The sequence below is a fragment of the Plutella xylostella genome, chromosome 4 (genome assembly GCF_932276165.1).
Source record: "Plutella xylostella chromosome 4, ilPluXylo3.1, whole genome shotgun sequence".
In the NCBI taxonomy this organism is placed as follows: Eukaryota; Metazoa; Arthropoda; class Insecta; order Lepidoptera; family Plutellidae; genus Plutella; species Plutella xylostella.
Window position 1 is genome coordinate 6,397,185 of NC_063984.1, and position 236,954 is coordinate 6,634,138.

The window sequence follows — 236,954 nt, forward strand, 5'->3', positions numbered from 1 at the left end:
ATGTCAATGAGTTTACGCTTCAGGGACAAAGGTAGGTTGCCCTTCATTAGCGACTTCATGGACCAAAAACTCTTCCAGGCGTTTTCGATCCTACGATCAATTTCCTTGTCTTCCAAGTCTTTTTCCCTTTTTAATTATAAAAATAAATTCCACCCCATAGCTTTCATTTCCATTTTGGGCACCTAAGGCCCCTGGTCTCCTATTTACGCCTTAGGTCGCGTCCAGCGTCACGCCGTAGGCCGCGTCACGATGCTCACTACGTCTACGCGCCAACGTCGGCGTGTGAGGGAGACCGCATCAGTACATTTCTATAGTGACCATCGTGACGCGGCCTACGGCGTGACGCTGGACGCGACCTAAGGCGTAAATAGGAGACCCGGGCCTAAGATCCTATAGCAAAATAAATAAATGAATAAAACTGATTTTGACCTGGAGTAGACCTGATGATGGAATCGAAAGGCAGCCGCAAAAGGAACTCCTCAATGGTATATAGCAACTGAATACCTCTTGTTTCCCTAAATTAATGTGGTAATATTTTTTAATAAGCTTTTACATTTTATCCAGTAAGTGTATTAATAAATTTATCACCTACTTATGTAAAGGTAGGTACCCTTAAGTGAGTTTCGTTAGTATAATACAATATGCTGATTATCTCGACCCGTATCAATAGTCAATATAACGATTATGTCTGACGCCAGCAAACGACGGCTTTCAACAATATTATTGAACCATTATTGTTATTATAGATAAGCACGTTAAGTTTTTTACAATTTTTATGTACATTTTATATAAGTATTAATTATAAATCTTATAAACTTATACCTATAGTAATTAATGAATATATGATAGAATATACTATAGAAATTAATGTTAGTTTATTGTAACTATATTTATAACTTTGGTGCCAAAAAAAGAAAAAGAAAAAAATTATACAATGATAATTAATTATCATCTATAATTTATTATATACCATTTATGCTCAAACATAGCCAAGCACATCACATAACATACGCTCCGGCACTTCTTACAAAAATTTAATTAACTCTGCATAGCTGATTATGGCGTGAACTGTGGCGACACATTATCGGAGACATGGAAGCTGATGGTGTTTCTAGCGATAGTGGCCATTAGTGACGGCACTACGGGGACTCGCGGCGCGCGCTCAGTCGATAACCACTCGCCGCCACGGACGCTATACCACCATAACGCGAGGCACCGGCGCACGCGCAAGCCTCTTATCAGTGTCCACAGTAAACAATACTACATCATAACGAAACACAACATTACCATCTACAAACAGTGTAAAAAATTAAGAACACACACGCAGTGGATCAGTGAATTTCCCAGACCGATACAAAGTGAGGAAAATTGCGGAGAAAAGTCACGCATCTTGATGAGCAGCCATTGATTCAAGGTAGGTAAATAGTTGTCAAATGGTTTTAATAGGAGTCAATAATTTTGCTGTTGCTTTTTACAGTTTCAGTTAATTTAAAACTAGTATGTATGTATGATAAATATATGTATTTTTATAGTACCTACTAACTACTTACTAGTGTAGTAGTGGTGGTAGTGATACGGAATCACTGATTCAGTGCTGAAGTCAACGATCTGTCAGTAATTAACCTTCTGACTTTGTCAACTCGTTGTTTCGAGACGAAGAATCGAATCTCGGCAAGAAACTCATTTATCATGCGCATACCCGGCCCGTGCGTAATGCAGCTCAAGTGGACTTAGTTTTTGTCCTGCAATCAAGGTTTTTGCAAAGATTGTTTCAACTTGATTATGGCAATATTTTTTTACTTTAAAACCGGTTTTTTATTTTTGATATCTTACATAAGCATAAATAAGGTAGTAGCTAGGTATGCAAATCGTTAATCGCAAATATTCCTTAGTTATAATTTGCATCAATGCAATTTCAGTCAACCTCCCCATTAGTAATGGCAAACTTATCTATGTAGGTAGGATTTTTCTTAACAAATTTTCTGAATTCCACTAATACTTACCTACCTACCTACACTCACACTGGGCTGTAAAAATTGTTCATTGTACTACAACGTTATTTTCTATTTTTTTCCTAAACTTTAGTGGTTGTTACAATATGTAAAGCAGAAAAGGGGCGAGCTAACTCGTCTCTGTTTTATGAAACTTCGCATTCTGTAAAAAAAAACTTTGATTTCCATATTATGAAATTCACGCTTTCAGCAGTATAGAAAGATTACCTTATAACAAACTACCTACGTCAAAGTTGTTTATTTTCCTTATGACATATTATAAGGGTTTATACCCATTTAGGGTTACTATACCTATTAGGTTGGTATGCCTCTAAAACGCCGACACTGCAATGTGGTTTGAAAAATATAATAGTTTTATGAAAAAATTTATAGATTGTGAAATTGTTTTATGAGTCCGTTTTTTTTTCAAAGATCATTTTATGTATGTCATCCTATCCTATCATCGTATTTATAAAGTCTTGGACGTTGCGGGACTGATATATCTATACATACCTACAACCTAATAAAAAAAAACATAATGAAGTATACTCCTCCTCGACTCAATAATTCACAACAAGAAGCGATGTACCCGTGATGTCTGGCTTTCGGTATTAGCATAGCGTATCGGCATCATCTGGAGTAGTAGTTGTCAACGTTTTGTTGTTATTTTTGGCGCTCAGCCAACTGGCTGGTGGGCCCGACTGTGAAGGTTGCGGAATTAATGCTTTATTCCTTTCAGCTTCGTTCACATGAATAGAATGAAAGACCATTCTTCCACTCTGTGACGGTGTCTTTATTTGCAAATTGATTGGACCATCCAATCCTGTAAGTGAACAGGAGGTGCCTACTTATTTGTGTGCGTGGATTTGATTGATTTATTTGAATTGGGTATGGCGACAATCAATACCAGATAATAAACTTAATATGCTGTAGGTACTTAGCAAAATGATAAATGCATAAAAAGGGATTTTTAAAACGTTGTAAAGAAAATAATTTAATAACTTAGTATAGTTTGATTGATATGCGAATAGGAGATTTCCAACTTATACTAAGTATATCCTGAGATTCACATTCCATAGAAAAACTTGGGAAAATCAAAAACCTATAATTACGATCCGGACTTTAATTAAAAAAAATTAACTTTCTAGATAAAAAATAATATTACTAGGTACTTTATTTTCTTTCTAATAATAAATGGTGGTTAGTTAATTCGTTCTCACCAAATAAGGTTTTTAACCGTTGTCTCCAAGTTTGGAGTTAAAGTTTTTGTCTCATTGTTCAACGACACTCTGTTTGTCGTTTTTAATGTTCTTTTAAGTGTCAGTCAGTGCCGTCTACAAAGATTGCTGAATATTAACAGGTAGGTTAAAAAACCTACAGTTCACAGACTTTTTCTTATATTTTATACAAGATCGTGTTCGTAATAATAAATGACCAGCATAAACACCATTGAATGTTTGAAACCATGCGTAGTTTTTACTTTCATAGTTACATAAATGTAAATTTAGTCAAAAAAATAGTTAATGAAGCAACAAATAAGTTAGTTAGTTTAGGTTTTACCAATGGTTTACCTATTATTAAAGACTAAACTCACTATGAATTCTCATTTTTATAAATTACTAACTGTTCCCGCGCGCTTCGCTTCGCCTTAAAAAGTTTTCCCGTGGGAATTCCGGGATAAAAAGTACCCTATGTTCTTTCCCAGGATCTATACCATATGTATACCAAATTTCATTCAAATCCGTTCAGTAGTTTTGGCGTGAAAGAGTAACAGACAGACAGACAGACAGACACAGTTACTTTCGCATTTATAATATTAGTTAGGATATATATATATATATAGGATAGATATATATATATAGAGTAACAGACAGACAGACAGACAGACACAGTTATTTCGCATTTATAATATTAGTTAGGATATATATATATATATATATATATATATATATATATATATATATATAGTTAGGATGAAAATTATTTATGCGTGATAATTTGATACAAAATAGTAATATTCTTCAGCATACAGCCCAGAAAGTAAGTCAAGACGTAAAGTGAGAATTTAATAAACTTTTTCGCATTTGGATCTGTTTTTCTGGATTTTCTATAAGTAGGTACTTAGGTATATTATCTTTTCAACTGACTGGCTATTATTGGTAAGCTTTTGGTCTTGTTTTAATTTAGCGTAGGCCCACAAGAGCCCTTGAATCGGCCACAGTCAATGAACAATGTGAATGAATTTATTGTTAGGTTCCCAGCTAGGCCGTTGCTGCTAATTGAAACTAACGAATTTAGTACTAAAGATATTGTAAATTGTAACCTAATTGTGTTTTGTGAAATTATCGCCTACAAAATATAACAATATACTTTTTAGTTAGAGCGCATGGTCATTGATAAATTAGCATGGTAGTAATGTATTATTGGTGTCAAACAATTACTCGTTGAAAGGATTCTATTGGATCGACCTTTTACTTACTTTCTTATAAATGAAACTCACGCTTGAAAGTCATCTTTGAGCTCGGAGTAATGAGTGAGGACCTCTTGGGAGATAACTGGGTGGAATTTAATTTTGAGAGTTCCATCAATCGTAGATTAAGCCAATTTGCTCAATCAATATTGTTTTCGAAAATATTCAGCTGAAATAACTGGCATTGAGAACCGCTTTGATTTAATACAATTACAATAATACCCCAACTTATTTCAATATGAATGCTCAATAGGTTAGTAATAATACTAATAATTGAGCTTCTAGATAAGCACTTTAATATCGAGATATCGGAATAGTTTATCTGACTACCTATGTACAGTCAGCGAAAGAGCTACGTTGGCCACCCCCGCGCAAACACTTTAATTTTATGATCCACTGACAAGCGACGATACCTACATGTACTTGTAATATGTACTTTGTAATATGTACTTGTAATACTTGTAGTGGATTTTTGGAGGTGGAGAGATTTTTTGAATGTATGTGTCATAAAAATTTTATGTGATTTGTTTTTCCACCCATGATACTCACAATCACACTGTTTGCGCTGGGCTAGCACACATAGGTATATCTTTGCCTGACTGTTCCTACCTAGTACCTACGAGAAAAACAATTACAGCGATTTTAGTGGTTTGTGTGGGTGGATACTACACTGGAAAATTATTTTGATTCGAAAATCCGAAAATAGACTTTTGTTTTAAATTATACTCAAAAGTACAATAATCAATCATATTTGTAAAAACGACATAAATTTATAACTGTGTCCAATACGACTATTAAGAAATAGTATTGTGTCCACATTTTGATCATTCATCCTAGGTATACCTATTTATAATTGTCAAACCATTCTGCTTTTTCATTCTGCTTTAATAAGGGGTTTCCGTAGAATTTCCGGAAGGAAAAAATCTTTTTTATGATTAAGTTTAAATACTTACTTTTTTTTCGTCCGATTTTGATGATATAAACTATTAATATAGTCAAAAGTCCATTGTTGAACTGATGAGCACCAGCATAAAATTGATGAAAGTTATACATAAATTCAATACACAGCGGCACTTGGCTTTAGTGGTCCCCTTTCAGAATTGATTAGTATTCTTTGACCCGCAGCTAACTCTGAGCGCTTGGACTCGTATTTCTTATTCCTTTTCACTGTTTACTAAATTCGCAGAAGCCTAGCCCAAGCCTAATTTACATATTATAAAATATACATTTATTCATGAAATTATATTTTCTTTTATTGCTTAGCTAGGATGTATTTGAGGAACGTGATCACGCATCGGCTACTCGCCAAGTGACAAAAATGACCTAAATTAGGAAAGGCCGATATCTGCCGATCGCGATGGAATGGTCCATCTCGGGTATTAGACTTATTAGTTATTTTAACAACCAACTTTAAAACTCCATAATTATCTATATATGCGTTTTTTTCTACGATTTCGTGTATTATGCATATTGCATTGCCTTTACTTTACATTAACCCCATGCTAACCTATAAAACCGGACATATTATCATGAAGCTGATATGCTTGACGCTTGACACAATTACTTGACTAGTGGGTATAGTTGACTACGGATAAAAAAACTGGACCTTAGTTAACCTTACTTTATTCCTTCATACCCCGCAGAAAATATAATTATGTCCCGAATTCGCACAAAAAAGGTAGGTACTCGTGTTTTCTAGTTTTTGTAAGTTTATTAGATATCTAGATGCAGAGATATTTCCATGGAGTCTACGAAAGTTGGTTTAAGTTTAAGATTAAAAAGAGACAAATCACTGACTTGTCATTCGGATTAGTGTCGTCGGGACGTCGTCTTCGACTGTATGTTTAAATTAAAGTCGCAATAAAATCTGTAGCAAATTGTCGTGTCGTGTCATTGACGCCGCTTCGAGTCCACTGAGACTTCGATGTATGGTTACTATCACTAAATAATTACCTTTAAAATCAGTAAGTACATTATCAATTTATAGTTCCAGAAATGAAGTCCGCATGGCAAAGAAATTTTAAATATATCTTCAGCAGTCCAAATAACCCGTAGGCCAATCGAGATCTAACAGTTCATTGTTGTTTGCCTGTTAGTTTTTTTAATTACCTTATAGTTGCACTGCATACCCAGATGTTGATGCCAATTTTTTCACATTAAATGTAATTAGTTATAGACGTAGGTACATGTTTCGGCCTCATTACTATAAACAAAGTTGCAAATAAACTTTTGTAATAATAATAATTCGCTCCATTTACATGACCCATTTTGATGTTAATTATTACAATAATATCTACAGTAGCATACAAAGTACATAATAATATATAGGTAGATTAAATATAAGACGACCGAATCGCGTAGTGGTTAGTGACCCTGACTACTGAGCCGAAGGTCCCGGGTTCGATTCCCTGCTGGGGCAGATATTTGTTTTAAGACAGATATTTGTACTCGGGTCTTGGGTTTGATATTGATCCTTACCCCCTTATTCATAGAGAAGTTACAATATGTTTTAACTAATAAACTGTTTTGTCTCTCTCCGACAAAGTACAATTTGTTCCTTGACAGAGAGGGACAAAACAGTTTATTAGTTAAAACGTATTGTAACTTTTCTATGAATAAGGGGGTTAGTATGTATCTATCTATGTATTTGTGTAGATATATCAGCTGTCCGATACCCATAACACAGGTTCTGCCTAGCTTGGGGTCGGATGGCCGTGTGTGAGATGTCCTGTCCCCACATATTATATTATTATATATTTAAGTACCAATTTTCTATTAAATCTTTAGAAAATATTTAAAAGTATTAGAGCAACTTATTAGACGGGCAATGATTCTAAAGAAAAAGACAATCACAATCAATGGTTTATTTATGCTGTATGCCTATTGACCTAATATGCTACAGTTCATCAATCTTTCACCGACTCTTAGTTAGTAACTGTTTTATTACGGTTTAGATACGTAGGTACAGATTAATGGCAAAAAAATGAACAACATTTCATTTTCTTTACCCTATATTTTTATTATCTATTCGGAAAGGTTATTAAAAATTAGAGGACCCGTATTTTTTTATTTTGTATATACATCAATTTTTTCATGTTATTTTTAACTTTAAAGTTAATTATTTAAAAACCGGAAGTGACGTCACATATTAGGCTCAATTTTTATTTTTGTCTTTTGCCATAGTCTCGAAAAAAAACATAAATGACACTGACAAGGTGACAAGTGAGTGAGTAACTTTGTTTACATGCCAACCAACAAATGGGTCATTTTCAAAGGACATTGATATTTTTGATGATACCAAGTACTTTATCATGTAAAAAAATAAGCAGAAGCATTTTTTCAGCTGTGTAGGCGGTGGCATGCTCTGGGACATATTATATAGAGGTCATCTTTTAATACGTACTAACCATTTTATATGATAAATAAAAAAAATAGTCAGAAAGTGTCAGAACAGAATTTATGAAAATGACCCAAATAAACAACAACGTCACGATAAAACGTCAACGTCAATCAAAAATGAAAGTGACAGTTACTTTGTTTTTAAATCTATAGGCTTTGATCATCAAAATGCATCGCACCGGATGCATGACGTCATCAGCACTTTTTTACTATTTCATGAATTTCTCTAAAATGATACGTATCCAAAAAATACAAAAACATTTTTTTTGTGGTCTTTAGAGCTAAATCTCGAAATGGTTTTCGATTTATAGCAGCTTTAGTTTTTTGAAATGTTGTCCATTATTAAGTAACCTTTTAAAATATTAAGAATTAACACTTACGCGTCTAGGTCAAGTAGAGTCATGCAAACTGTTGCATTTATGCATAACAGTTAACGCATAACATACCAAATCTACAAACAGAATTATATGTAAATAGCTACGCACTACAACAGCAGCGGTGTTAGTAAACAAGGAAAATTACCATACCTGGTTAATATGTATTTAGGTATTCTTAGGGTTAAGGGAAATTACATTTCCCATACTCCAGTCCTTAATTCTATTCTGTACATCCTTCGATAAACTCTATATATGTCACAGGCATCTGGTTTAATCTCCTGTTTGATTGAACCACTAGCCCGTTCATTGGATGGCGCAATTCAGTTGTATGACTAAAGGACAACTCGTCAAGTCGTTGATTGTAACGTTCGACGTCTTGACTGAACGTCATTCAGCGAAGTCGTTGAATGGGATATAGTATAGCAACTTTGTAATGTCTGGTTAGGGTGAACATGACCAGACAAGAGTCAACAAAAAGACTATGTTACAAAGCTCTTATCTCACAAATTAACTAAACAACAACAATAAACGTACCTTCATATTGTTGTTCATAATTATCCAGTTTCGCCACAATTTTTTTTTAAACTATCCTCCCGCTGCGTAATAATAGGTAAATCCATGTTGTCACCAGTGGCGGCTGGTGCCTCAGATACCCGGTGGTGCACTTTATGGATTTAGTAAATTTTGGAAGAAAAATAGATTATTACAATTAGAAGTAAAAAAAAATATAAGTATATTATACCTTATTCCTTTTTTGACGCGAAATTGCTTCTCCGCCGAAACGAAAACAACACACGGAAAGCAAAATAAAGCATTTAGTCTCTCACATCCACATAACCATTTCTTTTTATTGTAGGTACATTTCACTTTAGATAATTCGTTTCGCACTCCTGTTTTAAGATGAGAAAAGGCCGAGGCGGCCCAGCAGATTTAATGTCCAGTCTATTTTGAAATGTCCTAAGTATTGCTTTTTATGAAGTCAATATTGTATTTTGCACTCATTTTCACTCACACACTGACATACACACTCACGAAATCTGTACTACGTACTACTTTCTTAGTTAATAAGTAACAAATTAATTACGTATTCGCGCGCGAAAGGTGAAATTGAACTGTGAGAATGACATGATAAGTGCATCGTTCGTAGGTCACGCCACCGGTCAAGGCCTTCGCCCGCGCCTCCCGTGGCGTCATTCGTATCATTTCGGCAATTTCCGGTCGCGTGCGGCGCACGAATTTATCCTAGAACTGCATACAGTTTGTACTGAGCATCTTCCGTCTCACGCGCCGGGCGATTTCCATCCTGTTTCATACTACATGTAGGAGTTCGAACCGTGCGACAATCCGAGCGCACGAGGCCGTTTTTGTTCAAGCTAAAATAAGATCTAATTCTTTTGCAGTAGAAATCAAAATGGGCCAGCTCGATTTAATTTAACTTGTAACGATAATCAGATATATGTAATTTATGTTTAGGGTAGGTATTACGGTTGTTACATTGGTATTTTTTTTAATTTTTTTTGCAGACGTACCTAGTATGGTATAGGAAGAAGGAAGGTACATATTTAGAAGGTTTTTAAATGGTAGTGCGTCGCACGAGCGCACTTGAGGTGCAGCCGCCACTGGTTGTCACACTATTTTAACACAAATAACGCACTTTAAAGCTAATTTATTTGCAAAAAACTAACAATATAGGTGCTTTTTGTGTCAGCTGTTAGCGGTAAGACGCCATATTTGTTTTGTTCACCACCTGGCTGATTTTAAGTCAGCTAACTAGTTGGACGTTTTGTGACGCTTGTACACTCAAAGTTCGGCCTAGTCATACAATTGAGTAGCGCCATCCAATGAACGGGCTAGTGGTTCAATTCAAAAAGGAGATTAAACCAGATGCCTGCGACATATATAGCTCTTACAACCGACTCTCAGATTGCAGCCATACATAGGTCACAATAACTATACATGGTGATTGAAAAAGCGTGAACCAAAGTACTAGTACCTACTTCCAAAGTTTTCCTGAATGACCACATAATGAGTCCACCCCTTACGTATAATATGGCTTGTTAGTAAGTTCTCAACAAAAAATCTTCTATATTTATCTTACAGTAGCTGTTCCCGCGAGCTTCGCTTCGCCTTAAAATGTTATCCCGTGGGAATTCTGCGATAAAGATTGTCAGCTACCTCTATACAAAATTTCATTAAAATCAGTTCAGCTGTTTTGACGTGAAGAAGTAACAAACATACACACTCACAAACTTTCGCATTAATAATATCAGTAGGATAAGAACCTATGTAAATTATTTACAGGACAATATTTTCATCTACATGTCCTCCGTTTCTCCTCGCGACTCAAACCTATTTTTAGAGTTTCATCTAGAAGCATTTTCAAGCGTACCGTAGACATTTTGAACCCGATATTAACTCTCGTCTCCTATCTCAAAAGTATTGCAAATAGCAAGGGCTGTAGAAATCTACATAAAGATCTAATGATCTTCCTTTATTTTACAATAAGGACTTTCACAAGATCAATAGCTTTTTTTATTGATATACTGAATTAAAATTTTAATACCTATGTAGCGGTGGCATGTTATTTAAGGTGAAAAATACAATAGTAATATACTTATTAATTAGAAATAATTATTTATTAGTCCCTTGATGCGATTAAGGCTTTATTTAAAAATAGATAATGTGTGTATTATAATTATTTTTGCTTCGATCGTTACAGTAGTACTGATGTTACTCCACCTCAATTTTTTTGTCATCTTCTTCTTAGCGTATCGGTAACGACACTAGAGCTAGCTGGACAAGGTTTTGTTACTGTAGTGAAAGAATTACCCAGTCAGATTAGTTGTCAGACGCTGATTTCCCAGTGTACAAGGCACAGGTTATACGTCACTTGAGGTGCACGGTACCCCAGTAGGACATAAGATCATATTTCACACTTGAGTAAATCTACCTAAGCATGACTTAGAACCTATATACTCAACTCATATTCAACCAATCACAGCATTCCATATTCAAGCTCTACTTATCTTGACGTTCTCAACTGTGAAACTGACAGAAAGTTAGATTACTCCATGTACTGCGTGTATTGAGACTTCGTGTTTAGCCGGCTAACATCACTATACTTATAATCTACATTAGTAACAAATTCAACTGTATTTTAACTTCACCTGAAATAAATAACAGCATAGCTATATTCTGTCTAGGTACCTAGGTACCTAGATAGTAAAGGCATACTAGGTACCTAGGTACCTACATAGGAAAGGCATACAGATATATTAGTAATACCATGTAGGAACTGCACATATAGGTATATATATCTACTTAATCTAAGTAACCATAAGATTGTAGACCATAACCTCAGGTAATCATACCATAAGTCATGCATCACATTGTAATGTAAGTAGATATTTGCATCCACATCTGTTCATTCACTGTAAATAATTGTATGAACTCTAAGATGTTGAATGTTGACTGCAAGTTATTTACTAGTTTTCATATTATTATTATACAGGATGTTTCAAAAAGGGTATAGTAAGCCGAAAGAGGGTGACACAGGGAGGTTTTTTTCATCAATTGAAAAACAATAGTTGTTCGGAATGACTCCCTGAGTCACCCTTTCTGCTTAGTACGTGATATATTGTTACATCCTTTTGGTATAGTAAGTCGTTTAAAAGTAATACCGTCAAATACTTATTTTATTTATGCGAAACTCTGAAACTTAATGATGATCATTTGAATATCAAACATCAACAAGTACCGACAATCAACACTACATTATGCATTTAGAATAAATTGACGTCGTCATTGCAATCAGTACCTAGTAGATGACAAGTTGAATGTTACGTGAGTTACGTGAGTATAAAGTAGCAAGATCATTGTCTCGAGCATTTCCTCGATTATTCTAAAGTACATAGTACATACTTAATGTAAACAAATTGTGAAATTAATATTGATATTACAATATCAGATAGCTATGATGTGTGATGTTTTTTGTAAGTACTCTAAACTGCCCTCAAAAGACCTCAAAATCTCTCTGCACATGACCGTAGCGCAGGTGAAGACGTGCTCAAGCGTCACCTCGTTGCTTGTGGCATATCACCGGACAGTTGGGAGGAACTAGCTGAGATGAGGCCAGAGTGGCGTAACTCTGTCCACAAAGGCTTAGAAAATTTTGAAAAGTCTCGACTTCAAGTCCTTGACGTGAAACGCCACTCTCGGAAGACACGCCCTAAGCCCTCCTACAACTATACATACAACAGGATGGGACAGCTCTACTGTGCTCAGTGTGACAGAGTGTTCAAGACGAAGTTCGGACTTGCCAGCCACATAAGAGCACATAACAGAGTGTAGCAAGAGTCGCTGTTGTCGGATACGACGAAGAGGACATCATCATCATCACATGACCGTACATATTATCTAATGCACAATCGAATGTTGTAGCACATCACGGATATTCGTAAGGGTGTCTCTGAAGCTTACGTTTCGTCTTTCTATTCTTAAAAAAAAAGGTTCGCTCCTCATTGTTGTTGAGGAGGTGGCAGGTTGATGATGGTAATGATAACTGCGTATGTATATTTATTATGTTGCCACACGTTGCAGGCAAATATTAAATAATTATATCTACCTACCTAAGTAATAATGTTGAACATGAATATTTCAGAAATAAAACTCAACCATAACGGCGTCTTATTTCGAACTCAGTTCCGAAATTTCCTTTGCTAACACAATCTGAACTGTGAAAACAGCAATTTAACACCTACCCCACAAGTTTACTGGCAAAAATATTTACGGAGCACTAAAAGGTCTAGGACGAGGGTTATTAAAATAAAACAACCCTTTTACCTACAAACTAAGATTTTTGAAAGTTACCTTTGTGTAAGCGTTTTGTACCTCCATTAATTGAGTCTGTTTTCATTTTTATTTGGAAAGATAAATGATATCTGTAAATTCGTTTAACTCCGAGAGCGTCTGAAGTTACCCATCGGGAAACTCTCACTAATTGGCACACTTATAAATTGTAATTTATTCCAACGGTCTAGTTATTCAGGATTTATTCCCCGATGATCTTTGCGGGTTAGACGTGTTAACTGTATCGTAATTAATGTCTATTTACCAGTTTTTTTGTCCCATTTATTTATTATTATAAACAGGTACAATGTACAGTCACCGCCAGTTGCATAAAAAATATGCAAAAGTTGTACCAATTAGGTATACTTTTGTTAAGTAAAAAACGGTGTCTGAATTTATAAGACCTGTTATGCTATGACCCATGGATTTAATACTAATATTCTAATACGATAGGTACTTTTACTTATATGATGAAGTTAGGCCTGATTATTACAACTATAAAGGCACATCGATGAAGTATGTAAGTATAATGTCGATGTGATTAACCGGTGCTGAAGCGACAGTTTTCCATTGTTCGCAATAGGTCATTTTCCATCACCTCAATTCACCTCTGACCCCGTTTGCTCACAAGAAATAGATGTTGCGATTACGTTTGTTACACACATGCCAGTAGCAGGAAACTAGATATTTGTAGCACCTTCTGCTTTGTTATGCAGATGAGCGAATGCCGTGTGTCTATTGTAGTGCACCAACGTAAACAGACCATGATTACTAAACTCCGCACATGTGCGACCAGCAGTGACACCGTACACATACATTATAGATTAGCATGGCGACTTTCATATTATAAATCGTTAAAATATTATGACATACGAACTAAATTTTGACGATCCTTCGACTAATATCACTCCACGTCACGGTGCAACCAAAAAAACTATAGTTCCATTATTAACTGGCTAGATGTTCTTTGCAAATTCTACAGATAAGCGCTAGATCGAGACCCGCTTATGCAGAGTTCATTTCCTTTTCGTCATACATTCCCGCATTTTGTGTCGAATGCTATTAACGCTCATCTCGTTGCAATTGTCGCATTTAACCAAATGTTTTCAAAGTCGCATTTCACACAACATTAGGGCATGCAATACCGGTAATATTGTCAATACCGGTATTGAGTTCCGGTATTAGAACTCAATACCGCGATCCCGGTACTAATACCGGTATTAGACTTCCTTGTTATAAATGGTATATATTTTGTTTAAAGGTCGTATAGGGCAAAATACAACAAGAAAAAGCCATCAAATTCTGTATTATGTAATATTTTTTACGAGAATTGAGTATTAGAGTTAAAATTTTAGAACGCATGGACAACAAGTAGGTTTCCAAAGGCCAAAAACCGCATGTAACGGCTGAAAACAAGTGCACTTTTATAGTATATAGGAGCACAAGGCTAACTATATCTTAATCGCTTGATTTATAGCCTAAAAAATGTCCGATTCCGGTATTACTTCAAAATCGGTATTAACTTTCAATACCGGTATTGAAAAAAGCGTGGATTTTGTCCGGGATCCCGGTATTACGCAATACCGGTATTGCGGTATTGCATGCCCTACACAACATTAAAGGAGATAGCTACATCGCAGCTGCGGAAATGTTTGCACTCATTTTCTTTGCAAGTTCCGAGCCTCTCGGTCTATTACAATTTATGCGGAGCAAGTCAAAGTCAGAGCGAAACAGCTATTTAAAAAGCCGCATTAGCCTTCGGCGGCGTGGTCCGATTGCTTGCGTGTGCTTTTTTTCTAAATCTTATTTTTAGCGTGATATAGATTTTGTCCAGCTTTTTGTAACCAAGATACAAAAAGCTTGACAAATGTTTTTAATTATGGTCCTGAAATTTATGACAAAACTTAAGTATTTAACGATAAAACTTTTAAAATATGAGAAGTGACGTTTATTTTTTTCCGCTTAATGCTGTTATTTTTATAAGGTTATTGGAGCAATCGGGCTAGACTTACTAATAAGGATATTAGTAGATACACTTTCGCTTTAAGTATACTAATTTAGGTACCTAAATAAGTAAAATATTATACGTTTGCATGCGAAACATGAACTCTTAAAATAACTATATTTAAAACTTAGATGGGAATATTAAGTGGCGTAGTGGCACCGTCTTCGTGCGCTGAGACGCTGTCGAAACTACCTACTTACTCATTGCTTCAAACTTTACTTGGAAACATTAAACATCGCCATGACATAATATTAATAAAATTAGTCAAATTTCAGTGTGGATAAAAGCTTGAATAGAGAAGCTTGTTTAACTTATTTTATAGTTATTAAAGTTGTAAGTAAGCAACTTCATACGTAAGAACCTATGTACCTTCTTTATTAAAATTAACAACATTCAACTTTAATAACTATAAAATAAGTTAAACAAGCTTAGTTAAAGCATATGAAGTGTTAACTTCAATAAATACCCACACTCGTAGATGATTAACCGTATAATTGAGAAATGCAACTATGGAAGCGATGACGTCACTGCCCAGTGCCGTGGATGTTATCGGTCGTCGGCCCCTAGCGACAACAAGCGGCCGCTGCAGGTGCAAGGCCCTTCGACCCATTAGCCAACGCGCCGAATACCAAACAAACTTGTTTCTAACTGTTCCGATCATTATACGACACTCTATTTTAATATCGTCTATCCCGGAAAGCTTTAGTGCTCTCCAATATAGTAGACGCAATCTAAATGAAATGAAATCGCTAGAATGGATGAGATCGACATAAATAACGGTTTCGTAGAGAGAAATAGATGAGAGTGATAATATTAAAGTTTAGTGTCTGTTTCTGTAAGGAAAGCTAGGTTAAGTTTTATCTGACTCATTCAAGAAAATCTAATACTTACTTAACTAAATTCATAAGTAGTTAGGATACGATGTGTAGCTAGAGCTATGTATGGAGGAAGTTTCAGTATCGCAGTATTCATTATCAGTAGGTGCTTTTCTTCAACAAAAACAAAATAAGTAGGGTTATTAAAGCGATACCGAGCTCGCGGAAAGCAGCTCGTTTTAAATAAGTACGTACTGTACCTATTTTCTATGTTGAAAATTCCAATTTGCCGTATTGACTCGGCTGAAATCTGTCGATACGACGGCGCTGCAAGTTGAAAACAATAGGTTCCAGCTCCAGGTTATCGATGTATGTGTGTGTGTGTGTGTGTGTGTGTGTGTGTGTGTGTGAACGAGCCGCGGAAAGCCAACTCTACGCGGATTATTCCAGCTTTGAACTCTCGAAACTAGACAATTTGTCTGAATTCACTTCTCATGTTATTGCATTTCTTTTGTCACGAGAGCACCTGGCGCGGTTTCCATTATTGTCGCTACATAAATATAGCGGTTGTGACATACAAATCAAATAACTGCGAGAGTGTAGTGTTGGGATGGGGGTAGGGGGGATGAGACCAACTATTTTCCAATTTCTAGGCGCGCAAGTCAGACTTGATTTATTTGAACAACTCATTTTAACACGAATATAGTGAATTTGAATTTATGAATAACATATGTATTTATTTTTTTCGTACATTCGTATACCCATATTGAATGACGAAGATCGAGGGCAGGAAAATAGCGCTCTTGGGACAGGATATGACGATGACATACCCGAGTCCGCGTTTTTCTATGGACGATGATAATCATTGGAACATATATGTAGAACCTAAATTCGATTGAGTTAACGTATTCTTCTACACAGGACAAGAACCTTACACAACACAGGGCCCCCTAATGTAAAAGCAGCTTTTACATTAATGTTCTTTCAAAAATTGATAATAAAAAACTCTCATCACAATAAATCCCTCTCTCGAAGATATAATATACTTAGGAAAACATAATGTGGAATCGTTTATACTTATACACATAAGTATTTAGTACATTATATGTATAGGTACCTAAGTATATTAATTAATGTCCGTTAAAGTTATTAGTCATGTTATAAGTTATTAGTTATAAGTCATGTTATTGATATCCTAACTTAGTAAACTAATACCGCTTTTTAAATCTGGTGAGAAAAATGATCCCAATAATTTTAGGCCTGTATCAGTTTTGCCAGTACTGAGTAAAATATTTGAAAAAATTATGCTGCATCAAATGCTTTCGCACTTTAGTATTCACGGCCTTCTCCATAACCAACAGTTCGGTTTCACCAAAGGTCGATCTACAACTGACGCTGGTGTCGCGTTGGTCAAACACATATTTAGTGCTTGGGAGGAACGTCTTGATGCTGTGGGTGTATTTTGCGATCTATCGAAAGCATTTGATTGTGTGGATCATGCCACTCTACTTATGAAACTTAAATATTATGGGCTAACTGGCAAAGCTCTTACATTATTGGAATCATACTTGAGCAACAGAACTCAACTAGTTGACATAAATGGAGTGCGTTCGGCTGGCTGTCCTGTCAGTATGGGTGTTCCCCAAGGCTCGATTTTAGGACCATTCTTGTTTCTTGTATATGTTAACGATTTACCGTTTTTGGTAGATAAATTATGTGAGATAGTACTGTTTGCTGATGATACTTCACTTATATTTAAGTTGAAGCGACAAGAAGTCAATTTTGACAATGCAAACAGTACTCTTTCCATAGTTGCTAATTGGTTCACTGTAAATAATTTAGCTCTTAACTCCAAGAAAACAAAATGTATTAAATTCACTTTGCCTAATGTAAGACAAGTAGAGACATATTTGACATTGAATAACGATAAGCTAGAGTTAGTAAATGAAACTGTATTCCTGGGTATTACAATTGACTCAAAGTTGCAATGGTGACCCCATATTGAGAGGATAGCCGGTAGATTGAGTTCTGCAGCTTATGCGGTTAGAACCATTAGACAGTTAACAGATGTAGATACAGCCAGGCTTGTGTATTTTAGTTATTTTCATAGTGTTATGTCTTACGGAATTCTATTGTGGGGACGAGCGGCTGACATTAATCAAATCATTGTTCTGCAAAAACGAGCAATTCGAGCCATATATGTATTAAAGTCTAGAATTTCATTAAGAGATACGTTTAAGGAAATAGGTATACTAACTGTTCCATGCCAATATATCTATGAAAATATTATGTATGTTCGTAAAAACTTAAATTCATTTAGTAAAGTAGGAGCCACTCACGGTATTGAGACCAGAAACAAAAATAAGTTGCTTTTCCCCACACTCAGACTTTCGAAAACAAACACATCATTCATGGGGAACTGTATACGTTTTTATAATAAATTATCAAATGAAGCAATAAACCTTACTGAGCAAAAATTTAAGAATTATGTTAAAGCTACATTATGTAGTAAAGCTTACTATAGTATAAATGATTATTTAAACGACAAAAACGCGTGGTCTTGTCCACCTCAGCTAAGGCTATTGAAAAAATGAAATGTAAAATTGTAGGTACTAGATATAAGTAAAAAATTGTAATAGATAATAAGGAAAAAGTTGAAAAGATGCTCGAGGAGTTTCTTTCGCCATTTCTTTCCTTCTCAATGACGGGGCCTTTGTGAAATGGTGGTAGATGACTATCGACAAATAATTGTAAAATTTTACGTCGATTAAACCATTTGAATTTGAATTTTGAATTTGAATTTGAACCGACTTCAAAAAAGGAGGAGGTTCTCAATTCGTCGGGATATTTTTTTTTAATGTATGTTCACCGATTACTCCGCCCTTTATGAACCGATTATGAAAATTCTTTTTTTGTTGTATTGGGTAGAGCTCCCAGGTGGTCCCATTTTTTTTTCAGAATTTTATCTCACCCCTAAGGGTGGGTAAAGGGGTAAAAAAGGGTATGAATTTCCATTTTGGACACATGTTAACCGATTCTAATGAAATTAAGAACGTAAATATAGTTCTTATAACAAAAAAATATGATGGTGACCTTGAGCTGATCTGATGATGGAAACGGAAGGCAGTCAAGGGAACTCCTCAACGGTATATAGCAACTACCTCGTGTTTAGGCTTGAATGATTCGTATTGATTAGTAGGACTTTTTGGTATCATTTGCATCTTACTTTTGATTAAAAATTATTGCAAATAAACTAAAAACTATAAAATAAAATAATAATTAAAAAAAAAACCGACTTCAAAAAACCACTAAAATGTAAGAAATAATTTAAGGTTTACACAAATTATATGTGACAGTACAAATATACCTAAGCAGGAACTGTTCTTTTTTGAAGTTGGTGCCATATTTCTTCAGATTACTTTGTCACTGCACCAACATCAAAAAATAACAGTTCCTGCTTAGGTATTTTTGTACTGTCACATATAATTTGTGTAAACCTTAAATTATTTTTTACATTTTAGTGGTTTTTTGAAGTCGGTTTTTAATATTTTTTATATTATTATTTTATATAAAATATATTAGTCTATGCCTATCATAAGATGGTCTGGTTCGGATAATAAGTAGGTACATGAGAGGTACATACATTGGAGGTTTAAGGAACTGCTAAGTATGTAGCATTTGCACAGATTAACACATGTAACACGAATAATGACGACGACGCCGACGCAGATCATAATTATTAGCATTCGCGATTAGCACAGACTAAATTAGTACCTAGGTTGTAACTAACTGGAGCTCACTCTCAGCTAGTTTTCATTTAAATGCTACATTTATACCTAAAACTGCCTCTCCATTGTTGGAGATCGGTGATACCTAATTAAGGCCTCTGACTAGGCTTAACGACTGCTGCCGAAGCAGCAACCGGGACCCACGGCTTAACGTGAAGTTTGAAGCACGGAAGCGTCCAGAAAAGAACCACTTGAAATCGGTTACCCATCCAATGGCTGACCGAGCTAGTTGTTGGTTAACCTCAGTGATCAGTTACAATCACTGAAGCCAGCTTAACTACGGACGCTTCAATTTTAATTACATCAGACGGTAAAAAGATATTCATGAATAACGTTAATAACAACCAATCCCACTGGGAGACAGCGAAAAGAGGCGGCTTGATATTTTGTACATAAAAGAAAGTCCTGAGCTATTTAGCCTTAGCTTAGCTGTTAGTGGACGCTGAAAATATTTGATTGAGTTATCTTCAAAGAACTTATGGCCAAACCTATTACTTTCATACGTAGGTACCTACATATCAATATTTTTAAAAGTATCAGGGTGTTTACCTACAAACATAATAAAAGAAAACAATAAATTATACGTTATCTGTGGCGCGAGTAAACTCTAATCAAGTAATTTTAGGTCAAGTTACAAATTGTAAGGATATTACTTCGGTTCAGATGTAAGTACTTAAGTACAAATTCCAGGAGGAGATTATATTAATCCCGTTATTTATTGTCTTCCTAACTTTGATAATAATCATTATTTTATACATGTTCCTGGAAACGGATTTCCTCCAGGTTATGATAGGAAGTATTACAGTTGTACCTACTCCTGTGCGTAATTGTTTTCCGTGACTTCAAGCTCTCACTTGTATAACTTATTGAAGTAGGAATTAATAATTTTAGGTTTACTATGATAAATGGATATGGAAAAATCAAATCCATCTTTCAGCCATTATGAAACAGTAGGTCAAACATCAAATATATCGGAATATCGAATATTCCGTCTATCGCTATCACGTAAACGATTTCAGATGGATTGCAGCGTTGTTATTATTAGCGTGTACTTAATATATTTTAAGTTCACGATACTTTCCTTTATAAAAATCTACCCTTTTTACTTCAGGCGCACTTAATATTTCTCAAAGGGTTTGAAGATTTTTTCTATTTTAAATTTAAAAACGACTTTTTCTTTCTTTGTCGACTTGTAAAATATTATTTACTACGGAATTTTCATTTCTTTACAGAATATTAAGATGCAGGTTAACTTTCCTTTGTTCTGTAAATTGTTACAGAGTCCAGCAGGTCTATTTAGTGATATTTGGTCATTTTCGGATTTACACCAGACGATCCAAGCGATCTAATCGGATCGTGCGTGCGCTATTGGCTTTTGTACGTAAACGCTTGTTGCTGCGATCGGATCGTCTGGCTTGGATCCGGCTTTTGGTTGGCGGTCATGAATCAAAGCACTGCTTAGGATATCCTAAGCGATACATACCCACAATCCCTATTAGATATCGCTATTGGTAGTTTGTGTTCAGCGACGGTGGACATGCAGTCACAGCCCACGCACGACGCATCTGACCGGTAAATTGAACTCTTGACACTAACGATCGCGTTGACCTTATAAATCTTACAGAGGTATGTTATGTATTTAGTTCTCATAAAATATATATGGTATATCCAAACCATAAAGTATCTCCCATGGAAAAAAGGAGGCACGGAATAAGATTTCATTAATTAATATCGTTTCAGCATTAAAATATAATTAGTGTCAGCCCTCAAAAAGTTGTGAAAGATAAACTCACGGGCAATGAAAAGGTTCCACTAGGAAAAGCACTAAATTACTCCTATCCGGAAAAGGCTAGCTTAATGACGCCTTCTGCAACATTGAAGTACATTAAACAGAGCATCAGGTTATTACCAACTAAAAGCGGTAGTATTTTATTAAAATTTTAAAGTAAATGTTAAAAAAAATTGGGATCGTTTGGTGTCGTCATTTTTTGATTGGAACTATTTCATTGCCCGTGAGTGTATTTGAACCGCAAGTCTTTTAAAAATTTTCAGACAATAACACAAAACCCAACAAGCAAAATGGTCGAATAAGGGCCCATTTATAGCACTTAAAATCGAATAAGTATTGATTAATGGCTGACATTTTACTAGATTGTGCCATAAAAGTGGTACAGCTATTAATAAGCATTTTTATCTAATTTGCGCTGTAACAATGTCGAATACACATCTACTCGACCTATATTCGACCTATATAGCCCGTTTATTCGACATTTCTATAAAAGCTGCTTTATTTTATTTAACGCACACATTAGTGCTGAAAGAGAGCTTTAAGAGTTATTAATTCGCTTATTGATTGTTCAGGTTGCTATTATAGAACTATTACTCATCATTGTATTATTTGGATCTAATTTGCTGAATAAAAGATTTTATTTTACTATACTGCATCATTGTAACTCTTATAGCTTCATTAATCGACATTTCGAATAAAAGCTTTCAAATAACTGTAATAGCTCACATTCTATTTGAAATGCTCTTATGGCACATTAATTCGATAAATAATTCAGTAACAGCATTTTGGTTACGTTTATACAGTTTATAGTATTTTAATGTGACAAGCAAATAAATAATTCCATTGCACATTCATTTTTTTATTACGTGATAAAATGGATTACAAGTCATGGAAATTAAAAAAGAAAATTAAAACAAAGATACGGAAAAATTCAAACTAAGGTTCAAACAAAGTATTTGTCTCAAAATTCGTCAAGTGCGATGGCCGAAACGTCAAGTGGTTCCGTTGTTCCACAGAAAACAACTGAAGAAATCGTGGAAGCGTCCAGAAAAGAACCACTTGAAATCGGTTACCCATCCAATGGCTGACCGAGCTAGTTGTTGGTTAACCTCAGTGATCAGTTACAATCACTGAAGCCAGCTTAACTACGGACGCTTCAATTTTAATTACATCAGACGGTAAAAAGATATTCATGAATAACGTTAATAACAACCAATCCCACTGGGAGACAGCGAAAAGAGGCGGCTTGATATTTTGTACATAAAAGAAAGTCCTGAGCTATTTAGCCTTAGCTTAGCTGTTAGTGGACGCTGAAAATATTTGATTGAGTTATCTTCAAAGAACTTATGGCCAAACCTATTACTTTCATACGTAGGTACCTACATATCAATATTTTTAAAAGTATCAGGGTGTTTACCTACAAACATAATAAAAGAAAACAATAAATTATACGTTATCTGTGGCGCGAGTAAACTCTAATCAAGTAATTTTAGGTCAAGTTACAAATTGTAAGGATATTACTTCGGTTCAGATGTAAGTACTTAAGTACAAATTCCAGGAGGAGATTATATTAATCCCGTTATTTATTGTCTTCCTAACTTTGATAATAATCATTATTTTATACATGTTCCTGGAAACGGATTTCCTCCAGGTTATGATAGGAAGTATTACAGTTGTACCTACTCCTGTGCGTAATTGTTTTCCGTGACTTCAAGCTCTCACTTGTATAACTTATTGAAGTAGGAATTAATAATTTTAGGTTTACTATGATAAATGGATATGGAAAAATCAAATCCATCTTTCAGCCATTATGAAACAGTAGGTCAAACATCAAATATATCGGAATATCGAATATTCCGTCTATCGCTATCACGTAAACGATTTCAGATGGATTGCAGCGTTGTTATTATTAGCGTGTACTTAATATATTTTAAGTTCACGATACTTTCCTTTATAAAAATCTACCCTTTTTACTTCAGGCGCACTTAATATTTCTCAAAGGGTTTGAAGATTTTTTCTATTTTAAATTTAAAAACGACTTTTTCTTTCTTTGTCGACTTGTAAAATATTATTTACTACGGAATTTTCATTTCTTTACAGAATATTAAGATGCAGGTTAACTTTCCTTTGTTCTGTAAATTGTTACAGAGTCCAGCAGGTCTATTTAGTGATATTTGGTCATTTTCGGATTTACACCAGACGATCCAAGCGATCTAATCGGATCGTGCGTGCGCTATTGGCTTTTGTACGTAAACGCTTGTTGCTGCGATCGGATCGTCTGGCTTGGATCCGGCTTTTGGTTGGCGGTCATGAATCAAAGCACTGCTTAGGATATCCTAAGCGATACATACCCACAATCCCTATTAGATATCGCTATTGGTAGTTTGTGTTCAGCGACGGTGGACATGCAGTCACAGCCCACGCACGACGCATCTGACCGGTAAATTGAACTCTTGACACTAACGATCGCGTTGACCTTATAAATCTTACAGAGGTATGTTATGTATTTAGTTCTCATAAAATATATATGGTATATCCAAACCATAAAGTATCTCCCATGGAAAAAAGGAGGCACGGAATAAGATTTCATTAATTAATATCGTTTCAGCATTAAAATATAATTAGTGTCAGCCCTCAAAAAGTTGTGAAAGATAAACTCACGGGCAATGAAAAGGTTCCACTAGGAAAAGCACTAAATTACTCCTATCCGGAAAAGGCTAGCTTAATGACGCCTTCTGCAACATTGAAGTACATTAAACAGAGCATCAGGTTATTACCAACTAAAAGCGGTAGTATTTTATTAAAATTTTAAAGTAAATGTTAAAAAAAATTGGGATCGTTTGGTGTCGTCATTTTTTGATTGGAACTATTTCATTGCCCGTGAGTGTATTTGAACCGCAAGTCTTTTAAAAATTTTCAGACAATAACACAAATAATATACATGTGGGAGTGGAACAGAACGCAAGGTGAAGTATCCATGACGACGAATAACAGAGGAGCATAGAGTGAAAGCAGAGTGTGAAAAGACGTAAAGACGATTAAGTTTGGTATAAATAAAACGACGTGATACATCATTAAAATACTACTTTTTATTTATCCCCACAAATTGGGGGCTCGTCCGGGATAAATAAAATTTAAAAAATCTCGGAGATTACGGCGGATGAAGACGGATTTTTATGAAAAGAACAAGACTGACAGTTGCAAATTTTACAAGAAAATTTTTCTTCGCATCACAACGCCTTCAGGTCTGAACATATACCATTTTTAAGACGTAACGACGACGACAAGAAGATGCCACGGACGACGACGGGAGATGACGGGGAAACATCAGGACCGCTCACGTACACGGAGGAGCTGGTAGCTAAGTTCAGTGGGTGCGACCAGACCGATTCCGCAACACGGTGGGCGCAGGAGGTCGATGACAACGCCGAGATCTTCGGGTGGACGGAGCTGCAGCGGCTGATCGTGGGGCGCAGGTCACTGACCGGTACGGCGGCACTCTGGCTGCGTTCAGAGAAACCCTTCAAGACGTGGGAGGCTCTGAAGACGGCGGTCACCAAGGAGTTCCCAGACACCGTAGATTCCAAGACGATCCATGAGTTAATGAGCAGCCGGAAGAAGAAAGCAAATGAGACGTGCCTAGACTACATGCTGTCAATGAAAGAGCTCGGCAAGCGAGGCAAGATGCCCGACTACGTCGCTATAAAATATATCGTGGACGGAATACTAGACGACGAGTTACATAAGGTGATGCTGTATGGCGTGACGACTTATGGGGATCTGAAAGATAAGTTGAAAGTGTACGAGACCATCAGGCAGAAGTCGAGCGGAAGACGGGCACCGGTCTTCAATCGTCTACCTACTGCAACTACACCCGCAGGCCCCGCAGCAGCTGCATTCGCGCCAGGCAACAGGACGACGGCCGTGCGACTGTGCTACAACTGTGGAGAGAGTCAACACATGTCAGCAGATTGCCCGTACAGACAGAGAGGTATTAAATGTTTCCGCTGCAACGACTTTGGACATATTGCTACGCAGTGTCAACAGCCAGGCGGAAGCGGCAACTGGCAGAGCAACGACGCGTTTGGACGAGGACGACCTGGTCTGCAGCAACCTCAGCGTGGGCCGAGGCGTTCAATGTTCACCATGCCTACGGAGTCAAACAACGAAAATTCAGCAGCGAGTCGGAGCAACCAACGACGTGAGAACGTGACAGCCAGTGACAGTTCAAACTGTATGGACGTCAACGTCAAGATGACAGATGCGAATGCAAATGTAAACAAACAGACGGAAAGACGAAAGCCGATGAAGACTATTGAAATTTCAGACTGTAAAATGACTGCTTTAATAGATACGGGCAGTGAAGTTAACTCGTTAACCGACGAATACTACAAACTGATAGGTTCTCCTAAGTTTGACGAGGGACATGTGAGTGCTTTGGTGGGACTCGGACAATTGGAAGTGAAACCCCTAGGGAAAGTCACTTTAAGTGTGAAGATAGATAAAGAACATTATAATAACGTATTGTTTCATGTTGTGAATAGAAGTTGTTTGCCTTACGATATGATAATTGGTCAAGATTTTTTGAGAAGAGTGGTATTGATTATGGAAGACGGACGCGTGAGTTTACGTATGAAAGATGACGAATGGATGAAACAAGTAGGGTGTTATACGTGTGATTCTGTGGTTGTAGATTACATTGGTGATATCCAGTACAAGGAGCAGCTGACGGAGATGGTAGAGAACTACCAGCCCCTACAGGTCAAGGAGGCTCCCATACAGATGAAGATCGTGCTGAAGGATGATATCCCGGTGGCTCAGCGGCCGAGACGTATTTCACTAGCAGAGCAAAAGGTAGTAGAAAACCAAGTAAGAGAGTGGCTGGACGACAACATTATTCAGGTGAGTTATTCAGAGTATGCTAGCCCTTTAGTTTTAGTTAAGAAGAAAGACGGGGACACCAGAGTCTGTGTAGATTATAGATTGTTAAATAGGAAAATGGTGAAAGATGAGCATCCCTTACCCATCATTGAAGATATTATAGATAAGTTACAGGATGCTCGAGTGTACAGTGTACTGGACCTCAAACAAGGATTTTTTCATTTAAAAGTATCCCCCGAGTCTGTGCACTATACTGCCTTTGTAACACATCATGGGCAATACGAATTTTTGCGGGCACCATTTGGATTAATGAATAGTCCTAAATATTTCACCAGATTGATCTCAATGATATTTAGGGTGTTGCGAAGCGGGACTGTATACGCTTGAATTATACGCTGATTAAGTATTTTACTGCACTTTTATTGATTATTAGATGATTAACAATGCACACACGTAGGTAGGTGGGTAGAGAGAGAGAGAGAGAGTATTGCCAGACGACAAAATAACAATATTAAAAATATACACTGTGTTGGTGTTGCCAACATGCTGCCGCCTACAATAATTTACTAACAAATAGTTAACAAAAAATCAATTTTTAAAATCTGTACCTACTACTAACAGTTAGGTTACACTTAAGTTACAATAGAGACATTGACTTATTGGTATGTGCGGTCTATACATAAGACCCTAAACACATTAAATTATTACACATAAGGAAAACACACATTAAGTACATAGTAAAAATAACAATTATACATCTAAAGGAAGAGCACACACTTTTAATATTGATCGAGTATGGGTTTTCCCATTAGTTTTTACTTCAACGGCCCTAACGTGGCCGTCGTGACCAGGGTATGTGTTTACCACTCTAGCCATTGGCCAGAACATGGAGGGAACATTATCCTCCTTTAAAATTACCAATGTACCTATCTTAATATTAGGAGCAACATTTAACCACTTAGGTCTATTTTGTAACACATTGAGATATTGTTTGTGCCACATTTTCCAGAATGATTGCTTTATTTGCGTACATAACTGCCAAAATTTTAACCTGTTTTGTGGAACATTTGTTACATCATTTTCTGGGTACATTGTGAGGGCATTTCCTATCAAAAAAATGACCTGGGGTCAAATAACTATAGTCATTTACATCACTTGAAGACATTGGTAGCAAAGGTCTAGAATTAAGTACGCATTCTATCTCTACTAACACAGTATTCAACTGTTCATAGGTTAGTTGGTGACTCTGTACTACTCTTCGCAAATGGTATTTAGTACTTTTTACAGCACCCTCCCAAAGGCCTCCGAACGTCGGTGAGCGACTGGGAATAAAATGAAAGTCAATCCCTTTTTCAGCTGTAAATTGCATAACTTTACTTTGGTGGTCTTTGGAAGAGAACAACTTATAAAGTTCAACCAACTGGTTCCTTGCCCCCTTGAAGGTGCTAGCATTGTCAGAGTAGATTTCTTTCGGCAGGCCTCTTCTTGATATTAGTCTACGTAGGCACGCGAGATAGGTATCGGTTGTGAGATCTGAGGCTAGCTCTAGATGTATTGCCTTAGTGGCAAAACAAACAAACACACAAATGTAGCCTTTACCTATGACTGATCGTCTCACGCGCGAGAGCTTTACATTTATAGGTCCTGCGAAATCTACTCCAACTTTCTCGAAGGGACGGCTCAAAGCAGTCACCCTGCCGGCCGGCAAGGAACCCATCAGCTGCTTGGAAGCTGTGGCCTTCTGCCTGAAACATTTTATACATTTATTTGTAATTTTCTTAACATACAATAAGCCGTTAGTAATCCAGTATTTCTGGTTTATATTGGACAATAACAGCCTAGGTCCGGCGTGTAGTAAGCGTTCGTGTTCTGATCTTACCAAACACTCTGTGACGTACGATTCTCTAGGTAATATAGCCTGATGTTTTTGTGCGTACGGTATACTAGCGTGGTGTAACCTGCCGCCTACACGCAAAATACCTAGGTTGTCTAGAAACGGATGCAAATTTAATAACGAGCCTTTGACGCATTCATTTTTGTTTAAACTTTCAATTTCATCCTTAAAATATAACTCTTGTTCATACTTAATGAGCAACATTAGCGCAGAGTTTAATTCTGTACTCGACAAAAAGTTATGCGAGACCCTACTGCCTTTTAAATTATTAATAAATCTTAACACATAGGCTAAGACACGTACCATTTTTTGGATGCTAGAATATTTGTGTATACCTTGCAATATGTCGGTCACTGGACGAGCCGCAGACCCTACTTTGGAGGAGATCGCTGCGCTGGCTCTGCTCTCAGGAAATTCTGCAGGCAACTCTATATTTTCATCAAACTTGTACTTACTGTCATGCATAAATCGAGGCCCATGCCACCACATATCGCAGCCACTAAGCTCGTGTGGACTGACGCCCCTGCTTATATAATCGGCGGGGTTCTCCTTGGTGTTGACATACAGCCATTGACAGTCAGCAGTATTGTTAGTTATAGCTTTCACTCTGTTCGCCACATAAGCCGTCAACTTCATCACTTCAGTCCGTAACCAAGCCAACACGATTTGGGAATCAGTAAACAAGTAAATTCTACTTATCTTTAGTTTCAATTTAAGCGTGTTTGTAACCTTAGCAATCAACACAGACAAGAGTAGCGCAGCGTTTAATTCTAAGCGTGGCACGGTTAGGTTTTTATTCTGGAGAGGATTTATGCGGGATTTCGAGCAGAGTAAATGCATATGTACTTTACCTTCATTGTCGGTGACTCGCAGATACACACAGCAGCCGTATGCAGTCGAACTGGATGCATCAGAGAAGCCTATGAGTTCAACTGTATCTGAATCAGAGAACTGTACATTTCTATTTATATAAATCGGATCCATTTTAGCAAGACTAGATAAGAATTCTGTCCACTCTGATTTAATGTTATCGTCAGGCGTGGAATCCCAGTCTGATTTGCTGGACCATAACTTCTGCATGATAGACTTAGCCTGTACAACTATAGGTCCTACAAAACCCATCGGGTCATAGAATTTTCCTATGTACGCCAATATTTCGCGTTTCGTAATATTATCTGCATCGCATGATTCTGGACTTACTATCTTAAACTTGTCCTGATGCACAATCAACTGTAAACCTAAGGTTTTTATACTACAGTTGTCATTTTGAAATTCTAACTCGTCAAAATGCCGTTCAGTTGAGGGAATATCTTCTAATATTCTACTGTCATTTGCTGACCATTTATGTAACTTGAAACTGCCTTTTTTCAGTAACTGCTGAAGCTGTGATTTTGCTTCTACTATCAAGTCTAAATCACTATTTGAGAACAGTACATCATCTACATACGTGCAGTTGTTTAAAATGAACGAAGCCAAGGGCAGTTCGCGCTCATTATGCATAGCAAGCTCTTTCAAACACCGCGTGGCTAGATAACTAGAGCTCTTCAGCCCGTAGCTTACTCGATCCAGCCTAATGCACTTGATGGTCTCGTCGGGGCTGTCTCTCCATAGAATGTTCTGTAAGGAAGTATGCTCAGGTATTACGCGGATGTTGCGGAACATTTGTTTTATGTCCGTAGTGAACGTATAGTTACCGAAACGGAACAAGAGCAGTATGTCGAAAAGATCTCTCTGTACGGTCGGTCCGTTTAGCAGTAAATCGTTAAGCGATACCTTCTTATTTGTTTTCATTGAGGCGTCGAAAACAGTACGCAACTTAGTGGTCTTACTGGCAGGCTTGAGTACCGCATGATGCGGCAGAAAGTACACTGCGTCCTTACTAAGCTGGTAGCTCTCAATGTCTACGAAGTGCCCGTGATTTAAGTTTACGTAATCGTGTATAAACTTCTGATACTCTATGAAAAGGTTGGGATCTTTGTGCAATTTCTTTTCGAGGTTTAAAAACCTTTTTAACGCGAAATGAAATGAATCTCCGAGAGCATCGTTTACATCTTCTAATGGCAGTTTCAAGGGCAAAGCAACCTCAAAACAATCATCCTTCAACTGAACAGTCTTTTGAAATACATACTCGCAGAGCTCTTGCTCTGAAGACTTTTCATTATAAATTTCTGGAACGGACTCACTCTTCCAAAAATTCGTTAAATTTTCATTAATATCTGACTCACATGTGCATTTAAAAACTGCTACCTTATTGCAGACTTGTGTAGGCAGGCTTCCCCCGATTACATAGCCGAACTGCGTGTTGATGAGCTGTGGATGCCGGGCACCTGGCGCCGAGGGCTGCGCTCCGCTAGGCGGCGCTGCAGACTCGTAGATCGTCGACTCCGGTGGCAGCATAGCCTGGAAAAAACAGTCCGCTCCCATGAGTAAATCGATTTGACTGGGGATGTTAAAGTCTTTATCTGCCAGCCTCACATATGGTGGTATCACAAAGTCTGAGATATCAAATTTTCTCTGTGGCAGCTCACATGTGATCCTTTCGACTACATGACAAGTAGTCGATAATTTAAATGGATTGACTAAAGAGTGTATATCGACTGGCACACAGCGCTTCACGCTGGCCTGAGTGTTGACAATCCCTACTATATTAATATTACTCTGCAGGGGCTTTAAATCTAGCAGCTGAACGGCTCTTTCAGAAATGAAAGAGAGCTGCGAGCCACTGTCTAGTAGGGCTTTGAAAATCATCTCTGTGCCATCTCGAGCGAGAAGCTTTACTTGTGCTGTGGGCAAAAGTACACTATTAGTGGTCATTTTTTTATTTGCCGCCAATGAGGCGGGTGACGCAGCGGCCTGCGGTCCCTCCACTTTATCATTATCGCAGTGTACCAGAGTGTGATGTTTCTGTTTGCACTCTGCACACCTAAAGTGGAACCTGCATTTTCCTGAATGCGTACCTAAACATACATTGCATATTCCCTTTTCCTCTGCAAACTGTACCCTTTTAGTGGCAGGCATTAACTGGAAGCTCTTACATAGATATAACTTATGGTTTGACTTACATAGTAAGCATGATGCCTCCTGCGCTGCAGTGTACGCTACCGGTTTGCCCGTGGATGCTGGACGCTGCTCCTTGTGCTGCTGCTGACTGGTGTGTCGTGGTGGTTGCGACTGGCCACAGGCCGGCCCCACATTCTCCAATGCCAGTGCTTGCTTGTCAATAAACTTGAGCAGCTCCTCCACAGTAGGGTCCATGGTGTGGTCTCTCTCCATTTGGTAGGCTCTCGATGTTAGGAGATCTAATTTGCGGCAAAGTATACACAAAATTATAGCATCCCAATATTTCACGTTAGGATCTAAATTTGTTAGAGCTGCAATCTCTTGCCTAACATTGGAACTAAACTGCCTGAGACCTGTCTCTGTCGACTTTGTTAGAGGCCTCAGATCCAACAATGTGCTAATGTGCTCATTAATTATCCTAAATCTATTGTTATATCTATCATCTAACAATTCTAGTGCTTTTTTATAACTTTCGTGCGTCAAAGGTAAGTTTTTGATTAGTTGCAGGGGCTCATCCCTGAGATATGCACGCAAATAATACAATTTTTGTACATAGTCTATTGACTCATTGTCATTTATCACAGAGTTGAACAAGTTGATGAATGGTATGTACTCAGTAAACTTACCACTAAATGTAGGTACATTGATAGGTGGTAGTTTTAATTTGGAAATTGGAGCAGATGGAGCTGAAGGCTTTGGTTCCTGGCTATTGCGTTTGTTACATTCTGCATCAAGTGTGGCTAAGATGTGGAAAAACCTTTCCTCCACGACAGAAACGTCTTCATCGTCCTTCTCGTCAAGTTGTAAAATATCGACATTGCACTTTTCATAGCTCGAAAACGATTCCAAAGCACGATTCTTTTTGACGAGCAGAGCTTCGGTTGTGGAGTTTGCCACATCTTCGTCACTGCTAACAAAGTTATAAAGCCTAGTTATGTTACCTTTTGTGTAACGCCTTCTTGACACAAGCTCTTGTAACTTCTCCATTTTTACTTATTTACAAACAACAGAACACAGTTAAATCTTTGGTTATAACACAAATACTTAAGTTCTGAACAAATTTACACAATATAAGTTACTTTTTCAATGATTTAAATCGCAAAAACTAATAAATTAACTTCGACGCAAAGTTGTTGAATCCAACGAGAAAATTTTTGACAAGTGAAAAAAGTAAACCGTCAGAATGGCCGCCGATGTTCGCCGCTTGGCCGCCACGCGTAGTTCCAAGGCTCGCCGCTGGCGCTAGTTGTCGAACTTGCTGTCCCTAGCGCTCAGAATATTCACCCTGCTTGCTTGACGTGTCGCGTTCACAGACTATGAACCTCGTAACTTGGCCGACACCACTAGCCGACACGAAATAGCGCGTTCGCGCCGATTCACCGTCGTAATGGCGGGAACCTGATGATGAGCGCGAAGTCGTCGCGTCGTCAAATCTGCCAGATTTGATGTCTTTGTATGATCGTAACGGCACTAACGCACTGCACTGTCTAGTTTTTTATGCACTGGCTTGCTGGACCGACACGAAATCGCGCACTCGCCGAACCGAAGACCCGTAGAAATAGTGGCGGGAACCTGTTGGTGAGCGCGTCGCGCCGTATTTGTTCTGCCAACAGCTCGTGATTTGTGTATCCCCCGTTGGATCCTTTATAGCCGAAGGACCATGTTGCGAAGCGGGACTGTATACGCTTGAATTATACGCTGATTATGTATTTTACTGCACTTTTATTGATTATTAGATGATTAACAATGCACACACGTAGGTAGGTGGGTAGAGAGAGAGAGAGAGAGTATTGCCAGACGACAAAATAACAATATTAAAAATATACACTGTGTTGGTGTTGCCAACAAGGGAGCTGATATCACAAGGGAAGGTTGTAATATTCGTCGACGACATTCTTATTCCAGCACAAGATGGAGATGAGGCCCTGGAAAGGTTAGAAGAGGTGCTACACTTAGCCTCACAATACGGGTTGAAGTTCAACTGGAAGAAAGCCCGACTGCTAAGCCGAGAAGTTGAATATTTGGGCCATCTTATCAAGCATGGTGAGGTGAGACCATCCCCAGAGAAGACGGATGCCGTGGTAAGATACCCTGAACCTATCAATGTAAAGCAGCTACACAGCTTTATAGGACTTACCTCTTATTTTCGAAAGTATATCGAAAACTATGCAGTTATTGCAAAGCCCCTCACGGATCAGTTGAAGAAGGATGCAGTGTTTGTTTTTGATGATGAACAGAGACAATCATTTGAGACATTGAAGCATAAGTTAGTAAGTAACCCCGTTCTGAAGATCTTTGACCCCAGGTTACCAACGGAACTGCATACTGATGCATCAGGCGTAGCTTATTCTGCAATTTTGATGCAATGGCATGATGATGGACTCCACCCGGTGTATTATATGAGTAAAAGAACGACGGAAGCCGAACAGAAATATAGTAGCTATGAATTAGAAGCGCTGGCTATAGTTCAAGGTGTGAAAAAATTCAAACATTACTTATATGGGATCCATTTTAAAATAATTACAGATTGCCAAGCCTTCGAGATGACTTTGAAGAAAAAGGATCTGACTACACGGGTAGCAAGATGGGTATTGCTGCTGGATGAGTATGACTATGAGGTGGAACACCGAGCTGGCAGTAAGATGAAGCATGCGGACGCGCTCAGCCGAAACCCGTGCACAGTAGCTGTGGTGAATAGCCTTCATGATCAATTAAGACGAGCTCAGGCAAATGATGACGGATTGCAGGCCATAATAACGATTCTGAAGGAAAAGCCATATGAAGACTACTATTTGGACAACGATCTACTTTACAAAGGTGTAGAGAAATTGCTAGTGGTACCGAGGAGCATGGAACAAGAAATACTGAAGACAGTTCATGAAAAAGGGCACTTTTCAAAGAGGAAGATGATCGACTTGATTAGCAAGGATTATTACATAAGAGGTTTAGATAAGAAGATAGAAGAGTTCATTGTTAGTTGTGTACCATGCTTGATGGCAACTAGAAAAACAGGAAAGCAAGAAGGATGGCTGAACTGTATCGAGAAAGAGGGGGTACCTTTACATACCCTACATTGTGACCACATAGGACCTTTATCACAGACAAAGAAGCAATATAATTACATTCTCACTGTAGTGGATGCTTTCACTAAATTTGTATGGCTGTTCCCATGTAAGAGCACGACGAGCAGAGAGACGATTGATAAGTTGCTAATACTACAGCAGACATTCGGAAATCCGACGAGATATGTGACAGACAGAGGTACAGCGTTTACTAGCGGAGACTTCAAAGATTACTGTGAGCGTGAGAGTATACAGCATGTCACCATCACTACTGGTATTCCACGGGGAAACGGACAGGTGGAGAGAATTCATAGGATTATGATTGAAGTATTAACGAAGTTATGTATTTCAGAACCGGCAGCTTGGTACAAACATGTCAGCCGAGTGCAGAGGGCGCTCAATTCGACTTATCAACGCAGCATCGCCACCACGCCGTTTGAGCTATTAATAGGAGCGAGGATGAAAAACAAAGATGATTTAGAGTTATGTAATTTAATTTCAGAAGAGACCAGAGCATGTTTTTTGCAGGAGAGAGATGATTTACGGTTAGCTGCTAAAGAGTCTATATTGAAGATTCAGGAGGAGAACGTGAGGAATTACAACAGAGGTAGGAAGGAGAGTCACAAATACAAGGAGGGAGACTTGGTGGCAATTAAGAGGACTCAATTTGGTGTGTGTCTTAAATTGAAACCTAAGTACCTAGGTCCCTACGTAGTGAAGAAGGTGAAGCGGAATGACAGGTATGATGTAGAGAAATTAGATCCCAGCAGCGAAGGTCCAGGTCGTACTTCTAGCTCTGCAGACCACATGAAACCGTGGCCAGACCATAAAGAGTAAGTAAGTTCTTATTTTGTTTTGTTATTGTATAATATTCTATTGGTGTCGGTATGATAGTGATGATGAATGAAGAAGTCAGTGATGGTAATAAATAAGTTATGTGTGAGCAGTAAATAAAGTCAATCTAGATAGGTTTTGTAATGATTTTAAGGTTAAGTCTTGAAGGCTTAAGGCTCATATTCTTTACAAAAGGTGTGTTTTGTTTAAACACTTAGGTATTTCAAGATGTTGTTTGCATAGAATAGTTGTTTATGTTTTTCTGTCTAGACCCTAAGTTGAAATCTAACTAATCTAAATTGTTGTTAACTTGAGTTGCTAAGTTTTTAGTTTTCTTTGTTTTAATAAGAAGATTATCTTTAACGTTTGATAATGCTATGTTTTATATTGTGTGTAACCTTGTACTTTACAGTTATTGTAATGAATAAGGCTGAGGGCAGCCTTAATGTCAGGATGGCCGAGTGTGGGAGTGGAACAGAACGCAAGGTGAAGTATCCATGACGACGAATAACAGAGGAGCATAGAGTGAAAGCAGAGTGTGAAAAGACGTAAAGACGATTAAGTTTGGTATAAATAAAACGACGTGATACATCATTAAAATACTACTTTTTATTTATCCCCACATACATATATATCATCATCTTTTTCACTGCTCGCGAGTTTCGTAGCCAAGCCATTCTAGTTTACCCATAGACCCGAAAAATATCAAAATCAAGTTAAATATATCAAATTTCATCAATTACATATTTTTTGAAGAAATATAATATCAGTAAATTTCGGTTTTCACGCATACAATGGGTATACATTTACTTCCTGGCACAAGCAGCAATATCTAGCTATTGGATGGGTTGGTACGCTTATCTACTAACCAAATCTAAGTGTAGCCCACGGCATGTTTCCTCATACCTAGCGTTGGCTGATTAGGTATTCCTGTAACACGCTCAGTTATCTGTAACATTGAAGTTCTGAATTAGCATTACTGACGGTGCGCGGTGACACTCAATGTCCTCCTCTAAACAGTTCCAGGTATGTCACTGTAGTTTAACCATAACATCACTATGGAGAGTGCAACTATTATGCGTGTATACTTAATAGGAAGAAAAGGGGTAGGTACCCCTTTAATCCATTTATGAAGCGAAGCTTGACAAATCTATATTTTTCCAGATTATGGCCAAGATGTGACGCAGTCTCTAGTTCTTTCATAGAACATTGTTATCTTCAGCCAAAATCGGGAAATAACCTTGCCTATCTGTCAAACTGCTTTAGTTCTATGAGTGCAGCCATAGCATAAATAATCCAATGTTGAGATCAGCACCGCGGCTGATAGACTTCAGTGATGTTGCGGACTTATTTTTGTTTTTTTAAGATATTTAAGTAAGTAGGCATAATTTCCTCATGGTTAATCAATACCGGATTACACAGTGATGAGCAGCGCCATAGACTAATAAACATTAGTCTATGGCAGCGCTGATAGCTATCGAGGGCTGGACTCGACGTGAGACAAGGGATGTGAGGGGAGGAGATGGGAGGGGAGGAGAACATTCGTGGAAGTCCACGGAAGTTTTAAAAGGTGGGTAAATATATAAAATAATGCGGGCCGGGAGTCCTTCACGGAAAAACATTTAAGGTGAAGCGAAGCTTGAACGGAACCGCTATAAAATTATAATTATTTAATACCTAGTTTAAGTTCTTAATCACTACCAGGACTTTAAGCTTTATTAATGCTCATAACGAATATTAAAGTGACTAACTTATAACTTTATCAAAATTCTGCAAACTCTCCAGCGACCACTAGGTACCTTCTTAATACCAAGAAGCCTTCCAATATTTTCTCTTTCAGTAATTAAAAGTCTCACCCAAAATGTTAATTTCTGAAAGCCCCGCTTCGATGGACAGAAATTTTATTTAAAAAAATATGCGGTATAGAAGCATTTATTATGAAAGTCAACAGTCATACCTGTAGAGTACATTTATAATTTCATACAAATATAAAAAATACCTCACAGAAGTTTTTCAACCTACGGAACCCTAAAAGATGCGTGGCTTGTTAGAGAAGAGGTACTCCAATTTATGTGAATATCCCTTAAATTGTAGGCTCAGGATATCCAATTTACCTTTTACAGATTCAATTGGGTCCTTAATGACAATATTGGGCATAATGAATAATATTTATGGAGCAATATGAAGCAACAACGATTGAGTTGAAGTGAAAAATATGTCCTCCTTACCTTCCTATCATAAATAATATATTTCTTAGTAATATATTAGCTTTGGTCACCGACACTTTGGTCTCGTGGTAGAACTCTACTTCAACACTAGAAGTCAGGGTTTCGATAGCTCTCCGAGTGGGATCCATCAATTAGAGTTATAAGTTTGGTAAGTATACATACATAGGAGGCACCCTGATGATGTGGGAAAGCGAATGATTCATTGCGTCGGCTGGGCATGTGAACCAGTTGATGCTAGGCAATCGGTTCTATTGGTTGGCTTCTTCCTAAAATACAAAATTATCCGTGTTTATTTCGTTTAATATTTTCCGAAGTAAGTACCAAAATGTTCAGAATGTCGAGTTGAGATAAAGATTGCCAGGAAAATTTTATTTCCGGTCGTTACAAATTACAACTTGTTATTTAGATTTTCATTAAATACCGCATCTAAAATCTGACCACCAGTTCACTATAAGAAATGCAAAATGTACCTAAGTACATATGTATAACATGAATCGAAATACATACAACCGAAGTAATATCACGAAGCAAAGATCCTGTAAAAAGACTGGTTAGGTATATGTTATTTATTTCGGAGCACATGCTACTTCTTATCAGTACAAGATGAATACACAAATCGGTATTTGTTGAAGCTAAATTGTCTCATCAATCGCACACAGATGTGGCAGTTGAATGCTTCATCCCAGCGCATAAAGTGTGATCGAACTTCTTTATAGCGAATTGGTATGTGCGCAATTGTTAAACGATGCGTGCATAAAAGAAATACTTTTCTAATACTTACAATATTATTAATAGTTACCTATAAGTACCTATCGCAATATCTTTGCTACATCGTATCGATGCTGAAAAAAACAAACTTTTATCCTATAAATAGCCCCACAGGTTGGGGGAATTCCAAAACTTGTCCAACATCATAAATGTCGCTGTTTCACTAGTAGCAGGGTACTATCGAGACTACACGAATGAATAGGTACCAACAACGAACTTCAACAAATGTGTTCGGTAAAAGCTAATGAACTCCGAAAATGAAATGAATTTCGGTCTGACAGAATTAAACTTAGAGTAAGTAGGTATTTAACAATATATTCAGCCAAATATCCGAGTTTCTAACTAAGGTATGTAATACGAAGTTAAGAGTAAGTACCTATTCAATGTCTGTCGAAGTTTGATAAAACCTAAGCGAAATTCAAACTTCCCGAATGATGAAATAGGTTTTAGCTCAACTTACAACAAGATACCTTACCTAAATAAAAACTTATAATAGGAATTTTTAAAAGTTTGGATACTGGATTTGGGTTATTTGCTGAAACTTCATGAACGTAATAGGTTTGCTGAATGTCGAAAGAAGTAAGTACGTAACCTCTGTATCTTTAGGTATAGAACATGCATCGAATTGTATTTTTAGGTGCTCAATGCATGAACATGATATTTAAATTATTCTCTGCTCAGTCAAAGGCCGGGAAATCCCAAGTGAATGAAACTCGGTGGGCGAGTGCACTCGGTGGATGTAACCCGCGGCACTTTGCACGAATAGCGAGCCACCGCGGTCAAATGGGATTCATGTAAAACTGGCCATTGGCCATGCAGCCTGCAGTTCTACGGGACCTATTGACGACAAGTTAGCGATCCCAAGCGATAGTGCATTCATTGTGCATATCCGCGCGAGAGTTACTAGATTCCAATTTAACTCGCTACCGACACGTAAAGAAGGAAATAATTTCCAAAACAAAATATCATATTATTGCATTAGGTATGTACTAGGGCGTGCAATACGGGATTAATTTTCAATACCGGTATTGAGTTCCGGTATTACAACTCAATACCGGGATTCTGGTATTAATACCGGTATTAGAGTTCCTTGTAAGAAATGGCATATATTGTGTTTAAAGGTCGTATAAGACCAAATTAAACAAGAAAAGGCAATAAAATTCTATATTTTGTTATAGATTTTTACGAGAATTGAGGATTAGAGTTTAAACTTTAGAATAATATTTTTTTGCATTCGGTGTTTGTTTACGCATGTACAACAGTACATTTCCAACGTCCGAAAACTGCATTAAACGGTTGGAAACAAGTGGGCTTTCATACTTTATAGGAACACAAGGCTAACTTTATCTTAATCGCTTTATATATATAGCCTAAAAAAGTCCGATTCCGGTATTACTTCAATACCGGTATTAACTTTCAATACCGGTATTGAAAAAAGCGTAAGTACATTTAGTCCGAATACCGGTATTACGGGATCCCGGTATTGCGATATTGCATGCCCTAGTATGTACCTAGTTACCTACGCATGCCACGCATATTTTAGATCAGATGAAGACTCAATAATAGCCACTGATGAGTTAGCCATGCCTAAGTAGATAAGTGTATGTTCAAGACCCACCCCACAGTATTATCTTTCCGAAGGTGTATGTACTTATTCGTATACTACTGGTATGATAACATCGAGTATGTGATGCGCGTGCGCCGCCGGGAAGTGAGGGCGTGATGCGGGGCGAGGACGCCTGACTACCACTGCCATTTGTATGCATGTGGTACCAACTAGGTAGGTACATGCACAAGCAAAAAAAAACAAAATAAATATGTAAAAAATTGATTTCTACTAAGATGTGGATTAAGTAGGTACTTACTTACATAAATATTTTTTCAGGAATTTCCTATAGGTATACTCTATAGTATAGAGAGTGGAAAAAAAGATTATAATGTCGAGCGGAGTGACTCCCTTCCTGCTTCAGTGGAACCTATAGCTACTTTGGCGCACCCTGTATTGCTGTATTATACAATTAGGTATTTCAATAGTGCTTATTTCCAACATTTCTTTTCCCGACCAACAATGGCGTATGGATGAGAAGTAGTGTGCTCCAGTCATACTGTAATGTATGTAACTACGCGGGTATCTGCAAGTCAGTAATAAACTACCGTTCGTTACGCACACTCGTGTTTCATTGCCACCTAAGTACCTAATTATCATATACTTCATTGGCTACGAGTCTGGTGATAAAGTGACAATGCCTTCATATCTCGGCGAAATAACAAGTTTTGATTATAAAGTGCACGCTTGGGACATTTTTAAAAATCGTTTGAATAACTTTTTTATCGTGAACAAAATAACCGATAATAAAAGTAACTACCTTCTTACTTATTTATCGGACGATTCTTACCGTTTGGCGAAGAACCTCGTGCACCCAAAGGACATTGAAACTTTGACCTTCGACGACCTCGTGAATGCCTTGGATACCCACTTCACTCCGAAGAGATCCACATTTGCTGATCGGGCTACCTTCTATATGGCTACAAAAGAAAGTAGCGAGACTATGGAAGAGTGGCTAATTCGTTTGCGAGGATTAGCTGTATTTTGTGATTTTGGAGCGGCATTAGACACGCTACTTCGCGACCGGTTTATTCTGGGATTGCCAGATGGACCGGAAAGGAACAGATTGTTCGAGCAGGACGCGAAGACCCTGACGGTTGCGAAAGCGCTAGAGGTGGCTCAGCAACAGGCATGCGTCAGGATGGCGAGGACAGCTGTAGGAGGCGACGGGCCCCGCGTGAAGGAGGAGCCGGTGTTCCGCCTGGGCGCGAGCGGCAGCAGGAGCGGCCGTGCGCGCGCCCCGGGCCCGCCGGCAGGACGCGAGGCGAGGCGCGATGGCGCTGATTATCCTAACAGCTGTGAAGTGTGTGGCATGAAAAGTCACAGTGCAGGTTCTTGTCGGTACAAGAACTATAAGTGTCAGTGTTGTGGTAAAAAAGGCCACCTCAAGAAGGTGTGCAGTGAAAGAAAGTGCCGTTCACGGTTAAATAACATTACTCAGGTCGAGGCTGCTGAGGATAGCTCAGGCAGCGATTGCGACGAATGCAAAATGTTCAACATGAGGTATGCTAATATTGAACCATTCACTATTGATGTTACAATTAACGATTGCCCATTAACTATGGAAATTGACTCAGGTTCAGGAATAACAGTTATTTCAGAACGAATATGGTCTCAAATGTTTTCTAAAAATAAATTAGAAGAATGTAAGCTAAAAATTTGTTTTTACACGGGACATAAAATCAAACCTTTGGGCTATTTCCAAGCTTCAGTTAAATATCAAGACAAGGTTGCACAATTGAATATTATTGTTATTCAAAATGGGGGGCCCCCTTTGATAGGAAGAGATTTTATGTCCGCGTTTAACATATGTTTTTCATCTGTAAATTACATGACGAATAATAAGGAGATAAGTGAGTTATTGCGAGGTTACGCTGACTTATGGAAGGACGAATTAGGGCAATTCAATAAATTTGTTGTACACTTAAAATTGAAAGAAGGAGCAAAACCCAAATTTTATAAACCAAGGCCCGTGCCCTTTGCCCTTAAGGATAAAGTTGAGACCGAGTTAGACCGTTTAGTAAAGTTAGGCATATTAGTACCTGTCTCATATTCCAAATACGGTACACCGATTGTGCCCGTGTTAAGATCTGATGGAAAGATAAGAATATGTGGGGATTACGCATTGACTTTAAACAATGACATTGAGGTAGAACGTTTTCCAATGCCCCGTATCGAAGAAGTGTTTACCAAACTCAGGGGCGGGGAACATTATTCAAAAATAGATTTAAAAATGGCGTATAATCAGTTAGAACTTTGTAGCGATGATGGATCGCAAGATCTAACAACAATTAGCACAAGTAAAGGCTTGTTTAAATACACTCGTTTAGTGTTCGGCCTGGCCAATGCACCGGCGATCTTTCAACGGGCGATTGAAACACTTTTAATAGGGATAGAAGGAGTAGTAGTATGGTTGGACGATATTTGTATTACAGGTCCAACGAAAGAAATACATATGGAACGCTTAGAAGCTGTATTAAAACGGTTACAAGAAGCAGGCCTTCGACTGCAGCAGCAGAAGTGCGAATTTTTCCGTGAAAGTGTGACTTATCTAGGTTTTGTCATCGACAAAAATGGCTTGAGAACATGTCCTAAAAAGGTTGAGGCTATAACAAAATGCCCGCCGCCGACAAATGTACGGGAAATAAAACGGTTCCTAGGTATGATAAATTATTATAGGAAGTTTATTCCGAACGCATCGACGATCCTAAGTCCGTTGAATGAGTTGGTTTGTGATGACGTAACGTGGGAGTGGGGCCATAGGCAACAGGCCGCGTTCGATCAGATCAGACGAGAGCTCACGTCCGACCGCGTGCTGACTCATTTTGACCCGGCAGCTCGCCTGGTGCTGACCGTGGACGCGGGCCCGGCGGGGCTGGGGGCGTGCCTGGCGCAGGGCCCCGACGGACAGGAACGACCGTTGGCATTTGCCTCGAGGACACTCTCAGCGAGTGAGAAAAATTATAGTCAAATCCAAAAGGAAGCGACGGCTATAATTTATGGTGTTAAGTACTTCCACCAATATTTGTATGGGCGTGATATTCCGTTTGTACTTAAGACTGACCATAAGCCACTTATCGCTATCTTTGGTAAAAAAAACGGAGTTTCAGTGATGGCGGCTTCTAGATTACAAAGGTATGCGATATATCTATCCGCATATAATTATGTAATACAGTACTTACCGTCGGAGAAAAATATAGTTGCAGATTATTTTTCTCGAGCACCACTGCCGGTGCGACACACGGAGCTGGAGGACGCGGAGGACGCCGCGGCGGCTCCTCTGCACTTTCTCGATGAGTCAACGTTACCCGTATCAGTTGATGACGTCAGGACGGCCACAGCGGCTGATCGAACGCTTCAGACAGTCATTAAATACATGTTAAAAGGGTGGCCTCGCAAGGTAACTTGCGCCGCTATACAGCCGTACTTCCGTTGCAAATCCGACTTAGAAGTAGAAGACGGTTGCTTACTGCGTGGCCACAGGGTTGTCATACCGAGTTTGTTACGGGAACGTCTTATGTACGAGTTACATAAAGGACATTTTGGCATTGTAAAGACGAAAAGTTCAGCTCGAAGTAGGATGTGGTGGCCTTATATTGATAAGGACATTGAGCAGTGTATAGGTAACTGTAGCACGTGCACCGCACTGCGCCCCGCGCCGCCGAGCGCCGCCCCCGCGCCCTGGCCGCGGCCCCCCGGCCCGTGGTGGCGCATACACATCGATTACATGACTATTGGGCAAAGGGTATACTTAATTGTTGTAGACGCGTTCAGTAAATGGCTAGAGTGCTTCCATATGAGCAGCGGAACGTCCACACAGGCTCTTATTTCAAAATTAAAGTACCTATTCTCCAGATTTGGTTTGGTAAAAGTTATATGTTCAGATAATGATGCAAAAATTAAAACAGTAGAATTTAGAAAATTTTGTGATGTTAATGGTATTGAACACGTGACATCGCCCATATATCACCCAGCCAGCAACGGCCAAGCGGAAAATTCTGTTCGTACCTGTAAGAAAATGCTCAAATGTATATTAAGTAAACCTTCTAGATGTGTCGATGAGGACTTGCTCGGGTACTTGTTCCAATACCGAAACACCGTACATTGCGCCACCGGCTTGACCCCGGCAAAGTTGATGTATGGACGAGATCTGCGCTGTAGATTAGATTTAGTTGTACCAGCTAAAAATACCGATAACACCAGAAACAATGTGTCTACTAGTATAACCAGTTGTAGTAGAAAATTTAACGTTGGTGATCTGGTTTGGCTGAGATGGTACGTGAATGAAACACGAGTGTGCGTAACGAACGGTAGTTTATTACTGACTTGCAGATACCCGCGTAGTTACATACATTACACATACACACTCGCCTGAGTACACAAGGAACATAAATAAATTAGAACATGAAAGATCCTTACACTAAGGGAAATTACTTAATTAACTGTATTGCCCATTACATTACATAAGCGTAACTTGATAGACACGTTGACGACGTCTCGACGATCTTACACAAATTAGATTTTCTTGGCTGAATAACCCTCACTTCCAAAAGAATAATCAGTCGAATAATAGTTTATCAGCTTGTGTAACGCATAACATCTCATTTTCAACCGATAGTCCGTTGGGTTCAAATCCTGCCATGTACCTACCACTTAATAAGGAATTTAATTACATTGATTTTATACTGCGTGCTCTTACGGCAAAGGAAAACATCTTGAGGAAACCAGCACATCTAGATACTGTGTGAACCCACCCACCCGCAGTAGACCAGCGTGGTTTTAATGGTCCAAGCTTTAAGAGATAAGCACAACGGTTCCATTGGGGAGAGCCAGGTGCAGACTTATAACATTGAAGACATGGTTAGCGCTGTAAAATACCCAATCAATATGTATCTACACCAGACCTGTCAATACTTAAGTACTTGTTTTAACTTTTTGTGGTTATACTGACTGTGTTTATTTTGTGTAAAATTAGTTTTACAAACCAATCACTGTTTTAAAGTGCATTAACTTTTTTTTGTTGTTGTTATTAAAAGATTTTATCATTATATTAATTGCTATTCAAAATCACACTGCATCGACAGGCAGCAGTCCATTCGATATTTTTCTAAAGGATTAAATTGTACATAACTCAGTTGAGTGTACGAGAACACATAGTAATAATAGCATAATATTTTACTTTCATAAATAATATTTACTGAGTACAATGCACCAGCCTTTTTCATGCATCAGTGCCTTTTGTGCTGCGTGACTGAAAAAGGTTTCATTACAAAAGCATAATAACTTTGAAAGATAACTGACCATAAGTGAATACAAATTGAATTTTATATGAGCTCGTTGAGAGCGCTGTGGGGACGAGCAGCGTCACAGTGTTAGCATTAAGAAGGCACTTTCGAACGACACGCCAGCTCATACAAATGCTCATGAATTTTCATTGCATCGACCTTCGAGCCCGATATTTACCTAGAGCCAGCCTAGAACTGTACACTGTAATCGTAAAACCGTCTGTAAACTTCTACATTCTCTTTATTAGCTCTCGACACGTCTAAGGGTCCTGGTCCAGACGGCATATCACCATTTTTTCTAAAAAATACCGCCAAATCTCTAAGTAAACCCTTATGTATAATAATGAACAAGTGTATTCTAGAAGGTGTCTTCCCGTCTATTTGGAAACAAGCCAATATCTCACCAGTTCATAAGAGTGGCAGTAGGCAACATGTGGAAGAGTATCGTCCTATATCTATTCTATCGACCTTGTCAAAGCTTTTCGAAAGGCTTGTCTATAATGAAATCTATCCTGTTTTACATAATATTATAATCGATGAACAACATGGATTTGTGCAGGGTAGATCTACAACAACTAATTTACTTATATTTACAAACAACCTTTTTCAAAACATGGACAATAGACTACAAACTGACGCTGTTTACACAGACTTCCGGAAAGCCTTTGACAAGGTCGATCATGAGCTGCTCTTAAACAAAATTGCATTCAATGGAATAAGAGGAAACCTATTGAGATGGTTCTCATCTTATGTTACTAATCGGAGCCAAAGAGTTGTCATAAATGGATTCCACTCTAATACCATACACGTTACATCTGGGGTCCCGCAGGGATCTATTTTGGGCCCACTCCTCTTCATTTTATTTATAAACGATATTAAAACCTGCTTCAAATATTCAAAATTCTTACTTTACGCTGATGATCTCAAGACTTATCGAATTATACGTACTGCCTCAGACTGCCTTCTCTTTCAGGAAGATCTAATTCGTTTCTCAGACTACTGCCTGCGTAATAAACTACAACTAAACATAAAAAAATGTAATATTGTCAACTTCACCAAAAACAAGAATGTATTCAACTATCCATACCTACTTAGTAGCCAGTTACTCACTAAAGTTGATTCTCTTCGTGATCTCGGAGTGCAACTTGATTGTAAACTACATCTTGATGAACACATTAATAAAATTGTAAACAAGGCCTATAAAATGTACGGGTTTGTCATGAGATCAAGTATAGACTTCGTACATCCCTCCACATATATTTACCTTTATAAGACTTTGATTAGGTCCCAACTAGAATACGCTGTTGCAATATGGAATCCTTATTACGCTAAATATAAAGATATTATTGAAAAAGTACAACGTAAATTTCTACGAGCTGTTCACTATCGCTGCGCTGGTTCACGACTACCTTACTCCGAATTAATGCAACTATATAATCTACCCAGTCTTGAGTCTAGAAGAACACTTCTGTCCGCCATGACGCTGTACAACATCTGTCACGGTAGGTATAATTGTACTGAGTTGACTCGCCTCTTGTCATACGAAGTGCCCCGTAAGGCGCAGCTGCGCGCGGTGCGCCGGCGCAGGCTGTTCGCTGCTCCCGGCAGCAACACTAACGCGGGCTTGCGTGCGCCGTTGCGCCGAATGGTAGATGACTATAACACATTCTTCCTAGGCATTGATATATTCTCGAGCTCACATTCTAAGTACAAACAAGAGGTCTTGCGCATTCTTAACAATACTAATGAATAAATAAACCTACTATACAATACATTGTAATAATATAATATACACATAAATATATATATACATTAATAGCTATATTACTTGATAAAAATGTTGCATTCACGGATGTTTATATATTTCAATAATACATAATATTATTAATATTAATATTATTTGGGGTAATACACAAAATACTTACTTACATTATATTTGCATACATACTTTACTTACTTCATAATTTACACACACCATCTGTTCTGACTGTTGTTTTTGTTATTTAATTAATATTTAACATAGTAATACGTGGATAACGCTGTGGGTTATACATTTTGTCATGTAACATATTTAAGATCATATATCTAAGTTTTAATGTATAACTGTTTGTTATCCCTAACAAATAAAATAAAATAAAATAAAATATATAGATGTATGTGTAAGTCCTACTGGTCGTGGCATTAAATCAAGTTTAGGGTAGGTACTTTTCCCAAAGAAAACCAATATAAGTACTTACAGTATTTTAATATCATGTTGTTTTAATGTTAGGTATCTAGATAGCCCTGATTCGTGTATCCGGTTAGTAAGGTACCACTGTTACCAGGGGGTCACTCTATATGACGAAAAACGAACTTTCGGAGAGCTGCTGCTCGAGCCACGACTCTACCTCGTTGTATTAAACGTGCCGATTACACGACAGCTCATGTTCGTTCGTTTTTCGTCAGTTTAGAGTAACCCTCCATTCACAGAGTCACAAAATTATACCAATTACCTACTGTGCGTTATAAAAAATATTGATTACCTACCTACAAAGTAATTAAAAAAATTAGTAATATTTACCTATTATAATTTTATTATCGCCGTTGATAAAGTAATTTAAATAGGAACCTTTAAATAGATCTACTTTGTTTAGCTTCCTCGACCTTACTCTCAATTAGGACAACATTTTTCCGATATTAATAGATTAAGAGTAGGTAGGTAGGTACTTCTGGGTACTTATTATATTGTATATACAATACACGGTAATGTTCCGGAGGAAGTTAATTAAACTGTGTTTATAAGTCAAGGATAATGATTTTGAATATTTCCTAGTGAAATTTTCCAATGTTTTAATTTTTAATTTTAATATATTCACGATGAATTGCACTGTTTTTAATATTGCAATGTACTATGTGTGATAATGTGTATGCCTACACAAGATTTTAATAAAGGGACTAAAGAGAGATGTTTAAACATGGCTTAAACATTTGATTACCCGTGATACTTACTTTGAACAAATTTATATTGCTTAAGTAAATTTGCGTTATTTAATAATAATACTATGGGTATAGATAATCAAATTATTCCTTTTTATCCAGTTTCGAGTGGACTTTTCGATATTCCCGATTGTAACTTGGTAAAACACAAGCTTCAATAAGTGTATCCTAATATTCCTAATGCGTTTTTTATCACAGCCAATATTGTATGGCTCAAACGAAAAACTCTGGAATGCACTTAAACCTATCACATAGTTACAAATAGAGATAGTAGTCACTTAGTAGAACAGGTTATTGACATTTATTTTAGGAATATTTCCATTATTTGAAGTCCATCTTCATTGGAAAGTGATGGATTATAAATAGTTATACGTTTGTAAGTCATATGATAAAATAAATAAAGAAGGATATCTTAATTTTTATATTTTTCTATTATAAATTATAATTTTTTATCTCAGAAACGACTTGTCAGACCGTACCGCTCATCAAATAGGGGGGTATTAAAATAGACATATTAACGTCTTCGTCAAAGTATTTTAATCAAATCAAACTTTTTTCAAACTTTTATTAAAGCTTTTTAACAATAGCACCGTTAAATAAGTATTTCTTTCAACGATAACAAAATATTCTTTTCACTTGTATACATTTTCGATAAAATTATTAAAAATGTAGATAATGAAAGGAAAATCACAGCATTGAAATATCTTTAAAATAAAATGTTGCTGGAGGCTATTGAAATTGGCGAGAAAATTCAAACGGAAGTCTCGGAAATCGTATCGTGCAGATTTTGTCGGGTCGAAATCCAATTTTGTTCCGAGTCTTGTTAACGGAATGTGGACTTCGTTCCAGCATGAGAGACGAGCCTGACACCGGTCCACCGTGTGTCCAGCCCAGCTCGTGCCGTGCCGTGCTATGCCACGTGTCGCGGTCGCTCTTCCTTGTTACTCCAGTTTTCACAGTTTTACTTTTACCTCTCTAAATCTAGAGCGAAGATGTCTCCAGCAATTTAGAAGATTTTCCTGAAAACTGTAGAGTAAAACCTGTAGACTGTATGTTGGTCATACCACGCTGGCCAACGTCATTACCTATGTACCTATTAGACAGTGTGATTTTAAGGAAATTAATCATAATATTCTTAATATACACTTCATCAGCATTCCAACTATTCTAATTTCGCAAAAAATATATATTTTACTCTGCGAAACCATAACATAATACTGAATATTTAATGATCTGCGAAAATAAAACATGATCACTTATTTCGTAGGTATACACTCGGGACTAAAGAACCGCATCGTGACATTCCGTGCCGACTCTAATTCAAGCAACTCGTACAAGGAATGCTGTAATTGCCACGAATCTTGTTACTTCGTCTTGTGAGAGAATTGCAGCTTGAAATTTCAGCAAAGGTGAAATTAGGTATTTGGTCGCGCTCAAGGTGCAGTAGAGCTCAAAGCGTCATTTGAAATTAGTAAAATTACTGGGTCAGCTTTGCTGAAATCCTAGTACAAACTATCTAAGTAATAGGCTATAGGCGGGGACGGGGGCCACCTTTATCACATCATCTGTACTTCCTTATCAAATACATTCTAAAGGGTTATGTTTTGACCTCTGTTTATAATCTATTGTTGTCTCGGGTCTCTATTGTTTTAAGGGCTTCTGTGTTTTATTGATATGGAGATTAATCACATAGATATTGGTATTGGCCCGACGCCAAATTTGTTTTATTGATTTTACAGTAAATATGGGTAAGTATATAATATTGATTTAATCTGTAATGTAGTGCAGTTTTAGTAAGTAATTAATATATTTACTTATTAAAGTAAATTCTAATTCTTCAGCTGCCCCCCCCCTGCTCCTAGCTGGGTACGCCCTTGTACCGGGATGTAACCGAAGCGGTGCTCGTATCTCCATACGTACATAGTTGCTTACATACATATTTTAGCTGAATGCTGCGACCTAGAAGGGTTGAATGCCGTATATGTAAATATTTGGGACTGCGGCGACACCCGACGTCACTGCCTGCACCGCAAGGGCGGACATTTTAGGGCGTATTTGTTATGTTATGTCCCTCCCTACTAACTCAAATATTTTACATACGATTGCAAATATTTTACAGAATTCTAGTCAAATACTTGGCAAAAATATGTATTTATATACTTACCTAATTATAATATTTCTAAAAAATGTGTTCCATGTAAGTACGTAATAGTTATAAATTATAATAAAATATGTTATACTTTTAAACGGCCGTCACTATTTGAAGTGACGTGGTGGTCAGGTCACGTCCACAATAATGGATGTTAGAGGCAACATGAAAGGAAATCGTGAACATGTACGTGCCTTTGACCCTTTGTTTAAGACAAAGAGTGTACGGTACTGAGAGCATGCATTATGTATGTCGCTAACGCGGTAACAAACTGGAAGATAAAAACCGCGACCTTTCCTCAACATAGTCAGCGCTGTACTATTGATCACTCCTATTACTAAAGAATGCACGATTTGTCTCGGTTTTCCCTTTGACGAAGCAAGAAAAATATAATAAGCATAAAAATAATTATATTATTTTGTATTGCTAACAATTTGGCATGTTAATTAAACAAAGCCGCCATTGATGGTGAGTTATTACCTGATTAACATGATCAGTTTGTATTGTTTTTTGTTATAAATATAAATTGCGTGACTCGTTCAATAAGTGGAACCAATGCGAGTGAGCACGTCGTTGGTTCCACGTTCATGTACCTACTCGTATGTACTTTGGCGGCGCACGGGGCGGAGGCAAAGCAATCAGCTGATAGTTTCAGTTTCAAACGTACCTTTGTGTGTTAACTTTAGCCAATTTAGGTAAAACTTCAAATTGTAACCCAGTCGCACACCCTCAAAATGAAACGAAATGTTACAGAGACCATTAATATTTTATTCAGTACGTAACTGAAAACTAATTTTAAACCTATCCCCCCGGAATACTCGTAACAAGTTTCAACTGAAAAACTTCGCCAACCAAAGCGGCGCGGCCGCGCCGGGCGGATGTCATGCGACGTAATTGAACGTTCGTACGTACGAATACGTACCGATTTAATAAGAAAACTTTCTTGTTGCAGATAGGGTTAACACAGGAGCCAAAGATATGCCAAATGGAGTATTCAAAGGTGGACGGGTGCAACAACATCGCCATACACGTCATTCCACCCGATGGAGAAGAAGATGACGAGTTCTCTGCGCCGGCGCAGGAGGCGCCGCGGGTGCGCCTGCGCAGGAAGCTGAGCTCCCCGCTGAGCGCGCTGCCCGCCGACAACCTGCTCGCCATCAACAGTGAGTTATGGACACGCTTCATCATAAACTCATGCAAATAGCAAGCCAAAAACATTGCTATCAATCAATCGGGTAAAGTAGTTATGGTTATAATGTCCATCCTTATGGTTTCACACGCCAGATGCTCGCAAAGCATTTTAGGTCTGCATGGATTCTAGGAGCGTATGATGCCATGCCTCTTTCTCTCCTCTCTATTCATGTATAGCGATATCGGCACGCTCCAACTGCTCTATTCAGATTTTCGTCAACGTCGATAACTCATCCCCTGTTGCAGACGTGCGCCGCTCGGCGGGGCGCTCTCTGTCGGCGCTGGATCGCACGACGCGGCGCTTCAGCACGATGGTGTCGTCGGCCGCCGCCGCCGCCGTGTCGCGCCGCCTCTCCGCCACCATCGGCTGGTGCCTCGCCTCGCCCACGCAGGTCAAGCCGCACATCGTGAGGCAGGGCCGCGCGCTCTGCCTCCAGTACATCAAGTCGCAGATACGACGCTCCACCATTACTACTAAGAAAGTAAGGAGTAGCTGAAAATAAAATCAAATGGAATAAATTGTGTAGGTACTCGTAGCTAGCACTTCCCTAGATAAAATTGAAAGGCTTCGCCACCTTTGTCTCGTTAATAATTGCCTTGTTGATCCTTCCTTTGTGGCAACTTTTAAAATTGATTAGTATCAAAATGGGAGCGCTATCTTTAATTTGCGATGAACAAGATAAATTAAGCCAAACCGTTTTCTCAAGACCGTCTCGAAAACTTGGCGGCTATGATAAATGAGATGCCTAGAAACTTAATAAACTTAAATGAGAGGTTTTCAGCTGGTAATGAAGCGTCTGCAGCGCATGATCGAGACGGAGTGCGGCGAGGACGCGGTGAGCAACGTGGAGTCGGGCGCGCTGGCGGCGCTGCGCATGCTGTGCTGTGCGCTGGAGCGCAAGCGGCCGGACGCGTTCCGCCACGTGGCGCGCCAGGCCACGCGCGCGCCCGCCGCCATGCTGCGCTCCGACACCGCGCTGGCCGAGCTGGCGCTGGCGCTCGCACGCCGGATCACCAACGACAACATCACCTGGTCTAAAGTAAGTTCGGAGACATTTAAGTAAGTATCTTAGACGAGACTCGGACACGTTTAAGTATCTATATGAGACCTGGAGAAGTAAGATTACATTTTTAAAGCTGTCCTTCAGTGCTACAAGGCCAATGACAGACAAATCCAAATAGTGCTTTAATGCTCCAGCCTTTTAACCACTCACGTCCCGGTGAAACATTAGTAAACCAGTTACATTGATTATATTTTTAATTTTCTCTGATTTAGCGGGATGTGTGACAGTTTGACAGGTTAATGCCCCTATTATTACGACATTTTAACATGTCCTCAGATGGCGGCAGTATTCTGCGTGTGCGGCGCGCTGGCGCGGGAGGCCGCCGAGGCCGCCGGCGGGGAGCCCTCCACCGAGCTGGTGGCGGCGCCGGCGGCCGCGCTGGCCGACCTGCTGCACGAGGAGCCCGGCGGCTGGGTCGCCGCGCACGGCGGATGGGTACTAGCCTTCACACTAACGTTGGATTAGTAGCAAACGCCCAAACAGAGTTTTGTCACATTAAAAAATATAATTATTTACAAACAAAAAACCCGACTACACGCTAAAAAGATGATAACAAGCCCCAATGTTAATGGAAAGTATCGCAGGCGGGACCAACAGAGGGTTCACCAGAATCGATTTCTTTTACCTGTTGATTCCCTTCTAAAAAAAACTGATTTCCCAGCTCAGATAACTGAACCCTCCTCTTATATAAGCTATAAGTTATAACCCTTAGTTTATCCTGTTAGTCCTGAACTAAATTATCTTGTCGAATAGCAAAAGGTCAAACAGGGAGCATTATGGAATGACATAGCTATGTCGTGAACTTCACTATTTTTCAAGAAGGGTTGGTTTCCGCACAGTGATTCATAAGTTTCCGAAGCAAATAACTATAATACTCAAGCGGAACGCAGCTAGACGCCGGTACCTACAGCAGCCAAGTCTCCGAAACAACGCAACGATTTATTTAAATTCAACAAAGACTTTATCCTAGCCATTTATCACAGCGGTCAGACAGCCACCGGCTACATCGCAACTATGCATTTCCCTGTGAAATATGCAGATACACTTCCATGCCTTAAGAGTAAACAATATTACCATCACCATCACCAGTGACCAAGTCATAAAGCAAGCGTGAAATTGGTTCCTAATGAGGCATGAAGTCACACATTTACACATTCATATTCAGGTAAAATAAACGATTCCAAAACGATAACGAATTCGTAATATACTATGTAACTTATTAAGTACATAGTGGTATTAGAAATTAGTTACACACCAAGATTTAATTAGGTTTTTAGTTTCCAACCGAAATTAGCTGACGGATCTATTAAATTGAGTTTCAGTAATCTAATTAGTAGTCAGGTATACATATACTACGTTGGGTTTGAGGCTCTCGATTACAAATTATCTACAAACTAATCAGAAGCTGAGATTTTAAATGTACAAGAACTTTTCGTGGTCAGTAGACCGTAGATATATATTCTGAAACAGTATCAGAGAAAAAACAACTTCAGTTTCATTAGATACAAAATAAAATAAGTTTGTAATTTATACCGCTAGAGGCATTTCATTTTATAGATAATATAAAGAGTGGGAAGATTAGGTCCTGGAATTTGGTCCTTAAATCGTCAAGTTAGCAAACATAATTTTATTTAAAAAAAAAACAGTATTGTAAATTTTTTTTAGATTTAAGATATTTTTTATTTAGGCCCTGTCTTATCATTGCACCCTGTATGTTATAAATTAATTGGCTTTCTAGGTACTTACATCAGCATTCTGACACCCAACAGCACTAGCTCAGTCAAGGACTATGAGGTTGGACGGCAGACTCCTGTCTGAGAAGTCCCTTTGCCTACTAGGTATTCTTTCCGACAATAAGAATCAAGATACAATTTCCATTTTCATTACCGCCTACCGTTTCTATACATAGATATTTCATAATAATAGCTTTCTCGTGCTTCTTTGAAGGCTACTTTATGACTGGGGGTCAATCTATAACATAATAAAACGAAGTTTCGGAGCGCTGCTCCACAAACCACGACTAAACGTACAGCCCTTCGTTTTTTGCCACGGTAGAGTGACCCTCCAGTACTGAAGGTTTGATACGTTTCAGACCGGTTGATTGAGAGCGGCTGACTACTTAACGTACAGATTGCATAGCAGCCCTTCGTTTCATGCCACGCTAGAGTAACCCTCAATAACTGAAGGTTTCACACGTTTCAGAACGGGCTGATCGAGCGTCTGCGCGCGAGCGAGCGCGACCAACGCTCGGAGCGAACCCTGCGCGTCATGATCTCCGTGTTCGTGATCATCTGCCTCACGCTGCTGCTGCTGCGCTGGGTCATCCACGCTCACCCCTCCTATTACTGAAGACGCTATTCTTACCGTGTATTTTTATACTTACTGGTATTTAGGTTAAGTTTTACTGCAGCTAGTATTTTTCTGTTTAAGCTAAGGAAGTATTATAAATTATAGTGTATCTCATTTGGGAAGGCAATAACCTAGGTATTATAGTCTGGCAAGTTTCTTCCTATAATTCATCAGCTTTTAATATACAGACAAATAAAGATAATTGAGTTTATTTAGTGAGGAATATCGACAGAGACAAAACACATCGCACATGACAATCCGAACCGTCATATCTTGAAAAACGTAGTTTCGAGATATCGCGTTTTGAAAGTTTGGTGTCTCATAATTCAAAGAATAATAAATAAAATAAATATATTTCTTTTGTGATTGGTAGATCATCTCTTTGCCAATAAAAACATGTAGTTCGATTGAGCCTAAGTCATTTCATTTTATATCTATAAGTGTTTTTCTGAGGCGGTCCGAAGATAATACGGTCTTGCCTGTCAAAATTTTCGATTTTCATATTTATGACTGTATAGCCCGTTTTTTTGCTTACATACTTGCTGGTAATTTGTAATATGTCGAGATAATACATACGGTTTATCTTCTTTTAGGGAAAATTAAATAATACAAAGCGTTTGATATATTTTTTTCTGTGGAAAATCGGTCCTTTTATCGATTAAACACGAATTTTAAAAACGAGAAATCTATTTTTTAGAACAATATTTGATATTTTTAGACTTAATTACAAAAAAAAACATCATTTAAACCTTTGATTATCTAAATACTATGTACTCTTTCAATTAAATTATTAGGAACTTAGTAGAGTGCATAGTTTCTTAAGCCGTAGCGAAGAATGATACAAAAACAATTTTATTTTTTATTGCTTTTCATAATAGATAATTACAAACTATGAGAGCAAATTGTGAGTAAAATTTCGTCAGAATAACAGGCCCTCACCAAGTGTATAAAGAAGCTGATACGAAAAGACCTTCGATGCTACAATACACTAGTTATAGAAGCAGCTATAGAGCTAAATCGCGGGTGAAAGTATTCGTTCAGCAGCATGGGAGATCGTCAACAACTGTCTACGAAGTATCATACGAAGACACTGGCCGAACACCATCACCAATATCGAGCTATGGAAGGTTACAAACCAAAAGCCTATAGACATAGACGTCCAAGAGCGAAAATGGCGATGGCTGGGCCACACACTGCGAAGACCTGATGATCATATCCCGAAAGTGGCCTACAATGGAAACCCCAGGGCGGTTCAAGGCGACCCGGTCGACCAGCTCATACCTGGAAGCGGTCCATATTCAGCGAGGCCCAAGAGAAAGGGAAGTCGTGGCCAGAGCTCAACTTGCTGGCCCACGACAGAGAAGGATGGAAGCGCCTGGTGTCAGCCCCAGACTTCTCGGAGGAGTAGCGGGATTGAAGAAGAAGAAGAAGCATGGGAGAACCACCAGACGAAGTTGAAAACTGAGAACAAGATTTGAATAGCCCTTGAGCAGCTATAAATCAAAAATAATCCTGGTGCAGACAGTTATTACCTCATAGTTTCTGAAACCTGGAGGTATTGCTAGTCTCGAAGCCTCGGACAGCTCAAGAAGTAGTGCAAGTCGGTTGCTTGTACTGGTATAACACCGGAGGCATCGTACGAGAGTGTCGTGGTATTTTTTCAACAATGGTAACCGTTCTAAGGAACTTTAAATAAAAACGGTTCTAAGGAACTATAGACCGAGGCTATATAAGTGAGATTTATGTACGTTCTCAAAGATCATTTAGAACCGTTTCACTAATTAGTTTGCTGAGTTCCAGCCCCCAGAACAGGCTAGATTTCTAAAATTCTTAATCACCATAGATCATCAAACAGTAAGGCTAGAAATAGTGCTCGACCGATAGTCAGCGCTGACCGTCGTCGCTTGACGTAGCTATATCTATACAAGTCTATGAGTGCAGCTACGCTGACGGTACGAGTACGCGCGTGATTTCGTGTGAGACATCGGTGCAGCCGTCGGTCGGGCTCGTCGGTCAGCGTACGTTAGTCAACCGACGAGCTATGAGCTTGTAGGGAAGCGTTCAGTGCTTCAGTGAAGGAGCGACCGACCGCGTGACCGACCGCATGGATTCAACACGTATCGCAGCTTGCCGTCAGCGAAGCTCTGAATGCATTTTGAAACCGACGCGATTATGATACGGTCAGGACGTACCGTCGGTCAAGCACTATTTCCAAACTCAGGCAGATTATACAGAAGACCAAAGATTACAATTAACCTTGGGGCCTTGGTTGACCAAAAGCTTTGGATATTTCATCGAGACGTGGACACTTCTGGAAACCTTTCAGAGATGTCAAATTGAATGTCGCTATATCGATGTGTTGGGGTATCTGTAAAACGCCGCTACTGGCATAGCATCGACTGTGTGCTTATCTAGGACCACAAATCAAGACTGAATTGCAAAGAGTAGTTCAACAGAGGGATTTAATATCGCCAAAACTGAACAGAAGTGCACTACCTTGCATTTGTAGAAATAAATCTTATTTAATTGAATGCTTACAGTAAACCAAATCCGGTGGTAGTTGCATGGGAAGCCAAAGATCAAAGTTGCTCAGGAATTTGTCTAACTTGGGCAGACTATTAAACTAGGCAGAAGACAAGCATACTATAAGTTGACCTGCATACGGTAAACTTCGTCACACATTCACCTTGAGGCCATTTCTAAAGTCTGAACTCAAAGGTCTTCAATCAGTGCACCGTGGCAGTGATGACGTCTGGTTCAGAAACGGCTGTGACTGTTGGACTCCTCCAACGGATTAAAGTCGCTTATCGAGCAATAACAGCTATGCTCGGCGTTTCTCTGAAGAACTACATCAGAAATATGGTAATTCGTAAGAAATCTCCAAGCTTTTAAAATCTACCTCAAGCTGAAATGCCAGTGGGCCAAACATTTAAAGCAAACATCAGACTTCAGAGCTGCTATGGGCGTGCTCGCAATGTTGCTGTCGTTGCTCTGGAAGATTCGGAGAACATGGACAGAGTCACTATTTCTTCGACGGGTTTATACGTAACCAAATCATCGTCAAAGTCTTTGTCTGGTGTCTAAGGTTCCTTAGCTGCAATATCCTTCAGGTTCCAAGCCTTTTGTTTGGAGGAATTGCCATCAAAACTAGTTTAGCAGCACGTTTATGTAGCTTCATGATGTTAATACAACTCAAATATTCCATGAATAATTACATTAAAAACCGTACAAACCGTATTATTTATCTTATGACATAGAAAAATTATTGATTTAACTGGACAAACAGTATTATCTTGACGAATCCCATAGCTAAACCGTCACATAAAAACATACAACAATCAAATTTAGTAAAAATTCAAAAATAAAACAGGCAAGATAGTATTATCTAGAAATAATACAATAAAAATTCTACGTGCGAAACAAGCAAAATAGTATTATTTACATTATAATACGTTTTGATTCATCACATTTTGCGTATTTCGTAACTACACTTGTCTTAACTTAAGATAAAACGACCGGAGCCCGCGCTTCAGACATGGTCAGCGTATTAAACTAAAATATGACTGTTTGTCCATCGACAATGCGTGTGCCTCACAACAGGCAAGACAGTCGTATAGGTCCATATCTCGGCCCAGAAAGGAGCTACAGATATGACTGTTTTACCAGATTGTAGAGAATGATCTGTAGAATGCAAAAATGTAATAAAAAAAATTGCGATTTTTCAAGATATGACGGTTCGGATTGTCATGTGCGACATATTGAATATCAAATACTTATGTAAACCAAAACAAATATGAGCCCCGCCAGGGAGTCGAACCCGGGTTCGACGGTGCTAGAGGCAGCACTGTTACCAAGTACTTACTAAACTGCCGGTCCTGCGCCGGAACCCGTCAGTGCAGTATTTACCAAATGGAATACACAGTACAATGTTATTTAATTTAAGTTATTTATAAATAAGTACCAACCTTTATACCTAAGTATGTTTTATGTACCTAATTATTTTAAATAAATGTATGGAATTCTGCCGGAGTAGTATTGGCTACATTATACATGTAGGCTACCTTATAATTTTATATTGTACCTAGCCTTTTGGTATTGTCACAAAATGCTTTATTAGAACTGTTAAATATCTACTTACATAGGTATTATTACTCGATAACTTAGTTTATTACTGTGTTTATTTCTGTTACCTTCATTTAAGCAAAAAAGTACCTAATACCTAAGTAGATTTAATTTTGATTAAATGTTTGGTGCAACCCTTAGCTTTTATTTAATTTACTTAAATGAAACGTTATGCTGAAGTACACATTTTACATCACAATCTAAAAGGTACTACAATTGTACTTAATTACAAAAATAGAATAAATACCTACCCTTACTATTAATTTAATCAACCGTTAAATATTTAAAAGTATTAGCCCCAATTTCTCCATAGTCGGTTATCTAACCATCCAGGGATTGGTTCATCAATGTATAATTGATCACCAATCCCTGATTACGATTTAACCAACTATGGTGAAATTTGAGCTTAATATCAAAGTATAAATAACAAAAAGTCTTCCCTCTTTTCCTATAAGTACCTACAACATTTTGTATTAGATTTCTTGTTTAATACATATAGGTACATATATTTTTTAAATCTTTACTTTGATTACTAAATAAATACTTATTTATTGTATTTTAAATAAAGCTGTTTCAAATTATTTTGTACCTGTTAACTACCTTAAATACCTTAATCTCTTTGCAACTTAAACATTTACCTAAGTACCTACCTACCTAAAAACAATGGAGCCAATAAGAAAACCGTGTTTTTTTTTCTAATTGGTAACTACTTACAGTAGTTATTATAGGTATGCACAATGTTTGTGAACTCGTCTTACCAACACACCTACCTACCCAAACCAACGTTATAAGCCTTGCCAAAGCCAACCAAAACGAAGAAGCCGATATCAATTTAATTTTATGATTTATTAAGTAATAACAAATATGGTTATAGAAGCTTAATAAATTACCTGAAACATTAAGAAGAGGGTAATAATACGTACGTAATACGTACGTATACGAAGTAAAACCTAAGTACGTAAGTACTACACCATACCTTATTATTCATAGATTTTTTTACCTGGATGTAGGTATGGGAGGCCGAGATACCGGATTTTTATGCATTTTCCATAGTATATAATCTGTTGTCTTTCAAAATTTTCAAACCTAACGAGATAACTTATTTATAATTCGGAGTAGACCGCCAATAATGTCAGTAGCGCCAGTAGAGGAATCTAGCGGTGAGTAGCGGTACTAATATGGAAATTCCTCAAAATAATAATTTTTTAATAGTCTATGGCCTAACTATCGATAAACGAACAAGTAGAATCGAGTCGAACCGATAAACCGGTAAAGCTCGGAACTCGGATGAAGTACAACCCTAACTTTTATTTTTTTCAGTAAAAAAACAAATGAATTGTAAAAGTAGGTGTAGGTATGTATGGTAAAAAGTGAAAAATTCATAATAATTAAGTTGAAGGAGTCCATTATTGTTAACTGGAGCGGAAAGGAAAACCCTTGATACGTGAGTCTTTATGCTGAAACTACATAGCGATAAAAATAACTGGGATATGTATTGAAAAGAGAATAGCTGTGTCACAAAGTAAGGTGGCGCTGATGTATACGAACTTTGACATGAGAGCGAAAGAGAAGTCTCAAGCTTTTTGTTGTCTTGACAGATACAATTTTCTCATTTTTGTTGTGAGACTTCATTTGTTGTCTAATTTCATTAAATAATAACTTTAGATCTATATTATTGTAATATTATAAATATCCTATCATCAAACAGCTCATTGAGACCTAAAAGTGTAAAGACCTTGTGTAAATTATGGCACACTGAGCTAATTTTTTCCTCATTTTATTACAGATGCTAATGACAGTAACAATGAGGCATTCCTGTGAATGTAAATGAACATTAAGTGACAAAAATATTAATACTAGTGTTTGAGTGAAGTTAAATAGTGTAGTCAACATGATGAAGAGTACATTACCAAAAGACAAACCGGGCAAGATGCGGATCAGAGCATTTCCTGTGAGTATAAACATACACCCTTCATGACCTTCTTAATGATTCTTGAATAACATGAATGTTACATTTGTTTCAAATTACTTTAATTTGCTTTGTTGATTTAAATAGGTCAATTGTTAAGCCGGCTTGAGTGTAGCAGTAGAATCGTAGAAGTTGACTTGTGCAAGGGTGTAATTATTATAAAATGGACAGATAGACTCAGCTAAGCCCATAGAAAATAGGCTTACCATTACTGTCCATCTGTTTCTGTAACATTCAGTTTCCCACTGGGAAAATTATTCAGAAAGAAATAGTTGACAGTACAGGCTCAATACCATATCAGCTTAATACCGTGTAATTAAAAAGCTATTGTCCTGGATCTCCTTGGTGAACTTGTATATTTACTGTCAAATTCATAGACATTTCAAATATGGAAACTGACATCATCTGCTTTGAACAATTTTTTTATAATACAAACATGTCATAACATAATTTTTGACAATAATTAACTAATGAAACGCACAACAAATCTCTTTCTTATCGGATGTTATTAAATAATTTGCTACTACCTTTTTGTATTTGTTATAAATGTTTGTCTAAAAATCAAGTGCATCCCAAAGTTTAAGATGACCAGAAAATTTCAAGTGTGGAACTATTCTGATGCTCACTACCAATTGTACCCGGACACATGGGTTTGTTACTCAGCTTATACTATGCAGGCATAAGCATTACTGAGGATGTTTATTTCCTACTAAGATACTAGCTTATTAGTACAGCAGAGCACTTTTGACACACTTATTGTACCAAGAGTCCTTTTTTAAATGGTCTTATTTACATGACCTATACAGTATTTATTTGTTTGGATCAAAATTTGTTTAGATGTCATTTTGGGTCATTCTTTCATATTGATTTGTTACTATTTTATTGACTACAGATTTTCACCATTTCCAGCACAATGCTCTTACCTCATTTGTAAATCAGTAACATTGATAACTTGGTTTATTTTAACTGCAGATGACTATGGATGAGAAGTATGTTGAGAGCATATGGAGTTTGCTCAAGAATGCCATACAGGAAATACAGAAGAAAAACAATTCAGGCTTATCATTTGAAGAACTGTACCGCAATGCATACACTATGGTCCTTCACAAGCACGGGGAACGACTATACACTGGACTCAAGGAAGTGGTCACTCATCATCTGGAAACCAAGGTCAGTGGTAAAATTCAAGTATGTTATATGCCTAATAAGTCTTTTCCCTGTCTTGCATCCTCATATTGCATGTAATTAACTTTTTGAGTGATTAACTGTTCATGTAAGAGAACATGAACTTTTGTTTTCCCATGTTGTTGCTTATATAAATTCTATAATACTATAATGAAATAGCTGACTTGATTAAGCATCTATTGTTGGACATTAGCCATCTCCAGACTGAGTGAGCTTGGCAACAACAATCCATGCTTGGCAGGCAGGTTAGAGAGTCATGTGAGGCAGGTTAGAGAGTCATGTGTCCGAAGTATTTCATTATAATTGTTAATTTCTGCATATATAACATGGCAAAATGCCTGTAAGTCACAACACCAACAATAATTATATATCCTAAATAAAGTTACTGATAAACAGGATAAACACTTGACATTTTTAAAAAAATCTATACAGTAGGATCATATTATTATGAAACCTGCATATCTAGATTTAGCACATCTAGATATTTGAACACACCAACCCACAGGGCGACAGTGCACCAGCGTGGTTGGAAATGGTCCAAGCTAAGGTCCAAGGAAGGCATTTTTGACCTTGGGGATATGCACAAAGGTTCCATTCAAGAGAGCCAGGTGCAGGAACTTACACCCCCACAGAAAATAGAATAGGAATAGATCATATGGAATGTGGTTGATAGAATGACAAAAAACGCTCAGGATATTTACTTTTGTACATAGATTAATTAGATATTATAATGTAAAATCATGACTGGCATTATTTGGACAATGATACTACCGTTTTAATAAACAAGTTGTCAACTTTCAGGTCCGAGAGGATGTGCTCCACTCGCTGCACAACGGCTTCCTCCAGACGCTGAACAACGCGTGGACGGACCACCAGACCAGCATGGTGATGATCCGGGACATACTCATGTACATGGACCGGGTTTACGTACAGCAGAATGAAGTGGACAACGTGTACAATCTTGGACTCATTATATTTAGAGATCAGGTACTATCCCTTTGCATTACTTAAATAAAACTCTTATGTTAAAACTATAAGACAAGACACTGACTTCCATGATGTACCTTCCATGATAAATATTATTAGACCTCTCAGTTGGTGGTACATACATACGTAGTCGCTGATAGACAGGGGTATAGAAAAGGAGAGAGAGGTTAACAGTCTTTAGCACTGTAGCAAGTCTAGCCTAGGTATAGTTATCAGTACATAGTTTCAAACCTAACATTATCAATCGCGCATTTTAATACTTTGCCATGTCTCAGATTTAAGTCTTAATGTAAACTTAAACTTTTTTATTTTATTGAAGTAAACAGTTGGCATGAAGTAGGCAGAGGCACTTAGCCCCTGCTACTACCAGCAACCATTACCACCATCCATGTCTCCCATGTTTCAACCCTCCCTTTTTACCTCGCAGGTGGTCCGCTACGGCTGCATCCGCGACCACCTCCGGCAGACGCTGCTGGAGCTAGTAGCTCGCGAGCGGCGCGGCGAGGTGGTGGACCGGCTCGCCATCCGCAACGCCTGCCAGATGCTCATGGTGCTCGGCATCAACTCCAGAGCCGTGTACGAGGAGGACTTCGAGAAGCCTTTCCTGCATCAGTCGGCCGAGTTTTATAGGGTGAGTGGATGTATAAGGCTATTGATGAGTAATTGGGTGTATCTGAAAGGTTAATACGGCATCTGGTTTTTGACGGCCTGGGGCAAAGTTAATTCGCCCAGCTTTTATGTTGATAAACCCCTGTAAGCCGATAAAATTAAGCTCTCTTTTGCGTTTATCCATGAGAGACAGATTCCAGAGTAAAACATAACCAATCAATTAACTGTGGAGGAAAATAATGTCTTATCATCAATCTATTGTCATCAAAATCAGAAATTTCTGTTCTCTTGGCCTGTTTCCGATAGTAAATCTCACCATCACCCATTACCCCCGCAGATGGAATCGCAAAAGTTCCTCGCTGAGAACAGCGCGGCAGTGTACATAGCTCGCGTGGAGGCGCGCATACAGGAGGAGGCGGAGCGCGCGCGCCACTACCTGGACGAGAGCACGGAGCCGCGCGTCGTGGCCGTGCTGGAGCACGAGCTCATCGAGCGCCACATGAAGACCATTGTGGAGATGGAGAACTCGGGTTTGTGATCTCTAAATATATAAAATTATTTCGGTTATTATACCAGTTGGGTTTTGCCACCACCAAATTCACCCTATACCCCTCATGTTCCCCTCAAAATTAAATGATAGCCGCTTGTGCAGATTACTTATGGACGAAGCAGTGAACGATCAGTGCCGCAAAACACTAAAAGTTTCCGAGCCGCATAAGGGTGCTTACATAGAGAGTTGGGTTACCGGTGCGTACCTGTGCCGATAGCCTGATTATGCGAAAGCGCTCATGACATTTAAAGATCCGGGAAATGCTCCGTGAGTGAGCGCTTTTACATAATCGGGTTACCGGTTACCGGTGCGGGTGGGTGCAGGGAACCCGATTCTCTATGTAAGCACCCTAACGCGCGATCTGCACGCGTACGGGCGCCCCTCATCCCGCCTGTCAGTGCAACCAAATTACCCCACTTTCAGCGATTTCATTAATTTACATCTTAAATGTTCCCAGGCGTGGTGCACATGCTGCTGCACACGCGCACGGCGGAGCTGGCGTGCGTGTACAAGCTGCTGTCGCGCGTGCCGGACGGGCTGCGCACGGTGGCGGACGCCGTGTCGGCGCACCTGCGCGAGCAGGGCCGCGCGCTCGTCACGGACACGCACCACAACACCAACGCCATCGCCTTCGTGCAGGTGGGTGACTGGTGTTGTGTACACACTGCGTCGCAAGTGCCGGACCGAATGTACCTAATGTACTTAATGACTATAGGTAGTGTGCCGTCCGTAGCAAGGCGCGAACGACAATGCTGCATCAAGGTTTTATGTGAGCGAGTCACAACTGTGACAATACTTAGGTCGCGCGCCTTGCTTCCTTTCCTATAAACTTAAACTAACAAGTTTAAAACCAAATGTAGATAAATAGATAGCTAGAGTACTCTTTATTTGTACACCAAGAAATAATTAACAATAATTAAGAAATTTTACATAGACACTTAACTAGGGTACAGGCGGTCTTATCGCTAATTTGACTATAAATTATCCCAATTTATAAACTCATAATATAACTGCCGTCTTTCTCAGAATCTCCTGGACCTGAAGGACCGGTTCGACCACTTCCTGCACAACTCGTTCAACAACGACAAGATCTTCAAGCACATGATCGCGTCCGACTTCGAGTACTTCCTCAACCTCAACAACAAGTCGCCCGAGTTCCTCTCGCTCTTCATCGACGGGAAACTCAAGAAGGGGGAGAAGGGCGTAAGTGTTTGAATACCTTATTTTATCTTAAAGCTAGTGGTTAGTGAATAGGTGGAGTATTTGAGGTCTTATTATGTCGATCACACAATGGAAAACGCAGCTGGCCTATACGGATGTCCAGAAATATCGAGCATCAATTTACTCTGGCAGGAAACCACACTGTAAATATTGGAGGAGAGATGTTGGTGAAATACCTATGTCAAAACCGCGCGACCTCATTGGTCCGCGCTCATCCTCTATTCGTCTTTTACAGCAAAGATTCCTCCTCTCCGATTCCTCGCTTGCTCAATAAACGCACCATTCAACTCACTCCATCTCTTTCCCTCCCCAGATGAGCGAGCAAGAAATCGAGGCTGTGCTCGACAAGACGATGGTGCTGTTCCGCTTCCTGCAGGAGAAGGACGTGTTCGAGCGCTACTACAAGCAGCACCTCGCGAAGCGGCTGCTGCTCAACAAGTCTGTGTCTGACGACAGCGAGAAGAATATGATCTCGAAACTCAAGGTCAGTGTTCATTAGTCAGAAGCTAATGACTGTATGTAGAAGGGTAGGGTCGATATAATCCTATTAGGAGGAGCGAAAAAAAAGTGGGAGGCTAAGAAACACTCAAAATCCAATTAAAACCATATGAAGTTTTACAGTAGGTATTTTAGATTACTCTTAGGGCCCGGCCACATTGGAGCGTCGCGTCGTCGCAGCTCGCACCTATATTTTTTTTAGAGCGTTACTTTGCGATGACGCGACGCAACACACCTATGAGGCCTCACCCTTAACTTTATCAAAACTGCAGCACACTAGCTTCAAACCGTTCCCACCATTCCCAGAAAGAAAGTATGTTGAAGGATGTGGATCCGCGAGAGTTCCACTGTTTGATCGGAGACGTGTCGCACTTTGAGCACACAGTCAGTACGTAGTGACGTCACGCCGCCCCGTCCGTCCCGTCCTGTCCTGTCCGTTACATTCCTGCAAAATTCTTTACACGAAGGCAACAGACATTTTGTTTGTAAGTGTCTTGTGATGCTCATTTGTACAGACTCTGAGCTCTCATTGGCTAATGCGGCTTAGTTGCCGAATCGGGAACCAATAGAAATGGATTTTGCGATCTCTTTTGGGTACTGATTCGGTAAAGTTTAGCTAAAGTGAATCCAATGGCATCTCAGAGATTCTGTGTAACTTTCATAGTATTTTAGAGAAAATCTTTCTTAAAGTCTTGGATTTTCTTTATTCTTTGCTTGGTCCCATTGTCGTTTCGCCTTTTTTATGGTAAAAGTAAAGAATTTTGCAGAGAATCTTAAGACTTTAAGCCGGATTATAACTGTAGTACGTAGCTGTAATCTGTAATGCTAGATTTAATAAGTGATTTGTCTTTTCTTTAAAACCAAGTCTACTATTGTAGAGTTCATATCATATTTGGTTAGTTATTATAAAATATAAATTACAACATTAAACACTTCATACAATAATAGTCTAACGTGTTGTTGTTATGTTTGCAGACTGAATGTGGATGTCAGTTCACGTCGAAGCTGGAGGGCATGTTCAAGGACATGACGGTCTCCAACACCATCATGGAGGAGTTCAAGGAACACGTGCTGTCCTCTGGGGTGAGTGAATTGACTCTTATTACCTACCATTGTTATGCGGCTTCATTTATACCATCAACATTCTACAAACTTTCTGTGTGACTCACCTTTTCTTATTTTTATTAAAAGCTGGGTCCATGCATAATTGTACATTATTCTCGCCTAAGTAAAGAAGCCTTTCTCATCTTAAACATCAAAATACATTATAACATTTAGATAAAGAAACATTTATTTGTCAACAAGAGTACACATTATTTGATAGCTTCTGTTATGCGGCTTATAACTTTGCAATTTTGCCACTTGTAACATTGTAACCATTGACGTTTTTCCACCTGTAACCTGTAATTTCTCCTGGCAGACGAACCTCCACGGCGTGGACCTGTCGGTGCGCGTGCTGACGACGGGCTTCTGGCCCACGCAGAGCGCCACGCCCAAGTGCAATATCCCCACCGCGCCCAGGAACGCCTTCGACGTCTTTAGAAGGTAAATGTTACAACTACGTGGCTCAAGATTTCGATGTCTTTGGAAAGTAAAGCATATACAAAATCGGAACAATTTTTTTGGGAATATTAGAGCCATATCTCTAAATGGTTTTCGAATTTCAACTACTATAAAATTTTAAAATGTTGTCAATAGCATTAATAGCTCTTAGCATTAACCCCATCTTTTGTGCATTTATTATATACTTGTGCAATAAAGAATTTAATAAATAAATAAATACAATAGTAAGGGTGGCCGAAATATAGCCCCCTATCACACCGGGACTAAAGTAAAATCAATGAGAAGTAAATTAGTATATGGCGTGGTTATGTATGTAAATACAATGCTGTACGTATGCCACCTATAAATGTGCCACTGTACCATGACTGTATTTTATAGCTATGCACTATGCAGTTCAGAATATTAGAACTGTAAAACTAGCATGTCTTTTATAACTTTCCATACATCTATATCTGATTAAGCTAGCCCATAGGTTACCGACATTGCTACTATACTTACAACGCTAAACGAACCATTCAATCCAACCAACCTCTCCACAGTTTCTACCTAGCCAAGCACTCCGGGCGGCAACTCTCCCTGCAGCCTCAACTCGGCAGCGCGGACCTGACGGCCATGTTCCTGTCGGCGCCGTCGGGCTCGCCCCCGCACTCGCCCGCGCCGCCGCGCCGGCACATCATACAGGTGTCCACCTTCCAGATGTGTGTGCTGCTGCTGTTCAATAAGCGTCCGAAGCTGACGTATGAGGTAAGGCTTTGTGGATCTGTACTAATTAGATTACTTTTTATACTTGGCTTTAATAATTTGCAAAGTGGCAGTGCAAAGAATCGTTATCAGCCAAAAATTCAGCCAATTTTTATCTATTAATTCAATCTACAGATTGATGATCTTGTTAGCGTGTCTCGGTGATAAACATTAGAGCGCGTTTTGTCACTGTGGTGAAAGGATAAGCCGGTCAGAATAGCGTATCGTAATAGGTGCGCTAGACGCATCTTAATAAAGTACAGTTGATCAGTCACTCGGGGAGGCCCCTTTTCTACCTACTCTGTAGTTAATGTTTGTCACCTACTTGCTAAGGCTAAGATGATTGAACATTTCTGAAGCTCAACAACCTTCCCTCGCAATCTAACCTCATCCTCCACAGGAAATCCTGAACGAGACGGACGTGCCCGAGAAGGACCTGGTGCGCGCGCTGCAGTCACTGGCGATGGGCAAGCCCACGCAGCGCGTGCTCATCAAGCACCCCAAGACCAAGGACATCGAGCCCGCGCACCAGTTCTATGTGAATGACGCCTTCACGTCCAAGCTGCATAGGTGAGGAAGTGGACTTAGTAAGAAGTAATATGATAAGGTGCTAGTATGAAGACTACGTGTAAAAATAAGCACTCCGCGCCTGTAGAGAAAAACCAAAATCGAACGAACGAACGAACAAGAGCTGTCATGCAATCGGTAAGCCTAATACAACGAGATAGAGTCGTGAGTATAGCTGTAGAGCGATCCGGAAAAAACGCAGCACATTCTATTCGATAGTCTATTCGAAAGTGCTGTCAACCTGTCAACAACAAAATGGCGGTGTATAGATTTGCGAAAGTTTGACAGCTATCATTCCATAGGTCATTGTCAGAATAATATTATGTACTCTGTGGTCATTCTTTTCGAAACTCATTCGAAAGGTAAAAAGTGTTCGAAAGTGCTGTCAAGTTGACAATAGTCGCACTCGCATTCGATTCTATTCGTTAGCTCGAATTTTCGTGATACGGGTACTGCATATTTGTTGTACCGAAGTTTCGGAACCACGGCTCTATCTCGTTCAATTAAGCGTGCCGATTGCGTGACAATTCTTGTTTGTTCGTTGGTCGATTTAGAGAATGACCTCCCTGGGGAGTCACTCTATATGGCGAAAAACTAAGTTTCGGACCGCTGCTGCGCGAGCCACGACTCTATCTCGTTGTATTAAACGTGCCGATTCCGCGACAGCTCTCGTTTGTTCGTTTTTGGTAAAGTAGTATAGTAACTCTCCTGATACAGACGCCTTCAAACACTTGAACACGCGAGGCGTCCAATCATCATAATTATCATAACATCTCTATTCTCGTGTACAGAGTAAAGATCCAGACAGTAGCGGCGAAGGGCGAGTCGGAGCCGGAGCGGCGCGAGACCCGCAACAAGGTGGACGAGGACCGCAAGCACGAGATCGAGGCCGCCATCGTGCGCATCATGAAGGCGCGCAAGAAGATGGCCGTGAGTACTCACAGTTGACTAATGTGCAAGACACACTTTTTAGGTGCGACTTGAGGAGCGAGGGGAAACTCGGTTAAAGCGAGAGCAATGGTGCGTGCGCGGTGAGCTGCTCGGTTGCTATCAGTTTATCACTGCATTGGCGAACACCCAATGCTCTGTATGTAGAGCCGAAAATAACGAATGTACTGCAAAACCCCACTGCGACACTATTCACACGTAACCACAGCTTGACCACATTATGTCGCTGCGACGTGGTGTGGTTGTGGTACGTGTGAATGAACACTAACAAATGTAGAGCAGAAAATTACGAATGTAGAGCAGACACTAACAAATGTAGAGCAGAAAATAACAAATGTAGAGCAGAAAATTACGAATGGAGAGCAGACACTAACAAATGTAGAGCAGAAAATAACAAATGTAGAGCAGAAAATTACGAATGGAGAGCAGACACTAACAAATGTAGAGCAGAAAATAACGAATGTAGAGCTGATACTAAAACGAATGTAGAGCTGCAAATGTAGAGCAGTAAATAACGAATGCAGAGCTGATACTAACAAATGTAGAGCAGTAAATAACGAATGTAGAGCTGATACTAACAAATGTAGAGCAGTAAATTACGAATTTCAGAGCTGATACTAACAAATGTAGAGCAGTAAATAACGAATGTAAAGCAGAAGCAGACACTAACAAATGTAGAGCAGTAAATTACGAATTTTAGAGCTGATACTAACAAATGTAGAGCAGTAAATAACGAATGTAAAGCAGAAGCAGAAAATAACGAATGTAGAGCAGACACTAACAAATGTAGAGCAGACACTAACAAATTAATGTAGAGCAGAAAATAACAAATGTAGAGCAGAACATAACGAATGTACAGCAAACACAAACAAATATGTAGAGCATACATTAATAACCGTAGAGCAGAAAATAACGAATGTAGAGCAGAACATAACGAATGTAGAGCAGACACTAACAAATGTAGAGCAGAACATATCGAATGTAGAGCAGACACTAACTAATGTAGAGAATATACTTACAACTTGTTTTGACTACAATTTTCGCTTCCAATTATTTTAAAATTCGTTGAAGCATTCACTAACTTACTACCATCCTACAATTTTCGCTTCAAATTGTTTTGAATTCATTGAAGCATTCACTCACCTACTACTATCTCTTCCAGCACACGCTGCTAGTGGCGGAGGTGACGGAGCAGCTGCGCGCGCGCTTCCTGCCGTCGCCGGTGGTGATCAAGAAGCGCATCGAGGGGCTCATCGAGCGCGAGTACCTGGCGCGCACGCCCGACGACCGCAAGGTCTACACTTACGTCGCATAGGTCAGTATGAACGCGACGTTATAGGGGTTAATATGTGAATTGTCTGACGTTATAGAGGTTAACGGTAAACAAGCATAGCCCGTTCACATTCGCCCGCAGTCGGCAGTCGGCCAGAGATTTTAATTCAATGACTTACACAGCGCGCACACTTTATAAGCGTGTTACCCCTTACACTTGGTATTAGGTTTTTGCCCCAGCTCACGTTAGGTTTTATTTGCAGGTTATCACACAGACTCAAGATCCAAGCGTGGATGCCAAGTTAGCAGTGGATAGAAGTAACAGAAGTATTTAAATTATTTCAAAATAAAAATTATTAGTTATTACCACACGCTTTTTTATTTTGGAATAAATATTATAACAATACAAATCAATAGTAGCGACGCTAAGTTAAATACATAGTTACTGTTACACTTGTTAGATGGAAAAGGGAAGAAGAAATCTTTAGGTAAATGAATGTTTAATTGTGGACTTCCAGCGTATTCATAGGCCGGGGGCCGAGTGACGTCGACGAACGTGGACTCGACGGTGATCACCACCGCGGGCTCCTCCGCAGACACGGTCACGTTGCGCGATGACACGACACCTCTAGCTATTAAGATCTTGATCTTCCCTATAGTGTCCACATCGCTAACATCAGCATATCCAAAAAGAAGTGACAATTTCGTTATTATATTGTAGCAATTAATTACAGAACTCTCGTTGTGACCGTAAGTCGGCATTAGATGTGACATATCGTAATCAAATTTTATCCAGTGTTCGTCCTTTAATTCGTAAGGGTTACCCAGAGGAGATATTACTGTATTCTTTGTTAAGCCCAATAACTCTTTTATGTTGTTCTGAATACTTTCACAGAGAGAAGTTCCATTCTCGACTGATATTTGCTTGTGTATATAGCGACATTTGCTTTTTAAGTTAGAACCGAATTTTAAAACTTTGCTTGTGGTGTTGGATAGTGTACAAATGCCATTCTTATTTTCTGGATAGATTAAATTATTGTTACATTGTGACTCATTACTAAAAAATAGTTGAGTGTAGTTGCTACTCTCGTATGAAGCGATCACCGGCAAGCCGCTGAGGTAGCCGGGGTTTCCACTCAACCGCACTATTTTCTCTTCCGTATTATTACTAGATAGTATAAAAAACCTTACTCTAATGTCTTGTACTAAGAAGGGCACCATAGGAGAGACTTTTTCTGTGTATAAATTAACAGTAGCGTTTATGATTTTCGACTCGTAATAATAGAAGACGTATTCTACTTTTCGTGCCAAATTCGTGCATACGATGTTGTCGGTGCACGCGGGCTCGTGGACTGTCTTGTTGTAAGGAGCGCACGCGGCCGAGTCGCAGAACAATACGGTCCAGTTAGTGCAGTGTACACTTGTACAATTCTGAAAGAAAAACAACAGCTATGTGTAATATCAAAGTATCAGCTACATGTATTTTTATGAGTTAGCCGATGAGATACTCACCAATATAGAGCTGTTAGCAGATGTATTTGTTACACTGATGATACTGGACTCCTCTACATTTTTCAAGATATGAAACATTTCTAAATCCTTAATCACAACATTGCAGACTATAGTTTTTTCTTTCAAAAACTGTAATGGTGTTCTCTTGTCGCAATAATTATTTACTGTAGATATTGGTAAATCTGAAAATATTCGGTTTCCACATTAGTTATCAGCACAAGGTACTTTTATCCAAATTACATATTGCAGAGGATTCATTTACCCATGGCGGTCACAGATCCGTTTCTTAAAATCCATATTGGGTCACCATACGAATATTGACTCATGCTAAAGGTTGGAGTAGGTGGGTCTGTCCCAGCAGTGGAATGCCACTTTAAAGCATCCTCCGTCATTTTGGCAAGATCCACATTATTCTGAAATTAATAATAACTGTATAGGTACTTTTTATGTTAAGATTATTTTTAAGTTTGTATAGAATAAATGCTTACCTCTTCGTAGGTGATTTTTCGTTTTTCTGGGAGATTTGCGTGGGCTACACAAAATAAATTATCTGTATAAAATATTGAATGCCCCTGAAATGGGCAGAAATTTACATCATGTGAAAGATTTTTTCCCTTTTCCATGCAATCAAACATTTTGTGATCTGTTTCCAAACAATCTCCATCACAGCAACAGTTGATGTCACATACTTGGTACTGTAACATAAAATATATTTCACAATAAAATTTATAAATCAATACCGCATTTTTTGTTATGCTTGTTAAAGTTAATCTTACCAGTAAGTCGCAATAGCAATCTTCTTCCCTCAACCTCTTTTTAGGAGCTTCAATAGGCTTTGCTGTTTCATTATTTTTATTATTAAATATGGATAGTTCAGTGATGTTTTCAAAATCAGTTGTTGTGTAAAATGAAGACTCTGATGTGGACGAGACCTCAGTGGCAGTTGTGTTATCATCAAACAGTAGAATGTCATATGCTCCAGTAGTGGTTAAAACATCGCCATCAGCAGGAGATGCCAATGTCACATTCATATAAACAGGGGAAGACGACTTTATCTTAACCTTTGCATCAGTAAATTTTGCAAGATTTGTTTGGTAATAAAGTGCGTGGCTTTTGTTACTGTATGCTTTTAAAATATCACTGAATCTATGGTTTGGACTAGTTAAATTGAGATCTTTGTGTGGCGCATTTTTATCAATTTTAGCCTGAATGTAATCCATCACACCAAACTGGATCAGAAGGGAGAGCATAGTAAAGGCAAGATATGACAGAACCTTAATCATTTTTACTTATATTCTACCCCAAACTGGCTGAAGTTCCTTAATACTATATCAACATGCAGTTTTACAGTGCCTCTTGATTCAGTTTTTAATTTCAATCTGAAAAAAAGTGAGATGGTTAGTTAAAATTTACCTAGCACTAAGATACAACAAAGTTATTGATCTTATTGAACTAATAACAAACCTATCTAAGCCAATATTGATAATATCAGTTTGCAGTAGTTGGTGTGACCCTCCAAGGAAGTATTGTCTGATTCTGTCTGTGAGAGTGGCTGCGGAGGGGGCCCAGCATGGAAGCTCTATCTCATGGTAGCCGGGGACTGCCGGCAGGCTGCAGCAACTGTAGCCAACAGTCCAGGTCTGGCCTATTGAGTCCAGGCAACTTACATGCAGTAATAACTTGGGCCAACCTGTAATAAAATAAGTACATTGTATGCCTTTACCAAGAGTGAGAATAGCCAAAGTATAAAGCTAAAGTTTGCGTTGATAAGAATTTACCTTGTAATCCTTTAGTGATATAATGAATATCAAGTGGGTGGCTCCAAACAGCAGATTGGCTTGAGCCTAGTTGTCCTGACACAGTCTGTCCTTCTGGTAAGCCAGAGACTACTGTCCAATTCGGTCCTGTAACAATATTAACAGCTTAAAAGGTTAAACTCTCTCGCATTGCCTTTTGCTACAGACGTAAAAAGGTTCAGACCGGTTCATAACCATCCACCATTATACCAAGTAAATTTTTCGTACTCACCTGCTTGAAATGAATATCTACAAAACAGTGATTGATATTTAAAATTGCTGGCCCCGTGAATATTGCCAAGTATGTGTAATTCTGCCATTAGTTATGTACCAAAAACATAAAAATATTGTTTTGTACATCCAAATTAAATCGATATTTTTGTTTACATGAACGGTTGCCATAGTAACCAACTGACAGTGTCATTGTCAAAAGGCATGGTCTGTGGAATTATTTCAGCTTCTGCTATTCGACGCTAGATGGCACTAAAACTATAATTCGGACTATCCCTTGTTATTTATAACATAAGGTACTGTAGAAGCGGCTGTAATATAGTGGGAATTTATAGTTCAATCTCCCTCAAATACTTTCATCTCCTAGTTGATCAAATCTGAATAATACAGTAATCGAATCACGTGAAATATGGATTTGTGATAAAACATGCAAACCTCAGAATAATAACCATCTGTCGGTCCAAATATAGTGACGCAAATGGAAAACTGGTCTGTGGAAATTAATTGACATTGACATGGAGACTTTTTGGCGGGCTTTTGAAAAGAGTAGGCGCGATTTTACAAAAGTTTTTCGAAAATTATTAAAACTTAGTTAAACACTGTAAATTAATACTGTAATATATTGTAATTAACTTGTATATACTTGGTGTATAAAATGGAGGAGCCTCCGGGGGCTGGGTCCCCTGGGGGTGGAGATCGAGCTTCCCCGCCCTATCTGAAGAGGGGCCGGGACAATGATGACGAAGAGTCTCTGCAATCCAAAAGGGACTATTCCGACATGTACATACCCTATACAAAACCTAACTACAAGAGAGTGTTTCCAGACGTGAGTACCGGCAGCGGCAGCGGTGAGTACCTCGTATTTGTAGAAAGCACGAAGGCGGGCGAGCGGCTCGGGAACAAGAATCCCCTGATGTTGGCCACATTATTTCGGAATGAAATTAAAGGAGTCACAAACATAAAGCGAATCAACGCAAGCAAAATAGGAGTGACCTTCTCTCAGACAAACACTGCTAACAATTTTCTGAAAAACGAGAGTTTCCTTCAGAAATATGAAATGAAGGCGTTCATTCCAGCCAGGTCTGTGGAGAAAATCGGCGTTTTAAGATTTGTACCCACAAACATAAGCAATGAGGAACTTTTTAGGAAATTACAGTCGTCATTAGAAATAGTGGCAGTACGGCGCTTTACGCGCAAGGTAAATGGTGAAGTTAAGCCATTTAATTCTGTGAGTGTGACATTTTTGGCAAATTCGTTGCCCGAAGCTGTCTACCTGGACATCTTCAGGTTCCAGGTACATGAGTATGTAGCACCGTTGTTGCAGTGCTTCAAGTGCTTCAAATTCAATCACGGAGCTAAAATATGTAAGTCGGCTCAACGGTGCTCCATATGTGCCGGGGACCATCATTATTTAGAATGTAAGAATGAAGCTGTCAAATGTATCAACTGTAGCGGAGAGCACCTGGCCATTTCAAGGGACTGCCCCATAAAACAAACTAAAATTAATGAATTAAAAAATAAAACATACGCTTCGGCGATGAAAAATAACAAAAATGACAACATTTTTAAAAATTATGAGAAGGACTTTCCAGCACCACGTGCCAGAAATCATAACTATGCCTCTTCCATGAAAGCACCAGCAGCTGCAACACCAACAGCTAAAACAATACTTAAAACTAATGAAAATATAACGGAAAAGTCTAAGGTACACGAAAGGGAGACTATTGAGAATAAAAAAAAAACAATTTTAAGCAACGAAAATTTAATAAATGAAATTTTATCAAATGAAATTGTACTGAAGGGCATGATTGCCGCGTTGGTGGCCATTGGCAATGGTGGTAGGACGATAACAACAACAGTAATAAAAGAAATTTTAACAAAAACACTAAAAAATGAATAAAGATTTTATTAGAATATCACAATATAATATAGAGGGCGCTATGAACAAAAAACCATTGTTTCTAAAATATTTATATGACAACGACATTGATATTTGTCTATTAAATGAGACCTGGCTTAGAGATAAAAATACTTTTAATATACCCAGCTACAACTTCGTCTACCAAAACGGTAAGGACGGACGATGTGGTGTAGGTATATTAGTAAAAAACCATTTAAAATATACAGTTTCTCCCACACCCTTTTATGAATTCTTGCAAACCACGGCTATAATCTTATCAACTAATGCTGGTAATCTGACATTATTATGCGCATACAGTCCACCTACTAATAACAACCAACGTAGGTTTCAAGGAAGAAGATTAAAGCAAATTTTAAATGATTTACCTAAACCTATTATGCTATCAGGCGACCTTAATGCACATCATGTTGCCTTTGGTTGCCTTTCCACTAACTCCAGAGGTAGTGAGATATACAATATTATAGATGAATACGACTTATGTATTCTAAATACTGGAACTCCAACCACAGTAGGTAGCCCTAATAAAAATCCCTCAGCAATAGATATATCCTGCATAAGTCCATCCTTAGCTTCACTCTGCCACTGGAGAGTTCATGATGACTCCATGGGCAGCTATCACTTTCCCACTATTATTGATATACAGACTTCAGTACATAAATATGAAATAGGTAGTCCCATTGATCGTTTTGTGTACAGCAAAGCTGACTGGCTGAAGTTCTTATCTGAAACAGAACATAAATTGGGAGACTTAGTAATAAATCATTCTTGTCCTCTTGAAAGTTACAATGAATTTTGCAATAAATTAAACGAAATCAAAGAAATTTGTATACCTAAATTTAAGAAAACTACACAATTTATATTAAAAAAGCCTGTTCCCTGGTGGGATACTGAATGTAGTGAGGCCGTCCAAAAAAGTAAAGAGGCCTTAAATTTGTACAGATCAAACTCTTCAATAGATTCTTACATTCAATATAAAAAACTAGACGCATTAAAAAAGAAATTACTAGCAGAAAAAAAGAAAAATGGATGGAGTAAGTTATGTGAGTCATTCAATAGATATACACCAGTCAGTACAATTTGGAATTATATAAGAAGATTTAAACGTGTAGCCTTACCCAAAACACCCAAAAATGATGAGTGGATCCCCTCTTTTCTGGATAAATATGCACCTCAATCTCCTCCTGAGAAACAAATAGATGAAGCTTCGTTAAATAAATACTTTTATAGAAATAATTATGATAGTAATGATTTTCTCTCTCAGCCATTCTCCTTCAATGAGTTCTTAGCAGCAATAAAAACACGGATAGATACTTCTCCTGGCCTAGATGATATTCCATACAAACTTATTCGCCACATGCACATAACTGCACAGAAAACTTTATTAAACATTTTTAATTTGCTTTGGATATCTAATTCTATCCCTGACACATGGAAAACACAATGTGTAATACCAATTTTAAAGCAAGATAAACCAGAAAACGATTTTAATTCCTACAGACCAATCGCACTTTCTTCATGCGTAGGTAAACTATTTGAATTTATGCTTAAAACAAGATTAGATCATTTTGTAGAAACAAATAAAATATTACCTGAACAACAATTTGGATTTCGAAAGGGGCGTAGTGCTGCAGAAAGTTTCACTTCTCTTGTAGAAGACATTAAGAATTCCTTTCATGGTCACTCAGCAACTGTTTGTGCATTTCTTGATGTCCAAGGTGCCTTCGATAATGTTAATCCATCTGTACTAATACAAATCCTGTCCGAAATAGGCATTCCAGGTCATATCTGTAAATGGATATTTAATTTTTTATATAACAGGACAATGTATGTCAAATTTAATAATAATATACATGGACCAGGACATGTGTACAAAGGGACAATGCAAGGGGCCACAATTTCCCCTCTCTTGTATAACATATATACCTCACAAATCAATAAATACTTAACCCTAACAAATGTAAATTTTTTGCAGTTTGCCGATGATTTGTTAATATACACTGTAAATAGAAATGTTAATATAGCTGTAAATAACTTAAATGATGCCCTTGAACAGGTCCATTCTTTCTATTTTGGAAAACTCAAGTTGAACATAAGTCCTAATAAAAGTGGAGTCATGCTATTTAGTAAAAAACATACCATATGTAACTCTAGAGTTATTTATAATAATTGTCCATTACCATGGTTAGAAGATAAGAAATTTTTAGGGATATGGTTGGATCAAAGACTAACATTTCAACCTCATATTAATTATATAATTAAAAATGCTTGTAAAGGACTGAATATATTGAAATCTCTTGCTGGAGTTCATTGGGGATCTGACCCAAAGATATTATCAATGTTATACAAAAGCATAGTTCGTAGTCACTTTGACTACAGCTCATTAGCTTATATGAATGCAAATATTACTACCTTAAAGAAATTGGATATCATACAAAATAAAGCATTAAGAATAATTTCTGGTGCTATGTGCTCCACCCCCATTAATGCTATGCAATGTGAAACCTGCATTCCCCCTCTGCATTTCAGAAGATTTCAAATAGCTGAACGCTTTTGCCTTAAGATAATAGCATCAGATAATAGTTGTGTCTTAAATAGAATTCTTCCAACTCAACATAATATTTCATTTAATAGCTTGGGCCCATATTTAAATAGATCTCAATTATTATTGGGTAATATCCCAGAATTACTTCGTACCATAATTCACTTAAAGTCTATTACTGTAAATATGTACAAAGACTCTTTATGGCCATTTTACAGACATGGCTATAATATTCATTTTAATAGTATTATTGTAAATAAACAAAATTTTAATAGTCAGGCTGAGCTACTGCAATTTTTAGATACTAATAACTTGTATTCTCTGTATACTGATGGGTCTAAGTCAGCAGATAGAGTAACATCAGCATTTTATGATCCTCAAAATAAATCTACCAAATGTTTTAAGTTGGACAGTAAATGTAGCATTTTTACAGCTGAAAGCTATGCCATTTATCAAGCTCTTTTGTATGTTAAAAATATTGTATTTAAAAACTTTATTATTTTCTCAGATTCCTTAAGTGTTTTAACTGCATTAAAAAATAATTGTTCTAAATATTCTGTAAATTATTTAGTAATTAATATTAAGAATGTAATTAACGATTTGTACAACACTGGTAAAACTATTGAGTTTGTATGGGTACCATCTCATAGAGGATTCACTGGAAATGAGATAGTTGACCAAGCAACCAGAAATGAACACAATGAAGATCACTCCACAGACCTAAAGATTCCTTTTACTGACTACCACTCTCAACTGAAGCACAAAATGAAATTACTGTGGCATGATTATTGGAAGGAGACGAGCAAAGAAAAGGGAAGATGGTATGCTGATATCCAAGGAAGCCCGCCCGCCCAACCTTGGTACCACCGCAATAAAACAGCTGATTGTCGGAAATTCATTACCACCATAAATAGAATGAGATTTGGCCATTGCCAGACCCGGACTCACCTGAAGAGATTAAACTTAGTTCAAGATTCGAAATGCACTTTTTGTGAAGAAGATAACGCTGATTTAAATCACATCGTATTTAACTGTCAAAGTTTTGGTGTTCACAGACTGATACTCGTGACTGAACTACAAAGTGTCTGTGATGATGATGAAGTACCTACACGCCTCCAAGATCTTTTGGCTGACCAGAAGTTTTATGCACCGCTATATAAATACATCATAAATACAATAAACAAACTGTGAAGTGAAGTGAACTAACAAGTGTTGGCTCAAAAGGACACGTATCCAGGGCCGTTAAACCTAATATAAAAAAAAAAAAGACATTGACATGTGATTGTCATTACGGTAACCGTAATACCGTCATAGAGAAAAAATAAACAATTCTGAAAAGAGTGGCATCTCGAGGAGTTTTTTGTCATACTCTATACGTCATACTGAACAGCGCCACGCCATCTCTTTATATTTCTCAGCCTCATTGTACATACATACAGGGTGCCCTGTTGGGACACCCTGTATATACATAGATATTGTTATCCATAGACTTAGTATATACTAGCGTATAGACGAACTGACAGCTCGATAAAACGTGACCAATTTTGATTTTTCAGTGTGTGCATTAGCTAGTGATGTACCTTTCTTTACTTTGGAGGACCATCGATAAGTTAATGAAGTTCGATGTTCGACCCTTAGAGAGAGTTGTTCCATAGACTGTTGTTGTCCAGATTATAATTTTGACATAGTGTAAAAAATGCATAAATAAAAATAAAAACACTTTTTTCATCGCTCCTTATTTTATTGACTTTAAAACAGAACAATCTTAGATATATCATCTGTCTGACCCATATTACAGGCTCTGCCTCGGATGGCCGTGTCTGAGATGTTCCCACATATTTATTTATTTAACTGGTTCATTACAGTTTCGTTTCCTAAATTATTAAGTTTACATTCATTCTTAAGACGAATTGCTGCAAATGGTAGAGTTCTTCTTTGGATTCCAACCAACGCGTCCAACTAATTTCAACCACTTTCCTCTTATTATAATATCTTTAGAGGGAATCTGTTGGACAAATTATAGAAAATAATTAGTTTATGTATTTATTAAAAGATGTTCCTTGCCCTGACAAAATGGTTCAGATACGAGACGGTAAACGCAAGCTAGCATTTATTTTCATAGTTAACATTCAAGATAAAATATCGATAATGATATCGATTAATTTGAGTCAATCCCTAGCGTACATGTAAAATAAATTGATGAAAAATATATCCACTAAAATCTTGAAAATTATTAACAAATGGACTTCCACATACACAAAATATGAAAGTAAACAACAGCATTGGCATTATTTTATATTTAATACAGGATAAAAGACAAATTTTAACCAAAAATAAACGCGTCGTGGCAATGATGACGATTTTGGTATTTACCTGTGAAATGTGCAATTTTCAGGATTATTTCTATGATTAACGCCACAATCACTCGCAGAAGATGTTACCATTGTTTAATACAATTAGATTTACTGAAAATAAACCACGATGTACGCAAAAAATCCAAAATACTAAGGTGTTGATTTTCCGCGTGCCGAATTGTGACGCATTGTCATTCAAAACCAGTCACAGTATCATTGGATTCGCTATCCTTTTCTATCTTGCCAAATTTCCGTAAGGGATTTTCTTCTCCCTCGCTCGCTTTGTTCGTATCTATACGCTAGTATATACTAACCCCCTTATTCATAGAGAAGTTACAAAACGTTTTAACTAATAAACTGTTTTGTCCCTCTCCAACAAAGAACAATTTGTTCTTTGACAGAGAAGTTACAAAACGTTTTAACTAATAAACTGTTTTGTCCCTCTCCAACAAAGAACAATTTGTTCTTTGACAGAGAGGGACAAAACAGTTTATTAGTTAAAACGTTTTGTAACTTCTCTATGAATAAGGGGGTAAGTCTATGTTGTTATCACAAGTTAATAGCCGGATCTCCACCAAACGATCCAATGCGATCCGATCGCCCGATCCAAGAAGTTTAGTATGTAAGAATTCTTGGATCGCGCGATCGGATCGCGTTGGATCGTCTGGTGGGGATCCGGCTATTAACTTCAATCTATAAAGATATAAGACATATTTGCCTTAACGTAGTTACACACAACAGTTATTACATTTATTAGCTAAATGTAAGTTCAATCTATTTATGTACCCACCTACATGCAACAATAAATAAAAAACAAATTATTATATAATTCTTTATTACCTCGCATATAACAATGTTTCAGTTCAGTTTTGTTCATGTCACTTGTAAAATAATATGCGAGTGGGTGTGTGTATTCCTTTTTTATTCCTTTCACCATGAAAACCACTTCATGTTTTGCTAGTTTATGTTTCCCAAGAGAAGCAAATCTTGTCACTTGTGGTGATAAAGTCATTTCGTCCAATAGTGCATCATTTATCCTCGCGAGGCAAATCTTTGACGACATTTATCAGTTTGGTACACATAGTATTTTAATCTTCAGCGGATATGAAGATGTCGATCGCTCTTTGCCAGTGCCGTGGAACCACATGGAACCTGGATCCATATGGAATCTGTCAGGTCACAAGAATTTCATAAAAACACTTTTTGCGGATAAAGATGCTTTTTCTTAAGACACCATGTATTTGTAGGTATATAAAATTTATAAATAACGATAAGTATACCGAGAGTATAGGCTTGTGGGTTTGTCAGTCTGAAATGCGGAGCGTATGAAATGAAGGACTGATAATTAATTTACTTTGTTATATTGTGGACCGAAACAAATTACAAGTATTTATAAAATTAACAATTTTACAATTGAGAAGAAAAATCTAAGCGGGAAAAAAAAGAGGCGGGCGAGTGTCTATGGCTACGTTCAAGGAGCCAGTTCCCGAGCGCCCGCCGGAAGTTCGAGCGCCCGCCGGAAGTTCGTGTTTCTTCCTGCGACGACTTCGTGTGATTCCCCAATATTAGTACCGCGGAGCGGAATCACAGTACAGCGGGTTGTGCCACTACATATACTCCCCCACCGAGACCGTGACTACGGTCGATGGTGTGTAGCCGCGACGGGAATCGTACTACTCGTCCACTCCTGGTCCTCTTCTCTGGCATCGTTGCTGTGGCTGGCTTGAGTGCCGGCTTGGTTGGCTGGATTGCAGGCTTGGTTGGCTGGATTGCAGGCTTCGTTGGTTGGAGTGGAGGCTTCGTTGGTTGGAGTGGAGACTTCGTTGGTTGGAGTGGAGACTTCGTTGGTTGGAGTGGAGGCTTCGTTGGTTGGAGTGGAGGTTGCGTTGGTTGGAGTGGAGGTTTGCTCTGATGGAGTGTGGTCTGAGACGTCTTGACATCTTCTTTCATGATGTATGCTGGCTTCAGACGGTCTATGCTGACGGTGAGCTCTCTTCCTTTCACGTCGAGCGTGTATTGTTTGGGACTCCTCTTCAGTACTCGGTATGGTCCCTGGTATGCAGCTTCAAGTGGTCGTCGCTCTGGACCCTGACGCAGGAACACATGGGATGCTGTGCTGAGATCCTTCGGGATGTAGAAGGGTATTTTGTTGGAGTGCCAGGCTGTAGGTTGAGGTGCGAGCTTGTTCATATGTCTGCGGAGTCTGCATGCGAAGTCCGGGACGTCACAGGGCGCGTCGTCTGATGTGGAGAAGAACTGGCCGGGTAGTCGGAGTGGTTCCCCGTAGACCAGCTCGGCTGCTGAAGACTGGACGTCCTCCTTCCATGCGCTGCGGATGCCGAGGAGAACAAGAGGAAGAACTTCTGTCCAGCTTGGGTTGTCGTGGCAGACGATTGCAGCTTTCATCTGGCGGTGTAGCCTCTCGACGAGGCCGTTGGCTGCAGGATGGTATGCTGTGGTGGTGAGATGGGTAGCGCCCACCAAGGATGCGATTTCCTTGAAGAGCCGGGACTCGAACTGGCGCCCTCTGTCGGTGGTGATGCGCTCAGGAACACCAAAGCGCGCGATCCACCCAGAGACGAAGGCAGCTGCGCAGGTGTCTGCAGTGATGTTAGCGAGGGGGTACGCCTCAGGCCAACGAGTAAAGCGGTCGACTATCGTGAGGCAGTACCTGTAACCATTCGAAAGAGTTAAGGGGCCAACAATATCCATGTGGATATGTTGGAATCGTGCAGAAGGCAGTTTGAATTGAGACAGAGGTGCTGAAGTATGTCTTTGAATTTTGCTACGCTGGCATTGCTGACATTCTTTGGTCCACTGTCGGCAGTCTTTTCTTATGCCTGGCCATACGAATCGTTGTGTGACCAGCTTGACAGTTGCTTTGACACCAGGATGACTGAGGTTGTGGAGGGTGTCAAAAGCGATGCGCCGGAAAGATGGCGTGAGGTACGGCCGCTGGTGATGATCATCCGTTGAAGTGTCGCAGTAGACAGGTAGATCTGCGTGTGGAGTTGTAACTTTGACTAGTTTTAGGGCCGAACCTTTCTGCAGCAGGTCTTGTAGCTCAGCGTCGCCTTCTTGGCTTTGAGCCAAGGACTGGTAATCTATGGCAGTTGATGATAGTTCCTCTATACGAGAGAGTGAGTCGGCTACTACGTTTTCTTTACCAGCTATGTATTTGATGTCCGTGCTGAACTGGCCGATGAAATCCAGGTATCTGAATTGGCGTGGCGAGCACTTGTCACGGCGTGTGCTGAACGCAAATGTGAGCGGTTTGTGATCTGTATATATTGTGAAGGTTCTGGCTTCTACCATGTACCTGAAGTATCGGATAGCCTCGTAGATTGCCAGCAGCTCGCGGTCATACGGGCTGTACTTCTTCTGTGCCGGGCTCAGCTTTCGTGAGAAGAAAGCGAGTGGTTGCCACCCGCTCTCGTTGCGTTGTTGGAGGACCGCTCCTATCGCCACGTCGGAGGCGTCGGTCTGTATGGCCAGCTCGGCTTTCATGTCCGGGTGAGCTAGAAGTGCAGCTTGGGATAGGCTCACCTTGCATTCGTCAAATGCCGTTTGCAGCTCAGGTGTCATGGTGATGGGCTGTGATCCTTTTGTGTTGGGCCCTGCTAGGAGTGAATTGAGTGGACCCTGTATGGCTGCTGCTTCTTTGATGAAACGTCGATAAAAGTTCATCATACCCAAGAATCGACGAAGCTCCTTGATGTTCCTGGGTGATGGGTAATCCTTTATTGCTTGGACCTTGAGATCAAGTGGTTTGATGCCGGCCGCAGATACAGTGTATCCTAAGAATTTCACTTCTGATTGGCCGAAGACGCATTTTGATGTGTTGATCAACATCCCATACTCCTTCAACTTCTGGAAGAGTAGGTGGAGATGCTGCTTGTGCTCTTCTTCTGTAGCTGAAGAGACCAGGATATCGTCGATATATCCGTAGCAGAAGTCTAGGTCTCGTAGGACTTCATCGATGAATCGTTGGAATGTTTGAGCTGCGTTTCGAAGTCCGAAGGTCATGTATGGAAACTCAAACATCCCGAACGGTGTGGTGATCGCTGTTTTGGGTATGTCGTCTTCAAAGACTGGTATTTGGTTGTACGCCTTGACCAAGTCTACCGTGCTGAAGATTGTCTTGCCTGACAGCTGATACGCGAAGTCATGAATGTGACGTACCGGATATCGGTCTGGTATGGTGCGAGCGTTTAGCGATCTGTAATCTCCGCATGGACGCCAACCGTCATCCTTCTTGCGGACGAGGTGGAGAGGTGAAGACCATGGGCTGTCTGAGGTTCGAGCTGTACCGCTAGCGAGCATGTCGTCAAACTCCTTCTTGGCTATTCGTAATCGCTCTGGGTCTAAGCGTCTTGGGCGGCTGGATACTGGTGGGCCGGGTGTTGTTCTTATGTGGTGTACTGTATTGTGCTTGGGAAAATCAGGTTTACCGGCTGGACGGGTAATTTCAGGATACTCTCTCAGGATATGGTGGTACGGTGTGCTGTCTATGAATGTGCGGACTGATGCGATACTTTCTGTACCTGATTGACGTGGGACTGCCACTGTAAGTGATGTGAGTCCATCGATGAGACATTGCTTGCGGCAGTCGACGAGTAGGTTGTAGAAACCTAAAAAGTCGACTCCTATTATTGGCTTCGAGACGTCCGCGATTGTGAAGCGCCACTGGAAGGCGCGCCGTAGGCCTAGGTCTAGGTTGATATTAATGTATCCATATGTGGGTATTACTGTACCGTTAGCGGCGAATAGCTCGTACTTGGCTTTCTTGCGATGAGGCACCCGAACAGCTGACCGAGGGAAAACGCACAAGTCTGAACCCGTGTCTATAAGATAGCGTATCTTGGACTTCCGGTCGGTTATGAACAGGCGGCCTGTAGTGATAGGGCAGATGCTTGCCGCCTCTAGTGGCTGCCCGTCTCGTTTCCCGAGTTATAAGTGCACGGGTCTGAGCATTTCTTTGCCTTTGGCCCAAATTGGAAATGGTACCAGCAGTATGAGTGTCCTTCAGGGTACTCTCTGGATCGTGATCGCTGACGGTGTCGGGGTTGTGAGTTTGATCTGGATCGGTTACGCCTGTTGAAGTTTCTTTGGAAAGGACGATTCTGGGACTGTACCTTTACTAGCGCTTCCACTTGACGAGACAGTTCTTCGATTCTCGCTTCCCACGGAGCAACGCTGGCGGCTGGAACGCTGACTGAAGTGCTAGCGACGACGTGTGAGGGTTGCACCACGTCACATATCTGGTCTGCGAGTTCCGCCACCTCATCCAGGTCTACTCTACGCTGTGATGCTACGATAGGCTGCACGTGTGGGGGCAAGCGACTAGACCATACGGTTCTGATAAAATCATCCGGCATGTTGGGGCCTGCTAGGTGCCGGAGATGACGCAAGAATTCAGTCGGCTTTCTATCGCCGAGCTCTTCGTGTTGCATTAACTGAAGCGTCTTTTTCTCCCGTGATGCTGATATGCGCCTTATTAATTTTAATTTAAGCTTATCGTACCTGCCTGTGGGTGGCGGCTTGGCAATCACATCCTTGACGATCCGGGCATACTCCTGTTCCAGTTGACACGACACGAAGTGGAATTTAGTTGAATCTTGAGTAATTCCAGACAATATGAACTGACTCTCAACTTGTGCAAACCATGCCTCAGGATCATCGGGCCAAAATGGAGGAATGCGTACACTCACACGACAAACTTCACTTGAACCAGCGAGCACGTTACTTGCGTTTGCGTTTGTTATGGAATTTTCACTTGGACCACTGCCGAGTCCGCCGCCATTGCCGCTTGGAGATCCGAGTATTTCGCCGTCGTTTTGCATGGCCATTTTGTTGTTTCTTGAAGGTTGATTTCTTGTCCAGGTCGTGGGTCACCAATGTGGGTTTGTCAGTCTGAAATGCGGAGCGTATGAAATGAAGGACTGATAATTAATTTACTTTGTTATATTGTGGACCGAAACAAATTACAAGTATTTATAAAATTAACAATTTTACAATTGAGAAGAAAAATCTAAGCGGGAAAAAAAAGAGGCGGGCGAGTGTCTATGGCTACGTTCAAGGAGCCAGTTCCCGAGCGCCCGCCGGAAGTTCGAGCGCCCGCCGGAAGTTCGTGTTTCTTCCTGCGACGACTTCGTGTGATTCCCCAATATTAGTACCGCGGAGCGGAATCACAGTACAGCGGGTTGTGCCACTACAGGCTTTTATTACAAAAATGTTATTTGCGAGACATTGTAAGACAACTGAACTGACACTGACACGCAATTTCTTCATAATAGCCATAGATCATGACAATGTTGACATTCAAATACTACTTATCTATGTGTCTTGTTATTGTTCTATGGTCTTGTTCATAACGCCATCTTACATCTTTTTTGGTAATAAGAGTAATATAAAGAGATGCCGCTACCTTCTACTAAAAGTTCAGCCATTAAGGCAGTGACCCCCCCCTGAATACCGTGTAAACTATCCATAAACCAAAATCTTTTCTTTGTGTTTATCTCGAAAACTATTTGAACAAATATTCCAGAAATCTAAATCAGGGAAATCATAAAATGCCTGGAGTTGAACCATATCTCAGTGATGAAGACTATATTATCATGCGGGCTAAGGAGGCCCAGAAAAACAACATCAACAGTGCCAAAGCATGGATGCTGACTGCAAAAACACTATTTCCTACAGACTTCAAAATACAATTTGAAGCTTATCTTATGGAGAAACAATCTGGGAACGTACAAGAAGCTGCTGAGTCTTTTAGCTCATTAGTAATTTCGCGTCAGAATCTCTCAGATTTGCTCCCAGAAATATCTGCTATAGCCAATGCATTGAAATCTTCTGAGGCTAGTTTTCTAAGCCAGATGTTTGATAAGATTTGTCCTGATATTCAGCTAACCATTCTAAAAACGAGTGTTGAACACAGTGATGACACCATGGAGCACTGCAGATTACTGGTACTATTACTAAAGAAATTTCCTCAACTAGGTGTTGATAGTCTTGTAAAGACATTAATTAATGCTGAAAAGTTCTTCTACGATAATCGATATGCCTGTTTGCTTGTGGTAGAAACATTGCCTCTGCTGAACTCTTTGGAATCTCCTCGACTGCTGCAGCGCTTGGTTGTCAAAGCTATTGACTTTTACAACTCCTATGTGTATGATGAGGCTGAACATGACATAACTGATCCATGGCAAAGGCTCTATGGTGTGTTAGAATTACTCGGAAGGCAGCTTGGGTGGGATATGTATTTTGTCAATTACAACAATAGCCTTAACAAAGAAGCATACCTTCAGAAACTAAATACCCTGAGAAACTGTGAAGATAGTAGACAACTCTTGTACTGTGGCACTACCTTTCTTTTAAAATCCCTCCATGAACAAAGGGCACTGAAAGGAAACCATGTTCTTATAGAAGCATTATCCGACCCAGAACTGGCTCCCTCTAAAAGGCGCAAAGGGGATGTAGAAGTGACTGGGCCATCAGCACAGCAGTTCCAAGCTGCAGCTCAGTGCTGGGAACTACTGCACAGTAATGAAGTCATTTCCAGAGCATTCATGAAGTTAGCCGTACAGCTGCAGGCAAAGCCATGGGCCGAGGGCTTCACGGAGGAACTAGCCCTGTACCGAGGAAGATATGATGAAACACTCCCACCTGCTACAGTCACCACCCTGACAGCCAGCCTAGTGAGGGCATCTGTTAACTTTGTTCAAAATAAATACACCAACTGTGTAGAAAACTTCTTAGCAGCAATAAATTTACTCCCGTCAGTTGAAGGAGCTCTGGAGACTGAATTAATTGTTGGTGGCACACATAGACATTTACACTTCCTTCCTCTGACTAAGGTCTCCATTATGCACTACATCTGTACTTTGCTAATAAGAATCTTGCTGAATGCAGGAGGCGGCACAGACCTGACCTACGGTCACATCCTGGTGTTGATGCAGCTAGGGTGGCCACAAGAGGAAGCTATATTTCTGCAGATTCTTGATAGTATAAAGAAGAAAGGAGTATTCACGTATCATTTGTTTTCGTCTTACATCATCCACATTGATATACTTGAAGAGTTCAGTTTCATGTGGAATGAACAAGGGAACAATGTTGCATTAGACATAATACCCAACTCCCAACAACACATGGGGCAGAGAAGGATTGGCACTCGAGGGGCAGATAAAGGGGTGAAAGAGGACTTCAAGCAAGCTATAAAAGCACAAGTATCAAGAAATAATGAATCAATACTCAACATCCTTGTACAGTTCATTTCAGCTGAAAGAGCATATCTTTTGCAAATCTAATTCTTCACATTGTACATAAGTTAAGTTAAAGTCACTGTCGCTGACAAGTGCCATAAGTTAATAAATTATAAAAAATATCTATCGTTTCTACTTCTACGATTCCTCTGTACCTAGACTATAATTTTCCACTCAACAATGCGCACATAGCCAGCCCAACCCGAAACGACGTCAGCGTCTAATTACATAGGTACAACTCCTTGATTGCCTTCTGCGTTCTGCGTCCGTCAGGGCGAAGGCTTGAGGCCTTTGAGGATGCCTGCCTTTCCAGGGCCAGCGCCTGGGTCTGCCTGTTCAGTCAGTTGGCGTCATGTTGGTTGTCTGCTTCTCAGGGAGCCGCCGCATTGATGGTTTGCCGACAGCAGCAGCTCATTGGACGTCACAAGCATCGAACCCACCCGCCTTTATACACGCCTTTTTGCTTACAGAGATAAGTGTAAGTTCCACGGTGAGACCTTTGCCCGGCAGTGGAATACAATTAAGGAAAATCAAATTAAGGCTGTCACTAAAGCTGGAAGAAAATCAGAATCTGTCAAATCTAGTGAGGGGGGGTTGAGGTATGCGGGGCGTTCTACGGACAATGACATGAAATTTTAACATAGTACTCGAAAACATAAAAGTGAAGACATGCCACTTTGTTAAAAATATACTAAGTAAGTAATATTGTTTTGTGATACGAAAATATTTATTTTTATTTGAAAGTATTTTTAATATTTAATAATTAATTATATATAAAGTCGTACCCGTGCCGATATTTATACAGGTTGTTGCAAAAAGGGTTTAATACTATGCCGAAACCTACGTGTGCAGCATGTTATTGATGTTATTTCTAAGCCAGGAAATGAAATCAGAATGTAAAAAAATCGCGAAAATATTATCAGAGTTTAATAGTTCAGGGTGTTGTATTAAACTCTGCCCCCGTGTAATAAAAAAAGTATAGTTAGCCGAAAGGGCGTTACTCAGGCGTCACTCTGAAAAACTTTTATCCTACGTAATTTTTTATATTCATGAAAAAAACGCTTCTTCATATAATTTTTTTTTGGTCACGTGACCTTTTAGTTAGACGACCTGTTTTTTTTTGGTGTTTCAAAAGCAGAACAGTAGTTTGCAGAACTCTGCATATACAGGGTTTCACAAAAGGTTACGTAGCTGGCAAAGGGATATGGGGAGGTCACCACGGCCACGCAAGGGGGTACATTAGTACAAGGCGAGAGTGTGTATTTTTTTTTTAAGTACTTATGTGTATTTGGGATATGATAGAAATAATATTTTTGTTTCTTAAAAACCAAAAAATTTACACCTTGCTGCGCTCTTTTGCTCACTGTAAGTACACCTACAAATATTGCTGTATTAAAAAAAACGGTTTTGTTATAACGATTATTAAAAAAAAGTTATTTTCATGTCAAGGAGTCATTTACCTAATTACGATTTCACTCAACAGCAGGTGAACTGAAAAAATAAGTTCTAGTTCTATCATCACTTTAGATCGCAAACATTGTAACTCCACTTTTCTCGGCGAAAAGTACTCTTTGGTGTCAATAGAAACGTTTTTTGAATTCACATGTTTTCCTCTTTATTCTAAAAAAAAAACTGTATTCCGCATTTTACCATTTGTTTTCCTCTAAACCCCAAACCGTGATTTTTAAACAAGAAAACTTAGTAATTATACCCTTTATTCTCATATACAACGTGCGATGTAGGCGAACGTGAACGAAAACTATGCAATAAGCCTTTGTTTTTATTACTACTTTAGTAAATTACAATAACATACTCAACAATGTTAATTTTTCTTTTGCAATGTTATGTTGTTAAATTAAGATCTAATATTTTATTAACATGAAGTTACTTTCAACTTTTTTTTGCATCTATGCGTCGAATCACAGCATGACGGCTGCTGCAGCTTCCTGCTGTCCTGTCCTCCAACCAATCCCACCAGTACTGCAGGTTGCGTCGAATACGAGCCATTCTCTTCGACTTGACAAGACAGGTGCTCCCGGAAGGATCATAGATCGCACGGAACCCGTACCGTATAGAGGCAACGGACTCCTTTGCAACAGCCCCCCAGATTCGGAAGTAGCCCATGCACTGCATGGCGAGCACAGCTGCAGCAATTTTTTCGTAATGAATCATTGGGATGTCATCCCCGAAGGAGGCTCTCAGCCTACCTCACGACCTGTGTGACATTAGAAAAATGCACTGTGCTAACGCCGTTTGCGAGCTTGATTTGCAGGACCGCGTTGTATGCCAAGTTCCACAGCAGAGGGGTCCAAGACCTACCGCTGTGGAACTCCGCAACTGAACTTCTTCAGTAAAAACAAACCCTCTCTTTTCGCATCCTTAATGACTTGTTAGACACGTATGACCTCTGTCAATTTTCTGCAGATAAGAAGACAAGTGATGGTATAGATGGAAGGTTCGCCCTCTAGGGGATAGAGTTGAACGCGGTTACTATTTTTAAGCAAACAGCCAGCGCAACAACTCGCCCGTGGTTCTTATCCTGCTCCGACAGTGAACGAACGCAAAGTATTGTACCCACTATTCGAATCCGCATTTCGGATGCCAAACTGACTGTCCGAAAGGTCGAAACCGTACCACCACAGAGGTATGACTCGTTCGAAGAGCTTATCAGGCTCTTACAGCAATCAGATGTGTCGGTACACTGAAAGATAATCTACAGGCCTGCTTTATTTATTTAGGAGCACTAATGGCCTCCTTTCAGTCATTGAGTCACTGGCACTCAGGCTGCGGTTGAACAGGAAGATAGACTGTCTAAACAAATCATTTTTAGGCTAGTTAAAAAAAACTTTAGGTGGGTAGTATGCCAACTAGAACTACAAATAAAACAGTATTTTTGTCTCCTCTAAAATTTGGTCACGAGGAGTTACGATGATTACGATCTAAGGTGACGCTGACGATATTTTATACAAGGTATTGAAAAAAGGGTATAAAGCTTAGCCAAAAGTGGATTTAGGTGCCATTCTGATCCACTTTTCTTCTACAATTTTGAAAATTCACGTAACAAAACCTTTTACATAGAAACTTATTCGATCACGTGACTTTTTACTATAGAGACCGAATTTATTTTTCGGGAATTTCCAAAACTTGGAGAACAAAAGTTGTTCAGAATAACCCCTGAGTCAAACCCTTTCGGCACAGTATACCCTTTTTGCAACATCCTGTATAGGTAATATCAGGTTTATAAAAGACCTGGGCCTGTAGAGTGAGACTCGGCATGGGGAGTCATAATTTATAGATCTTTTAGGTTGCAGTGGCGAATGGGCACTGGTAGCCCTGCCCTTTTCTATAACTATAACTATAGGTAATTTTATGGCAATTTAAAAATGGTATAACATTTATCTATTTGAAAAAATCATTAAAAATATACATTACCTATCACCCTAATTTAAAAAAAAAATTCAGCCCTTACTTTAAACTTATAACACCCCTCTATTTCCTTCAGGGGTTAAAAAACCTGTGTATTTAATATTTTCTTATGAGTTTTTTTTTTAAAACTAGGCTCTTACATAGTTGTACATAATATTATGCGGTATTTTATTCCACTTGTAACGCATAAAATTCATAGCTACAGTAAACATTTCATTTTTTTCATGGCGAGATACAGTCGCACTTAACCGCTTTTTTGCAAAGCTTGTTAAATAGATTTAAAAAATTATGTAAATTTTAGATCTTCAATTTTTAAAAATACTTACTTATTTTTAACAACCTGTAGTGTACAGACTACCACATCTTAAAATATATATATTTTTAATTAACTACGGTTTTTGGTTTCAAATAAAACAAATTATGAACTTACTTTTCAACACCCTGTATATTGTGTAGCTTACCTACCATACACAACCGTTAAAATAAAATAAATTACCCCTCAGAATATAAACAGGCTCGCGCTTTGGCATACTGCATTGACCGTATAGTTCTTATTCGGAGAATCTAATAAGTGTCATTATGTGCAATGTTTACCTTTATCTATGCATCTGTAACTCTATAGTAAAAAATGTAAACAAATCGAAAAGGCGAAATGTTTTCTAAGAATTTTCGGCTTTTCTGCATCTAAAATGATTAGAAAATTAACTTTCCATAGCAAATGCATATGTATTATAATACTTGTAGTCATAATTTGTTGATTTAATCAGTTTTTGTGAAATATTTGATAAAAAATAAAATGGCGTGGGTATCGCTCCTAACAGGCCGCCACCAGGGCGACGACTGAAGAAATCTGAAATCTGTCACGGTGTCATCATTTTTAAACCGGAATTTATTAGTTTTTTGCAAAAAAAGTTGACTTCTGGTCCATTAAATCCAACTCTTTAAGGTAACTTTGTTAAGAATTTAATTACCTACACATACATATAAGATTCCATGAAAATGGGCCCTCTGATTTCGAGGGTTTTTTCATAATAAGTCAAAAAATGGCAAAAGACATGGTGTGTTTGCAATTTTTTTTAACATACTTATTATAATCCTGCACCAATTTATAAGCAACTAACATGTTCAGTATACCCTCTGCTACAAAATATATTTTTATCAATGTGATAGAAGCCACCGTTTTTCCAATCTAATCAAGTATATCAAGCCGACTTTAGCATTTTAGCTTTAGGGATCCCCTTAATAGATGAAAAATGTACTTACAGGTTGCGTAGAAATATTTTTTAACCTTTTTGAAAATTTACAATACGGTCCATGTATTTGAGGGTACATTTGTATTTAACGATTTAACTACCCACCCAATAAGGCGCTATTATACGCAGAACTAGCGCCACCAGTGAATAAAAAAATCATAACTTCCGTTTGAAAGCGTTTTTCCAAAAACTGCCAAGGCCATCCCCGCGTCATCGCGTCATGCTAATTTCAATTTTTAGCAGTTTTTGGAAAAACGCTTTCAAACAGAACGAACGGATTTTTAGTTCTGCGTATAATACAATGACGAAATTCATCATTGGTATAATAGGTGGTTAAACAAATCTAAATCTTAACAACAAAAGCTTTTATTTGTAATTATTCATGTATTTAAATTTTAAAATAAACTTACACATAATATTGTATCTTCTTCTTCTTAGAAGAAGATATTGTATCTTAAATAACTACGAACTTCCTTCATACGTGCCGACTGCTAAGAGCAGATTACGTCTAGTGAAATGCAGGCTGGTGACGGGAGAGTTTTTGGTGGCGAATGATCTCAGGAGTAGTTTCTCTTCCTTCTGCGCCGTCGTGGGGGCTCCGACTGGCTCCTCGGCCGTCGTCTCATCGGTAGCTAGTGCGAAGTCCCACAGCTTGATTGTGTTATCCAGTGATCCTGGGAAAGAGAAGGACTGTATTAAACTGAATCGACGAAGATAGGCAATGAATACAACAGAGAAGCGAGAAATAAATTCAAATACAGCTATCATACAAACTTATATTGTGTATTTTATTACTGATATCAAGACATTAGGTTTGTTGAGTTCTCATAACGAGATATATTATATACCTACTAGCCTACAAGATTCGTTGCAAGACAAAAACAAATGTTTTATGGTTTTACTTATATCTAAATAAAATTAGTAATCGAATACCTGAAGCAAGCACAGTCCCGTCGCGACTAAACGCCAGCGCATGCGCAGGCGCGGCGTGCGCGGGCGGCAGGACCACGGCGGGCGCGCCGCTGGCCAGGTCCCACACGCGCACCTCACCGCCCCCCGCGCCCCCGCCGCCGCCGCCGCCGCCGCCCGAGGATGCTAAGTAGCGCCCGCACACGGAGAATGCTAGCGCGAAGATTGATAGCTGGAAATTGATGAGTTAGATTTAGATGGTTAACTGGTTTTGTGGTTGAAAGGCCAAACTAGGTAAAAAAGGAAAAAGGACAGATTTCTTTGTATGAAGCATTAAATTTTAGTAATTACTCGTTACCAGTGACTCGGGTTTTTACAGTAAATTTTTATTTCCGAATTTTCAGAAGTAAAAAGCCAATTGACGAATGAGTAATGGCTAGCAAGCATGCGGATTTCATCACGCACGCGGGATGGCACGCCATGTTCCCGTGTTTAGCGTGCATATTCCACGCGTTACAATGAATACTCGTATAAACGCGAGCATGATCAAATCCGCATGCTGTTAAAAACAGCCTAACTCCGTATGAATGCAGTAGGTACGTACCTTGTGCCCCGTCATGATGCGCACCTGGCCGCCGGTGACGCAGTCCCACAGGCGCACCGTGCGGTCGCTCGACCCCGTCGCCACGTAGTTCGAGTTCGGGTGGAACTGCACACACTGGGGGCGAGAAAAACATAATTTATTCCAAAAAATTAATATGTACTTAATATAATCTTTATCTCTTATTCCCTCCATCCAAAGGTTGTCTAGCAGAGATCGCTTTTAGTGATAAGACCTACTGTTGTACCCTAATTAAGTTGCAATTTGTTAATCTAATTATTCTTTGTTGGTGTACAAATAAACTGTATTCTATCTATCTACTTACAGATAAATGAAATGGATTATTAGGAATATTATCGGTTAAGGAAACCATAGATGAAACCTTCACATACCATTACTATCCAATCACACACACACAATCTTGTTCTTGCATTTTTTTTATTTTGAGTGTAGATCAAGGTTCAACAGGTCATTGTCATACAGGTTCTATTCAGATGATAAAGGAAAGTAACCACTTCACAAAGAATAGGAAGAGTATAATTTATATAAAGTAGGTATTGGATTAATTAATTCAGGAGGCATTTTTCTTTAGATATGCTGTCCTTCTATTATGATCCGATACTTTAGTAAGTACTCACATCAACATCAGACAGGTGCCCAGCGAAGATCCGTAGCGGCTGGTGCTGGTCGGTGGCCCACAGGCGCGCCGTGCGGTCGTGGCCGCCCGACGCGAAGTAGTGGCCGTGCGGGGACCAGCGCACGTCCCACACGGGCCACACGTGCCCGCGGTACACGACTAGGCACGTCCAGCATTGTAGAGACCACAGGCGGACTGCGGAGGAATGTGGAAGCGTTAATGCCGATGTGAATAAAGGCCGCAAATTTTATCGTCATGATGTTCACTGGAATTGTAGGTATGTAAGAGATCTTGATAAGTGATTCTGTTGGTAAATCCTAACCTTGGAGAACTGCCCATAAATTAGGTGAATTTTTGTGATACAGCCACAGATGCAGTTGTATTAGATTTTGATACTACTAGAAGTTATGCTATAACAAGTAAACGTGAAGTGGTGCTCATCAGCGATTATTCAATAAGTATAACAGTTACTTCATGAAACTCGACATGTGCATGTACATTTGTAAGCTTTGGCCTAGCTTTACAATCCTACGACTACCACTAGCTACATTGGATCGCGGAATTCCCACGGCCAAACTTTTTAAGGCGAAGTAAAGCTCGCGGGAACAGCTCGTTTGAAATATATAGTATAACACATAATGGTGACTCACTGGTAGCGTCCTCGGAGCAGGACAGCAGCAGGTTGCGGAAGGGGTCGAAGGCCACGCGGTACACGGGCCCCGCGTGGCCGAACAGCGTGCGCGCCGTGTCGCGGTCCTTCTCCTCCATCATGCGCACCAGCACGTCGCCTGGGTGAGAAGGAGTTTAGGTTAAACTTTGACGAAACACTTTTATTATATGCTTGCTGTTTGCATTAGAAAAATTCAGTAAATACCTTGGATAGGCTGGTCTAAAAATAGTATTATTGTACAATAGAGGTAACTGCTAACACTATCAAGAACTTGATCGTAATCAATAGAAAAAATAAAATGATTACCTGCTTCTTTATCAATGTCTTGTAACTTTTCTGCTGATTTCATGCCGCGCAATTTGACCGGTGTTAGAGTCCACACCTGAAACAACACAAGCATAAATCATCAGTTCAAGGCATCCTTCATTCAAACCAGGCCAGAATTATTATACTATTCAAACTATTATGACTTGTACCTATATTCAAATTAAGACCATACCTTAATAGTGGAGTTGTTAAAGCCCACCGCCAGTAGCGAGGAGTCGTCACAAATGTCTGAACATATGGCGGTGTGCCCGCTGTTCAGCAGCGTGTAGAAGCAGATGGACGGCAGGCTCTCCGGCCCGAGCTGCACCCTCTTTGTTGCTTCTCTAATGGCTTTGCCCTTTTCTATTTTGTCGTTCTCCTTCCTGGAATATTTCAGAGAGTATTTTGATTAATTGGAGTACAGATATAGGTATTAGAATATCACTTGAAAACACTACATTTATGTAGAAACTTTACACACTTTATCATAGCAGGATAATTTTCTGGTCTATTACTTGAGTTTATCCAAGATTTTAATATGAATGACTTACAGTTCAGGCAATGGAATCCTATCATTAGGAGGAGCATTTGGATCAGACTTTGGTTTTTTCATAAAGATGTTGTCTTTTTTAGCTTTCTTCTTCTTGGGTTTGTCCGGAGTCTCCTCAACTTCCTCCTCATCCTCTACGGTGGGCGGCAGCACCTGGATGTCCGGCTCCTTCAGCAGTCCGTAGTATACCTTGGCACGGTTTTCTAAAAATAATAATGTTTGTAGTTTAATTCACTATTTCTAGATAGACATTAATTTTATGTTTTAAATCATAATAACTACTACTTAACTAGTATATTTATTTATCTTTTTTAAAGGGACAAGAACACTTACATGAACATAATAATGTGAATTCTGCTCATAAATTTTATCAATTTAAAAGCTATAAAAATAAAAAACTCAACTAACTCAATTATAGTTGAAAAATACTGAATAAGGGAATTCTAATCGGGATATGAAACAACTCAAACTAGAACATTATTACTCTAAATAGGTTCCTTTATTTACAAATTGGAAAAACCCAACATAATTATGAATTAATGCATATTTTGTCCTTGTATAATTGAAATAGTCACCATTTCTAGTAGCTTCTCCCAGGACACCTCCAGTGTTGGCCCGCACCTGCGCCAGGCTCCTCCCGGGACCGTCGTGGACCTCTATCTGGATGTGATTGTTGATGATATTGATTATAACGGTGGAGTTCTTCTGCTCATGCAGAAACCGCTTCAACTGCGAGGAGGCATCTCTTGAAAACTGAACCACAAACTTGTTTGCACTGAAATTTCAAAAATAAATAATATTAACATAAATTTTGAAACTTTCTTAATTTCCTGATGATTTAGAGTAGAATATAATAGAATTTTACGTCAGACCAAGTCCATAATACACTTTTTTTTCTAACATTATTTAGGTTTTCTTATTTTTCTGTTAAGAGAACTTGAATAATCTTATGAAAAGTTAGCAACTTACGTATAAATTTCAGCCAGTTCATTGCCTTTGATTTGATCTTTACTCTTGACAATAGCCAACTTGGCAAGGTCGTCCAGATAATAGTCTTCCTGTTCTTTGCCAAACTTGTCCAAGAACTTTGCTGCATGTTCATTGTGGTCATATAATATAAGGCTCAAATACATATGCACAAAAACTGGATACAGAAGTGTAGACAACTCATGCTGAAATGTTAAGATGTGCTTATGTAAACTAAAGTCTATTTTTAAACTCAGATACTAAATTGACAGATTCTGAAGCATTCATCAACAATTGATTGTTCCGCCAATTGAATTATAATCACAGTCTTTAGAGTGTGTTATTATTACAGTGTATATTTCAGCCCACACTAAATAACCTCTTGGCAGTAGCACCCTTATCATGAATATAAGCAGAAAGTTATGACAAATACCTAGTACAAATAGGCAATTTGACAATGTTGGTTAACTTGCTTAGCTAGTTTTTGAATTTGAAATAGAGTAGACCCAAAAGATAAAATAGATTGATATGGAATGGAAATGAAATAAAAAACTGAATCATACCTTATAAACATCCAAAGAATTGTCTATAAATTTCTTGAGGCTATCATAAGCAAACTCGTAACTGTATGGATCACTTTCGGTATGATGGGATGTTAGGATGCTGGCTAATTCGACTTCTGGCAGATCTAAGTTTCCAATCTCTGTGTCACTTAAACTGGCCTCTTTACGTAGAATCTCTTCTGTGCCCTGGAAATATATCAGTACAGTGAATAAAATGAGCTCCAAATCTCAGGACACGTTACCTACTTTTTGCTAGCCGCTTTATCTTACCTTCAAGTTGTATTTTCGAAGAAGTTGCAAAACTGCAAGGAGGGGGGTGGATTTCTCCCCCATTTTACTGAATTATTCCTCGCTTTAAAAGAATCCTAAACAAATACAATTCAATTATTCAACAAAAAAAACTATTATAGAAAATGCAAACAAACGTAAATAGGGTTCGAACGATACTTTCGATACCGAGTAAGTATCGATACTTTCGTTCGCGATACCCGATACTGAGTACTCGATACTTTTGGGCCGATACTTTTTCGGTATCGATACCCTCGTCTCGATACACAAATCGCTGGTATCGAGTACATTGTCGTCACATTATAATATGATAGGCCTTCATAAAAGATCTTAAAACAAAATCAATCCGTTAAAACCTCAGAGTCTTGCATTTTTTTTGTGTTTATTTGCTATTATCACCAAAACTTTTTTTCAAAATGCAATGGAAAAGAAGATTTTTATGCTGGTGAAGGTACAAAAATTAACTATTTCGCAAGTACTCGATACTGAGTAGTATCGATACTTTTGGACCGATACTTTTTCGGTATCGATACCCTCGTCTCGATACCACATGAGTACTCGGTATCGATACCGGACGCCGATACTTCGAACCCTAAACGTAAATAATGCTGTGCCTATTCTGTGATTATTGATTGTCAAAGTCAGAACTTTCAAATAATTAATCTGTGTACTACACCACAGATTAACATTATGCTAGGAGCACAGGATAGAGACAAAAGAATTGATTAAGATTTACATTTAGCACGAGTTATTTATTATTCCAACCATAGACTTGAAATTGCGCAAAGCGCGCTAATATTTAAAATTAAGAAGATTGAATTGAAGTTATCGATCGAAGATAAAGATATCCTTTTGCTGTTTTGCTGGAAAATCTGCTCTGCTGCAGGCGCGCGGTTCATAGCGTAACCCCGAATTCTTCTTATATTCATGATTCACCCAGGTATATCACTAATATGTACATTATGTACCTTTGTCCTGAATGGCTGAACTAGAATTAACGCACAGACTAAACCGGGGGTCTACCATGGGTCTAGAAACAAAAAACTAGCACGTACAGTCCAACTATAAAGTCCTGACATTAAAGAGTGCGATTTTGCAAAGACTTTTTATCAGTATCAGTTATTTACTTACATTTTAAAAATAAAATACCATTCGTTTATGGCTTTTTAACGGATTTGTCCTTTAGTAAATATAATACTAATTCATCGATAATATACGGTCTGTAACAATTAGTTAGAATCCACTTCCGTTTTCAGGACTTAATAGTTTTGCTCTAGGGTAGATTCATTTTGATGTGTAGGGAAAACTAAGAAGTACTTATTCGCTACGTTAGTTACTAACTTACCAAAAAATCATCATCATCATCAGCCTGTAGCAGTCCACTGCTGGACCTAGGGCTCTTCCAAAGCACGACACTGGATGCAATCTATAGCTTTCCGCATACAATAATAATCAGCCACCTTTCGCAAGTCATATAAACCTAGAAAATACAAGGAAAAAATAAGACTGATTAACATTAATAGAACCAGTGACTTATTTTTAATCATTGAATGGAAAGAACTTCACAAACTCCTAAGTACTAATAAATAAGTAAACTTTACTATGCTTAGTAAACACCTTTCTCAAGATTTAAAAATACCTTATTTTGTAGGTAGGTACCTATATTTTTTTTACTTATAAAGTTTTTTTGTACTTATGTGGGTAGTCAAATACTTGTACTTACCTATACCTACAGGTGTTGCAAAAAGGGTATATGGGTATACTAAGCCGAAGCCTACGTGTGCAGCATGTTATATCTAAGCCCAAAAATAAAATTAAATGATTGATAAAATTTAGGTCATTTTATGTCGGCATTTTGTGAATGGAACTTTTTCATTGCCCGTGAGTGTATTATTCATTGTCCTTATCCAAACCCTTTTTGCAACACCCAGTGTTGTTAGTGATATTTTTAAAATAACTTGTATACCTAATTCTAGTATACTTATCTTTATTACCTACAGCCCCTCTATATTCATGAAAATAAAGAGTGCGATTCTTGCAAAGACTTTTTAATATAAATTTTAGTTTTTACTTATACATACATACATACCTACCTACAATATACATACATACGGGGTAGTCAAAGGTGACACGCAAGCTAGCTACCCGATTTTGACTGTTTTCATTGTGAGAACCTACCTTATTGGACTATGGAAATTCAAAGTTTAATTAATCCAATGCCTGACGATGGACGAAGGTTTGCACAGAAGCAGAAGAAAGAAAACTTTCAGGCGACTAAAGTAGGTATAAAAGTACTTAATCGAATAAAGTCGTAACTCACTTTCATGAAATTTATTGCGAAAGGTTTTTTACCTGCTGATTTATGAATATTATGCCAGTTATATACCTATGTAGCTAGCTACATATTATACTTTTTCAATAATAACAAATAAATCTAATAATTTAAGGTTTGGACTCGTGGATACTGGAAGGGATATACTTACCTACTTTAGGTTTATATCCTTAACGATATAAACCAAATAAGTCAAGTCAAGCTTATTGTAGGTACCTACTCTAAATTTAGAGTAAGTTAATAAGCTTGACTGTGTTCTAAATAATGGTTAGTATGACTTATCCTAGACATCCTAGATACTATGATTAATTATTAAGTACTTGTATGTATTATTTACGACTAGCTATTCCCGCGAGCTTTGCTTTGCCTTTGAAAGTTTTCCCGTGGGAATTCCGGCATAAACAGTAGCCTATGTTCTTTCCCAGTGTCTAGACCATCTGTATACCAAATTTCATTCTAATCCGATCAGTAGTTTTGGCGTGAAAGCGTAACAGACAGACAGACACAGTTACTTTCGCATTTATAATATAAGTTAGGATTTGGATTATCTAAGTATCTAAGTTCCTAACCTACTACGCTAACTTGTTGAGAATTTCATAAAATAACTTATTACAACTACATACATACTTATTGTAGATTCAGAGTGCAAGGGTAAAGACTAGTAGAGAGGGACGGTGATAGCCTTACTAGTATACTTACACTTAGTATAGTTACACGAAAACTTACTTACCTTGAGATAAAAAAAATACCTATACCTACCTATTTTACGGGAGTCCCCCTCCTTCAGAGCTTCTTAGGTAGGTATAATCAAGGATTTCGTAGTAAGTAAGTAAAGTGATATAACAAATTTCAGAAGAACGAATCTAACCTCTTAGCGAAAGAAATAAAACAAATATGCTGTAGGAAATTTTTGGTTTATTTTTGCATTTCGGGGTCTTAAAATACAAATGTCTCACAAGCATAGAATAAATACATTAAAAAATCTACCAAATTTCCCTAAAATCTGTATTATTATTAAGATTTTTAAGGCAATAGTACCTATTGCGCTTACTACTAAATATCGACATTTAACGTATAAGTTACACAATAGGTACAAACCCAGTTAATTGTCTCGATCAACATACAATTTTGGCACAAACTCAAAATTGGTAGGTGGATATTCCTCTATGTAGAACACGCTCTATTCACGAGTTAGCTATTGTGACAATAACCCAGACATATCGTGCCTATGTGTACGAGCAGAGTAGGTATAGGTATTGGACCCACCTACACTAAATATATTGCTGTCTTATCAGTGGGTATTCTTTTCCTAGCTATTTGCAAATTGGTAGGTAACTATAGAAGTACCTAGAGTTCATAAAATTAATACTTAACTAGTTAATAACATTAACGGAAGGTAAACTTAACAATTACTTGTATACCTAGTACAACTAAGTTTTAAGAACAAAGCATTATTATAAAAATCTCTCGATTTCTTTGGCACAATTGTAGCAAACAGGCAGCCACCGACCACTAGACAAGAACGCAAGATCTCTCGTCTTTTCCAATTTAATTTAAGGACCCTTAGGAAGTAGGATAGGATTGAACGACTGTTGCCGGTTTCGTAAACGGGTGAATTTTACTCAAGTTACGTATAATTCATGGCCGAATTAAATACGTGCCTAGTGTTATAAATGAAAAACAAACGTTTCCATAGGATACGTGGCCGTTCTTTAGAATTTTTTATATTCGGCGGTACTTATGTAAATAAGTGCTTTTTCTTGGGTATATAGGTAAGTAGTTATAGGAATTTAGTATAAAAAGCGTATAACGAATTATCAGTGGATTTTAGAAGCAAGCTCTATAACTTAGTTAAGAGATAATTAAAAAAAAAACTTAAGTCTTTAAGAAAAAAGCGACGGCGTTGAGTGTAATCATAATAGAGCTATTATTTAAACCTAACTTATTTTTGTACGTAAATGTGAAACAAACCACCTACCATAATATTTTCTGTTACCTTACCTACTTACCAAATTAAAGCTAAGTACATTTTGATAATTGATATATCGATTAAAACATGTAAATACCAACAAATATAGTAAACCTCTCGATAATTAATTATTGAGACAAATTCTAATTGAATTACATACTTAAACTGTTTCACAAAATAACGTAACAACATTTAATTTCAATCTCTACTTAAATACAAATCCTATTAACATTGAAATTGAATTTTAATGATAGACAAATATTAATATTATTATTACGTAAGTACCTATTTGGATATGTCTCGAAGAATACACTCTGAAGAAGAATTAAAGTTTCGCAGGTACTACAGGGGTTTTAGAAAATTTTACTAACTCCTTAATTTGAAATAAAGGAATAATAAACACATCTTAAGATAGAATAAGAGAATGTCTCTACCAATATTCTTATAATTCATAACGTACACTAAATTACTTTCAAAACATTTCAGTCTTAAGATCCGTCTATTATTTCCATCATAGGGTCTAATATTGCAATAGTATATCTATGTATAATAGATACATAATATAATGTAAGTTTTATGTATTAAAATTTATCAAAATTTTCACTAATTCTCCTACGCTAATAATAATTCACTAAGTTGGTCTTTGGATAAAGCTATGATTGATAGTATCAATCGATACTGAACTTTAACTAGCTTAGCTTTGGGATAGTACAAGACACACTAACCATAGTTCCTTATACCACTAAATGATTGAAGCGACGGGTCACAAATATCGAGATCATAAATAACGGCTTTTAAGTAAATTCTACGCAATGGTTGCCGTGAAGCAAAAGTACGAGTAACAAAAGCATTTCACCGGTAATAGCCCACCAGGAGCTTGTTAAAAAGGGTCGATATTTCAGTTCATTTCAACTGTAAGCGGACAATCGCTACCTACTATTTTATACGTGAGAAGTGTATTAATCAACATAAAAAATACAATTGAAAAGTTATGTTTGTCTCTTGAAAGAACAATTCTGCACACTGTTATCATGTATCTATACAACCATTACCAACTTAACTAACAATTTCACCAGCGTGGTACTTATAGGTCCTGACTGGAGCAGTTGTGTGCGTCGGGCGTCCGGGGCAGCGCATCCTCGTACGGCGTCACCTGTCATCATTAAACAATCAGAGACCCGCTGAAAAGTCTTTACATATTATATCATAACAACACTGGAGTGTTATCGTAGTTGAAACTCTCCCCCGCATTCCGTCTAAACATAAGACTATACATGGCAAGTCACACATTTAGTACAGTAACGACCTAACTAAAAAAATGCGTTCATGAGAAATCGCAAAAAACAATAGTGGACTAAGTACCTATGTACGTATGTAATACGTCTGGCACAACATTTTTAAGGAATTTATTTGTACTCAAAGTGCGATATAAATGCTCACTTATACTCTTCTCAGAACTATATAAAGTTTTCCGATAAAATTCGTCTAACAAAAGCAATTTTTACAAACTTAAAAAACACTATCATCCAAAAATTTCCCATCGTACACCGTACCTGCGAGGCGGTGAGTTCCTTGGCGACCCGCTCGGCCGCGCCCAGCACGCGCAGTAGGTTCAGGCCGGCCAGCTTGCGCAGCTCCTCCATGCTCCAGCCCTCCTCCATCAGCTCCGCGAACAGCAGCGGGTACGACGACACGTCCTCCAGCCCTTGCGGCGTGCTGGAGGAGGGATCACAAGGGTCAAAAGCTATACAAGAGGTTAGAAAAAGCGGAAAAGGGGTGACAAGGAGTCATTCTTCATCACGACCCATTACGCACAAGTACACTGCTGCATGGGTCATGGGTCTCCTTCCAATGAAGGAAGGGTTTTAAGTCATTCTTAAGAACTTTTATTCCAGACTTGCGAAAAAAAATTTGCTTATAGACTAATAACTTTGTTGGTCACTTGCCTTTTACTATGGCGATCACATAATTATCTGTATTCCACGAGCTTCCAAAATATGTTCGTTATGACATTAACGAGCAGAGTCACCCTCTTACGGATTACTATACCTCGTTTGCAACACCCTATAGATCATGAATTATGAGCGAGAGTAATTACTCCATGAATATTTGATTGAGCCCGTATTGTGACTTAATTGTGACGGACTATAGGTGTTAGTGTAGGCTTGCCTGGTAATAAACCGGGAATGTTATACGGCATAAAGGAATAAACTTACTAATTAATCCCGTCGTAACCGGCCCCGAGGCCCACGCAGTCCACGCCGGCCACGTCACGAATGTGGTTTATGTGCGCTGAAAAGGAAATGTTTTACTGAGCCTAAGAATTCATTTATTTTATACAATTTTAAACAGATACACACTATTCTTAGAACTCATAAACGCGTTTTCTTAAATCCACTGTCCCTCAATAAACCTTGTTCATCACGTCGCTCATCTAATATATTTTCCACTTGTAGTTATAAAAAATTTTTTGTGCACAGATTCCAATGTTACTTAGCTGGCTTCCTGTACAACCTAGCAAATAGGCTACACTTCATCTACAAATGTAATTCCTTTGAGGCGAAATTTGTTTTGATTAAATGGTTATTTTCTCTCGATTATGACGAAACGGAAAAATTGTTATCTTCCCCCCTCCGCGGTTGATCTTGTCACTTTTGGTATGGTTTGGGTGTGTTGAAATTGTTTTGATTTTTCGATTTGGAAAATTAGATAAACAGATAAATATTATTTAGTAATGTAAGTCTTTATTAATTTAATTTATGTGGACGTTTTTACTGTAAGTCCTTGTATTATTAGTACTTTTGTTTTTAATTACTTTCTCTAATGAATGTATATAATATTATAAACTCATTATACACTGTAATACTCTTTGTAGTGCCTACTATTAAGTTATAAAGGAAGAGCTTGTTATCTAAAGCACAGGTGATGAGCCTAGTTTAGGTAACAATGTAAATTCTTTATTTAATTGTTCAACTTATGTATACTTTACATATTTTTTCTGTCAATAAAGTATTCATTCATTCATTCATTCACTTTACGTTTCTAAAGAAATGATTAATAATAAATAAGATAAGGTAAATGAGTTACAGGGGGGTCACTACAGTAATTGTAGGAACGAACGAGCTGTAGGTACACGCTCGCTGTATTAATCGTACTGATTGCGTGTCAATCCTCGTTCGTTCGTCGATTTATATAGTGACCGCTCAAAGCGATGTGCACTGTTGTACCCTGACCTATAGCATCCCTGACGGTGGCGGTGTCCTTGCACGTTAGAAAAGACGTGTAGAAGTTGACCATGACGAGCCCCTTGTTGGCGGCCAGCAGGCGCAGCACGGGGTCGGGCACGTTGCGCGTGACGTTGCACAGCGCGCGCGCCGACGAGTGCGAGAACAGCACGGGCGCGCGCGACACGGCGAGCGCGTCGCGCATCGTGCGCTCCGACACGTGCGACAGGTCCACCAGCATGCCCAGCCGGTTCATCTCCTTTATCACCACCTAAAATAGAGGCACCAATTTTTTACACATTCACCCGATCGCTGGACACATAGGAACAGTACTACAAACGAGATAGTTTATTGTTATTAAATTTTACCGAAATGCGATGTCCTACATCTGTTAAGCCCTCTTCAACGATGATACATGAGTCATGACGCGCTACAACGGAATTCATGGAATCCTCAACGTCAAACAGTGGCGGGCTGAAGGGCCCTCGGCTCCGAGAACAAAGGCTGATTAAATAACACATTACACGCCAGGCCGTCGCTCGTCCAATCTCGCGGGAGCTATGGCTAATATAAGTAGACCTACGCATTAATATGTGGTACCGAAACTCCAGCGGCTCATTGAGTCCCGCCGCGAATGCAGCCAGTATTGAAATATTTATTCAAGCCATTCTCTATTGTTCTCGCTGCTAAGTTCGCGTTTGTTTGAATTAATTGAGTGCTTTACCTTCGCTTTCACGAATTACCTGCTTTATTTTTGTGGCGGGTTCCAAATTGAAATCAATAAATCTCGACATAAAATACGAGTTTCTTATACACACATAAATAAGACTGTCAAGATGAATACGTACCTCTAGGTAATATAATTTGTACAGTCTATTTTAAAATAGTAAGTAGGTAATTTATTACCACAAAATCAAAATATAGTTAAGTATTATGCAGTCCAACCTATTTATATTGCTACTAAAAACCGATATAATCATTAGTGGGGCAGGTAGGTACACGTAATGAAGGTATCGTGCGGGTGTTGAAGAAGGCCGCAGCGAGCCGCACTCTCCCACTGCGGCGGAGCGGAGCCTCGCATTAATATGCCTCCATGTACCCACACACACTGCATACAGTGCACGTTGCACGTACAATCTTAATAGCTGTATAATGTATATGCACGTCTTGAAAAAACAGCCTCCGATTTGCAAGCACGCTCGCTGTGCTTTTGCGTTACGTTACACGCAGTGAGTGGTCGTAACAAAAGAAAATATTTTGAAAAGTATCGCTGCTCGCGAAACAAAGAAACTCCTTCGCGAGCATCCGGCGAGCTCATACAAAGCGAAATATTGCAGAGCCACAGGATGTTTATGATTATGGCACACTCTCCCGCCAGACGTCTCAATCTGTCCGCCACCCTGTATAGTCCACGCCGAGAGCCGGTCCCGCCGCGCTCGCTGGTTTACGGCCCCCAGTCACGGCAGCGCCGCGCGGACCCGCAACTAAATTGCAAGGGACGATCGATGTTTATTTATTTAAAAGAGATTCAAATAAAAAGATCGGGCGGACAGTTAGAGCGACCATAAATCCACTCCTAACGAGGCCCCTTTATAGAATCAGTTCCTTAAAGAGATAACAACTTCTGTTAATCTTATAAGACTTAAGGAAAGTCTTAAACTGGATAGAATAAGGAGAGATGGGGCATTAACTAAATGAGGGATAAAAGAGGGCCTTCGTACGGTTTAAGTATATTGACAGTATACTTTGTATTTAATGATTTATTAGCAATTAAGTTACCCGGTAATCCCGTTATAGTAATAGCAGCGAGCGGGCCGGCAGATGCCAGTGTCGTGAAAGATGAAGGCGGCGCGGCCATGTGACGTGACACTTAAACGATACGACCTTATTCCGCTCCCTAGTTAACGTGGCGCAAAAACTGTATAAGGTGAGTTCTCTTTCATCCGGCACATTGCCGCCGCCTACTCCTATACGTATAATTACCGGCCGCGGCCGTGTGAGCTCGAAGGGTGAATTGATTTTCTATCAAGCTGTAGTTTCTGCGTGAGCTACGCTGATGTTAATGGGTTACAAGCTTGCAAACTAATTTGCAGCAATTCGCGTGTGTTAGCTGAACACACATTCGCCGCTCAACGTCAATATAAGATTGGAACATAAACAGCTAAGTACGTGTGCGAATACAGTGCTTGTATTTAATCTCTACATACGATCAATTGTAATAATAAATGTTTTCTTACATACAACTTTGCTTGACTTTAATAATCTAGCAATTAACTTAATATTCTAGACTTCTAGTATCAGAAAAAATACCTAGGTTTTGTAAATATCACAATAAAATTATTTAGCATATTTCGTAAAAGCTAAAAAATCGTACATGTGGCTGAAGTTCCTATAATATTTTACGCCTACGACAATCCGTAGCACGTAGCTTCGTAGCGCTGTAGCAGCTACGACGCTACGCGGCTACGAATTGTATTGTTGTATCGCGCTCGAATTTCCCTGCCGAACTCTGCAAACTTTTACCACGGCTTACGCCGACTCCTCAATACGTACCTTGCCAAAGGGCGTGAGTCCAGCGGTCCTGTCCTTGTCGGGGGACTGCGCGCACTCGGCCCAGGGCGTGTCGCACGTGGACGTGAGCGTGAGGTACCGCACGCCCACCTGGAACAGCGTCCGCAGCACGCCCAGCGAGCCGCCGATGGCGTGGCCCCCCTCCACGCCCACCAGCGAGCAGATGCGGTGGTTCGCGTGAGCCGCTATTATGTCTGCGGGGAGAGGCTTTGCTCGTCACGAGTGAATGTCGCGGATTAGGGAGAGCGGTGAACGCTTAGGGAGTTCCTTGTGCGGTAAGTGGGATTTATTTAATAGAAACATGTTCTTCGAGTAAGTACATGATAGAAATGTATTCGTTAGTAGGGAAATATGGAGGAGCTTTGATTTATTCTTGTTATTAGAGAGTTAAGATGTGGAAATAGGGTATTATATAGCTATTATCATAGAAGAACGCGGGGTCGGGTGTATAGCTATAACCTCTGTTAAATGGTATCAATAAATGATTATTGTTATTATTAAATCTTACATTCGATACTACCAATTTAATAAGTAAAACAATTTACAAAAATTAAAACTTATTTTGAAGTATACATGTGTAAGTATCCAATCATAAATAAGTACTTGATAGAGTATTTTTATATTCACTATGAAAATTTAAACACATCCTATCATCACAAAAATTTTATGACTAAACCTATAACTTGATATGAGTCTAACCTAGCTGAATATCATAAAGTAATACTAAAATTTTCTAATTACAGTATTATATGTCTATTCTAAACGGTCGTATCAATTTGATTTGTTTGTTGAGTAGTTGTTGGTGAAGTCCACGGACATAGTACTCTCGACATGTAGTCCAACTTCCACCAATGTTAATATTTGGACTAAAACAATAATTAATATAAAACTTAATCTTGTTAATGAGGACATGAGAATAATTTTTAATACTGTCTACTGCGAAACGAATACACATAATTCTTGCAATCCCCCGCGGCCACCGCGGCTCGTCATCTCAGTAATGTAAAATCGTGCGGCCCCGTCGCCCGTTGTTGGAGGGTCTCGCAAACGAAATTCGGAACTTACCTACAACATTAGTTTCCAACTAACTTCAACACTAAAAGGTGGTTTCCATTTTCTGATAAACCTCGTAAAACGACTTTACGATCGTTTAGTGCGCTATAAAGATCTCACATTTTCATAGGACTCATTTAAATTACAAAACCAAGCAGGAAGGAAAAAGGAAGACTCCCAAGTAAATGAATTTTATCCACTTAGGGATGCGCTATGATTTTTTTAATTCAGTACAAAACAGTCAAGACAATCGTTTTTTCATGCAAATCCAGCCCCGACGTAACACAGCGTTATATTTAAAAGCAGAGCCATATTCAGTGCCTATTTTCCTTTCGCTCTAGATTGTGGCTATTGTTATAAAATCGTTGAGGCAGTTATGAAAGTGTTATTTATTCAAATGCACACTGAAGTTTTATAAAAATGCATAGCACTTCTAAAAGTTCAATAAGCATTTGCCGGCGGCGGCGGCGGCGGCGGCGGGTGCCCGGGCGGACGGAGAGATATGTTTCGTTAATTTCCGGCTCGGTGTGAGGAGCGCGTAGTCAGCGCATAGTTGTGGTGTTGTCATGTGATGAGACAATAGCTGGAAAGGTCTACGGGCACATATTACAGCGTGGTTGCTAGGTAACGGTGGGGTGGGTGGTTACCGTCGGCGGTGGTACAGAGCTTGAGCTGCGGCTGGTACTGCTCCGTGAGGCGCTGGATGAGGTCGATCTGCTCGAAGGTGAGCTGCACGGCGTCGCGGTGCTGCGCGTCGCACGGCACGTACGCCGCCCAGAACTGACACACACACACACACGTCAGCGGAACTCACAAACAAACAGATTAAAATATCAAGCACGACTTACTTACAACTTCGGCACGCTATCGGAATATAAATGAGTGTCGCATCTGTAACTATTTTTCGATCGAACATAATTTTATATCTGTGCTGTAGACAGTTGAATGGCACAATTTAAAAGCCCGTTATTGTAACAGATTGGGGAACCCAAGAAAATATTTTTGCACAAAAACAACATCGTCTAGATGAATACTGAATAGACTTGTTTGTCATGGTTGGCCTAAAACAATAGGGTCGAAATGAGTGATGTGTACCTGCGCGGCGACGCGGCCCTGCTTGAGCCGCGGCAGGTCGGTGTGGCTCCACGAGCTGGTGGCCCACGGCGAGATGGTGCGCAGGTCCTCGTCGAACCTGCGCCAAACACAATAAACGCTCGCCTCGGAATAACTTTGAAACTTAAACAATGCGCCGGGCGCTCCGCAAAATAAAATTAAAGCGAGGTAAAAGTTTCGGGGAAGGAGACAAAGGGCTGAATTTTGATGAGGTAAACAAGTACCTGAAGTCCTTGATTTTGTTGTGCAGGAACTTGCGTATGTTCCAGGGCAGGTCGTTGTGTCCGTCGACGAGCGGCGTGTCGTGCAGCAGGCGGTCGGCCAGGCGCAGGCGCTCGTGCAGCGGCGCCCCGGGCGGCGCGCGCAGCGCCAGCGGGCCCGCCACGCACGCCGAGCCCGCCACCAGCACCAGCACCGCCACGCAGCACCAGCGCCGGTGCCACACCGACATCCCTACACACACACGCACACGTACATCATAGAATATATACACTAACAAACACTTCTCCTTCTATATAAGGTTCAAAGGAAAAATATGAACTGAAAAGGCGATTGCTCGTGAACAAAACACCTCTAAAGCTTTACTATTCAATGCACCCAATATTCCGAGACAAAGTCCAATAAGCATCGGTCAGTAGGTCATCCTCTATCATGGACTACCTGTACCTAGGCGGTCTCGCCAAGTAATCACCACTATCAGTGCTGTATCAATTTCGAGAGTTCGATATTGGCTGCCGGCTACGGCTTGCCGAATAAAAACTTCTCTTATAATAAAGTTTCAAACTTCTATCAGCTAAAGTTTGCAGACTGATTGTTCACGATACAAGATTTATAAAGGTATTTATTATTACCTATTATACTTCGAAGGATTAATATAATATGATAATTTTATACTCAAACTAAATCATTTAGGTATTTATTCGCCCAGTCCGATTACGTCTTTTAAAAACCCTTTTAATACTAGCCCGCAGTATCTATGGATCTTCTTGAATCGATGAGCTGGTAAAGGAGTTTCTCGGGCAGAAAATGACGATGACGGAGCAAGAACTTTTTATTCGCAAAGGGATAGCTTTGCAACTTTTTATAAATCGTTTAGGAAATAATTGTCCTTTCAGATCCCCGTTGAAAGCTTTGATAATCTGAAAATACATATTTTATTCCGATTCTAATCTGCATTGACAGGTTTCTGACATGAAACCTCTGGATTAAGCATTTAGTGACGGGCCAGTCGACATGGAATCACGATCTAACAGGAGATTAAATATTGCGTGCAGCGGCGGCCACGGCATCAATGCGGGGCACGAATATTGATGTTGTTGGAAATTGAAATAGTAGAATCAAACTACGAGCTCCCAAATTGTTTTGTGTGCCTTTTGGCTTGTGACTAACGAAGTGAATTTAATATTGGGAAACAAAGAGATCAGGTTGTTAAAGGTACCTACAACTTGTAGCACAACTAAGTTCATTTCAGAACAAATGGATCATGTTGCTACATCTTAAATAGGGAGCGGGGTGAAATCTGCTTAGAATTGATAATATTACATAGCTATGTTCTATTAATGTATGCTAGGTAGGTAGGTTTAAGAACTTATAAATACAATAAACATGTCTGTACATATTCCATGTATAATTTACCGTGAAATTATTCAGTATTAACTACTATATAACGTTTGCTAGCAATAATGAGCGGAATTTAATTATATGTATGAGTGAATAGATTATACGTCCGACAGAGCTTGTTGTGAATCAAATTAGGAACAGTATTTTATGATCCATTAGGTTAAATTTTAACTCTGTGGCTTTATCTCTTATATTTGGAATGTAACAAACTTTTAATGGGGAGTAATGTCCGTACGGTTCAATACCCGGCGCGTAGGTATACTAATGGCTTTTTTGTATCCGACACATATTAATCACTCGCTTTCCGGTTACCGTAAAAGGAACAAGAAATCTGCTGTACATTAGTGTGCATCTTGAAGGGAAAAAGTAATTTCTTGTATAACTTTGCTCTAGAAATCTCTACGTCAGTTACTGGCGCATAACATATCTAAGAATTGTTTTGCACATTAGTATTTACGGATATGAAAATGTATAACAGTAGGTACCTTAATTGGTACCTACAGACCTAATTTAGCATGTATAGATAATTTATTTATGGATCAAAAAGATCGATTATAACAATCTGGTATATTATTGGTGTAAATAACGTTACACTACGTCATAACAGCATTTTTGGGGCTTGGTTAATATAGACAAATTATAAGAAGTGGCTAGTTAAGACATGACTTTAGAGTTAAAACTTTTCTCCGGAATCGACGTTGATGATTAGCAAGAATAGCCTTATCAAAAGCATTCCAAGTTTAAACCCTCTTGTGCGTAGAGAGTTAAAATGAATATAGAACATGGAATAATTTCGTCTGTCCACCGATAAGATAAGGAAACGGACTCAAAAAGCGGATAGATCGGTCGACGATGGGAATGGGATCCCTCCCCGGTAGTTGGATAGCCCGGCTTGTTTCCGCAATACCACTCACTAATTGATATGTAACATCTATACTTGACTACAGCTAGGTTCAGCGCAGATCCTGTATCGAGTTTGTGGTTTGTTCATTTAATTTGATGTTTATTTCTAGCGTTAAAATGGTGACTCCTATCTTATTACCGTGATTTTCATAAGTAGGTAGGTACTCCTTTCTATTAGGTATTCGGCGTTGTTCTATGTTAATAATTATTGTTTATGGCATAACAAAAGACATAAAATTATCTGCCTTATTTATAACCGGAAAAACGTCGAAAGCATAGAATCAGAAGAAGAAGAATACTGTTTACGTATTTAATTTCTTTGGTCGTAATTATTGATAACATTTACAGTAAAAAAAGTATTTGTTCTGTTGAAAGCTTCTTCTGTTCCTCTTAGCGTGTTGGTGTCATACACTAGAGCTGGAAGGAAGGTTTGCCACCATTGTGAAAAGATTAGCCTGTCAGATTAGGTGTCAGCCAGATGAAACTATTATAAATAACTATAATGTATGTGTTGTTTCTGTGTGTGTAAGAAATAAATAAATTTTCTTTCTTTCTTTCTTTCTATAATATAGTACTCGTAACGTAACGTAATATGACGCTCGAGGAGATTCCTTTTGTGCTACCTCATTTATCTCATAACTATGTTGATTGTACGGTATACTTGAATATCTTACTGGTAGAGTTAGCGGTGGTGGTGGAGCTGTGGCTGGTGGAGGAGGCGGGCGGCCAGTGCGGCTTGCAGGCGCGGCACGCCCCGCGCTCCGTCACGTCCGGCGCCGGCGACGGACGCTTCTTGCCCTGCGCACGACAACACACACTCAAACACATCACCCATTTACAAGCATGGCAAGAATAAGGTTGTCAAACTTACGTGAGTGTCGTAGAATATTGAAGGTATCCGCTTGTCGTGGTCACTCTCGCAGGTGCAGTGCATCATGAGCTCGGGGTCCAGGAAGGCGGGGTCCTCGTCCATGGGCTCGTCCCCCCCGCGGCCCCCGCACTCCTCACCCTCCCACACCAGCGAGCGCTCGCGGCACAGAGGGAACTCGTTGTACGACATCTGGCGACGCATGCTTCGACACCGACTGCGGTTATCTAGAGTCGAGAACTTTGTTTTCTCGATACCGACAGAGTTCCTAGTTACTAAATCTTCGTTGTTATCAAAACTTCGCATTTTAATTAACTTTTGCGGAGTCCTCCTACTCGTCTCGGCATTACAGTCTCGCAATCTCTCTAAACATTGTTGGTCCAAGTTACCGGAAAAATTGGCATAAGTAGGCGCGTTCGTTTTCATATCGTCTTTTAGTTGATACTGCGACGACGAGGAGAATATACAACTCTGGCTGTTGACGCGGCGGCTCGACTTGTCGACCAGCGACAGCATAGAGAGCTTCTTGAGCGAGCCGGTGGAGCCCGACGCGATGTCCGCCAGCTGCAGCGCGTTCTGATGTTTCTTCGATATCGTATCTCCGCTAATCTTTTTTAAATTGGATAGCTTCCGTTTAATCTTCTGTACTAGGGTATTAGTCGGATCGTACGATATGATCTGTTTCGAAAGATAATTGGAGACCCCTTTGCTCTTGGTGTGTTTTCTGTCGAGACTGCGGTGTTCACCGATGGCGAGGCGGGGGCGCGGCGGCTCGCGCTTGAACCGATCGAGCTGGTAGATGTCGAGCGAGCGCGGGCGCTGCTCGGGGTCGCGCGGCGCCCGCCCGTAGTTCACGAAGTCGTTGTGCGTGACGTCGCAGCTGCAGACCAGGTCTAGGTCGCGGCGCTGCTGGTGCTGCAGCGCGAGGCACGCGTCGCAGTCCACGCCCAGCAGCAGCTCGAGGCTGGTGTTGCGGATGAAGCCGTCGCTGAAGGTGCGCGAGCGGAAGTGCGGCGGCGGCGGCGCGGCGCAGGGCTCGCAGGCGCGCGCGTCCACCATGGTGGCGGCGTCGCGGTTGACGGTGATGACGCGCGGGCGGCCGCCGCGGCCCTCGCTGCGCACGGACGCGCGCGACGGGCTCGGCGACGCCCGCTTCAGGCTCTCCACCTGCAGCATGCCGCCGCGCTCACCGGACCATGTTCACAGCCGCGCTCGTCGCTCCATCTGAACATGTGTGTATCATTGTACATTCATACTATCTTTACATAAAAAGCTTTGATTTATCTTCTAAAGTTGTGTGTAATTAAGTTTCGTTTGTCGGTTACGTGATCCTGTACCCGTATCACGAAAATTCGAGCTAACGAATAGAATCGAATGCGAGTGCGACTATTGTCAACTTGACAGCACTTTCAAACACTTTTTACCTTTCGAATGAGTTTCGAAAAGAATGACCACAGAGTACATAATATTATTCTGACAATGACCTATGGAATGATAGCTGTCAAACTTTCGCAAATCTATCATTGACAAAAGAATAAAGAGGACTTGGCATAAAAATCTGTACTTAAAAATATATCGTCGTCTCTTTTGGTTTTTAACTTATTGGTGTTATCGTACGTAAAAAAGGACAACAGTTGTTTTGTCTTTGCCTAAAATTACAACATTGCGATCGGTCGCCATGTTGATTGACCAAGATTGACATCCAAACACAAGGTACTTCAGCTGTCAAACAATTTGTTTGTTTACATTTTTCAAGAAAAAAGCCGCCATTTTAATTGACACCAAAGTTTAGGTAAGCGCATTTTTTTCGTTAATATGGCATGTCCTCTCTTTATTCTTTTGTCAATGAAATCTATACACCGCCATTTTGTTGTTGACAGGTTGACAGCACTTTCGAATAGACTATCGAATAGAATGTGCTTCGTTTTTTCCGGATCGCTCTACTGTGTCGCGAGCATAGGATTCGATACTATTTTCGAATCTACACGAAGGTTCTCTTTTACCAAACGCTAAACGTATTTAAATCAAATTTTAAATACATTTTGTACTAACTGACAGACGTATGACAGGCTACTAAATACGTTTAGCGATTGGTGAAATTTCACCTAACATATGGAAAAAACAAATGTCACTTTTGGAACTAACTTTGCCTTACATTTTGACAGTGACAGTTGACGATACGCAACGTTAACGGAGGATCGAAACTTGTGCTCACGACTCTGATCCTGCACTTCTCAAATCGTGTCTTGGATCCGTTGCAATTGCAACGAGTAAAAAATATGGAAGCAGAAAAATAATTTCTTTATGAAAAGAGTGTATCATCTACTGTTGAGTTGAACGTCCCGAGTTCTATTCCCGGCCACATGTTATTTATTTAAACTATATATTTTCGTGACTTGATTGTGCCCGATCCAAAGGACGAAAAACGTGCAGCAATTCACTTCTGCCTACCCCGCAAGGGAGTAAAGTACATAGGAATTAAGGAAAACTTTATGAAATAAATGCAGGTACTCACTTTTGACAAACTTGATAGCCTTATTAGAGGAGCCTAGTTAAAATCTAACCGGGATAACTTCAAAAAGTATGAAGGTTCTCCTTTTGCAATCCAACAGGGCTTGTAGAATATTTGAAAAGTTACGAGTTTTTGTAGGTACAAGTAATATGGTAGAAAATAATATTATCTATAAATATTTATAATATTATATCATATGTTTGTTAAATAAAGCAATAAAGAGAATAGTAAGAATATAAATGTATTATCATTTCCGAATTTAGTTCCGAATTAATCATTTTGTCAACTGCTCTTTACTGGATGGGATCCACTTCGACAGCGAGTGAGTCAGGTCGGTAAAGGGGCTAGACAAAGGAAGTAGAACAAGAGTTAATAAAGCGTTATTAATTCGGACCCTCTATCCCCTTTTCAAACACTGCTAAAAGAACATATGTGGCTACATGTACGTACTTAATAGCAGGCTTCTGTTGTCCCTAGTTCCTTATTAAATACGCACAAAGGGTAAGGCGAGTGTTATAGTTGCGATTGCGCCATGAATCTCAATAAGGGTAAGGCACAAACACTTGCCTTCCTTGATAGTCACAGGGGTGCGACTATATTTGTATTTTTTATGAGTCAGGTGCAACAGAGTACCGCTACCGTAGCACCACAGTTACCTATGAGTACCTATATGCCACATAAAAATAAGGTTCTACTGAAACGCTGTGCTTAATATTAGACAGTTCATTTGCCTTAATTTAAAAGGTATGGTTAAGTTAGTAAAGGGAGAAAATATAAGTATGTAGGTAGTTAAATTTATAAAAAATCACAAAAAACATAATTTTTGTCTGGTAATATTTGCGTCATACGTATATCATGAGGAAACTTCAATAGGTTTTCCCTTTATTTTCATTGGGTTATATTTTAGGCGGGCCGGGGCAGGCGAGGGCCGGATGCCGCCTCATAATGCAGACCCTGGATTACCGCAGAAAGAAACAATGATGAGGCCTTCTTTTCATATTGAAAACAGGATTCAGGGTATAACATTCCGCTTAATGATGCGGGAGTCGTTTCTTTCTGCAAAGTTCACTACAAACGAGCGACTAAGCCACGAACAACCTTAATTAAAAGGGTTAACGGTAAGATAATGTTTATCAGTGTTAAGCTCACGTTACTTCATTAATATTAAAGGTTCAATATAACGTTTTTAATAACGACATTTTCCTGGCACCTGTGTGTATTTTCCTGTGAAATTTAATTAACTTTTAATAATAATCTGGTCTTATATATTTGGCGTGTTATAAATTTAAAATGTTCATTTTGTGCACGTAGCGGATTAGCACCGTGATGTCTGGGCGGCGCTCGGGCCCGCGCCCGCCTGCACCGCCCGCCCTCGCCGCCCGCCCTCGCCGAAGAGCGCGGCGCACGCGTCTCATCTCTGCTTAAATTAAGTTTCCTTTGTCGGGACTCTCAAGCAGACTACGCTACCTTTACAATCATATTATATTATCATGTGTCACATTAAATCCTTATTTAGTGGATACTTTCAGTTCTCGTACAGTGAATAAAATTTAAACGTTTCTGAAAACTAAAAGTAGTTTTCTGAGGTAATGTATCGTGAACAACTTTGATTCAAAATCTTTTTACAAGTCGCTTTGGAAGAAGAACTTTTGTTTTACTGGAAACAAAGAATTACTTTAGTAGGGAACGAGAATAAAACGACAGAGTAAGATAAGAAGTGGGTTGGTTAGTACAAGAATGTTCCCGCGGCGGCGGCGGCGGCCGAGATAAACAAACATGATTGCGTCGTGTAGGTGTCCCGCTGACCTCCTAACAAGTCAATCGGACTTACTACAATATATCCTTAAAAAATACAACATGGCTAGTGCTGAACTGTCTAAGCTGGGTTTTAGTCATGTTATCTTCCATTTACTAAATTCGTATGTAGAAAGTTTCGGGGTTTTGAGTAAACATTAATAGATTCAAAAAGTTTTCTTGTTTATATTTATTAAACAACAAGCAGCTACCAGAATTTTGGCAAGGTTACGTTACAAAAACATGGCTTATTTTTATGAATTCATTAAAATGTTAGGCCCGGATTATGCTTAAATAAACATGTTCGTGAGTTTATAGGGAATAGCGATGAACACCGTCTAAATTATTGTGACGCATAGAAAAAGAAGTATAATAATAGCATTATGGTCCTAAAGATAAAAACATAGTTCTCTATTACTGAAAATATAGGTCTATGAGCCGAACACCCTGTATTTATAATCGCTTAGTATCCGTACCTTTAACTTTACAGTATTTAGCTATTTTGAATAAATATGTCTAGTATTTTTTTCCAGTAGGTAATCTAACTAAAGCGTGCCATATACAGGATGTTGCAAAAAGGGTATACTAAGCCGAAACCTACATGTGCAGCGTGTTATATCTAAGCCCGAAACTGAAATCAGAATTTGGAAATTCGCGAAAAAAAATATGTCATTTTCCATAGTAAAAAGTCACGTGACCAACAAAGTTTCTATGGAAAAAGTTTTTTTTTTCCCGAATTTCCAAATTCTGATTTCAGTTTCGGGCTTAGATATACCATGCTGCACATGTAGGTTTCGGCTTAGTATACCAATTTTGCAACACCCTGTATAAGTATAACCGAAATCAGGCTCCTAACAGTTCGGCAATCAGTTTTCTCAGGCAATCCATCGGTTCAGAAGTAAATTGAATTGACATTTACTCGAAGGCGGTACGTATACTTGAGAAAAGCTATTCCGGGGGTTTGCCGATATGAAAAGTAGCGATAACGATAACGTGGAGCCATCAATATACCTTTACATCTCTAAACGGAATCGAGCAAATACAAAATGTAAGAAGATGCACAATCTAGCTTTCTACCTTTTAAGATAATGGGCTATGAAAGAAAATTGGTAAATCCTGCTTATGCTCATCTATACGATTATTGACTAGACGATATGCTCAAAGTGCGCGGGGATGCCGAGGTATTTCTTAATAATCTTTAGTTGCAATCTAAGGATGCCATTGTTCACAAATCATTTGCTAAATGAAGGGAGCAAGTCGTGATGGGTGCAATAATCCCCAAGTCCCTCGAATACATGACGACTCAGGGACTGTTTAGCGATATTAGCTGTCGGTAAAACTCGGGAACGGCCGCTGGAGATGGAGGTCTTGAAGACGCTCGATCGACCCCGTTTTAATTAAAGGGGGATTTTCGTGACTGGACGAATTTATACGGTGTGTCCGAATTTGGTTTATGACCCATGTACAGTGCAAAGTACGGGTAGGTTCGATCACGTTAAATTACTTCTGTCGCAGTTTCTTATTTAAAGATATTTTTTTAACTATGCTGGCATTATTATATGTAGAATAATTTTAACTAATGGAAGAAAGACGAAAGAAGAAATAATATCTATTGTCAAAACTTACATGCATAATAAAGTTGGAAAAGTACGTATGATTTAGTAGTACGTTAACTTAACAGAATGTAATAGGTACATTGAAAAAGTATAATAATACCTACTCATGAGACTCATGACTCAAAGGTTGCATAATACGTTTAGAAACAAGAAGACAGTAAGTAATTAATTAATTTCATTCTCCAAGTATGAAAATGCCCATTAAAATAATACTTAAGGCTAGAGTCAGCTTCCATTAGGGAAATGTTTGCTACGTGTATTAACATTAAACCCACGAGGAATGCAAAGAAAAGATTTATCTTCGCAGAGCAGACCTCTCTAGTACCTTCGTGTGCCTTTATATAAATGCCAGCCTCTGTCAGATAGGCTTACATTGTTAGAGCACATAACACCCCCGTTAAAAGAATATAGAACTACAGCGAAGGAAATAAATTGCCGAGAAAAGATTTCTACCGAAGTGGTCATTTGTAAGCGGCCGAGAAAAATGCTTACTCGCCCAGAAAAAATAATCTCGATGGTGGCGAGTGGTTCGCGGGCTCGGGCCAGGGCCGCCCAGGCCAGGGCTCGCCTGCCCTACGCGCTGCTCGAAGCATTACACGGCCAGTCTCACGTTCTACATGAATACCACTGCATATTTCTAAGAAAATTCCAGTGTAGATCTTTCTCATTTTTACTTTACTTGAATATGAGGTTGCCCGGGATTTACATGTGTATGTAAACAGAATGTGAACCGAAAACATTTTTCTCGTGAGGTATTCTGAAACACACGCTGCTTGCTGTTGTCTATTTCATGGCCACAAAACAAGTTTGGAATTATTGAGGGTAACGTAAATAGGGCGATTTGTTCTGTTCAATGACAGGGATCTAATAGACGAAACATTACCGAAAATGTTGAGAGTTTTCGTAAATAGTTAACAGGCTGTAGAGTTGTAAGTGTAAGTAATAAGCAGTGATTACTGGAATTCGTATCTAATATAATTATAATACATACCTACAGTATACCCTACAAAAATACTATATAGTGTGGATTATTAGTATACGCATGGTGGAAAAAATTTATGATATGAGAGGTGCTTTACTTTTATTGTATTATTTTGATGAAAGGAACCATTTCTTTATTTTTAAAAGAAACAAAACTGTAACTAATTTTGCTACAGAATGATTCAGAATATTTTCCGTCCAAATATTTCATACCAATTCAATTGTTATGTTTTAATCCATTCGTACATTCACGAATTTTGATAATCAAATTTGAATAGTTCCTGCATGATTAATTGTTAGTGGTGCCTACGGGCAATACCGGTCAAAAGCTGCCTGCATATAATTGCTGGAGCAAAATTATTTATTTCATCATTCGATTTAGGAAGGTTCCTATACGCCACCGTTTTGTAATTCAATTAGGCACTTCCTGGAAAGAGGCCTTTATCATGTTAAATGCTTCAAGCTTTTTTGCCATAACACGATATCGTCATTATAATTTCTGTAAAATAAATTTGGTATACCAAATTAAGCAGTATATTTCCGAAGTTGATCCAAAATTAACCATCATAGCTACCGTAATGAAGTGAACACCTCCCTAAAGTCTGTTAAGGGGCGCGTTACGATGCCAGGGAACCAAGGTCATCACGAGGTTCCATTAAATATACTACCGTGTTGCTCCCATATTACAACCCAAACATGATAAATTATATTTGTTAAACATATACTAAACATAGCCTATCAATTCGCTCAGCAGAGTTCGGCGAGTCAGTGGGGCAAATGTGGTTTCAAATCAAATATTTCATTGATTCAGGGTCCGGATGCATTAAATCGCGCGCTATGTACTCTACATAGGTAGACTTGATTCTAGTCTCCAATACCTTCGTGTCAGTATAGTCAGACTGTTAATATGGTTAATATGGTTGTGATCACGACCCAAAAAGCTACATTCATAGATCAATATCAATCATTCAGTATGTGTACAACATTCGCATTCAAAGGGGAAATAATATATAAATACATCGTTTTATTATCAAAGGTGCGCTAGGAGCTTTCTTTCATGCATTAAATGGATTAATGGCGTATTCAGTTTTTTTTTTAATATTATTTCAGTGAAGAAGAGTGAAAACATATTTATGTAGTCACTGAACTGCCCATAGACAAGCCTAGTTTTTTTTTGGTTTAGTGTGGGCCAGTACTACACACTACGGAGACCTGATAAACATATCCCAAAAAAGGTGCAAGGCGACTGGAAAGATGGACCAGGTTCATACTTCCAGCTCATACCTGGACATATAGGCCTGGAGTAGGTGCGGGCATAAAGAAGAAGGTCCCTACTTCACGGGAATAGTCGGTAAAATATTAAACATTACCATCGTTATCGTACGAAGGTACTCAAGATCTAATTAAAAATGACAAAGAGAATTTTTATTGTCAGCAAAGCCGTAACATTGGTCGACAATAATTCTAATAAATTTCTTTACGAAGAAGAAATAAAAAGCCTTCGTTGGAAATAAAGTAAAATGGAACCATGCATAAATTATAATTATAACTACTAATAACAAATTGTAATTAATGAAATGCAGATGAAAAGCAATTTCCAACTCCAACCTATCTTCTACTAAGGTTTTTAAATAAGTACGATGGTGGGACGAGACGTTCACGCCTTAACACGTAAGTTTTCATATATACCTATATAATGTTTAAAAATTTATGTGCTAGGTGCGGCACTAATATTTGTTTTTTAAGCTAAAATGATGTAATAACATAACTACTCAAACTGCGGCCATGTTTAATATAAACTCCCTTGCGCGATAGGCAGTGAAATGTACCGCTCCGGACATCGAGCCCGGGACTTTCGGTGAAACAGTCAGCAGTTACTAACCACTGCGCCTTCCGATCGTCTATTACATCCAAGAGTATTATAATATAAAAAGAAATATTTTATTGGCCTGCTCAGTGCTCAGCCACAACTGGCTATACCTCTCCAGCAGGTCCTACAGATAATTTACTGAAACTGAAACTATCGAGATTATTTAGGTCCTAACGTTCCCAATAATTTAATAGCTACTAATATACAAAATAAACAAGACGAGTTAATTATGTGCAGCAGGTAACATTATAATCAATAACAAACATTATATATCCATCTATATAACTACAAACTGTGAAATGCGGTTCCAACTTAGTTTCCGTTACTGAAATTAAAGTTTAAACTTTACTAAATCTTACCCAAATAAATATTAAACCAGAAGAATTTTAAACAAAATGTTATTCCTGCACGTTATTAAAATCAAAATTCAAATAATGTTCAATTAATATAAATTTAATTAAACGTAGTGCTGATTAATCCTCTGCTCAAGCTGGGTGCTCTACCAAACATTTCTCATAGAAATTTTATATTAAGTACTTTGCGGTTCAACTTTGAACGATCATATATCATTTTCGGTCTCACTCGATTTAATAGCCTAACAATTCATTATAATAGCACAGTGTTCACACGTAACGTTGAAAAACATAAAGAAAACTTTTGGAGCGTAAGAAAGTTTTGTAGAAATTACTTACACAAAAACACCTGTTATAGAAGAGTCAAATATCACATAAGTATACAAAGAACTTGTTCACAAGTGCCGAAACTGAGCATGGGATGATTTGTTGCGCGGCTGTCATACAAACATGTCTTGTCCGGGCTACGCGAGCTACGCCGTAGTGTCGTAGCGCATTGCTACGGACGCGGAGCGCGCTACGCGGAGCGCTACGGAGCGGCCGCGGGGACGGCGAGGCTCGTACTGGCTCGCGCTCGCTGCCGGTGAATAATCCATACGGAGGTAGCTGGCGCGGGCTGCGGGCGGCCGCGCGGTCCGGCCTCGACTGCGCCTCCGCTGCGCCCGCCGCCGCCGCGCGCCTGCCCCGGCGGCAACCCTCTCCGTGTTGACACAATTTCAAATATGTCACACCATTTTAGAATACGTGCATCGTTCGTCATCATCTCGGTCCAATTGACACTTTTACAGAGATCCATTAGATTGCTGTACAAATACCATCAATAATAAATAGATATATCGTCACAGATAGAAACTAAAGTTTTCTAAAACAAATACCATTTGTCTCACCCAAACTTTCTCGCTGGGGCGGCCAGCGTTAGAGTTGAAGTTCGGATCACAAACCCTGTTTGTTTATGGGAACTGAAACAATATTTATTATTCTCTATAGTTATGTAATACAGGTGCTACAACGGAGGCTGCTAGCAACAGGGATGACAAAAACAAAGCCTTATGCGAATCTGTTTTGCGTAACTGTCACCAACTGGTAGCACTTTCGGTTTGCGTACCACTTGGTTAGTAATGGCTATGATTAATGAGCGCTTGGGCTGCTGGAATATTGCAATGGCGGGGATTTAAGACGAAAAAGAAAATTCGTTTGTTGCTTTATTTCTGTTGTTTCTGTAACAAATTATTGTGAAAACATTCAGGACCCACCTCTACCTACTACGGTTTCGTCATTTAGCAAACCATAAAAAATAACAGTCCAAGTACTTCACATTGAATGGCTTAATAAAAACGCGTTATTTTTCGCACGTGTTTAACTTTTGGCTTTATATTTTTGTGTATTCGTAACTGGGTTTTCTATAGAAATGTTCCTGTAGGACGCCAAGTAAAAAAGAATAAAGAGCTTCGGCACGGCAGGTTTATTCTTTTAATGGAAATCGCTCTTCGGTGTTCGCGTTCCCCGTAATTAAATTGCTTTGTCGCTTTGATTTCGCCGAATCAAAGACTGAAGGTCGAACAATGTTTCCTAATAAATGCAACAGTAATAAATAAAGGCTCCGTGACCTGTATATAAGTAGCTTCTACACGTAGAGTAGCATACACACGACTCACTTTTCCGGAAAAAGGGTCGCCAAATGGCTCTTTGGAATACATCGTCATTACATTACATAATATTAAAGTGCCTAGTTCAATACAAAATATCACGAGTTTTATAATAGGATTAAGGGTCCGTAAGGTAAAGTGGTGTGAACTCTTACAATATTTTCCTGGTACGAAGTAGTAGATGTAAAATCAAGCAAAAAATCTTAATTAAACCGAAACACACATTCGATAATAGCCACTGCCGGATAAGGACGTCCTCCTAGACTGGAGGGTTTTTACCCTAATCTTCACTTTTGACAGGGGGGTTGGAGATAAAATATACAACCATAGATATTTAACTCCGCAGACTCGAACCTAAATATATGTATGTGCACGGTCGGTACAATAGTCAAAATTACATATAAAAATACTTAAGTAAAATGTGATACGAATAGCAATGGACTGGTGACCCTAATTCAGTTTTAATCCGTTCCTGGTCCAGAGGTGGGCACTCCATGGAGTGTCATTTGTTTATTGTGTATATTCAAATGACCATTTCACATCCAGCGCCATATAACGCCCGGCGCGGCGTCCACAGCGCGGCTCCCGGCGCCCATTGTGACTCACATATCCATCCGTATTTCGTACAAAACACTCCCGTTAGGTGCTACATAGCTACGTGTATACTGTATGTATACCCTTGCAATGTTTCTACTGGACTTTCAATAAATCACACGTAAGTTTAAAATGATAAGAGAAATGAATCCTTCAACTTCTTGCAGATGCACAGGAAAGTTTTACTGTGAGCTCGAATCTCATACTCCTACATATACATACACCGTATCGTATATATGTGAAAGGGATGTCAGGCCGCATAAGTGCAGTATTGATTTTACTTTGTGCACAAAAGTATTTCGTTTGGTGAGTATTATTTGGTATCGGTCACATGCGGTCAAACAATACACAGTAAGCGGCGACCGCTGCTACACATTATTTAATACAAATGCACTGAAATTGTGTAAATACCACGAAATTAAAACTTAACACTTTTTATCAAATTACAAGATTATAATTTAACAATTTCGTTAATTTAAACATAATTTTAATTATTTTTTTCATTTTTGTAGTCCTTTTCCAATAGCTGCTACTACTACTAGACAACTAGTAATGTAACATAAGCAAGGTTGCAAAACAAAGGTACTAAACACTTTAATAATTCTTTACACTTTAATAAACACCTTAGCTACATATTCGTTAAGTTTGAGTAATCTATTATTAATTTGTGCTATTAGTTATCGGGCAGAGAAAAACCAGTGAGCTAGACCCATAACCGAATAGGCATGAGATAGACGCCACTCTTAGCCACTTCACATAAACTTGTAGAACACAATTCAATGAATTTGAAACACATCTAGGAGTCGTAGAGTTTATGTGCAATAAAAAGCACTTCATTTTAGTAGGGTTCAGTAGTAACAATCAAACGCAGGCAGCTCGGATAACATTTCACGGCCCCATCACCATTCTTCCATTTCCACCCGGAGCATGGGAATAGATTATATGAAAGGGTAAAAGGTAAGGAGCAAAGTGGATGAGGGAAGCTTCAGCTCTCGGGAGAAAGTAAAAGATGTTTGGGTCGCGACTACTGACGTCTACATAATATATTATGAAGGCTTCAAACCCTTTTCAGTGAAGGCAAAGATTTAACGCGCCACTGTTACTTTTCCTATTATAACATTCTCTCTTGATGTTTGCTGTGCTAAAGGCAAATGTCCGTTACGTACGTATGAATGGAGGGTTGTATATGCGTAAGTATTTCTTATAAAGAATTTTATCGTAATAAAATATTAAATCCTTCTCAATGATACCTACCTACGATTTCAAAGCCTTGATGAAATAAACCAATTTCAAGCACGATCAATCGCATTGGGAATAAAATTCAAGAGTCGATTTGAGCCCAGCGGCATTTTCCGAAGAAAGTTTTATCAATGAACGCAAGTTTTAAAAATATTTATGGGAGGGTCGGATTAATTCACATATTATTATCTACAAGAAGAAATCTTCTAGACGTCTAAGTTCTAGGTATACATGTATACATATGAGTTCGAGAAAACTAATTGTTGATGTTGTTAAATAAACAAAAACATTTCAACTTGGATCTGCGACTGTGTAATTTGTTATTAAGGTGAACTTATATTTGAATTTTCTACTGAAAGTAGTAGCTGTGCAACTGAAAAGTAATTCAGACGTCGACTTGGCACTTAGTAATTATTTTCTACAACATTCCTTTTTCCAGGCAGGTTTCCATTGACGTTAGAGAAAGAAACATTCGTTTAGCAGAAACTTTTTTATGGTTCCGTCAGTCGGGCAACCTCCACTAATAGGAATTCTTTCGGAACATTGTAACTGGTACAATGTGACGAAGGCAAATTTTCATATCATTGTACTTATAAAATATCTTCAATTGAATGAAAATGAAAGAAATACCAGCTACACAACATCTCCGAAATAATGTAACATTTGGACTTGGAAAGAATTTGTGCGTTGGTAAATAATATGATGTACCTATCTTACTATACAGGTTGTAAATTACATGCACTATCTTACATATATGTACTATCTTACATATACAGGTTGTAAATTACATGCTCCCAAAAACTGAAACTTTGTATGGTAAATGGAAAAAAAAGTTTATTTCCCAGGGTATGTTTGTTGGGGAAAGTTGTTCAGTTTGAACAGTAGATGACGTGGTTTCAGTTTTCGGGAGCATGTCATTTACACCCTGTACACGTCTTTGTATCTAACTTATCTTCTCTACAAACAAAACAAAAAATTGTTAAATGATCCGACTCGGTCTAGTCCATATCTTTTTTCTCCATAAAAGAAAAAAGTAAGTCTAAAAAAGTAAAAAAAAACTCGTGATTGTCATCATTACAGGATAGCAGTTCGTAATCATTTTCGTGAATCTAGCGAGACCCTCTAGCTCTATTTTTACATTCATAGTATTTATACATAATGATATACCATTACTACTTACTAAAAAATTACGGACACAAAAAAAACTCATTAATGACGAGGAAGACTTCTTATTCCACAGAAAATCGAATGACTGTTGAAGTTAAATATAAAAATAATATTCTTTAGGGATAAGTTATTCTTTTTGAAATATAACACAGAATAAAAGAGTTGAGTAAGCAAATTGAATAATATCTACTCTTTTCTCGTAAAGCTTCTCGGAATAGAAATTTCATTTGCATAATGATTTTATGTTTCATGTATATAAAAGTATGGGCGCCTAAAGTATATTTTTAATCTATTGACCAGTGACTCGTTACCTACATAAAAAAACAAGTTGCATATTTTTTATGTACTTAATAGGGATTAATTTACATACCAAGTGAAACCACGTGATCCACTTGTCAAATTAAATAACTTAACCCCAAGTAATAAGTTTTTTGTGGATCTCCTATTTCTACTATTTCTTCGGTATTTAATTAATAATAGGTAAAAAGGGGAATAAAAACGCAGTACCTGTACGAGGGTCCGGGGTTCGATCAGCGACTGTACCTATATGTATATCACCTGTGTGTATCTGAGATGCTTAATGTGATCAAAACTACTTAGCCAGCTCCAAAATGATATAACTGTGAACGAAATTTATAATACTGCAGTAGGTAGGTATTTGTCGTCGCTTTACCTGGGAAAATTATAATAGCACTGAATTCCTTCTTAATGAAATTCACAATGCCTTTTACGTGGACTAGGATATGTGAAATCTCTTTTACCTCAGACAAAATGTTGATATAAGTTTATTTGATATACCGAGCCATAAAATTGGACTATAGTGACATAAAGGTAGAGCTTCCTGGCATATTTACTAGCAAAAAGGGATTGCGATTTCTGACATAAATATATCTCGTTCGCACGCATTACTTACGAATCATAACATAAAACTTCTTCAGGGAGAGATAAAGCTCGAAATTTCAGTAAGAAAATCACATAAAATTATGGTATGACCTAATAGTCAATGTTTCCGTCACATCTGCTAACAAGCACTGTTTCATTGCAGAAACTTTTACCTATGCACATAAAGACATCATGCATGAGTTGCATGACCTACAGAGAAACTTAATAAGATTATAAAGTTTTCACACGGACTAATCGCATATTTACAACGTCCCTTCAAGCCGTGGAAAAATCTATCTTTTACGTGAAAAAATATACTTACAGCTTAGTTGCAAATAAGACCTATTTACGCCTTATGTTCAACTAAATTCATGGTGTATCCCGTAAACCTAGATTTCTGAAATTGGGAAAGTAGTAAGTAATATGAAATAAGTACTCACTTCAGTTTGTGAGAAAAATCAACTCATACTTACCTCTAATATTCCAATTCCCAAGAGTCATTGTGAGTCACCCAGTGGGTCTCCAAAAAGCACAATAATGTAACATCAAGTACCTAAAGTATCTACATTTTACGAAAAGTAGGGTCGCCGTTCTCATCTCAACAAAATAAAAACAAATTGACTTCACTATCAGCACTGTCATTAGCATATACAAGGTGGACTGAAAAAAGGAAAAAAAATACTCTTGAATTATGAGCGAAGTCGAGCGGGAAGTGGGGGGGGGGGAGGCAAGCGGAGGAGCAAGTTTCCCGCCGCCGGCAGGTGTAATATTGTCCCACCTTTATTGCTTTGCCCCACTTAGTGGAAGGCTGAGAGCCGCTGAGATTCGGCCCCAGTAAGAGCAACAGTCCAATTGACCGGCCACAACACTAGAGACGTATAAGTATGTAGCGAACATGCACATGCAGTGTCTGCTATATTATTGAGTTGAATCCTCTTAGGAAATTAGAGAAAGGCATAAGTACAAAGTTTTCATATTGTTAAAGTTACAAAGAAAATAATCATAATAGACGATACAGAAGGTCCTTAAATGAAGCAGCCGCCGTAAAACATGGAGGTATATCTATGGTTCTACCTTTTTTGGCATAAGATTTATTTGCCTAATCTCGTATTGCATAGTAACGTTTGGTCAAAGTCTCGTTACGCCGAAAATCGTATGGCATAAATCTCGTTTAGTAAAAAGTTATTTCGCATAACATTGTTTAGCCTAATAATGGTATTGCCAAATCTTGAATAGCCTAATAATGCTATGGCATAGGTTTATACAAAGTAATAATATTCGTTTGGCTTTAACTTTGACGGAGCGTCTCCCTACATAGCGCAAACTGGTGCCTTGTATTGTTTCCGCTGTTTGGAAAACGCTCCGCTCCGCTTCGCTGCGCTCCGCTTTGGTTTTGATGAACATGTGCACCTAACATGCTCCTCCTCGCTTTGCTCGTCGTCGCACCTATTTTTAGGTTTCGATCTCATGGGGTTTGTAATAATTATATTGATCTTTAACTTTCGATTTTTTGATCATACAATATCGTGATTTTCGGGATGTAGGAGAAAAATACCATAATTTGTACATTTACTACATACTTTATATATTATTTATTAAGATAACATTAGGAGAAACAAGATTATACATAGGTATAGACGAACATAAATTTGAGCAAACGAAACTTAGGTGTTTAAAGATTGTGCCTAAAGAGTTTTAGACGAAACGAGCCTTATGCCACATAAGTCTTGGCAAAGTGATGGTTCGGCCAAAAAAGTTTAGACCATACGAGTTATGCGAAATGAGTTTTGGTCAATAAAGATTATGCGAGATGAGCGGAACCCAGGTAGCCAAAATCATGGCGAACATTCCCGGAGCGCAGTGGGCTTCGACCCACGGCAATCATTTCAGCTACATGATCGTACGTAGGTGCGCGATTTGCATACAGCCATTCAGCCATGGCTGAGCCGTAGCTGTGACAGACAGCCACAGTGAATGCCCCCGCGACAATATAGGGTTTCCTTTACCATGATATATTGGTGCAATTTACGTGCGATATCATTGAACATTGTTATGCCTATGATAATTGAATTTATAGGTAAATAATAAATATACTTACTTAAAATAATATGAACTATTGTTAATCAACGAATAGAGAACCACCACTAGTGAACTACCCTGCTAATGAACAGGCAAATCTGTTAATTTACAAAATATTAGATAGTATACAGAAAAACAGATGGGTCCCAGAATGGCTAATAATGTTGCATGTAAGCAACTCATTCCAGTTGCTGATGAGAATTTAATTGGATGCACTGCGGTATAGTGACCGGAATTCGGGATCGCCTGTACGAATCTCTCTACAACTGTAATGGAATCGAAATTGTGGCTAGAATCTACGCGTTTGCGAGAGGACAACCGAACAGGTAGGCAGTTGGGAGGCCTTATTCGTATTCAAAGGACTATTCTGCCAAACAAAATAACTGAAATACACACGCGAGCGGCTCGTGTCATTCGTCGTTTAATTTGCGTTGTTTGTTTGCGCAGAGAACAAGCTCATTCGGCGCCGCGGGACGCACGGACTCGGTATTCGCACAGATAATCCCTGGATTCCGCGTGTGCCAAATTTATTGCTTCCGATTTACTATACAACAGCTCAGGTGGCTTGTGAACGGATTATTTTATCAAACACATTTGTCTAGGATTGTCTACTTATTAAAATTTGCGATTATGTATCTCTACAACTCTACATCTTTTCAGTTTGAACTTTAGTACTTTATAATACAGCATAATATGAATAAAGAAAATAAAAATAAAATCTCTCGAAATGACATTACTTACTACAAACAGCTACATTTTGCGACCTAGGAATTCCAAAAAAATGCTGTACTATGGTACACCGTACAATTTATTATACTCCCAGCCTTGTTCACAAAAATAAAACTTAGCTTGGTGTGGCTTGGTGTCACTACGTTGAGAAATGAGAGAAAAACACATAGGTAGTAAACAAACGTATTTTCTTGATGATGCAAAACAATTTATTATAATGTATTTATTGAATACTTACCAGTGCGATAGCTAACCTGACACATATACCTATCTGTACAGACGTTGTAAAAAGGCCATTGGCTTTAAGAAATCACTCTACGCACTCGATATTATTGTGTCTTCCATGAAGAAAGAACAACCAGAGAATACAAAAGAAGTCCTGTCCCCCCCGCCCTGCTTACTTTTTATTACTTTACGACTTACTGAAGAACCGTTATTACGCTTGACACTTAAACATTTATACTCCTTGAAATAATACATCGCAGCAAGTCCGCCCTAGCTTGGACACTAGTTAAATACTTTCAGGGGAAAGCAAACAGTCGAGATACCTATATACTTTGTGAACTGCAAGTTATACTGAAATCAGAAAGTTTCTTCAAGAGTTTTAAGAGTTATAGCTCGTCGAGCGATGTAATAAAAGCTACTTTGGATTGTAAAGAGGTAATAAATAAGTAATAGTATTACGGCGGTGTTGGTGCGGCGGTCCCGCGGGAGCGACGGTCGGATCGGGATGTCGTGGCGCCATTTTGACACCTCTTTCACGGGTTTATTGATGTCCCTTTAGATAGCTTTAGATCTTCAGATATTATACGAGGCCAATGATTTATTACCTTTTATAGCTGACAATGAGAAAAAATATAGTAAGCAACTCAAAACGTATATTCAAAAGTAAATTAAATTTAAAATTTTCTACAACTGCTTTAAATTTGCTCTACAAAATCGTCTGTGGCTACTGTACAAGCTTAGTGAATTAATGTTGTACCTAAATAATTTTTATTCTCTTTGTTTTCAGTATGCAAGCCCCTAAATTTAAATGACCTTATAAATTAAAGTGGTGCACAGAAATAAAGCACAACAGCCATTCTGTGGTGGACATTCCAAACTTTTATTTCCGACTCCGGAGGAAAATATTAAATCAACTAGGTATGATTCGTAGTTTTATATAAATAACTCCTTCCTTACTTACACTTACATGAATGTGTTACCTACATGTCTGTAGGTATCTTTATCCGCACCGGAGATTAAATTCTCCGGGAGAGACATAGACAGGTGGTAAACTGACATGTGATTTATATACATTTGTAGCGCAACATATTATTATAGCTACAAGTAAAGTGTTTATTTACTTTGACTTTTATGTCGTAGAAAATCCAGGAAAATCACAAAGGTGCATGCAGAAACCTGAAATGCCATGATCGTATATCTTATATTGTCCTATAAGTTCTAAGAAAGATATAAATTGAGTGTTCCTCGCCGCGGGAGAATAGGATATCCTCGCTCGGTGCTGAGTCAATATATTTATCACTGGGGCAGGAGGCGTCCGCCGGAGCCTGCACCTGCAGCTCGTAAAGCAGCCGGAGCCGGCGGCTTACGGCCCCTGAGCCACCGTCTTCATATCCGTTTGTGACAGTACATTTGACACACTCACACACCTATATCCTAGCCAATTTGAACCTAATGCATGTAAAGCTCGCAGCTTTCATGGTTGAAGGCTTAGCGCGGCATTTTTCACAGTCACTAATGTACAACGGTGTGGAGCTACTAATTGAAATATCGGAATAGGTTAGTGGAAGCAATAGCCGGATAGTGCTAGTTCAATAGGTCGCCCGGCCGACGTGGCCGCTGCATGTGTTCGCCTGCAACGTGCGCAGTGTTCGGGGATTACATAACGTACACTAATCTTAAATAAATAATGTAGTTAGTATTCTGCTGGCTTGGTTTCCAAGGAAATCTAGGCGCAACAATTTTCCAAATTCATTTATGTGCAGCATTTTAATAGTAAAGTTTTAATCCTGTTTCAGTTAAGATTTCCGTCTCGCAAGGCATTCTGAAGTTGCCCGTGGTGAGTATACATAAAATCACGCAATCTAGCACTTTTTTCCTTTGGCAGTATACATTTTGCAGAGTTCCCCTTTCAATACTCAATTTCGATGTTTAAACAAAGAAATTGGAAAGTCAGAATGGTGAAATCTCGGAGTGGATTGGCATTCAACATTTTTCAATCAACCTTTGTCTATCTCAGACTGCCAACATAACCTACCTAGGTAAGTACCTGAGTATTATGTAATAAATAAACATCTGTATTTTATCAAGAGAAGGAACTTGCATCTATGATTGTGCTAGAGTAGCATGTTTATTATCTGTTAGAATTAAATCCACTCAGCTTATCTATTGTTTCGTGTGAAGCAAAGTAACTTGTTAATTACATCATTCGCTCCATGAACACGTGGATGAATGTAGGTAAAACTATTTTAGACGGTCCAGTTACATTGCGATTATAATAGAAAACTATGTATTTTTTATAAAACAAAACATCATTTAAATCTCGTGTTTATATCTGCGTAGTGGGTACGTTGTGCTGTGCAGCTATAACTGATATTGACTTATTTTGTACCGACCATCAGTAAATGAACTTTGTGCGAGATAGTTTATTAAGAAAACAAAGAAGTCATTTTAATTATTTACGTTTGTTTTCTTTGTGGACGTAACACAGTTTATCTTAACTGTGGAGAGATATTTACCGGAATCGAAAAACAAAATTAAAATTAGGCTGTTGGCCAACTTGGTTCGGAGTAGTTTAGGTTATTGTCAAGACCGCGGGCTATTTGGTGTCCGATATCGACTTTCAGATTTGCTCATAGTTTGTATGAAAACATTCTTACCTAGTTCTCATTATCTTTTATTAAAATTTGGGAATACATAGTTTAATCTGCCATTACTTTTTAGCAATACGTACTACGAGTACGTATTATAGTAATTTTATCATCCTGACACAAATAAAACGTATAAGTACTTAACTATTAAGCAGTAGGTAAAGACCTCAAAAAGGCTAAAGGAGAATTGTACAGTTTTAACACGATTGAGTAATTTCCCTCTGTCGGCTGAGCTGTCTAAACTCTAATTGGGATGAGACAATGAAATTACAGCGAGGAATAATCATATTTGCTAGGTCAGGTCAGACACTTCGCTCCACTCGCACCACGCTCATATTGTATCAGTCAGTAGCTTAGATAACAAACCAGGCGGAGGATAGACATAATTGACTTGCATGAGACAGACATTGTGATTTCTGCCGGATCCACCCAAACTTAACTTCATTATAGCTCAAACCTGTGCACTAACAATTCTATATTCTATAGCACGCTAATCAAGGCTTCCATGCAAACTAGATCTATTGGAGATGGACTGTTAGACCTCCCCTTGTCTAGTGGGAAAGTCAAGCATTGCAAAAGTAAACCAGATTCAGGTCAATTTTCTTTCTCCATATTGTGTTCGATGCGAGGTAGGTATGCCGCTATAGCGTTGAGCGCGTGCCAACTCAGCTGATATTATTATTGGGCACGACTCTATGTATTCAGTGTGATTTTTCAAATAGCGATGCCACCCACCGGAGTAGTGAAGCGAATGACCGATAACGAGTGTGTAATGTAACCGTGACATTGACAAGTGGCGGTTCGGCACTCGGCCGGCGCGTGGTGACATGACATGACAACACTCCGAGCTCGGTCGAGTGCGGAGGAGCGAGCCAGGGCGCCGCCGCCGCCGCCCGGCAGACGCAGCGGCCGCCGCTGTCGTCGGGCAGACACCAGATAACACCTGATAAGATTTCACTAAACTTGATAACAACATTAGGAAACTAGGCAGATAATGTACTTTATCTATTTGTCGAGACATTTTAGAAAAAGATTAAAATGCTCGTATTTATTATATGAGACATTAGTTTTTGCTATAACTTTGATACGATGATACGGTACCTAAGTCTGATACATACAGGCTTTACTTAACTTAATCGTAGCATTTAACCCTTACTTCATACCGGTATATTTACACAGACCGAAGAGGCCTTGCAGCGAGCCATGATGGAGTCGTGTCACTCGGCGGGTCACGGCTCGGCCTCACCCCCCGAGCCAATCGGTTATATTGTGATATGTTTGAGCAGCGAATATCCTGTAATGTATCCAATCTCATACACTTGATTGCTTTGCTTTGCAGCACAAATACACCGTGACATATTAGGCAGCGTTAGCAATGAAGTTCAGCTATGTGATTCTGTAAAAAAACATGGTAGGCTCATCGTCAAACGTCAAGGGCAAAACATTAGTTTTTCATGGTTTTTCATATAATATTGACAAAGCTCAACGATGGGCCCACGATGAATTTCTTTAACGGCTTTTTCATACGACATTTTCAATTTACCGGCTCGTTTTTAAAATAGCAATGAATCCCAATAAATGTAGAACATGACTGTATGAAAATTTGCTAGACTAATCTCTATAAAATTATTATTTATTGCCAATTTTGCTCTACACTGCGTTTTACAAACTGAATTTATACTTATTGCATTTTGAAATTTAATTTAAAGCTAGATCAAGTCTAAAAATTGTAAAATTTCATATCCTAAAGTAGGTATATTTAATATTTATTGCACAATGGACGACACCCCAAATTCAACGAATCTTTTATGCTCTTGAGTCTTACTTTAATTACGGGGCGCATGAGTTAGGAAAATCATCCTAACTGAAAAGTCGAACAATTTACTTACCTAGGTAATCTATAGGACTATAACTATGAGACCGATCACAGCAGTTAAATAATTATTATTTACCAACCAAATTAGTTTAGTATCTCGTAGCATTTTAATCTCGATGGGTTATTATCGACCACCAATATGATCGACTCTATGTTTGCTCAATTTTGTAATAATGTAGAGATAAGCTGCTGATTAAACAACAGGAGATCGCTACTATACTAATAGACTTCCTCGTCCTTTATTCGTCAATTGCGTTGTGTATCTGTACTGTAGGTAGGTATGTGTCCGTGACCACGAGCGAGGCAGTGGCCGCGGCGGGAGCGATGCCATTATTATTATCTTAGTAAATTGTTTATGTGTCGCTCGCAGCAGGCAGCGGCGCGCGGCGTGTCGCCGGCGACCGCGCACTCAGCCCAACTGATAAAACACGTGTCGGCCGATCGAACGCGTCTATTTCGAATCTCGAAGCGCCAAGTTGAACAGTCAACAACACCCGTTGAGAGGCCGCACAGTGATACCAACAACGCCCGTCTGTAGACCAAATTGTTAGTATAAAATAAATTATTTATCATGCCGATCTCGGCTATTATTTACCAAAACATTTGAAAATATATTTCTACAAATACAATAGATACTCAATTAAGTAATAATGACTACATTAATTTCGAGCTATTCAGTGTTATCTAGTCCCACTAATTACCTTGCAAACAATGGCATTTAATGTTAACAATCGTGTTAATTTGTTGATCATTTTAGAGTGAGTTTAGTTTAAGGGAATATTTGTAACAAATCACTGAGTGAGTGTAATGCGTGTGTGCACAGTTTACACAGTGCTTCTGATAGGAGAGTGTATATTTGAGTGCGTGGAGTGGTAGTGTGTCGCACGGTGCGGCGCGGCTCGCTCCATCAGTGTCTGTTCGCGCATCGACGCACGCTCCACGCTCACTGTTCCATGGTTTCCTCGATCTAATCACGTTATTTAAATACGTCTCTCATAATATCAAGCACTACGTAAGTATCCACTCAGATATTATTTATTGTCAAATTATCCACTATCAGTCTATCACTCGTCATAACAACAATCGTTGAAAATAATCCATTCGAATAAATAATGAATATTCACACGTATATTTATAACAGAGCGCCTGCTATTTATTGTATGTTATGGAGTTAAATCGTATTTTTTACGGCTAACGACTTGTCTTCCACGAAGCCGAGCTCAGGTGCTCGTCGGCGTTAAAATATTGTTTTCGGTGAAAGTGATACTTTCTTCAGCTGCAAAAATGCGGTGAAAGTCCCGCGGTCGGTCGCGACTGATTTATGTTTAATTACAGTGCCCTTAAAAAATTTTGGCACAATTTAAAAGTGATTTAAGAACTTCTTGAGACCTCAGGGCAACTTTTGTGACTTGAAAAATTACGAGAAGGTTCGTCTTTTCGAATATTTTTCTAATATCGTTAAGTCCATCTCCTCTGTATAAATATAAAACTTTTGCATTGAAAGAGTTTGTAGGTCATTGACATCTTAAAATTATACTAAACCGGCAATTTCTCATTACAAACTTGTTTATCTAATAATACGACCAAATAATATAATTTGTTTATGTTACATCACACTAGGTACCTTAAGGTCAACCACAACATTAAAGATGTTTGAAGTTTCGGTTTGCATATTTCGCAAGGTTAATTGAGTATTTAAATTACCTACTTACTCATATACCTACGTATTATAATAAGGCCTTATTTTGTAGTTTAGTTCAATATCTTGTCAAGAAATTTAACTCCAACGATAAGAGTCTAATATCAGACAAAAGACTATGACCTTTCTTTCTGATGGATGTCACGTCGATAGGTGACGGCGGCGAGGTGGACTCGCACTATCGCTCTGTTTACTTACACTATCAACATGTTTATAAACAATTATCTAATGCTGGAATACATTAAGATCTATTCTGGGTGGATACAATTAATTAGCAGCATGACTTGAACTATGTAAGTGGATGAATACCTACTAATAAATTACACGACTAACTAGCTTTTGCCTTCCAGCATCACTTAGCCATATTAAGTCTCCTCCCATGGGTATTCCCGGATAGCTAACACTAGTAAACACTCATTACTACCTACCTGCATCTGTTACATTGCAACTTGAAAGAAAATTAAAAAACACTATTGCATTTATTGGTTCTTTGTTGTCAAGATCTAACAAATAGCAAGATTGAAATGTAAAATAACGTGAAAAATCCGTAGGTAGATATTACACGGGAGATAGAAAGTATTTGGTCTAGCAATCATTTCATTATATCCCTCTGGCTTACGCCTCCGCCGGTAACACCCATATCATCGGCCTTCCAGAACGAATAGTTTTCTTATTTATTAGTGCGGGTCTTGCTCGCTGAATCCCATTCTATTTCACAGACCCTAATGATATTACTGGCATTGTGTTTTGAAAGCTGGTAACATTTCATATTTCCTACCTAATTGCCGTTTTACCCGATAGATAAATTATGGCGTGCTTCACCCAGGCTACGTATAAATCATCGCGGGATACCTAATAGCACATTTTTCATAATCCCCGAACCTAATTCCCTTACCACATGAAGCTATATTCAATGTTATTATGTTATGAATTGATAACGTTTTTAATTTTGTTATCGTAGTGGAATTTTTATATGAAAGAATACAAACAAAAAGTATTGATAGTATGATTTGCACAAAAATAATTAATAAACTATAATTAATTACTTCTTTTGTTAAAATCATGAAATTTTCGGGGATGTTTATTTAGATGCATGTAAAACAAAACAAGACACGATATGTATGTGGTGGTAATCCGTCTTTTATGAAATGAATTTCTTTCAGCTGTGATAATAAGATAATGTGACGAGGGGAACCGAGCGAGGGTAGAGTTCAACAGACAGTTTTTCTTCACGTAGACTCGGCGACATGTAATCTAAGAAGTCTTCTCTAACTTTCTAACTTACATTTCAGTTTTTTGTTGTAGGTAGCTCCTGACATTTCAGTAGTCTCAGCTAGATTTGATACGAAAAAAACCTATTATGTTGCTTCTAAAAATATCTTTATGAACTTTCAGATCAATCTCATCAACTGTATAAGTGTAAGAATCTTATACAGATTAACATTTACGCGACAAAACATTGCGTTGCTATTTAATACACTAGATTTTTTCACATCAAATACCTATGCAAACAATAACAAGAGGTTCTCGTATTTCACTACAAGCAATCGCTTATCGTTGTCGCAGTTGGTATGACCTACGTTTGTGAAACCTATAGGACACACGACGGGGTTGGCGCGCGTTCAACACTCGTCATCTATAGCCACTTAGCTTTACTGTTATGTATTGAACGCCATTTCCCTCGAGACCAAGGTATGAAGCCTATACGTACATGTTGGTGCTTCGTTTCACACAAACAACCTTCCCGTCATAGTTAATATGAAGTTTAGAGATAGTTCAGTGCGGCCCTGAGCAACATGTTTAATTAGGGTCTGGCGGGCACCCGCGGGACAACTCAGTGAGCACTAGGTCAGTTTGAAGCGAGGGATAAGCACGAAATCACAGGAGAACAGCTAAAGCCACGCACCGGGAGCGAATCAACTGCATGCATAATGCTCAAGGCTTTCCCCGAAGGGGTAATCTGAGGTGACTCGAATAAGCTTTACCCACTTTACCTACTTTTTTCAGTAGATGGGTGCATTTGTAGTCACGTGATATAGCAGATTCACGGAATCGGAACAATAAATGCAGAAGTTATCCCAATCATTATTTACGGATGTAGAGGTAGATGTTCCAAAAATGTAATAGTTGTATCGATAATAGCACGAAATGGGAAGCCACGTTATTAAAATTGGTATGTTATGCATAAAATATATTTATAATAATGTATCCATTTATGTATGAAATCATTAAACTGTTACGAGTATCTATAATTCTACACTTTTCTAAAGGGAAAAACATAAACATCACATCACAACTTATATTTTGAATCGAAGTCTAATTTCCCCTTCTCCCACTCCCAGCTTCCCCATGACGCCGACTCCGTGCGTGGACGCGTCGCGCGTGGTGGTGCTGGACGGCGGCTTCTCGTCGCAACTGTCGTGCCACGTGGGCCACGTGGTGGACGGTGACCCGCTGTGGAGTGCGCGCTTCCTGCACACGCACCCCGAGGATGTGGTCAACACGCACCTCGACTTCTTGCGAGGTAGGAGCTGAAGCTGTACCACCAGATCATGCGGCACGGGTCCGTTAACGATGTAAATATACTCGTTTCATTACTGCAATTCGCGATAAAATGACGTTTCACTTAGTCTATAACGAACCCGTGCTGCGATGACAGGTTCTATTTTTGTTTTTCTATCATTATTTATAATTATTGTGTAGGAAACAGAACCCCCTAAAGCTTTGGGTCATCGTAAGAAGAACCACAGCCTAACGCTGTTTTTCATTGCGAGTTTTTACGACGTATGCTGGTGCGAGATATCTACTCCTATTAATCTTCATGCACTTTTTGTTTATGTGTTCGTCGGATTATAACAAAATGTATTGCTAACGTAAAACTTGCTCCGTAGCGCTTCGGTTTTCCGGACAACACAAACATTTTAAAAGAAGCAATCTAAAAAGCTGTTTCTGTAGACATCTAAGTCGATTGAGTAATAAACAAAAATCAGTGGCTCCTCGATTACAGGTGAGCGCTACGGATAGGAGGGGAAGAAAATCTTGTGGCGAAAAGTTAATTAGCAGTAAAAATTCTGTTACGGATCTGTCGGAACTCGAGAAAAAGGTTCACAGTGATATAAAGAAATTCTTTGATCTTGTCGCAAACGATGCAGAACGAATATAATGCGTGCATGCAGTGGGAACATGTAGTTGGAGTGCTCACATAACTCCTCGTAGGCGCGTATGCGTGTTTTGACGAATTGCTCGTTACACGTAACGTCGCTTTTCGCTCGTCATTTCTTGCATGAAGCAGCGAGAGTGCGACCTCGTCTCGTGTCATCGTCCTCTGAAAGCGCTTTTCTTCGCCACAAAACGGACGGTTTCTTTTCATAAGGAAAAGCTGAAAAGTGTCTGCAAGCAAATAACTCCCCCGGGGGGTAGCCCACTGCCTCGCCGACTCACCGCCAACTATAGCGATATGAAAACATACAAAATGGAGCCCCATTGCATAATAATTGCCACAGAAAGGGTGTTGCAATATTTTGGCAATATTATTTTGCACCTACACTTCAGCAGTTAAAACGTAGCTATTTAACGTGGGTGGAGAGTAAATGCAAAAACCGCAGCGAGTGTATTTTCAAAAGTTAAAAGCACACTTCGCTCGAGTTCCTGAGATTGCAAATGCAAATGTGCAGTTAAGGAAGAAAAATTGCTCCATACTCCGATTCCTGGCCTTTCTATAAAAGCGCAAAAAATATACAATTTCGCTTGAGAATAATTTGCTATTTAAGATCCAGCTGTTTCGCCGTGATTATTATAATTGACGCCGCATGCCGTTGCCAAGTCTTGCAACTATTACCGCTATAGCTACCCCGTTACTACCCCCATTTGCATACAAGTAGTACTATAGCCAGACCGACTTTCTCGGCTTGCTTTTATAAATATTCGCTCTTGTTAGGTGTATGGGAGAATGGTAATCTTACGCTCCGCGTGACAATTCTATCAGGTTAATAAATTGTCTAGTGCTTTTCGAGCCTCTGAGTTCAGATACAATTCGCTATAGTGTTTGGTTGTTAATTATTGTTAGTGCAGAGGTGTAAGTTTGTACGTATTGTTGATTGTTTATGCTACTAAAGTGTTGCAATGCTTTCAGCAGAGTAATATTAGTGTTCGCCGAACTTTAGAACCATGCCGCCTGCCTATGCCTAATGTGTACCGGCTTAAGTTTCTAATTATAACTTTCCATAGGAATAACTTAGGTAGGCTATTGAAATCATAAATTCATTGTAGACCTAATCGAAGGTACTGAATAGAACTCACCACAAATTAAATTTATAATTACATGAAAATGGGTAAAGCGGTTATTATCTCACTGTGAAAACGTTACTTTGAGATGGGTCAAACTAACGGCCTGGTTAGTAATTGTAACAAACAAACATTGACCTCATTTGCTTTGCAACAAATCAAATAAGTTCCCAGTATAATAAAAGGGACAAAAACTAGATCTTTATGAACCTGGCTGCCTGCGGAGAGCAGAACACAAACAAAAACAAAAAAAAGTCGTCCGGCTGTTTGCTTTCAGGACCGCGCCGCCACCGCCGCCGCCGTCGCCGCGACTAGCGAAATGGCGACCAAGTTCACTGTATTGTGAATTGATATTCAGTTTTATTCTTGCCCCAAATGGACACACTTTGGTTTCTCTATTTGTATCTCCATCGATATTCGGTTCGAAAAGTTTATGCTATTTTGACCGTAACCTAATAAAGTGCTAGAACGAAAAGTTAAACGAGGCGCTCGCATAGGTGGTGGTTAATTTAGGGTCAGGTGATATTATTAAGTTTTCTGGCGTCGGCTGCAATTTAATGTAATGAACTTTCTTGTTCACTGAACCTATCCTACTTTTTGTTTTTTTGTCGATCTATGAATTAAGTGGTAGTAATTTTTTACGTTAAAATTCAAACCTTTAGTCAGCTTAACACCAATACAAATTCTGCCGTGTCTTGTCCACAGCGGGCGCTGACCTGATAATCACGAACACTTACCAGGCGTCGATAGATGGGTTCGTGGAGCACCTCGGGGTCACGGCGGCGGAGGCCTACGAGCTCATGTTGCGCGCCGTGGAGCTCGCCAAGCGCGCCCGGGAGATGTACCTGGAGGAGGCAGAGGGGTACCTACAAATCGGTAAGATTTATTTTGGAATAGTTTTATAAAACTAGATGCAAGGTTTTTGTTGAGTGACAGTTCTCTAGGATACTGATGTTAGTTGACGACGAAAAATATATATAAGTAAGTAATTAAAATATGGACAAAAATGTCTTAAAATATACCTACCTGCGTTACATTTTGTCAACACAAATTAGCAGGCTGCTCACGATCAGCCAGCTCACCGCCGCGCCGCTTCAGCCTGCTCGGTATAGCTACGCCGCCGCTACGCCGCTACGGAGCGGTGTCGTAGCGGGTCGTACCAGTGGGCTAATAACTTATTTTCTCACGAATGATACAAACAATAAGATTTCGACCTTCGAAGATCGTTATTAGTCGTATGAGATTATATGTATAGTACCTATAAGCTTTTTTTATTAAACTTTTGCTAATGAAAACATGTAGAACTTACTCGTAAATAATTAATTTGCGAATTACCTGTAATGTTTTTGCACCTAATTTTTATGTTTAGGTGCATACAAATTGGCCTTATTGAAGATTATTATAGATTCAATTACAAATACAAAATGTTCTAACATAGTTATACTTTCAAAGGTTTCAAACATACACAATAACGTCCTCGGGTCCTCATAAAGTTATTTAATCTGTCAAATGCAAGAACAGTCCCTTTTCAAAGGAAGACCAATGTTGCTGTGTGTGGTACATAATCGATTTTAGCTAAAACTCTATGTTATTCCTCACTCTAAGGTTATTCCATCCGACTATACGTGCCGTGCCGTGCGTGCGAGATTAAACACTTGTTGGATGATAAAACAGGTTAAATTCAATTTTCAGGCTGTTCATTGTCTTCCTCTACCTTGCTCATAGATATATCTCTCTATTATATTATACTTTATAGAAGGTAGGGTAACCTTATCGGAAACCTGTAGGTATGGCATCTATAACCTCATATATGTACTCACGTATTATAATTGCGAATGTGCACCGAAAAGCGGCCTCCCCCTACCCCTTTGGGACTAATGAGCGTAAGCCAAGATAATAAGTACTTAATTATTCATTTATCTTATCTATTAAAAATCATCTCATAATGAAAACTGTCTCACCGCCCACCCACGCCATTTCAAGCTCACTTTAGTTCTCCCGCTTATTTAATTTAGATTATACCCGCATATATCACTGAAAGGCTATACGTACGGTATCCTACACTAGTCGCAGCTTGCAAACAGGAGACGATAAGGGGGTGTGACAGTGTAGGGCCGGGGCTTAGCCAGCCTTTAGTGCCCTTAAGCCCTTAAGGCGAAGACAGATAATCCCTTGCGGAATTGAGGGTAGTAAGAAAACCTGTTCTTATGAAGCACTGATAAAGGAGTACTATTATGTATTATGTCATAACTCAAGGGATATGAAGCTTAAGGTGTTGTAGGAATTACGTTATAAGTAATGATAATATAAATATTGTATGATAAATAAACATGAAAATTATGTCGATGGCATGTACATTTTTATACATTACCTAATAACTTTTAATCGAATTATAAAAGTGATAAGTATTCTTATTTTGAAAAATGATATGTTTTTTTATGATTATGATAACAAACTATGTAAAATTATCTGTATAGGTACGTTCTAATATTAAACGTCTAACTTTACCGAAGCCCAACCAACGAGCTCTTTCAATAACATGGCGAACGTTGGCTTAGTAAATTCGACATGAGACGTGCTGTATTTTTAAGCAAACGCGGTCCGTATTGAAAGTTCGGCGGTAGTTGAACCAAGGCTCCGGTATTCGCCTTAAGAGTCTAAGCAGGTTTGACTTAAATATTTACCTGACATGGCCTAAAGTGACATCTTACACAGCGGATATTAAGTGCGAAGATGTGTTTACTCTGGAGGTGCTGTCGATACGTATTCTCTCAACGTTTCCGATCGAGCTCACACGTTTATTTATGTTATTTAGATTTAGGCCTTGCTCTAACATGTAAGCACATCACTATATTTAGACAGGGAAGTAGCACTATCGATTAGAGTTAAAGTTTTGAGCTGGTGTCTGAAGCTTGCGTAAGTTTACCTACTAGATTGGCAGTAGGTATAGGTAGGTACTACATCGTTCTTATATGCTCATTTAGTTACACGGGTAGTACGTAATGGGGCCTAAACGACAATCTTGATACTTGTACCTAAACAAAATTAGATTTTCATGTAAGTTTTCTCTCAATAAGGATCTCGAATATTCGTACCTGCAAGTCTTGAATAAAATTTTCCAAAGGTAAATATTTTCAGGAACGCTGTAATACATCACATCATTATGTGCTGCACAACAAAAACTTTGTAATAAAATGTCAAGAATGTTTACATTCCAGCCATAACAATGCTCGCCGGGGTTCGCACCTAAAAGGACGGTGCAAGCACGCATTAATTACACTTTGTAGGGGTTTAAGTATTTGTGTCGAGTTGTTAATAAGTCGCCGGGGGCGCGCCCGTCTGCCAACTTCCTTTACTATGCCGTAAATAATGTCCGCTCTACAAAGGACACAAATCATTTGGAATAATTGGATCTAATAGGTTTCGGCCATGACATAGTGTGTAGTAAATAAGGGTAGTGTAGTAATGACGTAATGAATGTGGTTTCAGAGCAGCAGCCGCTGGTGGTGGGGTCGGTGGGCCCGTACGGCGCGCACCTGCACGACGGCTCGGAGTACGACGGCAGCTACGCCGACACCACCGACGTTCAGGTTAAATTATAGCCAATATTTCCGTCCCAGAACTAGGCCACTGGTTAATATAACATGAATCTCGCCCCTAATTACCCACTCGCTGTCTATTCCTGTTGTGAGCGTCACTGGGCTCCGGAAGTGGCTGCGCTTATTTGTTTCGGTCGATTCGATTAAATATTAAGTGCCGGGCCGGGAGAGCTGGCTGAAAGTTGTCGGATTGAGAATTAGTATTTTTATTGTTAGGAACATTAAGCATAATAAAACCTGCAAGGTTCTGTTGATTGAAGGGGTTCGTAATCGTTAATAAGTGCTTGAGAGGTATTGGATATTATCCTCATAAGTCAACATCAGTATACTTTAGCTTACTAAATAAAAGTTTTCCTAAGACATCAACTTTCCCTATAAAACAACCCATGAATCTATGGATAGACGTACTTATTTGTCTGACAATAGTTAGTGTCGATCGACAGTGTTAATATGGAATAAGAACAGTGGGTATTATTATCAACACTTAGAAAAATATAGTAAAGATTTATGGAAGTGTTGAAGTAAAGTAGTACTTAAATATTTTATTTTGATGAGATAAATCATAAACTGATCAATCCATTCGCTTCGCATCAAATAAAGTGCTACGTAGTTAAGTACCATTTTACTTTTTGAGATTTATGCCAGCGTAAAGTTCACTTAGCTTTATTAAACATCTAAGTACGAGACTCACTTAACACTACACAAGGTATAAAAGTGCCTACATTTATTATTTAGAGGTTTGTATAAAAAACTGCAAGTAAGCAGATATAACAACTATAAACCGTGGCAGCAATAACAAATAATGAAGCATTTTAACACAGGACCCTAACAGCCATGAATGCATAGCCCAATAAAGGTTGAGCGCGAGCTCAATCGTAAACAGCGCCGTAAACTTGACTGGAAATTAAAATTTACATCGGCAAAATGAAACTCCACCCATCTCTCCTCGCTTTTTTTCTGAAAAGGCATTTGAGTGGGACGGACAGTTAATTAACAAAACCTAGAACAAATGAACACGGCACGCGCCAACATGGAATATTGTCTGACTCTCCGTTTTTATGGTATAAAATACTTACCTTTAGTTTAGCTAGACTTCCGAAAAAACTTGTATTTTAAATAATTATATTAGTAGGTACCTTTAGATAGATCTTTGGCCTAACCTGTTATAATCGGTACACAAGTTGGTACTTAAGTCATGAACTCATAACGTGGGTAATTGAGTAAATAGTAACTAGTTAATACCTCTAGAATATCTACCTCACACCTTTACTTAGATATACCTACCTACCAGCTACTAGCTACACATAAAAACTACGTGCAGATATTTTAAATACAGTTTCAAGCGAGAAAAAAGGCACTAAAAACAAGAAACGAAATAACAGTAGTCAGAAAAACTCATTCGTATGCAACGGGGCGGCCTCAGCCATTTGTCAGTATCAGGTATTCACATTGTAGTTAGCGGTTCATCTAGCGCTCGGCGGCTACAACTCATGTAGCACATTGTTCGTTTGTTTTGCCACAATTTGCAAGCGGTTCACGCTGGAACCTCATTAATGATTCATGTGAACTGCCCTTGTTGCCCGGAGTGACGGTGGTAGTGGTTGTAAATACTCATTGGTTGCGTGTGCAGACGATGCGGGAGTGGCACCGGCCGCGCATGCAGGCGCTGGTGGAGGCGGGCGTGGACCTGCTGGCGCTGGAGACCATCCCCTGCCAGGAGGAGGCCGAGATGCTCGTGGACCTGCTCCGCGAGTTCCCCACCGTCAAAGCCTGGCTGGCGTTTAGCTGTAAGGTCAGTAAAGAATTTTCCAATTTCCACAAATCTTAACGCTCACGTCGAGGTAATAATAATAAACCCGCTCCGCTCTGCGACTCGGGTCGAGACGGGAGTCATCGACTCGGCGCGACTCGCAAATCGCTCTTTATATAATCAAACTTGGGCAGACGTTACTCGTGTTTGCGTTCTTTAGTAAGTAAACACTTTTTATGGTGGTATAAAACTACTGCTGTTCAGTGAAAAGTTTTACACGCCGTTCGTTGTGTTTTACTGAAGGTTTTACCGATCATAAATTTTGTTGTGTTTTTGCAGGACAATCAGAGTATAGCGCACGGGGAGAGTTTCCAGAAGGTGGCGCAGAAGTGCTGGGACTCGAACCCGGAGCAGCTGGTGGCGGTGGGCGTGAACTGCTGCGCGCCCAGCTTCGTGCGCACCCTGGTCTCTGGCATCAACGCCGAGCGCCCGCACGCGCCCATCCCGCTCATCGTCTACCCCAACTCGGGGGAGAAATATAACCCACAGATCGGGTGAGTGTGACCAGCTATGTTTGACCCATAATAATCATAAAACTAGACTGAGATTTATATTTTACTGCTTCCACTTAGATAGTATAGTTAGGAGCTCTTATGCAGGTCATATACTCCATACAAGAAAATAATTGCTTTAAATTCTTATGCTAAATATCGAAGAAACAGTTTAAATAAGTTCTACTTTTCACCGAAGTTAAGTAGTCAATTTCGATATGACCATTCCCCACAAAATAACAATGTAAGCACTTACTGCAGTACATCTAATCAGTTGTCGTATTTACATTATCGTGGCGCTTTTACAACCAAGTAATTGGGTGCTTACGGGGAGATAAGATTTCTAACGACCTAACTACAGCTGGTGTAACTGTGGCGGTGCAAAACATTTGTAAGTTACGTTTGAAATATCGACGCTGTCTGCGAAGTGATGTCTGACAAATTACCGACAGACGTTAATTTTGTTTGGCGGGCGGGTAATGGCGTACACCTAGATAGGTACCTGTGTATAATTGTGTGGTGGTGGAGGTACAGGTGCGACAAAGGGTCGCCCGACACGGCCCGGTTCGATCACCGCTCCACTCATCCGACACAATCTATTGATTTGCATTTGTAAAGGATGGTCGACTTATCTGCAACGAGTCTCGTGAACTAACTTTTGATAGATCATTCATTTCAAGAAAATAAGCTTTTCGCGATAGATTACGTTTTAAAATCAGTATATTACTAAGGCCGCATTACACTGTAGGAGATTTATTACGCTGTTTCGCAGTAAATTGCGAAAGTATTTATGCGAAAACTTCTGGAATTTATACACAATTAACACAAGGTAGTAAATGTTGCAAAAATGGAGCAAGCGTTTTCCTTTATTGTGGGTCCCTTTTTTATGTTGCTAATTAGCAGCCCTTTCAATACCTTATCATTTCTTCCTTTCCTCACTTTCGTATTTTATTTACTCACGAACAAGAGAACTTTTCAGTGCTTATTCTGCAACTTCTATTGTTTCAACGTTTTACACTATTCGTAAATGCGTATAATTCTAAACACCCAAGATTCCAGAAACATATTTTCGTGTTTTATTACCTATTATAATAATTTAAATACAACATCCTGTATAACACACCCTCTCTACCCCCGCAGCTGGATCGACCGCGACAAGTGCGAGCCGGTGGAGGTGTTCATCCAGGAGTGGCTGGCGCTGGGCGTGCGCTACGTGGGCGGCTGCTGCCGGACCTACGCGGCTGACGTCACGCGAATCCGCAATCAGGTGCAGCGCTGGCGGGACGCGCACCGGTTCCACTGCACGCCTGAATGAGTGGACACTGCGATGAGGATAGGGCGTTGTGCGGAGTTGGACAGCTTTGGCCGGATTTTGGATTCAGTGACAATAGCAACAAATTACTTCTAAGCGAAAAAAACTAGCTGATGATGATGATGATGATCATCATCATCTAGTCGGCACGGCTGTCCTTGCAATGAAAGAAGGGTTTAGGGCCTACTCCACCACGCTGGCCTAGTGCGGATTGGCGGACAACCAAGCAAAACCGTAAATTAAGTGCTGTTTTTAAAAAAATGGGGTAATTTTTGCTGTCGGCCTGTAATAAGTGGAACTATTTCATTGCTCGTTATTTTATATTTGTGTCCACTGGAGATTCTGAAATCCTTACACGAGCTAGGGTTGTCTAACTCTGGACAACTCAAGTGGGTCTACCAAAGTGAATTAACGTCGTGCTGTCGGAACAGAGACGCAAGTTTAACTTTATCTAGATCCGTGTCGCATTAATTTAACTATGTGTATATTTTACTCGCCATAATTTTACCAAAGCACTATTTTATGTAATATTGTAATAAAACCGTAAATATATTGACTGTAATAATTAATTAATCATCCCACAAAACCGTCCTAAATTGAACGATGATACGCAACGCAACAGGTTATTGAATTAGTCCTACCTGATAAAACAGTGTATCGGGATTCACGAGGTAATTTGACAAATTAATAAGTATACAAAACAGATTATCATCCGGAAAGAGGCGCCATGTAATTTATTCGGTCCGAATGCGCGTCTGCCGCCCGCGTCTTCGGCAAATTGAAAATGAAATTAACTTTGGGCGATATTTCTTTTTCATGAAACAAAATGATCGTTACATTCATACTGAAACCGACATGAAAAACAAGACGAATTGAGATTGCCGCCCAAAGCAACTGATTGAATTTATGTGCAATCGATCAACAATTTATGCGGATTTATTGCTTTTAAATGTGGGGCAGCAGTTTGATTGTGTGTAAAGTTGTTGGAGTCAATATGTTTAATGGAGAGTTAAGCTCATGGTGTAGTAATATTAAGCTGTAACGTACCTAATTATAATTAGTTTGTATAATAATATGTAGAATATAGTTGTGTATGTGTGAGGTTGGGTCTGTGAGCGGCGTGAGGTCGGGTGAGCGACACGTGTGGCGGTCGACTGGGTACTCGCTGGACCGTGCCTCGCGACCCAACTTCAATAGTTTTACTTCTACCTACTGCATGTACTTGTGCCGTTGTTCCCAGATTGCTCCTTTCAACAATAAAGTTGAATCGTGTACGAGCACGGGCCGGATGTAGCTCTCAATAAACTTGGAATTAAACCTCCTCATACCGACCAACTTGCCTGTTCAGTTCGTATTAAAATTAATGAAAGAACACTAACTACTTGTACGAGTTAGGTACTTGTTACTTACCTACCTCACCGAGCACTATAAAAGTTGTGAGAGCTCCAACTTTACGCGCTTCCCTACGTGATGCTCGTTTGAGGTCGCCGCAATCAACGGGATTTCATTACTAATCTTGTTTGTGATCCCTTTGAGTTAGAGAAAAAACGCAAATAGGTCAAACCGAACTGAAATGAGTTTCAGACAGATTCGGGACAATACCAGATATTCGTATCCACTCTATATCGCACCAGCGATCGCCGCGAATTATCTCGCCAAAATCTATTTCAGTTTGGCCTGCATATGTCAACTGTACAAATGGGTTTCAGCCGATGGAATAAAAAGAAAACTTTATGATAAATGTACAAAAATACTTTTATTAAGTAGTTCGGTATTAGTAGGTAAATAAAATAAGTAAATAAATTCAGTCGGTTATACTCACACAACACGTTACGATTACCTAATTGGTTAATACTATTAGTTGCATTTGGCAAGTCAGCATTTGGTCTCCTTGGCGTCCTTCAACAGCGTGGCGTGGATGGCGGCCACGGCGGCGGCGCGTTCCTGCTTCTCTTCATTCAGTTGCTGCTGCAGCTTCTTCACGTCCAGTTTGAGTGTCTTGAGTTCGTTCTGTAGCTTGTAGACGAGGGTCCAGGGGCCGGCGGGCGCGGGGTGCGCGGGGAGCGAGGGCGAGCGCACCAGCGCCTCCGCCGACACCGGGCTGTCGTCGTCGCATTCTGTAACGTTACACCCACTTCAATACTGAGCTCCACCTCATAGCAACTCTTCAGGGCAGTTTGTAGTACCCACCTTAGTCGAGAAGTATCTATGGGGCTGGCGGACACTCCGTGTTATTCTATACGTGAGCGGTGTTTTATATGGTGTAAGTGTTTAGGTGGTGCTATGTGATGTTCATGTTACTTTCTTGTGATTAGAGTAGTGCATTGTCTTGTGTTTAAAAGCAGGTTCGTCGGTCTGTGTTGAAGGTCTACGAAGAATTGATACAAAAATTTTAAATGATTTACAATGCTTTATTCAGTGTAACTACAATAAAATTCGATAAAAAATATAATTTTGCTTTACCGTTTAACACACATTATATATTCTGAGAAAACATATTTATATACAAAGGTTCACTAGATATATTTAACTGCATTATTCGTCATCGATTTAGTATTTGTGGGTCACGTAGAAATAGCAGCAAACTTGAACTCAGTGGGACATTCGCTCTCAGCGCATGATATAAAATATGTCGCCGGGAAATACAAAGCGTGTCTGAAATTCAGTGCCTTTGATCAATAAATTAAACTTTCCCGGGTTGGTATATTATTTCATTTCATTGGCTTCAAGATAAGAACAATAGAAAGCGTAGTATATTTTTTGGTGAAATATAATTCCATTTCAACGGTTTGCTGTCATTTCCAGATGAAAATTACAAACAGATTATTTGATTCATTCAGGTCGAGATTAATGAAGGTAAAATGAGGAATAATTATACATTTTATGTACGAAATTTAATTAAAGCTATAAAGGATGAGACAAACATAATATAAAACAACATTAACGATCAGTTTATGATGCGATAAAATAATTTTACGTTGTTAAGTTGTTAAATATGTATAACGGAGAAATATTATTTCAATTTACAGATTTTGCAGTAGCGAGCTCGCATCGAGCGAGATCCGATATTCATAAGTGTTTCAGATCTAGGTTATTATTAAATACATAATATGAAAATAATATAAAGGTCGTATTTAGACAAATACATACATAGATATCACCTAAACATAAATTAACAGTGTATAATATGTATAGTGAAGAAATGCAGGCTGTATAGGTATAATAGTTTATTCATACTTAAGTTTACATAAAGAAGAGAATGAGAAGTATAAATAAATAATAGGAAGACTTAATATACACAACAAATTACAAATACGAGAAGCTATGTCTTAGCTAAACCGCATCCGGCGCTCAGAGGGAGTTAAAGTTCAGCGAAAGAGCATAACTTATAACTTGTGGCTGCGAACAAAACCATCCACTCCAACTGCGATATATCTACACTGTTTGTGTCGCGGACAGAAAATAATGACTGTGAAAGTTATCGCTGCTTTAATACAATACGATTGAGCGGTTAAATGATAGGATAATAATCGAACGATAATGTAACAATGAAAGTTAAATCAAGCCAAATGATACCGCGACCGGCATTCAGTTTATAAAGAGATGTGGCGGGAAAGCATCATTTTTGTTGGCACGGGTTTAACGTAGTGTCCACGTGTGTACACTCTGCAGCACCGAGCGGCTCAATATTTAATGAGCGCGCGCCGCGGCCGTGATTACTCGCTGCACTATCTGTTAACTCCCTCCAAAACTAACATAAATAAACTCTATAATGCATTATGTACGTAGGCGCACGCCAAAATTTACTACCGCCTACAGTCCCATCGGAGGTACACGTTTACCAGTAACGTATTGAATTACAAAGGAGAAAATACTGCACCTCTCGTCAAATAGGTATAATATGTAACTTTATAAATATATCGTTATACATTTGCAACATTAATAATAGAGCCGCAATCTAGAAGCGTTTCTACATAATATCAAATCATTATTATACATATTAATATTTCAAGCACCATTAGTATATTCTTAAATATTCTATGTACTAACTACAATAAATATGCTTATAGTAGATATATTAGACTGAAGAATCGTAAACAATGTACAAAGGAATACTTCCAAGAGCGAATATTGAAAGAAGCAAGTTAAATAGCTTATTTGAACAGTAGCATCTTCATCGTGGAGTCATTAATACTGAAGCCCGACTCTCAGTCGCCGCGATACTTCGGCCCCGATAATGATGCAATCCCTAGCCTATATTCATATCACATCATTATAGACCATCCCTCTACCTCAATTCATGCTTCCTTATACCAAATACTTGTCTATTTATACTTTCAAAGAACACCAACAAACCCATGCAAGTGACGTGATCTATTTTATACATAGATATATTTGGTATGGATTGGTTAACATAAGTTTACAATCAAGTAAGTTAATAATACTCGTTCGGTTTACATGCACAGTTAATATGAAGTGTAAATATAAAACTTGCCGCACTACGGCGCATCCATGACATGACAATGAAAAGGTTAATCGGTGTGCACGGTCACCCGCAGTGAATGTGATTATGAAGATATTTTCATCTTCATTAATAAAAAACTCCAAGAATAACTCCAACTAGATCAACAACTATCGTCGAAAAAGTATGCACTAAAGACTTGAAAATAAGCCGGTGTCGGAGAATGGTTGAAATATGTACTAGTGAGATGTCGTTATAGCAAAACAAACGCTATGGGGTGTTAGCGAGTTAGACGAGACGCGTGTGGGGGTCGGGCGCGGCGGGGTGCACCTGGCGCGGGCGCGGCGTGACGTCACGCGGGGGCGAGCGTCAGTCGAAGTGGTGCTTGTTGAGCTGCTTGATGAAGCTGGCGCAGCACCAGGTGGAGGAGCGCGCGGAGCGGGGCGGCGCGGCGGGGGGCGCGGGGGGCGCGCGCGGCGGCGCCAGGCTGGGCTGCGAGCCCCAGCGCACCGCGCCGCCGGCGCCGCCGCCGCCGGTCCCGCACTCCCACAGCGTGGGGTTGGAGCGGTTGAGCTGCAGGCGGCGCTGGGCCAGCAGCCGCCCCTGCCCCGCGCCCCCCGCGCCACCCCCCGCGCCGCCCCACGCCACGTCGGCCGCGGACGAGCTCTTGTTGCGCTTGACGCGCGCGAGCCGCGCCGCCGCCGCCGCGTCGTCCGCGCGCCGCCCGTCGGGTTTAGCACAGTTAAAGTATCTGTTAGTGGCAACGGGTGCGAGGCTGTGTACTTTACCGGGCGCTAAGTGGGCGTAGTCCACTGCTGGTGCGACATAAGAGGCGGCCGCATGTAACAAAATAGAAACATTCAAACGGACCGCTGGGTTGGGTGGAGAAGAGATGCGAATGCAGATCATTAAGGACAACGCTGATGCTTGTAGCTAGTATCCTTGTGGTTAATTAATAACATTAGTCATATAATTGTTAACAATACGTTACCTACAAGTTAAAAGCATAACAGTATATAGCCACAACATCGAAGAGCATTTTGGGTAGATGCCGTAACGACTTTAGTTACCTATAGAATATAGAAGTAACACTGAGCTACACAAACTGGCTCCATAAGAAGCATAAGTCATTAATCAAGCAAGATTAATCACTCGCCTACCTCCAGCTTCCTAACAAAGAAACAACAATAAAATGTGTCTCAGACTAAATTTATCAGATCTGTCGTATGTAAAACTAATTAGCAAAAGCTAACATAATACTCTTGTTTTAATAAATATCACTTTGTACTACAAAACGCGTCCGATATCCGCAGTAATAAACGTTAGTGTCTAGGAGCAGCCTCGTAAACTAGGGCCGTCTAATGAGTAATGACTATGTCAAAGCATGCGGTATTACCATGCACTTAAGTATACGTAGTTATACTAGTATGTACCAAGTAACAGTGTGCGACATACACAATTCCCGCTGAAGCAAATATTGCATAACAGTGTTCAAAGTACACATAACTAGTGATTGATTGATTACATACAATACAAGTGCTTTACATGTGACGACACCATCAAAATATGACAAATGGCAACGGAGAATTAAATTTTTTAATAAGCGGCACATTTATATAAAACCCAGAAGTTGTAAAATAATAAGATAATTTACGCTTCTAAGTTTGAAAAAAAAAACAGATAGGCATAGTTAGAGACCATAACGCAATAGCTGAAATTCACAGAAATTATAGTGTCCATTTGACTAATATCTATATAGTAGCTGCCATGATTATCATAAATCATATTGTATATTTTAAGGATGTCGTCACCAACCACCACCTTGAAAGTTTATAATTAACAAGCGTTCTATAATGACTAGTGTTATTTGGTTTCGAGTATATAGATAGGATAGGTAGTAGATGCTTTTCTTTGGACTATTCTAAAAACCAACTGATTATTCGATTTCTTGACTTTGCGTGTCTTCTCCTTGTCGACTCGAAAATCTCCAGTGGAATATTGGGTACTGCATAATAAATATTCTATGTTAGTCCAGCCAAACCGTTAAGTATGAACACTTGGTGTTGTTAATTCATCTATAATAAAACAGGGTAACACTTTGTACAGCGCCGTAAACGAGGGCATGAAGGATTTAGCTCCAACGTGACGCAAATTTACTGCCGCCCATTAATATGCCGTGGTCGGGCATTAAAAATCGCATAAACACATTAAACTAATTATCCTATCCATTTCGGGCTCGGATACGTCAATTGGCATAATTAAGATTGGGACACGGCATTATTTTTGATTTGGATTAATCTGTCTTAAGTAGTTAGGGGATAGATGATTGAATGGTATACAAAATGAGTATTATAGATCTGGTCGGCTACACATAAGTAAAGGGACATGATATAATACATAACATATATTTGTATAGTGTGTAGAGTCTCTACTCACCCGAGCTGACAGCGTTGCGGCAGCGTGCCGAGGTGCAGTAGGCCTCGATGACCTTGAGGATGAGGGCATCTTCCTCGTACGAGTTGGACTTCCTCTGGTGCGGCGCGTAGGGGTGCGTGGGCCCGATGTTCTCGTCGGAGCCGGCGCCGAAGGACTGCGGGCGCAGCGGCGGCGCCGGCCGCAGGCACGTCACGCTCCAGCCTGGGTGAGGCACGGGCTAGTTATATCCTGGGGGTCAGTCTTTATGACGAAAAACTAAGTTTCGGAGGCCTGCTGCAGGCACGAGGCACGACTCTTTCGTTGTATTAAACGTACCGACTAAAGCTAAAGATCGCATCCAGTGGCGTGCTTTGGGAGAGGCCTACGTCCAGCAGTGGACTGCTATAGGCTATAGGCTGATGATGATGATGATGAAACCGATGGCACGACAACTCTCGTTCGTTCGTTTTTCGACAGTATAGAGTAACCCTCCTGGACGGATAGACCAACGACCAAGTAACTGACGAATGGTTATAACATGATCAAACTTAATCGAATAACTGCTATGCGCGCCACTATCATTTAGTTGCAGTCAACGCGACTAAGTGGAAGAAGCGCTGGGTTTTACCTACAATAAATATCGGGCAACAGCATAATATCGAAGTTTGGCCCACCGTATCAGAGGACTATCACCGAAATTGAGTACTATGAATAAACTTAGCTAAGATAGTGAAATGCACTAGAAAAGCATATACCATCGAATGTCTGCTAAAATTCTGCCCGGTCAAGTATGGAAAAGACTACCCTGTAAGGTTTGTGGTATCTTATAAAATATAATTTTATTTTTAATGATAATATTCAAAGTAATATTGTACTGCCAGTACATGATATTTGAATCATACTAAAACCACAGCGTAACAGAATAAGTGCCTAGTAAGAAATATCAAAAGATTCACGTGCTGCCATCGTAAATTGAGAAGACACTTTACGTGGGACGATAAAACTTGTGCGCGAAGCATAACACATCAAATATGTTTTAACTCTCGAAGTGCACTTTCTTTTGTACTTCTAGTAAAACACTCTTGTCTTGTGGTAACATTTCAGTGCCCTTTGATCTTTAGCTGTTGCTATTTTACACCTCCACTTCTTCTTCACACAAGTCATATCCAATATGAATGGCCGTAGAAATGCCTCAATTTTCTAAGAATCTGAAATTCTAAAATTATAGATAGCTTACCTTTACTGCTGTAGCCCGACCCGCCGATGTCGATAAAATCGACTGATGAAAACTTCTTCCCGATAGGCGTTTTATTTGTTTTGGCAGAGGACTGGTCCAGAGAGTCGCAGGAGTTGAGCAGCCAGCGCGCGGACGCATTCGTTTGTTTGTTTTTCTGCGTTTGTTGTGTGTGCTGCGTGTAGCTTTGATGATTGTTGAAGGAATGTGATCGTTTGTGATTCGAAAGGCCCGATGACAAGTCGGAGTTATTGCTGTCGCTCATGGCCATCTGTTGAAAGAGAAACTCGCTGTAATCGATCGAAGCACAGTAATATTAACTAACATACGCTAACGCTAGGTAGTCTAGTTTCACTTTGCCAACAAAAGCACACACCAATAAATCTTAAGTACACACGTATCAGAGTTAACTGCTCAACGGAGCGACGTCACAGCTTGTCTGTGTCAATTAATATCCAATCCAGTTCACATGTGCAATAAATTTTTGTACGGGCGGCTAAGTAATAGTATAATAAAAATGTTTTTAAACCGATTCAAAGGTAAACAATGGCGGAAACACTGCCCGTCCCCAACTCGACTGTTGTTTATTCTTTTGTCATAAATAATCCAATAGAGTATTGTTTCTGTATTGATGAAGTATATTTTTATTATCTGAAAATCCGTATTGTCGGCGCTACGTTTGTGCATTTGGTTGGGAAGAAATCGGGAAACATTTCAAGCCTTTCCATGCACTAAACTTTCTTAGTTGTTAGTCAATGAAGTATCTACTGGAGATGAAAAGACATGTTGTTAGTATAATGAATAAACACAGGCAAGGATGATCAAGTAAAGCACTGAAATTCTGGGGTAACTCTTCTAATGATAGTATTAATCGTGTGGTTATCAAATCAAGGCAATATTATATTCAAACCGGTGATACACACACAGTATCTCTTTACAAAACAATGATCCTTGCCTGAGTCGGTGACCACGGTAATAGGTAACTTGGCTTTCATCCACCAGTGCGCATACAAATCAGATCGATACACGACGAAGCCGCCGCCGGGCTCGGACAGGCACGGCTGGAGCTTGGCGAGGTCGGCGCTGCGCGAGCGCACGCGGCGGGCGTCGGCGGGGGCGCGGCGCGGGGCGCGGGCGGGCCGCGGCTCCTGCTCGCGGTATATCCGCATGTGGTAGTGCAGGCTGGGCTTGGACCGCTCCGTGATGTTCAGCGTGCTCCACTGCATCGGGACGGGCTTGCGGACGTTCTTGGGGTTCTCGATGTGCGTGCTCGGGTGGCGGTAGATGCGCGGCGGCGGGTCCGGCTTCGGCGTGACGAGCGGCTTGAGCGGCACGTACTGGTCGACGCGGCGGTGGATGGAGGTGCGCTGTAGGCGCGGGGGGGGGTCGGAGGCCGCGCTGGCCACGCTGGGCGAGCGCGCCGTGGAGCCGAAGGGCGACGTGCAGCGGCACTGCTCCTCGTAGCGCGCCGCCTCCAGCTCCGACAGCGTCAGCTTGCGGCGGTCGGCCTGCGACAGGTCGCCGAGCGAGCCCTTGTGTTGTCCGTCAGGCAGCTCCGGCGACGCCAGCGTGCAGCTGCCCACCACGCCCGAGTCCGACGAGCGCGGCGAGTGCGAGGCCCAGCGCTCGCAGCACGCGCACCCCGCGCCCCCCGCGCCGCCCCCGCGCCGCTCCGACTGCGAGCTCAGCCGCGCGGGCTCCTCGCCGCGACACCCGTCCACTTCTACCATCGACTTCGACACTGATCGCCTTATTCTCTTGTCCGAGTTCAGTGAGTGCTTCCTAAATGGTATGTTTGTGTTAAGGTTCACGTTGATCACTTTCAGATCCTCTTCGGTGTTCCTGAACATGGGAGGCGGATCAATGATGATTGAATCTGTATTAGCGACATCGCACACAGAAGGCGAGCCTGGCGGAGACGGCGGGTCTAGTATCTCAACCACATTGCTAGGTACGGTCTGGATGTCTGTGTTTGTGTCATCGTGGGGACAGCTTTCCTCCGTAGACTTCCACGGTTTCGGGGGCACATCGCTCTTCGCGCTGTAGTGGGGAAAGCTCCGCCTCGTCGGTAAGAAATCTCCATCTTCGTCGCCGAGACTTTCGATCGGGACTGAATGGTCGATGTCTGCTAGGTTTTCACATGCCATGTACACTTTGTTACCCCCGACATCGAATCCGGAATCGTCTGTGCTTTCGTTTTGATTGAAATAAGGGCTCAGTTTACTGAGGTCAAGTTTAGAAGGGGGTGGGCTGACGACGCAAGAGAGGAGGGAGGGGGACGGTGTTTCCTCGAATATCTGCCGGGTGCAGTCGCCGCGGACGGCCATGTAGGGCTCGAAGCCGGGCGGCACGTCCAGGTCGAGGCGGTGGTCGTGGTAGCGCACGTAGCTGTAGCTGCTGGCGGCGGAGGCGGCGCGGTCCAGCGCGTCCTGCCGCGGCACGCCCCGCCCCGCGCCCCGCACCGCGCCCGAGCTGCAGCTCCCCGTGGTGTCGGTCTCGCGCTCGCTGTCAGACTCCGAGTCACGCTCGCTGTCCGTATCCGTCTCGGTCCCGATGGTCCCGTCTTCTCCTATCTTGAGCCGGATCCGGTTCTTGTGGCGCCGCATCACCGGCAGGCCCGTCAGTTCGAAGGCCTTGGCCCACGGCCGCTCGTGTAGCAGTTTGCGCAGCATTTGCCTCGTTATGACCTTTTTCTTGACTAGTCTCGCGAAGTATTTAGTGAGGGAGTAGTACGGCGATGCGGACGGGTAGTTGGACGGCGGTAGCGTCACGTGGTACAGGCTGCGGCGGCCAGAGCTGATGCTGGACAGGGCGCCCTCAGAGGGGGACCGCGCCAGCTATGCAAAACCATAAAATACATTCATTATGGATCCCTTTACTTAGATACTACAAACACAACACCTACCAGATTTACAAAAATATAGTAGGTAGTAAACATTATACGTTTCTGTAAGGGCCTCCGCTGCGATGAGCGGACATCTGCCGTCGCAGAGTGGTTGGACTTCTGCTGTTTTGGTCGACGAGAGAACATTTGTGTTAAGTGAAGAAACCGCAGCGGGTATCCGCTCCGGATATCCGCTCAACGCAACGAGTACTAGTAATATCAGTTTAACATATACATACAATAGAAAAAATAGTTTACTGTGGGATGAGGCTGAAAAATTCACTTATATTTTCGAAAAAAAAAACACAATAACACCTTGGACACGTTTATCCTGTCGCTGAAACACCATACTTTAAGAAATATATTTTTTTTTATTTTACAACAATAATTTACAAATATGTATCTGTATAGGCATTTTAGGTTTACAGTCAACTGTTACCGGGTCAGATCAAGGTAAGATACTAATATAATATGTTGGTTTCACAATCCGGGGCAGGACACCAGCATTCTAGAACCTATTAATTTTGGCACCATAAATATTTTCTATCTGTATTCCATGTTTTAATAAAATTGTTTCTGTGTATCTAAATTATAGGATGATAGGCCCTTCAAATTGATAACGCACTGGAAACTTGTCAAATAATGCATACATTAAGTCAACATGAAGTCGATATGACTATTCGTTACAATTTAATTTTAAAAAGTATCCACGACGCATTAGCAATTTGTAGATCCTGCGGCATGGCATCATCATCGACGTAGATAACGGCACTCTATCATAATTCGAGTAAAACATAGCTACGTGATTGGTCGGCAGTCCATTCCATACATATCCATACATATCTTCGTCAATATAGATACCATGGCGCGGGAGCTGGGTTCCGTCTAAGTTGTACTCCTTACCTGAGGCAGCGACATGGGCTGCCCGGGCTCATGCGCCGGACTTCCCTGAGAGTGTTTCTGCAGCAGCCCCACCCAGTTGTCGGCCTCGGCGCGCGTCTGGCACACCGCCACGATGGTGTCGATCATCGGCCCGCTGATCTCGAACGCGTTCTTTCTGGTCTCCGTGTCTTCGAGCTTGCAGACCGATATGCCGGTTAGCGGGAGCGAGCCCTGCGTGTGGGGAGATTAGTTTAGTGTGACTTATTAAGTAATGTAATAATGAGACACGTCTTGTATAAACTTTACATTAATTGGTATACCTTGATGGTCTCCTAATGGATATCGATGAACAATAATATACTTACATACATACAAATAAAGATAAAATCATGAGGAATTTGTCAAGTGCCCAATTATTCCTATCAAACTCATACCGACGAATCACCGACACAACTATAGACCCTTCGTCATGAAGCTACAATGTACCTAACTTATATTAGGAGCTACGGGTAGCGCCCACGGCCACGTTTCCTATTATCTAACTACCTACACTAATATATAGTATAACTCATGTTGCAAACAATCGCCACGCACCTCGTACACGAACGCCGACACGCGCTTGCTGACGGACAGCAGCAGCAGGGTACTAGGGAACAGCACGAGGTATCTGTCAGTATGGGCCGCCCCTACAGCCACGCTACCTTGTACCTAAACAACTATAACTAGGTATTACTCATGTAATAAACAATCGCCACGCATCTCGTACACGAACGCCGACACGCGCTTGCTGACGGACAGCAGCAGCAGGGTACTAGGGAACAGCACGAGGTATCTGTCAGTATGGGCCGCCCCTACAGCCACGCTACCTTGTACCTAAACAACTATAACTAGGTATTACTCATGTTATAAACAATCGCCACGCATCTCGTACACGAACGCCGACACGCGCTTGCTGACGGACAGCAGCAGCAGGGTACTCGGGAACAGCACGAGGTATCTGTCAGTATGGGCCGCCCCCACACCCACGCTAACATGTATCTACACTACTATAACTAATGCAACAAACAATCGCCACGCACCTCGTACACGAACGCCGACACGCGCTTGCTGACGGACAGCAGCAGCAGGGTACTCGGGAACAGCACGAGGTATCTGTCAGTATGGGCCGCTCCCACACCCACGCTAACATGTATCTACACTACTATAACTAATGCAACAAACAATCGCCACGCACCTCGTACACGAACGCCGACACGCGCTTGCTAACGGACAGCAGCAGCAGGGTACTAGGGAACAGCACGAGGTATCTGTCAGTATGCGCGGCGCCTACAGCCACGCTGCCCATGTGTCTAACTATCTACACTACTAGTATAACTCATGCTACAAACAATGACCACGCACCTCGTACACGAACGCCGACACCCTCTTACTAACAGACAGCAGCAGCAGCGTGCTCGGGAACAGCACGAGGTATCTGTCAGTATGGACCGCCCCTACAGCCACGCTACCTTGTACCTATCTACTCTACTATAACTCATGATACAAACAATCGCCACGCACCTCGTACACGAACGCCGACACGCGCTTGCTCACAGACAGCAGCAGCAGGGTACTAGGGAACAGCACGAGGTATCTGTCAGTATGTGCCGCCCCCACAGCCACACTGCCCATGTGCAGCACGTCGCCCAGCGCGGCCATCTCGCCGCCGTGCCAGCCGCGCACCTCGCCCGTCACCACTTGCAGCTCTAGCTCCTTCTGGCGCCGCAGCGCTGCGCACGCGCTCTAGGGGAGGAGGTTGTGGGTTTATTGCTGTTACTGGTATTCTAGATTATGTGCATGGGGCATAGGAGACAGTTTTTTGAGGAATTGTATAGATTGGGTCAGTATATTTGCAGTTCTAGCTCCTTCTGTTTTGGGGCTCTTCACGCACTCTAGGGGTGGAGGTTGTGGGTTTATCTACATTCTAGGCTAGACTAGGTGACAGTGTTTTATAGGGAAATACGGCATAAAAGGTGGCTATACGTCCTGATAACAAAAGTTATTGAAAGTGAAATTCCTGACCAGAAAAGTTTGTATTTAGGAGTGATCGGCTATTATTTTCGCTAAATAGCAATTAGCTCATTACATTGGTATTAAAACACACTGGCATTCATAATTATTAGCAATTACAATAGCACACATCATTTAATTTAACATACACAAGTGACTGTGGAGCTTACACAACAAACATTGTATGTTTATAAAGTTGTGTTTTTGCAGGTTGCAATAGGTACGTAAATAGCAACATTGTGTATAAAAAGTTAATGGGAAACTGTTCCCGAAATAGAAATAGATTCAAACCAAGGTCGCAGACATGACGAAATATGAGTGAGTGGCTGGACGTTTGGTCTGGAATCGATCACAATTAAATTCTCCCATTAATATGAGCTAAAATTTTAATCGTTTTATTGCCACTTAGTATAATTTTAATTATGCATAATATTTTAGCTGCGGTCACGAATTGAGCGGCGCGGCTAAAAAGCTACATTAGTCTAAATACCAACACACATTTTGGAAATAATTTAAATGCACAACTTTGTGAAGGACTCAGGTAGTCAGCATCATTTGTAGCTAAACACTTTTTTTACCTCACACACCCTCAGTCAATAGTCATTTGAATTTTGAATATGCTGTTTGCTAGTTTAAAGTGTGTATCCAGAATTTCGTTTTATGGATTCTTTTGATATCCACGAATCATATTTGTTATAATATATAGCAAAACATTGGTGAGAGCGGATTTCTTCCACATGATCGCAGCATGGCTTTACTTACCGCGATATCCTTGTACACCACGGAAGCGCGATGCGTATCTCCTCTATCAGGGTGAGCTTCGTGCACATGCCTTGCCAGCTCCTGCAGCATGGCCGGGTACTTGCCGAGGCGGCGGAACGGCCGCGACAGCCCCGCCGTGAGCACCAGCACCCCCGGGCACACTGCCCCTGCACTCTCCATCCACGAGTTAAGGTCCTCTCTGAGGGAATAGGGGCATAGTCAGTGTACTGTAGGATTGTTCTTATCGTTTACATGTGGATTGACCGGACCCCCTGAGGAGTTAGGTACTGTATGTTGCTATATGGAATGGAAATTACTGTCATAGTTGTCACTCTTTAGATTGTCTGTTAGATTGTCTATGTAGAAAAATATTCTACACACGCACTCAAAACACGCACTCACGCCTTGTACTAATGTACTCCCTTGCGGGGTAGGCAGAGGTGCATTGCTGCACCCACTTTTCTCCAGAGTGTTATGTTAGTCCCAATGTAATAGGGGGCGGGCCTATTGCCATTTTACGGGCACATCCAAGACCCGAGAACAAATATCTGTGTTAAAACAAATATCTGCCCCAGCCGGGAATCGAACCCGGGACCATCGGCTCAGTAGTCAGGGTCACTAACCACTACACCATTTGGTCGTTAAGCCACAGTGATAAGTCATTATGGTATTGTGCCACTCAATTCCACATAATTAAATGCTAATAGTATTTGGATTTGATACTAGAACTATTGAATTGGTTCTCACTTGTATTTGTCAAGGACACAAACAGCTTTTGGGTGCCCAGCGCAGTATGTCTGATGCACTGCCTTGATCTGAGGAGCCCATTGCAGGAAGAGACCTCCGACACGCTGGTCCGGTCCAGTCTTTGTTGCACACTCTTCAAGGAGACTAAGAAACTGCTCGTGTATTTGTAGCACCTCTGATATGTTTCCTGTCAACTGCTTAAATTCATCTCTTGTAAGCCTGAAATATATAACTCTTTTATTTAGCAAATTATATTATTAAGTTTATATGACAAAACTATCACAGCACAACTATTATAACACAGCATAATTATTTATATGTTTATCTTCAATTAACATGAATACAGAAGTATACATATAAAGAGGAAAATACATACATATCACTCTTCTCCAAGGGTTGTAGGAAGTTGGCAACAAGTCCTTGCATTTCAGCCACATGGGCCTTTTCAGAATCAATGATATCTTTAAGGACAACATTTCTAAAAGCTTGTATCTCTGACACTGCTCTTATTGGTGATGTTGTGAGGGAGCCTGATGTATCTGTAAAAATTAAATAATGAATCCATATTTGCTATCAGATGAACTATTGTAGTAGAAGTATCATGTCAAATATCTATTTATCATGAAACAACTAGCTACATATACTGATATGTATACACATTTTTGATTTTGTTTACCTTTAAATTCTGTAACATAATTGCTTGGGAACCACCCGGTGGTCTCACCCAGGGTTCCCTCCCACCAGCCTCCTTCTTCTTTCTGTGTGACTGTGATAATGTCCCCTTTCTTGAAACATAGTTCATCATTATTCTTTCCCTTGAAGGAGTAAATAGCTTTCACAAGGACACTTTCAGTTGTCATTGTTGTTATAATAGCACCATATTAGATTATACTGAAAAATAAAATATTACAGAGCTTAATATACTGCTTATAGGCGTAACAACAATAAAATATCGACATGGCCTTAGGGAAATTGTATCAAAGTTCTACATCAAAGCATAGATAGGTACAATATTTAAATCAAGGTTAAAATGGGAATGTATTCATAATTTTGTAGTCAATAGGCACCGATTCTTTACAAACAGTTTTTAATTAGGGTCATGCAGAAAAGCTCAAGAAGTTTCTATTGCAATATCTGTGACTGCGTTAAAATTATCCAACAAACACAGGAAATGAACGGTGTACCAACTTCTTGACGATCGCGAAGGTGGTATTTTACAAATACAATAAAGTACAATACCTTATAAATGCACAACAACTGGTTATAAAAATAGCCTTGCTTCCATTTCCACAGTTATTTAATCATTACACGCTTATTTCTACGAAATACCAGAAAAAAACCAAATTATTCACTAATCTGACAAATCCAAATCCAAAAATAAATAATTTCAAAGAGCATCAAATTCTTCGACATATTTTGTCTTGCTGTGACATTTGTTTTATTTAATCTGTGATGCGCAAAGCATTGATTAGTTATAATTATTCTGATGCTGATACCCCACTTGGCTATTTATTTGCCAAAGCTTTGATGTGTTGTCATTATTTTCGCCAAACTTCTTGCCGTATTTGCCTATGAAACGCCTATATATAATACGCAAATACGAATAGCCACGCCATGTGGGGTAGAGCAGCATTTTTATTCGTAGGGTAGATAGCAGCGTAAGTTCCTAACCGATTCGTGTTGTCTGTGGTGATGTTGGATGATATGTCAGTGTCACAGTGTCACACACTTCTGACACTAATGTCAATGTCAAATGTGACAGACTGAACTGAGGGGCTGAAAATTTGTGAAACTTCAGAATTTCAGAAAGAAAGAACCAGTCAGTCAATACGACCGTATTAAATCTCTGATGTCGCAGGAACTAAAAATGTTTTTAATTATTTACCATTAAATCCGAAAAATCGATTGTTGCTGTCAAGTTCATGCAGTAATGAGATATTGATTTTTATTGTGAAAATGTTCGAGTGGGCTTATAGTGGTGCTAACAGAGCTGTGCCTAGAAATGTTGGACCTGAGTGTGCCTATTATTTATCAATACCGAGACAAATCATCGAATCCATTATAGTAGTTTCAATTTGCATTTATATTATCGTAAGTAACTACAAGGAAATCGTTTTCTAGTTAAAACAAGTCTGTTTAAATTTATAAAACGCTAATTTAATTTATGGTGCCCTTAATTTAATTACTGATATCTTCTCTTGAATACCTGTATGATACCTATGAAAAGTTACTAATAAGTTTGTTCAGGACATGGAAGAAACTATGTCCAGCAGTAGATGAATGATGCCAGTGATGAGGTTGAACATTTAGCCGATATTTCTTATTTATACTTATATGTCAGTTATAAACTTATCATAATAGCTTAAAAATATATTCTTACCATACTTTTTTTTCTAGATAAAATTTTACCCAAAATTGACATTACCAGATGATTGTAACTTGGCAAGGAGTGACCGCGGGGGCAAGAGGCTGCTTCTCATTCTTCTGACATTATTATGGGGAATGGAAATTGGCTTTAAGTTTGCCTCCAGAACTGTTATATATCTTCTGAACCCCTGCCATGTGACCACATTAATCCAAGTAAGTTACTTAGTTAAAATATACTTATAGCAGAAATTAATAAGCAATCCCTTTTGATTTTGTACAAAACTTGTATTACAACAATTAATAAAAACATATAAATTAAATTAACACATTATCCACTATCATCCAAATTTGATGCATTTAAGTATAATTTAGGTACATGCTAATTTTTATTTTTTTCTTAGATTTACCTGTTGTCTGCACCTCCAAGCAAAACAGTAACTGCTCTGTTCCGCATACACTTGAACTTGCTCAATGGACCTCTTCTGGCATTTATGTTTCCTGAAACAGCTTCACGGAAGGTAAGCAGAAACTTACTATACCATCAAACATATCAACAGTTCTGTATGGTATGAACATGAATAATTTTCATTCATTTAAAATTTGTTCACAGATTTTTGCAGAAGCTGCTTTATACTGGATACAGCATGGGATGATGTGTATAATACCATACTATCTTCTAAGAATTGGAGGTAAATGGGATATTTTTACATAATAATACTTTTATTCATGTTTCATACACATGAATAACATTTGATGCAAATTTGTGTATATGACCCACATTATCATATCATACTTCGTCATTGTCTCTAATTTATTTATTTAGGGCTGGATATTCAATGTGAATGAACCTAAAGCTATTGTTTGAACTACATAATTGATCAAAACTCACTGAAATAATCATCCATTCTATTCCAGGTGTTTACAATGTGGAACCATTGAAAGACTTCAACTGGGCCATTTTCAGCTACTGTCTCAACCTACTGTACCATTTCATTATATTGCAAGTCATTGCTATTGTAAGTATTTTATTAAAATTAGTTTTAATCATTAATATCATTATGTATGCACCTAGTTATTGTAGAACAACTTATAAATAAAATAAATATTTCTGTTAATGACAATACTAAATTGATAAATATACCTAAATCAAAGCGCACCCTAAAACCATGGATGTCTCCCGGTATCCTAAGATGTATAAAAAATAGAAATAGAATGCAAAAAAACTTAAAAAAAGATAAAAATAATGAAATTTTAGATATAACATATAAAAGATACCGCAACTTTTGTAACAACCTTATTAAGAAAATTAAACGTAAATATGATAGGGATAAACTAGCGGCATCAAGTAAGTGTTCCAAAGCTCTCTGGAAAAACATAAAAAATATAACACATCTAACAAAGGATAAAAACAATAATGAACATCTTCTAAAAATTAAACAAACCCCCATTGAATCTATAAACTACGTTAACGATTTTTTCTCTAGTATAGGTAAGAGCTTGGCAGAAGACATGAACATAGGTGCTCCGTGCTATGATAACCCTTCTGTATCTCCTAACTCTCTTTCTTAATTTGTCCTTCTTGATACCTCTGTTACTGAGGTCTATAATATACTCATGAACTTGAAAAATGACTGTGCCCCAGGCTGGGACAATGTTTCTACACAGTTTCTAAAGTTTTCTAAGGATGAGGTAATAAATCCCGGTTATTTGTCATTTAATTAATGTTTGTCTTACAAAGGGAATTTTTCCAACTAACTTAAAACAATCTATAATAACACCTGTTTTCAAGGGAGGGGATAAAGCGGACGTAAATGATTACAGACCCATTTCAGTTTTACCTACAATATCAAAAATATTAGAAAAAATAATTAATAAAAGACTAATTAACTACTTGGATAAATTTAATATAATTTCAAAATCGCAATACGGATTCAGACAGGGGAAATCAACAGAGGATGCAGTTGCAGCGTTGAGTTCTTTGATAGTAAACAAACTTGACAACGGACTGAAGTGCCTCACGGTCTTTCTAGACTTAAAGAAAGCGTTCGACACCGTGTCTATACCCATCCTTTTAAAAAAACTGGAACAGATTGGCATTAGAGGAGTACCATTGAACCTATTAACAAGCTATCTTACAGATAGAAAACAATCCGTTAAGATAGGACAATATGTAAGCAATACTACTGATGTTGAATATGGCGTGCCGCAGGGTAGTGTGCTAGGCCCTACTTTGTTCCTAATCTATATAAACGAAATCTGTAACTTAATATTAAATAATGGACAGGTCTTTTCGTATGCTGACGATACAGCTTTAGTGTTTTATGCACATTCCTGGGATGAAGTCAAGAGAGTGAGTGAGATCGGACTGGCTCTTGTCTCTGAAATACTTAGATCTAACCTCCTTACACTAAATATTAAAAAAACGAATTACTTGTGCTTCTCAATATACAATAACTCGCAACCGGATAATAATTTTAACTTGAAAATACACAGATGCGGAAAAATCTGTTGTAACACTTGTGATTGCCTTTATATCAACAAGGTACACTCAGTAAAATATCTTGGTGTCGTTATAGACCAACGTTTATCCTGGTATTCTCAAATAGAGGCGGTAACTGTAATATTACGGAAGATGATCTGGATTTTTAAGAAGTTAAGGCATGTTGCCACTCAAAAATTACTAACAGATGTTTACATCTCTCTGGCACAATCAGTTACAATGTATTGTATCTCAATATGGGGAGGTACATTTAAGACAAAATTTATTGAATTGGAGCGAGCCCAACGATCATTAATCAAGGTCATGTTTTTCAAACCCTACAGGTACTCAACTGAATTGTTATATTCCAACTCACATCTACTTACAGTCAGGAAGCTCTATGTTATCAACATCATTTTAAGATTTCCCAAAACGCTTCACTTTAATCCTGAGTATCTAAATAAAAGAAGAAAAGATCTTATTATACCTGCAGTATTCAAAAATACTGTTTTTGCTAGTCGCCAATATGAGACGCAATCTGCTCATATTTATAAACAGTTACAAAAAATATTAAATATATATCCTGTGTCCTTACGGGAATGTAAAAAAAATATGATGTCACACTTAGATAAACTTAATTACGATGAAACAGAAGATTTGCTGCAATACAAATGCTAAAAAAAAAAAACAATAATAAAAATAATATATAGGTACTTCCAGGTTTGATGGCTTAATATCTACCGATCCCAAGAATTTATTCGTAGGGTCAAACAGGGCAATGTACTAACTACACACCCTGTTTGATGGTTTGATATTTACCGATCCCAAGATTATTATTTCTTCTTTTTTCGTAGGGTCAAACCTGACAAACTACTACGTATACACCCTGTTTGATGTTTGATGACATGCCTATCCTATATTTGATGATCCTAAGACTAATACTTACTACATACCTACCTATAAACGTAGGTTCAAAAAAAACCGCGTTATACCTATACTTATACTAATCTTGCCCATATTATAGGTGATATACCTACTTTATATTATGTATTACCTACCTACTTATATGCACTTGTCTAAAATGCAACAATCTAATATAAGCACACACACACACACTCACACACACACACACACACACACACACACACACACTCATGTGTCAGATTCACATAACTTGTTATATTGTTATCTTTAACTATCCTTAACTTAAAATCTTACACAGTTAAGCTTATGTTGCTTTCAATATTTTTAACCGTATGTTATTAAAAGAGCGGGGCCGTCTGTCACAGGTATTGTTTACTTACTAGGCGGTCCCAACCTTGTATGTAATCTAGGCTAAGCTTTAAACGAAATAAAAGTTATTTATTATTTATTTTTTATTATTTAAAAAGTCAAACACATAATAATGTATTTAAATATTTTATGTTTCAGCCTGCTCAAGTGAATTTAAACCACATGCTGTGTCCGGCGATCCTGGACCCGTTCGAGGGTCCGTGGTACCGCGTGGCCGCCGTGCTGCACCAGGCGCTGCTCTGTCCGCTGCTGTGCAAGCTCTACTGCATCATCGCAGACTACTGCCTCACCAGGTTTCCCCCGACCAAAGTCAAACTACAAATGAAAGACAATTTGACAGACAAGATTGTAGCTCTCAAAGAAAAACTATTTGCGAACGAACACAAAGATTAACTACACGTTTGATTTTGCAAACGATGTTAATCGCTGTAGGAAAAATATTATATTAATAATGTTATGGTAATGATTTTAATGTGTATGTATATTTCGGCAAAGAATATTTAATGTCAATTCAATATCTCTCCTTGCGGAAATAAATGTATAAAAGTACCTACGTACCGATCTCTAATCACAGTCCGATTGTAAATTTCCCTTTCACGCGATAGCTTCTCTCACATTAAATATTATAATAATCCGCAATCACTCCAGTAAAGTGGAAACATTCTTCTCTAATCTATAAAACTAAAAAACACAGAAAATAAGGCTTACTTTACAATCAAATTAAAGTATAATAGCTTGATAAAATTATAAGTACACATAGGTATTATGATAATGAACAATATTAATTATTAGCGTCCATTTGTTCAAGTGATTATAAAATACGTTTAAGAAAATTATGAATCGTAAGAACTGCCTATAAAATATGTATCTCAAACATCCTAAAAGTAGAAAACCATAGAGTCACAGAGTGTAGAGTATGAATGATTGCTAAGCCTAGCTTGTGTGTAATGCACCAGCATAGAGGCCGACACATATAGTCTTCAGTTTAAATTAAACTGCTAATATTTTGCGTGAGTAGTCTTTCTAAGTATGAGGATAGGATGCTACCTGATAATTTACATCGATATAGGTAAAGGTATTTATGTATAGTACGGTATTTAAGGATATCCTACCGGGTTGATAGTTCAGATGAATTCTCATCTAGGTAAAAATAATATTGTATCTGCTATTCATTTGATAAAGAACGTCAATTCTTAAAATTATCCACATATTTTATGTATTGGCCGCATCTGAGATCTCACCAAAGATAGAAATACAGATGTACAACAACTAAGGAGATATCATATCCTATCGTAACTGTGACAATGGCATTTAAATGTACCTACAGAGGGCTAGGTGTAGGTTTTTCTTAACCGACCGAGCAGTGAAAATCGACTTGAATTTGTATGGCGCGGAACTAGTGCAGCGCGTATACCGCTAGGCGGCGACCCTCCCACGCAATACAAATTCAAAATACTCGAACTTCCCATGTAGTTATTTGATTTATGAAAATGTAAGTAACTAGTAGACTACCTTATTTAAAATAAGTATATTATTTACTCAGACTTTTGTGACGAACGGTTGATTTGGAAAATAGGAAATGACCGAAAAAGCTACAGGTCTTGGCCTAACCAACTTCTGGCTCTGCCATATTCAAATCTCAGAGTTATCCGCTGCCGCCGCCGTGGCGTGGGTTGCGGTATCACGTACCTACTCATGACAATAGTGGGACCACAGTAGTCCGTGGTAGCAGATAACTGCTGGTTGAATTTGCCTTAAGGCTTAAGCGTAGATGAACCTATGAAGCTGTTCATTCTTACAGCATTTAATAGTTATTTGGTCCATGTGATGTGATTATGGATGATAAATAAATAATTTTATAACAAGGTATAATATTTATTACTATAAGCTATTCTTTTGTTAATGGCTTAGCTGATCTGTTAATAATTATAGGCCTTTCTCATTAAACAAATTAAAGACCTTTTAATATAAATACACACTAGGTTATTGGAAAAATAATTATATTCAGCCCTTTATACATAAATCTAGTTTAGCTAGTAACAAGGTTTTCACCGAGTCCAGACTCATGTCTGTGATAGCATCTGGAACAATTACAATGATAGTTCAATTATTTAGTGAAGGCCCAGTTTGCGTCGGCGAAGACTGTTAGGTAATAGTTAAGTTCCCGAGAGCCTCAGTAGGAGGGTTACTCTAGCTTTACAAAATATATACGAACGAGAACTGTCATGTAATCGACATAGAATCGTGGGTAGCGCAGCAGCGTTCAGAAACATAGATTTTTCATAAGCTAGAGTTAACCCCAGTAATCCAGTATGGACGTGTAACGTATCAGGTACTTTAATTTAAAAGGCAGCGGCGCCACCTGTAAGAAAAGCATGATTTTCTATCTACAATAAGCTTAGACAGTAACTGGCAAGTGGCAACCTCTTATAGATCCGTATGATCTAATCACTGATCTGGTCATAGATACTGAACAACTGTACTGGTACCTACCCAAGAAACATAATTACATTACACCCATACATATTTAACTTTAGGTAACTACATCTGTAGGTACCTACATGTGATTTTGTGTACGTACCTATGCTTATGCGCATTTTACGTTGCGGAAGTATCTAATTTGTACGTTAAAATAAGCGATCTAAGATCACCTCACCGAAGTATTATTATTTAGTAATTAATAATTTAAACAGTTATTTTAATACTTGTGATAGATAATAATATTAATACCTACGACATTTAGATAAAAGTGTTATACTTGTTGAATAATTATGAGGATTTTTCAATTCACGAAAGATGACCACACATGGCTACACAATATTATTAAGTATATATCAATAGCTGCACATGAGCAGACAAGTACGCGCTAATGTAACAAAACTGTATCTATTGTTGGCAAAAAAAAACAATTGTGAAAAGCTTAATAAAATAGAAAACAATTTAGAAAATTTGTCAACTTACGTGAATTGAACTTTAACTAACTAGCTTGGTTTGAACTATAGATAGGTAGTGTGTCTTGTATTGTGTGAATATTTCCGAATATGTTAAAATCCCTATTGCATTCTGATTCATGAATTCATGATATTGCTGGTGCAGCGCGCATAGGTACCTACCGCCACTAGCGCCGTATAGCATTACCTCGACCTATGTAAAGTCACATTTCCCATGACATGACGTACGTACATACATACCGAGTGAAGGAATATGGTTATTAGCTAATATTTTATTGTCAGTGAAGAAGTAAGAAGCTGTTAGCATAACCGTATTTAATCTTGTTTTTCCGATAAAGTATTTGGTATGACATTCACCTGCCATCATGCCAACGAGAATTTCACTTATGTTGTGTGTAGGTAAGGTATACCTACCTACACCTTATACATAGCAAAAACATATGTATGAATAGCAGTGACTTTTTAAAACTTGATATGATTAGGTAAAATAATAAGTCTACCTAATTCGGACAGTCAGAATTTTAGGAATATTTTGTCTAAGTCACATTTTATTTGTATAAATATAAATAAATCTACATAATAATTACACATACTTCAGGTACCTACCTTAGCCTATGCTTTGGGTTATAAGATGTTTCTACAGGGTGTTGCAAAAAGGGTATACTAAGCCGAAACCTACATGTGCAGCATGGTATATCTAAGCCTGAAACTGAAATCAGAATTTGAAAATTCGCGAAAAAAAAATTTCATTTTCCATAGAAACTTTGTTGGTCACGTGACTTTTTACTATGGGAAAATAAATATTTTTTTCGTGAATTTCCAAATTCTGATTTCAGATTCGGGCTTAGATATACCATGCTGCACATGTAGGTTTCGGCTTAGTATACCAATTTTGCAACACCCTGTATATACAAAAAAAAACTGAAACTAATGGTTGCCTGAAAGAGACCGTCTTGTGTGCCAGAATTAAGTTTTAATTTGTTTAACTTTATTATTGTGTTACTTACATAAAGTAGGTGCACTATCTAATCTAACTAATATCATAAGTTACTAGCTAACTACAAGAAGACAGTCATGCAGCATTCAACCGTGTTTAGTTGTATACATTATTGTATTGTATCTAGGTACTACGAAGTACCTATCACAGATAATATAACATTTCCTAGCTTTTAAATTGTAATTAGGCCTACCTATCTATACTTATCCCGCTAGCACCTTCGTCTTATAGACTCATATTTTATAATATTCACAAGATAATTACATGTTATATGCCTTACTCTCTTGACACGTTACTCTAGTGAAACCAAAGCTTTAGACAATAGGAGTTGCTATCTATAAGATTTATACTTTTAAGTATGTACTAGGTAAGTAGGTATTGGTAACGATTCCAAAGGCACCAATTTTTGCATATGGAAAAAAAGATTAACGCAGCCTATCACAAAGATGAATCAAGAAGTATAAAAATCATCGTGACTTTGATAATTTTTAAGTTGGTGCCTTCAGAATCGCTACTTTTGTTATTTGTTTGTAAAACTAGTTAAGATTCGTTTATCTACCGTTCTTGGCTACCTACACAAAAATGCAATAATATTCGCGAGAGTACCTAAAATGTTATTTTTCGACAGCTTGAACTTCAAAAATGAGTTAACAACACACATAATTTTGTTGAATATAAAATCACTATAAATAATAACAATGTGTTTTTTTTTTACTTAAAAAAGGAGACCAGGTTCTATAATAATGTTAGGTAAGTAAATTGTTATTTGTGTAAATTGTTTTTAAGTCAATAAAGTAGTATTCTATTCTATTCTATTCTAAGTAGGTTCTAGTCTTGGAAATTCAGGAAATGTTCATAATTACATAAGTGGACTGGAGTCGACTGTACACGATAAGTACAAAAGTAAAAATACATAGGTAGGTATGTTAAACATTTTTATTCAGGAGGTAGGTACTTAAATTAAACAAAGAATGTTCACTTCGCAATTAATCAATACACAATAAAAATAACTGAATTAACATTGCCCTAATTATCTTACTTCACGTATTCGTTTCGTCACACTACTCAGAAGCAAAACAAATCTTTTCAGTAGTGAATGAAATACTACATGAATTGAAGGATGAATCCGGCAACCAGATTCGACCTTGTTCTCCTAGTTATGTTTTATTTGCAAGGAATGTTTAATGCATAGGCTAGCTAGCTGTTTAAAATCTATGAATACATGTTGGTGAAATTATCGCTATAAACATGACTTCGCACTTACAAACACACACATACATAGGTAGATATAACATTTTATTTACAATATTTACATCTACTATACAAACTTTTTTGTACATAAAAATCTCAGGAAGCTTAATATACAAAACAAATGCTATGCTACTTTTTGTAACTGTGTGCTGTGTATAAATGATATAGAATATCGGTTGAATGATACAATAAGGCACAAACAAGTCATGAAAGGGCAAAAATTATGGGCAAATTTTTCAGAAAACCATAAAGAATTTAAGATGTCTTACACAATGCAAATTTTAGATTTATGACAAGATGTGTACAAACAAGTCGTTTTCTTGAGCATTGCCTAGTATAATGTACTTACCTGTCCAGAATATACATTTTTGTAAAGTACGTCGAAACAGCGAACGCTTCTAATTAAATACAAAAATTTAATATTCACTGTAAGTTTCTAGTTAAATACAAAAATGTAAAATGTTACACATATTACTAGTTTGTTAGAGGGCTTGGCTGAAACCTTGCGCTTATAGCTTCAAGGCACATTAAAAACTATTGGCTATGTTTGAGTAATATAACTAGTGTTCCATTTAATTCTGATTAAGTAAATTAAATAAGGGGAATTATAAAACGAGCGAACAAAAAAAAACTTTGCGACTGATGATGACATATTGTTTTAATAACTTGAGCAGTATGAATTTGAGTAAGCGAAAAATTAACTAAACTGACGACGAATATTGATTTATAATAAAATCCAGAACGAGCTTACAAAAAGTGGATTGTGATATATCCATTTCAGATATTAAAATTTTATCCGAACGACTTAATTACTAAGTGAGCGACTGGAATTACTAAGTGAGCGACTGGAAATACAGAGAGGGCAACTTCAATATTAAGATAGATTCGATTTTTCTAAGTGAGGTTATACTTATCGAACTACTAAAAAGTTCACTTTGAGCAAAGTTTTGTATGCTGCTTTATTAATGATTATTGGTTACTGATATTCTATTTGAGGGATTATGTTTTTTATTTTGATACTTTTTTTTAATGAAAACTACAGATTTTTAAATGCGCGCGGATTCGAATGGGGGCGGGCGACAAATCGTTGCAGTCAGGTGAGTTGTAGTAGGGCTCCTCATACCTATCAATGTTTCTTACTATTAATAAGAAGTTTTTTTTAGTTGACTGAAGCGTCTTATTTTATTTTTTGTTCATTTGATTGAAATAAATGCATGCATATTACTTTAATTTTACGGAGTACATTGTTTTATTTAATTACCCTTATATTTCAATAATAAAATTTCTCAACTAATAGAATAGTGTTTCTTCAAATAGTTATTTCATATTATTTTTATTTTTTAAATGTGAGCTCATTATACGCAGAGTATCATCTGCTCATTAGTGTATTTTTCAAAGTGGTTTTTGTATTCGAAACACTTCATTTAAGATAAAATGCCGCTCAGTATAAAAAATACATTTGCCAAAATTGAAAAAAATGCAGGACGTAACGTTGACACTCAAACAAATGTGGTCGCTCAAATATTATGAAGCTGCTCATTTTGTATTTTAAGTAACTCAAATTAATGTTTGTAAGTTGCTGTTCTGTTGATTTCTCGTCACTCGCAGTCAGTCGCTCACTTAGTAATTCTATAACCCAAATTAATTAATTTTGACACTTAGAACTGTAATTTACAGTCACTCGTTTTATTGCTACCCATTAAATAAGCTTAACTGATACCAGTAAAAAAATGCAAAGTGTGTATACTTATGCTTATATCACATAACTATGATGATGACTAGACTTACAGTTACAGATTATGTTATAAAAATTGACTAATTTGATAACCATTATCAAATATCAGCCATCCAGGGGATGGCCTAGATACACCATTGATACCTCTGTGTTACCATACACTGCTGAAACTGTAGGGTAGAGCCTCTTTCTACTGGGAAGACCTGTAACATAAACAAAATATAATTATTTATTTTAAATTGACATTTCAACTGCAAATTTTCAAATATTTGATTTTTACTTAATTTTGTTTAAATAACAACTTACCTCTAAATGCAACACCAAGAAATTCATAATTTCTCTCAAAGGAAAGTGTGTTATCTTCACAGTCTAATATAACTCTAATTCTTTCACCAACCTGTAAAGAATGAAATTATTATTACATACTCATTTAAAATAATTTATTCAGAAATTTGGAAAAAGATGCAATTAATGTTATCTCACCTGGTATTTAGGACAATTGTTAAGCACAGGGTAGTTCCCCTGCGCATCTCCGTTGTGCAGCAGGTGGTTGTCCACCAGGTTCCAGCCCCAGCTCTGCTCGTCGGAGCCCAACAAGCCCACGTAGCCCTGGCACTGCAGGGGGGCCTCCTTGGTGGAGATGCCCACCACCGCCACGGTGCCCAGGGGGCCCTCCCATATCACTTCCCATGCATGCCTGCCGTGGTGGAACCCCACCTTGCCTCTACATGCATCAGTGCTCTGTGCCACAGGATTTCTGAAAAAATATATTTCCTAATGTATCTTAACTTTTCGAAATGAAAGAGGGTATGAAGTGTATGTGTGTAATATCTAAGTAGAAAATAAATAAACTAAGTAGAAAATTATTTAGAAAAGTGCAGAAACAAACCTGTGTAAAGTGAATCCATTAGGCTTTACATAAATGTTCCGTGAACAATCATATGGGTTCCAGGAGTGACAAAAAGCTCTAAGTTTAGATTTATATGTTGGAAGGGTGGAAAGTAAATCTGATTTCAACACTTCTTCAGCTAGTCTCTTCATACAGTGCAATCTCCATACATCATTATTTTCATCATTTAAAATTCTATACCATGTTTTGCAAACGAGAGAACAACTTCTTATGTCTTTAAGGCTCAAATATGAAAATATGCTTTCAAAGATGTGGTCAGGAACTAGTTCATGTGAAGAATACTCATCACTTATATCACTCATATTGAAATTTATTATTTTATACGAATGTGGCTTATTCTTCAGTCTACTTCAGGAATCCTTGGGTAGTGTGCATGTGATATTAACACAGTTTGGTATTTGATCACACTTTACACCATTAAACTTATGTTAAATGTTGAAAGTCTTCTATGTAGTATGATGTATGTTAATATTCAATCTCAAATTTTAGTACACATTCGGAAAAAACTGTTGAATAATAAAGAATTTAGACTTTTTAGAAAATCTCTCGAAAACTTAATTTTGCTTCCTCCTGCCTAAAATATGTCAGTGTCACTATAAATGTCAGTCTGTCAGTCATGCTGTTCTGTTGTGTTGCTGTCATCTCAGTTTATTTTTGAGTCTGTGGTGAACATTTCAAATGTATGAGCCTCAGAATAATAATTGTTTCGCTGTGTAGATTCAAAGCTTCTCGTTTAGCTGCGTACAGACCGGGCCAACGAACGCTCAAAGAACGCTAACGGTTATCTCAACGATGGATATTTATCATACACAATACAGGGCAGATTGCAGCAACGAAGGTCAACGAAACCCGTTCGTTGGCGTTAGTTGGGCTGGTCTGTACGCAGCTTTAGAAAAGTTCCTCAGTCGAACTATAAAGTCTTGAAAACGGAAGTGGATCCTACATTTACATACATAAAAAAATAAAGATTGATACCATTATCGGATTTAATAATAGACCTATTAAATATAGAGTTAGGAATGTTATGACCCCTAGTAATATACAGGGTTATTTGCAAGTAGACCTGATCCTTTCAGGAGGTGATTAGAGGAAGGCATTTCCAGTCGATTGAACCCTATAATGCATTATCCGAAACTTAACCATTTCTGAGTTATTTAAGTTTTTTTTTTTGCCAAAATTTTATGCTTGGTTATGAAAATTTTATGCTTATTATAACGTTGACAATAATTTACCGGATTTTTTGTTTCAAGCTTCTCTAGTAAGTACTTCAAACGCACACCTATTTTTTTCTTGTCAGAGCGAGAAAAAAAAACAGAATCTAGTTAATACTTACAATTTTATCTGAGAATTTTATAGAGCGACATCTTTTTCTTCCACCTCTATTCATAGAAATACAAAAAATAATTCTGAACCTCTATTCAATACGCTAATGAAAGTGACTGCGCGGCTGCTGCGGTAGGGAGAGGAAGATGATGGTAGATGACGTGGAAGCCGGTCTGCGGGTCTTCAGGAGGCTGATGTTCTGCCTAGGGTCACCACTATGGAGATGCTGGAGGGTGTGGCGATCCCGATGGCGAAAGGAGGATCCTCCGACCAGGCCGAGTGGTATGGCGGGCAGTTCCCTAACGGTTAGCGTTGGGGCTTTGTATTTATTGCAGGGTAGTTGAGAAATTTCGATACCGCGATGTAGGTTGTAGGTAGTTCCGAGCGCCATCTTTTGATTGTGTGGCGAGGTGTCCGCCACAGTCTAAACGAAACTGGGTGAAAAGAGGACATCACTACCGGCAATATCACAAGTAGTACCTACCTAACTAAGTACCAGCTCCGGAAAGCTTCGGTATCCTGAAGTAATATAGGATACTTTTTATCCTGGAATTCCTTCGGGAAAACTATAGACGTTGCTGAGCAAGAGCAGCTATTACGCAGTAAGTATACTCATTTTCTTAGCATCATCTTCTACTAAAATAGTCGAATGAAAGAACAAGGTTAAAGTATGTATGTTTATTAAAAAGACACTTAAAATATATAGTTACAAGGGTTCTAATTAACTGCAATCAAACTATCTACAATGGCATGGCAGTGCTCGCACGATTACATGATGTGTAAAATACCTAATTCATTAAGTAACATTTTATTCCTGCGAGAAAATCGGTATATAAAAATATATTAAGTAAATATATACAGATCCGTAATCTAAATTATAATTATCACAAGCTCAAATAAAATTAATAATTATAAGATAGTAATGTAAATAAAGTTCCGGTTTAGAAAATTGCAGATTGTTTAGTGACTAGTTTAAAGAAGTAAAACTAACGCTGACAACTGCTGCAATATTTGGAAGTTTTAAAAATACGCTTCAAATAATAAGATAACCTACATATTTTGACCTACACACACTTCTTAGGGTCAAGTCTATTCCATTGCGCATTAGCCTTTCAGTTTTTTATATAAATAGGTACTATAGTAAAACCTAAACATATTTAATAACGATAAACTAATTACCTACTTACATTTAGAAAAACTTATGTACTTATTGCTTTGGTGTTGATTTAGGCTCACTATTAATGTTTGGATACTACTATGTTAGTCACAATAATCTAAATCTTTGTCTGCCTTCGAGGTATAACATTCCAGCCGTATCCAGTGTTGCGGCGCGGCTAGGTGTTCTTGATGCAGACGGCGCAGCGACTGACGCGCTCGAGCTGGCGGCCCGCCTTCAGCGTCTGCCGCTGCGGGCTGGAGAACTGCTTGGAGTCCTCGATGGTGGTGAGCCAGAAGCTGAGCTTGTTGGCGAAGTGGTGGCACGTGCCGCCCTCGCCGTTGCACTCGATGAACGGCGACGAGCGGAAGTCCTCCAGACACGAGCCGGGGCTCTCCAGCGCCTGCCCGCCGCCCTGCCCGCCCGCGCCAGTGTGCTGCAAACACACAAAATCGTATTAGATATTTTTATTCCAAAATGAACAATAATAATCGATAAATAAAGATATAGTTAGTTATCGAAGCACTTACCATGACAAAACTGTATCCTAGCCACAAGTCGGTCCAGCCCACCGGGCAGCTCGGCACGTCCAGGGTCTGGCTGTGCACTGCGATCACGTTGGCCGGCACCTCGCAGACCACACATCTCGATATGTAGCGCATGATCTCGAACCCTTCGACGGGCATCATCGGGATCTCGGAGTTGGTCGACAGCCAATAGCTCCGGTCGTTGCGGCTCGCGTAGTTGCAGACTTCGTTGAGATCACAGAACAGGAAGGGCATGGTGCTGAACTTCCTGATGCAGGAGCCGGCGTAGCCCAGGTCCTGGTTGTGCGCCTTCTCGTTGCCGTCGATGTAGAGCAGCGAGTAGCCGTCCCACAGCTTGGTGTGTCCCGCCTTGCACTCGGGCACGGTGTCGGTCTGGCTGTGGCGCACCAGCAGCATGCCCGTGAGGTAGTCAGTGGTGGCGCAGGGGGCGCCCGGCGCGCCCGGCGGCCCGGCCACGCCCGCGACGCCCGTGAGCCCGCGGTCTCCCTGCAGCCCCTGCAGCCCCATGGGGCCCGGCGCTCCCGGCGGTCCCATCGGCCCCGGCCTGCCCATGTCACCCTTCTGTCCCGGGAGTCCGTCGATACCGGGGTTGCCCGGCTGTCCGTCCTTGCCCGGCAGGCCCGGTCGGCCCGGAGGCCCGCGCGGGCCGGGTTCGCCTTTGGGTCCGTACACGACAGTCGCCGGCTCTCCCTTGTCACCCTTCATTCCGAGTGTTCCGGTAAGTCCTATTCTGCCCTGGAATCCTCTGTCACCCTTTTCACCTTGTTGTCCTTGGTATCCTGCTGCTCCGTCGATGCCGTCGAGTCCTCGGTCTCCCTTCTCCCCCCTGAGTCCCGGCAGCCCGGTCGGGCCAGGTGGTCCCTGGTCTCCCTTTTCACCCGGTAAGCCGTATCCGGTAGGTCCCCTGTCTCCCTTCTCTCCCGCTGGTCCTGGTCGGCCGGGTGGTCCGGGTGTGCCGGGTCTGCCGTCGTATCCGGGCGGTCCGGCGATTCCCTCCCGGCCCTGGTCTCCCTTCTCTCCCTGTGGTCCGGGCAGGCCTGGTAGACCGGGTCGTCCGATAGTTCCTGGCAAACCTGTTAATCCTAAGTCTCCCTTTTCTCCTGGTGCTCCAGGGTTGCCCGGGCGGCCATGTTTGCCGGGAATGCCAGGCAGACCCTTTTCTCCCTTGATGGTCAATCCTCCTAGACCAGCCGGTCCAGCAGGTCCTTGGTCACCTGTAAATTTACAATTATTATAGGCAATATGCAAGGATGATTCTTGTCAGCGTTTTGAATAAGAGAGACAATTTAATTGTAGCCTATATAACCTTTTCCATAATATCAGCTATAACAAATTACTTTATGTAACGTTTCAAATTAAATAACCTTATTATAAACAAGTATTTTTTTTTATTTTAGAGCCAGTCCACTCCTCCTCAACTCCAGTTTTTAGGTGTTTATATAAATAAGCATTTTAAAATTAAATTTCTTACCCTTCTCTCCAGTGAATCCTGGCTGACCCATTTGTCCCTTGTCACCGGGGAAACCACGATCGCCTTTCTGACCTTCACGTCCTTGCAGTCCCTGTAACCCTCTGTCACCCTTCTGGCCCATCGGGCCGGTGAAGCCAGCGGGACCCACGTCTCCCTTGTCTCCTTTAACATCCATCGCTAGTCCAGGGAATCCTCTGTCTCCCTTGAATCCTTGAAGTCCGACGGGTCCTACCGGGCCGGGTGGACCTATCGGCCCTCTCTCTCCCTTGGCTCCATCGTACCCATCACGCCCTGGCAGTCCAAAGTCTCCCTTGGCTCCCTTGGGTCCAGTGTATCCAGGAAGACCAATATCTCCCTTCTCCCCAGGAGTGCCATCTAGTCCTCGTGCTCCAGGTTGTCCAGGCAGTCCATTGAGTCCTCGGTCACCCTTCGCTCCCTTAGCCCCCGTGAAGCCGACATCTCCCTTGTCTCCCTGCTGGCCGGGGTAGCCGTCGATACCTGGCAACCCAACGTCTCCCTTGCTACCCTGCGGTCCCGGCTGCCCGATACCAGGGAAACCTCCATCACCCTTGTCTCCACGTTCTCCGTTCAGTCCAGGCTTTCCGTTGAGTCCTCTCAGTCCAGGAATTCCAGGTTCTCCCTTTTGTCCCTTGTCTGACGTTAATCCTGGTTCTCCTTTAGGTCCGATCGGTCCTAGGTCACCTCGGTCTCCCTTCTCGCCATCGAACCCTGGTCGACCAGGAACGCCAGCAGCGCCTTCGAATCCTTGATCTCCTTTAAGTCCCTGAGGTCCCATAGGTCCTGGGGCACCGTCAAAACCGGGTCCACCGGGGGCACCTGGCAATCCGAGATCTCCTTTGTCACCTTTCTCTCCTGGGGTGCCCTCGACTCCCGCTAAACCTTGTGGTCCAGGCGCTCCACGTCGTCCCGAGAATCCTTTCGGGCCTTCAGGCCCAGGAACGCCAGTGTCTCCCTTTTGTCCAGGTAGACCAATATTACCTGGTTTACCGGGAATTCCTTGGAATCCTTGCTGACCCTTAGCTCCATCTCTTCCTGGGTATCCTGGTGTTCCCGGCACTCCTGGTGGCCCGACTGGTCCCGGCTCTCCCTTGAGTCCTGGAGGCCCTAGCAGACCTGGCCTTCCCTGGAAACCTAGATCACCTTTCTCGCCCGGTAGACCAACGGGACCAGGTGGTCCGTCAGTTCCCGGAGTTCCTGATTCTCCGCGTGGCCCTTGGTCTCCCTTTCTACCCTCCAAACCAGGAGGTCCCGGAGGACCAGGCATAGAAGCTCCGATTTCACCCTTGTCACCTTTCGGTCCATTTAATCCAGGCAATCCTATCGGTCCAACATTTCCTGGTGTTCCAGGGAAGCCTGCGGGTCCCATGTCTCCCTTGTCTCCACGCTGTCCCGGCACACCGCGCGGCCCCGTGAGGCCGGGGCGGCCCTGCAGGCCGGCGTCTCCCTTCTGCCCCGGACGCCCAGCGTCACCCTGGTCTCCTTTGAGTCCCGGCTCTCCAGCAGGCCCCTGCGGCCCAGGCGCGCCGGGCTCACCGCGGTCTCCCTTAGTCAGTTCCGCCAAGTTGGCGGGACACTGTCCAGGCTCTCCCTTAAGTCCGGGCCAGCCCGCAAGTCCTTTGTCTCCTTTGGCGCCACGATCTCCAGTGAAACCTTTCTCTCCTCTAACCGAGGTACCCTTTTCTCCCCTGGGGCCGGGCAGACCGTCGACGCCGATGATGCCGTCTACTCCGGGTGGACCCATTGGTCCTTGGTCACCCTTTTGCCCCGGCATGCCGATTTGTCCAGGGTTGCCTTTAGGTCCGTTATTGCCACGATCTCCCTTGGGTCCGCGGAAGCCCCTGGGGCCTCCGTCTCCCTTCTGTCCCTTGGGTCCCTTAACGAGGTTGCCGGGCACGATGGCCGGCGGGCCGGGCTGTCCGGGCGGGCCGCTGGGACCGTCGTCTCCGCGGTCTCCCTGTATAATCATATTATATTACAAGTATGTTCAAAAATCGTTTTACCGACCTATTTTTTTGGGTCTAGAGCTAAAGAAATTTTACAGATAAATAACGAAGACAAGAGCTGTATGTGTAAATAATAAAAAAGTACGATCTTAGCAATTTTGCAAAGATTTTTCTGATATCATGAAAACATTATGCTGATATTGATATACATATACTGATATGATTGATACTGATATTGACCATATAAGTGTAAGTAAAAATATGATGCCGATTCATAGTGACTTAGCTATTGTATAAAATTTTAACTCACCGGTGGTCCAGGCGCTCCCGGTTGTCCATTGAGTCCGTCACCTCCTCTTTCACCTGGCAAACCCGTCACACCCTGCAAGTTAAAAAGATTATGTAGGCGAAAATAGTGTAAGATGTCTGTCTGATTATTTTTTGTTCCATTTACATTTATCGTTAACAAAATAATCTCCTTAGTAAATATGTACATAATATATTTTGTTTACCTGTGGTCCCCTCTCTCCGCGCTCCCCGGGCGTGCCGTCCATGCCCCGGTCTCCCTTAGCCCCGGGAGTCCCCGGGTAACACTCGTTGCAGCGACCACCAATGTCTCCTTTAGGTCCAGGATTTCCGGGAATGCCGTCGAATCCGGGCCTTCCTCGTTCTCCCTTCTCTCCAGGGGCACCCATCTCACCGGGGCTACCCGGAGTTCCGAGGGTAGAGTTTCCGGGAGTTCCTCTTAAGCCTTGGTAACCCTTTTCTCCCTTTTGACCTTTGCTTCCTGGTGTACCTGGTTGTCCTCCAAAACCACGTTCTCCCTGAAAGTTAATATTATTATATTGATGCTATGAAACTCTTGATCAGGCCAAAGAAATGTAATTTTATATCATGTAACCAATAATTGATAGGATAATAATAAATTACCGGTATAGAGTATCCATCGTCACCCTTAGGTCCCCTGGGACCAGGCGAGCCAGCAGCACCATCGTATCCACGAGGACCAGCATTTCCTTTCTCACCATCAAGACCTGCTTCTCCCTTGTCACCCTTCTGTCCTGGAGGACCTTCAATACCAGGGTTTCCTGGCTCGCCTTGGCCTCCGGGGGGTCCCCTCGGCCCAGCTGGTCCACCCAGCCCGGGTTCACCATCAGTTCCTTTAGCACCGGGTGGTCCAGGGTAACCTCTAGGTCCAGGGGGTCCCGAGGGTCCCTGTGTCCCAGTTCTACCTCCGGGAGCTCCTTGAATACCCTTCAGTCCAAGCGGTCCAGGAGGCCCATCTCTGCCTGGCTCTCCTTTTCTACCCGGTCGTCCGTCAAGGCCAGCTAGTCCATCGTTGCCTCGGTCACCCTTTTGTCCCATAGGACCAGGCATACCGTACATTCCATCACGACCCTTTAAAGAAATAAGTTTTTATTAAAACATCTGACAGTTTTTTTATGCCTCCATATATTTTGTTAGACAAAAATTAATAGAAAATGTTTACCTGCATACCAGCATCACCACGCAATCCCTTTTCTCCCTTGATTCCCATAAGACCAGCTGGTCCCGGTTCACCTTGTAGTCCCGTGTCACCCTTGTCTCCGATCCTTCCAGGCTCACCCTTGTCACCTCTAGCACCCATGTCTCCCTGGACACCTTTAATGGCATGGCTGAGTTCGTCGACGACTGGAAGAGTTCTTTCACAACTTATACCCTTCTCTCCTTTATCTCCACGGTCTCCTTTGTCACCGAGCAATCCTTGACCTTTAGAACCTTTAGGACCCTTGTCTCCTTTCAATCCGGCAGGACCCTATAATAATTAACGACAAATTTAGTAGCACGGATTTATGATTTTTATAACGTTCTGACTGCGAATCTAATTATGTAAGTATGAAACTTACCATGGGACCTCTGTTTCCTCTAGCTCCGGGCTGACCGGCCACGCCAGTAGGTCCGATGGGGCCGGGTGGACCCGGACGACCGTTTAGTCCTGGCTCTCCTTTTTGACCCTTGGGGTAGTAACCAATGTGCGCTGCTTCTCCCTTGTATCCCTTTTCTCCTTTAATACCCGGGAGACCACGTGGTCCCGGGAAACCCTGAGGACCGGGCAGACCGGGTTCTCCCTGAAAATATTTCATGGTGTTAGACAACAAGTTGTTTATCGTGTAAATAAAATGTTTGTACCTACCTAGCGTGACTCAATGTTATCATCGAAAATAACCAATACACTTACGTCAGTTCCATTGCATCCATCTCGTCCAGCATATCCTCTGGGACCCATCTCTCCCTGAATACCAGGCGGACCAGTCAAACCAGCGAAACCCGGGTTACCAGGCTTGCCTCTGTCACCCTTCGGACCTCTGGGACCCTGTGGGCCCATCTGTCCCTTCTGACCTTTAGGACCTTGCGGCCCTTCAGCTCCGGCATGTCCAGGGAAACCTCTCGGTCCAGGCGCTCCAGCAACACCAGGGAAGCCCTGAAAATGAATATATTTATTCACTTGGCGGTAGCGTTCAATACAAAATATAGAAAATATGTACGTGTCATGGAATGGAACATTATAGTCATAATTATGATAAATTTAATGAATGGGCAATCCACTCTTTGATATTGTAAATAAAAATAATTAATAAGATAAGTGGATAAAGTTACATAATAAGATTTATATAAAAATACACTTACGCGATAACCTTTCTCCGCGAAACATTTAGGTTGACAACATCCAGGGGCTGTGCAGTTTCTCTCCCCGACTGGCGAGCGTTGTTTAGTGATCGGATCATAGATAGCATAGTTTCCTCCCCTCTGCGCTCCCCATGCTTGACCCTCAGATCCTCCTTGTGCAGAGGAGCCAGGGCCGCCCTGGGATGAGTATCCAGCGCCGCCAGCGCCTCCCGCTCCACCTGATCCTCCTTGAGAAGAGTATCCAGATCCACCCTGTGGGTATCCCGATCCACCTTGAGCATATCCAGATCCACCCTGACCATATCCCGAACTACCCTGTGGGTATCCAGAACCAGCCTGCGAGGAGGAGTCTGATCCACCTTGTGAAGAATATCCGGCACCGCCCGTCGAGGAACCCGATCCACCTTGAGAAGGATATCCAGAACCACCCTGCGGATATCCCGATCCGGACTGTGGGTATCCAGAACCACCCTGCGGGTATCCTGAACCTCCCTGTGGGTATCCTGAACCTCCCTGTGGGTATCCCGAACCACCTTGCGAGGAACCCGATCCGCCCTGAGAAGAATATCCAGATCCACTCTGTGATGAATAGCTGGTACCTCCCTGGGAAGGATAACTAGATCCACCCTGTGAAGAGTAACCAGTGCTTTCGGAACCGGAAACAGAATTATCCTGAGGATATCCTGAACCACTCCTTGGATAGCCAGATTCATCCTGCGAGGAGTATCCTGAACTACCCTGTGGGTACCCTGAACCTCCCTGTGAAGAGTAGCCAGCGTTACCCTGCGCGTCGTATTGCCCGGGCAAGCCTTGTGAATTGTTCCCCGCTCCACCTTGCGCACCGTATCCTGAGCCTCCTTGAGCTCCGCCTTGTGATCCGTAGCCAGCAGTTCCCTGGGAGCCACCTTGCGATGCGGACTCTGGGTATGCCGCCGCACTGCCATCTGGGGAGTACTCAGAATTGTTTTGGGCACCACCCTGTGAGGGATACCCGTAACTTCCCCGGCCGCCACCCTGTGAAGAGTATCCGGAGTTATCTTGGGAACCATACTGTGAGCCGTAGCCTGCGCCACCCCGGGCGCCGCCCTCAGACGCGTACCCGGACCCGCCCTGGGCACCACCCTGTGATTCGTACTCTGACTCGTCCAGATCGTCGCCATCTTGCGGAGGGTAATCTGCATCACCCCGAGCACCGTACTCAGATCCGCCTTGTCCGCCGCTTACTGAATTGTACTCAGATCCGTCCCGATCGCTAGCCTGTGCGTCGTACTCGGCTCCTCCACGACCACCAGCCTGTGCGTCGTACTCCGCCCCGCTGCGGGCGCCGTCTCGCGAGTCATACTCTGATCTAGATTCTGACGGATACGGATACCCTTGCGGGTACCTCTGCGAGGAGTACTCGCCGGCCCCGGGCGGGTACTGCGAGTACGGGTAGGTCTGCGTGGGCGGCTGCTGCGACGGCCCGCGGCCCGCCGAGTACGCCGGCCGGGGACTGCGCCCCGCCGCTGTCAGCCAATCTGATCTCCGATCCGAGTTCCATTGGTTCGGGTCAACATTGTTGACACTGTATTCATTTTCTTGCTGTAAAATAAAAATATATTCTATTTAGTTTTGGGAACTGATCGGTACCTACCTATATTATAAACAACCGAGTCAGTGCCTATAAGTGCCTAAGTAGCAACATCATCTTGCTAATGCTTTTGTAATTTTATAAACGCTGAAACCTGCAAGTCTAGTTTCTAGATGTGCACAGTGTAACCTAAGTGCACTGTGCTCATTTAAAAAGTGAGATACATGGCTGAAGACCGAAAATGTGAGTAGGTACAAATATACCTGCAGCGAAAGGCAAGTCATTTCTCACTACCCCTTCAGGAATTGAGTCGTGAGCATTTATGTGTACCTATGAATGTAGTAGGTAGATAGTGATATAAAATATAAAAAGTTTATTTAAAAAAGCTTCTCCTTCGTTTGTTATCTTGTTTCTGTAATATCAAGTGCTGAGATGCGCTACTTTCGTAACTGTACCGTGGCTGTGACTTGACATGTGACCTTTTGCTGCGTAATGTTTTTGTAATACTTATAAAGTTATAATTCAATACAATAATAGTAAAACGAGTCATATCATTTACCAAGCCTCTATCCAAGAATCCTATTATAAAGTGATGCCGAACGCTTCAAAGCTAAAAATATTTTCGTCCTTTCTTGACATGTAAAAATTTGGAATGCTAGAGTCATAACAAAAATATTGCTGTTTCAGGATAGGCTGTGAAGTTTTTTTAAATATCCTTTTTTGTAAAGTTGTAATCACGTTGGTTGATTGCTGTAACGAGGGCTAGTCGAAAATTTGTACTTAGTTCAGATACCTTTATCTTTTAGTTGCTAATATTTTAGTTAAATTATTAATGATAAGAAAGCACTTAATAATAAAAATGAGTTAAATACCTACCTAACTTAGATAAGAAAATGCGATATACTGTATACGAAGTCCAGAATGTTCGACTTACTATGAGAAATCATTTATGTGACACAATTAGGTATTAGATGGCTAAATTACTTAAGTATAACTTTTAAAAGTATTTTTTTTCCTGAAAAGATTTACCCCCTTATTCATAGAGAAGTTACAAAACGTTTTAACTAATAAACTGTTTTGTCCCTCTCCAACAAAGAACAATTTCTTCTTTGACAGAGAGGGACATAACAGTTTATTAGTTAAAACGTTTTGTAACTTTTCTATGAATAAGGGGGTTAAGCTGCAAGTTTTGAGTATTTTAAGTACTAAATAATGTTCCCATATTCAGTATAAAGCCAACGTAGATGTTTAATACTCATTATGTATAGTTATGTGTGAATCCACTTTTCAGAGTATTCTACTTGTGAGCAATATCTTGAATAATATTTGTCTTTGCTTATGAGAGCTTTTTTTTAGCCAACTGAAAGTGATCCCTGTGGCAATGCAAATGGCAGCGGCGCGGCGGTCGCACTTTCAGCTTCAACTATGTATTAGTTACAAACCACTTCGACATTTTGCTGTCTTTAAAATTACTGTAAATACATTTTTTGTGTGAATACCTAGGTACCGAAATCTAACTAAGGATTAGGTACTGATACTTATTATTATTAGATTATCTATAACAATGAAAATATGAAATTATATTCTTAAACCCACTCTATGTAAGTAGTAGTTAAAAAAATTAAAAAGCTCCGACAGTTTTCTGTTAGATAGTTAGTTAAATGCTTTGGAAGAGGCCTACGTCCAGCAGTGGGCTGCAATAGCACAACGAGAAAAAAATATTATACACTTACAAACGCGACGATACACTTTACAACCGCGGTAAAAAGCTTTTCAGCAACTGAAGTTGCGATTTTAGCCGGAAGTAATATCTACCTTTATTTTCATGTATATACCTACTGTATAACTAGATGATTTAAATTTACCTAGAAAAAGGGCTTGCTTTTGTACAAGGCAAACCAAGATAATGCCTAGGTACTTGTAAAAATAATTATATATACTAGTAGGTAAATGCAAAATATATCTTTCGAATACCTACATATAATTTATTAGCAAATATTCATAAAATAATAGGTTTTACATTATACAGGATGTAGCCAAGAGAATAAATATAGTAGAACGTTGTCGGTTTGCGCAACGCGAGTCCCTGACGCATTACATCCGAACCGAGAGATAAACTTTGTCGGGAGGACAACTTCTATAATGTGTGGTTAGATATAATTATATCAGCAATCGTTTGTTTAAATTATATCTAAAACTTTTTAAAATTATCGATCGTAAATTGATGGCTAAAAGATCGTAGCCTGACTACCTATGTCAGCAAGATATTTAGAAATTATACAGTTGACTAAAAAGTTTGGTGAGTGAGCTTTTGCAAAAGAAAGAGTGCAAGTGGCCGAGCGGGTTGGCGCGGGCCGTATTCCAGATGCCCGGTTTTTGTCTAATACATTTTTAATCACCGAAAGGATTTTGTTAGCAGGACACACAATTTAAAAAAGTAACAGTTAGTTATAAAATAAATTAAGTACTTACACTGTTAACTCCAAGTAACGGCGCCACAGCAACCACCAACCTACACAGGGAAAGTTCGGATATTTTAATTCAATTGAGAAAACTTTGTAAAGTTTTTCTTAATATGTTTAAATTAATTAAATTCGCACTGAAAAGCACTGTAAAAAACCCAGTAAATTAAGAATATTTACTGAATAAGGAAGTTTAAATTTTGTATGTATGTAAGTACATATTTTTTGTTTCGATGTATTTAAACTTACCATAAAACGTGGACCGCCATGGCCCCGAGCGCGCTACGTGCGCTGTGGTCCCGTGCGCACGCGCCGTTTGTTTCGGGATACTAAGGAGCTCGGAGAGGCTGGTGGAGGCGGCGGCGGCGGCGGCGGTGGCGGCGGGAGCGCGGCCGCCCGGGGGGATGGCGGCCGCTCGCGCCAGTAGTGCCGCGCAGCCATGTCGGGCCCGGCGCGTGCGCGCGCGTCTGTGATCCTGCCCCTGGCGCTGCTGCTGCTGCACGCCCGCTCCAGCGACGCGGTGAGTACTCCTCCTCATCACACTCCTCGGCAACAGCCCACCTGCTGCCATCAAACTAGGTTCTTATGTCAACTCTACTGAACTGATAGAGATAAGACGAATTTAACGCGCTTCCCGCCTGAATACTTAGAGGAGCTTTTTATTTTGCATTGTTTTTATTGTTTCTTTCTAACTCTCGATCGATAAGTGATCGATAACTTAGCGGTAACTTAGATCAAAGTAGATAATATTCCTAATAATAATGCGGTTCTGAATAGTTTCAACGTGCACCAGACTAGGCAGCCGGTAGTTAAAGTTTTCTCTGGTTACCCGGCTAAAACACATCAACGATTATTATTAAATCAGTGAGTGTGTCAATGTATGTGAAGTCCTGGCGTGAAACATTATACATTAGTACTATATTTTATGAATTTATTTAATTAGTTATGACTTAGGATGGAACTACAAGGCTCTCCTTATTATTTAGATGAACAGTAGAACTTCATATTCAGTTTTCACTGAGAGCTTTTACCAAATTGTTTGCAACTTGAAAATATATATAAATATAATAAATATTAATATAAACACTCACACCGTGTACTAATGTACTCCCTTGCGGGGTAGGCAGAGGTGCATTGCTGCACCCACTTTTCGCCAGTGTTTATGTTAGTCCCAATGTAATAGGGGGCGGGCCTATTGCCATCTTACGGGCACATCCAAGACCCGAGAACTAATATCTGTGTTTAAACAAATATCTGCCCCAGCCGGGAATCGAACCCGGGACCTGAGCACAAGAGTCAGCGTTGCAAACCGCTGCTCCATCCGATCGACTTGAAATTATAACTATACAAAATGAAACTATTTGAAACCTCATTATTATTTTGGTTAACAGGTACACAGTGAATAAACATACTTATAGGTACCTAAGCTTTCAATGAAGCTTCTCGCTTTTCCTATTCTCAACGTCATCAAGATTGAAGATTAATGGACAGGCCATGACTGGATCACTTTGTATTATAATAATTATTCATAGAACGTATAGCCACATAGTTTTGTGATGGTGGTCCAGTACCAAAATCCTTCATCGTTAGGATTTCAGTTGTCAGGAATTTTTGTCTTTATAGAAACAAATTGTCAGTTTTCAAGTTTCAACTCTCTAGGTTACAACCCCTCCCAGTAGTTGGATGTACTGTATGGGTGGACGATGTTAATATTCCTGTCAAAATCGATACAAACAAGTTAAGCAATTGCTTCTCACCATATATTTTGGTATGTTATTAGTAGGTATTACCAGTAGTGAGGAATGTAGTCACTATGATATAAGCTCTTGAGGACTGATGATGATGAGTTATTAAGAATTTAATTTGTTACTATGATTGATAAAAAATTTGTTAGTTAATAATAATAATTCTCTCTTTTATTTAAAATCTTCAATCTGAATTGGGCTAGTCATTTCTGCTGAAGAGCTGATGCCTGTTAGTGCAGATAATAAAATTATGTTCTCGAGTACACGAACAGGCAAGGGACACCACTAGAACTAGAACGACGACCTTAGAGAAGTATCCGAAGTGGTTGCATGAGGACAAAAAGGAGAATCGTATAAATATATAATAATACCTATATAATATTGGCGTTTACAGGCTGATGATGATAATGAACGAAGCCAAATTGATTTCACAAAATCCATAAATGCAGGAGTAGTATTGTCCTGCGGTGCGTCTGGGATTTTTTTCAACTATGAAAACTATCTGAATATAAATGATAGTTTTCTTAGTAGGAAGGTTACTATTATAATTTCGTAGGAAAATCTTAACTAATGTCAATTTCATTTCGAAGAAAAGCGCACTGCTTCAAGGTTCACAGGTGTCTATTCCTACTACTTCGCAATAATGTGATACAACACAATATAAGCTGCGTAGCTCAAGTTCCAATATAGAACAAGCTACTTACACGTAGTTTCGATGATATCATCAAATAACTCAGTAAAAGTTTTGACATGTGTATATTTTATCTGGGCACCGGTACTTATCTAATTTGTTAAATAATCAGTTGTTATGTGCTATAACCACCTATTATCTGATAAATACCTCATCTAAATACCTACTTAAATAATAATTGCCACACTGCAAGTTAAGGATTTTACGAAATCGTAAATTATTATAAATTATTATAATGCTAAAGCTGCTACGCGTAGGCAAAAGCTCTGCTATCACGAACGAAGGGTCCCATGGTCATTTCAGGACGTACCTACGCAATAACTAGTGCTTATATAAATAAAAAACGTTATTCAAATAATCAAGTGTTACGTTAACCTTTGCTCTGTTATCGACAAAGTTTTTATTTCGTACATATCAACTGGCAACAACATCCTTATCATCTCATAGCCTCATGACCCAAAAAGAGTAACCATCCTACCAATACATAGTACTTAACTTATTAATTCATCAGTTACGTAGAGTATTTACCGAAAAACTAGATACACGTTAAACCGATATATGTATAGCTAGCAGTAAGTACCGTGCCAATCATCAGATCGCAATACCTTTTCAGTACCTCCTATTGGGGAAGATTGTTCAGTTTGACCATGCAGTAGGTAGATCAAAGGAATGCAATTTACACTATGCTTTCAATTTGCCTGTTTTGTTTACTTTATAGGATATAGGAATTCACACACACTTTAAAGGTTTATAGGAATACGCGTTTCGTAAATTTACCTTAATAATTCTCCACCAACCAAGGGTTGGCTAGAAGAAATTTCTTTGGCCTTTGTGTACTAACTTCTTCTTAATTTGTATTTTGTTTGTGTATGTTTTTTTTAAAGTATGCAATAAAGTGTCTATAAGCTATAAATTACATTATTTGGAATTCCGTTGAATTGTCTGTTTTAATGGGATAAAACAGAATAAAATGTGATCTAGGACTAATTTAATTATAATTGTTTATTATCAGGCAACAATTATAAATAATAATAAATTCCTACACAAAATATAAAATTATTAATATACTCTTAAAATACCTAACTTAAACTCTACCTAGAGATACCAAGTGACGACGACGAAGCGGTTGTTCCATAAAAAAGAATTCAACGCGGAGTCTTGGAAAAGCACACTCTGACATTTACCAAAATAATACTTTTTAAATAAAAAACAATACTTACAAATATTGCTTACAAATTTTTTTTTCCAAAAAAGTAAGAAATGAAATTTCTTACATTTCACATTGATACCAATAAGTGCTACTAGCCTTAGCAATACCTATGTTTATAATTAATTGACATCTATGTATGATATAGGTCACAAAGTATATAAAATTTGAATAATTAGACCGGAAGGCTGACATCCGTGTGATAAAATTTTACAGCTATCGGGATATGCTGAGCGGCATGAGTATTATATCTCTGCTATTTAAGTAAGCACTAGTACTGTACTTTAACTAAAATGTAAAAAAAACTTAATAAATAATAAAAGAAGGTTTTTAAAATATACGAAAAGCAAACAAAATCTTAAAGCTCTATGGCTACTGCTCAGGTGGGGTGGGAATCTAAAATAAATAAAAAGAGTAGGTATGATCGTCAAAATCAACCCAACTCAGCATCCACTGTGGTCAATAGGCTGACAAGAGCTGATTTTCAGCACACCCAACTCACAAACATGAGTTTTATGAAAGAAACAAAATATATTTTATTTAAATTAAAGACGGTCTTTATTTTTTGGTCTTATTCATAAAAAGTTACGGGAGACCTATAGGCCTGCTATAAGCAAATGTCAAAAAAACTTTATTCATAAACGATCAATAGCGCTAAAGAACTCTCCAACTGATTCGTAAAACCTTGATATGCTAAAGTTGGCTGGACCCTACTATACACCTTCCGTAAGCCTCCTCTTGTACAAAAACATGGCGGCCGGTCAACAGCTGTTCTGCTTTATTGACGATTTGACATTTGTTGTGAGTTAATGTTTGCTGAAAATAAGTTGCCATGGTAACGTAAAAATTTAATTATTTTTTTTGTGGGTTTTGGCTTGGCCAACTGCGCCTTTAAGCCAACGTAAACTTTTTTAAGTGCCGCGCCGTGGCTAACATAGATAAAAGAGATTGATAAATGAATGAAAGTTTTCGCTATTTTTGTTTATGGTTTCGTCGGACCGGCAATTTAATAGGGTAAATGTCAAAATGTTTGGTCTGTGAAATCTATTAGCATCACTATAGTTACTGGAGGTTTACGGAACTATTATGAATAGAGATTTTTACGAAACCTCAAATAGGCTTAATGTGTTCCGTAACTATTGAGCTCAGTAAACCTACTTTAAGGTTTTTTTATGAATAAGACCGTTTTGACTGTAACACCATGCAAATCAGTCGGTGGATCTAAAGTTACAAGGAATTAGAGCGAAATGGCCTTAGACAAGTAAATGGCTCATGAACTTAAATACAAAGTAGACAATTATTTTATTATGTAAAATCTAGGTCAAAACCGGAAGAACTTCCATTGATGAAGCTGGAATCAGCTGGATCCAGGCCACCATTATCTCTGACACAGGAAGCCATTATCAACTTGTCGTTAAATTAACGCAATTTTTGCAATTGTTGCCGAAATAATTATAATTACTCACTCAATTACTTATCAAACAGATAAGTACGTTGTTATTAACTTTGATATAAAGACATAGGGCCCCTTGTTTCATGTGGTACTCATGCGAAACCATAATAATTCATACAAAAACTCAGTTATTCCCGAATTAATGTAAGGTACCTTTTAATACTAAGAACTTAACGACTATAGCTTGGTGTTACATATATTTTATAATTAGATTATATTCATAAACAAATTCAACAACAAGACCACAATCGTCTTAGATACAAGAAAACTGGAACATGAGACAGCGCCGATGTCCGTAATAAATAACGAAAGATTGATACACCAGGAAAAAACAACCGCTGATAACTTACTTTGATAAATAGCTAAGTAAGAACAACTACTTACTGTTAAATATTTAGTTCAGATTTTCATAAGTAAGTACCTAATTAAAATCTAATACTTTTTTATTAAATGTAAATTTCATTTTTACTACTACATTAGCAGCAGGCTCATAGAAGTCTCAAGGGACCCTAGGGCTGGCTCTTACCTCGCACAAAGGCTAAGCATCGCCATTCGCCATACAGCGGGGTAACGCGGCCAGCGTCTTGGGTACCCTACCCGACAGCGGCGGTGGCGATCTGGCCAACATTTTCTTTAGTTTAGTTTTAATTATTTAGTTAGTAGGTAATTATAATCATGTTATAATATGTCTAACGTTTAAATTAAAGTATTTTAACTTCTTCATAGGAAATATATGAGTAGAACTTTTTTTCACGAATTTCCAAAAGTTGTAAAACAAAAAATGTTTAGAATAACGAATTCAGTCAAATCATTCGGATGTTCACGTGGGACACCCTGTAATCTGGAACTGGTTGCAATGCAATGCACCACATCCGATTTGCTAGATCATAAAAGCTCTTTAGCGTTATGTGCCGCCGCCGCCAATAGCGCGCGCGGGTGAACCGAGGCGGGTTTATGGCCGCTAGCGTTGCGCTGAAAGTTATTGCTTACTTCCAGTAAAGTGAAATAGGTCAATAGTTTCAGTGCGGTAACAAAAGCCAGTCGAATGTATACTGCGGCTATATTTCGTTCGGTTCACCAGCCGACTGCACCACGCAAGCCCATGCAACTGATGGTTGCTTCCGCCACGCAGTGTTAGTGTTGCACTCATATTCACCTGCATTTGGGTACGATACATCAGATACACAGTGACCGCAAATTCTACGGAAGGAATCATTTGTACCGCTGAAAAAGTCCTGCTTGCAGACGGCTGTAAGATCTTTGTACCTAAATGTACATGAGAAGCCTATTACTATTGAATTGATTATGATGAACGTTGGTCACTGATATTGCTGAAATGTACAGTGTACCAGCAATAATAAGTTTAATACGTCTGCAGCAGTATCGGCGCGTTTACGAGGGGTCACGGGTCCGCGGGAATCGTAAATCTCCACGGAACTGCTCCATTTTTTGTATTTTGACACAGAAACAGTTCAGCTATTAATAGGGATGACATACGCACATCATTAATATTACAAATTCATTATCTATGTACAAAGTCGTAAAGATATAATGTAGGTAGGTACCTATATATACCTACATTATATTAACGACGCCGACGTGAGAAAAGCCACCGTCATTGGTTAAATGTAAAAAATAAAAAAAAATAGGAAAGGCGTAGTAGTAATCTTATAGATAGAAAAGATTAGTATAAGATCATTCATCGATATCCTCCCATCACTTATTCATCCCAATCAAATATTTACACAAGGTAACCTACCTGATGATGCTTTGCTGAAAGTGCAACTTCCAAGTCTCTACATTTGCATTGGTATAGATAGGTACATTGTTATCGTTTCAGTTGTTTCCATATCGAGCTTTCAGCTTTTAAATAAACCTCGTGAGTCGGTATTCATGTAGATATACATACATATAATAAGATATTATTTAGATGTAAGTATATTAAATTTCATGAATATGTATAGATTGAGCGTTGAGCTTAGACAACACATCCCTGGGTGAAACTGAAAGCTAAGTACCAAGTATATTTTTTTGGGCGTAGAAAATCATGGTTATTCAACAGGTCATTATTGAAGTGACTAAAGGTCCTTAAACTATATCTTGTTTCGTGAAAATATTAAGTGATATTAATTATAATTTTATCATATACAGTGAGTGCACGTGTCGTGTTTGATGTATGCGGTCAGTAGGCGGGCGGGCGCGGGGCGGGGGCGGCGGCGCGCGGGGGGCGGGATGTGCGAATGGCCGTTATCGCCTGGGACACAGCAATGATTGTTTATCCAGCTTGTTCCTTGAATTGCAACTAATGACTCATGCATTCTATAATGATCGCATCGTAGCGTTCATGGATCGATTGTAATTTATAACAACAAACATTCGGCATAATATGAAGTCTGAAACTTTGGCGAATTACATTGAAGATTCATCTTATTTGTACCTAAATGAGAGATAACGATGGTTCTTTATCAGCGTCCTCTGAAGTTATTCATATTATACTTATATATTTCTTTTAGTCGTTTCTTTGGTGTGCGTTGTTTACATTTGGTAACGTGATACTGGGCCACGAGCCGAATCTGTGATGGCTGATGAGACATGTGCCGGGCCACGTGACTTTAACTACTAAATTAATATAGACTTGTATAAATAAATCCACAGATTAAGCAGAGCTGGTATCTGAGATAGATCCTGAAAGTTATCGAACTCACAGGTACGAGTATACATATATGCATAGGTGCTTTCCCTAGTATCCTAGTAAGTAAAAGTGTTTATAGGTCATAATAAAGATAACCCAACAATATTATTAAATTTGAAGCATTTTAAACTTCTAAGTATTTTAATTGGGACCATAATTATTTACTTATCGAGCGAGGACCTTGGTATTTAACAACACTGACCGAGAGTAAATCTCGGCTGAGGACTACAAAACCGTCAGGGTGTTTTATTTTAAAGATAAATAGATGTTTAATTACTAAACAAAACCTAGTTCCTTATCTTCCATGGGATCCGCACACCAATCGAAAAGCGTGTCTCTATAATAGGGGCTGTTAAAGCAATCCGTGTATTTCACCTATGTCACCGAGTATGCTAAGATACTCAACCTCAACACAAATGTAACCTGTAAGTGTGTAACTGTGATGAGCAGTACAAAGTAAGATGGGCGGTGGGCGCCGGACGCGCGCGCCCACGCCCGGAAGCTGCGCCCGGAACTGCCGCCATGACAGTTACTCAACCGCACCCCGCACATGTCCATTCCACACTGATTAAAGTTCAGACATCGTCTTACAGGGTTAGTGCCAATTTCTTCATTCTCGGTTAGAGCATAACCAGGGAGTAGTGGTTAACTTTTGACACATCTGTCATGAATTTTATATGGAGATGACGTTTAATTTATAAATCAATCCCTGTCGGCTAGATAACCGACAATGGAGAAATTGGCACTTAAGTCTTCATTGTCTTGTGGAAAGTATAAGCTGTACCACAGGTGTCAGTTAAAGAAAAATATCTTTCAGTGGCTTCCACACAAGCCTAATTCTTAGTTGATAGAGGAATCAAATCAGAAAGGTAGATCCATGTCACATACCTTGCTCATGAGGACATGAATATACTTGTACAATGTACAATCAACACGGACCAACCAACCGAATCTTTTCTTTTCAAATAAGTCATTATTTGGGTCAGTCGGGTCACCAGCGCAGCGGCTCCTGACTGGACTATAATCTGAAACAGATGTTTCAGTCATCTGGTTCTCGGATTTATGACATAAAAAATAAGTTAAAAGAACAACCATTTTCCATTTTTAGTAAAGAGAATTAACTACCTAACTAGAAACTCATTCAGTTAATTCTTAAATGATCGTTACACAAATCTGTTAGTTAACTACGTAACATTTGGGGATGAATTGCCAGGACTAAAACATACGAACAGAAGTAACGTGCAGACACTAGTTACTATATTATGTGTGGCCAAAATTTGCAAAGCTTTAATAGCTTTTAATGCTCCTGTTGTCATGTTTAGATTTAGAACAATTGACAAGATCATAAATTAAAATAAGAGCATTGAACGATGCAGTTATTGCATCGCGTCGTGTTGCAATTTTAGTTATGCTGTCATGCCATGAAACTGTAAATTGATATTGTTTCAAATAGCGCCATAATAAGCCGAGATGGACTCCGCCGCAGTTAGGTTTCTAGGTACCAGTTATCTAATATGGATTGTTTATTTTTACAACGTATCAGTTAGCTCCCTAGTGATTCAAATATATCAAACTTGTGGCAAATGACATAATGAATACGATAAGTATGCAAATTTTGTCAGAGCCTGGAAATTTTGTCTGTATGTTGCAGATTCGTTATATTGGTCTTGCGTATACATTGGACGAGGACGTTTCGGAATTTATAGGAACAGAAAAGACCACAACCTTATCATTGTGCTTATGGACTAACGGCGATCTTGTTTAAAAACTTATAGGCAGGTAGAAATAACGTAATTTATGGTGGAAGCAGCGACTATGCTCTTATACGGAAACGTGTTATGGTAACAGCTGGGATGTTATGATCACTCTGCAGACCGGCACCGTTACCGGGGGATCTCTAACTCATGAGTTGCATTGCTGGATACGACAATCAATTACTTATTATGAAAAACATACATCGTCCTTGTTTACTCATAGCTTTTGAATTCAGGAACCGATCATAATTATGTCTGAACCACTCTACATGAATTCAAACTTCTACCATAATCGTTTACGGTTGAGTATGCTGATGTCCAACAGCGTGTCACTTATTTTGTATTGTATTGTATAATGTTCATATATTTGAGTAGGTAGGTAACAAGTCTTGATGATTATTATATTCAAGTATATATATAGCATATAGTTGGTGAGCTAATAAATGGAAGAAACAGATGCAAAAGTAAATAAATAATAGCCGTTAATGCCCATCACAGTCGCGGTCCACTGCTAAGATAAAGCATGATGTAAGTCATCACATATTGTTGCCTGACATCATCACGGCACATAGAAAACTGCAAAACTCATTCCCGTTGCCCTCATTGACCCCTTCATTTAAATTCATACCATATAAGGTCGTTTAGTTATATGTTTTAAACTATTGCTACTGATAAATAATGATTGGGTTATGATATTCTGATGATAGTAAGTAGTAGGAAAATAGGCAAGTGCGTGATAGGGCTAGCTGCCTAGTGCAAGCTAGACTGTGCCTGAAGACTACAATTCAATCAAATTACTATTTTTTTTAATTCACGTACCTACCTACAATATGCTAAATATCCATTCGTTTCTATAGTAGTTTATCCTATATACTAGTTTCAGTTTTTAATAGAGATTTTTTTAAATAGTTTATTAACTATACGTTATTTCCTACAGTGAAATTGATTTGCACGCTCTATAAGAAGTAGGAAGTACAATGTTTGCTGCACTTGTTGCAATGTGTGTCAGCGATCTCCGTGATAAAGCACGAACAACTCCAGTTATTACCATTTAATGCCCCGATCCAGACGGAGCTTTCATGATAAACTTTTTATATGTCCTTCTTAGGTCACAGCTAGCAGGTAGATAAGATAATATTGTGTTTTCTACCCTCCAACACCTACCCGCATGCAATAGCTTAGGAACAATATCTTAAAAAAATAGGTAATGACGTATATACCTATTAAATATATTTTAGGTATAATAATAAGCATGTATAACTATAACTAAATTCTCAATATTATATTGTGGTCGCAATACGTTTTTTGGTGGTCTAAGTACATGACAAAGCTTGATATAAGAGGTCAAAAGAGGCAATTAAAAAAAACTGCCAAACCAGGGTTATCAGTAAGATTGGATGAATTGAACAAATTGGTACAAGTGACCCCGTTTTAGGATAACACTAGACAAGGAAATCTATTGAAGTTAGAAACATAATTATTTCCTCTAAAAAGTAGGTAGGTAACTAGTAGACAGTTCCACATGCTCACAATAAATACTTACCTAACTACTTACAAGGTGGTAACAATAATATGGTCCTGAAATTTACATGTCGGTAATGTATGCCTTAGTCAGGATAACTGGATGGTGCAGCGGTTAATAGGTAGTACACTCATACACTGTCCCTTACGCCGAAGGTCCCGAGTACAAATCCTGGCCGGGTGGTGTAAAATGTTTATGTTGTATGATATTTCCAAATCGCCATAGAGATTGTCACAATAATCCTTTAGTTTCGGAGGTGAAAAGTCCCATATCCCACTGGTTCCGGTTATTTATCTGTTTATATTGTCTCCAGGTGGTGTGCAATTCAACATGCGATTGTTCCGGGCTGAAGGGCGACCGGGGCGACCCGGGTCCGCCCGGGTACCCGGGTATGATGGGGGAGTACGGCACGGATGGCCCGGACGGGCGCGAGGGGCCGCCCGGTGAATCCGGATACATTGGCGAGGCGGGAGATTTCGGCGACAAGGGAGAACGGGTGAGTTTTATATTATCGTCTAATTTAAATCAATTACATATTTATTGTATACGAGTATTATTTGAGTATTGAAGACATTGGTTTGGAAGAACCTATCTTTTAATACCTATATTTTAGATTAAAATATTTGAACTACGACTACAAACAGGTATGCTGATTTGCTGCTATTTTCTATTTTTCAGGGTGTCGAAGGACCTTATGGACCCCGAGGACCAACTGGCCAGCAGGTAAGAATTCGTAATTACTTGGAATGCCTTGTCGAATTTACCATAATCTGATATAAATCACCTACAAGTAGATTTTATTTGCAGGGGCCGCAAGGTTTGGATGGTATCCGTGGTCAGCCCGGTTTGGACGGATGCAGCGGCGGGGACGGCACAATGGGGCCTCCCGGTCTAATGGGACCGCCCGGGAACAGAGGACAGCCAGGCCGGGACGGGGAGAGGGGAGACCAGGGACAGGCGGGTGACGGCGGCTCCAACTCCAGGGGCGCTAAGGGAGACCAGGGGGTGCCGGGGATCCCCGGACAACATGGGATGCCTGGCCCTCAGGGATGGGCCGGCGATGATGGTCTACAAGGGGAAACTGGGGAGGAGGTCAGAATATATTAAAATACAAATAAAAACATTGAATTTTTTTAGTAATGGATATTATGATAACCATTAACTAATTTACAGGGTCCTATAGGTGTAAGAGGAGAACCGGGATATAGAGGAGACCCCGGTGAGGATGTGGTGGGGCCGACTGGTCAGAAAGGTCATCAAGGAGAGATCGGAGAGCCGGGCCGCGTCACCATCGTCACCGACAACGTTCGTCTTAATTATTCCACCATCACAAAGGGTACCAAAGGAGAAAAAGGATACAAAGGCGAACAAGGTGTTAAAGGAAGCAAAGGACCAACCGGCTCCACGGGTGCTCGGGTATGTATTTATGTTATTAATTAACTACTATACTATTACGTTGTCTACTAAAGTCTTCTTCTGCTCGATACATTGAAAATTTACTTGCTATAAAATTTATCTATTTTTACTATTTGAAGAAACGTTTAATAATACCGTTGGTTATTTGATACAGGGGGTCTACGGTTTACCTGGATCACAAGGTTATAAGGGTGACCAAGGAGACCTAGGTCCAAGAGGAAAGCCTGGCAGACGGGGAGGAGACGGTAGTGCTGGTCAAAAGGGAGATAAAGGAAGCCCAGGTTACGCAGGCCCCGATGGTAAAGACGGACTTCCGGGTGATAGAGGAGAAGATGGCAGAGCAGGAAACCCTGGGCCTCAAGGACCGGTAGGAGACCCAGGAATATACGATGAACGATTAAATGTCCCTCCTAGACCTGGTTCCATGGGACCTCAAGGTCCAATCGGGCCGGTGGGAGCAGATGGAGCCCCAGGACTACGCGGCGAAGACGGTCTTCCTGGAGTTATGGGACCCCCTGGGGCACCTGGAAGAAAAGGATTTCCTGGTCTATCTGGTCCACCTGGACGATCACCCAAAGGAGAGCCCGGTGACCGCGGTTACAAAGGCGAAACCGGTCCGCGAGGACTCACTGGTTTCAGAGGCGTAGATGGTGAAGTAGGGTTAAAAGGCTTTAAGGGTAATACAGTCATTGGTCCGCCTGGTGAAGATGGTGAACCTGGAACAGATGGTTTCAACGGACCCACCGGTGACCGAGGAGCTGAAGGAGCACCGGGACCAGCAGGGTTCCCTGGTAGAGGAGTGACAGGAGCCGGGCCGCCGGGAGAAGAGGGTCAGAGAGGGCGGCCTGGATGGGCTGGTGACCCAGGATTCCCTGGTCGACCTGGCGTTCACGGAAGAAAGGGAGATCGCGGTGACGACTGTCCCTTCTGTCCTTCAGGTAAAAAAAAACGCTCAATAAATACAATTATTACTTAGATAATAATTCGTCACTACAAAATGAAATTGTTTAACTGTTTTTTTTCGATTCTAGGTGCACCAGGGCTTAAGGGTCAAAAAGGTGATTCCGGTTTTCACGGATTTAGAGGAAGCCCAGGATTTCCAGGACAACAAGGATTCCGTGGTCGAAAGGGAGAACATGGGCACAATGGCAACCCTGGAGTGCCTGGGTTTAAGGGAGAAAAGGGCCAATCGGGAGGATCCGGACCACCCGGCAGACGTGGAGCCCCGGGAATACTTAAACTGCCTGCCGAGTCGTTGATTCGAGCTGAAAAGGGAGACCCTGGAGATATGGGTAAGAATGTTACAAATACGAGTAACTTCAATAAATGTAAATTTTAATACCGTGTGTCTCAGATTACAGTATTTACTGTAATTAAAATCTATTTTCTAGGTTTCCCTGGTGAGATTGGCATTCAGGGTGACCCAGGCTGGCCGGGTTTCCCCGGCGACTATGGTCCCCAAGGAGTCAGGGGCCTTATGGGTGACTTTGGCCTCCAAGGTTTCCCTGGACGCAACGGCACACGAGGTAGAGACGGCGCGCCCGGATTTCCCGGTGAACCAGCTGATGTTCCGATACAATTCCTATTAGGCCCGAAAGGAGACACTGGTCCTAAGTAAGAAATATACTTACTATTATTTACATGAGCATTAATTAATGGCAATTTGTCCTAAGTAATAAATATAAGTACCTACTATTATTTACAAGAGCATCAATTAATGGTAAACGATTTTCAAGTAAATAATATATTTATTTTTTCAGGGGTGAGGTTGGAGAGCCCGGTGAACCCGGTCTCCCAGGAGAAACAGGAGAGGCCCTTGGAGGATTCAACATTAACGCTAAGGGTAACAAAGGCTACCCTGGCACTTATGGACGTAAAGGTATCATCATGTTTACTTCTTAATTTTACTGTAATAAATCAATTCCTAAATAATTTTCTTGTGATTGACATTGTATTTATATTTAAGGTTTTCCTGGACGTAAGGGAGAGAAGGGTAACATGGGTTACGATGGATTCCCTGGTATCAAGGGTGATCTAGGTCTAGTAGGATTCAGAGGTACTCAAGGTCAGCCAGGATTTAAGGGATTCCTGGGTGAAAAGGGAGATCTCGGTCCATACGGAGAGCCAGGTCGCACCGGCCCCCAGGGTCCTCCAGGATTCTCAGCGAGCAAAGGCAAGAAAGGATCACGTGGTGAATTTGGATACTCTCGCATATTTGGAGAAAAGGGTGTTGATGGTTTTACCGGACCCCGAGGAGACGTAGGTGAGCGCGGCTACCCCGGTATTCCAGGACGGCCCGGGAATTTCGGACCGAAGGGACAGCCCGGGTTCCCTGGAGATGTTGGTCCAGATGGAGTACAAGGACCTCCGGTAATTACAAGTTTATTTTAGTATTTTCCTTTGCATACCATAAATACCTTTGTATAATTTGCACAAGAACAAATTAACAGAGACACTAACATTTATTTTGCAGGGTCGTAAAGGAATACAAGGAATAGCTATCCAGGGCGCTCCGGGAATGCCTGGACACCCAGGATTGCAAGGTACTGTCGGACCTATTGGAGAACCCGGTTTACAAGGATACCACGGGGACGAAGGAATGATCGGTCCCAAAGGAACTAAAGGCGAAAACGGACGTTTCGGGCGGCGAGGTCGGATAGGTGACACTGGTCCTATAGGATTTACCGGATTCCCTGGATTGATGGGAAGACCTGGTTTGCCAGGCCAGCCCGGCGACCAAGGAGAGATTGGAGCCGCTGGATATCCTGGAATGCCTGGACGGTTGGGTGCTCGCGGACCATTTGGCCTAAAAGGTGAACGCGGAGATAAGGGGGTTACGGGAAGACCTGGCGTTTTCGGTTTTAACGGTGTCAAAGGAATTAAGGGTGATGAAGGATTTATGGGCCCACAGGGAATGCGAGGCGATGACTCGTTTAGTGGTATGAAAGGAGATGGTGGGGAACCAGGAGAAGAAGGAGCCCCTGGATTACCAGGATATCCGGGATTAAAGGGACTCAAAGGAGAGCAAGGTATCCCAGGTTTGAGTCTGGAAGGAAACATAGGTATCAAAGGAATTCAAGGAAACCAGGGTATGTCCGGACGACCAGGACTTAAAGGAAGGAAAGGTTTTATGGGCGACTTTGGAATCTCTGGCGAAGTGGGAGATTTCGGAGATCAAGGATTTACTGGACTTCCGGGACGTCCTGGTTTTAATGGTGTCAATGGATTCAAGGGTGAACGCGGCGACAATGGATATCCGGGTGGCCCAGGTGAAAAGGGAGATCAAGGTATGTCAGGAGAACCAGGATACATAGGAAAGATAGGCCTACCTGGAGATGAAGGATTCCAGGGTCCATTTGGTCCACAAGGTGATATGGGAATAAAGGGAGAAAGAGGTGCACCGGGACCTACTTCTCACATGATCGGTACCAAGGGTGATATGGGTGATGTTGGTATGGAGGGACTACCTGGTGAAAAAGGTGAACAAGGAGAAACTGGCTTCATTGGTTCTACTGGTTTTAAGGGACAGCGAGGCGATAAAGGTTATGCTGGAGTTTACGGTGATGCTGGTATTCCTGGACGTAAAGGATTCGTGGGAGATGTGGGTCCGCCTGGCATACCTGGTATGGACGGCATTTATGCAGAACAAGGCGAACATGGTATACCTGGCCGCGATGGTCTACCGGGATGGCCAGGACCCATGGGACCCAAGGGCGCGCCAGGAGAATACGGTACAGACGGTGAGCCGGGCCCACCCGGTATACCTGGTTTAAGTTTCCAAGGACCAAAGGGAATGCCCGGTATGAACGGGATTACAGGAAGACGTGGTAATCCTGGAATACCCGGTGTCAACGGAATGGAAGGAATCCCTGGATTCCAAGGCGTTAAAGGAGAACCTGGAGAGCCTGGCATTGCTATAAGCATCAAGGGCGAACGCGGAGACGTAGGTTATGAGGGCATGGCTGGTTTCCCGGGACTCAAAGGAGAGGCTGGCGACCACGGACGTGATGGTTATGCCGGTCGCCCAGGGCCGCCTGGAATCAAAGGTTTCCAAGGTGACGAAGGAGAACCAGGTCCACCGGGTTATCCAGGTATAAAAGGATACAAAGGAGACCGAGGAGAAGCTATCTATCCCAACGATATTTTGCCCGGAGAGCGAGGCGACCTTGGCTACGAAGGTGAGCCCGGCATGCCTGGTGCGGACGGCATCCCAGGTGCCTTTGGACGTAACGGCATTCCCGGAGTTAAGGGAGAAATGGGAGACATGGGCCTACCAGGCTACCCAGGCCCTCCAGGACCGTATGGGCAGCAAGGAATCAAAGGAGAAGTTGGTCTTGAGGGGTACGAGGGAAGAAGAGGTCCAGCGGGATTCCCCGGATTACCGGCCCCGCCCCCACCACCGCCTAAATCTAGAGGATTTTACTTCACCGTGCATTCACAAAGTAGCATGATACCGCAATGTCCCTCAGGAACACTACCTCTTTGGGATGGATTCTCACTGATGCACATTGTTGCCAATGCAAAGGCACATGGACAAGACTTAGGTAAGAAAAGATTTTTTATTTATTTGCAGGTATTTTACGTTTTATATAAACATTGATTTAAGTATCTATTTTATTTATGATAATGGTGTCATTTATTTATAGGTGCACCCGGAAGTTGTCTACGAAGATTTTCAACGATGCCTTACATGTTCTGCAACTTGAACGATGTCTGTGATTTCGCTCAACGAGAAGATTACAGCTTCTGGCTGTCTACTCCTGAGCCCATGCCTATGGCTATGACTCCTATTCAAGCAGAAAACGTCGGCAATTACATATCTAGGTAAGAATTAATTAAGCAAAAAAAAAATCGTTTACTAACAGAGGTGTTTATTAGCTAGTTTGGTGTTATAACTTTAAAAATATCATTGGCGGTTTTTATAACTAAGTATAACTTTATCTTTATAGGTGCCAAGTTTGCGAATCCCCTACACGAACGATAGCTATTCACAGCCAAAGCAACGACATTCCTGTGTGTCCGAACGGCTGGGAGGAGATGTGGACTGGATACTCATTCTTGATGGTATGTACTTATATCGACCTATATTTCCCAAGGGTTTAATGTACTAACTTAATCCATTTAACTTCGTGAGCGTACACAACTTCTGATGATCTCAACTTTCTTGGTGGATTCTAACTCGTATTAAATTTCGTTTGAATACCTACAAATACTACCTACCTACTAGGTGAGCTGTTTTGTAACAGCTCGCAGGACCTGTACCATGCTGGTTCCATGTCTCTAATCATAATAATAATGCCCGCAGAGCACGGCCGGTGCGGACGCGGCGGGACAGTCGCTGATCTCGCCCGGGTCCTGTCTGCGCGACTTCAGGACGCGGCCCTTCATCGAGTGCAACGGGCTCGGCCGCTGCAACTACTTCGCCACCGCCATCTCCTTCTGGCTCTCCACCATCGACGACAACGAGATGTTCCAGAAGCCGCGGCAACAGACCTTGAAGTCTGATCTCGTCTCTAAAGTCAGCAGGTACGAAAGCAATCGTCATCTGATAAGTATGTGATGTTAAGGCCAGGAAACAGGAGAAGAACCTCTTGGCAATATGCCGCTACTACCTTCCGGTCAGCCTATTATGTTGCATGGTTTGATGGGCCTTTTATCGAAAAATGTTCACGCATTTATTATTCCCCAGATGTTCGGTGTGCATGCGCCGCCGGCCGACCGGCACGGTGGTGCAGCCGGACGTGAGCTCGGTGCCCAAGGCGGTGCGGCGGCCCCCGGACGGCCGGCGACCCTACGCGCGCTTCCCGTACGCGCGCCGCGCCGGCGGACGCCTCGGCCGCATAGGCCGGCGTCGCCAAGTCAACAACTCATAAGATACACTCACTGAACAAAATCCGTAATCATAAGTTGCTGGACTCTTTAGCTGTTGAGCTGTTTTGTAAGGTCGTGTGGATAATAGTAGTTATGTGAGTACGAATGGCCGGTTTCGATATCCTGTCTACATGGCTTGGTTTTTAATGTCATATTATTGATAGATAGGTAATAAAATCTGACAAGAATATCCTATGATCATACAAGAAAGAAGTAGAGTTTCGGTGGGCAACAACAAGGCTGAAGTCAGTATGGATTTATTTACCTACTGGTGCTCTCACCGAAGCTTACATTTAAATTATAGTGACTTCTACTTATTACTATAAACAAGCAATAATTTGTGAAGTGATATAGATAGGAAATTATTTTTAATTTAGGATTTAATTAACTGCAGTCAACTCTAATCTTAACATTGCAGCCTTTTCTGTTTATTAAAGTTAAGTAGGTACAAGTATCATTGAAAAACTTATTTACGTTTCAATTAAGTGGAAATAGTATTTAAAATAATACCATGTCATAATTAATATTTATAAGGTGTATTAGGAATAATTGCCACACACACTCACACTGCCATTTTTTGCCATATTGAAATACACAGTATGTAGAATTTGAATGAAACATCTTCTTTGTAAGTATATTTAAAATGGCATCAGTTTCAATATTCTAATATTTAAGCATTTCATAACTAGTCCATCAGATACTTATTATGATATTGCTTGTGAAGCCTGGTTTATGTAATATATTATAATGAATATGTAAATATACTATACTAACTGTTATAGAAATAAATAAATACCATAATGTAGAATACATTTATTCACTTACCTGCATATTATTTACTTCCCTGTGTCATCCTCCATTCCTCTTTAAATGTATAATGGCTCTATCATGGGACTCTTAAGTAAACTTCTTCAGTATGCAGTATATAAATGTTTATTCTGGCCTCTTCTTAAGATTACAAACTTAATCTATGGTCCTGGATACCGAATCCAAGTGTTTTAGTTTGTGGTCATCCACATTGGGGCGTGCTTCATATGTGCAAATAGTAACGCCATGCCTGTGCCCCTCCGTCCATTCTCCTTTGAGACCAATGTAGAAGATTCTCGTGTTTTCTGCACCAAAATTACTTGGAAAATGCATAGTTAAGTGTGTAACAGATGAGAATGCTACAATCCTGTAACAAGAGAAGATATTTTGTAATACATAAATGTGAAATCTTAATTTGTAATTAATAAACTTTTGAATACTTTTTTATAAAATAAGTAATACATATTCTAATATATATTTTCTTACCTAGGAGTATACTCCAGACGTCCCTCTGTGTCCCTCTGGAGTTCAAAGACTTGGTCTGGTTCTGCAGAAATATCATCAAAAGTCATATTTGGTCTATTTTTATATCTGAAATATAAAAATCATTGCTTTATTGTACAATTAAATATTCACAATAAATATATAAATACATAAAATTCATATGATAAAATTATTTATGTAAAATAAACTCTGATCTCCTGCATATCCAGGTAATGATTTTTTAAATTTCATAATAATTTATGTTTATTCATGTATAAAATTGTGACACAAAAAATACTATTCTGTTGGTAGTACTTGAAGGGAAGATAAGAGCACAAATTTTCTAATTATAATATAGGTAGGTACTTAGTCAATAATTATAAGTATTATAACTCACAATCTCAGTACAGCTGGGTGGCTATCAGTGTTGTCTGAAGCAATTTTAATTCCCTTCAGTTTTACATTTCCAGTAAAAGGAATATTAAATAATAGCTCTTCATCTGCATCACTTTCAACAAACTGAAATTTTACAAAATATAGTTGTTATAAAACTTAGAAAAGTAACATATTAATTAAAACAAAATAACATATAACTTGGTTAGTGAGACATTTTGTCTTACTTAATACTTAATAACTAAGCCCTTAATCTAAATATAATGATTCACAGTTGTGAGTATTAACAATCTACATATGTAAGTTGTTACTTACATTTTCACGGTCTAATCGTTTATCCCAGGGCTTAAAAACTGTTTTTCCTGATCCATCTACAGTTTCATTGAGGCACTGGAGATTCTCCTTATCAATTTTCTCATAAAGATTGTATTGAAACCCCGTTTCTTCCGAAGAATGGTCATGGTCGTGGTCATGTTCATCGTGGCAATGACTATGGGGCATTTTAATAAATGGTTACTACTTTGTGCAACAAAAACCATGCGAAACACCAGAGTTTATTAGATTTTGTGATTTTTGTGAACTTGACTTGAACTTCGTGAAATTGTGTATTGTCATGTCATGTCATCTGTCAGATTTGACAGGACTGCTGTCACCGGAAATTCCAACATGATTCCAATCTTAAGCGGCGTACACACCGGGCCAACGAACGCCAACGGTTATCCCAACGATGGATATTTATTAGGGATGCCACGAATATTCGGCAACTATTCGGTATTCGGCCTATTCGGCCAGTTTTTTCAGTATTCGATATTCGTCCGAATAGTAAGTAGTATTCGGCCGAATACCGAATACTTTAAAAAGTAGCAAATATCTTATGAAAGGGAACAAAAAAGCAATTTAATCGAAACATTTCATTATAGAACAATCATTAATTGCGAAAACAAGAATAAAACACCAGTATTTTACATTTTTAAAATTAATTAAAGGCAAATTGTGTTGAATTAAGACCAATCCGAAAACAGCATTTGTTCGTAAGAGACGATTCCGCTTTTCTTAATAAAAGAAGCAGATACAATACCTGCTTCTGAGAACAGACTCTCTCAGAGGTATTTTGCTACTGTTTCGAGTTGGTTGGCCATCAGCTGTGTGGATCTGCCGTACGATTAAGACGATAAACTACAACTCATTTGAATTATACTGCATCACCCGCCGAATATTCGGTATTCGGCAGAGCGCGCCGACCGAATATTCGGCCAAATCACTATTCGTGGCAACTCTAAATTATTTATCATACATAATACGCCCCCGTATTTTGTAACTTTTTGAGAGTTATCAACCGGTGATAATTGGTATCAACTTAGAGACTTATTAACCGAAAACACCAAAAATCTTAGTGAAAGAAATATGCAAGAAGCCTACCAATATATCCTTACATTCAACATAAACGTTTGTGAAATCAGATAAGTCAGTAAAAAGTTATAAATTAATAATGCTCTAAGTTGACAGCCATTTTATACCAACCAACCCCACTCGGAGTTACATAATACGGGGGCAGGGCAGATTGCAGCAACGAAGGCCCACGAAACCCGTTCGTTGGCGTTCGTTGGGCCGGTCTATACGCGGCTTCCCGTTCGTTGGCCTTCGTTAGGCCGGTCTGTACGCAGCTTTATTCCAATGTTCTTATCACAGAAACAAAAAAGGATAGATACCTAGCAAGAGTGTGAAGTTGGCTCAAGGATCATAGTAACTTCTCGTGCAACGTGCAAAATGCCTTTTCGTTAGGGAAATACAGTGAAACTATTAATTCATGAAATTAATGTTTGAGGAACTAAAATTTTCAGGAGCCTGGCACCATTAGAAAAGAAACATAAAAGTCATAACAATTGTTTATGGCAGTTGGCGGTTGGTTGTTTTTTCAATTTTCTTATTAATTATTAGCATAATCTAGATAAAAACAACTATTTACGCTTGTTTGCAATTAGGAAGAAGAAGAAAAATATTCGTAGCCAAGCTAGGGAAGTCATTCATCGAGTTTATATACAATGTTTAGCGGAACATGAAGCTGGACACATTTTGTCGAATTCGGAGGATGTTTACGCTCGTACAGCGTCTATGACGGGTATGTAACATTGTATTAATTGTAATAATTCATATTTTATTAGTACCAACGCTTCATTTATCAATAAACCTAGGTTTAGAGCCCAAGTCGAACATTGTTTACATACCGCTGGTTGTAGGTTTGAGCTGGTTTAAGTTGAGTCAATCCATAACAGTTTGATACTTGAAGTTATATTTGTTGTTTACTTACTAAATTCTCATTCTGTAACTCTGTTTTTCTTAACTTAAGGGTAGTTTCAAATAAGCATTTTTTATTTTATTTTATAGGAGTATCGGACAGTACCGCCTGGCATATTGCAAAAGTGGGCTCTATAATGGAATATTTGTAACTCCTGGAAGAAACAGAACAGGCCGTCTAAAAAGAGAAATTGATATTTTTACTATGTGTGCCCTTTGTCAACAAATCCGTATATTTTATACAGTTGTAATAACGTTATCTTAATAAATATTTATTGGTTTCACTATTAGCCTTCATATTAATACCTTCTAGCTTGAATAATGAGCTTTTTTGTGGATGGTAAGTTGTTTTTAAATACAGAAATAAGGTAGGTAGTCACAGGCAAAATTTCAAGTATCAAAGTCAGTTTTGTTTCGCTATATAGGGTTGCTACTTGATAGATAGCTGCGCCCTCATTTAATTTCAGGACTTTATAGTTTCACTGTATTTATGTTCCTTGTCCTTGCTACAAACTTGTAGGAACCAAATAAATTTCGAGGCCGTCAATATTTTGAGCTTCTTCTTCTTTTTCTAGTGCCATGTCGTCTTGGAGGCCACCGCACGGAACAATGGGGGCTAACGCGTGTGAATTTGCCGCTAGGGGCGCTGGTGTGCACTGAGGTCAAGTGACATTTTACTTTTCATATAATTTGTTTGGCGGGCTTCGTGATAAATTATATTTTCGTTCATTTCCCTGTTGAAAAGTGATCTCTTTTTGCGAAATTATCGCAAATATGGATTATTTGTCGTTGAAAGCTGAATAATTAAGGAAAAGAGGCGCAAAAATAAGCAGTCTCAAAGAGCAGCTAATTTCGAGGTTAGTTTGTTTACTGTTTACAAACTTAAGTATTTTTTACGAAGTGTACTTATGCTTGTTTGCTTAGGTAACAGCTATGTTTTTTCTTTTTACAGATACCAAGACTATGACCGTAACAGTAACTTGGTTGGAAACGTAGAGGACAGCATCATACAACAAAATGATTCAGTGTACTGACACCCCCACAAATAATATAATACTTAGTATACTATACTACCATTATTTAGTTTCAACTAACAACTCAACCAGCATTCATTGTGTGGATTACTAATGTGTTATATTTTTTGTATAGCAGTGTGTTTAAACGGAAAGGATAAATAAAAGTTAAATCAGTGTGTAATTCTTTTATTTTTATTGTATTTATTAAATGCCTAATCCTTATTTACATTATGTTCTTTCTGAAATTGGTTATAATGATTTTCACAAACAAGAGATTGTCGGATAATAATTATTTCACATGCCACTGTTTTAGAACAGTTTTATCACTTGTTAACATAAGTCCTCCTTTTCTTTCCAAACATAACGGATCTACACTACATTGCGGCATAGTAACTCGATGTGATGATAAGTAGTTATTTTATAATTAATAAGCTTATAAGATTCAAAATTTTAAAACTTTATTTCGCGCCAATTTGATACAGTCTCTTTTGATAAGTTTGACAGCTATGGTACCTCTTGACCTCAGCGACAGTGGCGCCAACTGGTGAGCAAAAAAACGGTAGTCCCCATTCTCCAGTGCTCAGCTGGAACCACTGATACAGACGCGACTGATAGTGTGCACCCCAAAAGACCGTGCACGCTGACTGACACCCGTGTCCGTAAGCCACGTCCGCTAATGTGTCGGCGCCTTTATGAGCTTGCAAGAATTTATTATTTTTCTAATCTGTGAAGCATGAATGAATGATATAAATAAATTCTTTCAGTCATTCAATTTTTAATTTCATTCGTTCAATTTGTTCAATGGTTCGGTGTCAACGAAAATATTTTATTAGAGATTTTATTCAACTTATTGTATTCTCGGAGTTCTTCAACAATTATTCGTGATTTTTATTAAATCTTAACCAAAAATCTATTAGAAAAACTGTAACACTGCTTTCACCATGTCCACAAATTTTTGTGTATCACTGGTTGTTATTCTGACTTGCCTATTGTCTGCTAATAATTACGTTGATGCAAACGAAAATGAAGGCGAAAGCATTTCTAAAATCGGACAAGGTGTAGGACATATCATGAATATTTATTATTGGTAAGATTATATCACAATAATAATTAGAGTTTAGTCGGCTGGGCTAGGTTAGTTTTTGGGTTGCTGGGTCATCTTTTCCTATTGACGTTTATTTATTTTTAAGGTAATGACCGTTTTTTCTTTATTTCAGTTATTCCTGCGGGTACAGGAAGGTTTTTGAGGACTATGCCGGAATTATACAGCAAAAGTACCCAGAAATCTCAGTGATTGGAGCTAATTATGACCCTCCTGGATTGAACATGTACCTTTCTAGAATGATTGTGAGTAATTATTATTATATGAATACAATTTAAAGAAGTTGATTCAATGTTATAATTTCGAGAGCTAATTTGTGTATTTTTCTTTCAGGGTTTTGGTAAGATGATTCTGATTATGTGCATCTTGAGTGGTGTGAACATCTTTGCATGGCTGAACAAGCCACAGCCGTCCTGGTGGAGCTGGTGCCTGGAGAACAAGCTGTACGCGTGTATGATGATATTCTTCTTGGCCAACATGATTGAAGGACAAATGGTCTCATCTGGCGCATTTGAAATCTCCCTGAACAACATTCCACTGTGGTCGAAGCTGGAGACGGGGAGGATCCCTCAGCCCCCGGAGCTGTTCCAAATCATTGACAACACTCTGCGGTTCTCAAAGATGGACATGCCATCCAATAATTTTGTGCAGTAAATTGTTAATGGTTGTATCAGTTGCAATAATTGAACAAGGGTGTGTGTTTGTAAGTGAAAAGTCCTGGGTTTGAACATTTGGTGGTTTGTATTCTTATGTACAAAATTATGTCAAATAATATCTAGGGAGATAGGCTGGTATTCAAACAAGTATTATGCATTTTATCACTTTATTGTTGTTTGTACTTTATCAATTTGTTGTAAATATGTATACATACAATTTGTGACCTTAATAAGTTAGTGCCTATAATGCTTTTAATATATACAGTAGTTAACAAGTTCTTAAATGATATATTACCTACAAATAGTTTGAAAGTCAGCTTATCCCTTTATATGTGTAGATTTTGTTTATCTAGTCAGATGATCAAACAGATTACTATTGTTGATCCTAGACTCACTGTACTGGAAAAACTTATTGAAATAAAGATTTAGATAATTTAAATAATTTGTATCCATTCATTGTCATTACAATTCTAAAACTATATTGTATATCTATTCTATGAGTATGGACGGATTTAAATACAAATAGCATTAGATACAGCTTAATCTTCTACTTAAAACAAACATACACTTCTAACAGATATGATTCTAGGCCCTAGCACGCACGCAAAAAAGTCTTGCCACTGCTTGTATTATTAATTATTATGTACTATCGGGAATTCGGCTGGAGACCTACGTATAACAAATGATGGTAGGAGTAGTTGCGCACGCGATATGATTGCTTTAAAGTCAGAACTGCTGCTACACTTATAAATAGTTCATCTTCAGGCGAGCGCGGCATGGCACATTAGTTGCGCACGCTATATGATGGGTTTAAATTCGGAACAGCATGGATTATCCAGCTGCTACACTTCAGGCGAGGGCAGCATGGCACATGGGGCAGGAGTGTCGCAGCACCAGGTCGTGTCGCGCGGCGTGGTGGCGGCACTGCCCGCAGCGCCACGCCACCGCCTCGCCCAGCGGCCGCGCCGTCACCGCGCACCCCGGGAACACAGAGCCGCAACTGTCGCACGAGGTCGCCCTGTTAGGAGGTGTTGCTTTAGTTACTTCAGCATCTGAAGGGCTAGCACGGGGCGCAATTAAGACGTGAAAAAAGATCTCCATCGCGCTTGAGGCTGCGCGATATGAGTGAGCGCGATGCAAAACTTTTGTCACGTCCTAAATGCGCCTCGTGCTAGCCCTTCTGATTAACATAACTCACATTAGATACCTAATCAGTCTGCTATTTCTATGGCAAGTCATTGTGCACTACTACTACTTAAAATAAAATAACTATTGTTGTAATAAGAATTTAAATTATGAAGGGTCCTTGAGTGAAAAGTAAGAAGCTCTTATCTATAACGTAATTAATAGAAGATCTTGTGTTGTGTGGGGAATGTTCATTATATTTACTTATTGAGTATGAGTAGGTTGTGAACATAATGGTGATATCATAAAAGTTCACAGTATTATTAGTAATATAATATTGTGTTGTGTATCGTATTATAGGTAGTCAGTTATTGGGCTTCCGTTATGAAATAGGCACAAGCACAATACATAAGTAACACTACTAACTAAGTAGGACACGTACCAGTCGGGTATCCCAGTTTCACAATTAGGGCAATTCACTTTAGTTCCCTTCGGGTCTCGCGGCTTGTACCTCGTAAATACTTCTACAGCTAAATTTTCGTACTGGTTATCCACCTGGGAAACATTAAAAACAAACATAGGTAATGTTTTTTATTAAATTAGGTACTAAATTAATTATTGTAATTAGGTTGTATTTCTACTTTGTAAGGTAACTGCTGTCGTCATTGGATTTTTTTCCTATAGGGAGGTACTTATACTATAGGTAGGATATTTAATTACTAATACAAACAGCGTTTAACTAATTCATACTCACATCTAACGCTTCCAACTTGATAAAAGCTTTGGAGCATAAACTGAATGCCCTTGCCTCTATAGCAATCAATGCTACTGTACACCACACCTGCAATAGATAAATAATAAATAGACTTGGACAGGACAGGTCCACAGCTTACCTATCGATTATGCAGTCTTCGATAACGTGATAACAAAGTAAAGGAATACCAAACACACGTATCTATGAGTCCTACGGGCTGTGAGAACGAGGGCTGGGAAAATACGTGACCTTATTACACATCACATGATTTCCATTTATCTTGGGCCGAATTTGTACTTATTGTTCGACTTTCAAATCAATTTTGCCAACACCCTGTAGCCCTACTAAAGCAGTAGGTATACCTGTTCATGCTGCGCGGAGTGCAGGTCATCTATGACGGTCATGAGCCGCGCGGCTGCCCGCAAGGCGGCCTCGGCTCGGAAGGGCTGCGCGTAGGCCCTCGCCATGGCCAGAGCTAGCCAGTGCTGCGCGGCCCCCAGCCGGTAGCAGCGAGCCGCCTCGCGGTTCTTTGCACCATCTGCTCAGGGTATGAAACGATTAGGTTCATTTGGTAGATGTAGGTTGGGTATATGGGACTATTTGTGAGTGATTAATTATGCGAAACAAGGTGAATAGGAGCCAATGACCTTAATACTGTGACTATCAATAAAATGACTCAACTAATACCTAAAGCAATACTCAGTATAAATTAAATTTTAATACTTATATTTAAATCTAATGGTAATGGTGGAGAGATAACATTATTTCAAAGCACAGTAGCTCAGTTTATTTTGGCAACAATAACTATTTATAGGTAGTGAGAATAAATATTTTCTCTTATGCGAATTATATGGCACAAGATATGCACTTGTTTCATCGCGACCTTGTTTCAACCTACCTACAATTAATGCTAATAGAATGGTACTAATTATACTATGAGTAATACTTTTAGGCGTAATTTCTACCTATATCTATTTGTAATCATAGCCAACCAACTATCAAGCTGATAAGTTATATTCGGATGCAGTTCTGTTTATCTTGTTAAATTCCCACATACCGTTATCAGTATCGTTATCTTAACTTAACAGTCTGTGTTACCCACTTCTATTTACAAAGCAATTTCGTTTTTAGGAAGGTATATTATGACCTACTAGGTCTAACTAGGTATAGGTAGTCACTTATAATATTAAGATGCATCCTTCACCACTAACCACCGCAAACTATGAAACCGCAGTATAATCTAATTTTAGTAATTAAAGTGATTGTTTGTGCTGAAAGCAGTGCATTTAGAGGCGTAAAAAGTGTAGTGGGGTATTGACGGTGGAGTTATTACCGACGGAGCTTTGGTTATAGATATGAGCTGCCAGTATGTAGAGCTTCTTTATTCTGATAGGCGAAGCTTTCTGTGACGCCTCCATTGTCGCCAGCTAAAAGTATAATAGTGGATAAGGTAGATCGGTTCGATAACGAAGAACTAGTACATTAGGCATAATTAGCAAGTAGTTATGTACCTAATGAACAATGAAAGTTAATAAAAAATTGAAGTCACTGAAAAAACTCTTGCGTTTAACGAAAGAGACCTACCAAACTACGATATTATTAACACAAATGTAAAATGTGAAGTTATGAATTCTTCATCTGTCGAAGTGTTCCTTATTGGTTGTATGGTCAGATTAGCCATTGTCCTACCGATCTGACCACGTGTTTTTTTCCTGGTGGTTCTAATAATCGGACCACCATGCTGTCCTATATCGATCGAACCACATCTGTTGTAGTTGTAATTTTCTTGATGTCGTTTCCACAATACTTATGTAGGTAATAAAATAATGTGTCGGTTTACCTGGTACGCCATGGCAGCAGTTTGGAGCATCCTGCCGCTCTCCTTCAGCTGCATGAGGAGCTGCACAGACGGCGTCTGGTCCACGTCGATTATTTCATCCACCGCGGGATTGGATTTGGCAAAACTCTCCTAAAATTTACATTGAGATTTAACAACGGATTATTGTCGTAGGGTGACTTGCTTGCACCTAATATTTAAACGAAATAAAATCTATTGCGGTCCTGCTCAGTTAGTATACTGTCAAAGCAAGAGAGCAATAGATTTAATTATTTTAAATGTTTGGTGCAAGGCACCCATAATCATTGAGATATTATTAATATTATACAAGGTGCACAGTTGCGCACGTAGCAGGTTTCGGGTTAGTATACCCTTTTTGCAATATCCTGTATATCTATAGCAAGTTCGTAAGATACCACTTGATTTGATTCTATACCTAACAAACCCTTGGAGAAAATAGCTTTTATTATTATTACTGTATAGCTGCATATCTGTATCTGTATAATACCTTGTTGTGCCGGGGCGAGCCGGCGAGCTTGGCCAGCGCCTCGTTGTCCTCCAGCGCCATGTAGCACTTGCGCAGCCCCTCCACGTTGTCGCACATCGTGTAGTACTCTATTGCACCTGACCTGGGGGGAAATGGACTGAATTAACATGTGTGTGAAATGTGGGTGTCTGACTTTCGGCTGAAGCCAAGTTGGCGTAGATAGGATGAATAGACTTTAATATTATAGGGTACATACTCTACTTTCTACGAATATCTTTCTTTCTTTTAGAATTCTTCCTGGAATTCTACGAGAATATATTTTAAGGTGAAGCGATGCTCGCATACGCATAGTTAATAGGATGGCTATGTGGTTGCTGAGTAAAGTACAGGGAGTGCAAGGCATATAGGTACTAGAGCGGGAACGCAATTCCACTCACTATGCACAATTGAATATACCATATGAGATATGAATAGTGTACTTATTTCAAAATTATTTCTTCTAGGTTGCATATCTGCATACGCTCAAGTGTTGTGACCAAGAACTGTAAAAGAGTGTCATACCAATTCTGTCGATCGATGTAATAGTCTCCGATGTTGCTGTAGGCCTCCTTGACCTGCTTGTCGGTGGTGGTGGCGGAGGTCTTCAGCAGCTCCACCACGCGGAACCAGTGCCCGAGCCGCTTGCGCAGCGCTATGGCCAGATCCCTGCGAATACGGGGTAGTTTAGCTTGATTTTATAAGTTTCATCATATTTTCCGCTAGAGGCGCTGCTTTGTTTGCAAGAAAACGAAAATTTGCAGACTATAATACTGTCGTTTGTACTAGACCCTCAGTGAAAAATCCGCCTTTTGTGATTATAGGTCTCTCCAAGGACCGCCGCAAATCTCTTTTCTTGAGTTTCCACTTTCATCAATAGGTCAACTGCATCCTACGCTGCATTTGCATGGTCGAGAGCTTTTGTCAAGAAACTGTCTACCGTCGCGTCCGAAAATATTAGAAAGGCATCTTGACAATCTGGAGTTATACCAACTTAAAATAGATAATGCTATCAGGGACATGTTCTACCTACAATTTCCATCAACATACCGTCTATCCTCATCATGATAAATCTTCTCGGCGGCATCAAAATCTTTGAAATAGGCCATGATTTCTGCTTTCTTCAACGCGTTGGAGTGCAGCGCATTCAGCCGGCCCACAAACTTGATGCCCGCGTAGTCGGTGCGCCGGACGAAGGCCGCCTCAGCCGTCTCTAGAGCGCCCTCCGTCTCGAAATTCTTGAGGGCTGCCTCCGCTAGTAATAACCTGGGGATTGTATGAGGAGTTATAGGTAGATACTTATAGTAAAAAAAAGTGTACTGAGTATGTAGGTATCGCACATTCCAGATATTGACAGAGTGAGATGGGTCATTGCTAAGGGGGCAAAGCTTTTGTTCAACGCTTTATGTAGCAGCAGTAGGTAGGTAGCAGTTAAAGCAGTAAGAAATGATTCGGTACTCGTTTGTTCAATAAAAACACATTTTTTTTAAACAATGTTTAACAAGTGTTTGAAACGAAATTTGACAGATTCATTGTGGCGCCCATATTAATTTCTACTCTTTCTTGCCAGGCTCTATAGTAACGTTAAATGAAGAATATGTGTGAGTTCCTATGATCGCATACTGAAATTCGTAGTTAATTCATGAACAATACCTAAACATCATATGAAAAATATTGTGAATGATTAATCAATGAACCATGCACCCAAAGTATGGATTGTGCGCTAACATTATTTTATTATTTTAAACGAAACAAGGACATTGTTGTTAACTATAGGTTAACGTTAGAAACTCATCAGGTGGCAGTTTTCCGATATTGATTTTAAATTATAGTCGGTAAGAAGTTGTATTTGGTCCTTGCAATCGATGGCGTTCAACATCTATAATTAATTAATTACTAACCTAAAAGGGGTGGTTAGACTAATTGCTGTTGTTGAATATTTAATTAACTTGTAGCTTTGTGGGTTTAACCTTCATAAACAGATCGATCATATTCCATAACAAGCTACAAGTAGGTAGGTACAATGTAATTTACACAAGTTCTCAAGGCATACCAATACCATACGAAGAATGGGAGATTTTTTTGCATCCTCAACTGCCAACTCATGAAAAATGTATAGGTAGAACAGCATTTTTTTGCGATGTTGGATTCATTGCCTTGCCAAAGGGAACTAGGTACGGTCAGGTGCAAAGAAACCTGACCCCCCTCTCATACTAACAATGCTTTTGAGGCAGGTCAGGTTTATCTGCCCTTTACTGTACACTATGTAATTCAATTCCATCATGTATTTACTATTACATCATGTAGCAAACAGTATTTAAAATCGCACACATTACGTTGACGCTAACTGTGTTGCGGGGTGCACTAGTGGGTGAGTGGTCTCACTCACCACAGGCGCGGGTGCGGGTTGTCCTTGATGAACGCCTCGGCCTCGCGCAGCCCCACCTGCTCCAGCAGCTGGCGCGTGTCGCGGAGGGACTTCACGTCCACGCGGGCCACGTGTTGCGGGGTGCACTTGTCCGTGATGTTGTCTAGGAGAGCCATGGTGATTTCCAGGTCCTGTGAGAGAGAGCGGTTGTTTAGAATTTTGGAGGGTAAGTTTTTGTAGGAGCGGACAAATTCATTTGTGCACCTATGAACACATAAGATTGGTGGATGGACAGCCAATGACATGATGACATCCAAGCAGTCTAATCAGTTTCGAGTTTAACCAGGATCCGGTATTTTCATCCGCAAAATGTAGCACGTGCACAAGCGCGTACACTGATACTACCGTATACTTTCCAAAAACTATGCTTTACAACATCAGCGCCTGCCTGACGCTGATGTTGTATATTATACCTACCTATGACCATTTAGGTTGCGAATATGGGTTTTCTGAGACACATACCTAGATTTTCGAACAGTGGTGATGATAACCATGCTGTCGGCAATCTAAGCGACTGCTCCTGCGCCGAAACACTCTAGTAGAACCAGCGTCCGGTTTTATGAAGCGCGTGTATAAGCGCGTATGCTGATTTGTCCGTATACGCGCCAAAAACTATTCTTCTTCTGCTCTTGCGTCTTAACACTCTCGATTCGCACCAGCGTCCGGTTTTTTGAAGCGCTAATTATAGCGCGTATACGGATGCGGGTAGGACCTCATGGCTTTGGTAGCAGAAACCAGAGAGGGCAAATGCTTGTTGACTTCCTCGAAAGGGAGGGGCTGTACTTGATGAATTCTTTCTTTGAGAAACAGCCCCAGAGGAAGTGGACATGGGCAAGCCCCGATGGTAGGACGAAAAACGAAATCGACTTCATTATGACTGACAAGCGCCACATATTCAGAGATGTCTCAGTGATCAATAGGTTTAAAACTGGGAGTGATCACCGACTTCTCCGAGGTACTCTAAATATTAACTTCAAGCTGGAGAGGAGACGTCTGGTGAAGTCGACCCTTCGTCCCACACTGCACCAAATTAGAGCTGGCAACACCAGCTTCCAGAGAGAACTACAGAGCCGATTCGAATCGCTGGAAACCACTACGGATATTGACGCGGATACAATCCAAATAGTGAAGGCTCTTCGTGAGGTGGGCCACAGACATTTAAGCGTGAGAAGCAAAAGCAAGGAGTCTAAACTTTCAAGCGAGACACTCGAGCTTATGAGGCAGAGACGCGAATTTCCGTCGGCAGGTGACACTTCGTCAGAACTACGGGTACTCAACAAGCGTATAAAGAAGCTGATACGAAGAGATCTCCGTCGCTCCAACACACGCGCCATAGAAGCAGCAATTGAGCAAAATCGGGGGTCAAAAGTCTTCGTTCAGCAACTTGGGAGAAGCCACTTGACGAAGTTGAGGTCTGCAGATGGTAATATCGTTGCCTCTAAGCCGGAGGTTCTTGCCGAAATCGAAGGTTTTTACGGACAACTTTATGCTTCACACGCGCAGAAGTGTGTGGCGCAGCTCACCGATTCCAGAGCGCCACTAATACGCCACTACACTGACGACATCCCTGACGTCGACATAGGTGAGATTAGGATAGCCCTTGAGCAGCTTAAAAACAACAAGGCTCCGGGTGAAGACGGAATTACTACAGAGCTTCTGAAAGCTGGAGGTATTGCAATCCTCGAACAGCTCCAGAGGCTCTTCAATTCGGTTCTTCACAATGGCATTACACCGGAGGCATGGTCTGAGAGCGTCGTGGTATTGTTCTTTAAGAAGGGTGACAAAACCCTTCTGAAGAACTATAGACCGATCTCGCTTTTAAGCCATGTATACAAGCTGTTCTCAAGGGTTATCACGAACCGTCTTGCCCAAAAGTTAGACGAGTTTCAGCCCCCAGAGCAGGCTGGGTTTCGAAAAGGCTTTAGTACAATAGACCACATCCACACAGTAAGGCAGATTATACAGAAGACCGAAGAGTATAATCAGCCTCTGTGTCTAGCCTTTGTGGACTATGAAAAAGCCTTCGACTCCATCGAGACCTGGGCAGTTTTGGAATCCTTGCAGAGATGCCAAATCGATTGGCGCTATATCGAGGTGTTGAGATGTCTGTACAATGCCGCTACTATGACTGTTCAAGTACAGGACCACAAGACAAGACCTATCCAACTGCAACGTGGAGTGAGACAGGGGGATGTAATATCTCCGAAACTGTTCACCAATGCATTGGAAGATGTCTTTAAGACGTTGGACTGGAAAAGACATGGCATATGTATAAATGGCGAGTACATGTCACACCTCCGCTTCGCGGACGACATCGTTATTATGGCAGAATCTCTGCAGGAACTCAGCTGGATGCTAAGTGGCCTAAATGCTGCTTCCCGACGTGTAGGCCTCGGAATGAACTTGGACAAGACGAAAGTCATGTACAATGCTCACATCAAACCGGAGCCGGTCGCCGTCGGTGAGGCAACACTCGAAGTTGTGCAAGAATATGTCTACCTCGGGCAGACTATTCGGCTAGGCAGAAGCAACTTCGACAAGGAGGCTGCAAGGCGCATCCAACTGGGTTGGGCTGCATTCGGGAAACTTCGTCACATATTCTCCTCGGCCATTCCTCAGAGCCTGAAGACAAAAGTCTTCAACCAGTGCGTCCTGCCAGTGATGACGTATGGTGCAGAGACGTGGACACTGACGGTAGGACTGGTCCACCGATTTAAAGTCGCTCAGCGTGCTATGGAGAGAGCTATGCTTGGGGTTTCTCTGATGGATCGTATCAGAAATGAGGTTATCCGTCAGAGGACTAAGGTTACCGACATAGCTGTCAAAATATGCAAGCTGAAGTGGCAGTGGGCTGGTCATATCTGCCGAAGAACCGATAACCGTTGGGGTAGACGAGTTCTCGAGTGGAGACCACGAACAGGCAAACGCAGCGTGGGACGCCCTCCTGCCCGCTGGACTGACGACCTTAGGCGGGTGGCGGGTAGTGGTTGGATGAGGAAGGCCGAGGACCGAGTGTTGTGGCGCTCCTTGGGAGAGGCCTATGTCCAGCAGTGGATGACTATTGGCTGATGATGATGATGATACGGATGCGTCACAAAATATCCTTCTTCCGCCACCTACTCACCTGGAACCTACACAGAACCTGCACGGGCAGCGGCTCCTCGGGCTCGGCGCCGCGCAGCACGTAGAGCCGCGCCTTCTCCGCCGCCGCCAGCTCGCGCGGGTCGTCGCCCGCCCAGCGCGCGCCCCACACGTCCTTGCGCAGCGCCTGCCCCACGCTGATGTTGTGTATTATACCTACCTGTGTCGATTTATGTTGCCAATATGGGTTTTTAAGGTAGATCCCTAGATTTTTTAACAATGGTGACGATATCCAAGCTGTCTTAATTGCGAATATGGGTTTTCTAGGGCCGATCCTAGATTTTCGAATCTTCGTGATGATATCCATGCTGTCGAGAAGCTAAGCGACTGCTCCGCGCCTAAATACTCTCGAGAAAAACCAGAATCCGGTTTTTTGAAGCGCGTGTATAAGCGCGTACCCTGATACGACCGTACTTATACGCGGCGAACAATATACCTACTCATTCTGCTAGCTACTCACCTGAAACCTACACAGATACCCCTGCACGGGCAGCGGCTCCTCGGGCTCGGCGCCGCGCAGCACGTAGAGCCGCGCCTTCTCCGCCGCCGCCAGCGCGCGCGGGTCGTCGCCCGCCCAGCGCGCGCCCCACACGTCCTTGCGCAGAGCCTGACCGACGCTGATGTTGTTCGCCATGTCTGTGTCGAGGATGTAGAGCGAGCCGGCCTGGTCGATCACGAAGAATTTGCTGCGGGGAAAGTTTGGTGAGATTGTCGCCGAGTATTGTGGAGGTAAATAAAGATATGAGTATATGCGCCCCAACCGAGAGTCGAATCTGACTCCTTCAGTATAGGTAGTGACCAGGAAATAGGTGATAGGTGCGGTTTCGCTAACAACACGAACATGGTTTATGAAGATTTTTGCAACATCCTACTTGGGAGCCAAGAACCACGAAAGCAGTTTGCTGAAACATTGAATAAATAATATATAATATATATATAAATGGTACTTACATAAAAAATCCCGTAACTACCAAACCACCACTAACCTTGAATTACAGTTCAACCCCAGCTTATACGGCTTGGCATTCAGATTAATCGAGGTAATCTTCCTCATATTGACCAGAGAGAACAGCAGTATGGTCCCGGAGTCTCTTCCCACCAGCAGGTGGCTGTCGGAGCTGGCGATGCAGGCTATGCCGTCGTCGCGGATGCCGGCGTCGGATGTCGCCGGGGACCCGTCCGCGTGGAATAGCTGCTCTGTGCTGCCTGGTGGTGGATGGATTTGGATTTAATTGGACATGGAATAGCGGTTGAAATTATTTTAACGCTTTCGTAAAGGTCGCTGTGGCCTTTTCTTTGACCTAGATAGGTAAAACAGTCGTCCTGATTGCCAGTGTTGGATGTAGCAGGGACCCGTCTGCGTGAAATAGCTGATCTGTGATGCCTGGTTGTACCTGGATTTGGACTGAATAGGACATAGGGGTTGAAACTAATTTAATCCTTTTTAGGGTTCCGTAGCCAAAATGGCAAAAACGGAACCCTTATAGTTTCGTCATGTCCGTCTGTCCGTCTGTCACAGCCGATTTACTCGGAAACTATAAGTACTACAGTGATGAAATTTGATGGGAATATGTGTTGTATGAACCGCTACAAAAATATGACACTAAATAGTAAAAAAAAGAATTGTGGGTGGGGCCCCCCATACATGTAACTGAGGGATGAAATTTTTTTTTTCGATGTACATACCCGTGTGGGGTATCAATGGAAAGGTCTTTTAAAATGATATAAAGTTTTCTAAAAAACATTTTTCTTAAAGTGAACGGTTTTTGAGATATCAGCTCTCAAAGTCGTAAAAAGTATGTCCCCCCCCCCCTCTATTTTTATAACTACGGGGTATAAAATTCTAAAAAAAATAGAGGTGATGCATGCTAATTAACTCTTTCAACGATTTTTGGTTTGATCAAAGTATCTCTTATAGTTTTTGAGATAGGTTGATTTAACTGTAATTTTGGTTAAGTTATTGTTATATTTGCTGCTACGGAACCCTTTGTGCGCGAGCCCGACTCGCACTTGGCCGGTTTTTTCTTACATGGTCTTTTGAACTTTTTTAAAACTTTAGGCTGAATATTAGGTTATATTATGTATTTGCCTTTCAACTAAGTAATGAAAATAAATAAAAGGATGTCTGTATGGGCCACATAATAGGTACTTACATAGAAACGCTCAAGTTTTTTTAAATACTTACGCGTTCGCGATGGAGTAGAGAACTTCCAGACTAGAAACGCATCTTTAGAGGCCGCCACGACGGTGTACTTGCTGTTGATGGCTGTGTATGATATCGGCATAGTCACAGTTTTCGCTGAAAAGGTAAATAAAAAGTCGAGTTAGTAAGTCTTATAAACGGAACTACATTGATGTAATGCCGTATTGCCGAATTCGACAAGAGTGGCAAAAAGTTTTGCATCGCGCGGCTTCGAGAGCGAATGCGACGTAAAATTTCGTAATCTTGTGAGCGTCTTGGACCCGTGCTTCTTCCATTTTAGTATTAAACTTACCGTCGCATTGTATTCCTTGTTGGTTGGAGATGATTAAAGAGTTTAAGGTGGCGATGACGCAGTACTCGTCCACTCCACTCATGTCCACAACCTCAGGTATGGTGTTTATCCATGACTGGAAACAAGATATAATCATTTTGTAAATCATGTGGAAAAGCTGGCATTAGAATATATTTATTAAACCGTACATGCACCAAAAGCGATGTAAATAATTAGGACAATCTTTTGAGTTTTGACTAAGGCAATAAATAAAACACCCGAAATTTCAACACTTCGGCGCGACCCTTGGCATAAATTTTGAACGGCTAAATATGCGTACAGACCGGCCAAACGAACGCCAATGAACGGGTTTCGTTGGCCTTCGTTGCTGCAATCTGGACGGCTTAGTGAATGCCAACGATCGCTCGTTGGCGTGTGCCGGCGACATCAAAGAAATCGGGCTATTTGAACGAACTCTGTTTGGACGGTCGCCGAAGGCCAAAAAACGAACGCTCAGTTGAAGCAAGAGAGTGTAGCGTGTTGACGTCCGATTTGATAATTACTTGGATATTTCCCGCCATTTAGATCATGGAGAAAAGCAAAGAATGGAGTAATGACGATATGTTTTCAATTATAATGATGTTGTCGCCGTCCATGATTAAATTGCGAACACATTGCGAATGAAAGAGAAAAGAACCGGAATCAAGGGCCCAACGAACGCCAACGATCGGGTTTCGTTTCAGCTTGAGCCGATTGTGACAAAATATGGCTAAAGCTGAGTACAGACCGGGCCAACGAACGCCAACGGTTATCCCAACGATGGATATTTATCATACATAATACAGGGCAGATTGCAGCAACGAAGGTCAACGAAACCCGTTCGTTGGCGTTCGTTGGGCCTGTCTGTACGCAGCTTAACACATGGGGCAACATTAACTTTGACACGCATATACATAGACACGTAAAACTTATAACACCCCTTTTCAGCCGTGTGTTTAAAGCATTACATATTATTATGATTACCTGATGAGTGGTGGTGTCCCAGAACGTGACGGTCTCCGGCCCGGAGCAGAAGGCGAGCGTGTTGCCGTAGAACGCGTATTTATGGTCGGGCTTCACGTTCGCGAAGTAGATGAACGACTCTATGGCTATAGCAATGCGGAGCGAGCGGCCCTCCCATGATATCGCCCTCATGTTCCCGCCAGGCACGCGTAGTGTTCTTATGTGCTGAAAGTTTTGTTACATGAGTATTTTGTTATTAAGAAACACTTAACTTTATCAATGCGGTGAACACATAATGTTAGGTCCCCTTGGAGGTTCGGGGTGAGGCGTGGCTGGATTGTATGTTAGTCTATTGCGGAAAAGACGCGTTCAGAATCCCTCAGGAATGCAAGATAGCGTGAAGTAGTAAATAATTCACAACAAAAGACGACTCCAGAGAAAGATACTGTGCACAGTAAGTAACTAATAGGTACAATAGACAAAACTTTTTTTGTCTAAGCTCACACTAGAAATAAGAAAGACACAGGTTACACATATTGTGTTTGTATGACATATTACCTCTCCATAAGCACTGAAGAACTGTATAACATTGTTGTTGTCGGCGGTGGTGCCGGCCACCGCCAGGATGGCGCCGTTGTGGTTCCAGTGGCAGTCCAGCGCCGTCATGTGGGTGTCCACCACTACCACATCTGAAATAAAAGTTAATCTATAAGAGGTCGTTCCGATTTTACCGTAAGAAACACAACTAGGTTTTTAAAGAATTGCAAGACATTAATAGAAGAAACATAGTTGTGTGTTTTACGTGATAGTGGGAGATATAAATGGCTAAAATTAATTGTATTTTCTTTTCATCGAATTCTGCAGATTTTTGGGAGTTTTCCTAATCCCACTATAAATTTATGTATGGCTTACGACTGTCGTAGTGACCGAAGACTGTAGTCGATCAAAATGCTGTGGCATCAGTATCACACAGCGATTTTATATGTAGTTGTAAGCTGTATCGCATCGAATAGCACCATTACTTTATACAAAAGCTCCCCTACCGTCATCAATGCAGTTCTTCATGAGCTGCAGCAGTCCAGTGCGATGACACACGGCGAGCACCGGGCGCGCGGGGGGTGCGCGGCCCGGGAACCAGCGCAGCGCCACCACCTCGCCCGCCGACGCCGCGTGGCTTGTCACTGCCATCTGTAGACGCCAATAGGAAATAAAATGTCGCTAATAGGAAATAACATGTTTTCGTTTAGGTAAAATTAGTAACTTTAAAATTTTCCCCAACCAGAACTCTGCCACTCCACCTGCTGTCTCAAATCTCAGTTGCATTTGCATTGGTCAAATCCTCCAGCTTGCATGAATTAGGATACACAAGGCATGATAATAGATGGTATGGATGGGTAAGAGAGATTTCTTTACTGGAAAATTTCCTGAGATAATTACAATCTGAATATAAACATATTGTGTAATTATTATTTTTTGTTCCTTGATTTTTCTAACATGCGATCAGTCGTTGGACCATAAGCAGTTCTTTTGAGCGGTAGAGTGACTCGCAGAACTGGCCTCTCCATTGATAGGCTGTCCTTCATTAGATTTATTCAGTGTTAATCAACTGAATAATTGTCCCAGATGTGGCTTCGTTTCAGGCGACGGGTCATTTCTGTCTGTGTTAGACATCACGCCAGTTCATTTTCATGATTTGTTACCCTGTCTCTGTAGGCTTTTGTGAGATGCTTAACTTCCTATTTCTCAGTAGGAATTTCTAGGTAAGCATGTACTTCATCAGTTTTTGTAAACCAGGGAGCTCTTGCTATGGTCCTCAGTGCATTATTTTGGAATCTTTGCAGTATTTCAATGTTGCTGTTTTTTGCCGTACCCCACAACTGTATACCATAAACCAGACGGGTTTTAAAATAGACTTGTAAATAAGCAGTTTATTGTTCAGTGACAGTCTTGACTGCGGGCCGAGCAGCCATTGGAGTGATCTAAAACGGTAGTTCAGCTCATCACGTTTTTTCTGGATGTGCTTTTTCCAAGTTTGCCTCCGGTCAAGGTGAAATCCTAGGTACTTGACTGAATCTTTATGTGGTAAAGGCTCATTCCCAAGTTTGACCTCCGGACAATCTTTCCTTCTTAGGGGTGTTATCTAATTCATAGTACACAATTAAAACTCACAGTAAAGTTCCCCTGATCATCGTACAGCTGCAGCTCGCCACTCGAGAGCGCAAACAGCAGCTGTGTGTTGTCTGGCGACCACTGCACGGCGGACAGCCCGGGGCCCTTGATGTCCTTGCCCCACACGCGCAGCCCGTCCACTGACCCCACTATCACCGCACCTGGAATGTAAGAAAAATATTTTGTGCTTCATGTATATTTTTTTAATAAGCCTATTTATTTATTTTTAGAATTGGGGTGACATGACTAAATTAATATACAATACATGAAATATTGTTACAAAAAGTATTATTTAATTATCTGCAATCAGAATTAACTATTTTGATATAATTAAAACAATATGTAACTGGCTAATTTCAAAAGAAATCTTACTCTTTCTTAAGAATTGTTTAAAGACTTACCATCTTCATATGCTATGCATATCTTCTGTCCATCAGAGCCCCAAGCCATGCCAGTAACAGTTGATTTATTTCTGTTATTTATCATTTCTTCATACCAAGATCCCTGTTAAAAATATTGATATTATGTACAATTTATTATAATAATAAATAATATAATAATGGACTCATCATCATCTCAGCCATAGGATGTTCACTGCTGATAATAGAATAATGGACTAAATAATAATAATGGACTAAATAATAATAATGGACTAGGTATTACTTTCAACAGTTCCACCACAGGGACAAAGTCCAGCTATAGTGTTTGTCACTTAGAAGCTTAGCAAAGGGCTTGAAGTTTCAACACTAGAATACCTTGTAGAGCATCCAAACTATGATGACTCCATGTTCATCGCTAGTAGTCAGCTTCTGATAGACCTCGTTCCAAACAGCCATGCGGAGCTGGCCCGAGTGCCCTTCTAAGCTCAAGTTCATTGAGAGATTTCCTGCACCACCTATGAACATAACATTAAAATATATTTATGTGCTATTGTTACTTCAAAAATAAATTCAATTATAGGTAGAATAGAATAAGTTTAAAGTGAAAAAAAAATATAAGATTAATCAAATTAAATCAAATTCTATTTGATTAAATGTAATAAACATTTAATAAACATAGCCATACAAATTTTCTACAAACCAGATTCTAGCTTCAAGACTTTAAGCATCCCATCCTCTCCCCCAACAGCTATGTATCCTGAAGAATGGTTCCACGCTAGGCAGTTCACATTTGACTGTTTCGGTATAGCAATCTGAAAATAAATTAAACGAAAAATTTATAACTTTGAATACACGAATTGGTAAGTTTGAATCTCGTTTATGTATTTAAAATAACAAAGTTGTCTTACCTTCTTACTCATATAAATAAACATGATGACTTAAGTATTTGTTTCTAATTAATACTGGATACCTTTAAAGGACTAGGTTTGATTTAGTGCAAATTTATTTAATAAATTAAATTTTATCACCAACATCCAAACAAACCACAACAAACAAACACAACTTTTGACAAATGACAATCAAATTATCATTCTGTGACACACTGCTGACCCATTTACTGTCTTACTTCTGAACTACAACATATGCCGTTTTTATTCTGAGCATAACACCTATGTAAATTTCACTTAAGCTGCGTACACACCGGGCCAACGAACGCCCAACGAACGCCAACGGTTATCCCAGCGATGGATATTTATCATAATACAGGGCAGATTGCAGCCACGAAGGCCATCGTAAACCGTTCGTTGGCCTTCGTTGGCCCGGTGTGTACGCAGCTTTACGAGCAAGAGGAGCTGGCACCTTTGATAAATATTTCTATATTACCTGTTTACAATTACGATGGCAAGAGACCCGACGGCATGAGTCTAGTGCCATGGAAGAGGGGCCGGCTGCTGGTGTGGGACGCAACATGCGTGGACACACTAGCACCGTCCCATCTTCCATCTACCTCCGCAGAGGCCGGCGCTGCGGCCGGGCAGGCGGAAACGATGAAAGGCCGCAAATATGCATCCCTAGGAGAGGGGTACATGTTTGTGCCTTTCGGAGTCGAAACCCTAGGGCCGTGGGGACCGGAGGCGCGTCGGCTGCTAAAAGAAATTGGCAGCAGGCTGAAAGAAGTCACAAGGGACCCTAGGGCTGGCTCGTACCTCGCTCAAAGGATAAGCATCGCCATACAGCGAAATAACGCGGCCAGCGTCTTGGGTACCCTACCCAATGATTTCAAAAGGATACGCTAGTAATATATATGTCAATGACCCTACCCGACAGCGGCGGCGAGCTGGCCAGCATTTATTTTCTAGTTTAGTGTTTATTATTTAGTTATAGTTATAAGTCTGTAATTATTAATTATTATTACCTGTTTATTTATTTGTCCACCAACCCGCACTTGGCCAGCGTGGTGGACTAGGCCTAAACCAGCTATACTCATCCTGCGGCCCGCGGGCCGCATGCGGCCCGCCAGGCCTTTATCAGTGGCCCGCGTGCCATGAGAGATAATAGGGAATATGCGTGTTTTTTTTAAATATTATATTCGATAGTTTACATCGCTTTATAATAGTTAAAAAAAAAAACAAAAAAATATTGCTTGTGGCCAGCGAAACCATGACTTAAACGTTTTTGTGGCCCGCGAAAAAAAAAAAAGGTTGAGTACCAGGGGCCTAAACCCTTCCTCCTTCATTGGAAGAAGACCCGTGCCCCAGCAGTGGGGACGTAATGGGTCGTGATGATGACCTGTTTATTTAGGTTTCTTATTTACAGTGAAACTATTAATTCATGAAATTAATGTTTGACGAACTAAAATTTTCAGGAGCCTGGCACCATTAGGGCTGTTATTTGAATTTTCTTATTAATTATAAGGATAATCTAGATAAAAGCAACCATTTACGCATGATTGCAATTAGGAAAATGAAGAAAAATATTCGTAGTCAAACTAGGGAAATTATTTATCGAGTTTTTATACAATGTTTAGCGGAACATC

At 39.9% G+C, this 236,954-nt stretch overlaps 16 protein-coding genes across 27 annotated transcripts; 7 read left to right on the forward strand and 9 right to left on the reverse strand.

The window, feature by feature from the left end:
* The first annotated feature begins 1,133 nt into the window (after positions 1–1,133).
* LOC105386177 lies at positions 1,134–55,156 on the forward strand. Its single transcript, XM_011556684.3, has 6 exons — positions 1,134–1,414; positions 51,178–51,388; positions 51,663–51,898; positions 52,199–52,456; positions 52,757–52,915; positions 54,683–55,156. The coding sequence occupies exons 2-6, from the start codon at positions 51,211–51,213 to the stop codon at positions 54,827–54,829; spliced, it is 978 nt and encodes a 325-aa protein (XP_011554986.1). The 5' UTR covers positions 1,134–1,414; positions 51,178–51,210; the 3' UTR covers positions 54,830–55,156.
* A 5,085-nt stretch (positions 55,157–60,241) lies between these two features.
* Positions 60,242–71,427, forward strand: LOC105386146 (cullin-3). 2 transcript variants are annotated; one of them, XM_011556649.3, is made up of 16 exons: positions 60,242–60,395; positions 60,738–60,902; positions 61,893–62,090; positions 62,907–63,092; positions 63,520–63,723; positions 64,039–64,231; positions 64,709–64,890; positions 65,278–65,454; positions 65,786–65,956; positions 66,946–67,053; positions 67,391–67,515; positions 68,073–68,277; positions 68,675–68,844; positions 69,633–69,771; positions 70,952–71,104; positions 71,325–71,427. In XM_011556649.3, the coding sequence occupies exons 2-15, from the start codon at positions 60,843–60,845 to the stop codon at positions 71,102–71,104; spliced, it is 2,271 nt and encodes a 756-aa protein (XP_011554951.1). In that variant the 5' UTR covers positions 60,242–60,395; positions 60,738–60,842; the 3' UTR covers positions 71,325–71,427. The 2 variants fall into 2 exon arrangements, with proteins under 2 accessions (XP_011554951.1, XP_011554949.1); XM_011556647.3 differs by lacking the exons at positions 60,242–60,395; positions 60,738–60,902 and adding an exon at positions 61,344–61,570.
* On the reverse strand, positions 71,422–72,860 carry LOC125490980 (tectonic-1-like). Its single transcript, XM_048631659.1, has 2 exons — positions 72,574–72,860; positions 71,422–72,492 (listed from the first exon to the last, which is right to left on the reverse strand). The coding sequence occupies exons 1-2, from the start codon at positions 72,649–72,651 to the stop codon at positions 71,440–71,442; spliced, it is 1,131 nt and encodes a 376-aa protein (XP_048487616.1). The 5' UTR covers positions 72,652–72,860; the 3' UTR covers positions 71,422–71,439.
* An 8-nt stretch (positions 72,861–72,868) lies between these two features.
* Positions 72,869–74,761, reverse strand: LOC105386144 (B9 domain-containing protein 2). Of its 2 annotated transcripts, XM_011556645.3 has the most exons (4): positions 74,602–74,761; positions 74,352–74,477; positions 74,038–74,263; positions 73,708–73,952 (listed from the first exon to the last, which is right to left on the reverse strand). In XM_011556645.3, the coding sequence occupies exons 1-4, from the start codon at positions 74,687–74,689 to the stop codon at positions 73,859–73,861; spliced, it is 534 nt and encodes a 177-aa protein (XP_011554947.3). In that variant the 5' UTR covers positions 74,690–74,761; the 3' UTR covers positions 73,708–73,858. The 2 variants fall into 2 exon arrangements, with proteins under 2 accessions (XP_048487623.1, XP_011554947.3); XM_048631666.1 differs by lacking the exons at positions 74,352–74,477; positions 74,602–74,761 and adding an exon at positions 72,869–73,268 and having other exon boundaries at positions 73,350–73,952; positions 74,038–74,178.
* Positions 74,762–87,890: 13,129 nt separating this feature from the next.
* LOC105386147 (integrator complex subunit 10) lies at positions 87,891–89,797 on the forward strand. The gene has a single exon (XM_011556651.3). The coding sequence runs from the start codon at positions 87,987–87,989 to the stop codon at positions 89,718–89,720; it is 1,734 nt and encodes a 577-aa protein (XP_011554953.3). The 5' UTR covers positions 87,891–87,986; the 3' UTR covers positions 89,721–89,797.
* Positions 89,798–94,808: 5,011 nt separating this feature from the next.
* LOC105386178 (transcription initiation factor TFIID subunit 5) lies at positions 94,809–99,984 on the reverse strand. The gene is made up of 12 exons (XM_038121354.2): positions 99,827–99,984; positions 99,557–99,742; positions 98,997–99,199; positions 98,603–98,802; positions 98,029–98,230; positions 97,671–97,860; positions 97,478–97,553; positions 97,152–97,289; positions 96,503–96,696; positions 95,868–95,981; positions 95,288–95,495; positions 94,809–95,028 (listed from the first exon to the last, which is right to left on the reverse strand). Exons 1-12 carry the CDS (start codon positions 99,887–99,889, stop codon positions 94,817–94,819), a joined length of 1,986 nt encoding a protein of 661 aa, XP_037977282.2. The 5' UTR covers positions 99,890–99,984; the 3' UTR covers positions 94,809–94,816.
* Positions 99,985–103,081: 3,097 nt separating this feature from the next.
* LOC105386179 lies at positions 103,082–116,728 on the reverse strand. The gene is made up of 10 exons (XM_038120905.2): positions 115,501–116,728; positions 115,304–115,427; positions 112,331–112,559; positions 112,089–112,185; positions 111,641–111,773; positions 109,923–110,134; positions 107,379–107,640; positions 106,362–106,437; positions 105,699–105,861; positions 103,082–105,298 (listed from the first exon to the last, which is right to left on the reverse strand). The coding sequence occupies exons 1-10, from the start codon at positions 116,671–116,673 to the stop codon at positions 105,230–105,232; spliced, it is 2,538 nt and encodes an 845-aa protein (XP_037976833.2). The 5' UTR covers positions 116,674–116,728; the 3' UTR covers positions 103,082–105,229.
* A 21,372-nt stretch (positions 116,729–138,100) lies between these two features.
* LOC105386149 (homocysteine S-methyltransferase YbgG) lies at positions 138,101–151,455 on the forward strand. 2 transcript variants are annotated; one of them, XM_048627033.1, is made up of 7 exons: positions 138,101–138,254; positions 141,750–141,931; positions 144,397–144,567; positions 147,181–147,281; positions 148,921–149,082; positions 149,380–149,594; positions 150,732–151,455. In XM_048627033.1, exons 2-7 carry the CDS (start codon positions 141,757–141,759, stop codon positions 150,904–150,906), a joined length of 999 nt encoding a protein of 332 aa, XP_048482990.1. In that variant the 5' UTR covers positions 138,101–138,254; positions 141,750–141,756; the 3' UTR covers positions 150,907–151,455. The 2 variants fall into 2 exon arrangements, with proteins under 2 accessions (XP_048482990.1, XP_037977251.2); XM_038121323.2 differs by lacking the exon at positions 138,101–138,254 and adding an exon at positions 138,563–138,720.
* Positions 151,456–152,633: 1,178 nt separating this feature from the next.
* On the reverse strand, positions 152,634–167,740 carry LOC105386151 (rho guanine nucleotide exchange factor 6). Of its 8 annotated transcripts, none has more exons than XM_048627008.1 (11): positions 167,578–167,737; positions 167,015–167,229; positions 166,715–166,877; positions 166,339–166,557; positions 165,592–165,790; positions 164,341–164,562; positions 162,802–163,011; positions 159,018–159,285; positions 157,802–158,002; positions 156,154–156,177; positions 152,634–153,020 (listed from the first exon to the last, which is right to left on the reverse strand). In XM_048627008.1, the coding sequence occupies exons 2-11, from the start codon at positions 167,196–167,198 to the stop codon at positions 152,779–152,781; spliced, it is 1,932 nt and encodes a 643-aa protein (XP_048482965.1). In that variant the 5' UTR covers positions 167,199–167,229; positions 167,578–167,737; the 3' UTR covers positions 152,634–152,778. The 8 variants fall into 8 exon arrangements, with proteins under 8 accessions (XP_048482965.1, XP_048482958.1, XP_048482974.1 ...); XM_048627001.1 differs by having other exon boundaries at positions 156,154–156,180; XM_048626992.1 differs by having other exon boundaries at positions 152,906–153,020; positions 155,696–156,180; positions 167,578–167,740.
* Positions 167,741–168,109: 369 nt separating this feature from the next.
* On the forward strand, positions 168,110–174,432 carry LOC105386153 (transmembrane protein 164). Its single transcript, XM_011556656.3, has 6 exons — positions 168,110–168,429; positions 168,736–168,918; positions 169,107–169,223; positions 169,316–169,394; positions 169,621–169,721; positions 172,616–174,432. The coding sequence occupies exons 1-6, from the start codon at positions 168,295–168,297 to the stop codon at positions 172,868–172,870; spliced, it is 870 nt and encodes a 289-aa protein (XP_011554958.1). The 5' UTR covers positions 168,110–168,294; the 3' UTR covers positions 172,871–174,432.
* A 4,948-nt stretch (positions 174,433–179,380) lies between these two features.
* LOC105386154 (F-box/SPRY domain-containing protein 1) lies at positions 179,381–180,888 on the reverse strand. The gene is made up of 4 exons (XM_011556657.3): positions 180,301–180,888; positions 179,895–180,168; positions 179,718–179,808; positions 179,381–179,614 (listed from the first exon to the last, which is right to left on the reverse strand). Exons 1-4 carry the CDS (start codon positions 180,621–180,623, stop codon positions 179,517–179,519), a joined length of 786 nt encoding a protein of 261 aa, XP_011554959.2. The 5' UTR covers positions 180,624–180,888; the 3' UTR covers positions 179,381–179,516.
* Positions 180,889–182,310: 1,422 nt separating this feature from the next.
* Positions 182,311–193,848, reverse strand: LOC105386157 (collagen alpha-1(IV) chain). Its single transcript, XM_038121215.2, has 12 exons — positions 193,732–193,848; positions 193,493–193,532; positions 189,451–191,031; positions 189,002–189,244; positions 188,670–188,891; positions 188,273–188,578; positions 187,714–188,181; positions 187,296–187,607; positions 187,094–187,165; positions 184,820–186,794; positions 183,331–184,562; positions 182,311–183,236 (listed from the first exon to the last, which is right to left on the reverse strand). The coding sequence occupies exons 1-12, from the start codon at positions 193,749–193,751 to the stop codon at positions 182,979–182,981; spliced, it is 6,729 nt and encodes a 2,242-aa protein (XP_037977143.2). The 5' UTR covers positions 193,752–193,848; the 3' UTR covers positions 182,311–182,978.
* A 16-nt stretch (positions 193,849–193,864) lies between these two features.
* Positions 193,865–212,384, forward strand: LOC105386159 (collagen alpha-1(IV) chain). Its single transcript, XM_038121216.2, has 15 exons — positions 193,865–194,002; positions 204,860–205,042; positions 205,225–205,269; positions 205,354–205,638; positions 205,720–205,962; positions 206,117–206,900; positions 206,994–207,254; positions 207,354–207,576; positions 207,723–207,841; positions 207,929–208,332; positions 208,436–210,506; positions 210,609–210,786; positions 210,912–211,026; positions 211,268–211,488; positions 211,652–212,384. Exons 1-15 carry the CDS (start codon positions 193,922–193,924, stop codon positions 211,833–211,835), a joined length of 5,397 nt encoding a protein of 1,798 aa, XP_037977144.2. The 5' UTR covers positions 193,865–193,921; the 3' UTR covers positions 211,836–212,384.
* A 364-nt stretch (positions 212,385–212,748) lies between these two features.
* LOC105386158 (PITH domain-containing protein CG6153) lies at positions 212,749–214,099 on the reverse strand. The gene is made up of 4 exons (XM_011556662.3): positions 213,832–214,099; positions 213,521–213,642; positions 213,127–213,231; positions 212,749–213,007 (listed from the first exon to the last, which is right to left on the reverse strand). Exons 1-4 carry the CDS (start codon positions 214,015–214,017, stop codon positions 212,797–212,799), a joined length of 624 nt encoding a protein of 207 aa, XP_011554964.3. The 5' UTR covers positions 214,018–214,099; the 3' UTR covers positions 212,749–212,796.
* A 3,506-nt stretch (positions 214,100–217,605) lies between these two features.
* On the forward strand, positions 217,606–219,024 carry LOC105386161 (thioredoxin reductase-like selenoprotein T homolog CG3887). The gene is made up of 3 exons (XM_011556666.3): positions 217,606–217,914; positions 218,045–218,174; positions 218,263–219,024. The coding sequence occupies exons 1-3, from the start codon at positions 217,769–217,771 to the stop codon at positions 218,581–218,583; spliced, it is 597 nt and encodes a 198-aa protein (XP_011554968.2). The 5' UTR covers positions 217,606–217,768; the 3' UTR covers positions 218,584–219,024.
* On the reverse strand, positions 218,739–235,490 carry LOC105386160 (WD repeat-containing protein 35). 2 transcript variants are annotated; one of them, XM_038121052.2, is made up of 22 exons: positions 235,327–235,487; positions 235,119–235,230; positions 234,794–234,933; positions 234,440–234,542; positions 234,039–234,199; positions 232,913–233,057; positions 232,428–232,558; positions 231,891–232,094; positions 230,889–231,003; positions 230,579–230,692; positions 229,380–229,599; positions 228,854–229,079; positions 225,214–225,383; positions 223,875–224,090; positions 223,350–223,493; positions 222,810–222,930; positions 222,305–222,433; positions 221,798–221,891; positions 220,827–221,002; positions 220,465–220,551; positions 220,153–220,265; positions 218,739–219,603 (listed from the first exon to the last, which is right to left on the reverse strand). In XM_038121052.2, the coding sequence occupies exons 1-22, from the start codon at positions 235,348–235,350 to the stop codon at positions 219,435–219,437; spliced, it is 3,114 nt and encodes a 1,037-aa protein (XP_037976980.2). In that variant the 5' UTR covers positions 235,351–235,487; the 3' UTR covers positions 218,739–219,434. The 2 variants fall into 2 exon arrangements, 1 of the variants encoding a protein (XP_037976980.2); XR_005254904.2 differs by lacking the exons at positions 218,739–219,603; positions 220,153–220,265; positions 221,798–221,891 and having other exon boundaries at positions 235,327–235,490.
* Positions 235,491–236,954: the final 1,464 nt, after the last annotated feature.

Coding starts and splice junctions, on each gene's coding strand:
- LOC105386177 (XM_011556684.3), top strand. CDS start 51,211: ATGGAGTATTCAAAGGTGGACGGGTGCAACAACATCGCCATACACGTC. Junction 51,899..52,198: donor CCACCATTACTACTAAGAAA/GTAAGGAGTAGC, acceptor AGAGGTTTTCAG/CTGGTAATGAAGCGTCTGCA. Junction 52,457..52,756: donor ACAACATCACCTGGTCTAAA/GTAAGTTCGGAG, acceptor ACATGTCCTCAG/ATGGCGGCAGTATTCTGCGT.
- LOC105386146 (XM_011556647.3), top strand. CDS start 61,505: ATGACCAGAAAATTTCAAGTGTGGAACTATTCTGATGCTCACTACCAA. Junction 63,093..63,519: donor TCATTATATTTAGAGATCAG/GTACTATCCCTT, acceptor TTTACCTCGCAG/GTGGTCCGCTACGGCTGCAT. Junction 69,772..70,951: donor AGGCGCGCAAGAAGATGGCC/GTGAGTACTCAC, acceptor TATCTCTTCCAG/CACACGCTGCTAGTGGCGGA.
- LOC125490980 (XM_048631659.1), bottom strand. CDS start 72,651: ATGTTTCATATCTTGAAAAATGTAGAGGAGTCCAGTATCATCAGTGTA. Junction 72,493..72,573: donor CTGCTAACAGCTCTATATTG/GTGAGTATCTCA, acceptor TTTTTCTTTCAG/AATTGTACAAGTGTACACTG.
- LOC105386144 (XM_048631666.1), bottom strand. CDS start 73,856: ATGATTAAGGTTCTGTCATATCTTGCCTTTACTATGCTCTCCCTTCTG. Junction 73,269..73,349: donor ATTGCTATTGCGACTTACTG/GTAAGATTAACT, acceptor TTTATGTTACAG/TACCAAGTATGTGACATCAA.
- LOC105386147 (XM_011556651.3), top strand. CDS start 87,987: ATGCCTGGAGTTGAACCATATCTCAGTGATGAAGACTATATTATCATG.
- LOC105386178 (XM_038121354.2), bottom strand. CDS start 99,889: ATGGGGGAGAAATCCACCCCCCTCCTTGCAGTTTTGCAACTTCTTCGA. Junction 99,743..99,826: donor TTCGAAAATACAACTTGAAG/GTAAGATAAAGC, acceptor ATATATTTCCAG/GGCACAGAAGAGATTCTACG. Junction 99,200..99,556: donor ATTCTTTGGATGTTTATAAG/GTATGATTCAGT, acceptor TTAACATTTCAG/CATGAGTTGTCTACACTTCT.
- LOC105386179 (XM_038120905.2), bottom strand. CDS start 116,673: ATGCTGCAGGTGGAGAGCCTGAAGCGGGCGTCGCCGAGCCCGTCGCGC. Junction 112,560..115,303: donor CACCACCGCTAACTCTACCA/GTAAGATATTCA, acceptor GTGTGTGTGTAG/GGATGTCGGTGTGGCACCGG. Junction 112,186..112,330: donor AACAAAATCAAGGACTTCAG/GTACTTGTTTAC, acceptor TGTTTGGCGCAG/GTTCGACGAGGACCTGCGCA.
- LOC105386149 (XM_048627033.1), top strand. CDS start 141,757: ATGACGCCGACTCCGTGCGTGGACGCGTCGCGCGTGGTGGTGCTGGAC. Junction 141,932..144,396: donor GCACCTCGACTTCTTGCGAG/GTAGGAGCTGAA, acceptor TCTTGTCCACAG/CGGGCGCTGACCTGATAATC. Junction 147,282..148,920: donor CCGACACCACCGACGTTCAG/GTTAAATTATAG, acceptor TTGCGTGTGCAG/ACGATGCGGGAGTGGCACCG.
- LOC105386151 (XM_048626992.1), bottom strand. CDS start 167,198: ATGACAACTGAAAGTGTCCTTGTGAAAGCTATTTACTCCTTCAAGGGA. Junction 166,558..166,714: donor CCCTTGGAGAAGAGTGATAT/GTATGTATTTTC, acceptor TATATATTTCAG/GCTTACAAGAGATGAATTTA. Junction 159,286..162,801: donor AGCCCATGTCGCTGCCTCAG/GTAAGGAGTACA, acceptor CTCTTTCAACAG/ATGGCCATGAGCGACAGCAA.
- LOC105386153 (XM_011556656.3), top strand. CDS start 168,295: ATGTTCGAGTGGGCTTATAGTGGTGCTAACAGAGCTGTGCCTAGAAAT. Junction 168,919..169,106: donor ATGTGACCACATTAATCCAA/GTAAGTTACTTA, acceptor TTTTTTTCTTAG/ATTTACCTGTTGTCTGCACC. Junction 169,722..172,615: donor TATTGCAAGTCATTGCTATT/GTAAGTATTTTA, acceptor TTTATGTTTCAG/CCTGCTCAAGTGAATTTAAA.
- LOC105386154 (XM_011556657.3), bottom strand. CDS start 180,623: ATGAGTGATATAAGTGATGAGTATTCTTCACATGAACTAGTTCCTGAC. Junction 179,809..179,894: donor ACAATTGTCCTAAATACCAG/GTGAGATAACAT, acceptor CATTCTTTACAG/GTTGGTGAAAGAATTAGAGT. Junction 179,615..179,717: donor TCTTGGTGTTGCATTTAGAG/GTAAGTTGTTAT, acceptor TTTATGTTACAG/GTCTTCCCAGTAGAAAGAGG.
- LOC105386157 (XM_038121215.2), bottom strand. CDS start 193,751: ATGGCGGTCCACGTTTTATG. Junction 188,892..189,001: donor ATGGATGCAATGGAACTGAC/GTAAGTGTATTG, acceptor AAATATTTTCAG/GGAGAACCCGGTCTGCCCGG. Junction 183,237..183,330: donor TAGGATACAGTTTTGTCATG/GTAAGTGCTTCG, acceptor GTGTGTTTGCAG/CACACTGGCGCGGGCGGGCA.
- LOC105386159 (XM_038121216.2), top strand. CDS start 193,922: ATGTCGGGCCCGGCGCGTGCGCGCGCGTCTGTGATCCTGCCCCTGGCG. Junction 205,963..206,116: donor CCGGCTCCACGGGTGCTCGG/GTATGTATTTAT, acceptor TATTTGATACAG/GGGGTCTACGGTTTACCTGG. Junction 207,842..207,928: donor TGGCACTTATGGACGTAAAG/GTATCATCATGT, acceptor TTTATATTTAAG/GTTTTCCTGGACGTAAGGGA.
- LOC105386158 (XM_011556662.3), bottom strand. CDS start 214,017: ATGCCCCATAGTCATTGCCACGATGAACATGACCACGACCATGACCAT. Junction 213,232..213,520: donor CACCCAGCTGTACTGAGATT/GTGAGTTATAAT, acceptor TTTATATTTCAG/ATATAAAAATAGACCAAATA. Junction 213,008..213,126: donor CGTCTGGAGTATACTCCTAG/GTAAGAAAATAT, acceptor CTCTTGTTACAG/GATTGTAGCATTCTCATCTG.
- LOC105386161 (XM_011556666.3), top strand. CDS start 217,769: ATGTCCACAAATTTTTGTGTATCACTGGTTGTTATTCTGACTTGCCTA. Junction 217,915..218,044: donor ATCATGAATATTTATTATTG/GTAAGATTATAT, acceptor TCTTTATTTCAG/TTATTCCTGCGGGTACAGGA. Junction 218,175..218,262: donor TGTACCTTTCTAGAATGATT/GTGAGTAATTAT, acceptor TTTTTCTTTCAG/GGTTTTGGTAAGATGATTCT.
- LOC105386160 (XM_038121052.2), bottom strand. CDS start 235,350: ATGTTTATTTATATGAGTAAGAAG. Junction 223,494..223,874: donor TATCATGATGAGGATAGACG/GTATGTTGATGG, acceptor CCGTATTCGCAG/GGATCTGGCCATAGCGCTGC. Junction 220,552..220,826: donor ACTCCGCGCAGCATGAACAG/GTATACCTACTG, acceptor TATCTATTGCAG/GTGTGGTGTACAGTAGCATT.